This window comes from Vipera berus, assembly GCF_964194415.1.
Source record: "Vipera berus genome assembly, chromosome: 15".
Taxonomy (NCBI): Eukaryota; Metazoa; Chordata; class Lepidosauria; order Squamata; family Viperidae; genus Vipera; species Vipera berus.
The window spans coordinates 11,107,162-11,388,021 of record NC_138218.1 but is presented as its reverse complement, the minus strand read 5'-3'; the positions used below and the strand labels follow the sequence as shown (position 1 = coordinate 11,388,021).

The following is a 280,860-nucleotide window of genomic DNA, read 5'->3' as shown; positions in this document are numbered from 1 at the left end:
TAGGGGCGATGTCATTCGAATAAGGCATTACGTCATCCTTGGCATGGTGCCAAGGTGAAAATATTGGAAATAAAAGGTGATGTCGCCCTCTTTAGGGGCGATGTCATTGAAATAAGGCATTACATCGTCTTTGGCACGGTGCCAAGGTGAAAACCTGGAAATAAAAGGTGATGTCGCCCTCTTTAAGGGCGATATCATTCAAATAAGGCATTACGTCGTCCTTGGCACTGTGCCAAGGGGAAAACATGGAAATAAAAGGTGATGTCGCCCTCTTTAGGGGCGATGTCATTTGAATAAGGCATTACGTCATCCTTGGCACGGTGCCAAGGTGAAAATATTGTAAATAAAAGGTGATGTCGCCCTCTTTAGGGGCGATGTCATTGGAATAAGGCATTACGTCGTCCTTGGCACGGTGCCAAGGTGAAAACCTGGAAATAAAAGGTGATGTCGCCCTTTTTATGGGCAATGTCATTGGAATAAGGCATTACGTCGTGCTTGGCACGGTGCCAAGGGGAAAACCTGGAAATAAAAGGTGATGTCGCCCTCTTTATGGGCGATGTCATTGAAATAAGGCATTACATCATCTTTGGCACGGTGCCAAGGGGAAAACCAGGAAACAAAAGGTGATGTCGCTCTCTTTAGGGGCGATGTCATTCGAATAAGGCATTACGTCGTCCTTGGCATGGTGCCAAGGTGAAAATATTGGAAATAAAAGGTGATGTCGCCCTCTTTAGGGGCGATGTCATTGGAATAAGGCATTACGTCTTCCTTGGCACGGTGCCAAGGGGAAAACCAGGAAATAAAAGGTGATGTCGCTCTCTTTAGTTGCGATGTCATTCGAATAAGGCATTACGTCGTCCTTGGCACGGTGCCAAGGTGAAAATATTGGAAATAAAAGGTGATGTCGCCCACTTTAGGGGCGATGTCATTGAAATAAGGCATTATGTCATCTTTGGCATGGTGCCAAGGTGAAAATATTGGAAATAAAAGGTGATGTCGCCCTCTTTAGGGGCGATGTCATTGAAATAAGGCATTACGTCGTCTTTGGCACGGTGCCAAGGGGAAAACCTGGAAATAAAAGGTGATGTCGCCCTCTTTATGGGCGATGTCATTGGAATAAGGCATTACGTCGTGCTTGGCACGGTGCCAAGGGGAAAACCTGGAAATAAAAGGTGATGTCGCCCTCTTTAGGGGCGATGTCATTGGAATAAGGCATTACGTCATCCTTGGCACGGTGCCAAGGTGAAAATATTGGAAATAAAAGGTGATGTCGCCCTCTTTAGGGGCGATGTCATTCGAATAAGGCATTATGTCGTCCTTGGCATGGTGCCAAGGTGAAAATATTGGAAATAAAAGGTGACGTCGCCCTCTTTAGGGGCAATGTCATTGAAATAAGGCATTACGTCCTCTTTGGCACGGTGCCAAGGGGAAAACCTGGAAATAAAAGGTGATGTCGCCCTCTTTATGGGCGATGTCATTGGACTAAGGCATTACGTCGTGCTTGGCACGGTGCCAAGGGGAAAACCTGGAAATAAAAGGTGATGTCGCCCTCTTTATGGGCGATGTCATTGGAATAAGGCATTACGTCGTACTTGGCACGGTGCCAAGGGGAAAACCTGGAAATAAAAGATGATGTCGCCCTCTTTAGGGGCGATGTCATTCGAATAAGGCATTACGTCGTCCTTGGCATGGTGCCAAGGTGAAAATATTGGAAATAAAAGGTGATGTCGCCCTCTTTAGGGGCGATGTCATTGAAATAAGGCATTACATCGTCTTTGGCACGGTGCCAAGGTGAAAACCTGGAAATAAAAGGTGATGTCGCCCTCTTTAAGGGCGATATCATTCAAATAAGGCATTACGTCGTCCTTGGCACTGTGCCAAGGGGAAAACATGGAAATAAAAGGTGATGTCGCCCTCTTTAGGGGCGATGTCATTTGAATAAGGCATTACGTCATCCTTGGCACGGTGCCAAGGTGAAAATATTGTAAATAAAAGGTGATGTCGCCCTCTTTAGGGGCGATGTCATTGGAATAAGGCATTACGTCGTCCTTGGCACGGTGCCAAGGTGAAAACCTGGAAATAAAAGGTGATGTCGCCCTTTTTATGGGCGATGTCATTGGAATAAGGCATTACGTCGTGCTTGGCACGGTGCCAAGGGGAAAACCTGGAAATAAAAGGTGATGTCGCCCTCTTTATGGGCGATGTCATTGAAATAAGGCATTACATCATCTTTGGCACGGTGCCAAGGGGAAAACCAGGAAACAAAAGGTGATGTCGCTCTCTTTAGGGGCGATGTCATTCGAATAAGGCATTACGTCGTCCTTGGCATGGTGCCAAGGTGAAAATATTGGAAATAAAAGGTGATGTCGCCCTCTTTAGGGGCGATGTCATTGGAATAAGGCATTACGTCTTCCTTGGCACGGTGCCAAGGTGAAAATATTGGAAATAAAAGATGATGTCGCCCTCTTTAGGGGCGATATCATTCAAATAAGGCATTACGTCGTCCTTGGCACTGTGCCAAGGGGAAAACATGGAAATAAAAGGTGATGTCGCCCTCTTTAGGGGCGATGTCATTGGAATAAGGCATTACGTCATCCTTGGCACGGTGCCAAGGTGAAAATATTGGAAATAAAAGGTGATGTCGCCCTCTTTAGGGGCGATGTCATTCAAATAAGGCATTACGTCATCCTTGGCACGGTGCCAAGGTGAAAATATTGGAAATAAAAGGTGATGTCGCCCTCTTTAGGGGCGATGTCATTCAAATAAGGCATTACGTCGTCCTTGGCACGGTGCCAAGGTGAAAACCTGGAAATAAAAGGTGATGTCGCCCTCTTTAGGGGCGATGTCATTGGAATAAGGCATTACGTCATCCTTGGCACGGTGCCAAGGTGAAAATATTGGAAATAAAAGATGATGTCGCCCTCCTTAGGGGCGATGTCATTCAAATAAGGCATTACGTCGTCCTTGGCATTGTGCCAAGGGGAAAACATGGAAATAAAAGGTGATGTCGCCCTCTTTATGGGTGATGTCATTGGAATAAGGCATTACGTCGTACTTGGCACGGTGCCAAGGGGAAAACCTGGAAATAAAAGGTGATGTCGCCCTCTTTAGGGGCGATGTCATTCGAATAAGGCATTACGTCGTCCTTGGCATGGTGCCAAGGTGAAAATATTGGAAATAAAAGGTGATGTCGCCCTCTTTAGGGGCGATGTCATTCGAATAAGGCATTACGTCGTCTTTGGCACGGTGCCAAGGTGAAAACCTGGAAATAAAAGGTGATGTCGCCCTTTTTAGGGGCGATGTCATTGGAATAAGGCATTACGTCGTCCTTGGCACGGTGCCAAGGTGAAAACCTGGAAATAAAAGGTGATGTCGCCCTCTTTAGGGGCGATGTCATTTGAATATTGCATTACGTCATCCTTGGCACGGTGCCAAGGTGAAAATATTGGAAATAAAAGGTGATGTCGCCCTCTTTAGGGGCGATGTCATTGAAATAAGGCATTACGTCATCCTTGGCATGGTGCCAAGGGGAAAACCAGGAAACAAAAGGTGATGTCGCTCTCTTTAGGGGCGATGTCATTCGAATAAGGCATTACGTCGTCCTTGGCATGGTGCCAAGGTGAAAATATTGGAAATAAAAGGTGATGTCGCCCTCTTTAGGGGCGATGTCATTGGAATAAGGCATTACGTCGTCTTTGGCATGATGCCAAGGGGAAAACCAGGAAATAAAAGGTGATGTCGCCCTCTTTAGGGGCGATGTCATTCGAATATTGCATTATGTCATCTTTGGCATGGTGCCAAGGTGAAAATATTGGAAATAAAAGGTGATGTCGCCCTCTTTAGGGGCGATGTCATTGAAATAAGGCATTACGTCATCCTTGGCATGGTGCCAAGGGGAAAACCAGGAAACAAAAGGTGATGTCGCTCTCTTTAGGGGCGATGTCATTCGAATAAGGCATTACGTCGTCCTTGGCATGGTGCCAAGGTGAAAATATTGGAAATAAAAGGTGATGTCGCCCTCTTTAGGGGCGATGTCATTGGAATAAGGCATTACGTCGTCCTTGGCACGGTGCCAAGGTCAAAATATTGGAAATAAAAGATGATGTCGCCCTCTTTAGGGGCGATATCATTCAAATAAGGCATTACGTCGTCCTTGGCACTGTGCCAAGGGGAAAACATGGAAATAAAAGGTGATGTCGCCCTCTTTAGGGGCGATGTCATTGGAATAAGGCATTACGTCATCCTTGGCACGGTGCCAAGGTGAAAATATTGGAAATAAAAGGTGATGTCGCCCTCTTTATGGGTGATGTCATTGGAATAAGGCATTACGTCGTACTTGGCAAGGTGCCAAGGGGAAAACCTGGAAATAAAAGGTGATGTCGCCCTCTTTAGGGGCGATGTCATTCGAATAAGGCATTACGTCGTCCTTGGCATGGTGCCAAGGTGAAAATATTGGAAATAAAAGGTGATGTCGCCCTCTTTAGGGGCGATGTCATTGGAATAAGGCATTACGTCATCCTTGGCACGGTGCCAAGGGGAAAACCTGGAAATAAAAGGTGATGTCGCCCTCTTTAGGGGCGATGTCATTCGAATAAGGCATTACGTCGTCCTTGGCACGGTGCCAAGGGGAAAACCTGGAAATAAAAGGTGATGTCGCCCTCTTTAGGGGCGATGTCATTCGAATATTGCATTACGTCGTCCTTGGCACGGTGCCAAGGTGAAAATATTGGAAATAAAAGGTGATGTCGCCCTCTTTAGGGGCGATGTCATTGAAATAAGGCATTACGTCGTCTTTGGCACGATGCCAAGGGGAAAACCAGGAAATAAAAGGTGATGTCGCCCTCTTTAGGGGCAATGTCATTCGAATATTGCATTATGTCATCTTTGGCATGGTGCCAAGGTGAAAATATTGGAAATAAAAGGTGATGTCGCCCTCTTTAGGGGCGATGTCATTGAAATAAGGCATTATGTCGTGTTTGGCACGGTGCCAAGGTGAAAACCTGGAAATAAAAGGTGATGTCGCCTTCTTTAGGGGCGATGTCATTGAAATAAGGCATTACGTCGTCTTTGGCACGGTGCCAAGGGGAAAACCTGGAAATAAAAGGTGATGTCGCCCTCTTTAGGGGCGATGTCATTGAAATAAGGCATTACGTCGTCTTTGGCACGGTGCCAAGGGGAAAACCTGGAAATAAAAGGTGATGTCGCCCTCTTTAGGGGCGATGTCATTCGAATAAGGCATTACGTTGTCCTTGGCACGGTGCCAAGGTGAAAATATTGGAAATAAAAGGCGATGTCGCCCTCTTGGCACCGTGCCAAGGACGACGTAATGCCTTATTCCAATGACATCACCCCTAAAGAGGGCGACATCACTTTTATTTGCAGGTTTTCCCCTTGGCACCGTGCCAAGGATGACGTAATGCCTCATTCCAATGACATCGCCCCTAAAGAGGTCGACGTCACCTTTTATTTCCAATATTTTCCCCTTGGCACCGTGCCAAGGACGACGTAATGCCTTATTCTAATGACATCGCTCCTAAAGAGGGCGACATCGCCTTTTATTTCCAATATTTTCACCTTGGCACCGTGCCAAGGACGACGTAATGCCTTATTCTAATGACATCGCCCCTAAAAATGGCGACATCACCTTTTATTTCCAGGTTTTCCACTTGGCACCGTGCCAAGGATGACGTAATGCGTCATTCCAATGACATCGCCCCTAAAGAGGTCGACGTCACCTTTTATTTCCAGGTTTTCCCCTTGGCACTGTGCCAAGCACAACGTAATGCCTCATTGCAATGACATCGCCCCTAAAGAGGGCGACATCACCTTTTATTTCCAGGTTTTCCCCTTGGCACCGTGCCAAGGACGACGTAATGCCTCATTCCAATGACATCGCCCCTAAAGAGGGCGACATCACCTTTTATTTCCAGGGTTTTCCACTTGGCACCATGCCAAGGACGACGTAATGCCTAATTCCAATGACATCGCCCATAAAGAGGGTAACATCACCTTTTATTTCCAGGGTTTTCCACTTGGCACCATGCCAAGGATGACGTAATGCTTTATTCCAATGACATCGCCCCTAAAGAGGGCAACATCACCTTTTATTTCCAATATTTTCCCCTTGGCACCCGTCCAAGGATGACGTAATGCCTTATTCCAATGACATCGCCCATAAAGAGGGCGACATCACCTTTTATTTCCAGGTTTTCCCCTTGGCACCGTGCCAAGGATGACGTAATGCCTCATTCCAATGACATCGCCCCTAAAGAGGGCGACATCACCTTTTATTTCCAGGGTTTTCCACTTGGCACCATGCCAAGGATGACGTAATGCCTAATTCCAATGACATCGCCCCTAAAGAGGGCGACATCTCCTTTTATTTCCAGGGTTTTCCACTTGGCACCGTGCCAAGGATGACGTAATGCTTTATTCCAATGACATCGCCCCTAAAGAGGGCAACATCACCTTTTATTTCCAATATTTTCCCCTTGGCACCCATCCAAGGATGACGTAATGCCTTATTCCAATGACATCGCCCATAAAGAGGGCGACGTCACCTTTTATTTCCAGGTTTTCCCCTTGGCACCGTGCCAAGGACGACGTAATGCCTCATTCCAATGACATCGCCCCTAAAGAGGGCGACATCACCTTTTATTTCCAGGGTTTTCCACTTGGCACCATGCCAAGGATGACGTAATGCCTTATTCCAATGACATCGCCCATAAAGAGGGCGACATCACCTTTTATTTCCAGGTTTTCCCTTTGGCACCGTGCCAAGGATGACGTAATGTCTCATTCCAATGACATCGCCCCTAAAGAGGGCGACATCACCTTTTATTTCCAGGTTTTCCCCTTGGCACCGATCCAAGGATGACGTAATGTCTCATTCCAATGACATCGCCCCTTTATGCCAGGGGAAAGCCTGGGCTTTCTGCCTTTTGCCTGGCACTCTGCCAAGTATGACGTAATGCTAACTTCCAATGACATCGCCCCTAAAGAGGGCGACATCACCTTTTATTTCCAGGTTTTCCCCTTGGCACCGTGCCAAGGATGACGTAATGCCTTATTCTAATGACATTGCCCCTAAAAATGGCGACATCACCCTTTGGGGGCGATGTCATTGCAAGTTAGCATTACGTCATACTTGCCAGAGTGCCAGGCAAAAGGCAGAAAGCCCAGGCTTTCCCCCTGGCATAAAGGGGCGATGTCGTCCCCTTTGGGGGCGATGTCATTGGAAGTTTGCATTACCCCCAAAGGGGATGACATCACCTCTTTATGCCAGGGGAAAGTCTGGCCTTTGTGCCTTTTGCCTGGCATTGTTTCAAGGAAGGAAGGAAGGAAAGAAAGAAAGATTAAGAAAAAAGATGAAAGAAAGAAAGAAAGAAAGAAAGAAAGAAAGAAAGAAAGAAAGAAAGAAAGAAAGAAAGAAAGAAAAAAAGGGAGAAAGAAAGAAAGAAAGAAAGAAAGAAAGAAAGAAAGAAAGAAAGAAAGAAAGAAAGAAAGAAAGGGAGACAGAAGGAAAGAAAGAAAAAAGGAAGAGATGGAAGGAAGGAAAGAAAGAAATAGAAAGAAAGAAAAAGAAAACAGGGAAGGAAGGAGGGAAAGAATGTAAGAGAAAAGAAAGGGAAGATAGAAAGAGAAGGAAGTTAAGAAAAAAAATAGAAAGATGATAGGAAGGAAAGGAAGAAAGAAAGAAAAAATAAAGATGATAGGAAGGAAAGAAAGAAAGAAAGAAAATGTAAAAAGGAAGAAAGAAAGAGAAAAAAGTTAAGAAGGGAAGAAGGAAAGAAAGAGAGAAAGAAAGAAAGAAAGAAAGAAAGAAAGAAAGAAAGAAAGAAAGAAAGAAAGAAAGAAGGAGACAGAAGGAAAGAAAGAAAAAAGGAAGAGATGGAAGGAAGGAAAGAAAGAAATAGAAAGAAAGAAAAAGAAAACAGGGAAGGAAGGAGGGAAAGAAAGTAACAGAAAAGAAAGGGAAGATAGAAAGAGAAGGAAGGAAAGAAAAAAAATAGAAAGATGATAGGAAGGAAAGAAAGAAAGAAAGAAAAAAGAAAGATGATAGGAAGGAAAGAAAGAAAGAAAGAAAATGTAAAAAGGAAGAATGAAAGAGAGAAAAAAGTTAAGGAGGGAAGGAGGAAAGAAAGAGAGAAAGAGAAAGAAAGAAAGAAAGAAAGAAAGAAAGAAAGAAAGAAAGGGAGACAGAAGGAAAGAAAGAAAAAAGGAAGAGATGGAAGGAATGAAAGAAAGAAATAGAAAGAAAGAAAAAGAAAACAGGGAAGGAAGGAGGGAAAGAAAGTAAGAGAAAAGAAAGGGAAGAAAGAAAGAGAGAAGGAAGGAAGGAAAAAAAATAGAAAGATGATAGGAAGGAAAGAAAGAAAGAAAAAAGAAAGATGATAGGAACGAAAGAAAGAAAGAAAGAAAAAAGAAAGATGATAGGAAGGAAAGAAAGAAAGAAAATGTAAAAAGGAAGAAAGAAAGAGAGAAAAAAGTTAAGAAGGGAAGAAGGAAAGAAAGAGAGAAAGAAAGAAAGAAAGAAAGAAAGAAAGAAAGAAAGAAAGAAAGAAAGAAGGAGACAGAAGGAAAGAAAGAAAAAAGGAAGAGATGGAAGGAAGGAAGGAAAGAAATAGAAAGAAAGAAAAAGAAAACAGGGAAGGAAGGAGGGAAAGTAAGAGAAAAGAAAGGGAAGATAGAAAGAGAAGGAAGGAAAGAAAAAAAATAGAAAGATGATAGGAAGGAAAGAAAGAAAGAAAGAAAAAAGAAAGATGATAGGAATGAAAGAAAGAAAGAAAGAAAAAAGAAAGATGATACGAAGGAAAGAAAAGAAAAAAGAAAGATGATAGGAAGGAAAGAAAGAAAGAAAGAAAATGTAAAAAGGAAGAAAGAAAGAGAGAAAAAAGTTAAGAAGGGAAGAAGGAAAGAAAGAAAGAAAGAAAGAAAGAAAGAAAGAAAGAAAGAAAGAAAGAAAGAAAGAAAGAAAGAAAAGGGACTAAGAGGAAAAAACAAACAATGGTTGAGGGTGAAAGGAAAAGAAAAAAGAAGATGAAGGGAGGGAAGAAAGGAATGAATGAGAGGAAGGAGGAATAAAGGAAAGAGAAGGAAGGAAGCAGAAAGGAGGAAGGAAGGAAAAGGAAAAGAAGAAAGCAAGGCATTGAGGGAAGAAGGAAGAGGAGGAGGGAGGGAGAAACTCACGCTGGGATTTCAGGACAAACCAGGGCTTGTTCAGGTTCTCTTTGAGGAAGAAAAGAGGCTTTTCAAGTGGCCCAAAGTGAACAAAATAGCCGGTTCTATCTTGGTAAAGCCTGACTTTTTTGCCCTCTTTTGGGTAGGAGAACACTAGGGCCTGACCTCTGACCCACTTTGGGGTTAGAAAAGAGTTCGGTGGGCGTAAGGCTGCATTCTGATGACTTTGCCCCAAAATAACCAACAGAATTTTCATACCTTGGGAAAGGCTGACTTTTTTGCCCTCTTTGGGGCAAGGTTTGTTTCCTTATGTGGCCGCTATTCCGGCCTTGACCACAGGAGGGCACTTTTGCTAAGGGACGGGGAAACTGTGCAGTCCTGTTGTGACATCCGGTATTGCAGCCACAAAAAGAAATAAAGCTTTTAATAGCATTTGAACATTATTCTTCTGTATCTTTTGAAGCTACCATAGGCCTTTTTAACACGGTTTAAGGCTTTTGAAGCAGGTTTCCTACATTTGTGCCTATTCTGCAGACCCTGGGGCTCCCGTTGCCCTTCTAGAGTTATTAATAAGTGTTTTAATAACAAAGATAAACAATAATAACCTTAAAACCATTAAAATGGTTTATTTTCTTTTGTGGCTGCAATACCTGCTCCGGCCACAGGACGGCACAGTTTCCCGTCTTTTAGCAATAGTATTGAGGCCATCGCAAAGGCTAACGCTATGGCGCAAGGAAAGTGTGCCCTCCAGTGGTCAAAGTATAAATCGCAACCACACAAGGAAATACACCTTTTCAATGGGATTTTAAGGTTATTATTCTGTACCTTTATTATTAGAAGCCTTGCTATTAGTATTAATAGGGCAATGGGAGGCCCGTGGGCTGCAGAACAGGCAGAGAAGAAGCCTTAAATTGAGTTAAAAAGCCCTATGATGATGGCTTGAATAGATGCGGAATAATAATCTGAAAATGCCATTAAAAGGTTTTATTTCTTTTCGTGGCTGCAATACACGCTCTGACCACGGGATGGCAGAGTTTTCTGTCCCTTATTGAGGCCATCAAAAAGGCCTACGATGACTGCAGTGCTAACGCTAAGGGACGGGAATAGCGAACACACACACAAACGCCTTTTTAGAGCCTTTTAGCCTTGTTATTCATTATCTGCTTTAATAGCTTTGTTATCAAAATTAACATTGGTCCAAGAGGCGCTGGGGCTGCAGAAGAGCCACCGAAGGAAACTTACTGAAATGGCTTAAAGCGAGCCAAAGAAGCTTATTCCCAGCTGTCTAGCATATAGTAAAGGACAGAAAGCAGAAGTTTCCCCCCTTGATGAAAAGAAAAGACCACAACAGATCAAAATACTCTTTTACAAATACTGTTCTATTGTTTACAAAAAAAACACCCGGGGAGTATAACATGATCACAACACCTAGCCCATAACACTTCCCGGTATGGCCGACTTCCGGTCAGACATGCGCAGTAGTCCTCCACTGCCCTACCCACCGACCTCCCCGGCGTGGCCAACTTCCTGTCCGTCTCCGTGGCCGTCCTTCCACTTCTGTTCAGAACGACCTTCCCGGCATGGCCGACTTCCGGTCAGACATGCGCAGTAGTCCTCCACTGCCCTCCCCACCGACCTCCCCGGCGTGGCCAACTTCCTGTCCGTCTCCGTGGCCGTCCTTCCACTTCTGTTCAGAACGACCTTTCCGGCATGGCCGACTTCCGGTCAGACATGCGCAGTAGTCTTCCACTGCCCTCCCCACCGACCTCCCCGGCGTGGCCAACTTCCTGTCCGTTTCCGTGGCCGTCCTTCCACTTCTATTCAGAACGACCTTCTCGGCATGGCCGACTTCCGGTCAGACATGCGCAGTAGTCTTCCACTGCCCTCCCCAGCGTGGCTAACTTCCTGTCCGTCTCCGTGGGCGTCCTTCCACTTCTATTCAGAACGACCTTCTCGGCATGGCCGACTTCCGGTCAGACATGCGCAGTAGTCTTCCACTGCCCTCCCCACCGACCTCCCCGGCGTGGCTAACTTCCTGTCCGTTTCCGTGGCCGTCCTTCCACTTCTGTTCAGAACGACCTTCCCGGCATGGCCGACTTGCGGTCGAACATGCGCAGTAGAACTCCACTGCCCTCCCCACCGACCTCCCCGACGTGGCTAACTTCCTGTCCGTCTCCGTGACCGTCCTTCCACTTCTGTTCAGAACGACTTTCCCGGCATGGCCGACTTCCTGTGCCTAAGGGGGCGGCTGGATGCCGGTGGTTGCGACGGTACGAGAGACCGGGAGGCCGAGTCTCTTTGTACCCTCTCCATCTCAGGTTGAAAAACAAGACGCCAAGAGATAAAGTTCATGTATTTGCAACATAAAATTCAGGGATTCCTTTTCAGGCTTAGTTGCGGCGTCTGCATTTCTAAAATGGCACTCGGGCGCTGTTTTACAGCCGGAGGGGGCAAGACGAGTTCAGGGGACAGAAGGGTCGGGATTTTGAGCTTATTCTTCTGCATCTTTATTGTTAGATGCCTTGATGTTAATCATGATAGAGCAACGGGAGGCCCAAGGGCTGCAGAACAGGCACTGAAAAAGGAAACCTGCTTCAAAAGCCTTACACAATTCTCACTGTTAAACAAAGCGCCCCATTTTATGACCCCTTTTTTTGGCAAAACTGTTAAGCGAATCACTTGCAGTTGTTAATGAGTCATGTTGTCCTTAAACGAACCCGGCTTCTCCCACTGAACTTTGTTTGTGAAAAAAGTCTCAATTTTTTATTTTTATTTTGGGGGTGGGGGGGAGATCACATAGCCACCTACAGGCTCACGGCTTACAGAAAAATGGCGATCACGTGACTATAAATATTAAGAACGGCTTCTAATAATAATGGTTCAGAATAATAACCTTAAAATCCCATTGAAAAGGTTTATTTCCTTGACTGGGTGCGGTTCCTTACTGTGACCACGGGAGGGCACTCTTTTCTGTCCCGTAGCGTTAACGTTGAGGAATCCTAGGCCTTTTTGATGCCCTCGGCCAAAGATGGCGGCTGCTGCGCGCCGAGCCGGGCGGAAGTGCCGCCGCGGGGCCTGCCGGGAGTGGTAGTCGCGGGCGCGGGAGAGGCAGCCATGCTGCGGCCGGCGGCGCTGCTGGCGTTGCTGCTGCTGGGCGCGCTGCGGTCGGCGGCGCTGGAGCCGGTCAGCGTCAGCCTGGCCATCGGGGCGGCCTCCATGCTGACCGGCTACCTCTCCTCGCCCCGCTTCTACTGTGCCTTCGTGGAGTGCTGCCCTCCCGACGACCCCCGAGCCGACCCCGCAGGTATTTGGGAGGCGGGGCAGCCCCCCCCGGAGTCTTTGGGGGAATACATCTCCCATAGTCCCCAACCTGCCTCTGCACCTGCTGTCGCGGGAGAGGACGCCGTCTCCTGGCAACCGAGTTCCCATCTTCCCCAGCCGGTCTCTGCCCCTGTCTAAAGTCTTAGGCAGGGGTCTTCAAACTTGGCCCTTTTATGACTTGTGGACTTCAACTCCCAGAATTCTGGGAATTGAAGTCCACAAGTCATAAAAGGGCCAAGTTTGAAGACCCCTGGTCTTAGGTGTCTAGGACTCCGTCCCAAGGCCCCTGCTCCCCTCCCTCCCTCCCTCCCTCCCTCCCTCCCCATTTTCCCCATCCCTTCCTCATCACTCCACAGCCCTGCGGCAGGTAGTCCTCCCCTCGCGACCACAATGGGACCAGAATGTAGGTCGCTGAGTGAGACGTTTCTGAAGTGAATTTTGCCCACAGCCCTGCAGCAGGCCCTGGACGAGAGGCTCTTCGGCCAGCACCTGGCCCAAGGGGTCATCCTGAAGGCGCTGACCGGCTTCGTCAACAACCCCAGCCCGAAGAAGCCGCTGGTCCTCTCGCTGCACGGCTGGGCCGGGACGGGGAAAAACTTTGTCAGCCAAATCATCGCCGAGAACCTCTACCCAGCCGGGCTCAAGAGCAAATTTGTGCACCTCTTTCTTTCTACGCTGCATTTCCCGCACGAGCACCTGGTCCCTCTCTACAAGGTGAGAGCAAAACCTGAGTCGCTTCAGCTCGGGTGCAAGGGGCTGTTTTTGCAGCATCTTTGACAGAATTACAGCCGCTTCTGGGCTGCTGTTGGACCCGTTTTACTGACAGGCCAAGTGAGGCTAAGAGAATAAGTCTGAGAATCGTGACTAAGGTAGGACTGCCCCCAACCCAATAATCGGGGAAGGAAAGGAGCTGTCCCCTCCCGGAAATGCTGTTTATTTGTCCTCTGGTGCCCTTTGCAGGAAGGAGCCAGAAAAAGAAACCAGCTTAGCTGGTTCCACAAGGCACTGAAATCACCTTTTGTAAAAAAAAAATAATAATCTCCTGACGACTAGAAAAGATGAAGCAGTTGGAAAGAAGAAGCTGAGAAGAATGGAAAGCAAAACTTTAAAAGTTTTGGGTATTTAAGGGGAAGGATTTCTAGGGAGTCCCTGAGCGAACACCACAAATGAGGCCAAAGTTTCTGTTGCTAAGCAAGACAGTCACTAAGTGAGTTTTGCCCCATGTTACGACCTTCCTTGCCACCATCTTAAGTGAATCACTGCAGTGGATTAAGGTAGTAACACAGTTGCTAAGTGGATCTGCCTTCCCTCATTGACTTTGCTCGTCAGGTTCACACGACCCCGGGACGCTGCAATCGTCATAAGTATGTGACGGTTGCCAAGTGTCTGAATTTCGATCATGCGACCAGGGGCATGCTGCAACGGTCCTAAGTGTGAAAAGTGGAGATAAGTCTCCTTTTTCAGCGCCATTGTAACTTTGAACGGTCAGTAAATGAACTGTTGTAAGTTCTAGGACTGCCTGTATTGAATTCCACCCAAGCAACCTGAGGGCCTTCCTGCCCAATCTTTACACAGCTTGTAACCTTTGCCCCCCTGGGTTCCAGGACCAGCTGCAGAAATGGATCCGAGGTAACGTCAGCAGCTGCGCAAGGTCCCTCTTCATCTTTGACGAAATGGACAAGCTGCACCCGGGGCTGATTGACGCCATCAAACCCTTCCTGGATTACTACGAGCAGATTGACGGCGTGTCGTATCGGAGAGCCATCTTTGTTTTCCTCAGGTGCTGGCAGATCCGGGGTCTGAATAAGTTAATCTGAGTTTATTATGACCGGAATGAAATGCTCTCTGCTGCTTTCTTTCCTTATACAGTTGCTATAAGACTACGGCTAATCCTCAACTCACAGCCACAGCTGAGCCCAACATTTACGGGGTTGCGAGAAGCCTTAGGCAAGATTCTCTGCCCTTTTGATAGACAGCCGTCACCCTCCCTAGAGTGCAGGCAGGAATTCACCAGGGGTGGGAACACCTCACTGGTGGCGTTATTTCTCCCCAGGGGATTTAGAGAGGAGTTTTTCCTTCTTCACCTGCAAGAATTCATGCTGCAGACGTTTGAAAAATAGACACTGAAATTCAGGGTCAAGGCTGCAGGCGGTCCAATAGAACGGGCAGCTTTGGCGCTGAGGCCCTAGGTTGCCAACCTGTGTCTTAAGTGACCCATGGGTCCTATTGGATGTGGGAAAGGGCCGGGTTTGTAATGCTGGTTCTTTTCAACCTCTGCTTCCCAACAGCAACGCGGGAGGCGACTTGATCACGAAAGTCGCGCTAGATTTTTGGAGGAGCGGCCAGGAGAGGGAGGAGATCGGGCTGAAAGATTTGGAAGTGGTCTTGTCCCTGGGGGTTTTCAACAACAGGAACAGTGAGTAGCGACCTAGGATCTGCGTTGGATTTTCCCCTCCCAAATCCCGTACAAAAAAAAAAGTTTTGTCAATACCATGATTTTTCTGGATGTCTTTGACAGCTTAGCATCGGCCTATTATCAGTTCCCACGCTGTCTGAAAGACTTTGTCTTGAAATTGGAGGAAGATGGGAAGATAGACAGACAGATGAGGAGGATGATAAGGGAAGGGGAGATTCAGACAATATGCTTTGGGAAGTGAGGGAGGAAGGAGGGGAGGAAGAAAGGAAGGAAGCAAGCAAGAAGGGAGGAAGGGAGAGAAAGGAAAGAAGAAGAAGGAGGGAGGGAGGCCAGTAGAGAAAATTTTATCCATCACCCATGCATGAGAGAGAAGACTAAAGACAGAAGTTTTCAACAAGGGCCTGTTTGGAGAGAATATACCGTAGGGATCTCTCAAATCTATTTAGGGCGAACACTGCAGGAAGAAGAGGGAGCTGCCACCGATAAGGCCCCACTCTGAATACCTACCTTGGCAGGCATAGCAGGCGATCTTTAGCGTTCATCACCAAACCCGGATGTGGGCACCCTTTCCCAGGGTCCTTCCAGAGCTCCCCGCTTTTCTCACGCCTCGTCTCTTCCACAGGTGGCCTGTGGCACAGCAGCCTGATCGACCGGAACCTCATTGATTACTTTGTTCCGTTCCTTCCCCTGGAGTACAAGCACGTCAAAATGTGCATCCGGGCAGAGATGAAGTCCCGCGGCAACCCAATGGACGAAGAGATTGTCAACCAGGTGGCCGGCGAGATGACCTTTTTCCCCAAGGACGAGAAGATTTACTCGGACAAAGGCTGTAAAACTGTGCAGACCAAGCTGGATTTCTATTAGGGATCACGGGGACCTGTTTCTCTTTTTTAAGAGTCCCAAAACCAGGGGAGAAAATCTATGCAACGATTTCTCTGTTTGTGCACTTTTAAAAAAGAAAAGAAAAAAAGGCAGTCTCTGGATACGCACTTTTTAAAAACTTTGATTATTCCTAACAGTCTGAATGAACCAAACGAGTTCTGAGCTGACCCCCCCCCTAAAATCACTAAATGTTGTTACACAAGATCTGTCTTCTCATCTCACCCCATCTGCACCCCCAAAAATTACTTTTTGAGAATTTCAGGTTAGAGAAAGGTCAAAACCAGAGTGTGCCTTCTTAGGTCAGTATTGATGAGTGTCGTGTTGTAGAGGTTGTGTCAGTTCAGGGTATCTTGTAGGCCAATTTGATAATTCATATGTCTCTGGAGACTATGCTCAAGAACCCATTCAATTTAGGGGAAAAACTTTCTCCTTTATCTGACATGATTTTCTCTGGATCAAGCTCCTGGTCCTCATGAGGTTTATGGACGGAAACATAGCTCATAAGCCTCTTGATGGAGCGGTGAAAAAAAATATAAGCCTTTTCTTTATCTGGCAGTCATCTTTTTCTCAAGACCAAGTTTCCAGTCCTCATGAGGTTTATACAGAGGATGGTTTTCCTGTGGATAGACTGCCAAGAATCCAGATTTTTATTTTATTTTATTTTTACTTACAGTTGCATCTTCACTGGTCACTGATGCGACTTTCTGTGGTTTGCGAACCTGTTACCTAAAATCCAACATCTGCAAACTGGGTGTGCAATTTACTTAGCCATTTCGCTTTTTTTAACCGAATGAGCTTTAAAGAAATGTATTTTTTTAATGAGTGTTTTATATGCAGAACACTAGAGTTATAATATGATTGAATGCAACTAGGGGAAAAAAGTGAGAATTATAATAAATGAGTGATGAAGATGATTTGGGATGAATCTTGGTTTTTTTTCCAGTTGCTTGTCTATTACAGTCCTCAACTTACAATCGTTCGTTTAGTGACCAATCTTACAAATTCAGGGTTCAGGGGTAATGTCCCTTTGACCGGCTCCTCCGGTTCAAGTCTGTGTCCCAGCTCAAAACAGGGAGTTGTGTTGTTTCGTGGAGCCTGTGCCGATAGTAAGTGGGAGGCCTTGTGGCAGGACTTTGGTTCTCTTCACCCCAAGCCCAGCTGGTAAAAGCAGGAAAGTCTGCCTTCTTACAGACACCTTTCGCCAGAACCCCTGAGATTCCTACAACTCTGTGCTTTTTTCCTAGGGGCACTCGGTGAACGCCTTTGATAAAGGAATATACAAAATAAGCAAACACCCATAAAACTGAGTTTGGTCAGAGTGTTTCGCAAAGTCTGCCCTCCTGTGGCCAGTGTGTGCCATAACGTTTGGCAAAGAAGCCCTGGAGTGGCTTATTTTTATTCTTTCGTGTCTTTCCTTTGATGGAAGCTCAAAGCAGCCACAGAAGAGGCTGTCAGGAGTATAAAAGATAATTCCAGGAGCTAAAATTTCATTTCTAATAGGGCACCGAGGAGGGCAAAACAGGCAATGCTGCCCTCCTGTGGCCAGATAGGTCCGTGGCATTTCCCCCCTCAGGTACAGCAGAAAAGGTCACTAGATTATTATAGATGATTAATAGGTGAGCTAGATAAGAGAGAAATTAAAATAATTTTATGAAAAGCACAATTTTGGTAGCACAGGACATTTCTGAATACACCCAAACCCCAAATCCTTACAAAAGATGATCCTCGGTGACTTCAGCAAAGAGGAGAAGCGCACGGTGCCCAACAGGTCCAAGCTCTGATTTGCGGGATCACAAATATAATCAAGTACTTTCAAATACTGTATTGTTTCTTTGACACAAGCATCGCATCTTCCAAGCATTACACAGCTGAAACAGTTTGTACAATTCAAAAAATAATACAGTCTTAAAGATAAAATACATAGAAGCATAATCCAATACTTTAAGGATAAAAAGTCACATAAAAATTACAAAAGCAATGATAAAATGCCACGGTGTGTTAAACAGTTCACTAATTTAAAATGACATTTTTAACAAAAGGTGAGGTGTAAAAGAAACCATAGTTGTCATCAAAAAAAAATTCTGAGAAGAAACACAACTTCAGTGTTCAAATACATGAATATCACAACAGGTATCTCTTGGTGAAGAGAGGGTGATAAGAAAGAATACATAAAAACAGGCAAAAGATAAAATGTCTACCATAAGCATCACAACTACTTAACGGTTAAATCAGGAGTCAAACTCAATTTTATTACAAAAATACATGTCAAACAGAATGTTACCAAGCTTGAATCCCATTTACAGAAATTTCAGGAACAAAGAGAGAAATGTTTGTGACCAAAGAAATGAAAATTATTGAGCTGACCGCCACATCGTGTCTGTCACGATTAACATGTATCAGTCAAAACATAACTTACACTGGATCCCCTTCCAGTTTGAGACTCAGCTGGGGATCCTCAGGCACCGGAGGCGGCTTGTAGTTGAGCGCTGTTGACTCCTCCTGTGTGGTGACGGCTTAAGGACCGAAGGAGCCTGGGGGACGACTGGCTGCCTCTGCATTCAGAGCGAGTTTCACAGAGTGGTAACTCTGGAGTGCCTTGGCGTCACCTCTGTGAGTCAAGATGGCCTCAGGAGCAGTGCCGCCTTTCGCCCGAGAAATGCGCTCCATCAACTCACCCGTGCTCACAGGGATTCCCCTCCGGTGTGAGGCTCAGCTGGGGATCCTCAGGGACCGGGAGAGGCTTCCAGCCGGGGGCTGCTCCCCCAGGGACCGAAAGGCTCCCCTGGCCACGCCTCCTTCGCCCCCTGCCACTCACCTCAGCCCATTTCCTCCTCCGCTGCCCTCCCCCAGCCAGTCACCAGGGCCCATGCGCCCATGGCCCTCTGCCCGTTGCCCTTCGGCCCGCCCAATGCGCCCAGACACCCCTTGTCCGGGGTCTTTGGCTGTACGGGACAAATAGCCCCAGCCCATCGGGGGCAGGCCGAAGCCATGGTGCTGCGGGGGCAGCGAGCGATGGGCAATCCCAGGGGCGGGGGGGGGGCAGCTGTGATGCAAGAGTTTTTTAAGTGCTGTGGCTGCTCTGTCCCCAGAATTGGGAGGGGGGGGACGGGCAGCAGAGTAGCAGCCCCCGGGCCCACTGGGGGGAGGGGCAGTCTGACAAGGGTGCGTTGGGGGAACAAGGGGGGGGCTTCACGAAGACAGCTTGGGTCACAACTCAAAGAAAGAGGGGAGGAGGAGAAAGGCCGGAGCAGCTTCTGCTGTTGCCAGGGGTGACTGGGATGGGGGGAGACAGGCAAAGAGCAAGGCCAGCGAGGCTTCACCCGGCTCTACCCTCCCAAGACGGTCGCAGTCCCATTAGCCCCCCAGCCTTGCCATTTGCCCCACGTTACCCTCCCAAGACGGTCGCAGTCCCATTAGCCCCCCAGCCTTGCCATTTGCCCCACGTTACCCTCCCAAGACGGTCGCAGTCCCATTAGCCCCCCAGCCTTGCCATTTGCCCCACGCTACCCTCCCAAGACGGTCGCAGTCCCATTAGCCCCCCAGCCTTGCCATTTGCCCACAGTACCCTCCCAAGACGGTCGCAGTCCCATTAGCCCCCCAGCCTTGCCATTTGCCCCACAGTACCCTCCCAAGACGGTCGCAGTCCCATTAGCCCCCCAGCCCTGCCATTTGCCCCACGTTACCCTCCCAAGACGGTCGCAGTCCCATTAGCCCCCCAGCCTTGCCATTTGCCCACAGTACCCTCCCAAGACGGTCGCAGTCCCATTAGCCCCCCAGCCCTGCCATTTGCCCACAGTACCCTCCCAAGACGGTCGCAGTCCCATTAGCCCCCCAGCCCTGCCATTTGCCCCACGTTACCCTCCCAAGACGGTCGCAGTCCCATTAGCCCCCCAGCCTTGCCATTTGCCCCACAGTACCCTCCCAAGACGGTCGCAGTCCCATTAGCCCCCCAGCCCTGCCATTTGCCCCACGTTACCCTCCCAAGACGGTCGCAGTCCCATTAGCCCCCCAGCCCTGCCATTTGCCCCACAGTACCCTCCCAAGACGGTCGCAGTCCCATTAGCCGCCCAGCCTTGCCATTTGCCCCACGCTGCCCTCCCAAGACGGTCGCAGTCCCATTAGCCCCCCAGCCTTGCCATTTGCCCACAGTACCCTCCCAAGACGGTCGCAGTCCCATTAGCCCCCCAGCCTTGCCATTTGCCCCACAGTACCCTCCCAAGACGGTCGCAGTCCCATTAGCCCCCCAGCCTTGCCATTTGCCCCACGCTACCCACCCAAGACGATCGCAGTCCCATTAGCCCCCCAGCCTTGCCATTTGCCCCACGCTGCCCTCCCAAGACGGTCGCAGTCCCATTAGCCCCCCAGCCTTGCCATTTGCCCCACGCTGCCCTCCCAAGACGGTCGCAGTCCCATTAGCCCCCCAGCCTTGCCATTTGCCCCACGCTACCCTCCCAAGACGGTCGCAGTCCCATTAGCCCCCCAGCCTTGCCATTTGCCCCACGCTACCCTCCCAAGACGGTCGCAGTCCCATTAGCCCCCCAGCCCTGCCATTTGCCCCACGTTACCCTCCCAAGACGGTCGCAGTCCCATTAGCCCCCCAGCCTTGCCATTTGCCCACAGTACCCTCCCAAGACGGTCGCAGTCCCATTAGCCCCCCAGCCCTGCCATTTGCCCACAGTACCCTCCCAAGACGGTCGCAGTCCCATTAGCCCCCCAGCCCTGCCATTTGCCCCACGTTACCCTCCCAAGACGGTCGCAGTCCCATTAGCCCCCCAGCCTTGCCATTTGCCCCACAGTACCCTCCCAAGACGGTCGCAGTCCCATTAGCCCCCCAGCCCTGCCATTTGCCCCACGTTACCCTCCCAAGACGGTCGCAGTCCCATTAGCCCCCCAGCCCTGCCATTTGCCCCACAGTACCCTCCCAAGACGGTCGCAGTCCCATTAGCCGCCCAGCCTTGCCATTTGCCCCACGCTGCCCTCCCAAGACGGTCGCAGTCCCATTAGCCCCCCAGCCTTGCCATTTGCCCACAGTACCCTCCCAAGACGGTCGCAGTCCCATTAGCCCCCCAGCCTTGCCATTTGCCCCACAGTACCCTCCCAAGACGGTCGCAGTCCCATTAGCCCCCCAGCCTTGCCATTTGCCCCACGCTACCCACCCAAGACGATCGCAGTCCCATTAGCCCCCCAGCCTTGCCATTTGCCCCACGCTGCCCTCCCAAGACGGTCGCAGTCCCATTAGCCCCCCAGCCTTGCCATTTGCCCCACGCTGCCCTCCCAAGACGGTCGCAGTCCCATTAGCCCCCCAGCCTTGCCATTTGCCCCACGCTACCCTCCCAAGACGGTCGCAGTCCCATTAGCCCCCCAGCCTTGCCATTTGCCCCACGCTACCCTCCCAAGACGGTCGCAGTCCCATTAGCCCCCCAGCCTTGCCATTTGCCCCACGTTACCCTCCCAAGACGGTCGCAGTCCCATTAGCCCCCCAGCCTTGCCATTTGCCCCACGCTACCCTCCCAAGACGGTCGCAGTCCCATTAGCCCCCCAGCCTTGCCATTTGCCCACAGTACCCTCCCAAGACGGTCGCAGTCCCATTAGCCCCCCAGCCTTGCCATTTGCCCCACGCTACCCTCCCAAGACGGTCGCAGTCCCATTAGCCCCCCAGCCTTGCCATTTGCCCACAGTACCCTCCCAAGACGGTCGCAGTCCCATTAGCCCCCCAGCCCTGCCATTTGCCCCACGTTACCCTCCCAAGACGGTCACAGTCCCATTAGCCCCCCAGCCTTGCCATTTGCCCACAGTACCCTCCCAAGACGGTCGCAGTCCCATTAGCCCCCCAGCCTTGCCATTTGCCCCACGCTACCCTCCCAAGACGGTCGCAGTCCCATTAGCCCCCCAGCCTTGCCATTTGCCCCACGCTACCCTCCCAAGACGGTCGCAGTCCCATTAGCCCCCCAGCCTTGCCATTTGCCCCACGCTGCCCTCCCAAGACGGTCGCAGTCCCATTAGCCCCCCAGCCTTGCCATTTGCCCCACGCTACCCTCCCAAGACGGTCGCAGTCCCATTAGCCCCCCAGCCTTGCCATTTGCCCCACGCTACCCTCCCAAGACGGTCGCAGTCCCATTAGCCCCCCAGCCTTGCCATTTGCCCCACGCTACCCTCCCAAGACGGTCGCAGTCCCATTAGCCCCCCAGCCTTGCCATTTGCCCCACGCTGCCCTCCCAAGACAGTCGCAGTCCCATTAGCCCCCCAGCCTTGCCATTTGCCCACAGTACCCTCCCAAGACGGTCGCAGTCCCATTAGCCCCCCAGCCTTGCCATTTGCCCCACAGTACCCTCCCAAGACGGTCGCAGTCCCATTAGCCCCCCAGCCTTGCCATTTGCCCCACGCTACCCACCCAAGACGGTCGCAGTCCCATTAGCCCCCCAGCCTTGCCATTTGCCCCACGCTACCCACCCAAGACGGTCGCAGTCCCATTAGCCCCCCAGCCTTGCCATTTGCCCCATGCTACCCTCCCAAGACGGTCGCAGTCCCATTAGCCCCCCAGCCTTGCCATTTGCCCCACGCTACCCACCCAAGACGGTCGCAGTCCCATTAGCCTCCCAGCCCTGCCATTTGTCCCACGCTACCCACCCAAGACGGTCGCAGTCCCATTAGCCCCCCAGCCTTGCCATTTGCCCACAGTACCCTCCCAAGACGGTCGCAGTCCCATTAGCCCCCCAGCCATGCCATTTGCCCACAGTACCCTCCCAAGACGGTCGCAGTCCCATTAGCCCCCCAGCCTTGCCATTTGCCCACGTTACCCACCCAAGACGGTCGCAGTCCCATTAGCCCCCCAGCCTTGCCATTTGCCCACGTTACCCACCCAAGACGGTCGCAGTCCCATTAGCCCCCCAGCCTTGCCATTTGGCCCACGCTACCCTCTCAAGACGGTCGCAGTCCCATTAGCCCCCCAGCCTTGCCATTTGCCCGCGTTACCCTCCCAAGACGGTCGCAGTCCCATTAGACCCCCAGCCTTGCCATTTGCCCGCGTTACCCACCCAAGACGGTCGCAGTCCCATTAGCCCCCCAGCCTTGCCATTTGCCCCACGTTACCCTCCCGACGGTCGCAGTCCCATTAGCCCCCCAGCCTTGCCATTTGCCCCACGCTACCCTCCCAAGACGGTCGCAGTCCCATTAGCCCCCCAGCCTTGCCATTTGCCCCACGCTACCCTCCCAAGACGGTCGCAGTCCCATTAGCCCCCCAGCCTTGCCATTTGCCCCACGCTACCCTCCCAAGACGGTCGCAGTCCCATTAGCCCCCCAGCCTTGCCATTTGCCCGCGTTACCCACCCAAGACGGTCGCAGTCCCATTAGCCCCCCAGCATTGCCATTTGCCCAACGTTACCCTCCCAAGACGGTCGCAGTCCCATTAGACCCCCAGCCTTGCCATTTGCCCGCGTTACCCACCCAAGACGGTCGCAGTCCCATTAGCCCCCCCCCAGCCTTGCCATTTACCCCACGCTACCCTCCCAAGACACTCGCAGTCCCATTAGCCCCCCAGCCTTGCCATTTGCCCCACAGTACCCTCCCAAGACGGTCGCAGTCCCATTAGCCCCCCAGCCTTGCCATTTGCCCCACGCTACCCTCCCAAGACGGTCGCAGTCCCATTAGCCCCCCAGCCTTGCCATTTGCCCCACGCTACCCTCCCAAGACGGTCGCAGTTCTAGCAGCCCACCAGCCCTCTCTTTGCCTGTGTGCACCCTTAACCCACCTACCTGGCAATAGCAGAAGCTGCTCCGGCCTTTCTCCTCCTCCCCTCTTTCGTTTGAGTTGTGACTGAAGCTGTCTTCGTGAAGCCCCCCCCCTTGTTCCCCCAACGCACCCTTGTCAGACTGCCCTTCCCCCCCAGTGGCCCCGGCAGCTGCTACTCCTGCTGCCAATCCCCCTCCTCCCAATTCTGGTGAAAGAGCTGCAAGGCCCAAAACGTGTAGAGCAGCCACACTTCTTTAAAAAATCTTGCATCACAGCTGTCCCCCCACCCCCCCGGGATTGTCCCGTACGGCCAAAGACCCAGGATAGAGGTTTTCTGGGTGAATTGGCTGGACCGAAGGGCGACGGGCAGAGGGCCAAGGGCCCATTGATCGTGGAGAATGGCTGGGGGAGGGCAGTGGAGGAGGAAAGCTGGCTGTAAATGGGCTGAGGTGAGTGGCAGGGGGTCCACGCCTAAACGTGGGGGTCGACCATGTGCACAGATGGAATCAGGAATAGTGCATCTCTTTTGTCTCTCTGGTTTCACTGACGGCACTGATAAGGATCATCATTGGCCATGTGTAAAGTAGTGAGGGAAGCCATCCAAAAGGATTCCCTTCCAGTTTGAGACTCAGTTGGGGAGCCTCAGGGACTGGGAGAGGCTTCCGGCCGAGGGCTCTTGACCCCTCCAGTGTGATTCACCCTCGCTGCTCACTCAGTGATTGAAAGGGTCACCCGGGGCGACCCGGAGAGACTTCTAGTGTGAGTCTCACAGAGTAACCGCTCAGGGACTGGATGTGTCTGGCAGAACTGGCGTTAAATCTATTATCTACAGTTAGGTACTGATTGACTTGATGAAGTAGCATTCTTGGTGGAGACCATACTCATTCTTCCGTTCCATTCCTTCTTCCTCCATTTTCAACAGCAACACTGCAGGCTGACAATGTGTCTTCTGTCTTCCAAGATGGTGTAGTAGAAGCCTATGAGTTAAAAAAATATCAGCATTACTTCAGCTGCCACTGGAGTCTTACTCCTAATAATGCAAAATACACAGTGCTTACTATTACCCCAATACAGGTATTCCCTTTCCTTATCCTAAAGCTTTGAAGAATACAAGACTCAACTAAACTTACCTCACAGCGAAGGAGGCGCCATCACAGCCAAAGGCTAATAGGGCTTGAGCTGGAGACATTTTCTTGCTTTTTCTTTCTTCTTTCTTCCTCTGCTGTACCCAGCATGCATTGTCTCTTTCGAGGAACAGTTGGCAGAAGAGCGCACTTGTTCCTCTGCTCAGTCTGCAAAGCTAGGGAGCTATAAAATCTTTTATATATCAACGGCCACATCTAGCATTAGGAATCAGCCATTGACATTTTCTTTTGGGTTCTAAGAACAATTGCCATGGCTAGAATTACGCCAGGCAGAGAACTATATAAGAATTATTGCCATGGCTAAAATTACGCCAGGCAGAGAACTATAAAATCTATTATTAACCACCGGCCACACTGGTCATTTAAAAGGGCCGTTGAGTTTTTCTTTCTGGTTCTAAGAACCATCGCCTGGGCTAGAATTATGCCAGGCAGAAAAGTATAATATCTATAATTGATCAACAGCCACGCCTAGCATTAAAAAGGGCTGTTGGGGAGGTTTCCTTTCTGGTTGTAAGAACCATTGCCATAGCTAAATTTACAGCTGGCAGGAATGGCATTAAATCTATTATCTACAGTTAGGTACTGATTGACTTGGTGAAGTAGCATTCTTGGTGGAGACCATACTCATTCTTCCGTTCCATTCCTTCTTCCTCCATTTTCACCATCAACACTGCAGGCTGACAATGTGTCTTCTGTCTTCTAAGATGGTGTAGTAGAAGCCTATGAGTTAAAAAAAAATCAGTTACTTCAGCTGCCACTGGAGTCTTACTCCTAATAATGCAAAATACACTGTGCTTACTATTACCCCAATACAGGTATTCCCTTTCCTTATCCTAAAGCTTTGAAGAATACAAGACTCAACTAAACTTACCTCACAGCGAAGGAGGTGCCATCACAGCCAAAGGCTAATAGGGCTTGAGCTGGATACATTTTCTTGCTTTTTCTTTCTTCTTTCTTCCTCTGCTGTGCGCAGCATGCGTTGTCTCTTTCGAGGAACAGTTGGCAGAAGAGCGCACTTGTTCCTCTGCTCAGTCTGCAAAGCTAGGGAGCTATAAAATCTTTTATATATCAACGGCCACATCTAGCATTAGGAATCAGCCGTTGAGGTTTTCTTTCTGGTTCTAAGAACCATCGTCCGGGCTAGAATTAGGCCAGGCCGAAAAGTATAATATCTATAATCGATCAACAGCCACACCTAGCATTAAAAAAAGGCCATTGCGGTTTTCTTTCTGGTTCTAAGAACCACCGCCATGGCTAGAATTAGGCCAGGCAGAAAACTATAAAAATCTATTATTAACCATCGGCCACACTGGTCATTTAAAAGGGCCGTTGAGGTTTTCTTTCTGGTTCTAAGAACCATCACGGTGGCTAGAATTATGCCAGGCAGAAAATTATAAAATCTATAATCAATCAACAGCCACGCCTAGCATTAAAAAGGGCTGTTGGGGAGGTTTCCTTTCTGGTTGTAAGAACCATTGCCATAGCTAAATTTACAGCTGGCAGGAATGGCATTAAATCTATTATCTACAGTTAGGTACTGATTGACTTGGTGAAGTAGCATTCTTGGTGGAGACCATACTCATTCTTCCGTTCCATTCCTTCTTCCTCCATTTTCACCATCAACACTGCAGGCTGACAATGTGTCTTCTGTCTTCTAAGATAGTGTACTAGAAGCCTATGAGTTAAAAAAACCAACAACAGTTTTACTTCAGATGCCACTGGAGTTTTACTCCCAAGAATGCACAAGGTACAGTGGTGCCTATTACCTCAGATGCAGGCATTACCTTTCCTTAACTAGGCACAATGCAGAGGTTCCCAACTGTTTGGGCACCAGGGATCGGTGCCATGGAGAAAGGGTTTCCGTGGACCAGAGGGGGTGTGGTTTTTAATACCTGCATCCTGAGGATGGAGCTTTGCTTGTTTGGGTGGCCCGCTTGCTGGCATGCTGCGGTCCGGTGCCGGTCCTCAGACCGAGGGTTGGGGACCCCCTGGTATTGGAAGACCATCCACCTCCCTCCATATCCTAAGACTTCGAAGAATACAAGACTGAACTAAACGTACCTCACAGCGCAGGAGGCGCCATCACAGCCAAAGGCTAATAGGGCTTGAGCTGGAGACATTTTCTTGCTCTCGTTTCTTCTTTCTTCTTCTTTCGCTTCTGTTTCTCCCTCTGCTGTGCCCAGCATGCGTTGTCTCTTTCGAGGAACAGTTGGCAGAAGAGCGTACTTGTTCCTCTGCTCAGTCTGCAAAGCTAGGGAGCTATAAAATCTTTTATATATCAACGGCCACATCTAGCATTAGGAATCAGCCGTTGAGGTTTTCTTTCTGGTTCTAAGAACCATCGCCCGGGCTAGAATTAGGCCAGGCAGAAAACTATAAAAATCTATTATTAACCATCGGCCACACTGGTCATTTAAAAGGGCCGTTGAGGTTTTCTTTCTGGTTCTAAGAACCATCACGGTGGCTAGAATTATGCCAGGCAGAAAAGTATAAAATCTATAATCAATCAACAGCCACGCCTAGCATTAAAAAGGGCTGTTGGGGAGGTTTCCTTTCTGGTTGTAAGAACCATTGCCATAGCTAAATTTACAGCTGGCAGGAATGGCATTAAATCTATTATCTACAGTTAGGTACTGATTGACTTGGTGAAGTAGCATTCTTGGTGGAGACCATACTCATTCTTCCGTTCCATTCCTTCTTCCTCCATTTTCACCATCAACACTGCAGGCTGACAATGTGTCTTCTGTCTTCTAAGATGGTGTACTAGAAGCCTATGAGTTAAAAAAACCAACAACAGTTTTACTTCAGATGCCACTGGAGTTTTACTCCCAAGAATGCACAAGGTACAGTGGTGCCTATTACCTCAGATGCAGGCGTTACCTTTCCTTAACTAGGCACAATGCAGAGGTTCCCAACTGTTTGGGCACCAGGGATCGGTGCCATGGAGAAAGGGTTTCCGTGGACCAGAGGGGGTGTGGTTTTTAATACCTGCATCCTGAGGATGGAGCTTTGCTTGTTTGGGTGGCCCGCTTGCTGGCATGCTGCGGTCCGGTGCCGGTCCTCAGACCGAGGGTTGGGGACCCCCTGGTATTGGAAGACCATCCACCTCCCTCCATATCCTAAGACTTCGAAGAATACAAGACTGAACTAAACGTACCTCACAGCGCAGGAGGCGCCATCACAGCCAAAGGCTAATAGGGCTTGAGCTGGAGACATTTTCTTGCTCTCGTTTCTTCTTTCTTCTTCTTTCGCTTCTGTTTCTCCCTCTGCTGTGCCCAGCATGCGTTGTCTCTTTCGAGGAACAGTTGGCAGAAGAGCGTACTTGTTCCTCTGCTCAGTCTGCAAAGCTAGGGAGCTATAAAATCTTTTATATATCAACGGCCACATCTAGCATTAGGAATCAGCCGTTGAGGTTTTCTTTCTGGTTCTAAGAACCATCGCCCGGGCTAGAATTAGGCCAGGCTGAAAAGTATAATATCTATAATCGATCAACAGCCACACCTAGCATTAAAAAAAGGCCATTGCGGTTTTCTTTGTGGTTCTAAGAACCATCGCCCGGGCTAGAATTATGCCAGGCAGAAAAGTATAAAATCTATAATTGATCAACAGCCACGCCTAGCATTAAAAAGGGCTGTTGGGGAGGTTTCCTTTCTGGTTGTAAGAACCATTGCCATAGCTAAATTTACAGCTGGCAGGAATGGCATTAAATCTATTATCTACAGTTAGGTACTGATTGACTTGGTGAAGTAGCATTCTTGGTGGAGACCATACTCATTCTTCCGTTCCATTCCTTCTTCCTCCATTTTCACCATCAACACTGCAGGCTGACAATGTGTCTTCTGTCTTCTAAGATGGTGTACTAGAAGCCTATGAGTTAAAAAAACCAACAACAGTTTTACTTCAGATGCCACTGGAGTCTTACTCCTAATAATGCAAAATACACAGTGCTTACTATTACCCCAATACAGGTATTCCCTTTCCTTATCCTAAAGCTTTGAAGAATACAAGACTCAACTAAACTTACCTCACAGCGAAGGAGGCACCCTCACAGCCAAAGGCTAATAGGGCTTGAGCTGGATACATTTTCTTGCTTTTTCTTTCTTCTTTCTTCCTCTGCTGTGCGCAGCATGCGTTGTCTCTTTCGAGGAACAGTTGGCAGAAGAGCGCACTTGTTCCTCTGCTCAGTCTGCAAAGCTAGGGAGCTATAAAATCTTTTATATATCAACGGCCACATCTAGCATTAGGAATCAGCCGTTGAGGTTTTCTTTCTGGTTCTAAGAACCATCGCCCGGGCTAGAATTAGGCCAGGCCGAAAAGTATAATATCTATAATCGATCAACAGCCACACCTAGCATTAAAAAAAGGCCATTGCGGTTTTCTTTCTGGTTCTAAGAACCACCGCCATGGCTAGAATTAGGCCAGGCAGAAAACTATAAAAATCTATTATTAACCATCGGCCACACTGGTCATTTAAAAGGGCCGTTGAGGTTTTCTTTCTGGTTCTAAGAACCATCACGGTGGCTAGAATTATGCCAGGCAGAAAAGTATAAAATCTATAATCAATCAACAGCCACGCCTAGCATTAAAAAGGGCTGTTGGGGAGGTTTCCTTTCTGGTTGTAAGAACCATTGCCATAGCTAAATTTACAGCTGGCAGGAATAGCATTAAATCTATTATCTACAGTTAGGTACTGATTGACTTGGTGAAGTAGCATTCTTGGTGGAGACCATACTCATTCTTCCGTTCCATTCCTTCTTCCTCCATTTTCACCATCAACACTGCAGGCTGACAATGTGTCTTCTGTCTTCTAAGATGGTGTACTAGAAGCCTATGAGTTAAAAAAACCAACAACAGTTTTACTTCAGATGCCACTGGAGTTTTACTCCCAAGAATGCACAAGGTACAGTGGTGCCTATTACCTCAGATGCAGGCGTTACCTTTCCTTAACTAGGCACAATGCAGAGGTTCCCAACTGTTTGGGCACCAGGGATCGGTGCCATGGAGAAAGGGTTTCCGTGGACCAGAGGGGGTGTGGTTTTTAATACCTGCATCCTGAGGATGGAGCTTTGCTTGTTTGGGTGGCCCGCTTGCTGGCATGCTGCGGTCCGGTGCCGGTCCTCAGACCGAGGGTTGGGGACCCCCTGGTATTGGAAGACCATCCACCTCCCTCCATATCCTAAGACTTCGAAGAATACAAGACTGAACTAAACGTACCTCACAGCGCAGGAGGCGCCATCACAGCCAAAGGCTAATAGGGCTTGAGCTGGAGACATTTTCTTGCTCTCGTTTCTTCTTTCTTCTTCTTTCGCTTCTGTTTCTCCCTCTGCTGTGCCCAGCATGCGTTGTCTCTTTCGAGGAACAGTTGGCAGAAGAGCGTACTTGTTCCTCTGCTCAGTCTGCAAAGCTAGGGAGCTATAAAATCTTTTATATATCAACGGCCACATCTAGCATTAGGAATCAGCCGTTGAGGTTTTCTTTCTGGTTCTAAGAACCATCGCCCGGGCTAGAATTAGGCCAGGCTGAAAAGTATAATATCTATAATCGATCAACAGCCACACCTAGCATTAAAAAAAGGCCATTGCGGTTTTCTTTGTGGTTCTAAGAACCATCGCCCGGGCTAGAATTATGCCAGGCAGAAAAGTATAAAATCTATAATCGATCAACAGCCACGCCTAGCATTAAAAAGGGCTGTTGGGGAGGTTTCCTTTCTGGTTGTAAGAACCATTGCCATAGCTAAATTTACAGCTGGCAGGAATGGCATTAAATCTATTATCTACAGTTAGGTACTGATTGACTTGGTGAAGTAGCATTCTTGGTGGAGACCATACTCATTCTTCCGTTCCATTCCTTCTTCCTCCATTTTCACCATCAACACTGCAGGCTGACAATGTGTCTTCTGTCTTCTAAGATGGTGTACTAGAAGCCTATGAGTTAAAAAAACCAACAACAGTTTTACTTCAGATGCCACTGGAGTCTTACTCCTAATAATGCAAAATACACAGTGCTTACTATTACCCCAATACAGGTATTCCCTTTCCTTATCCTAAAGCTTTGAAGAATACAAGACTCAACTAAACTTACCTCACAGCGAAGGAGGCACCCTCACAGCCAAAGGCTAATAGGGCTTGAGCTGGATACATTTTCTTGCTTTTTCTTTCTTCTTTCTTCCTCTGCTGTGCGCAGCATGCGTTGTCTCTTTCGAGGAACAGTTGGCAGAAGAGCGCACTTGTTCCTCTGCTCAGTCTGCAAAGCTAGGGAGCTATAAAATCTTTTATATATCAACGGCCACATCTAGCATTAGGAATCAGCCGTTGAGGTTTTCTTTCTGGTTCTAAGAACCATCGCCCGGGCTAGAATTAGGCCAGGCCGAAAAGTATAATATCTATAATCGATCAACAGCCACACCTAGCATTAAAAAAAGGCCATTGCGGTTTTCTTTCTGGTTCTAAGAACCACCGCCATGGCTAGAATTAGGCCAGGCAGAAAACTATAAAAATCTATTATTAACCATCGGCCACACTGGTCATTTAAAAGGGCCGTTGAGTTTTTCTTTCTGGTTCTAAGAACCATCACGGTGGCTAGAATTATGCCAGGCAGAAAAGTATAAAATCTATAATCAATCAACAGCCACGCCTAGCATTAAAAAGGGCTGTTGGGGAGGTTTCCTTTCTGGTTGTAAGAACCATTGCCATAGCTAAATTTACAGCTGGCAGGAATGGCATTAAATCTATTATCTACAGTTAGGTACTGATTGACTTGGTGAAGTAGCATTCTTGGTGGAGACCATACTCATTCTTCCGTTCCATTCCTTCTTCCTCCATTTTCACCATCAACACTGCAGGCTGACAATGTGTCTTCTGTCTTCTAAGATGGTGTACTAGAAGCCTATGAGTTAAAAAAACCAACAACAGTTTTACTTCAGATGCCACTGGAGTTTTACTCCCAAGAATGCACAAGGTACAGTGGTGCCTATTACCTCAGATGCAGGCGTTACCTTTCCTTAACTAGGCACAATGCAGAGGTTCCCAACTGTTTGGGCACCAGGGATCGGTGCCATGGAGAAAGGGTTTCCGTGGACCAGAGGGGGTGTGGTTTTTAATACCTGCATCCTGAGGATGGAGCTTTGCTTGTTTGGGTGGCCCGCTTGCTGGCATGCTGCGGTCCGGTGCCGGTCCTCAGACCGAGGGTTGGGGACCCCCTGGTATTGGAAGACCATCCACCTCCCTCCATATCCTAAGACTTCGAAGAATACAAGACTGAACTAAACGTACCTCACAGCGCAGGAGGCGCCATCACAGCCAAAGGCTAATAGGGCTTGAGCTGGAGACATTTTCTTGCTCTCGTTTCTTCTTTCTTCTTCTTTCGCTTCTGTTTCTCCCTCTGCTGTGCCCAGCATGCGTTGTCTCTTTCGAGGAACAGTTGGCAGAAGAGCGTACTTGTTCCTCTGCTCAGTCTGCAAAGCTAGGGAGCTATAAAATCTTTTATATATCAACGGCCACATCTAGCATTAGGAATCAGCCGTTGAAGTTTTCTTTTGGGTTCTAAGAACCATTGCCATTGCTAGAATTACGCCAGGCAGAGAACTATATAAGAATTATTGCCATGGCTAAAATTATGCCAGGCAGAGAACTATAAAATCTATTATTAACCACCGGCCACACTGGTCATTTAAAAGGGCCGTTGAGGTTTCCTTTGTGGTTCTAAGAACCATCGCCCGGGCTAGAATTATGCCAGGCAGAAAAGTATAAAATCTATAATTGATCAACAGCCACGCCTAGCATTAAAAAGGGCTGTTGGGGAGGTTTCCTTTCTGGTTGTAAGAACCATTGCCATAGCTAAATTTACAGCTGGCAGGAATGGCATTAAATCTATTATCTACAGTTAGGTACTGATTGACTTGGTGAAGTAGCATTCTTGGTGGAGACCATATTCATTCTTCCGTTCCATTCCTTCTTCCTCCATTTTCACCATCAACACTGCAGGCTGACAATGTGTCTTCTGTCTTCTAAGATGGTGTACTAGAAGCCTATGAGTTAAAAAAACCAACAACAGTTTTACTTCAGATGCCACTGGAGTTTTACTCCCAAGAATGCACAAGGTACAGTGGTGCCTATTACCTCAGATGCAGGCGTTACCTTTCCTTATCTAGGCACAATGCAGAGGTTCCCAACTGTTTGGGCACCAGGGATCGGTGCCATGGAGAAAGGGTTTCCGTGGACCAGAGGGGGTGTGGTTTTTAATACCTGCATCCTGAGGATGGAGCTTTGCTTGTTTGGGTGGCCCGCTTGCTGGCATGCTGCGGTCCGGTGCCGGTCCTCAGACCGAGGGTTGGGGACCCCCTGGTATTGGAAGACCATCCACCTCCCTCCATATCCTAAGACTTTGAAGAATACAAGACTGAACTAAACGTACCTCACAGCACAGGAGGCGCCATCACAGCCAAAGGCTAATAGGGCTTGAGCTGGAGACATTTTCTTGCTCTCGTTTCTTCTTTCTTCTTCTTTCGCTTCTGTTTCTCTCTCTGCTGTGCCCAGCATGCGTTGTCTCTTTCGAGGAACAGTTGGCAGAAGAGCGTACTTGTTCCTCTGCTCAGTCTGCAAAGCTAGGGAGCTATAAAATCTTTTATATATCAACGGCCACATCTAGCATTAGGAATCAGCCATTGACGTTTTCTTTTGGGTTCTAAGAACCATTGCTATGGCTAGAATTACGCCAGGCAGAGAACTATATAAGAATTATTGCCATGGCTAAAATTATGCCAGGCATAAAAGTCTAAAATCTATTATTAATCACCGGCCACACTGGTCATTTAAAAGGGCCGTTGAGGTTTTCTTCCTGGTTCTAAGAACCATCGCCAGGGCTAAAATTATGCCAGGCAGAAAAGTATAAAATAATAGATTTTATGAAAGTATAAAATCTATTATTAATCACTGGCCACACTGGTCATTTAAATGGGCCGTTGAGGTTTTCTTCCTGGTTCTAAGAACCATCGCCAGGGCTAAAATTATGCCAGGCAGAAAAGTATAAAATAATAGATTTTATGAAAGTATAAAATCTATTATTAATCACTGGCCACACTGGTCATTTAAATGGGCCGTTGAGGTTTTCTTCCTGGTTCTAAGAACCATCGCCAGGGCTAAAATTATGCCAGGCATGAAACTATAAATTGTATTATTAACCTCTGCTGAGGTTTTGTTCCTGGTTCTAAGAAGCATCGCCATGGCTAAAGTTATGCCAGGCAGAAAAGTATAAAATAATAGATTTTATAAATTATAAAATCTATTATTAATCACCGGCCACACTGGTCATTTAAAAGGGCCGTTGAGGTTTTCTTCCTGGTTCTAAGAACCATCGCCAGGGCTAAAATTATGCCAGGCAGAAAAGTATAAAATAATAGATTTTATAAAAGTATAAAATCTATTATTAATCACCGGCCACACTGGTCATTTAAAAGGGCCGTTGAGGTTTTCTTCCTGGTTCTAAGAACCATCGCCAGGGCTTAAATTATGCCAGGCAGAAAAGTATAAAATAATAGATTTTATAAAAGTATAAAATCTATTATTAATCACCGGCCACACTGGTCATTTAAAAGGGCCGTTGAGGTTTTCTTCCTGGTTCTAAGAACCATCGCCAGGGCTAAAATTATGCCAGGCAGAAAAGTATAAAATAATAGATTTTATAAATTATAAAATCTATTATTAATCACCGGCCACACTGGTCATTTAAATGGGCCGTTGAGGTTTTCTTCCTGGTTCTAAGAACCATCGCCATGGCTAAAGTTATGCCAGGCAGAAAAGTATAAAATCTATTATTAATTGTTGGCCATAAGTAACATTAAAAAGGTCCATTGAGGTTTTCTTTATTTATTTATTTTATTTTAATCCCATTTATATCCCGCCCTTCTCCAAAGACTAAGGGCGGCTTACAATCTAAGCACAAATCAATGTGCTTAGCAATAGCCTTCATTCTATGTATATGCCTGCTTATTAGGGCTTTCGCCCCCACCCCCAAGCGGCACTTTACAAAGTCAGCTTATTGCCCCCAACAATCTGGGTCCTCATTTTACCTACCTCGGAAGGATGGAAGGCTGAGTCAACCTTGAGCCTGGTGGGATGCCAACCTGCAATAATTGCAGGCAGCTGGTGTTCTTTGGGGTTCTAAGGACCATTGCCAAGGCTAAAATTATGCTAGGCAAAAAAGTTATGAAATCTAATTTCACAACAAATTCAAAGACCTAACCATAGTTCCAGTTGGGAAACTGACTATCCTAGACCAAGCGATGTCCAAAAACACTAAGAAATTTCTAGAAGCCTGGCACTCTGACAAATTAGCCATCAATAGACAGAAGCAATGTGTACCCACTTTGCCAAAAAGACAATCAAAATGCCAAAAAGGAAACACAAAGACCCAAACACCTCCTCACCAGCAATCAACACTGAGATATGCATAGATTAACACTTTGATTAACACGACCAACTGTCAAGAAATAAGCAATATCCTAATCAAGGACATGCCAAAGAAGCTAACAACAAATAGCGCAACAAAGAACCTCCAAGACCATTTTTTTTAACTGCTAAAGCAAGCCTTAGGGCAGTGATGGTGAACCTTTTAGAGACCGAGTGCCCAAAAACTGCCCGCCCCCACCTGCCTGTGGAGCCACCCACCCCGTCCACGGCCCACCGCAGATCACATATGCGGCCCAGCAGCGCCATGGCAGCCACGCCCTCTGCCCGCGTAGCATCAACTGCGTGTGATGGGTACGAGGGCGAAGTCTTGTCCCCGCTGCTCGGCTGCCATGTCCTTGGCCGTGCTGCTCCACACGGGCTGCGCTCAGGGGCAACTCTCCTCCATGGGGGGCTGCTGGGGAGGAGGGGGCCATGGGTGGAGGCGGGTCTGAGGCAATGGCGTGCGTGCCCACAGAGAGGGCTCTGAGTGCCGCCTCTGGCACCCGTGCCATAGGTTCGCCACCACTGCCTTAAGGTAAACTTCAAGAAGGCCCAAAGATTTTTGCAGTAGTTAACATGTTGCAAACAGTACTTGCCAGGTGTCCGCACTTTCATGATATACCGGAGAGTGAATTAAACCACGTGTCTTACTGTTGATGTCTTCTTCTTCGTCTACAGGTCAGTTCGGATTCGTGCCTTTGAAATTAAAAAAAAATCAATGTTACTTCAGTTGGAATTGGGGTTTTACTCCTAAGAATGCACAATACACAGTGGTTACTATTACCCCAGAGTCACAGGTGTTACTCTTGCTTACCTAGGCATAATGGACCATCAATCAGTGGAAGATGCTAGCTGAGGAATTCTGGGAATTGAAGCCCACAAGTCATAAAGGGCCAGGTTTGAAGACCCCTGCCCTAAAGCTTTGAAGAATACAAGACTCCGCTAAACGTACCTTTCAGTGTAGCGGGCGCCGTCACAGCCGAAGAGGGCTTGAGCTGGAGACATCTTCTTGCTCTTTCGTTTCTTCTTTGTCGTCTGTTTCTTCCTCAGTCGTGCCCAGCAACGTTGTCTCTTTCGAAGAATGAGAGTCCCCTTCCTCTGCTCAGTCTGCAAAGCTAGAAAACTAAAACATCTTTTATAGACCTATGGCTGCACCTAACCTTAAAACACTGATATTTTGGTTCTATGAACCATTGCCAGGGCTAAACTTCCAGACCGACAATCAAGTAAACAATACCCTAATCAAGGAGCTGCCAAAGAAGCTAACAACAACTAGCGCAAGAAAGAACCTCCAAGACCATTTTCACCAACACTGAAAGGAGCCACTATAACATAAACTGGGAGCAAACCGCACTCCCTTCCCTAGTTTGCTAATGAAACGTCGACAAGAAAACCACCAAGCTGAGACTAGCAAGGACACCTCATTTCAACCGTGAACCACCAATATTCTCCTTTATTGGTATTCCTAGTATTAAATTGCATCAACAGGTTTACTTTCGGTTCTAAGAAGTCTGGCTGGTACCGGCATTATTTCCAAGGGTGTGAAGGTGGGAGGGAGGTGATCCCAAATGATTCCCTCCCAGCTTGAGTCTCACTGAGGGAGTCCTCAGGTACTGGAGGAGGCTGGTATCTGTCTGGTTCTAAAATCCACAGCCAATAACTAAAATTGACTTGGGTCAGAAATTTTTTTGCTACTTTTTAGGCATGTTTGTCATACTTATGACTGTTTTTTTTAAAACTTTGCTAAAGCAAGACTTAAGGTAAACTTCAGCAAGGCCCAAAGATTTTTGTATTAGTTAACATGTTGCAAACAGTACCTGCCAGGCTTCCTCACTTTCAGGATATACCGGAGAGTAAATGAAACCATCTGTCTTACTGTTGACGTCTTCTTCTTCGTCTACATGGATTCATGCCTTTGAAATAAAAAAAGTCAACATCACCAAAATGACCAGTGGATGTTCAGAGGTTAGAAAAGGAATCAGTCAAAGGGGCTTTTGTGTGTTTTATTTATTTATTTATTTAATTTATTTATTTATTTATTAATTATTGGGATTTATATGCCGCCCTATCTCCCGAAGGACTCAGGGCGGCTAACAACAATAACATACAATAATACAGAAGTTAAAATAACATTAAATTAATGGCCCCTGTAGAATAAATTAAAATTTAAATTAAAAATTAAAATTATCCTACTTGTGAAAGAAAGCACGATACAATTAATTGTAAAATTGTTCCCTTGAGCCACTAGTCGTCTTCTACATGTTTTGCTTCTTTTAAGGCAGAGGTCTTCAAACTTGGCCCTTTTATGACTTGTGGACTGGCACGCTGGCTGAGGAATTCTGGGAGTTGAAGTCCATAAGTCATAAAAGGGGCATATTTTGCTTCTTTTAGGGACCTGAACCTTGAATAAAATTACCCCAGGTTCCAAAAAAAATCACTTTATTCCTGAGAGCAAAGTCAGCTCCTGAGATAATTTTACCTTAACTTTTAAAACTATTTTTAATTCTGACTTGCCTGTGGTGGTTTGGTCATTTTTAAAAGGATTGGCTGAGAGTAACTCAGGTTCCACCAAATTTTTTCTCTAAACTTGAAGTCTTGGCTAAAATTACCCCAGGAATTCACTTTATTCCTAAGAGGAAAGTCAGTTCCTGATGCAATTTTACCTTTAAAGTTAATTTTAACTCCTATTCACCTGTGGTGGGTTTTTTTTGGGGGGGGGGTTAAAAGGCTGAGATTACCTCAGGTTCCACCAAAATTTTATTCTAAGAACTTGAAGTCTTGTCTAAAATTACCCCAGGAATTCACTTTATTCCTAAGAGGAAAGTCAGTTCCTGACTTTAAAGCTAATTTTAACTCCTATTCACCTGTGGTGGTTTGGCCCGTTTTTAAAAGGGCACGGTTCCAGCAAAATGTTAAGAACTTGCGCCTTGACTAGAATTACTTCAGGGCCCCGCGGTTTGCGTCATTCCCCGAGCGAAAGAGTATCTTTGGTGACCTGTGGTATTGGAGTCCTCCGAAGAAAACCCCGTTTTATCAGCTACCCCTGGCGTTTTACTCCGGGCTTCAAATTACCACAGGTCCTATCCTGACTCCCCGAGAACAAGAAGTTATTACTTGGCTAAAGAGCTCACCCTCCCCCCCCCCCCCCGCATCCCTAAAAGGTACAAAAAGTCTCAGCTACAAGTACCTCAAAAGCTCAAAAGGCCCTGCCCGGCCTCGAGCTCGAGGACTTGGGCCGCGGAAGCACCGGAGAGAGACATTTTTGCCCTCCGGCGCCCCGCAGCATCGTCTCTTTTGAGGAAAAAGAGACGCGGTCGCGGCGTCTGCTGCCTTCGAAGCACGCTCGCTTTTTTTTTTTTTTTTTTTTTTGCACTCGGCCAGAATTGCACGCCGGCTTTTTAAATGTGCCCGCCTTCCGGAGAGGGGAGAGGCCGCTCAGCCAATCCGAGGGAGGCGTTTTCGGAGCAGCCAATCACGGAGCGAGATGGGCGTGCAATAATGGAGCCCGCGAGGCGGTCCGAGGGCGCCGGGCGGGAAGGGCGCGCGCTCGGCTGCTTCCCCGGCTGGCGGGGCGGTTGCCATGGAGACGGCCGCGGCGTCATCACGGCCAGGTGTGCCTCGGCCGCGCAGGTGAAGGCGATTAGAGTGTGCAATGCCTTTTCCCCAAGGCTTCGCCCCGCCCGGGGACCCTTTGGACTACAAATCCCATCCGCCAGGCAGCCGGCGGAAGGCTTTGGATTACAAGTCCCATCAGCCACCTCTGGGGCGCTGATGGGGATCGTCCCTTCTTCCAACAGAGAACTTTTTCTGGTTGAGCGTGAAAATGCTTAAAATGCTGTTAAAAAATCTGAAAATTTAATAAATGCAAAATAAAATAAAAATTATATGCAGAGTTTAGGTCCGGAGATGCTTTGGACTACAGGTCCCATTAGCCACCTTTGGGTGTGTGTTCTGATGGGGATTGCCTCTCTTGCAACAAGATTGCCCTTCTGGTTGGTGGGTCCTTCCCCCCCTCCCAAATTCAAACCCTTTTTTCTGTTTTGTTTGCATCTTCTCTACCATGTTACAATCTTGCCAGGCAGCCCTTGGTTTTATTTTGAATTTATTTTTTCCCAGTCTCTTTTTCTTTATGAAAAAAAATCCAGGACTGGCTTGTTTTGCTTTGCTTTCTAGGGATTCTGCTAAAATGTATAAGTTTCTGATACATGGTGTCTTGCCCAGTGAAAGAAATTGACTTAAATTTGAAACTGTTTATTCCTTTTCCTATTATTGGAACTCTTTCCTCAGTTAATTGTTTTCAAAAGAGATCTGATACATTTCTATCAACATCATAAGGATTTTAATAACTTTTAATGAGACCCCTCTCAACATTTTCCAACAAGTTACGCCCTCCAGACAGGGTAGGACAATGATCTGCAGAATTAACCAACCGGCTTTGTTTTCCTTTATTCAGAAAAATATTCCAGCACCGTTCAACAAACCACTGTAAGAGACAAGTACCTTCTTGTTAAGGAAAGCTGCTTCACTAAGCCATTTTATTTGGCTGGGTAGAGGAAAAGAATATTTGGCTAGTGATCGCAGAGACCACAATATCAAAATATTCTCAAAAATTCTAGGTCTTGGCATGAAGGCAATGCTTTCTGAATTGGTTCTGATAGGTTCTTGCTTCAAGGAATTGCAGATGATTCTCAAAATACTTGGAATAGGACTGTTGTCACACCAGGAAGGAGTTAAGATGACCAGCTGTATTTTATTCCAAAATTACAAAAAAAAAAATCTCCTTGAAATACAGTCAAATATTTCGTTGCTTGACAATTTTGGCAGCCATAGATCACTTTTCTGGATTATTTTTTTCTTTTCTTTTTAGCACCAACACTGGTCTGGATACACAATAAAGGCTGTTTAAAAGCAGCCCGAAGGATACCCAAAGAATCATTTATAATGAAGCATATACTAGCTCAGGATCGCTGGAAAGATTCAAGCTGCTAATTTGTAGAAAATTATTTTTTAAAAAATGCACACATGAAAAAACATTCCTTCATTTCTTAGGAGTCACAAATGTTTCAAAAAAAAAATTTCCATTATCAACTGTTATCTAATTAGAACAGTTTGCACTTCCAGACAGACGTGGTCCCTAAAAAGCTCATGGCGTAGACCAAAATGCAGTCATGATTAAAACAATTTTGCAACAGATGGACCTCGAAACTGTTTTCTTAACAAACAGGCCACAATTTTAGAGATCCCAGCTTTTCCCCAATCACAATTAGTCATCCTATTTACATAGGTTAAAATCTCAGGGGGGGGGGAAGAGAAAGTGATTTGGTTTCTCCTTTGAGTCCTCTGAATAGGCTCGTTTTTTTTCCCTTCTCTGAAGTTGCAAGCAGAAAACAATTTTAGACGTCGTAATAGAAATCTAATTTTGTGTAAACTGTCTTGCACCCTTTGTCGGAATAGATCCGCTCCTCTTTGGGGAAGTAGGTCATCTCATTGGCCACCCGCGAGACCACAACTTCATTGATGGGGTGGCCCCGCAATTCCAATTCAGCCCTGATGCACATTTTCACATGGCTGATTTCGAGAGGCAGGAAAGGAATAAAGTAATCGATGACATTTCGGTCGATCAGGCTGCTGTGCCAAAATCCACCTGCAAAAGAAAACCGCACTGTCTTCAGTTTGTAATGAAATTAGAACAAAAGCAATTACAGGTACCCCAGTATTTGCCACCAGAGGTTGTGGGTGCTCCATCATTGGAGGCTTTCAAGAAGAGATTGGACAGCCATTTGTCCAGAATGGTATAGGGTCTCCTGCTTGCGCAGGGGGTTGGACTAGAAGACTTCCAAGGTCCCTTCCGTTGTTATTCCTTGATTTACAACCATTCATTTAATGACCAGTCAACATTACAATGGCGATAAAAGGGATTTATAACCAGAACTTGCACTTATGCCCGGTGTGATGTCCTACGGTCACATGATCAAAATTAGGGTGGTTGGCAACCAGCATATATTTACGACAGTTGCCCCATCCTAGGGTTGTGTGATTGCCATTTGTGACCTTCCCAGCCGGCTTCCAACAAGCAAAGTCAGTGGGGAAAGCTGGATTCACTTAACAACTAAGTGGTTCATTTAACTGTCGTAATTTGATTAACAACCGCAGCAAAAAAAGGTTGTAAAATTGGAGGTGACTCACTTTACAACCACCTGAATAAACAACAGACGTTCTGGTCCCAAAGGGAGTCGTAAGTTGAGAACTGTTTGTAAAAATTGTAGAATCCTGGCAGTTGCATGAATTAGTCCCTGCAGGTTTGCAGGCAAGGTTTTTGGGAAGGCGTTTATCACTGCCTTCTTTCTAGGGCTGAGAGAGAGGGGCTGGCCTAAGGTCACTCATCTAGCTTCTAGGCTAAGTCAGGACTAGAATTCATGGCCTCCCAGATTCTAGTGCAATAAAAGCATGAGAGGCACTTTGGTGTAGCGGTTAAGGCACCAGGCTTAGAAAGCAGGAGACAGTGAGTTCTAGTCCAGCCTTAGGCATGAAAGTCAGCCAGTGACTCAAGGCAATCTACCTCACAGGGTTGTTTTTGTGAGAAAAAGAGGAGAAGGAAGCTGTCTTGGACATGTTCCCGGCCTTGAGTTATTTGTAAAAATGATGAAGGCGGAATGCAAAAAATAAATGTGATACTCACTATTTTTGTTATTAAACACAGAATTTGACAATGTCTGTTGCAAAACATGGAGAGGCAGCTCTTCCCTCTTCTTTCCATTCTTCCAATGGTCGATTGCCACTTCGGTTATTTTTTCAGCTCCGGCATTGCTGGAGAAAAAAGACATTTTTCACACACTGGTAGCTGAAAGCAGCTTCCATGCTCCTGCAAAGCAGGGCTGAAGAGTGCCAGCCATCACCACTAAGCAGTTTTGTCTTGAGGGAATAGAAATCCATAGGTGACAGGTTTTTTTTGGATATACCTTTCAAAGGGCAATAAGAACGTGGCAGTGTTGTGTTTGAATCCATAAAGTACAGCTAATCCTCAACTTACAACCACAATTGAGAATTTCTGTTGCTGAGACATTTAAGTGTTTACTTCATTTTGTGACCTTTCTTGCCACAGTTGTTAAGTGAATCACTGTGGTTTTTTTAATTACAAAGTTGTTAAGTGAACCTGGCTTCCCCATTGATGTGGCTTGTCAGGTTGCAAAAGGGGATCACATGGCCCTGGGACACTGCGACCGTCATAAATATGAGTCAGTTGCCAAGCATCTGAATTTTGATCATGTGACCATGGGGATGCTGCAACGGTCGTGTGAAAAAGGGTCATAAGTCACTTTTTTTAGTGCTGTTGTAACTTTGAACAGTCATTAAACGAACGTTAAATTGAGGAGCACCTGTACAGCTAGTCCTTGACTTACGGCCGATCTCTTAAGTATAACCTAAATGTACTCTCTCTCCAGAAAATTTGTTTTAAAATATACTTTTTTTGGGGGGGTGGCCCAACACTGGAACGATGCCTAACCTGAGGAAGATGAAAATTGCTTTTCGATACGATATGCCATCTATTTCTTCATAATACTCCAGGAAAGGCTTAATGGAGTCTATGAGTCCAGCGTGCATTTTGTCCATCTCGTCAAATATGAAGATTGACCTTGCACAGGAACTCACGTTGCCACGAATCCACGTTTGCAATTGGTCCTGAAAAATTAAAAGCAAAGAAGCCAATCAAAAATTGGAAAAGGAAGCTAAAAGACCTGAACACACTTCCCAGCAATCAACACCCAGATAAGCAGAGATTAACGCCAAGATTAACGGCAGACCAACAATCAAGAATTAAACAATACCCTAATCAAGGGGCTACCAACTCAAATAAGATAACAGTAAACAGCCTAATCAAGGAACCACTGAGAACACTCTCAACAACACTGACAAGCCTGTATATAAAATGAGAGCAGTGCTATCTTACTAATACTGATGATGTTACCTAGTTTGGTAATGAAATGTCTGCAAGCAAACAGCCAAGCTCAGAGAGCTCAAAGGATCGCACAGAAACTCCAGCTTTTGTGCTTAGTAAAAATTCTGTTAAAAATGACCACAGTGCCTATTTTTCTGCCTAGAATTCCCCGCCATATAGAAGGCTGGTTGATTTATTTTTAATTCCGCTTTTATTTCTTTTATAAATGACTCAAGATGGTAAACCTACCTAATATTCGTTTCATGCCTAAGGCGGAACAAGAACTCACCGTCTCCTGTTGATTGGCCCAAAGTCACCCAATTTTGCTTTTGTGCCTAAGGGGAGACTAGAATTCACCATCTCCTGCTTTCTAGACTGGTGCCTTCACCACCAAACCGAAGTGAATCTGGCTTCCCCATTGATTTTACTTGCCAGAAGGTTGCAAAAGGGATCACATGACCCCAGAGCACAGCGACCGTCATAAATATGAGCCAGTTGCCAAGCGGCCGCCTTTTGATCACATGACCTTGTGGATGTTAGCAAAGGTTATGTGAAAAACGATCCTACGTCCCTTTTGTCAGGGCCTTTGCAACTTCAAATGGTCACTAAATGAACTGTTTTAAGTTGAGGACGTGTGCTAAGGAAAACATTGGCAGTTCCCAAGCCTAATCCGGGCCTGCTTACCTTGTACTGACTGATGTTCTGCTGATGTGGGAAGTGCAAAGTAGAAACGAACTGGTGCACGTATTTGCTCTTGAGGCCTTCATCGTAAAGGCTTTCCGCCACAATCTTACTGACGAAATTCTTGCCAGTCCCCGTCCATCCGTGCAAAGAGAGGGCCAGGGGTTTCTTGGGATTTGGGTTTGTCAAAAACCCGGTCACGGCTTTCACTATCACCTCTGAGACAAGATGTTGTCCGAAGACTTTTTTCTCCAAATTGTCCTTAAGATCTGCAGCGGGGGATGTTGGGAGAAGCGAGAAATTAAAAGTATTATTACCTGGTCATCGAGAATGTTTGAACTCGGAATCAGAAGGGCTTCCGTAGGAAATAGAGGATGACTTTATCTACTTCCTGAGTGGAGATCAACAAAAACCATTAAAAAAATGAGACGGTTGGCACACTGACTCACATCTACGACGGACACAGGGTCCCGGGATCGTGTGACCCCTTCTGAGAAGCAAAGTCAATGGGGAAGACATTTAACAACTTAACAACCGCAGCGATCCACTTAACAACTGCGGTAAGAAAGGTCTTAAAGTGGGACAAAAACTCATTTAACTGTCTCGCTTAGCAACGGAAACGTTGGGCTCCATTGTGATAGTAACTCGAGGACGACCCGGTCCATAGCCTCCGCTGCCACGCCCACCTCCCTGACGTCAGAGCACGCCCTCCCTCTCCACGTCACCCTGCCGCCCCGCCCCTTTGCAAGAACGGTGACGTCACCCACCTTTCCCGACCTGCGCCACCGGCCTTTCCACGCAGCATTCGGCAAAGTAGCAATAGAGTCTCGGCAGGGAGATGAGGCCGGTCAGGGCCGAGGCGGTGCCGGCCACGGCGATGCCCACGGTGAACGGGTCCATCGCCTTCGCCGCTGGGCCCACCTGCCACAGCATCAGGGCCAGGCCCCATACCGCCCCGGGCGCTCGGAGATGCTTCATCGCCAGCAGCCGCCCTTGGGCCGCCGCCTAATTCACCTCAGCGCCGCGCTTCCGTTTCCGACCAAGCGGTTTTCCGGCCCCGTGGGCGCCATCTTTGCGCCGGGCAGGTGGCACGGGCGGGAAGGCCATTGGCTGCCGGAGAGAGGGGGGCGTGACCTCGCTTCCCCGCCATCCTCGGTTTGCCGCTAGTCGGATTTCCGCCTTCTGGATCTTCGCGCGATCTGTAGACCCGGGTCAGCGGGCAACATCACGTCTTGACAACTTGACAACACCGCCAGTGTTGGATGTACGTCCATCTGGGCGCCCAAGTGCTGACACGCGTTTCAGTCTCGTGTGAATTGCAAGCAATTGTTGTAGGATCTTTTTTATTGCCTGGAGCGGGGGGGGGGCATATTTTTCCCTGCTAGGACATGTCTTTGCAAAAAGGATGAGTTGCTTTGCTCTTGCTCCAAGTCCCCAAATATGCAGTTGTTATTCTGATTTAAATAGCTGCCCATCTTCTATATACTCTACAAGACTCTGGGTGGCTTGCAAACAATTAAATGTAAAAAGAACAATAGATCAGTTCAAAAGCAAGGAAAAGAAGTCGTATGAAAGCATATAAAAAAGCCATCATTTGGCTGGTTATATGACGTCAATTCAGTGTTGACTCTTAGTTGGAAGACCTGAAGGACCAAGTTTTGGGTGTTCCATTACTGGAGGTTTTTAAGAAGATTGGACAGCCATTTGTCTGGAATGAGGTAAGGTCTGCTGCTCGAGCTGGAGGTTAGACTAGAAGACCTCCAAGGTCCCTCCCAACCCTGTGATTCTATGTTCTATCTGGAGAGGACCAAGTAACTTATCTGAGATCTTGGCGGGATGACAAGAATATCCATCCTGTGCCACTGCATGCAGAAAACACAGACAAATCCTTCAGGCTATCCTCCACTTAAAAGAGAAACTTTTACTGCTGCACATGCAATACATTTCAACGCAGAGGGGTTTCGTGGAGAAAAACTGAAGCAAAATGAACATAGAAATACAGCCCAGTCTCTGAGAACCAAACAAGCTCGCTTCAGTATCTCCGGTTCATCTTCTTAAACTTTTCATAGTGATAATCGTCGGTGGCTTTCTCGTTTGGTGGGCGCTTGCGGTTTGGCGGAGATTCTATAAAATTTAGAAAGAGACACACCTCAAACTAAGGAACCAAGACTCTCAAACTAAGAGTTGTTGAATATGAGGCGGGCGGCAAGTAAATGTAATAGACACATAAACAGGGATTTGAAAGAGATGAAACCTGTGCAATCTTCCGAGCTCCGTCTCACCATTCACTCCTAGCGGTTGGCAAAGCGAGCCCTTTTCTATTTATTTATGATGGCAAAGCCGTGAACCTGACGTTTCATATCATTATCTATACAGTATCAAAACCTGTTTGTAATCTTTGATTGGCCGAAATGGCCAAAAGTTTTTTAATCAACATACCTCAGATGGGCTAACTTAAAAGAATTTGTCCAAAATCCAGGATACGTTGCTCCCATCGAATTGAAATTTCAAAAATCTTCAAAGGTCAGTCATGATTATGTGACTTATTTCCGATGCTCCCTGCTAGCTCCCCACAATGGCTAAAACAATTTAGCCACCAGCTTGTGAGAATGAGACCAAAGTAGCTCGATAACACCGCAGTGTACACGACTTACTTTCCATTTCTGTTTTTTCTGTGTCTCCCACCCTCAGGGGTCGAGCCTTCGGTTCCTCTTTATTTCTTCTTACTGGAGCATTCAGCTCTTCGTGATAAACTGCAAAGAGAGGTAACGAACGATCATGCTAGTTTAGAATCAACTATATTAGGTTTTCAGGTTTCAAACTACAGATGGTCCTTGACTTGCGAACCACAATTAACCCCCAAATTACTGTTACTAAGCGAGACATTTGTTAAGTGAATCACTGCAGTTCACCGTTTAAGTATGAAAATCACTTTGTCTAGTGCCATTGTAACTTTCAACAGTCACTAAATGAATTGTAAGCCGAGGACTACCTGTATGGTTTTTTCACACCAGAAAGTAAATTTGGTTCCTAGCTTAAAACGTGTCATGAGCTTGGTATGTTTTCCTTGTTTTATCCTTGTGTGATATGCAAGTTCACCACTGTGGCGTATAAACCATTTATATTATCATCATCATCATCATTATTATTTTATGGTTTTTCCATCAGGCTTGTGTTTAGCCATCAGGTTTCATTCAGCAAACTCAATTAATTCTAACCTCAACCTTGTTCAACACCAACCAATCTTGCTAGTCTCCATTTGATTATGTCAATCAATTTTTATCCAGAACAGTGACCTTAAATCCTCTAGTACTCACATCGGTTGTGTTGGACGTAATTCACCGCCATATTGGTAGGGACGAAGGAAGTTTCGCTGTCTTTTTTCTTATTCTGCTGTTCAGCCAGCAATCTTGCCTTTGCATCTTCGGTTGAGATGATGTTTTTTATCTTGGCCCTAAGGTAATGAAATGTAATGAAAACAACCAAGCTCAGAGAGTACCAAAGTCCCCTCATTTCTTGGTGGAGCCTTGGTGGAGCAGTGGGCTAATGCCTCCTTAAGTAACACCAGCTGCCTGCAATTATTGCAGGTTCGCATCCCACCAGGCTCAAGGTTGACTCAGCCTTCCATCCTTCTGAGGTAGGTAAAATGAGGACCCAGATTGTTGGGGGCAATAAGCTGACTTTGTAATAATGCCGCTTGGGGGGTGTGTGTGTGAAAGCCCTAATAAGCAGGCATATACATAGAATGAAGGCTATTGCTAAGCACATTTAATTTGTGCTTAGATTGTAAGCCGCCCTGAGTCTTCGGAGAAGGGCGGGATATAAATGAGATTAAAATAAATAAATAAATAAATAAATTTCAACCCAGAGCTACAAATATTCTCCTTTATTGGGTTTGAAATTGTCAGCTTACTCAATTCCAAGGTCCACCTCAGGAATCCCGCTCAGCATCTGATTGGACAGCATCTCTTCTGTCTTCTTCGCCGAAGAGACCCGGATGCTCTCAGGGAGCTCATACAGACAGTCCTCCGCGTTCTTCTGCTTTATTTTCTTCTCCTCGCTTTCCATAATCCCCTTCCTCTTCTTGAGCTCCGTTTCGATGTATTTCATCCTGAATGAGAGACCCCAACTCAGAAACATAGAAAACTGAGGGCAGAAAAGGACCCAGTGGTTCATCAGGTCTGGTTTATTTATCAAATTCTGTCATCTAGCAAGCAAGCAAGCAAATAATAATGGCAAGCCAGTTACATGTCTGCATCTTCATCCCTCCTGTTGGTCTCGGCTGAAAACGAGGTGCCAAGGTTGAGGTCTTCCTCTTCGCTGATCCTATAAAAGGACAACAAAGATGACTAAGCAGCCCGAAGACAGAAGATCCAGAGAAGATCCGGAATTCTCAGTCAACCCTCAATTCAAAATATCTAAGAGGCTCTGTTTTAAGAAGGCACAGGTGACTCCCTGACTTTCAATCCCACAACTGGGGCCAGAAGGGACCCACCTCTCCTTTCCCCGCTCTTTCAACTTCTTCATGTCCACCATTCCACCCGACTTGATCTTAAAGGGATCATCCTGGTCATGTGGAGAGAATAAACAGAGAGAAGGTGCTCAGGGCCTCTTTTGCAGATGTTGAAGAAGAAAATAGTGAAATCCAAGGGCCATGAGTGCGGATTTGCCCAACCGGGCTTCCTCAGTCATCAAGATCACCTATTGCTCGAAATCAAGAATTGTTAAACCACTATTAACAATACACCGAAGTGGCTGGCGTTTGCACATCACTTAACACCTTTGGGGAGAGGGAGGAGTCTCTACAGGCCTCTCATCTCTGATCTTACCGCCAAAGTTGTCTCCTCTTGTAGCTTTTCTCCGACAAGCAAGGCTGCAGCACTTGGGTGGAAAAAGAGACAAGAATGAAGAATTAGGATGATTTAAGAGAACCTTCCATTTTTATTTCAAAACTGCTAACGATACAATTGTTTGGGTAATAGTACTTAGGAGAGTTCAATATTCTTTTCCTTTGATATTTCCTTCCTTGTCCTTCCTTGAACTCATCACATATTCCAACAAGCCCTGATCTATAAACCACAGTTGGTTGGCTCTGTGCAACATGCTGGTGAGCTTGTAGTGGGAATCTAACAACTCTTAGCCAAACGGCAGATGTGAGAACACTAATGTTCACAATGGTGATGTTTTCCAGAATCTCAGTTTCTCAGGATATAAACAGTTTGCGACAAAAATCCTGGATCTCAGTCTGTGCTTGCTACAAAGATTACCTTGACATTACGACTCCATGGAAAAAAAATTAGTATTACCTTACTCCATTTGGTCTCCTTCTTAAACTCTGTACTTCCTTCGCTTCTTCTAGTTTTAAACTGGAACAGAGCCATAGAACAGAACTAACAATTAATAACAATCTGGAGCACCACTTGAACACTTGACTGATAAATTTTATAAAAAATGAACAACAGAAACAAAAGGCCTCTTTTCCAACCTCGCCCCCCCCACCCCAATATTTTAAGCCCCTCACTGGCACCCACCGAACCTCCTCGGCCACCAGCTCATCCTCCTCTTCCTCCTCGGAGTCGGCCTTCCTCCGGCGGAAAGCCTTCCCGGCCGGCATGACTGGAGATCTCCCACCTCCTCAAATCAGTTTCGCTAAAAGGGGCTGCTGTGGAGCGCTTCCTGTTTTGCAAGCTGGGGGGGACGCGCGTCGCGTGACGTCAACACCGCGCGACGAAGCCGCCCGTCGCGACTCTACTTGCCCTTAGAAGGTCAGGGCAGAGGATACCGTTAGCTAGGTGTAGGAAAATGATTTTCATTTTTTTTTCCAATCTATATTTTTAATTTATTTTTCTCGACTGTGGGAAGCAGCCCCCAATTTGCTCCGGGATAATCTGGATTTTCATTCTAGAGAGGCTTTGGAGCCTGCGGGTCCCTAGAGAGCAGCTTGCTGAGATCGAGCGTTTCCCAACCTTAGGAACTTGAAGATGCGTGGACTTCAACTCCCAGAATTCCCCAGCCAGCTATGCTGTCCACACATCTTCAAGTTCCTAAGGTTGGGAAACGCTGGCTTCTCCCCAATCTATAGAGGCACGAGAGCCGGTAGCCCCCCCCCGCCCCCCCCGCCTCCAAGAGAGCGTCTCCTCCACTGTTGAGAGAAGAGCCAGAATGTTCGGGGCACTCAGAGGTCATCTTGCCACTCCCTAGGCAAGAAATAGCCTGTGGGGCACCCAAAGGGCGCCTTGCCTACTGCCTATAGTGGAATAGGAATCTTGGGGGTCCCCCAGAGGTCATCTTGCCCCAAACCTAGAGAGGAGACGGAGTCTTTGCTTTCCCCGGCGCGCATCCTGGAAGCGACTGGAGTCCGTGGGGGCACCCCGAGGGCATCTTGCCTACTGTCTCTAGGAGATTTGGGGTCTTTGGGTCCCCAGAGGCCACCTTGCTCACCGCTTAGCGAAGAAACAGAGTCCGCGGGGGCACCCCGAGGGCATCTCGCCCGCCCCCTCCCCCTCTGGACCGCCTTCTCTGCCCAGGCCCCGCCCCGCCCCGCCCCCTCCTCCTCCGCGGCCCCGCCCCCGGCACCATCGCCGTCTCCCGCTTCCCCCGAGCGGCGCGTCGCCCTCCGAGGCGGCCCCGGCCGGTAAGCAGCGCCCTTCCCCACCCGGACTCCCACCCCGTCCGATTCCCTCCCCCGCGGCCTCGCTTCGCCCCCCCCCCGGCCTCTTCCTCCGGCTCAGCGGGCGAGAAGGCAGGTTTTGCGGCCTAGCCCGCTCGGAAGCCCCGGCCTCGCCTAGCGCGCCCAGCCGAGGAAGGCGCGTGGGAGGCGGCCGGGCGAGTCTGAGCTTCCGGGCGAGGGGGAAGGGGCTCTGACAGCGCTGAGGAAACCCGGTAGGGGGGATCTCCTTAAGAGCTACAAGGGTCTCGAGGCAGGACCCCTCCCCTAATCGACCTTGGCATGTTTAGAGGTTCTGATTGTTTTCATGTTTTTTTATTGCTTTAGAATGTTTTTGTTACACGTGTTTTGGAATTGTGAGCCGCCCAGAATCGTTTCTTGGGAGGGGCAGCTATAGAGATCAAATAAATAAATAATAAGTGATGGGTAAAGGGGAGGGGGGGGCTTCCCCATATCTCCCCCCCCCATCAGAGCAGAATATTGCCCTCCCTTCCCCTATCTGCATTCCCACGACCTCTTGGTCCAGCTCCCATTCTACCTGGGTTAGGTTGGGTTACTAACTTAACGACCACTGTGGCAAGAAAGGCCGTAAAAAGAGGCAAAACTCAACAACTGGCTGTCTTGCTTACCAACAGAACTTTTGGGCTTAATTGTTGTAAGTCGAGGACTACCTGAAGTTTGTGTTCTGTTTAGGGAGGCCTCCCGAAGAGCAGTGTTTTCATGAGGGAAAGGAGCTTGGAAAGAGGGGGAAACGGGTCTTCCCTTTACAGGACGGGTGAAAAAACGGGAAAGATGAAGCTGGCAGAAAAAAAACCTGGCTGTGAACAGCTCCAGCTTTTGTGGGGAAAATGATGAGTAAGTCTCCATCGGAGCTGAAAAAAAATAATTGGTTGCTAAGCCTCCAAACAGCCACGTGAAGGCTTTGTTTTTATCTGTGCTAGGAGCAACCAGTTGATGCTTTGGGGGACTTTCGGGGAGCGATTTCCAGAAAACCCTTCTGGTTTATTTAATACAGCCCGGAAGGTGCCAGCACTGCAAACTTGAAAAGGGTGCCAAATTGAACGAGCAGGGCCAAAGTGGTTTTCTAAAACCAATCGCTGTGAGTTGGGCAGCTGTATAAATCTGGTAGATGAACAAAACACATCAAACTGGGGGAGGGGATACACAGTATTCTAAATGTGGATGCAAGACCATACCTGGAATACTGAGTCCAATTTTGGTCACAATATTATAAAAAAGGTGCTGAGACTCTGGAAAGAGTGCAGAGAAGAGCAGCTAAGATGATTAGGGGGCTGGAGGCTGAAACATATGAAGGACGGTTGCAGGAATTGGGTACGGCTAGTTTAACGAGAAGGACGAGGGGGGGACATGATAGTCACAGGACAAGAAGCAATGGATAGAAAACTCATCAAGGAGAAAAGCAGCCTAGAATTAAAGAGAAACCTCCTGGCAATGAGAACAATCAGTGGAACAACTTGCCTTCAGAAGTTGTGGGTGTTCCAAAACTGGAGGTTTTTAAGAAGAGATTGGACAACCATTTGTGTTGGTATAAGGACTCCTGCCTTGCCCAACAGGTTGGATTAGAAGATCTTCAAGGTCCCTCCCAGTCCTGTGATTTTTATGATTTGTATACCACCCAGGGAGGTGAGCAGTTTCAAAATTTGATAGGTAGGTAGACAGATGGAGGATTAGATTAGATCAGATTTATTTGCTGGGTTGCTTACATGGGATGTGAACTGGATTCTTTTTCTCTTCTATAATATTGATTTCTTTTTTAAGCTGCTCAGAAAGCACTGTGTTTGTGCCAAAGGACTGTTGTGCAAGGGGGAAACAAACTGCAGTCCGTTTAAGGCTTCTAGCGGCTCCTGTTTGAGCCAGGCAAAGCAGAATAGGGAACGTTCTGTGAGCTGCATCTTAATTAGTATTTTATCAGGCTGTCAATGGGCCTCAATTGATTTAGAGAAGGATTCAAGAGCGGGTGGAGCAGTATTATATTCTTATTGCATTTAGACAAGAGCTTAGTAGCTGGAAAACCTAGCCCGTGGCTGGAAAGCTGTGGGAATTCTTTCTAGCTCAGTGGATATGAAAGAACGTGTTCCTTCTGTTGTTTTGCTCCCCACACAGTCCTCACACTGAGTGAGTAAGAAAGAAAGATGGGAAATCAGCTGCATTTAAAATCTGCAAGAGAGGAGGTGGTATCACAAGCAAGGTTGCAATTAATTTTTCATCCTGCGTTGTCACTTGATACAACTGGGTGACAGAAGGACTGCTGCAAATTTCTGCCCTTTAGAATCCTTAATGCAGTGTTTTTTCCTCAACCTTAGCCACTTTAAAATACCTGAATTGCAATTCCCAGAAATCCCCAGCCAGCCAGCTTTAAGATGCACGGACTTCAATTCCATGTGGGCTGGGAACTAAGAAGTTTTAACACATCTTCGAGTGACCAATATTGAGAAGTACTAATTTAGAAAGAAAAGTGAAATTCTTCCTTTCCTACCAGACCTTCTGTGGGTTGTTTTTTAAAAAAAATCCTATTTTTAATTGTTTCTTTTTTTTTACACCTTCAGTGCCTTGGGGAGGCAGAGTATTGATACAGGAATTATACTGGAATTGTAAATACTGTTCTGTTTATTTGTTGGCTACATTTTTAGACTGCTGTCTTTTCCAAGGGCTCATGAATTATACAAAAACACTTAACATTTGGAAGATAAAATATTTCAGTTGCCTTCTTGAAATCCAGTCATCTGCAGCCTAATGCAAAGAGGCAAATTTGAAACCCTTCTCTTTCTGTTTTAGGCACGGACGGTGGCCTGAACTGGCCTGGGAAAAGAAGCCTGTTGTTTGTCCGAGCCCAGGCACAAGATGGGGGACCCAAGAGACCTCTGTCCTCACCTGGACTGCATAGGTGAGGTCACCAAGGACGACATGCTTTTCAAATCCAAGGTAAGTGGCTCTGCCTGCAGCAACGTTTATCCTTGCTGGTGTATGCAGGTGGTTGTTGGGGGAGAAAATAGGGGGTGCCTGGGAAATCACCAGGAATTATGTCAACATTTTTCATTTTTTCTTTTCTCCTCCATGTGAATCTAGGGAACATGCCAGTCTTGCGGTGCGGGAGGACCAAATCTATGGGCCTGCCTTCAGGTAAGACACACCCCACCCACCCACCCCCGCAAACCTTTGCAAAGGGGGGAGTTGTGCTCCTCTGCTTTGTCAAATCTGTTGAGTTACTGGACCGGGAAGAGTCCTTTGAGGCCCTAAAGGCCGGGTTTTCTGCCTGCCTTGCAAATGCAACGACTTTAAATTAAATTTGCTTCAGCTTAAATAGGTCCGTCTGCTTCCCTTAGGTTGGTTGCCATTACGTCGGTTGTGGGGAGTCCTTTGCGGATCACAGCACTTTGCACGCCCAGGTGAGCGGTTCCTTACCAGCTTCATTTGACTAAGTTGAGTAAATTGATTCCCTGATGTTGAGACTCTGGAGAGAGTGCAGAGAAGAGCAACAAAGATGCATAGGGGACTGGAGGCTAAAGCATATGAAGAACAGTTGCAGGAATTGGGTATGTCTAATTTAATGGAGAGAAGGACTAGGGGAGATACGATAGCAGTCTTCCAATATCTGAGAGGCTGTCCCAAAGAAGAGGGAGAGGGGGTCAACCTGTTCTCCAAAGCACCTGAAGGCAGGGCAAGAAGCAACGGATGGAAACTTAAGAGTGATCCAACCTAGAATTAAGGAGAAATTTCCTGACAGTGAGAACAATTAAATCAGCAAGGAACTCCTTGCCTCCAGAAGTTGTGGAATCCTCCAGCACTGGAAGTTTTCAAGAAGAGATTGGACAACCATTTGTCCAAGGGTTGTCCAAGGGTTTCCTGCTTGAGTAGGGGGTTGGACTAGAAGACCTCCAAGGTCCCTTCCAATTCCGCTAATCTGTAGTCTGTAAATCGCTGGAGTCTGTGAATCACAAACCCTAATGACTATTTTGGTCTTTTTTTCCTTCCCCCCCCAGGCCAAAAAGCACAATTTGACGGTGAACCTGACCACGTTTCGGGTGTGGTGCTATGCGTGCGAGAAGGAGGTGTTCTTGGACCAAAATCTGGCTTCCCATCCTGCCAACCTGCCTTCCCTGTTTATGGAACAGAACAGGTAGCGGGTAGTTTTGTGGATTGTGCTGCCTTCGTTGCCCCTTTTTTTCTTGGTGGAAGAACGCGAAAGAGTTACGAGCTTTTGGGGCTCCTGAGGTTTACATCGGTGCTTAAAGACGGTCATGCTGAGCACCGCTGCCTCCAGTTTTGGTCCTCCTAACAACACCCCTTCAGGTAGGCAGAGCTGAGAGGGTCCCCCCTCCCCCCCAGCCACCCACCGAACGTCCATACTGAGAGCCCAGTTAGTCCTTGACTTACAACTGTAGTTGAACCCAACTTTTCTGTTGCTAAGCGAGAGTTTGTTAAGTAGGTTTTGCCCCACTTTACAACTTTTCTTGCCGTAGTGAATTCCTGCTCCAGGATGCTCTCCCGCCTGTCCATCCGCTCAAAGCTGTCCCGATCGCCGTCGCTGACGAAGGAGAATCGGAATCGGAAGACGACGACCTAAAACCAAGAGGTGACCCGGCTGGCGTTCCTTCTCCCTGGGCGGTGGCAAAGGGCTTAGCGGGGCTGTCGGGAGCTTCACACATTGTCTCCCCGCCCCGTTAGGCCTTACGGGAATGAAAAATCTGGGGAATTCGTGTTACATGAACGCTGCTCTCCAGGCTCTCTCCAACTGGTAGGTGGTGGAACTGGGGTCATTTTCTGAAAGGCCTCGTTGAGGTCTGGGATGCTGGGCCAAAACCGAAGGTCTCTTATCGAGGGCGGGAAATCCAGGCAGATCAAATGAATAGACAGCTTTGTCGCACGCTTAAGCTCTCTGCAAGAATCTGAAGTACGGGCAACCCTTGACTTGCGACAGCTTGTTTAAAGACCGTTTGAAGTTACAGCGGCACTGAAAAAAGTGACATAACGATCGACTTATCGTCGCTGAGGCGTCTGCAGGGTCGTGTGATTTACATTCGGATGCTTGAGAATGGACTCGTATTTATGACGGTCGCAGAGTCCCGGGGGGTGGGGGTGGTCACGTGATCTCTTTTAATTTTGTTTTAACGTTTGTATTGACTGTTTTTTAAATGCCCTGAGTCCTTCGGGAAAGGGCGGTATATAAATCTAAATAAATAAATAAATAAAATAAATAAATCCCCTTTTGCGACCTTCTGCCAAGCAAAATCCATGGGGGAGGCCAGAATCACTTTAAGCACTATGTGACTAACTTAACCACTGCAAGGTCATAAAATGGGGGCAGAACTCGCTGAACAGCTGTCTTGCTTAGCCACAGAAGGGCTGGGCTCCATTGCGTTCGTAAGGCGAGGACTGCCTGTAAGTTTGCACGGGGAACGATCTCCTCATCTCCACGTTGGGTCTGTGAATCTGCTCTGAAATGGCCAGAAATGTTCTCACCAGCCTTCTCGCCTCCGTTTCAGCCCCCCACTCACACAGTTCTTCCTCGAATGCGGGGGGCTCGTGAGAACCGACAAGAAGCCGGCGCTCTGCAAAAGTTACCAGAAGCTGATCTCGGAAGTCTGGCACAAAAAGCGGTGAGTTGGCTAAGGAGAGCGCAGTTTGGGAGACGTAAAGCAAAATTTTAGCCTGGGTGAGTGGGTGGGTGGAAAATGAAAACCACCCCGTTGTTACGGCTTGCCCTTCCTCCTTCCTAGCCCGAGCTACGTTGTTCCCAGCAGCCTCTCCCACAGCATCAAGCTGATCAACCCCATGTTCCGGGGCTACGCACAACAGGTGAGGTGGGAATTTCCTGGCATCTCCTTCCTGCCGTTGTTGCAAAGCAGGAAACGCTCTCCGTTTCTCCGGGACCAAACACGCGATTCTTCCTCGGGGTGTCTTCCAACAATCTCCCTCTTTTACAGAGGGAGCCTAGACCTGAGTTCACACATTTGCTAAAGGGTGGCTCGCTTCAGCCACGGTTTGTTGGAGAAGGGCCATTGCAGTGAGTTTCTTGCCACAGTTTTTACGTGAATCCCTGCAGTTTAGTTAGTGACAAGGCAGTTAAGAGAGTCTGACTTTCCCCATTGACTTTGTGTGTCAGAAGGTCTCAAAGGGGCATCACGTCACACACACACACACACACACGACTTTGTGATCACCATAAATAGGAGCCAGTTGTCAGTTGTCCAAATTTTGATCAGGGGACCACGGGGATGCTGCAGCGGTTGTAAGTATGAAAAATAGTCATAAGTCCATTTCCAGCTGTAACTTGCTTTGCTGCTGAACTTGCATGGGATTTGAGCGGCGGGCGCTCCGTGGACCATCAAAACATTAAGGATTGGGGATTTTTCCCTGGCGAACTTTGCTCTTCTTTCCATCCCGTCTTAGGACACCCAGGAATTTCTCCGCTGCCTGATGGACCAACTTCACGAAGAGCTGAAGGAGCCGGTGATGGCCGAGCTGCGCGACTCGGACGTGAGCGACACGGATGAGAAGAGGGAGGGGGACCGCAGCCCCTCGGAGGACGAGTTCCTCTCCTGCGATTCGAGCAGCGACCGCGGAGAAGGGGACGGGCAGGGCAAAACGGGCTCGGCCGAAGCGGAGCTGCTGATCCAGGACGAGGCGGGCCGGAGCATCTCCGAGAAGGAACGGATGAAGGATCGGAAATTCTGCCACCAACGGCGGAGCAACTCGGAGCAAGTGGACGAAGATGCAGACATCGACACCTCGATGATGGCGGTGGAGGGCGGGGCTTCTCCGGAAGGGCTCCTGCCGCCCCCTCCTCGACCCGCCAGCCCTGCGAGGATCCCAGGTAGGGCCCAGAGGGAGTGTAGGGCTCCCCTGCTGCTTCGTGGACGTGGAAAATCAGTCTCTGGACCGGGTGAGCTTTGCGATCTCCCGAGACCGCCTTTCGTTTTTCCTTTTAGAAATTATTGGGGTGAATTAGGAGGGAAGAGAGAAGAAGCAGGAAAGGGCCGACTGTCTCTCCTGTTTCTAAGAAAGCTCTCGGGGGGGGGGGTGTAGGATTGCTGACTAGGGCCAAGAGGTTTGTTCTGATTGGCCAGAGCAGTTTGGCAGTCTTGCAGGGAGGAGGCTGTATATACCACCTCCGTTTTGGGAGAGCTGGACTGGAGGTTCCCTATGGATCTGCTGTTCTTCTCTCTCCCCATCCAGCCATCCCTTTCTCATTTACCTACCTTCCTTCCTTCCTTCCTTCCTTCCTTCCTTCCTTCCTTCCTTCCTTCCTTCCTTCCCTCCTTCCCTTTTCCCATGTTTCTTCCTCCCTCTCCCCCTCCCTCTCCTCATCCTCCCTCCCTCATTTATTATTTACCTTCTGTCTCCTTTTTTCCTTTCCCCTCCCCCCTCCTCCCTTTCCATCTTCTCCTGCCTTCTTTTTTATCTTCTCCCACTCCTCCTCTCTCCGTGTTTAAGCCACTCAGACTCTCCTTATAGAGGAGATGGGAGACATAAAAATTTAATAAAATCAAATCTCATCGTTCTCAGAACCAGATAATGACGCCTACTCTCGTTGCTCATCGCGGCCCTGCAGCCCTGTCCACCGTGATATGTACGCCAAACTCTCGAATCCTCCGCATTCCAGCCCTGTGAGGCTGGGACCCTCGTACGTGCTGAAGAAAGGTAGGAGGAGAAGGTTTTCTGCGTGATGTGCTTCTTTGAGTCCTCGACTCATTGCCCCCGGTTTTACAACCGTTGCTGCTGGGGTTGTTTAGCTTCCATATTGACTGGGAATCTGAAGGACCTGGGATAGGCCGATGTTCTTTGATGGGGTTACAGGCATCCAAGCGAAGCTGCCTTTTGCAATTGACTGACCTGGGTTTTGTCGGTGCCAGTGGTATTAGGAGCCCTGGTGGTGCAATGGGCAGAATGCAGGATTGGCAGGCTAACTCTGCGCATTGCCGGCAGTTCGATCCTGACCGGCTCAACTTTGACTCAGCCGTCCATCCTTCTGAGGTCGGTAAAATGAGGACCCAGATTGTTGGGGACCAGATGCTGACTCTGTAAAACGCTTAAGAGAGGCTTGTAAAGCACTGTGAAGCGGTATATAAGTCTGCTGCTGCTATTGGTGTGCAAGTAGTGCTCCAGATATTTTGCAAATGCACCCAGGTGCCTATTGCCGTTGGTCCTATCTTCCTTCTGTTTTTATTTGCCGCCTCCTTCAGCTCAGCTGTTGACGGCTGGAAAAAGGAAGAAAGAGTTGCGCTATCGTAGCGTCATCTCCGACATCTTCGACGGCTCCATTCTCAGCCTCGTCCAGTGCCTCACCTGTGACCGAGTGAGTTTTCTTGGAAAGAAGCCGGCCCTTTTCCACACCGTCTCCTTCAGCTGTGGCAGCCCGTCACACCAGAGTTTGGCCATTAGGAGAGGGATTTTTCCTAGTTTTTGGTATAGGAATGATGGGCCCAGGCAGGAACTTAACTTTCTTGCAAGATGCAATCTGGTAGGTCACTGTTTTGCCTTCTGAGCTTTTGGACTCGTACTGGAGCCCATCCTCAGGTAATTTCTCGTTACTGGAATGTGTGCTTTAGGCTATTCTGTGTGTCGTATATGTGGTGCCTTCCTATTGATTTATTGGTGTGTTGATGGCCAGTGATTGGCTATTGTCCCCTTGCACTGCCAAGTCCTCGTCTCCTAAGTAACTGATAGGCTGGTGGTAAACCAGCACTCCTATTGACTAAGAAGGGGTCCGTTTCCCAGACTTTCATCATTTTTCTGGCTGTTTTTGTACCTGCTCCACCAACAATCTTAGTAGCTGCGAAATCGAACGTATCTCCTTGTTCATTAACTTTCATTTTATTTCACTTACTTTCTTCTCTCCCCCTTTGGTGCCTTCCAGGTTTCCACCACCGTAGAGACCTTCCAGGATCTGTCGCTGCCGATTCCCGGGAAGGAAGACTTGGCTAAACTGCATTCAGCCATTTACCAAAATGTGCCAGTCAAGACAGGAGCGTGCGGTGACAACTATGCCGCCTCGCAGGGTTGGATCGCCTTCATCATGGACTACATTCGCAGGTCTGTGGCTCAGACATGGGCATCGTGCGGTTGCTGCAGTGTTTCTCAACCTTAGCCACCTTCAGAGGTGTGGACTTCAATTCCCAGAAGTCCCCTGTTGAAGTCCACGCGTCTGAAGGTTGCTGCAGGTTGAGCAACACTGTTCTACTGCAGTCCTCGACTTAAGAACAGTTCATTTAGTGACCATTTAGAGTTATAGTGGCACCGAAAAAGTGAGTTGCAATTGTTTTTCACACAACGGTTGCAGCCTCCCTGTGGTCATGTGATCAAAATTTGGACATAAAAGCGGGGCTCAGAATGATTCATCCCCCAGGAGTAGTTTTCCAGAAGTCCTAGGTACAAATTCCAAGCGGGGCGTCAGGTCCAGAAGGACTCACACACCTGTCTCCTTGTCTTCCCCAGGTTTGTGGTGTCCTGTATCCCCAGCTGGTTTTGGGGGCCCGTCGTTACCCTGGAAGACTGCCTGGCGGCCTTTTTCGCTGCAGACGAGTTGAAAGGTGTGTTTGCAAGGAGAAAGGCGGCGCCACCTCCAGGCCCGTGAAGGAAAGGCTACAGGTTCCCCCTCAACTTACAGCCATTTGTTTAGGGACTGTTCGAAGTTAGACTGAGAAAAATGACGTACATGACCAGTCCTCACACTTGTGACCATCACAGCCTCCCTGAGGTCGTGTGATCAGAATTCGGGTGCTTGGTACCAGCGTGTATTTACGATGGTTGCAGCGTCCCAGGGTCACGTGATCTCCATTTGCCACCTTCCCAGCCAGCTTCTGACAAGCCAAGTCAGTAGGGGAAGCCAGATTCGCCTAACGACCGCATAATTCACTCACCTGCAGTGATTCACTTAATGGCCGTGCCTTAAATGTAAAATCTCATGGGACTCCATCTCCTGGTGGTCTCCCATCGAAGCACAAACCAAGTCAGCCTTGCATAGTTTTTTGGGGGGGGGGGCAGAGAGAGAGAGAGCGCGCAAGAAATGGGTCACTGCCCACTTGAGGAGCAACCTGGCAATGCTTGTCTTCATCTTCTCTTCTAGGTGACAACATGTACAGCTGTGAAAGATGTAAAAAGTAAGTCCCTTTTCCCACCCTCCATTTGACCCACGTCCCGTAGCGGGGAGAAGTCCTCCCTTTCCACAAGCCCCAGATGTTTTCCCTGCTCACTCCCAAGACTCAGCATCTTGGTGGGAGAACAAAATTGGGAGCAGCCCAGAAGTGGGTCAAGGGAAGCTGGCTGGGGAGTTTTGGGAGAGACTCTGGACCAGTCTTTTTCTTCTTCTTCTTCCTCCTTCTCCTCCTCCTCCTCCAGGTTGCGGAACGGAATCAAGTACTGTAAAGTGCTTCAGCTGCCTGAGGTGAGCCCTTTCCCTTTGCCTGTTTTTCCCAACAATGAGGGAGGGAGGGAGATGAGAAAGAGAGAGGGAGGGAGGGAAGAAGGAAGGAAGGAAGGAAGGAAGCGACATTTGAGACGAAGGTGACTGTAAGTCCTTCCTTGCTCTCCTGCAGGGCCTAATGGTGACTTCTCCACAAGAGCAGCTGATGGGTTAGGGTCCCTGCAGACATATTTCAAAGGGTTTCTTCCCCCCCCCTCCCCACCCCTAGGTCCTCTGCATCCATCTGAAGCGTTTCCGGCACGAAGTCATGTACTCCTTCAAAATCAACAGCCACGTTTCCTTCCCCCTGGAAGGCCTGGATCTGCGGCCCTTCCTGGCCAAGGAGAGCGTCTCCAAAATCACCAATTACGACCTCCTCTCAGTGATCTGCCACCACGGCACAGCCGGCAGTAAGTCACCCGCCTTCGTGTCCCCGATTCCTCTGAACGGGTTCTGGAAACGGGCCGCTGGCTCCGGACCCCACTAAATGCTCGACCTCTCGGTCCCAGGTGGACATTACATTGCCTACTGCCAGAACATGATCAACGGCCAGTGGTACGAATTCGACGACCAGTACGTCACCGAAGTGCATGAAACGGTCGTGCAGAACGCCGAGGCTTACGTCTTGTTTTACAGGTGAGGATAACCTTGTGCAGGTAGTCCTTGACTTACGACCACAGTTGAGCCCACCGTCACACGGTCTCTGGGTGATTGGCCCAAAGTCGCCCAGGCAGCTTTCATGCCTAAGGCGGGACTAGAACTCACTGTCTCCTGGTGATTGGCCTAAAGTCGCCCAGGCAGCTTTCATGCCTAAGGCGGGACTAGAACTCGCCGTCTCCCACTTTCTAGCTTGGTACCTTTTCCACTAGGCCAAACCGCTCCCCTCGTCAAGTTCCCCTCTCCTTTCTTTTGAACCGCCGGTAGGAAGAGCAGCGAGGAGGCTCTCCGGGAGCGCCAGAAAGTCGTCTCTTTGGCCACCATGAAGGAGCCTGGCCTGCTGCAGTTTTACATCTCCCGGGAATGGCTGAACAAGTTCAACACCTTCACGGAGCCCGGTCCCATCAGCAACCACACCTTCCTCTGCTCCCACGGAGGTGAGGGATGCTGCGGGTCGCCTCCCTTGCGGAGTAATGTTTGGGGCTTTTCTTGGGAGTCAGAGGCCTCGGGGGCGTTCTTTAGCCTTTTTTTCCTCCCCCAAGTACAGGTAAGTCCTCGACTCCTCCCCCCACACACACAATTGAGCCCAAAATTTCTGCTGTTAAGTGAGCTTTGCCTCGTTTTGCAACCTTCTTGCGCAGTTGTTAAACAAACCATTGCAGTTGTCAAGTTAGTAACCCAGTTGTTAAGTGAATCTGGCTTTTCCATTGACTTTACTTGTCAGAGGGTTGCAAAAAGGGATCACGTGACCCACCCGGGACACTGCAGCCGTCGTAAATGCGATCTGGCTGCCCAGATTGTGATCACACAACCGTAGGGGAGACTGCAATAAGTGCGAAAGACTGATTAAAAGTCACTTTTTTCACTTCTGTAATAACTTCAAACAACCTCATTCTTCACTCTGTTTATCTTTCTCAATAGGAATTCCACCGAATAAATACCATTATATTGATGACCTGGTGGTAATTCTTCCCCAGAATGTTTGGGAATACCTGTATAACAGGTAAGGAGTTTTGTCTCCCAGCGGTTCAGCCACTGTTGGAGTTACTGTTCTTTCCTCTTGGTCTCCTCTCCATCCCAAGGAAAGCCATTTGCAGGAGAAACACAGGGCTGTCCCCCTTCCTTCTATTTTCTCTTGAGTTGTCTCGTATTAGGAACTGGCATCTGTGCTTCTGTGTTATTGGGCATGTTAGATATTTATGGTTGCCTCACACAAGCTAGAATAGAAATAGAAGCAAAGCAGAGCAGAAGAAATAGAATAGACTAAAAGAATGAATAGAAGGGAAGGGAAGAGCAAGGAAAACGCAGCTGGTCAGTCCAGAGTGCAGCAGCTCTGTGGGGGCTCAATTCCAGGGCGCAAGATGAAATGGGCACCTGGTTTCATTTTGTGCTCAGGTTTGGGGGCGGCCCAGCCGTCAATCACCTCTACGTCTGCTCGGTGTGCCAGGTAGAGATCGAAGCTCTGGCTAAGCGTAGAAAGATGGAGATCGACACCTTCATCAAGGTAACGTCTCCAGGGCGGGCCTGGTGGGGCAGGGAGCCTAATGGTGGGTTCAAGGGGAGGGGCCGTCTGGGTTGGCAGAAGGGCTCCCCAATTTAAGAGAGAATTGGGAAGCCGGAAAGAGGGCCCTGGACCTGGGTATGGCTAGTCCAGAGAAAAGGAAGGACGAGGGGAGACATGATAGCAGCATTCCAGTAAGAAGAAGGGATCAACTTATTTTCCAAAGCACCAGAAGGCAAGACGAGAAACACAGCGGATAGAAACTCACCAAGGAGAGAAGCAGCCTGGAACTAAGGAGAAACTGCCTGACAGTGAGAACAGTCAAGCCAGTGGAATGGCTTCCCTCCAGAGGTTGTGGGTGCTTTGTCACTGGAGTTTTTTAACTGGACTTGTCTGAAATGGTACAGGGGTCTCCCAAGATCCCTTCCAGCTCTTGGAGCCCCCCAGCCTGACCTCTGCCCCTTCGTCCCCCCAGCTGAACAAAGCCTTCCAGGCCGAGGAGTGTCCGAGCGTCATCTTTTGCATCAGCATGCAGTGGTTCCGCGAATGGGAGGCCTTCGTCAAAGGGAAGGACAACGGTCAGTCTGGGGAGAGGCTGGCAGGGCGGCTTCCCTGCCTGACCAGTTGCCTGATTGAGCTTGCAGGGCGAAAGCCGGGCACCTAAGGCGGGACTAGAACTCACCGTCTCCCTGTTTTTAGCCTGAAGCTTTAGCCACTATTGCTTAGTGCTCTGAGATTTGAAAATGCTCTCCAGACGTGGGACTTCAACTCCCAGAATCCCCCAAAAGCACCTTTGGTCAGCTTTGCAAGACCTGGGATTTGAAGTTTCCCTTAAATAACTTGCTGAACATCATAACCGGGAGAGTTATAACTCCAAAACCAAGCAAAGGAACCAGTAATCAGTTTTATTAAACCCTTCCAAAAATTTTTTTTTTAAAAAAAGCAAAGGAGCCAGTGTTTTATTAAAGGAACCAGTTTTATTAAACGCTTCAAAATAATTTTTTTAAAAAATCACCATAAGCCCCTTTTTAAAGAGGCACCTCAGTTTCCGTGCATAGCTTCAGCCTCTGCGGAGGGGCCGGGTGGGAGCATGGCAGCCCCCTCTGCCCAAAGTGGGGGGCTGCCCTCAACTGCGGCTCACAAGCCTCCGTTTTCTTCCCCGCAGAGCCCCCTGGTCCGATTGACAACACCAAAATTGCCGTGGCCAAAGGAAGCGGCCACATGCAAGTCAAGCAAGGTAAGGAAGAGGGAGATCAGCTCCGCCCTCACGCCAGGCTCCGTCGGGCCTTGATCCGTGTTGCAGGCTCTGAGTTCCGATGTTGCCCCAGTCTCTCCTGACGGGCTGCCCTGTCTTTTCCAGGAGCCGATTACGGGCAGATCTCGGAGGAGACCTGGATCTACTTGAGCACGCTCTACAGCGGAGGCCCTGAAATCGCCATCCGGCAAAACGTGGCCCAGGTGCAGGAAGTGGAAAGTCTCCACGGGGAGCAGAAGATCGAAGCGGAGACCAGAGCAGCGTAAAGCGGTGGGGACGTTCAGGTAAGGGGTCTGGAGCGCCCTCCAGGGGTGGTAGATGCCTCTTGCCTTGGGTTATTGGGACCACGGGGGTGCTGCAAGGGCCATAAAAGTCTCCTTTTTTTCAGCCCCTGTGGGTACGTGATTTGGCAACTGGCTCATATTTATGGCAGGGTGACGCGATCCCCATTTGCGACCTTCTGAGAAGGAAAGTCAAGGGGAAGCAGATTGACTTAAGAACCGTGTTACTCATTTTAACAACTGCAATGAGTCATTCAACAACTTGCGAGAAAGTCCGTAAAGCCGGGCAGAACTCACTTAACGAATGTTTCACTTAGCAGCAGAAACGGGCTCTTTGTGGTGGTCGTAAACCGAGGACTAACTGTATTAAGACGATTCCTGACTTCTCCGTCCTTCCTTTCCTTAGGTCGGCTCCCCCTTCAGACTCCTCCTGCCTTTTGGAACTCAACACACGTTCCCCCCCCCGTCCCCAGCCAGCCACTTCCCTCCCCCCCCGTCTTAATTTGATGCTCGGTCGCTCCTCCCGCGCCTCTGCCGGGGGCGGAGAGCGTCTCGCCTGCCTGGTTTTGTCCCAACATCCTGATCCAGGCAAGGAACAGCCTGGCTTTCTCATCCCATCATCTGCAGAAGCCGGGAAGGGTTCTTGCGGAGAAGTTGGGGCCGTCCTTGGAAGGAGCCGGCGTGGTAACCGTTCCCGTTTGTCACCTTTTTGTGACTCGAGCTGTTCTTGAAGAATGTACCAAGAAGGGGAGCACCATTGTCTTGGTTCTCCTTTTGGTTCCTCTCCTGAATTTGGGGCCACGCTCAGCAGAGATTTTGAAGTCGCCTGGAAAGAACCTCGTTTGAAAGGAACACGTGGGGCGACAAGGTTTCTCCCCCCCCCTTTTGTGGCATACAAAATATATTTCTTCTACCCTTCTCCCGTACTGATAAAAAAAGGGGTCTTCGGAGAGTACAGTCCATCCCCCAATTCCCTTCTATTTATCTATTTATTTGCAAGGAATGGATCGTCCTTGATTCTTCTCGTCTCTTGTCCCCCCCTTCACCCAAGTATTTCCAAGCACAAGCTGGCCACATTGGTCCCCCTAAAACCAAGCACGGGCCTCAAGCCGCATCCACTTTGGGGAGACTGGGACCTTGGATGCTTCATCCCGATGCCCAAGATTGGTTTTCTTTTTTCCTGCCGAAAACATCCGCCAATAAAACTCGCTCGTTTTCAAGAGAGCCTGTCCAGGTTGCTTTGCTTCGATCTGAGCTGGGTGGGCTGCTTCACCGTGGTAAGAAAGGTGGTTAAAATGAGGCAAAACTCACCTGCCTAGCAACATAAGTTTGGGGCCGAGTTGTGCTCGTAAGTCGAGGGCCGCCTGTACCTGACAATTTAAGATCTTGGCTGGTAGCTTTGAAACAGACCTCCAAATGCTTCCAAACTTGAGTTAAAATTGAGATTTGAGAACTAACTGCCCGCTGGACCCTGATATTTAGGAGGAAAAATTGGTCTCTTTCTGCAAATTGTCCAAAATGATGCTACTGTCACTTGTCTTTCATCTGTCTCTAAAAAATTTTTTTTCCAAAGCAGCTGTTCTGAGCTCTGCTTGGTGTCAGTTTTTCCTCTTGGGGTTAATAATTCATGGCTGGCTGGGCTGCTTTTTTTTCCTTCTTTTTTAAAACCAATCCTTCCCAGAGGCCTGACAAAATGACACACAGACACGCTCTGCTATTTTTGGTAGGAAGCCCAGCCAACTGCAACAAGAGAAGGTGAAAAGTGATCTTCTCTGCTTGGGGACCTTTTGCTGCAGCCAGAGTATCAAGCAGGTCCTCTGCTGGGAGAACTAGCAAAGGATCCACTTGCCATTGTGTTGATTGATTAACAACAGATTCCCTCTCTCTGTCCCGCCTTCTCCAGTCTGGAAATTCTTCCAAGCTCTTATGGCATGTCTCATACCGAACGAATTTGCAGACAGCTCTGCCTGCTCTGTAAACCAGAGGCACCGCTTTAAAAACTATTAAAAATAGAGGCTTAAGTGTCAAACCTAACATTTTGTTCTGTTTCTTTAGGTCGATTCCGCCCTTTCTGGGAGGGAGGGAGAAATGGAAGGAAGGGAGAAGGAGGGAAGAAAGAAGGAAGGAGAGGGAGAGAGGAAGGAAGGAAAGAAATTAAGAAAAAGAAATGCAGCCATGACAGACTGCTGTGATTCACTTAACAGCCGTGGCAAAATAAGGCGCGACTCACTTCATTTTAGCAATGGAAATTATATGTTCTTTTGCAAGCATACAGGTGCAAAATTGGTAATTGTCCCCCCCTCCCTCTCTACATTTCTAATAAATCCATCCCAATGTGCAGCAATCACAGCTCAAGTCTCCATTCGCTTTCAAATGGAAGCACTTTATTTGATTGAATTCTGTTGCCAGAAATAAAATGAGTCAAAACACTAGAACTCGGATTTCCTTTACACCTTTTTTCAGCTAGGAAAATCATACATACACAAGAGACATTTAAGTTGCCACCAAAAACCTACATGAAAAGAATCCAGTGCCTAAATACACAGAAGTAAACCATTAAAAAATTAAAAACAAAACAAAAAGTGCTTGACATTTTATGTTAAAATATAATTTGGCGGGGTTTTTTTTTCCTTTAAATCTTTTTGACACTTCAAGCATGAGAAGGAGGGATGGGAAGTACGCAGAACTTTTGAAAAATACTCAGCATTAAAACACAGTTTTTCAGTAAATATTTTTTTTCTCTCTTCGTCTATTTACAGATGGTAAGAAAGGGCGTTAGCAAGAGTAGAGGATGAGTTGAGAGGCCAGGATAATCTGTCTTTTTAGTCTGATCCTAACCAAGGAGGAAAAACTTCAGAAACTTTTGGTGTTACTTGTCTACTTCAAATTCATACCTCTTAAGGCCCTGCATTAAAATTTCATGCACGCTTTTTAAGCATAGATGAAACTTCAAATATATATACATATATATTCTAACATAGGGTCTCTATATGGGGTTCTGAGGGACAATAGTCTGAAATAGGAAGATTTTTTGAAAAAAAAATCTTAAATTTATTATGCCATTTGTGTGAAAGTTTCCGAGATGACATAAAAATCTCAAAACAAGTCTTCCAAATCAAAACATGTTGGGATTCAAAACTACAGCTTTTTTGGCACCATGATTTCCTAAGTATCCCCCCCCAGCCATCTTGGGGAGGTGTGTGGCTAAGTAAAACAGGCAACCAAAAAAATAATTGAATTAAAATTAAGGGCAGATAACAATTCTCTGTCCTTCCATTTTTTTTCTACTGTTGCATGAAAAATAAGCATTTCAAAGAAAATGAGTCTTAGGCATTTGCTCCTATTCCTTCCTCTATGTCTTAAACTCATCCACTTCTCTCTTTTTTCCCCAAATTAAACCCATGTCATGTCAGAAATATTTAAGTTGGACAGATATAATGATGGCACAGCTCATCTTATTTCCCTCCCCCCAGCCTTTGCACCTGAATAAAAAAGAGATTGAACCCATGCATCAATTGTAACCTTGGTTTGTGGAAAACAAACTACAGTTGGGTATATCTCTCTCTCCGCGTGGACATTCCTGGTCAGGAATAGTCTAGCGAGATCTTAGATTCGGTGGTGCATCATACATGATGCTTACAAGAAACATTTTTTATTTTTTTTAAAAAAGGGCAGTTGCTCCCCAAAAATCAAAAGAGAGCAGAGAGACCCTTTTCTAAGGACACCAGATTTGGGAAAGGAGAAGAAAATGGGATTTTTGAACTAAAGCAGGATGTTTATTTTGGGAAGTCCCTCATTTTAGTTTTGAACCAATAACAACCACTGTTTCAAGCTGCAGTTTCCTAAATGGACTAGCAAATGGGAAGCTCTCTTGCCAAATCATGCTGAAACTTTTTATTGTTTGCTTTGGGCTTCCTCAAACTCTTCCTGGAAACTTTCTGGAAGGATAGTCTGCTTTCTGCTTGAGGAAAGTTTGGGTGTCAGCCTGGCCCACCAGGGTAACAATTTTGGGGGGAAAAAGTCCCCCCCCTGAATTTTCCATGCCCACCCCAAACAGGCAGTTACACAAATATGCTGCAGTTGACAGCTCCCTTGCAGCAAAGGCCCCCCTTCCCAGCCAGCCTCTGATCCCCACAGTTAAACTATTCCCAAGAGTGGAGGCTCAATTTAGTTTCTTGGGCTTTTGGTCATCAGCCAATCCAGGCTGGCAAGTCCTAGAATTGTTTCTAGCTAGCTGAGGTTTGTAGCAGTCAAGTTTTACTTTTCTTTCACCAGGACATTTTAATGGTGAGGACGTGGAAGGAGTTATAATGGTGCAATGGTATCCACAAATGGATACTGATAGTCCACTCGTATTAAACTGCTGATCTGGAGGGTATTTCCAGTGTCTGCTTCAGCTTCCAACTCCTCACTTCCTTGCTTACAACCTTCTCCACCCAAAAAATGTCGGGAAAACTCAAGTTCTCTTGGCGATGTGTTACCTAGCTAGGGAATCCTTCAAAAATTCCTTGAAAATCAATTCCAGCAAGTCCTTTTCAACTTCTTTGGATGGAGAGATGAGATCTCATTCTCCTGTTCTTGGAGAGATTGCTCCGTCTTTCAAATCTTGGCTGCAGGCACAGCTCGTTGAAGCTGCAATCCGGAGCTACCCCAGGCCCCTTCTGGCTCCCCAAACTGCAGAGGCTCCTGAGAAGAGGTGAGTTCAAATCCAGCAGTCTCTCGAACTCGGCACAGCAGTAGCCTTCTTAGCGAATCCGTCACAAGGCTCCAGTTTTGGGAAGGATCGTAGATCTTTGGGGACGTTGACCACACCGCAACTTTGATTTGATGGCGCAGCCCCCAAAAGGGAACTAAAAACGAGGGTGGAACTTGAGAGCAGACAAGAGCCGAGAAGGGAAGGAATCACAGTGAAATTTAGCTGGGATGGATCACAGAATCCATGGGCTGGAAGGGACCTTAGAGATCTTCTATTCCAGCCCATTGCCCGAGGCAAGAGAGTCCACAAGCAGGATGAGGTTGGGAAAAGCTGAAGTAAATAAATAGGGGAGTGGACGTGCAAGAAAAGGGGAGCGGATTTAGAGAGGCGCCATGCAAAATAATTTAATAAATTAAAAGGGCAGGAGAAAGCAACCCGGGTGACGCAGAGAGGGCAGAACCGGGAACTAACAAGCCGAGAGGAGAAAGAAACCAAGACTGGCATGAATGATGTTGGCTAGCTAAAAGAATGTTGGTGAAATGAAAGTCACGCAGGTGGGCAGAGAGATCCCTCGGGAGCTGAGCAAGGTTTTGGGTTGGTGCCAGTTTTCCTGGCTTTTCCTCCCAAAATTCATCAGCCAAACATCTGGCCTGGCTTGAGAATTCTGGGATTTGAAGCCCACCTGCTCTTCAAGCCACCAAGGTTGACCGCAGGGGGGAAGAAAAATCCCTAATTCTTACTAAGAGGTCCGTAGGATGAAGGGGATCCATTATCCCTAGGCACTTCCTAGAATGGAAACCTGGATTCCTGCCTGCAGGAGAGCTGCAGACCACGTCATGGGTTTTTAGCGGAGGTGAGCCTTGGAACCGAAGTCCTGGTGAATACCAGGGCGATCAAAAGACAACTCTGATCTGACCATCTTAGCAGCCTAAAACCAGGACCTCTGAACCACTTTCTGCAAGTTCTCAGGTTCTGTGGAACTGCTTGAACCCAGGACCAAAACAGGGTGTTTCTGAACACGGGAACTCCTTGGTCTGAGCAAGGCACACTTTTGGCTCACCATGAATTGCCAAACTCTGCAGCTTCATTTATATATCACGCTAACATTGTACTTCACTATGCCTTAGTCTAAACCAGGGGTAGGCAACCTTGGCTCTTTGATGACTCGTGGACTTCAGCTCCCAGAATTCCTGAGCCATGCTGGCTCATGAATTCTGGGAGTTGAAGTCCACGAGTCATAAAAGAGCCAAGGTTGCCTACCCCTGGTCTAAACCCTGGTAGAAGCTTCTTCTCCTTCCGATGAACCTCCTCTGGATCTTGATGTGATGGACAGACGGAGCGAGACAGGAGAAATGGGGTCCCTCCACCACACCATGGTGTGGGTCACACCAAACACAACCACTCACCCAGCTGGAGGGGAGCATGCTTTGCATTCTTCTCCAATCTAGGGTCCTCAAGGAGGACCATACAGGCTAGCCTAACCAATGTGGCCAAGAGGTCCTATAGACTCCAAATAGGAAACATTTCTTCTGCTCTAAGCAGAATCCTTCCGATTCCTCCATTTTCTTCTCAAGCAATCACAACAGGGTGCAAAGCCACCCCCACCCCCTCAAGCTGAAGGTAGATCTGCTAGATTAAAACATAAATTATTTCAGCCTTAGGCCCTAGAATTAGCTGTGGACCAAATGTATGATTTCAGACTTCATTGCGAATTCCAATTTCTATCTAGTGGTGAGACCATCCATCTACTACCTCGGTTTCGAAGACACCGGCTAGGGAAATCCCTGTTTCTCATCTGCTGCGTAGGAGAAACGAAAACTGTTTGCAAAATCCTTTGAGGAACTGGGATGAGAAAATGGGCGAGTAAGGGCAACCATTTGTCGGTCAGCTCTGATTCCATCCCTTCTCTGGAGGAAGAAGAGAGGGGATCCCACAGTTTGGATCTGGAAAGCCATGGTGAGAATCGCTTGAACCCCCAGCCAGGATGGATTCCTTGGTGCAACAGCTGAAATGCAGGTGAACGTAAGAAGCAATGAAGGACAGTTTTGGAAGGGAGTTTTAATTCTCCTTCCATGAGGGCTTCATTCATTCATTCTCCCTCCCTTTCATCCCAAGCTCGCAAACGCCAGAATGGTTTCGAAAACGGGACACGTTTCAAAATAATCGTAAAATCCAATCATCTGTTTCTTCTCCTGTGCCCAAGCTCGTCCCGAAGCTCTTGTTACAGCAACTGACTTCTTATTTTTTTCTTTCTTTAGGAATCTAAAACAAACAACAAACCAACAAACCATAAGAGTAGTAGGGGAGGAAGAAATGTACACTAAAGGAGTTACACCAGATCCTTTAACGTGCGTCACGGCAGCACTGAAAAAAGTGACTTGTGACCGTTTTTCACACTTATGACTGTTGCAGCAATAGTCACCTGATCAAAATTCAGACGCTTGGCAACGGACTCGTATTTATGACGGTCGCAGTGTCCCGGGGGGGGGGTTGTCACGTGATCCCATTTTGCAACCTTCTGACAAGCAAAGTCAAGGGGGGAAGCCAGATTTACTTAAGAACTGTGTGACTAAGTTAAGCACTGCAGTGATTCACTTAACAACTGTGGCAAGGAAGATCTTAGAACAGGGCAGGACTCACCTAAAAACTGCCTCGCTTAGCATTGGAAACTTGGGGCTTAATTGTAGTCGTAAGCCGAGGACCTCCTGTGTAAGCTCTGTTACCTTTGGCATTCTTCTCCAAAAAGACATCAACATAGGAAGTGGGGACGTAGCCTTCCTCATCCTCGTTCCTCCGGATGCGGGTCCACCCGTCCCCTTTGTCTTCCTCTATGACGTACAGAGTTTCTCCCTCCGTCACAGAAATGGTTCCTTCGTTCTGTCCTGCAAATGAGAAGTTGAGGTGGATCAATCCAAAAAAACCCAAACAACCCCTAAATTCAGGTCACATTCTCTGCATCAGGCTAGTCCTGGGCGTTTTTGTAAAGGGCACGCCAGAATCTTTGAACCAGAAGCTGCTGGGGACCGTTTGGAGAATTCCCCCCTTACCTTCAAAGGTGTACAAAGCCTTGCAGGTGCCAATTGTGGGGAGGGGTTCCTCGTCGTCAAATTCATCGTCGAATTCGGTCGTCGGCGTTTTCATGTCACTCTCCTGGCTGGGTTCCTCTGTGTAACCGCCATCGGGACTGCTCAAGACAGGAAAAAGGAAAGAGAAGGCAGCCACTATAGCAAGCTGTCAGACAGGCTGGGAAGAAGAAGGAAGGAGACGCTGCCCCTCCCCCTGGGTCTCTGCTGTGATCTTCTGACCTGTTTGAAGAATAGGTCGACCCCTCTTCTCTGTGGCAGCCCCTCAAGTATTGGAAAAATGCTGTCAGGTCACCCCTCGTCCTTCTCTTCACTAGACTAGACACAACCCAGTCCAACCCAGTCCTTGCAACCTTTCATCGTGTGTTTTAGCCTCCAGACCCCCAATTGTCCTTGTTGCTCTTCTCTGCACTCTTTCCGGAGTCTCAACATCTTTTTTATATTGCAGCGAGCAAAACTGGACGCAGTATTGCAAGTGTGATCTCACCAGCGCAGCCTAAAGCAATGTGTCACTTCCTATGTTGATGCAGCCTGGGACTGCATTGGCTTTTTTGGCAGCTGCAGCCCACTGCAGCTTGCAACACGAGCCGTCTGCTGCCTTGCAGGGTGTGTGCTCCAGGCAACAAAATGCACATTGCACCTGAGCTCGTGGAACATGCCACTCACCGTAAAAAAAAAAGACAATAAAGGTTATCTTAATCTAACCTTACTCTCTTAAACCTTTTCAACATGACCCCACCCCTTTTAACCTGGCCACCCATGTAGGCTGAGATCAGTTTGCCTGGGATCCAGAGATCTTGGAGAAAATTAAACTGAGATTGCAGCCAGATTCCAAACGGCTGTCAAATATGGGAGCTCTCTAGGAACCCCTGGGCCAGCCCCTCTCCACTCAGCCTACCTCTCAGGGTTGTTGTTCTTGTGAGGGGTAGAACTGGAGGAGAGTAAGGTGCATCAGAAGTCAAGTATCAAAGCGAGGTGAGGCTGGCATCCAAGAGGGCAGGGCACCAAACCTTTGCCACCAGCACTGTGCAGGTACTGTACCTCTCTCGGTCCTGGACACAGTTGGTGACGGTCAAGGTGTTGCTCTGGGGCTCGTACGCTCCACTCTGGCGGCGCATCGCCTCTGTCCGGACAGGTAAACGACCTTCTACCTCCGCTAGCCAGCCCTGAAGCCGAGAAGGACGGGAAATGAAGGACTTGAATGGTCTGTGAAAACGGCCTTGGGAGACGGGAGGAAGAACGGCAGAGCAGATAAAGGTATCTCAGCCCAGAGATGGAAAAGGGGTGGGGGAAACGTCTCAGAAGAGTCCCTTCATAGTTTTCCAGAGAGTAACAGGGGAGGACAGATACTTTCAGTCCTGCAAGATTCTGTTAAGGTGACCGGACAATAAAGAGAGAGTTGGGGTTTTTCTCTGGATTATCTTGCAAAGCTGACGGATATATTTCAGCATCTTGGGAAAAACATTTGGATCTGACCAGCCTGGCGGGACAAGGAGGACACCGTAACTGATGCTCAGATTAGGGGTCCCCGACCCCCGGTTCGTGGACCAGTACCAGGCCATAGTATGCCAGCAACCGGTCTGCACAAACAAAGCCCCATCCGTGGGATGCAGGCAGCATAAAAACCACGTATTCTCCAGTCCGTGGAAAAAACCCTTCTCCGTGGAACCGGCCCCTGGTGCCCAAAAGGTTGGGGACCTCTGGCTTAGATAACTGCCTACCTCAAATTTTTGTATTTCCAGCCTCAGCTTCTCCAGGTTTTGTCCGAGTTCAGCTAACTTAATGTCCACGCTGGCTGCGTCCCCCATTTGGGGATTCTTGATGTAGACATCTTTCATTTTCGTTAAGGCCTCTCTGTGAAGGAAGAGGGAAGAGCCATCATCCGCCAGGCACTTAAAATCACTGTCAGCGCCTTTTCAGGACCTGGGAGTGGGCCGGTACTAATCCATTTAGAGTCACTATATCCCCATGACCAAAGACTGTTATTTTAATTCTAACCGTTATCATATGAACCATAGGCAGGCTTCGGGAGGCATTCCTGCTGGAAGATAAAACGTTCCCAGTTTGGGAACCGGCTTTTGCATTTATTCCGCAAAACCAGAGCCAGGAAAAGCATTCTGCATTCGTACTTTGGCTACAGAGTAACAGAGTTGGAAGGGACACCATCGAGGTCTTCTAGTCCAACCCCTTACTCAAGCAGGAGACCCCATCCCAGTCCAGATAAACGGCTGTCCAATCTCATCTTAAAAACCTCCAGTCTTGGACCACCCACAACTTCTGCAGGCAAGTTATTCCACTGATTAATTGTTCTCACTGTTAGGAAGTTTCTCCTTAATTCCAGGTTGGTTCTGTCCTTCAGTAATTTCCACCAATTGTTTCTTCTCCTGCCTTCTGCTGCTTTGGAAAATAAGTTGACCCCCCTCCTCTTTGTTGCAGCCCCTCAAGTATTGGAAGACTGCTATCATGTCACCCCTAGTCCTTCTCTTCCTTAGACTAGACAAACCCAATTCCTGTAGCCGTTCTGCAGACGTTTTAGCCTCCAGTCCCCCAATCATCTTTGCTGCTCTTCTCTGCACTCTTTCTGGAGTCTAAATGTTCTTATTTATATCATTTGATCTACCTTTGATCCAACTCTTTCTGAATGTCCTTGTTGATTTCATCCACCTTTTGCTGGAGTTTCTTTCTTCGTTGCTCCGGGGGAAGATTGCTGTAATCTTCTGGTCCTCCTCCCTGGGGTTGCAGGAAGGAGAAAAAGAGGAATGAAATCTCTCAATCGTGATGAACTTCCAAGGGATGCCTCCATCACACCTGAGATTTTATCTGCTCGCTTTGCAATATTCTGACCCAATTAGCTATCAAAAGGTGTTGCCTTCATTGACTTAAAGGCATTTTTAAGGCGGTGGATTGGCTATTGAACAGCCAATCGCGGGGAGTTCCCACGCTCTCTTCTGAGATCCAAGCATCTCTCTTTAGAAAAAACAAAAATCGGAATTAAAAAAATAGCTAATTCTGAATAGCTAATTTTACTAAAAGGCTTAAAGCTTTTGTAAACCACAATTCTCTTCGTTGGATGCGCAGAATGGATAGATTAATCTAAGGTTTAAATGAGGAGGGGGTCGGGTGAGAAAAGGGAAGGGAAAATAGGTTTGTTATGGATGAAGAGAGCTGCATCTGACAAAAGCTTAATTTAATTAAATTTATTCCACAAACATCATAACATTTGTCGGAAAAAGCACTACCAGACTTCTGATTTTTTTCCCCTCCCCCCCCCCCCCAACCTGAGCTACTGTGGCTCTCCTCTTATGGCACTTCGCTTAGGAATATCTATGAATGCCCGCTTCAAATGGTCACTAAACAGTCATAAATGGAGGACTACCGCTACAGTATGCAAATGATAGCGAAGGCGTGATCTTTACGGCTGCAGCTGTTGAAAAGAGATAGAAGTGGAATCACCATCAAATTTACAACCCATCAGGGCCAGATTAAGCAGGAAATTAGCTATTTTCTGGACCGGAATGCTTCACAGGAGGTTGATTAAAACATAGGCTGGGGATAAGACTGGCCTTTTGCAAACCTCAGAGGAAGGAGGTTTCAGATTTCCGGGCAAACAATTGGATTTATTTTGCTTTTCACCTACTTTCCTGCATGCTTCATTCCACCCTGAGAAGAAATCAGCCTGTCATTTAATACTCTTTTTTATCATCCGTCCGTTCAAAAGAAGAATGTTCTCCCTCGGGCAGATCTGCCATGTGGCTTTGAATTTTCTCATGCAGAATTGAAGCCCTTCTGGTTGTTTAATCCAGCTAACAAATGCAAGGGAGGCTTAATCTGAGGCCGAGCTGTTTGGTTCCAACTTGTCCAGATGCTGTCCTTTGACAAACCAGTCAATCAACTGTCTGAGTTTGAGTTGATCAGTCTGTTAACCACCTGAACTGCCTCTGATTATTCCACCCAGAATTCTTGATCCAAGCACCTCCAACCCAGAACAAATAATTACAGGGAATCCCCGACTTACAACAGCTTGTTTAGTGACCGTTTGAAGTTACAACGGCACTGGAAAAAAATGACTTAGGATTGTACTACTCGCTTAACTAACAACTGGGGCAAGAGAGATCATGAAATGGGGCAACGCTCACTTAACGAACTGTCTTGCTTAGCGATGGAAATTTGGGGGTCGGTTGCGGTCGTAAGTTGAGGACTACCTGTAGTGCCAAACTTAACCCACCAACGTATTCACCGTGAAGATATTTGAGCAAACCTTCTCTTTGAGCTGGAACGTAGGATGAACCTGCCGTGAAAATCCCTCATCACCAGCTTCAGTTTTTGGAATTAAATGGAGTTATTCTTTTAAAAGGTTTGCTTGAAATTTGCTGGGATGGGATTAAATAGCATTAGTTTGGGGAGTTTGCACGTGCAAGGCTGAAAAACATAGTTTGCTAGCAGACCAAGACAAATGGATAACCAAGATGGCAACAGCATCTGTTGGGTCCAGTTATTAAGACTGGGAAAGAGGTGATCAGTTTGAACTCAAAGAAGGACAGAGAAGGATCCGCCAAGACTTATACCAAGGATGATCGATTTATATATTCCTTTAGTTCTCCATTGGGTATGGTCCAAAAAAATCTCTTCATGAAATCCTCCAGTGATGCAGCACCCACAACATCCGGTGGCAAGCTGTTCCACTGATTAATTTTGGAATCCATAGATTTCTCTCTAATTCTAAGTTAGATCGCCCACCGATTGATTGTTCTCACTGTCAGGAAATTTCTCCTTAGTTCCAAATTGCTTCTCCTTGAATTAGTTTCCATCCGCTGCTTCTTGTCCTGCCCTCAGGGGCTTTGGTATCAAATATTGAGTTTTTTGCTGGACAGTTGGCTGCTTCAGATAGGAGGAAAACCTTTTAGCAGTGAAAGTGATACCACATATTTTATTTGGAAAAAAAATTCAGCAGATGGATGTTTTCAGCTCCTTGCCAATTTGGAATAATGACCGATTCCTTTGTAAGGATAGCAAACCTTTAACTAACACATTCTTGGAATTTGGAAAAAAAACAACAACAAAACCCTGTGCAATCCAAAAACTTGCTATCCTAACTCTCCTTTCATCTGGGAGCATATTTTTTTTTAACAAATCGTGATCTGAATTGGCCAGACTTTTCTCTGTGGTTCATTGAGTTCAACACTTCGTCTTCTTCCCTGTCCCCACCTGTGGATGGAGAAAAGTGTCTTTTTCACCCAAATTAAATTATTTTAAATCTGTTTCAAGGCTGTCTGTCAGTTCAGAACGACAAGCCTCCTGTCTATGTTTTTACAGCCTGCATCATGTGGCTTTCTGAAAGCCATCTAATTAAACTGACACATCACAAGTTAATTCTTAGTAGTTCATTAGCAGCATTAAAAAATGGAATCACCTCCATTAAATTCCAGACCTGCATATTCAAAGTTATCTGATAACGGCCAAAATAAAATAAAATAAATAAAAACACACACACACACACACACAAACACAGAAAAGAAAAGACAACAGGGAAAAAAAAGTTATTTTTCAATGTAGCTGTTTGGATAAGCTGCAAGTCACACATAAAATGGTGATTTTTTTAAAAAAATATTCATGCTGGGATGGTGCTTACCAGCTTCAGGGAAAGCTTCATGTTAAAACGGAGTAGGACGGAGAAGGGGGGAAAAAGGGAGAGAGAGAGAAAAGAACATATCAGAAAAAGGAGATAAAGCTTCAAACGGTTTCTAATAAAACGATGCAAATGGACACACGCACAGAGTCCGCTCAGCTTGTGCAAATGGACACTGCTCGTTACACAACTTTGCAAAGGTTCACAAGATCGTAAAGGGGCAAAAAAAAATAAAATACTGCCTTGGTCTCCCAACAGCCAGAAGATATAAATTCAGTGTTTTGGTTGGTTTGTTTTTTTTTGATCCTGCCTCTTCCGTGCTAACCAGCCTCTGCAAAAAAGGTGACTTGAGAGCTGGTGAGTCGTTCAAAGGCGACTACTTCTGGTTTAGACCCCTTAACTTAATGCCAACTTTTAAAATGTAGTTATTAGGATCGTGTTTGTTGCTTCCAAGTATGATTTTGCATTAATTCACAGCCAAAAGACCTCAAGAGAATGCATAGATATAAGCTAAAAGTTTAGCCTTAGATGAAGCCAATGGAATAAATGGATCGTTATTACATAAAACAATTACAACTCCAGCTTACTGATGTGTTCACCAAAGGCATGGGTTTTACAGCCATCGCCGGTGCAATTTTAGGTTTTTTAATCTGCCAGTAACTTTGTAATAGATTGACAAACAGGGCTTCCTGTCCTGGATTTTAAAATAGGTCAGATAATATCCTGCTGAAATATCTAAAAATAAATGCTGAGAGTAAACCAAATTCTAAAAATAAACAAACCTCTGCATGGAATGAGCTAGCGCATCTGTGTATTTTAATTTATCCAAGCGTATCAGAATGGTTAAAAAATAAAAATAAAAAATCTGAGACCAAGTTGGAATCTTATAAATCTACCCGAGTTGCTTTTGAATGTTATCTTGCTATGCTCTGGACTTAAAGAAGGTTTTAATCCCTTTTGCTTTGTGAACAAATCTGGCATATTTCCATCGAGCTAATTTCTCTATCTGTGGATCAGTCCCTCTCTCTCAGCCCAGCCCACCTCACAAGGTTGTTGTTGTTGCGGGAAAAGTAGGAGAAATTAGGAGCATTAGGTATGTTTGCTATCTTGAGATGTTTACCAAAATAATAATAATAATAATAATAATAATAATAATAATAATAATAATAATAATAATAATAATAATAATAAAGGGGGGGACATAAATAATAAATCACCTAAGCCATGGACCCAGTCCCCTGGCGTTTCCAACCCCGCCTGGCAAGCTGCAAAGTGGGCATTAATTTTTTTTTTTAATAAATGCAAGACTGAAGGGCGAGCGTCTCTCGGTCCCTGTCGCTCAGCCCTGGGCCGCAAAATCCAAGCATCTCCTTTGCTGTGCCGCCCCCCTCCCCCCCGATGGCTGTGAACATCTACAAAGACACGAGGCTACTACACATCTCCAACAGCTACATGCAGGCTATCAAAACTACAAGGGATGGTTGCCAGAGGGGAAAAAAACACATCCCTACGAGAAGCATGCGCTATGAGTCAAAGCTGGCCACTGTCTAGACAGGGAAAAAAACGACGCCAAAGCTACGAATTTGCCATCCAGCAAGGCCACTCTTTTACCGGTCACTCCATAGATGCTACGGGCTGGACCACACATATATACAGCATATCTACAGCTTACAAAATGAGGCAGGGGAGAGATACAGAGGAAGAAGGTGGAAATGAGACCAAAGGTGTTGTTTTGCAGGGTTTTTTTCTTTTCCCCCTGATTTTGGCTTGCTTTTTTTTTTTTTTTTTTGCATCTACGGTGGAGGCTTTTAAACTGTCAACATGACTTCCCAAAAGGTTCCAGAATGCATCAGTGGTGAAAAGAAGGAATTGAATCAAGAAAGTGGACCTCCAGATTCTTAGGTGCCTGAAAGTAAAAAATATTGTGCCATAAAAGGTAAAGGTAAAGGTTCCCCCCGCACATGCGTGCTAGTCGTTTCCGACTCTAGGGGCCGGTGCTCATCTCCGTTTCAAAGCCGAAGAGCCAGCGCTTGTCCAAGGACGTCTCTGTGGTCATGTGGCCGGCATGACTAGACGCCAAAGGCACACAGAACGCTGTTACCTTCCCACCGCAGTGGTCCCTATTTTTCTACTTGCATTTTTACGTGCTTTCGAACTGCTAGGTTGGCAGAAGCTGGGACGAGTAACAGGTGCTCACTCTGTTACGCGGCACACGGGATTCGACCTGCCAAACTGCCGACCTTCTGATCGACAAGCTCAGCGTCCTAACCCACTGAGCCACCGCGTCCATAATGAAGTCTAAAAAAGCTCCTATGGAATGATTGAAAAAAACAAAAGGGTTTGCTGTTATAGCAGTGGCTCATATGCACAAAGCATGTGAAACTGAAAGATTGAGGCTGTATTTTATTATTTTTATTTTACAGCGCTGAAAAGAAGTTGGAAGTTAATCCTTTTTTCTTAACAGAATAAGAGAGCTGAATGGGGCCTTGGAGGTCTTCTAGTCCTGCCCCCTGCTCAAGTAGGAAACCTTACACCATTTCAGACAAATGGTTGTCCAACCTCTTCTTAAAATCCTCCAGGGTTACTTCCCACCCTTCTTTTTCTCTTTCTCAAGTTCAGTTGAGCCATTTCCAACCACATCTCCCACTTCATTTATTTGGGGTTTTCCCCCCAGCCGATGGCTGTTTGCGATAGATCCAGAGAGGACAGGGGTGGGCCAGGCTCTGAACCTGAAACCAAGGGCAAAATCCTCCAGGGCACATGTTGTCAGGATGCAGCAGAGGGATCCTTTGGCGGGGAGCCGATGATGGAGGAGAAGCCGCAAGCAACGAAGAACACGCGGCAGCGCATGGAGAAGCCGGCGGATCTGGGTGTTACTGGCACGTGGCAAACCATGACTCTCGTTTACAGCGGGCAAGAGGGCGATTTCCAAACGTTTAAGCCAAGGTTATCGGGGCGCCTCAGTGCCGTGGATGAGCCTCGTAAGGCACAAAGGATTTTTTTTCCCCTGCGACGGATGGGGAGGCTTGGCGGCAAATCAAGCATAGGAGCTCCATCTTCCAACAGAATTTGGGGTTTTGCAATCTCCCGACCGATCCGGGGTTGCAGAGGGCCAAATTGGATCCTGGAGCTAAGCCCATGTCCTCGCCCCCTCCCCTTGCCCCGTTGCAAAGAAGTCAGTGGTTGCGCCAACGACGGCTTAGGCCGTCCACACACCATCCATGGCACTTACAATATACTCCCTAGCTTCCACGGCATAGGTGGCTCTGCCTAATCGCCTCTTCATGTGTTCTTTGTCAAAGTACAAAGACTGGGACTGTTGCTGAGTCAGCAAAAGAAAATACAGGTATTAAAAGGGAGGAGGAAGAGGAGGAGGAGGAGGAGGAGGAGGAGGAAGAACAAAAAAAATGAAGAGATCTACATTTACTCTTCCTACAGCAATATAAAGGTTACCTCTAGCTGGAGCGTGATTGAAACAAAATGAACCAAGATCCTCTGAACTGCAAGCCAGGAATCACCAAAGAGGGTGGCCAGGTTACGATCTAACACAGGTAGTCCTTGGCTTATGGTCCGTGAATCAGGACCAGAACGTCCAGCGCTAATCAGTGCCATCGTTAAATGAGACATGTCTGACTGCAGATGATGGGTTGACTTAATGACCATGGATTTCCCTTAACGGCTGTGTGAATTTGCTTATGACCATCGCAAAAAAAAAAAGTCGTAAAATCAGGTTGGACACGCGATGGCTCAGTTAAGGATCAGCCTGACTTATGACCATATGGTCGTAAGTTGAGGACTACCTGTACTGGTCCTCCCCAGGTCTCAGAAAAAAGCTGAGCAAGAGAAAGGGGACACAGAGACACCCCTTCCCCATGAAGCATTTCATACGAGAAGCATCTGCTTTGGGTGCAAATTCTGCGCAGAATTCTTCATAATCCAGGAGTGAGCAGGAGAGAGAAAACAGCCACACCAGGAAAAAACAGCAACACCTAGCTAAAAAATTAACTAGCTAAATACAAAACAGTCACCAACTCTGATCTACTATACTGGGTGGTTTAAACACAGCGAGGGCAAATGTATCACAGGCTTGATCAACAAACTATAATTTAAGAATGGCATTGCACTGATCTGCATTTTGTAAACTTCCCCAAATTAGCTTGGATGACTTTTGAAAATCCCACCTGGCTGGCTGTCACCCCAAAAGGACTGAAATGCTTAATTTAGTGAATTTTCATGATCGCTTCAGTGGCTAAAAGTTCTCTTTTATTGGGGGATGAAGGTGTTATTCCAAGCCAGAAAACTGAATAATTTATCCAGTCACAGGAAAATCCCAAGTGTGCCCCAGTTACTACTAATAATAATAATTTAACACCCCTCGCATTAAGAAAACTAGCCTGGCAGTTTATTCCCTGACAGGCTAACTTTTTAGAGGCAGGGCGTTGTTGTTGTTGTTGTTTTTTTGAGTTTTGGAGAAATCATTCTATGCTGAATTATAATCCATCCAATTTAAATGTGGCAGTTTTAAATATCCTGTTCTACGAAACACCAGCTAATGGTTTAATCCCAAATAAGTGAAATCCATCTTAAATTTTCCAGCTTGGGTAGGGTTTCAGAGGGTGTGAAGATCATAACACAAAAAACAGCCCTTGGTCAACACAGTTTATTTCACTTTTCTTTCTAAAAACACCAAGTACCTACCGAATTTGGACTGCAGAGAAAAATAATCACACGCTATTAATCTGCAAGCAAGCCAGGGCTGAAATAGTGCTAAAATAAAATCAACATCCTCAAAAGCTGAAAAAAGGAAGAAATTAATCTATTTTTTTTAGGCATTGTGGCAGGCAGATTGGAAAAGTGTTGTTGGACGATCACAATGTGATTGTGCACCCACAATGCACAACTTCAAGAAAGAATCAAAAGTAAAACATGGCCAATGATTGAAAACACATTTCTGGATGCAAAACAGACAATTATATGATAAGGGAAGGAGTCAATAACATCCATCGGAAGAGAAACCACAAAGGTTCAAGTGGAGAGTCACTAAAAATGACAATTGCATTCAGTTAAACGATCGCTGCAGGGGGAAAAAAAGCACCATTTTTGGTGCCATTGCAACTTTGAATGGTCACTAAATGAAGCTCGGATTTGATTGTTTTGATGGCCAAACAGAAAAAACAAGAGTTGGAAGAGACCTCGGAGGTCATCTAGTCCAACCCCCTGCTCAAGCAGGAGCCCCAATACCATTTCAGACAAAGGGCCGCCCAATCTCTTCTCAAAAGCCTCCAGTGATGGAGCACCCACAACTTCTGGAGGCAAGGAGTTCCACTGGTTAATTTATTTATTTTATTTTATTTTAATTCCATTTATATCCCGCCCTTCTCCGAAGACTCAGGGCGGCTTACAAGCTTAGCAGTAGCCTTCATTCTATGTATATGCCTGCTTGTTAGGGCTTTCACACACACACCCCAAGCGGCATTATTACAAAGTCAGCTTAATTGCCCCCAACAATCTGGGTCCTCATTTTACCTACCTGGGAAGGACGGAAGGCTGAGTCAACCTTGAGCCTGGTGGGATGCGAACCTGCACTAATTGCAGGCAGCTGGTGTTACTTAAGGAGGCATTAGCCCACTGCTCCACCAAGGCTCTTGTTCTAACTATCAGGAAATTTCTCCTAGGTTGCTTCTTGTTCTGCCTTCAGGTGCTTTGGGGAACAGGTGGACCCCCGTCTTCTCCCTGGCAGCCCCTCCAGAACTGGAACACTTGCGGTCATGTCACCCCTAGTTCTTCTTTTCACTAGACTAAACCTACCTAGTTCCCCCAAAACAAACCATGAGATTTAGATTCCTGACCCCAGATAGTCTTTGTTGCTCTTCTCTGCCCTCTTTCTAGGGTCTCGGCATCTTTTTTGCACCGGGGCGACCAGAACTGGACCCAGGATCCCAGTGCAGATCATTTCCTGATCGGTATGACGTTTTTGTGGTTTCACCGTGGCGGTTTTTGACTCCGTGTTGAATTCTAATCCTCGGCATTTCATTGCCAAGCTACAGGTCTGACACACCACTACGGCCCTCTACGGGGGAGGAAGGAAAGGAGGGAAGGAAGGCAAAGGTGGACGTACACCTCAGTTTCCCCAAACGTCACAACAGAACGTGCAATGGAAGAGGAGAGGAAAGCCGACAGACACACCCAGAGAACTTACCCCACGCTTTAGGCTCCTGAAGCAGTGGATTTTGGGTTTGGAGGTCATGAACTCGTTGAAGCGATGGGAGAGGGGTTCCTTTGGCTGCTTGGGGGACTGGGGGCCATTTGGAAGAGCAGAAGGCGAGGCAGAGGAAGGGGGCAGAGGAGGAGGCTGATAGGGGGGTGTTAAAAGGGACATAAGCTACGTATAAGAGATGGAGAAGTGATAGAATTAAAAAAGAAAACAAAACAACAACAACACAATGAAATCAAAAGGTTAAAAAAAACCAAACCTGGAACAAAAAAATAAAATAAAATAAAGCAACAGAGCACACAAAAAAATTACAAGCACCAAAAAAGGAAAACGAATCCAACACAGATAGAGAAAAAAATAATCAAACTTTGGAAGAATTCCTCCCCCAAAAAGCCACGAAGGTAGGCAAAGAAAAGCAAAACTTGTTGACGTCATGGGGTTTTTAAATCGGGGAAGCAAAGCAGAATGTGGCTGGGGAAAAAAGAGAGGAGGAGAACGAGAGGAGGGGGAGCTTCGACGTCTCGAATGGAAAAGAAACATTCTCCCAAAGGAAGGCATGATCAAAAAGCCATTTTTAGTAAGTGATTAAGATGCTTACCATGCGGCATGCAGGAGGAGACGCTAACGTGGAGCTAAAAAGAGACCGTTTCCCAACCTCCATTCCCAATTATGGTGTTAAATAAACTGGAGAGTACTGATCGAAGAGAATATTTGTAGGTCAGGATGGAACTGCGAGGTCCTGGGTGCTCTCTGAGTTTGGTTGTTTTCTTGCAGACATTTCGTGACCCAACTAGGTAACGGCGTCAGTGCTAGTGAGTGTGGTTTTCTCCCTGTTCATGTGCAGTAGATCAGAGCACTGTGAAGCGGTGTAGAAGCCTAAGGGCTATTGCTACTGCTAGCATCAGTGTTTGAATGTAGCACTGGGGAGAAACTAGCTCCTTCCTAGCACTGACGATGTTACCTAACTGGGTAGCGAAATGTCTGCAAGAAAACAACCAAACTCTGAACTACTGTACATGGACAGGGAGAGAATCACACCCCTAGCACTGATGATGTTAGGTGGTCAGGTAATGATAACTCCCGAGGATGTCCATCCCCAGATGAGTGAGTGACGACTCCTCAAATTCCCCGGTGAGCACGCCATTGCTGAAAATTCTGGGACTGGGAAGAGATGGACTTCAGACGGTGGACTTCAGTTCCCAGTTTTTCTAGCCAACATTTGGTCCGCAACGGGATTTCTGGGAGCGCCCTCCAGACCTACAAGCTTCAACAACCAGAATTCTGTCGCCTATTTCATTGTGGCTGAGAATTATGGGAGTTGAATACCTCCGTATCGTTTAAAGAAAACTACTGGTGGACATCAAAGAACGAGGTGCAACCACAGACATCAAGTAAAGCGAAGGTCAAGGGACAACTGTGGAGGACTACTTGTCCAATCTCATCCTACCCCCAAGCCAGGGGCTAATGGTGGAGAAGGCACAAAAGGACGGGAGAAACCTACATCTGCAGAAGTGGCGTCAACCCAACGCAAGACGAGGAGCCCAGGAACATGCCTTATTCATGCTTTGATCATGCTGGTGGTTGGTGAAAAGGAGAAGTTGGTGCACGCGAAGAGTGTTAGGCCTGCTCATCCCAAACATTTGCTTCTCTGCCCCAAAACGCTAGCCGGGAAGTACCCATAGATACCGTCCCAACACAAATGAGACAGGAAAGCTGGGCTAAACTTCAAAAGGGTTGGTCTTCTCCTCACTTTTCCCACCTCAATACCATTTCAGGACAAGGAAAAGTCACACGGTGGGTTGAAGGACCCACTGCTGTGGTCCATGAGTTCCTGGCCCCCGCTTTGTAAGCGCCCACCCTCCAAAAGCTGGTGTGGACAGCGGAGCAAATGTTTAGTGGGAAGATGGATCATGCAGGTTGAGCAAATAAATCATGTTTCCTAGTTGGACCGGGAAGGATGAAGTTCTAATGAAGATGCTTCCAGCCCAATTTAACAATGGAGAAATTGGCACCGGGAAGTCTTCTGCTTCCCTAAATGACTGAATTAGCTGGAAAGCGTTGAGCAATGGAGCCACAGAAGCAACTGAGGCAGGCATGGGGGGGAAAAAAAAAGAAGAAGGGACAGCAATTATTTAGAACTGAGCAGGAAAGTTTAAAAAAAAAAGAAAAGAAATCCAGGTAGTCCTCAACGTACAACAGTTCGTTTACTGACCATTCAAAGTTACAACGCCACTGGAAAAGGTGTTTCACATTTGCGACCGTTGAAACATCCCCCTGGTCACGTGATCAAAATTCGGAGGCTCGGCAACTGACATGTACTTGTGACGGCTGCAGTGTCCCGGGGGGGGGGGTCACGTGATCCCCTTTTGTGACAAGGAAAGTCCATGGGGGAAGCCAGATTCACTTAACGACTGCAGTGATTTGCTTAGCAACTGTGGCAAGAAAGGTCGTAAAATGGGGCAAAACTCACTTCAGAAATGCCTCGCTTAGCAACAGAAATTTTGGGCTCTGTTGTGGTCGTAAGTTGAGGACTACCTGTAACCACCATGGCGAAGATACAACTGAAACAGAGGCAAAACTATCTTTAAACCAATTCAAATCAATTCAGTATTAAAAGCTAAATGTAAATTATAATGAAAAGAACCATAATTTCAAAAGAAAATGCATCGAAAAATTAAATAAAACAACAACAAACTTTGCCAATTAAAAGAAAACTGTTACATCAAATTTCAAACAGGACCATCAGCTATTAGTTCTTAGAAACTAATTTCTATTTAAAATAAAAAAAAAAGAAGAAGAGAGAGAGAGAGAAAAAGAGAAAAAAAACACTTCACTGCTGGGATTTCAAAGAAAAAACTCACAAGTAGCAATACTACTGTACAAAAGTGTGAACAACGAGGCCAAAATGCACACGGGAAAAATAATGTTATATACCTTGTTTTTTTTTATGAACGGCCATAATTTGCCCTTGGACTTGCTTGAAAATCTGGACTCCGATTTGCCCTCTTTGGAGTTGGACAGGCTGGATTCGGAGACGGCTCGCTTGATCGGCTGGGTGAAGTCTTCAAAGTCAACGTCTCCCGGAGGTTCAAAGCCAGATTTGAAGGCGTCAATCACCAGCTGAGAGTCCTGGACGGGACACAGAAGGACAGAGAACTGTGTCACCGATTAGGGATCTGGACCTCAAGAACTTTGAGGAACCAGCAAGGATGCAAGCGATCAACCGAGAAGGTCTCCAGGTCAGGATTGTCCCAAAGGTGCTTTTTCAAAAGGCCGCTGGACTTGCTTGGTTTTTTTCCTTGAAGAGGAAAATTCAGACGCTTGGCAACTGGCATGTACTTGTGACAGTTGCAGCGTCCCGGAATCACGTAATCGCCTTTTGCGACCGTCTGACAAGCAAAGTCCCTGGGGAAGCCAGATTCACTTAACAACCGTGCTAACTAATTTAACAACTGCAGTAAAGAAAGGTCGTAAAATGTGGCAAAGCTCACTGAACAAAAGTCTCGCTTAGCAACGGTAATTTTGGGCTGAATTGTGGTTGTAAGCCGAGGACTAGCTGTGTAGTGCCCAGAAGGATTTGAAGCAGGGCTGACTGGCGTTAGTCCTCAATTTGCAACCACAGTTGGTACCCTACTGCGATGGTCGACTCAGGATGTTGTTTGCCTCCCAAAGTGAGGATGTTCCCAACTCTTCCAAATCTTTACAGGACAGGAAGAGAAAAAGGAAATGAAGAGCGGAAAAGCTCCGAAATGGAGGGACAAAGAAAGCAAAGGGAGCCACATCCTGAATGTCCCGCCTCCTCTTTTTCCAAACTTTTGAACCCTTTGCTTTATCTTCTCGAAGCCAGGCCGCATCCTCCACCCTGGCTTCTGACATCCTATCACGGCGGTGGGGCCAAACGTGGCCAGAGCCGGCTTTATCCGAGGGCGGAGAGGAAACAGGAAATCACAATCCGGAGCAAATTCACGGCGGTGAGTCACTTTTTCCAGGGCCTGTGTAACTGAACGGTCGCTAAACGAATTGCTGTAAGCCTACGTGAAGGGGGATAATGGATACACTGCCTTAAGCATAAAAAGCCGCAAGGAAGGAACCAAATCTGATTCGGTTTCAAACCGAACCTGGTTTGCACCCGACGAACAAGGTTAAATAACACCCCCTTTGAAACCCAGGTTTTGATTTTACGCCCAAAGGGAGCTGGCCACTTACATGCTTTGGGTCAACGGCGTCGACTGCCTTGGTGATCTCGTCCAGACACTTCCCGATGATGGGCATCACCTGGCGGTCTACCTCAGCAAACGTTTTCATGGATTCACCTATTCTGATTATCCGTCTCTCTTCCATATCTTGGATTTTCTGGGGAGGAGGAGGAGCCACGGGTTAAACCTCTTTCAAGGACCCCCCATCCTTGTAGCAACCTCCTAAGTTAAGTCTACTCTCCCACACCTTCCAAGAGCAATTTTACAAGAAGCTGCTCGCTCCAAATTCTTCTTAGGACAGGTTTGGGAATTTTCCATTCCACTTTTGGGCACAGAGAGAAACTGCTGGGATTACATTTTAGGATAGGAAGCTATGAAGATGGTCAAAAGAAGAATATAGAAGCTGGGGTAGGAGATGTCATATTATTACAGATATTCGTTTGCTTATGACGTTTGAAAGTTCCGGAGTGTGTCCTCCCATGCTTTCAAAACACAATTGCGGGTAGTCCTTAGCTTACGACCGCAACTGAGCGCAACATGTATGTTGCTAAGTGAGAAATTCGTTAATTGTGTTTTGCTCCGTTTTATGACTTTTCTGAACAGTAAAGTCAACGGGGGAAGCCAGATTTGCTTAACCGGGCTACTAATTTATCAGCTGTGGTGATTCAGTTAACCACTGTGGCCAGAAAGGTTGTAAAAACTCACTTAACAACAGAATTTTGGGGCTCCATTATGGCCGTAAGTCAAGGACTACCTGTATTTACGACAGTCGCAGCATCCTGGGGTCACGCGATCAGCATCTACGCCCTTCCCGGTCAGTTTCCAACAAGCAAAGTCAAGGGGGCAAGTTGAGTTCGCTAAAGGACTTTAACGACCATCACACCACCGATTCTTGGCATCAGAAATCAAAGCCAGAAGCTCAGTTGGTTGAACCTGGCACCGGCCTGCCCCGTCCGTGTCCTGCCTCTCCAGCTGCCGAGCAGTGAGTGACAACGCGTGACAAACAATGATGTCAACACAACGACAGTCCTGGAGTCTTCCAGACAAGAGGCCGCTGTGTCGCTCCCAAGTCTGGATTCCTGCCAGAGTTTAATCAGATGGAGCAAAAGCTAAGGGGAGATCAGGAGAGGTAGGGCTGCCTTCACAGAGGTAATCCTTGACTTACGACTGTTTGTTTAGTGACTGTTCCAAATTACAATACCACTGGGGAAAAAGGGACTGGGGCCCATTTTTCACACTTGCGACCGTTGCAGCCTCTCCGTGATCACAGCATCAAAATTTACGTGCAACTGGTTCTTATTTATGACAGTCGCAGTGTCCCGGGGGGTGGGGGTGGGTGGGTCACGTGATCCCCTTTTGCGACCTTCTGGCAAGCAAAGTCGACAGGGAAGCCCGGTTCTCTTAACGGCTGTGTGACTCCCTTAACAAACAAACCGTGGCAAGAAAAGTCGTCACCCCCGCGAACAACAGCTTAGCCACTGACATCTGTGGTTGTAAGTTGAGGACTAGATTGTTGGCTCCAGAAACAATTCAGAGCCCCCGTGAGAGGTTGCGACTTGCAAGGCCCAGGAGGACCCCCACCTGGAAAATATTGGGAATGTGCGTGTGGTAATGTTCCCGCTGCTCGTGGTTGAATTTCTGCAAGGTGGACAAATACTCTGCTTTGCTCTCTTCGGCCATCTGGTGACGCAGCTGCGCTTGCTGGCGTGCCTGGAGGAGGAGGAGGAACGGAAACGTGACCACCTCTCCACAAAACAGCCCCTTGGCAAATGACTTCTGAGAGGTTTGCACCCCTTTTCAAGACTCCCCCACCCATGACTTCTGTTGCAAAGCAGCCTGGGAAATGATGGAGGGATGGACAAAGACCCCCCAGAAGCAGAAACTGGCTGAGAAAAAGGGAAGAGGGTCAGTTTGCTGGAGAGGCTAAAATACTGGACGAGAAACCAGGAGGCTGGGAGTTCTGGCACCATCTTACACATGAAAGCCAGCTGGGTGACTTTGGGCCAATCACCAGGAGACAGTGAGTTCTAGTCCTGCTTTAGGCATCGAATCTGGTCGGTTGACTTTGAGCCAATGTGATGGTGAGTTCTAGTCCAGCTTTAGGTGCAAAAGCTGGCAGGGTGTCTTTGGGACAGTCTCTCTCTCTCTCTCTCTCTCTCTCTCTCTCTCTCTCTCTTCCTCCCTCCCTCCCTCCCTCTCTCTCTCTCTCTCTCTCTGCCCAACCCACCTCACAGGGTTGTTGTGGAGGGAAAAGAGGAGCAGAAAGGAGTATTAGGATGTTCACTACCTTCAATTACAGGCAGAATAAAAAACGAGTTGATGTCAGAGAAGCGCTGGGCAATCTCTCTAGAAGCAGGAATTGGTTAAATTATTTCCTGCTGGCAATTTACGCTGTCTTTGCATAAATATTTTCCATCAACAATCCCTTTGTAGCTCGGCTTCTCCGCCCACCTCTGCCTTTTAGCAAGATCTTCACCGTCTGTCTGGCGTTCGTTTCACAGCCCACTTGGTTCGGCTGCGGCCTCCTTCTCATCTGCTTCGCATCAAATCCCTTTTCATCCCCACCGCCCTGGAACTCGGCTCCCGCTCTCAGCCTGGATGTGGCCGCAAGACAGCCGGCTTTGGGGAAGGACCCGTGGAGCAACGCCAAGGGTGAAGAGGGTGCCCCTGCAAGCGTGCAGAGTGCATTTCTTCGCCATTCGGCAGAATCCCCCTTTTGTTAAAAAAGACAAAACGGAGGAGCAGTCTCCCAGGAAGGGGAGAACATGGTCTTCGGGCAGCCCATATTTGGTGAGATTTTGGAGAAAGCGACATTTTTCGCACTTATGACCGTTGTAGTATCCCCGTGGTCATGTGATTAAAATTCAGACACTTGGCAACTGATTCACATCTATGACCGTTGCCGTCTCCTGGGGTCATTTGACAAGCAAAGTCAATGGAAAAGCCAGATTCACTTAACAACCATGTTATTAACTTATCAACTTAAAAAAAAACAAGTCGTAAAATGGGGCAGAACTCGCTTAATAAATTTCTCACTTAGCAACAAAAAACTCAGGCTTAATTGTGATCATAAGTTGAGGACTACCTGCCCTGTGATTTTAACCCTTGGAGAGCTGCTGTAGATTTGATTTGGGGCCTCGCTCTGCATTTAGGCTTCCTCTGTTCACATCCCTTCTATAAAAGCCACTTGCTTTCATCTCCAGCTCTTCCTAAAAAATCATCAGGATGATATTCAAGATAATCATCTCTTTGGTTGGGCTTCAGAATGCAGCTGGGGAGGGGTTTTTGCAATTGTGTAGACAGGTGTGCGGGGCAGTGAACAGACCACCCAGGAGCAAAATAAGTTTCTCTGTATTTTCCATGGAACTTTATCCATCCTTCCCCACGCCCAGCAAGGCTGAATTTTTCTGGGCTTCAGAACAGTGATTCATCTTTTTATTTATTTAAACCCCGATGTGATTGCCTGATACGGCAACGGATATGTTTTGCTGCTGGTTTTAGATCAAGGGGTTCCCTTGCGGCTTGTTTGGCTGGTTGGGAGTATTTAAACAAATACACAACTTAAAAAGAGACCCTGTGTTAGGAACTGGGGTGGTTTCAGGAACAAGAGGAAAAATAACAAAGTGGTGTAGAGATTAACCGTTTCTGCAGAGTATAATTGAGAAATTCAGAGACAGAATGGGATACATGATGTATCTGAATGCGGTTTTTTTTTAAAAAAATCCCTGCATGTTGAAATCTAGCACAATAAACCTTGCAAGTGGAAATCTAGAACCATGAGAATGCAAGCAGCTTTTAGAACTTTTTCAGATTAGTTTGGCAAACAAGGTCACAAAACTTCCACAGCTCGACAAAGATGGGAAGAGGAGCAAGAAGAGCGGAAGGAAGGAAGGAAGGAAGGAAGGAAGGAAGGAAGGAAGGAAGAGGAGGAGCTAAAGAAAGAAGGGAAGGGGATGAAGAGAAGGAGAAGGAAAGAGGAGACAAATAAAGACAGGAAGGGGAAGAAGAAAAGGAGAAGATGGAAGAGAAGGTGAAGGAGGAGATAAATAAAGATGGGGAGGGGAGAACGGGATAAATAAATAGGAGAAGGGGAGGATGAGAAGGAGAAAGAAAAAGAAAAGGGAGATACACTCCCTTGCAGTGCTCAGAAAGGAAAAAATAATTTCCACACCGCTCAGCCACCGGGGAGCTCAACATAAGCAACGAAATGCAGCCTTTCCTTAAACAGCCTCAGCCAAATAGCATGCAGGGCTTTCAACCCAGGGATGGCACCCAGCCCAATCATCTCCCGGGGCTAATGAGGGAGAAAAGACACACACACACACAAGCAAAAACTCCGAGGAGGCTGCCGCCAGAAGCGCACAGCCTGCCCTACATCCCCGGGATGCCCCACCCACCCCTTCTGCCCCAGATGGGCTAAGCGTAAGCTCGCGAGGGAGGGAGGGAGGGAGGACCGTCCCTTCCCTGCTTGAGTTTCCCCAAAATGGTAAAAGAATCAAAGCCCGAGCTAAAAGCACGCCTGCTCACTTTTTCAGGCCTGTCACAATTTCTCACTCGGCCAACAGCCTCCGTTCTTCCTGCCAAGGTTGGGAAAAGGCAAACGTTCAGAGAGGGGAGCTTGGAATAATTGATTATAGGCTTATAAAACAAACAGTAATGAAATGCACAAAATCTCCGGATACTTCCAAATTTTGAGGTCATCCTCAACTTACAGCAGTTTGTCTAATGACCATTCAAAGGTACAACGGCACTGAAAAAAAAGTGACTTACGACCGTTTTTCATACTTACGACCGTTGCAACATCCCCAGGGTCACCTGATCAAAATTCGGACGCTTGCCAACTGACTCGTATTTATGGCGGTTCCCCTTTTGTGGCCTTCTGACAAGCAGATTCAACGGGGGTGCAAGGTTCACCTAACAACCGTGTTACTAACTTTTAACAACTGCAGTGATTCTCTTAACAACTGTGACAAGCAACCGCCTTGCTTAGCAACGGGAAGCAACCGTGAGGTGTGGTTGCTGAAAACAAGATTGGCCGATCAAACCCAGCCAAGCAAACCAATCCTATTCTGGCCAGCTCAGCGAAACACAACTTATTTTAGCTTTCTGCAACTTATTTTAGCTTTCTGCAACTTATTTTAGCTTTCCGCGCTCAACCTGAAACCAAGGCAGCTGCCTCCAGAGGCCGGGAAATCTCATGCCACAGGAAGGAGGCAGCCAAGCCAAGGGAAAACCAGAAGAAGTGGCTGGTAACAAAAGATAGAGATTGAAAACAACTCGGTTGCGTCATCGTGCGAAGACCTAGTTAGCGCTTAGCTACAGAGAGAGAGAGAGAAAGAGAAAGGAGAGAGAGAGGAATAGAAGAGAGAGAGAGAGACAGAAAGGAGAGAAGAATAAAAGAGAAAGAGAGAGAAAGGAGAGAGAGAGAGAAAGAAGGAAGAGAGAAATAGAATATATAGAGAGAGCAGAGAGAGAAAGAAAGAGAGAGAAGAGAGAGAGAAAAGCAGACAGACAGAGAAGGGAGAAAGAGAAAGTGAAGAGAGAGAGGAATAGAACAGAAAGAGACAGGAGAGAAAAATAAAGCAGATAAAGAGAAGAGAGAGAGAGAAAAAAGAGAGAAAGAGAAGAGAGAAAGAGAAGAGAGAGAAAGAGGAGAGAGAGAAATAGAAAGGAGAAAGAGAGAGAATCAGAAGTAACAACAGCAGCAGCCACCCCATCCATAAACAATGTGCTATTCTGCACCGCAATTATGTAAGCTTCGCATCACATGTCCCCAGCCATGCAAAGAAAGGGACTTAAGCCTTAACACGCTACACAAAAACAAACACACTCTTCTCTCGGGCCAGCGACATGACATCTGCACACCAGGCACGGATGGCGTGGCATCGAATGTCCAGGAAGGTGCCAAGACAAGGGACGGCCCCAGCAGGCTTCTGGCAAGCAAAGTCAATGGGGGGAGATCGATTCGCTTAATGACCGCGTCATTTGCTTAACAGCCGCACCGATTTGCTTAAGCAGAAAAAGTTTTAAAACTGGGCCTGGCTGACTTTACAACCGCTTTGCTGAGCAGCGGAAATCCTGGCGCTGATTGCAGTTGTTAAGGGCGAGCAGTAACGTCAGTTGCAAAAGGACTGCAGCCCAAAGAGGGCTCTGAAAAAATGACTTATGACCTTTTTTCACACTTACGACCGTTGCAGCATACCCCTTGGTCACGTGATCAGACACGTGGCCACTGACTCATATTTATGACGGCTGCAGGGTCTCGGGGTCACGTGATTTCCCCCTTTGTAAATGTCTGACAAGCAAAGTCAATGGGGAAGCCTTAACAACGGTGGTAAGAAAAGCCGTAAAACGGGGCAGTTAACAAATCTCTCTCTCTCTCTCTTTCTCTCTCTCTCTCTCACACACACTTTTACCTTTTCGACATCTGCTTTCGTGACGTTGATGTCAGCATCCATCTTCTCGAAGTATTGTTGCGCTCGGTCAGCTTCTTTGCAATCCCGTTCAAATCGTCGCTTGCTCTGACGAGGGAAGGCAGAAGAGAGTTAGGAAGTCATGTGTGAAACCGCACGAAAGGAACCTGACATTGCTAGATAGTTCTCAAGGTTGCATGCTTGGGCGTTTATTTTGATTATTTTTTTTTTAAAAAAAAGAGAGCTGCTGAGCTTTTGGGGTCCCGCACTGCGTCTATGATTAAGGGCCTGGAGAGTAAACCGTGTGAAGAACAGTTGCAAGAATTGGGTATGGCTGGTCTAGAGAAAAAAAGGACTAAGGGTGACATATTTCAATATTTGAGGGGCTGCCATAAAAAAGAGAGGATCAAGCTATTCTGCAAAGCACCAGAGGGCAGGAGAAGAAGCAAGGGATGGAAACTAACCAAGGAGAGAAGCAACCTGGAACTAAGGAGAAACTTCCTGACAGTGGGAACAATTAACCAGTGGAACAATCAATAAAATGGATAATAATTACAACCTTCGCCGGTCTGTGAAGTCAGACCGTAAACACCGTCATGGTTTCCTTTAGCAACCTTAGCTTTCTTTAATGGCGAAGTTGTGGGTCCAAGTTGCGATCGCTAAATGAGGATGGCCATTACTCCCGAAATCCTTGGTGCGTGGAGCAAAGCAGCGTACTTTTACAAACAGCACGGAAATGTGAAAGCTAACCCAGAACAGAGTCAGGCACGCTCACCGATTCCAGCTGCTTCCAACAGGTTTCAATGTGTTGCTGCGCTTTCCGCCCGTCGTGAAAATGCTGCAAGGAAGAATTCACAAAGTCTTATTTTTTTTTAAAAAAAGGCAGAGACAAACTTAATGCCGTTTTTATGATTGCAGGCAGTCCTTGACTTACAGCTAATCCGTTCAGTGACTAAGAACCAATTTTCACACTTATGACCTTTGCAGCATCCCTAGGGTCATGTGATCAAACTTTGGGTGCCTGGCGTGTGTTTAGGATGGTTAGTTACACTTCTTAGGAAGCTTCTGACAAGCAAAGTCAATGTTGCAAAAAATCTTGTAAAATTGGCCATGGTTACCTGACCTGCTTAACGACCATCACAACTTACGACCGTAATTCTGGGCTCGGTTCTAGTCGTAATTCGAGGACCACCTGTATTTCTCTACAGGTAGCCACGTATTTTAGCAATATTTTGTCTCCAGTTACAGTTTTTTCTATATTGTGCCAGGGTGAGGGAAAAAATGGGTTTTGTTTTTCCTTTAGTTGGCTTAATTTCCTGGATATGTCATATTCCAGACAATGGAAGGGAGGCGAAAGTCTACAAAAGAAAAACAGGTTTTATAGTTCCACATCTGGATTATCCCTCCAGGCAACAAAATATATTTCCATTTAACGGGATCTGTGAACCTCATTTTCCAGGTTGCAACACTGAGCTCTAAAAATGTAAGAATAAAGAAACAACTCTGATAAAAAAAAACTTTGGGGAATTGACAATGTCCTTTTATTAATCTCTCTCTTCCTCTCTCTTCACCTTGACCTCCTCGTCCTGGGGTGGCGATTGTTTCCTACAACGGTAAAGAAGTAATCTCGGATCCCTTCAGGATCTGTCTCTTGACTTGCCCTACCCTAAGCCTGTCCCGTTGAATCTGACCCCAGCATCCTTCATCCACAGCTACATCGCGTGAACGAAAGGCCTCTCCTGTCCGTTAATGTCTCCCTTCAGCCAACCGCATCGTTGGCCATTCTATTCCGAGATCAGCGCCCTTCACGCCACAGAGTGAGGCGCACCAGACAGGTCTTTGAAGCCATCCAGACGGGAGAACAATGGATCTTAATGGATCTTCTGGGCACCCAGCCAGAGAAGGAATTCCCCTTGCTGAAGGGTGAACTTGTCTTCTGAAGGGTGGGGAGAAAGACTCCGGGCCATCTGAGGAGACGGTCCTTCTCCAAACCATCAGCTGCTCCTCACACAGCATCAGGAGGTCCTGGCGATGTGACAACGACTTTGTTTGTTTGCTTGAACCGCAAAGATCCACCAGGCGAATGGGGTGTGCTACACAGAGGAGATGCTATCTCTTCAGAGGAGGCAGCAAATCAACCTAGAGATGCAACTGACACCATCCACGTTCACAACAGAAGTAAAGAATAATCCAACCACAGGCCATATTTTGAAAAGAGACCCCAGCAGTGACTTCTTCTGAGCTATTGATTTTCTGCACCGGCAGGACTCTTTACCTTACAGATAGTCCTCAACTTACTCTCTGTAGAAATGGGAGAAGGTGAGGGACAGAATGAGCCAACAATTGAGGATGCTAAAATCTCTCTTCACACACACAACCCCAACTTTTCTTTTCAATGGCTTTTGTTAGCGTCGAGACAGGCCACTTTATTTCTGCCTAGCTTTATCAGCGATGGCGCCTTAACCCCGGTCTACGTCAACACCCTGACCTCAGCTGCTGAAATGTCAGGGACCTCCAGTTAGCTTCTGGCTGAGGAAAAAAATGACCCAGCCCTGGGGCAGTTTGAGAACTGCCCACCCACCCACATGTCTGTGCACACTCAGATGGCTGCATTTCTGGAGGCCTAAAAAAAAATAAAAAAAATAAAAAAAAAGACATGAGATTTTTGTCCTGGCAAAGCAGAAAACCCCTTCAAAAAAACCAAGCTTGGGTTTTAATGATCTGTCTCTTCGGCTTTTTCTCCTGCCGCAAAAACAAGTAAATTCAGACTATATGCAAGACCTCAGCATTCCCTTTTCTAGCCAAAGTTAATTGCACGTTTGCAAGCCAGCCTTTGCACTTTGCCAGCCTTGAAAACATTTGTCTGTTTCTCTGCACCCTTCCGAGAAGATCACACCGACAATCTGAGTCCTGACGGGGAGCGGGGAGCCCTCGGCAGGCGACAACCGATGCATTATTCAAATTTTGTGTCAAGGAAACTACAGCAGAAACACCCCCGACTGGGAATTAAAAGTCCCAAGAGGAACCACCTGCTTTTCTTCGTTTGCTGGCTGAGGAAAAGTTTAGTCTTGTTAAGAAGTAAAACTACTGTACAGCTAAGAGGAAGAGACTTGCATGCTTGTATGACACATTACTAGTCCATAAAGTCCTTCCTTTCCTTTCCTTTCCTTTCCTTTCCTTTCCTTTCCTTTCCTTTCCTTTCCTTTCCTTTCCTTTCCTTTCCTTTCCTTTCCTTTCCTTTCCTTCCTTAATTCTCATCTTTCCTTTCCTTTCCTTTCCTTTCCTTCCTTAATTCTCATCTTTCCTTTCCTTTCCTTTCCTTTCCTTTCCTTTCCTTTCCTTTCCTTCTTTCCTTTCCTTTCCTTTCCTTTCCTTCCTTCCTTCTCACCTTCTTTCTGCCTCTTTCCTTCTATCCTTCCTTCTTTCTTCCCCCCTTCTTTCTGCCTCCTTCCTCCCTCCCTCCCTCTCTCCTCCCTCCCTCCTTCCTTTCCTTCCTTCCACTTCCTCCTTCCCTCCCACCTTCTTTCTTTCTTTCCTCCCTCCCTTCCCTTTTCCCCTTCCTGGTTCAACTTCTCTTTTCAGTGGGCCAAACATCCTTATAATATTGAAAAGTGATGGTTGAGTTGGCGGCATTTAAATTTAATAAAGATTCAAAGTTTCCATGAGCTGCGTAGGGTTTCTGCTCTATTCGGTTCATTCAATCCATTGCAAAGGAATCAGAGAGTTTATAAAACATGGTTACCGATTTCCTTTCTTGCTTGAGTTCCTGTACGTAACGGGCTAACTCGGTGGTGATCTGGCAAGACATGTTCTCCGAAATGACCTCGTGTTGACCGGCATAATCGTTCATTTCGTTCAGAGTTGCTAGGAAAGCTCGGCATGATGAATACCTAAAAGGGAAAAGGGGCAAGAAAAAAATTGAGACTCAAACATTTTTTTTCATATTACTTTTCGATGATGTTGGACTCGTTCCATCATTCCTAGATAGAATGGAAGGGACCTCAGAGGTCTTCTAGTCCAACCCCTTGCTGCCTTTTAAATGCAGGCAGGTGTTAAACTGAAATATTTTCCTTCATTACCAAACTCACTAATCAGAAAGTTTTATCCAGCTTTCCTTCAGCGCTGCCGCTGAAGAAACGGTCGTAACTCAAGGACTGCCTGGATTATGGAGAGAGTACTAGCCAATGTCTTCGTGGCATTTCAGCAAGTTACCATCGGGTAATTTCATCAATTTTCCAATTTATACTTTGGGATTGAAGGTGGAGCTTCGGCTGAAAACCTACGTGTATTCATCCTCTTCTTTGGAATTCCTTTTGGGCTGGTATTTCTTTGCGAGGTTCCTAAGATCAAACCAGAAAGAAAGAGAAGGTGAAAAAAAAAAGATTGCCAATAAATAGATTAGCAAGCTCCTTCTTTTTTTCCCTTTTTCTTTAAACGGAAGATAGGTTTGCTTAACGACCAAGGATTCGCTTAACAATCTTCGCAATTTACTTAACGAGCGCTACAAAAAATTCATTAACATGAATTTGGTCACGTGATGACCTCTCACCAGCAGTCACGGCTTACGGCCATCGTTCTGGGTTGAAGCACAGTCGTAACCTTGAATCCGTGGCTGCCAGTGACTGAAAACCAAGATTAATTTCTCCACCTAGCCTCTCGGAAACTCCTCCTTGTGCTTTTTCAAGGGAAGCTTCATTTTGTTCCCGAAATAAAGAGAAATGAATTTTTACCCGAGGGTGCAGCTTGCTAAATTTGGAACTTGGGTGAAGTGGTTTCTCCAAGGAGACAATCGTCATGTCTTAAAGATGAAACATTTTACAAGTAAAGACTTCAATCAGACATCCAAGGCTGAACGGTAGTTTTATTTCTGTATCGGCCATAAACTACGCTGCCAATGGAACAGGTCAGGTTGGGGGTAAAACACTCACTAAATCAATAAAACAATTACAAAGCTAATGAAGAAAGATTTCCTCTCTCTCTCTCTCTCTCTTTGAACTGTTGTAAGTGGAGGACTATCTGTACTTGGGAATATGCAGCCAATTAAACTAAGATCAAATATGTTTCTCTGTGATCCAGACTTGAAAGGGGGAAGTTCCCTCCATAGTTAAAGGCAGAGAATAAATTTGAAAAACGCACACTTAACCTGCTGCACAAATATACTGTCATCCGGCGTGGAAGTTGTAAATTGACAACTGGATGAAATGCACAAGCATCACACACTTCCCAATGGTATCTTGAACTCACCTAAGCTGCTTTGCATAGTTGATCTCAATCTCCGTTCTGTCTTTGACGAATTTGATATATTTTTCCAGAATGTCGATACCCCACTGGGTGTGCTTTTCGAGGGTGTCAAACTGATCCTGCAGAAGAAAAATGAGAAATATTTAATTAGCTGGTCAGATCAAGCTTGGAGGAAGGTTAATTGCACTGTTCACCCTTTCAAAGAAACATTTTTTTAAAAAATAGTCCTCTTCTTATAAAGTTATCAGATGCAGCAAACACAGGATTTGGAAGGAGAAACTTTCCTAACCAAGGAGAGAAGTAACCTAGAACAAAGGAGAAATTTCCTGAGAGCGAGAACAATTAACCAGTGGAACTCCTTGCCTCCAGAAGTTGTGCCTGCTCCATCCCTGGAGGTTTTCAAGAAGAGACTGGACAGCCATTTGTCTGGAATGGCACAGGGTCTCCTGCGTGAACCAGCGGGTTGAACTAGAAAATCTCCAGGATCCTTTCCAATCCAATAATTATATTTTTTACATCGGTTAAGCAGAAAGCTATGAATATTCAGTACTTAAATACTGGTTCTACTGGAAAAGGCACCAGGCTAGAAAACCAGGAGACTGGGAGTTTTAGTCCCGCCTTAATCATGAAAGCTGGCTTGATGGCTTTGGGGTTATCACCCGGAGACCGTGAGTTCTAGTTTTGCCTTAGGCACGAAAACTAGCTGGGTGATTTGGGACCAGTCACAGTGAGATGATAAGTTGTAGGCATGAAAACTGACTGGGTGACTTTGGGACAATGGATCAGGAGGCAGTGAATTGTAGCACTGCCTTAGGCACGAAAGTCAGCTGGGTAACTCTGAGCCCATCATCAGGAGATGGAGAGTTCTAGTCCCTCCTTAGCCTGAAAATCAGCTGGGTGACCCAAGGCCCCTATCACTATTGGAAGTACCTTTGCTTTCTTTTGCCACAGTCATCCTATTAGGATTCGTATTTATTATTGCAATAATTATTATTATACTTCCAGTTGTTGCTAAGAAAGATGCAAGAAGGGGATTTTATGGGTGATCTTCACTTGCTTGGCCTAAATTTTAGATTGGATTTGCTAAAAAAACAAAACAAAACAAAACCTTTCTACCTTGAAGAACGCAAGAGATTTTTTTTTAATTAAATTCATTTGGTAGGTGGAAGCTAATTGCACCGAACAAACGAAGTTAATTAAAGTTAACTTTAATTCCTAAATAAGGCAGCCTTGATTCTTCTTCTTCTTCTTCTTCTTCTTCTTCTTCTTCTTCTTCTTCTTCTTCTTCTTCTTCTTCTTCTTTTTCTTCTTCTTCTCCTCCTCCTCCTCCTCCTCCTCCTCCTCCTCCTCCTCCTCCTCCTCCTCCTCTTCTTCTTCTTCTTCTTCTTCTTCTTTTAAATGGAATCAGAAGCATTTTGAACTCAGTCTGGTTATTGTTTTTCATTCGGTGTATTCCAAATGCATTTTTGTAAAAAATTCTGTGCTTCTACTGAAGACAAAAACCAGTGTATATACTTACAACACAAAACTAACTTCAAGCAAAACAAATCCGTTTCAAAGAAAACAAGATGTAAAACCAGCAGTGTGACTGAAAGAAGAAATGAAGGGAACATCTCTGCTAGTTCCTCTCTGTTTACAAATAAACAAACCGGTGAACAAGCTTTATAATTTTAAAAAGAAACTTTTTTGCAAGGAGTCCAGTACAGCTACAACTTTAAAGTTAACTTGACTGTTTGTTCCTTTTGGTTACAAGCTTCAATTTAAGTAAGGAAGTGTTAGAAAAATAGAAAATGAAGGGGGGAAAAGAAGTAGAATTCCCCACAGGACAGTCCACTACAGAGGGTTTTTTTATTGTTTATTTTTAAAAAAGATTCGTTAAATTAAAGAAGAAAAAAGAATTGCATGCATGCATAGAGCAGACTAGAACTCACTGTCTCCTAGCGACTGGCCCAAAGTTATCCATCTGGCTTTTAGGCCTAAAGTGGGACTAGAGCTCACCGTCTCCTGGTCTCTACTGCTGCCTTCACCACTAGACCAAACTGCCTCTCTCCAGATTTCCTCAGAACCCTTCAAACTCTTCCTTGGATAAGTAGAGATGCACCAAGAAGGGTTCTTTCATCTTTCATCTTCCAACGGAAGACTTGAAGAAAAGAATTTGGAAGCCATGTTAACCTACCCAAGTCCTAAACGGACCCTTCAACTATCAGCTCTCAGGATCAAAAATCCAAAATTAGATTCGGCAAGAAAATTGGCTTTGACAAGTTTCTGATATTCTGCATTTTATCAAGTCACGGACTGGCGATGAGCGAATTGCCAATCAGCCGGACACAAAAACCCACCACATTAATCTTGCATTAGCTACCAAAACGTTCCTCCTTTTCGAATTTAGCAACTTCAAGTCTTAAAAGAAAAGTATAATTGTCTCTGTTAAAAGGTGGGCTCTTCTCTGTCAAGCCTGTAGCTCGGAGGAAGAAGCTCTTATTAGAAAGAAATATCCCGGGACGTTTTTTACACGGTTTTCCTCCTTCTCTTCTCTTTTTCTTATCCCTTCCTTCCCTCATCTTTCCATTTCTCTTCCTTTTATCTTTTTCGTTTTCCTTTCTTCCTTCTCTGGTGTCCCTATTCCTCCCTCCCTCCCTCCCTCCCTCCCTCCCTCCCGCCTTTCATGATGGGCTGTCCATCTTTGCAGGTTGTGGGGCAGAGACTGGGGAGATGCCTTTCGTGAACAGCTGAATTTGTTTCTCTGCACATTGCTGAAGGTTGGGATAGATGATCCTTGGGATCCCTATGTCTTTAAGGTTCTGTTAGCCCCAGACCAGTTCAAGCCCCAGTTGCAGAAGTCAAATTGCAAAATGGCCATTACTGGACAGCAGTTTTTGCCATTTCTTTTTCATACAGCTCGAATCTGAATCGAATGAAACAATTCTGTGAGGTTTCACCCCTCCCCCTCGTCCTTTCCACACACACACCCAACCACTCCACAAACTCCAAAACACCGTGCCACCGGATGCTTCTCCCACCCCCTAGCCATACTTGCCATTAATGCAACCCTGGTTTCTCGAACATGTCACAAACAGCTGCGCCCAGGCAACCGACAGAGCCTCAAACCCCGAAATATCAAAAAACAGCCCTGAACCAAAAGCCAGGATGCTGGCTTCGTGCCATGTGGGAGCTCGACAAACCAGGACATTCCTCCACTGAATGATGATTGGAAGAGGGTAAAATAAGCGATGCCCCCAAAGATTTGGATTTAAATCACAATCCACCCAGCAGCTGTTCTGTGTCTGGTTAGCTCCTTCCAGCAAATTGCAAGGAAGCCAGTCAAATACCAAAGCGGCAGTTTTCGGCTGCTGCTATAGCAACAGAGTCGGCATTCCTAGAAAAGGGGGGGGTCTTCTCCACCAATGGAGCATCGCTGGCCTGGCTGCTCCATTTCTAACCGTGGTTTGATTCGAGGAAGCCCCAGCCCGCTCCGCCAATCAGACCCTCCTCCTGCCCTGCTTTGTGGAAAGAGCCATGCCAGTCTGCCCTCTCCTCCGGGCCGCAGGGGGTGGCAACGTTTAGGCAAGAGAGCAGAAGGGGCCGAAAGGATGCTGCATCCTTGTGGGCAACTTTGGGGCACTCCGCAAGTTGCAAGTCCACTGGCACTGGGGCCGCTGCTCAGGGCTCTGGAGGAACAAAGGTGCCCATGTTGGAGGCAGATCGCACGGACAGATACTCCTCGACTTACGACAACAACCGGGCCCCAATTTCCACAGCTGTTGATTAGTTTTGTCCTGTTATAGGATCTTTCTTCCCACCGTTGTTAAGCAAATCACTGCAGTTGTTAAGTTAGAAACGTGGTTGCTAAGTGAACCTGGCTTCCCCACCGATTTTGCAAAAGGGGATCACGTGACCCCGGGATGCTGAAACCGTCATAAATACACACCAGATGCCAAGAATCCTAGTTTTGATCCTGTGACCTTGGGAATGCCGCGACGGTTGCATGAAAAACACACATGAGTCACTTTTTCCAGTGCCGTCGTAACTTTGGATGGTCACTAAATGAACTGTTGTTTAGTTGAGGACTGCCTGTATGTTGAGTGACTGATTGTTCCCGCTGCTTCTGAGCAGGGGGAATAAAATCCGCTTCCTTGTTTTCTCCTGGAACTCAGCCTCACGCAGACACACAAAAGAGCTGATCTGAAATTAACTCCTGCCGCAAGAAACTGAAGCAAAAGTCCACCGAGCAATAACACAAGTGAGTTGCGGTACTCGATTCCTCTAAATGCAGAGGAAACAGTTCCCTATCCCCTTCCCCCCCCCCCCCCGTAGTGAACGTATAGATACATCCAGGGCACAAAATAATTAAGATCGTCTCTATCGATGGGAAGAGTTTCACAGTCCGCAGGCTGAGGTTTGACAGAGGAATATTCTATTTTTAAACTGAGTGGCTCAAACAGACCCTTAAATGGGCTACAGCATCACATCACTTAGTTAACACTCTCACACTTTTTTTTTTGGTGAATCTGCAATTGAAGAGGAGGTGGCTGTGCGCACGTTTTGGTTTCCTGCATGGAAGGAAGAAGCTGGAAATAAGGTGGACCTTATGACCGCCCAAAGAAAGCGAAGACGGATTGCTGCCTTAAGGGGTTCACAAGCACACAATTAGGGAGAGAGAGCTCGGAAAGGCAATCCACACCAGGAGGGGCCCTGGTGACTCTGAATAACACCCGATCATCCGTCTGGAAGATCACAAAAAATGTAGCGGAATCTATCTGGCGTCCCGAAAAGGGAGAATACAGATAGTCCTCGACTTGAGGACCGCGCCCAAAATTTCCGTTGCAATGCAAAGTAGTTGTTAAGTAAGTCACGCCCCATTTTACAACCGTTTTTGATATCAGTGTCTCACATCAAAAGATGACGAAGATCAGAGACAGAATCTACCCAAGACTCGCTTCACTGAAGATCAAGAGAGAGAGGAAAGTTTCTTCTCTAGAGACTGGGGGGGGGGTGTCAAATGGAGAAAGTGATAACGATTGCCCCCCACCCCAAAGCAAGTTTTCACAAGCAGTCCTGAGGTTTTAAAATCGGGGATGATCTCACCGCAGTTGGCACAGCTCAGCCTAAGAAATGTGCTGCTCTTTCCAAGCAGAACGGGTGAAATTGGCAATGCCAAGAAAAGGGGAAATGGACGCCAATGCCATCCCCAGCACCAGATTCGGAGAGGTTCATAAGAAGCTTTCAAGACCATCTTCTTGGGGGATTTTAAATCCTCGGTTCCCATAAATATGAGTTGCCTGTCCATTTCTGGCCTAATTGCATCGATGTTTTTAATTGAATGCTTTAAATCAGCCTATCAGCCAATCTGGCTGAAAAATCAAGCGTGCCTCTCTTGACATCCTCTTTGCTTAAGTGACAGAAATTCGTAGGTCGAGGACTGCCTGTTTGGCACTTAAATCCTTCATATTGGATGAAATAACATGCATTTCTTGAGCCTCCAGAAGCAATTGTTGTAATGTCTCTCTTCTCAACCACACAATTTCCTCTCTTCACCCCGGAAGTGTTTTCTTGTGCATCCCAGTTTGCTAGAACACAACAACCGGCATTTTATGATTCAGCCACATTTTTTCCCCACTGGGTCATAGATTGGCCATTTACTCAAAACTTCATCCGGTGTTCTAGAAACATCGCACATCAGGAGTGGAAATAAGTACCATCATAAACCTTCTGCAGACTAAACAAAAAACAAAAAAACAAACACACCTGACATTGGAATTGGCTGAAATGGAAGGTGCATTATTCTAATTTTGTTTCCACCAGCCGAATAAATCCGGAACCTCATTACATGGTGCTTTGAATGAAAAGGGACAATATGAAGAAAGAGGGGGTTTGAAAATAAGTCGCATGTGGGGTCCTTGCTGCCCTCTGAGATTGCAGGTTTTCTTGCAGACGTTTCATGACCCAACTAGGTAACATCATCAGTGGTAGAGGAGAATGGAGTTTATTCTCTGTTTATATATTAACAACTCCAAGCTAACAATAAACAACAGCCAAATCAAGGAATACCATGAGTCTTGACAGAGCATGAACTGAGGTGATTTGCTTAACAGCATTGGCAAAAATGGTTGTTAAAAAAAATCAGGTGTGAGTCCCCTTGTTTAGCAGAAATTTGGGTCACAATTGTGGTGGTTAGTCAAAGAATATGAATACCTAATCCCAACATGATCTGATTAAAAGGAATACAGTACGGAAGAATAAGCAGTGATAATAGAAACGATCTCATTAAACCAAAAGGATTCGGTCAAATTACTCACATATTTAAAATACCTTCTGCTGTTTCCATCCAACAAAACCGCTAACTCTAAGCACACTTGTGCACTTTTCTTCTTTAAAGAAAATTAAACGTCTAGGCAATATTCGAGTTAACAAACTTCCCCTTTAGAAGTCCATGAATGCACAGAAGTGGGTGAAGGGGGAAAAAAAGGGAAAATATTTGCAAAGAATGCTGAGGCGCCCAAAGCAGAAAAAGGCCGTTGTTTAGGCAAGCAAATGAATAATTTACTGGAACTTCACATCCATTAAATTCATTTTGTTTGCAGTCCTCCCTCCTGGAAGAGTTAGGTCATTGTATGCTTACTCCATAGCTGTAAGGACACAAATCTTTGTCAAGGAAGAATATTTCTCAGGAAATGTCAATTAGTTCTTTTGGGCAGAGATCAGCCTAAATCCAGCTGGCAGTAACAGAGCATTTTCTGGCTGGCCAACAGCTCGCTCTGGAAAAGACCAAAAGGAGGCTGTCACTGTTATTCCTCTTCCCAAACTCAACTCCCTTTCAGCACTGATGATGTTACCTAGTTGGGTCGTGAAATGTCTGCAAGGAAACCACCAAGCTCAGAGAACACCAAGGACCCCACAGTTTAATCCTGACCGACAAATATTCTTTTCGATCAGTGTCACAGATCTGTCAAACAAAAGCACAGGCTAACTGCAGATTAAGGTCAAACCCATGAAGGCTGGCCCACAGATGGTGTCTTTCCAGCATGTTACAGGGGGAAAAAAAATCAATAAATCAAGTTTGAATCATGAGTCATGCTGAATACTCATCTGCATTCAATCCTATATTATCCAAGTCTCCGTGAATATAATACAGGGGTCCCCAACCCCCAGGCCAGAGACCAGGACGGGCTGCGGAAGCAAGTAAAAACCCCATCCACACACATATGCAATTCAGGCACCATGCAAAACCACACACACCCAGTCCGTGGAAAAACCGCCCTCCATGTAACCGGTCCCCGGTGCCCAAAGGTGGGGTAGGGGAGAGACCCCATACCATTTCTGCAAAGGGGCTGTCCAGTCTCTTCTTCAAAGCCTCCAGTGATGGAGCACCCACAACTTCTGGAGGCTGTTCCACGGGTTGTTGTTGCTTTTCCTGCAAAGTGTTTTTTTTCCCTCCCTGTTGATATTTTCTGTCTATCACTTAACTGTAAATTAAGAAGATAAAGTGTGTGTGTGTGTGTGTGTTGGGGGGGGAAGTAGGTCTGCCACGCACAGGAAATACTGACGATGTGCTGCACAGAAAAAGAGACCACAAGGCAGAAGAAGGAGAATCTCATCTCAGACGGCTTCAAGGGTTTGCGGAAAGAGCCGCGGGTGGGAAGGACCCAGTTTTTAAATGATGCAGTTCCTCGTTTCCTTATTGTCTGCCTGCAGTCCTGAATTCCTCTTTATTTGCGCGAACCTTGGATCTTTCAAAGGGAAGCAGGCAGTCCCCCACTTACGACCAGCTGAAAGGTCGTGCCTGACCTGACTGCCACTGGGATTCTACAATGGGGCGGAGCTTGCAGACAAGCTCCTCCCCAAAGTCCCTCCCCAACCACGCCCCCTTGTCCCTCACAGAAGGGAACCCCCACTTTCAGAGTCAGGGGGCACTGAAGTTGGCTGATCCTGACCTTTCCCCCCAAATTAGGCACAATTTACGATCACAACAGAGCCCCAAATTTCTGTCGCTAAAGTGAGACAGTTGTTAAGTGAGTTTTGCCCCATTTTTTTGCCAACTTTAAACCCACAACTTTAAAAGCACTAACTCCCGCGAGCGTCCTACTAAAATATGCATCCATCCAGTTGGAATCGATTTGAAAACAAAAACAAAAAAAGCTGTGTTTTGGTTTAATTTTCACAAAGCCTCTCATATTTTCTTCCAGAGAGGATTTAGCACAGAAGCCTTCTTTGTTGCTCACATTCTTAAAGCAGAATCTCGAGCATAAATAGTGATCCAGAGTGCAAAGACAAGTATTTTCATTGCCGGGAGAAAATTTTATCAGGATATCTGCCCGAGACCATATGGGCTACTGTATTTTTAAAATTCTGCAACAGCATCTATTCTGACAAAACAGGAAGCACTTTGCAAACAGCATAAATTATTCAAATAAAATAAACTTTGCTTTTTTTAACGCTTTATTTTAAAAATTGCCACGTTTAATAAGTGGCATAAACAGATTTCCTCCTGCAGATCAACGTGACCAAGACATATGAAGTGTTCATTCTCAGCTCATCCAATGTCATCCGCGCATTTTTCAGATTTTTTTTCAAAGTCATGAGATCTAGAAACTTGGACTGCCTTCAGTGGAGGAGAGAAAGGGAACTTACTTTTTCCATGCTATGTTCCAGGAAGAGAAGGAAGGAAGGAAGGAAGGAAGGAAGGAAGGAAGGAAGGAAGGAGAGAGAGGAAGAGGAAAAAGAATAAGGAGAAAGAGGAAGAGAAGATAAAGGAGAAAAAGAAAAAGAAGAAAAGAAAAGAAAAAAGGAGGAAGAGGAGGAGACAGACAATGTGCAGGAAAGGAGGAGAAGGAAAAGATAAAAAAAGGATGTGGAGAAGGAAGAGAAAGAAGGAAGAGGAGAAAGAATTCTGCAATCCAAACCTCATTCCTGAACTCCTGTGCTCGTCATGGCAGTTCTGCAACATTTGCAAGGCTGTGGAACATGGGGATGCGGGAATGAGGGGTCCCTGCACCTGGTGCATGTTACCTAAAGGACACTGTATTGTTTATACATCCCGTCTCGTTCCTTTGTGTAGAATACTGAAAGTGGAGGAAGCACATTTTTGCCTCTGGGCTGCCTTCCTGTCCATTCTCTCTTCCTTTTGTTTCTCAATTTCTTCCTCTTCGCCTGGTTTATTTGCAGCCTCACTTCACTTACACACACACACACACAAACACAGACACACACAAGCCTACGCAGCTCCACATTTCACCCTCCTGCCCCCAGGACACCCAGGACCCTAAACACAAACCAACAACCTTCTCCTCCTCCTTATAAGAAAAGAGGTAAATCAATTCCCCTTGAGTGCAAAAAACAAAAAAAGAATAACAGAGCAACAAAGTTGGAAGGGGACCTTGGAGGTCTTCTAGTCCAACCCCCTGCTCAAGCAGGAGACCCTACACCATTCCAGGCAAATTTCTGTCAAATCTCTTCTTGGAAACCTCCAGGAGCGGAGAATCCACAACTTCTCTTGTTCTGCATAAAACAAGGACCAATAGTTGCATAAAAAGTGAAGGAGGTGCTAATGGAAAAATTGAAATGAGGGCCGAAAATCCATATACTACCTTTGCTTTCTACGATGCTAAATACAATTTAAGTGCTCTTGCCTTCTGCAGACGCTAAGCATTGTCACCTCTCAATTTCCTTCTTATTTTCCTTTATTTTTCCTTCTGTTCAATCGGGTCTGAATCTCAGAGACTGCCTGGACAAGCTCCTGCCTTTTTCTTGGCAAGATTTTGCAGAAGTGGTTTGCCATTGTCTCCTTCCTAGGGCAGAGAGAATGTGGCTGGCCTCAAGGTCCCCTGGCACAGCTTACATCCTGCCAGGATAGCTTTGACACAATCAGACAACAAGATTTGCCTATATCCCAGGTCCTTGGGAGGGACTTGATAGATGGACAAAATGGCAAAATCCAGACTGTTCAACTAACCGTGATAAAAAATATATTAGTCTTGTATATACTTCTGGTTGAGAAACACTGGGATAAATAAACTGGACAGAAACACAGCTTTGAACCCTGGAATGCACAGAAGACACAAAACTGCTCGACAAATTTCGGAGAAAGAAAAGGGATTTTTCAGAGGAAGTGGAGTCAGGAGGGTGGGTTAAAACACGTGTTGTGGCTTCTGCAAAATGCGGCACTCATGACAGTCGTAAGATATTGCCGTGCTATACATTTGACTCAAGAGTAAACATGACTTCATTGGATAACTTCTAGCTGGATCAGGATGCAACTCCAGGTATTCTGGCGCTAGTTTAGGATTCTGGGAATTAAAATCCTGCAAACACCAGGAATTTTGTCCCGTTGTTGTTGTGGCAAGAATATTTCATTATGCAGGCAGTCAATCAACCAGAACAGAGCTGGAAGGGACCTTGGAGGTCATCTAATCCAACCCCCTGGTCAAGCAGGAGACCTTATACTATTCCAGGCAAATTGGTTGTCCAATCTCTTCCTAAAAACCTCCAGGGATGGAGCACCCACAACTTCTGGAGGCCAGCTGTTCCACTGGTTAATTGTCTTCACCATTAGGAAGTTTCTCCTTAATTCCAGGTTGCTTCTCTCCTTGGTCAGTTTCCAACCGTTGTTTCTCCTCCTGCCCTCTGGTGCTTTGATGAATAAATTGACCCCCCCTCTTCTTTGTGGTGGCCCCATGTGAACATTTTGGGGCTCAATTTTGGAAATTTGGGAATCAATTGCGATAGCAAATCAAAGTCTACCTGTATATACAATTGCCTCAGCTAGCGAGATGGGCACCTTATAAATTTAAAAATACAATGAAGATGATAATACTGCTAAGCTGAATTAAAAAATAGCTCAAAATCTCCAAATGGGCTATGAGAAAACAAGGGTTGGCTTTGCTCTTGTATGAATTTGTCTAATTTAAAGGACGGTTGTTAAATGCAAGGGGATTTAATTTGAAAAGAATAGGGTTATTGATTACAAACCCACCCAAACACACTCATGGCTTTTGTGATTGATGGGTGAGGGGAAATATAATCACTGGCTAATAACTGTTTAGGGCCCAAAGCTTTGCCTGTTCAAATCCATATTTATGGATTTCGTGCTCATCACAAGACAATTGGATGTGAAGTTCGGTGTTTTTATCAGATACCAGTTTATGTTTCCAAGCAATCAATCAGTAGGGAAATAATCAATGGATTATCCGGATGGGCCAATTAATGGATTGAGCTATTAAGCAGCCAGACATTTGAATTGATGGGGAAAAGCTGAGCTGAAGGGGTAGATGGCAGATACAGTACAGGCAACCCTCAACACTTCATTTACTGACCGTTCAAAGTTACAAAGGCACTGGAAAAAGGGGACTTATGACCGTTTTTCACACTTATAACCGTTGCAGCATCCCCAAATTATAAATTGGGGACGACTCATTTAACAAGCCAACAGCAGTTGTAAGTAGAGGACTATCTCGATACTGCATTGGATGTCTCCGTCGGAATGATATTTGGCATCCAGTGCGACCGAACCATCTTCAGATGACCCACAAACCCAGCACGGGTCTCAAACTGGTCAGAACAGGGGATGGGACACCTTATGAAGCCCTAGAGCTGTAGGCTAGAGTAGGAAAAGAGAAAATACCCACGGAAAATAAACTAGCAAAACTTAATCTGACTCAAAGGCAAGCTTAGGCCAAGCAGGGCTAGGTCATTAAAGCAGGAGAAAGTTTACTTATGAACCCAGCCAACGGTGGCTTAAGAGTTAAAGCGCCGTTAAGCCAAGGGAGATTTTAACAAAAACAGAATAACAAGAGCTGGAAGCCAAGAGAGACTTTGATAGAAGCAGGTAACAGAGCTGAAAGGGACCTTGGAGGTCTTCCAGTCCAACCCCCCTTGCCCAAGCAGGAGACCCTATTTGTGAGAAAATCTGTACTGGCAGTTTGGAGCGAAGAGTCAACCTTTGCTTTTTGAGGGGCAAAGCAGAAGATAGCATAATAGAGTTGGAAGGGACCTTGGAGGTCTTCTAGTCCAACCCCCTGTTCAAGCAGGAGACCCTTTCCCATTCCAGGCAAACGGCTGTCCGGTCTCTTCTTAAAAGCCTCCAGTGATGGGAGTTTTGAGTTTTAAGCACTTCACGGCACCGAAGACGGATTCACCCCGTCTCTCTTCCAGTTGTACCAAATTAAAGATTCAGCTCAACGCCACCCGCCAGCGCTTCCAAACTAGCCAGAGGAAAGGCTGCCTTCCATAACCACAAATACACACACAGCAGCCACAAGTTGCTGAGCTCTGTCATTAGGACAAGAGCCTGGATGGTTTATTTCCAAGGGAGAGAGAGAGAGAGAGAGAGAGAGAGAGAGAGAGAGAGAGAGAGAGAGAGAGAGAAGAACTTTTGACTTCCCCGCTGGGAGTCAAGGTGGGTGGTGAAAGGACGTTAGTGATCCAAAGGCTGGTCTGAGTTACTCCAGGGCCCGCTCCTTCTGCCCTGAGGGAGACAGAAGGTGCATTGGTGGATCATGTCCCTGGACACTGCAACCGTCATAAATATGAAGCGGTGGCTGAGCTTTTGAACTTCAGTCACATAACCGCGGGGACGCAACCAAGGCTAAAACTGAAAAAGAGTCATAAGTCCCCTTTTTCGGTGCTGTTGTAACTTTGAACGGTCACGAAGCAAACTGCCGTAAGTCAAGGACTTATCTCTACTGTCCGTCTTAGTTTGAGTAGCTAGCTTAGAGTTCACCCTCTCACAGACCGTCCACTCCATGCCTCAGTTGCCTGAGCAACCAACAGACGTAGCATCATCCAGCCTTTCGCTTCTCTCATTGAGCAAATGCCACAGGATCTCCTTCAAAGAGACCATCATCTTCCTAATTAGCTGTTTACTCAAAAGCCGAGCTTGTCGGCCTCCTGCAAGGCAACTCTCTGAACCAGCCCTGGTCCGACGTGTTTGCGCAACAATCCGGCAATTCTCCGATTCTTTCAGTGTCTGAAACAGCCTGACGTTCTGCAAGACCGGCCTCTTGATTATTTGGGGTTGCAGGCTACCCCCACGCCTCTAAGCTGGAAATGCACCACCCGCGTTGTAGACTGTGCCTGTCTTCAACTGAAAGTTGGTTGGCTCTGGTCAAGGAATTCTGGACTTCTCCAAAGCTCAGGACAGGAACCTGGAGTCTCTTTTCACGTTTGGACGGCAGCCAGAGCGAGGGTTCGGTTTCAAAATCCTTTGCTGCTTTTCACAATGCCAAAGGAAATCCTTGGGCTCACTTTTCCCAAACAATAGCAAGAGTAGCAATTTCTCCCTTGCTCCACAGTGTCTGACAAGGAAAAGTAATACGGCAGCGTCACAGTCTTAAAAGTCACGTCTCTCCAAAGGACTTATAAAAGTCAACAAGGGGGTGGGGGGAAAGCATCTGATGATGGCAATGAAACGTCTGCAAGAAAACAACCCAGCTCAGAGTTACTGTATATAAACAGGGAGGGAGTCACATTCATTAGCCCTGAGGATGTTACCTAGCTGGGTCAAGAAACGTCTGCAAGGAAGCAGCCAAGCTCAGACTCCACAAGTCCTCCTCCACAAACTCCACTCCCTCCCAGTACTGATGAGGGTACCTAGCTGGGTAATGAAACGTCTGCCAGAAAACTAGCAAATTCAGAGCTGCTGCATATACACAGGGGAAAAGGCACACCTGCTAGCATTGATGGTGTTCCCTAGCTGGGTCATGAAATGGCAGAAAGGAAACCACCAAGATCAGAGCTGCTGCTGCATATAAATGGGGAGCAAACCCCACACTCATTAGCCCCGACGATGTTGCCTGGTTGGATCACCTGTTGCACTAAACCAGAGTTTGCTTCATGCAGTTGTTACCCAAACCTCACATCAGTTTGCTTTGTGCAGTGAGCCAAGCAATGACAGCGTGCTCAACTTTCAGGCTGAATTTTCATATACTCTTTTAGCCAAAAACAATTTTGGTTTTGGACCTTGTTTATAAGCCACTAATTATGGCCTATTGGTTTGAGCACAGTAGGCCACTCCATTCTTCCAACCATCCAAAATAAACACGGCTTGATGAGATTAATATATCCAACCAAAACTGGTTTTATTTAATTTCCTATTTGAGGCAAAAATGGGGTTTTCTTCCCAAATCCACTGTAAAGCTTTAAATGTGCATAAAACCACAACAGAATAACAGAGTTGGGAGGGACCTTGGAGGTCTTCTAGTCCAACTGCCTTTCCTTCCCAAGCTCCTTTCAATCTTCCGACAGTTAAGAAAATTACGTGAATGAAATAGGCAAGCATCACCCCCCCCCACCCCGTTTTCCCTTTCCTTACTGGATTGCAACTAAAAAGTTGTCTGTTTTTCTCTTTCCCCAGTAAAAATGTGAGTCAAACAGAAACAGGAAGCTAGAAGACACTCCACTTCATCGTGAATGTCATTCTTCCTTAAAATTCTTTTGCTTTTCTGCCCAATTTGCCAGGAAGAAAAAGCTCATTAGGCCAGCTAAAAACTGGCAGCCTTCACACGATATCCTTACTATCTCGGTTAATTTTAACCGTTTGTAGTTTTTCTAGCTACTCAGCCAATTCGATTAGGTTACTATCTTGTGCAAGCCTGAAAACGTTTACTGCAGAAATAGATAAAACACGCTGAGTGAGCACCACTCCTATGTTCACAAAACACACCCATGTTTAAAAGTTGCGGTTCGCTCAAGATCTCTGGGTTTACATAGGCAGGCGGGTTGAATTCCCACAAGAGGCCAAGGTGAGGCTGGCAGTTTGGGGGCTCGGTGGTGGATGAAGAGGAGAGGACCCCCAACTTAATTCTGAAGGTCAGGGGATTGTCATAAAAGAACAGCCAAAGAGCCTCGAACTCATTTACACGGTGGGCAAAACAGTCAGGGATTCCAGAAACATCTTGTAGAAGCAGAAAAAGGTGGATGGCTATACAGGATAGATGGATAGACAGGCAAGCTGATCCACATCACGCAAAAAAGAAAAAAACGAAGGCCAGAAATAAATAAGTACACCATTTTTTTTCTTTCCCATTAAATAAAAACGATTTAAACCTTTCTCTTCCCCCCAGATAGCATTCAGCACCTCCAGTCAAAGCTATCTCCAGGCTGAGGCCATCCCTGCCGGTTTGAAAATCTTAAGAGGTTGCATTCACACCATTTTAGCTAAACCTGGTTAGCTCTTCCCCCCCCCCCCTTTTGATGAGGCAGCGGTAGTGGCTGGAATCAAAGGGGGGGAGGCATTAATTCAGGAATTAGTGAAGCCACTGCAAGGGGGGCGGGGGACAGAGGAGAAACGGTTGGAAAACATGGGGAATGGGAGGTGCCTGCCTCGAAGACCCCTGTCTGAAAATAAAGCGCAAAAATAAGAAATAGCTTCTCTCTCCAGATAAGCCCTTAGCTTAAATCACCAAGCAGAAATATCAAAGCACCCTGATTTTTTTTTTTATGTTAGCGAAGAAAGAGAGCAGATTTTTTTTCGGGGTGGGTGGGTGGGTGGGTGGGAATAATTACCCCACCCGCACCAGAAAGGTTCCCCAGCTCTCTGTCCTCTTTCTCGCGTCCGGCTCCTCTGACTCCGCTTCCACGCCCCACCACCCCAGCGCCTCTTCTTCTCTGCCCCACTAAAGGCTTAAAACATTTCCGTTCTCCTGTTGAGAAATGCGATTTTTTGCCTCGGCCGCCTCGACCCACCGAGGCTCGTTTCGTTCGCGATTGCATCAGTGGGGGGGGGAGGAAGACACCCAGGTTAATTACAAACCAGCCGATCAGGCACACGCGCTTCGCCGGACACCCCCTTTCCCTCCCCCAAAGCTGCGCTAAACCGGCCCCCCCCCTCCCCGCAAACGTCTGCATTTTAACCATCCAGGAGGAAAAGCAGCGGCTGCAAAAAGACCACGAGGCGCCCGGCCAGCCTTTGCAAACCGTTATTTTTTCCTCCTGGGAAATCCCGGGAGAAAACGCAGCGAAGGAAATATGAAACATCTCATTCCTCCTCCACCCCCCCGCCGCACCCCCGCGCTCCTCGTTTTCTTTGCCCGGGGAAGTTGGCGCATCGGCGGCGCCCGGCGAGCCGCGACCCCCTCCGGAGGGGAAGGGGAAGGCTCCCGCTCTCCCCCCCCCGCTGTCCGGAAAGCCCCCCAAGCCAGGCTAAAGCCTTGGCACTCCCCCCCCGCTTCCAGTGGCAGACTTACCCACAGTTCGGTGCCCCAATTCATGGTGCCAGCAGCTGCGGCTTCGCGAAGCGGCGCGTCCTGGAGAGCAGCTGGGGTCTGGGGTCTTCAGCCCCTTCTTCTTGCTCCCGCCTCCCCCAGTCGGAGGCGAGCCCCCTTCCCAGCCCTTTGCCCAACTGGCATAGGCTGGCCAATTGCAAGGGGGAGGCAGAGAGGAGAAGGGGCTTTGCCCCCGCCTGGTCTGTCCGTCGGTCGGTCTGCCTCCCACCTCCCCCGCAAGAACCCCAGACTCGCTATCTGCCCATCGCTTCCTCCGTCCGGAGTAAAAGAAAAAATGGCTCAAGCAGCAACTCCGGAGTCTTGGGCAAGGGAGGGGGAAGGTTGACAGCTCGGGGAGGGGGAAGGGGAGAGCGCGCATGCGCCGGGGGGGCAGAAGGAGCGGGTATGCAGGGAGGAGGAGGGAAAAAAGAGGAGGGCGAGCAGGGGGCTCCGGGGATTGCGCAAGCGCGAGAGGGGGGGTCGGTGGCACCCCCCCCCCCCGCTTAGATGGCTTGAGAGAGGCGGCAGCGCCTTTTGCATGCTTGAAGCGCGACCTCGCGGGCTCCGAGGACAGCCAGCAGCTCGGGGGAAGATATTTGCGGGGAGGGGGCTCGCGGAGGAGGCTTAGCCCAAAGCCCCCCTTAGCCTGGCTCGGGAGCGGAGCGGACATGATCCGGACTCGGTTTTGCGAAAGCGAAGACGGTGCGCCAGCTCGCTAAGGGCAAGCCCCATCGGAGCAGCGGGCGCAGCGCGCTTGGCCAGAAGCAGACCATGGTTAAGGTGCTGCAGCCGGGCTTGCCCTGTGGACGTGACGCCCCCCTCCCCAAACCTTTCTCGGGCCAGGTTAAGCCCGCTATGGCCAGCCGGCCTGGGCCGTCCAAACCCTCCAACTGCAATTGACCGGGAGAAGCTCAACGAACAAACCAAAGGTGGCTTAACACATCCCTGGACTCACACAGATCATGGTTAAGAAACGTGCTTCAGATAGGCAGGCAATGGGAGTGTAATCGCCCTCTTGCATCCCTGCCAAGCCTTCCTCTGGCGGGTGCTGTCCAAATCCTTAAAGTACAATTTAATCTAAGCTCAACAAATCAATCATATCGCCATCCCTCCATTCATACACAGCTAGTCCTTGACTGACAGCATTCGTTTACTGACCGCTCAAAGTTTCAGAGGTACTGAAAAAAGGGACTCGGGACCGTTTTTTACACTTACGACCGTTGCAGCATCCCCGTGGTCACGTGATCAAAATTCAGATGCTGGACAACCGGTTCACATTTATGACGGTCGCAACGTCCCGGGTGGGTCACGTGATCCCCTTTTGCAACCTTCTGACAAACTGAGTCAATGGGGAAGCCAGATTCACTTAACGACCGTTAACAACTGCCATGATTCACTTAGCAACTGTGGCCAGAAAAATCGTAAAATGGGGGAAATTTAACTTAACAATGGTCTCGCCAGCAGAAATTTTGGGCTCAACTGTGATCCTAAGTTGAGGGCTACCTGCAGATTTGTGTACCACCTGTCTTATCCCAAACAGGCTGGGAACCATGGAAGTTGTGCTCTGCACTCAGCAAGGGAAGATGGCTGTAGCATAAGGGATCTATCAAAAAATACGACAGGCGCCCAAAGATTCTTGCATGGATAACCCTGGATGGTAATTCTTTTCAAATACTGGAATGCTGCTATCATGGCCCCTCCAGTCCTTCTTTTCTCTAGACTTTAGAGCGGTTGCTAAATGAGTGGTTGTAAGTCAAGGACTTCCTAAAATTGGTACGAAGTTAGCTGGGAATCTAGCCTCTTGAAGCCACGTCAGTGTGTAGGCCAGTTCTGCACAACACCCGGCACAACTTGCAGAACTGAAGGGCCCTGGGAGATCATCTAAGCCAGCCACCTGCAGATGCACACAGTAGCCCAATGTTTGGCCAAATCACATCAGGGCAGCGAAGCAAAACAATGAGTGTGTTGTGCTTGAAAACAGCCATTGTTCTTTGTGAGAGACCTCCAGTCAACAAGAATGCAGTGAAAACGCCCAAACGTCTTGTGTGTGTGCCATACAGCAGGATAGGAATTAAAACAACTAAAATATCTCTTACTCTGAAAAAATAATAATAATTACGTCGGCCTTTTGGAGAGGCAGTTTGGTCTAGTGCTTATGGCACCAGGCTAGGTGGTGCGAAACTCTGAGTTCTAGTCCTACCTTAGCCATGATTGTGAGCCTTTGGGGATACAAGCCGTGGATCTTTATAGGCGACCAAGATGAATTATGACAACCAGCTTGGTGCATTATATAAACTAAATGAAAATTAACCAAGCATGATTTATCATAACATGAACTAGGTCAGTTTTTAAAAGGATGTCCCCAGTAGTTCTTAGTTTCCTACATTAGACAATTCATTTTTTCAATCAGTTTATAGAATAGTTTGAATAATTAAGCAAGAAGCTTAATTATTACAACAGGAAGTCAAAGTAATGATTCCTTAATTAAATGTCTGCTGAAATCTGACAAGGAAACACCACTAACTGTATTCACACGACATCTAGTGGCGAAAGGTAGAACAACAGTCTAATTCACCATGTGATTTTTTTTTAACTTGATAGCTAAGTATGTTTGTTTGCTTATATTTATGCCTGCAGTATGGTGTGGTTTCAACATGTTCAAAAAAAATTTCTGAACCTATCCACAAGATTAGCGACAGCAGTTGGATAAACAGATTTTAGCCATCAAACAGGCTGCAAAAAAGCCTCCCATTTGTAACATCGGCACCATCAAAGGAATATTACAAATACGGATTTGGTCTAATTAAAAGTTCTTTTTCCCCTATCAATTATCAACTTGGGACAATCTCATCCTGCTTAAAAATAAGATTATACGAGCTACCAAATTAGATAGATGGTAGTAAGAAAAAAGTATCACAAACCTTTTGTGAGTTTCGGGAGTCTTCAGGCTGGTCCAAACTACTTGAGCCAACCTTTCTCTCTTTACACCTTCACTGAATTGACACAGCATGGACTACAGAAGGGTAGAGATGAGGGCAGGAGTAGTGGGTCCACATCTGCTACCTTTGCAGGTTGTCTTTGTGTGTGTGCTGTATGTACATTATGTACGATGGCTTTGACTCTTGTTTTATGGTGGCAGAATTATTGTGAGGCTGGGTGAACAGAGAGATTAAGCCTTGGCTTTATCAATCGTATATTTGGCTAGTGGGTTAACACCTATCATGGTGCGTTTATGTTTTGATGTATAAGATTGTTGTGGTTGCGGGGAAGATAAATAAGAATATCAAGTATGTTTGCTGCCTTGATGAAATAGTTAGAAATAGTTATGTCTATCCGTCCATTCATCATCCATCCCTCCATCTCTATCTATACATCCACATCCACATCCACACACTGTATACACACAAGCTGAATATGTCCATGTGTACATGTACATATATAGGTAGATGTCTATACTTATATAAATAGGGTTTTGTGTGAGTAAATATACCGTGTATTTAGAATATAGAACAGTATATTTGATTGTTTGTCTCTCTCTCTCTCTCTCTCTCTCTCTCTCTCTGTGTGTCTATGCAGAGCTCTCTAACAGGGTGCAGGACCCCTGGGGGACGACAGAGGGCGCCCTCTGAAGCCCCGAGAGCCGCGTTCAGGTCAGGAAGCAAAAGAAGCGGCAGCTGCTCCTTGAGCCTCTCCTCCGATTGAAGCCGTCGCCCGTCTCTCCCCCACCTCTCTATGGTCTTCCCGTTTTCGCTTTCCCCGAGCGGAAGTCTCGAGACGCTCCTGCCGGAAGTCTATGCCTCCCAGGCCGGCGGTAGCGTCGCCCAGAGGGGACGGTGACCCTTAACCCCGGAAGAGGGCGGCCGGGGCGATGTTGATGCTGGAGTGAAGATGGCGCTGGGAGGGAGCGGCGGCGGCGGCGGTTCCGGGTTGCTCTCCCGGGCCCGGGCGGCGTCGGGCGGGCTCCTCCTGGCCCTACTGGCCGGCCTGCTCTCGGGGGGCCCCGCGCAGGCCCGGCTCCACCATCTCAGTCTCAAGGTAGGCGCCGGGACACGTGGAGGGCCTTTCCCCGTATCTGCATCCCCAGCTGAGTCCGTCAGCCTGGGACACCCCAGTCCCATCATCCTTGGCTGGGTGGTTTTAGGGCTGTTGTGCCCCAACCCCCATGGTCCCCAGCCTGGAATCTCTTCAGCTTGTTACACTCCATTCCCACCATCCCGGCCAAATCTCTTCAGGCTGGTACATCCTAGCCTCGCCGTCCTCATCTGGATTCCTTTAGGACTGTTGTACCGCAACCCCCATCATCCCCAGCCTGGGTCTGTCTTCCCCAACTGGAATCCCTTCAGGCTGGTACATCCCAATCCCATCCTACTTTGCTAGGTTCCTTTTGGAGATTTGTATCCCAACAGCCATCATCCCCAGCTGAGTTCCTTCAGGATGGTGCATTCCAATCCCATTATCCCCAGCCTGGAATCCTTTAGAGCTATTGGACCCCAGTTCCATCATCCTTGACTGGATTCCTTTAGGACTGTTATACCCCAGCCACCAGCAACCTGGCGCTGAAGTGAATATGGCTTCCCCATTGACTTTGATTGTCACAAAAGGGGGATCACGTGAGCCCAGGACGCTGCGACCATCACAAATTTGAACCAGGCTGAATGTTGATCCCGTGACCTGGGGGATGCTGCAACAGTTGAAAATGTGAAAATGGTCATAAGTCACTTTTTTCAGTGCCGTTGTAACTTTGAACAGTTACTAAACTATTGTAGGTTGAGGATTTACTTGTAGATAATCTTGGTTAAAGATATAAATCTTGGCGGAAGAAATAAAATCTTGGAATTAAAGCAAAAAAAAAATCCCACCTAACCGATTATACTACTGCCAAAAATAACCACATTTCTAGCAATCTTATTGACCAGCAAGAATTTTGCAGAAACCAGCAAGAGTTGAATCAGCCGACTTTAAATGTATTATTTAAAAGTCAGCTTTTGGCCCGTGTTCAGGAAGGCATCATTTCTTAAATTACTACTTAGTATGTCTTTTGAGTAAAATTTCTAGCAAGACTGTACAAGTTGAGCAAAACGCATAAGTGGAAATATTCAGGATGATCCTTCTGTTGGTTCGGGCTACGTTTATCTGTGTCTGTGACACTGCTGAATTGTAAGTTGTTTTTTTTATTTCTAGCTTTGAATTAAGTTGATCTGTTACCATTTTAGCAGATTGTTTCCTACTGAATTGCGTTTGAAATCTTTGAATTGTGTAAGCTGTAACTAGGCATCAGCTTCCTTTGTCCTTGGATTCAGGTTGCCTTTAGTTGGTGATCACATTTCTCAGAAAATATATGTCATTTTCTGAAAGAACAGTAAGCACCACAAATGTGTTAAGGTTGTTTATTTTAACGCACTAGTGACCATCTTTATAACACAACTTTCTTTTCAGCTACTGAGGCTTAACATTGCAATTGAAAATATAATTTATTCCCTTTTATTTTTGTTTAAAACATCAAATAAGGCTTCGTTGACATTGGCCAGAATTCTTAATCTTGTAATATATCACTTCAGCATTTGATATTGTTGATGGAAAAAAATATGTTGGTATGTCAGCATATTTTATTGTAATGAGTTGACAGTATTGTGAAATGTTCCTTCTCTGAAGTGAAACTTCTTTTTTTGCGGTAGACTATTTTTTTTAAAAAAAATTGCAGATATCTTTTACTTTAATTTTGTAATGGTTCTTGTTTTTGATAGGAATATAAAAGTTGGTTTTGTTCTTGACGTTGTGAGAATTGGTCTGCTAGAAAGATCTTACGAATGCCCTTTATTGTAAGGCTCCCTTAACAAAATCTTGCAAGTCTGAGAGTACAATTCTCCCACTTCATCTTTAAATTCTGAGACTGTTAGGGAGATTCCTTTCTGAGTATTTCTCTGACCATTTTGCAGCTCTGGGCTATGCCTTCCCTTATCTGATCATTCCCTAAGTATTCTCCCGTCCTAACACCTCTCCTAAGATCCTCCCACCTCTCCTAAGGTCGTTCCCATATTCTACTGCAAATGTACTCTTGCACCCAATTTACTCCGTGATGCTTCCTCAGCATCTTAGTTTCCGGTCTTTCTGAATAAACGTGAAGAGAATCTGATTGCACTTCTAAAGTTAGGAATATATATTCCGTGGTGAGTGTAGTCTGGATTCCCAGGAGGAGACAGAGGCTGCATTCCAGAAGACCAAGAGACAGAGAAGCTTAATGGTTTAGTTAGGAGGAAGAGAGTTCAGACAGCTCCTCCCTAGCAATTCTTAGAAGTATATTTATAGTGATGCAAGTACTTGCTTTAGTTTGGCAAGATTTTTGTCTGGAGGTAAGGAATAGATAAAGGAAACTGCTCAGAAGTAATTCTACGTGTCTTCCTGGGTCCTTGCAACCTGTCATATTGCAGTCATAAGCTAAAAAGATTCCTGCTGAATCAGGGCTGCTATTCAGCGCCTCTTCATATTGCAGTTAATTGTCAGATGCAAATAACCAGGAACATTTGTTGGATTCAAAACAACATTATTGTTGCAACCTATATACAACAATCTAGTCAACAAACTATCAGTGTGAAATTGACACTAGGTAAGGGTCAGAGGAATCCACAGTGGGCTGGACTTGGCTCTCTTATAGCTGTGCAGTGACTCCAAGCTGGTGACACATTTAAGTTCAGCCAGCTCCTCTCCTACAATGCAGGCAGTCCTAGAACTTACAATCATGTGACTGGAGGGCTTCAAATCTGGGTTGTAAGTAATCCTGGAAAGGTCCATTGTAAGTCTGAAGTCACTCATCGGAGGAGGAGGAGGCTTACTATCAGTGCTGGAAGCAACCCCCCCCCCTTCCTTCTAGCACTGATGATGTTACCTAGCTTGGTAATGAAATTCCTGCAAGAAAACAACCAAGCTCAGAGAGACCATCAAGTCCTCCTCCTCTCAGCAAACCCCCAATCGCTCCTAGCACTGATGGTGTTACCTAGTTGGGTAATGAAATGTCTGCATTAAGCTCAGAGACCATCACATTCCTCTTTTCCAGGATGACCTGCGGCAGAAAGTCCACCTCAACACCTTTGGCTTCTTCCAGGATGGATTCATGCGGGTCACCATCAACAACCTCTCCATCAAGTCAGTGGGGGAGAGCGACAAAAACATTCAGGTAAGTGCCTTTGCCGAACGTTCGTCACACAATTATGGAGGAGTTGACAAAAAGGACATTCAAATTTGAACTCCCTCGGCCCCTAAGATTGGCTGTTTTTCAGGAGACACATGGACAAATAGACGTGCTTCCTTGGTAAATTGGATTTTAAATTTGTCTATTGTTGTGTCCTTTGCAAGCAAATGATATAATTTTCTCACATTAATAATGAATTACTCTTCCAATTTTAATCCAGGGTCTTGATTTGCAACTCTAGACAGCTTGTGACAATTCAAATAAACCGCCAGGAATAAAGCCTACTAAAGTTAGCAATTTAGCATCTTTAGTGTCCTTTTTCGTACAGTCCAATGTCTTGCAAAATAAGGGACAAAAATAGAATAATTACAAAAAGTATCCCCAGTGGGTAATCAGACCTTTAATAACACCAAGGGGGCAGCATCACAATTTTCTCTGAACCTATTGGGAAAACAAGTCAGGTTTTCAAGGCTTTATGAAATAAAGAACAGAGTTGAGGGCTACACAGATTTGTGGAGGAAGCTGGGCACCCCACAGGCATCCAATTTTCGTTAAGGTGCAAAATGTCATGTTTTACAGCATGGTTGAACCCTCGCGAGGCATTTTTCAAAACCTGTAGCCTTGAATGTTAACACTTTGTTCTTTGTTAAAAATCTGCTTTTAGGTGGGCTTCAGTATAGATCGAACACAGAATGATGGATTTTCCACTAACCTGGTAAGTCACAACTTGACTGCTATGAAACCCTTTGAACAACTGTCTCACTTAATGGTCATAAGTCAAGGACTGCCTGTATCATGATTGTACCGAGACCAGCTGACTTCAAAAGCCATTTTGATGCTGTTCAATTGAAGGGCCCCTCATCCTATAATCACCCCTTGCTTCTTCTTTTTTTTGGACAGAACGAAGAAGTGGATTATTGCATTTTGAATCAAAAGCCAAACCGTGAAGTCTTGGTCATCATTCTTCTCCTGGATTTCTCAGAGAAACTGTAAGGAATCTTGGGGGAATTGGTGATGGCTGGGGAATTCTGGGAATTGCAGTCTGCACATCTTAAAGTTGCCAAGGTTGAGAAATACTTGATTTAGAAGCTTTGTTTGTAATGTTTGCTGAGCTTCAAAAGCAATGAAACCAAGTCAGCCTAAAGTCTTTTTTTTAAAAAAAAAATCAGACGATAGGGAAGATCCCAGTCGTTTTGGTGAGATGCCTAAAAGGAAAGAATTTAAAAGATCGCTCAAGTTAATTTGAGAATTAAAGCATGCCAGAGTCCTTTGTTCTCCAGAACAGATTGAATAAATCTGTTTACATGACAAGTGTAATTAAAAGAAACCCGATCAATAAGGCAATGTCTCATTTTGGAATAAATTGTGCATGTAGCCAAAAACTAAACTGGAGGAAATAATCGTGTGACATTCTGGACATTAGATGCTTTTTCGGCCTCTTGAACCTTTGATGATAGCCAACTCAGACTTTGTGCTTGTCACCTGCAGGGTCAAAGTCAAGTTTGAAAACAAAACCCCACAGTTGCCTGAAATCGTCTTCATCGAATCCCAAGCAACTGGTTCTCCAGGAATTACCGATAAATCTGGTAAAGTTTTTTGCCCCCTCCCCTCAGCAAGATAAGACATGGCACAACAGAGGGGAAGGGATGCGACATCACCTGTCTCCTGTTTGCATCGCTGTTGGGCTGTCTAAAACATCCATTTTTCCCCCTTGCTTGAATTGTGTCTGACTTTTCTTTTCTTTTCTTTTCTTTTCTTCGCCTTGTAGAACCAAAACAGTCACTTAAGGACAATACAACGGAAGTTCAGGTAAGTAGCACTTGGATTTTCAAAGGAAGATGCTCAACGAGCCGGCTGGGGAACTCTGGGAGTTGGAAGTCCACGCATCTTCGGTAGGGTCTGGAGGATTAGTTTGGCCCCCTCTTTTTTGTGGCAGCCCCTCAAATATTGGAAGTCTGCTATCATATCCTCCCTAGTTCTTCTCTTCGATATGTTAGAGGTGCCTAGTTCCCTCAATTGTTCATTGTATGGTTTAGCCTCCAGATCCCTTATCATCTTGGTGGCTCTTCTCTGCACTCTTTCCATCTGCATCTTTTTTGTATCGTGGTGACTTCCGATCTGATTTGGCATAGCCATAAAACATTGGGTTTGGTTTTTTTTAAATCTGCCAGGTGCCTGCTGAGCGAACGCACCCAATCCAAAGCGGGAATAATAGCTTTTCATTCCAGGTAAGTGGTTTTGTTCCTCACGATTCCTTTTGTAACCTGAGCAGGCCTTGGCTTGGCTCGAAAGGGCCAGTGTGTAACCTCCCCTTGTCCAACAGGGTGGAACTGCAACCATTTCTTCAAAGAAGAAAATGAAATAAATTTTAAATCTGGCCCGGCCTTTTTGCCTGAGGACGGAGCTGCCTTGTAGGCTGAAAAACAAAATAAAAAAATCTTTGCCAAAAGATCCCATGACTTGTCTTTTAAAAATCACATTCCTGCACTTTTTTATCCAGCTCTGCCCGTATTAGTTGATGGATTCTCATTGCTTTCTGCCTTTTATTATTCAAGTGGTCCTCGACTTACAACTGTAACGGACCCCTGAATCTCTGCTGTATCTCATGACGGTTGTAAGTCAAGAGGCCCACGTGAATGATCCATTTTGTGACCTTCACACAATTGTTAAGTGGATCACTGCAGTTGTTAAGTTAGTAACATGGATTGCCTGTATTTGCTTTGTGTTTTTATTCTATAGGAATTTTATTGGTCATGTTCATCTGCCTTTCTGGCAGTTGCTAAACACTAGATAATTTTTCGATTAAACAAAATATACAGCTCAAATGTTTTCAGTCGTATCTGCTAATCCTTATAAAAATCTCATCGTAAAATAATGGGTAGAGATCAACTACGCTCTCCAGGCACATCCAGAATTCTTCTAATTCTCATTCTGCTTCAGAAGCAGAATGGAGACAGCCTTGCAATGGATGAAATATTATAGAGGTAAATAAAACCCGTGGAATGCCATCCTGGATATTTGTTGTATTATTTCAATAGCTGCCCAGAGTCACTTGGTTGAGTTGGGCAGCTATAGAAAATGAATGAATGGTATATATTGCTGTGCACAACCACCCAAAGTTCTCTGGTAAAGTAATTTGTAGTGAAATCAGCAACCAACAAATTTAATAAGTATAAACATTTTAAATAAAACATCTTAATTTGGAATCTGTTTAAAATCTGGCCAAAGTCATCCCTTCTTCCTTCTGTGTGTTTTTCAGTTCAGCATCATTTCAAAGGAACAAGAAGGACTTTATAGTCTTTATTTTCACAAGTGCATACGGGGAAATGCAAGGACTGAACAGGTCCCCTTCAGCCTGGACGTAAGTTGGGATTTTCCCCCCCTCCCACTTTTTTTTTCCTTCCGGGGATCAGCAACCAAACTACCCATAGGCATTTCATTGGCCCCAGATGAAACTCCTTATCAAAAGTCAGTCTGTCTGTCTGTCGATCTATTGATCTATCTGTGACTCCTGTTCTGCTTGCAGATCTCGATCACGGAGCAAAATCCAAACAGCTACCTCTCTGCTGGAGAAATCCCACTTCCCAAGCTGTACATTTCCATGGCAGTTTTCTTCTTTGTCGCTGGGGTCGTGTGGATCCACACCCTTCGGAAACTCAGGTAGGCCTGTCAAAGCTTTACTCAGAGTCCATCAGTAAATTTCCGTTGCAAGACAAGACAGTTGTAAAGTGGGCTTTGCCCCGTTCCTTGTCATATTTGCGCAAAGGGGATCATGTGACACACACCCCCAGGACACTGCAACACCGTCATAAATATGAACCAGTTGCCAATTTTGATCACGTGACCATGGAGATGCTGCAGCGGTCAAAAGTGTAAAAATCGGTCATATTTCACTTTTTTAAAACACAGTTGTAACTCTGAACAGTCACTAAATGAACAGTTGTAAGTTGAGGACTACCTTTATCTCAGGCTCAGGGATGGAATACATCGATCTTGTTTTTCCTAAACTTGATAAACTTAACATTCCGAATAAATATTCTGTTCCGAATGAAAACAAGAAGAGAGGCTGTGACTTGAATGAACTAGCTACACTCTTCCTTCATCTTATGCATGGCTGCATAAATTACTAGATTGAAGGGTTTTACTACAATAAATAAACAAACACTTAAATACGTTTATTGACTTTCAGCTGTCAATTTTGTCTCACAGGGCCGATGTTTTCAAGATCCATTGGTTAATGGCTTCGCTTCCTTTCACCAAGTCCCTTTCTCTGGTCTTCCATGCAGTAAGTTGCCTCTTGAATAACTTCCAGGAATTGGCATAAAACATCTACAAATTACTTGGCTGCCTTTCCTTACTTCGCTTTATTTGCTTTATTTAGCAGCAACATGTTTTACGCTGAAACCTGGATTCTTCAGACTTTTATTCTGTAGACTTTGGGTGCAAGAAACCACGTTTTGCTCCCCCCAAGCAGTGGTTTAAATTTATTTAAACAGTCTGGACCATCAATATCATTTGTATAATTACTTAATATTTTTATATTCCTTGGTCAGTTGATAAAAACGACGCTTAACTGCATACATTTGGATTTAGTGGACATTTGGATTTAACGGACGGCCCCTTTTTACCAAACTGTCCACCAAATCAAAGCTTTATTTGTATTGGATTTATATTTACATGTTAATGTGTTTCTTCTTTTTTCAAGAATCTTACTAGAATTGAAGGCTACTTTAAGAAAGCCTAATAGGAATAGGAAAGTTCAGTGGCTTAATATCAACCTTTACACTAACATCTTACTCTTTTTCCCCCCCAGATCGATTACCACTATATCTCCACACAGGGTTACCCCATTGAGGGCTGGGCTGTTGTCTATTATATCACGCACTTGTAAGTCTCTAGTGTCTGGTTATAGATTTATACCAGTCTCGCAGGGGTCAATGGCAGCTGTGATATCTTAGAGGCAGGGCAAACCCTGTCTCTCCCATTCAACAAAACCTTGCAGTTTTAAAATGGTTTCCTCTTGACATGAGAGTCCAAGCGTGAAGATTGCCAAAATCTTACGAAGTTGTAATCAGTTGGAAAGGCAGCCTCCTGGACGTCTGTTGTGAAGATGTTAGATTTGTATCTGTCTTTTCGTCCCATTAGATTGGCATTTCTGATCTCTCTCCTCCTGGTTCTTTCACAACAAGCCTTGAAGGTAGGCTGGGCCAGGAGAGAAAGAGCTGGCTAAGCTAAAGTCATCCAGGAAGTTTCTGTAACAGATGTTGGACTTCTCCCTGGGTTTTTAGCCCGACCAGGGTTCTTTTATAAATGTTGAAACCAGGGGTTCCAAAGCTCAGGCTGCAAAGCATCGAGCCACTGTTCCTGCCCCAGAATAATACCTGAGGTTTTTTAAAAATATTATTTTGCATGTGAGCCGTATACTCTTATCTTTAGGAGAGGATTGTCGCTGGAGAGTTATCGGTTGTCTTAAAACCTTTTAAACTGTTTTTGCTTGAGGACCGCTTCAAACCGCCAGGTGTGTCAATCTGTCGCTGTTGTGTGTGTGTCTTTAACCAGGTTAAAAGGTGCTCTGCTGTTCATCACCATTGCTCTCATCGGCACCGGCTGGGCATTTATTAAGCACATCCTCTCCGATAAGGACAAGAAGATTTTCATGATCGTCATCCCGTTGCAGGTGAGATGGGCCGGGAAGTTCTCCGCTGGGATCGTCTTAAGCAGCACCCCCAATTTGTGTGTGACTTTGGCTTCTTTTGCAACTCACAGTTCACAAAAGGCAGTGCCCTCCTGAAGTAGTCTGCCAGGGAAGGCAGAAAGCCCAGGGGATCCTTGACTTACCCCCACAACTGGGCTCAAAATTTCCCCCGCTAAGCGAGACCGTTGAAGCGAGTGTTGCCCCATTTCACGACCTGTCTTGCAGCAATTTGTTAAGGAGGGAACACGGTTGTTAAGTGAACGTGGCTTCTGGCAGAGTCAATTGGGGATGCCAAATTCTCTTAATGACCACATTCGTTTGCTTAATGACCAGAGTGATTTGCTAACAGCCACTGCAAAAAAAAAAAAAGTCACAAAATCAGGCATGGCTCATTCAGTGACTGCGTCGCTTAGCGATGGATGCTCCAGTCCCAATTAGGGTTGTGAGCCGAGGACCACCTTTAATTTTCCAAATTTTCCAAATAGAATGAATCCATAATGTATGTATGTATGTTGGACAAAGTGTCTATAACCAGGGATGGCGACGGGATAAAATGACTGCAAGTCCCATCGATCAAATAGTCCTAAACTGCCAAATATGGTTTCTGGCCTTTTGGCTAAAACCAAGCAGAAGGCTGCGTGTGCAGACGGTCACATTCACCCTCTTTCCCTTTCTCAGGTCTTGGCAAACGTGGCTTATATCATCATTGAGTCTACAGAAGAAGGCACGACAGAATACGGGCTGTGGAAGGAGATATTTTTCCTGGTAGATCTTCTCTGCTGCGGAGCCATCCTGTTCCCCGTAGTGTGGTGCGTTTGCAGGAACTGAGGCCGTTGGTTGGTTGGGGAAGGGCAAAAACTTTCTGAACAAGATGTGTTTGTTTATATCCCGCCTTGATTATTTTTTATAAACAAGACGGTGAACGTCTCTTAACACCCCCCCCTCCTCCTATTTTCCCTACAACAACTCTGTGAGGAGGGTTGGGCTGAGAGAGGGACTGGCCCCAAATCACGCAATCCGCTTTCATGCCTAAAGTAAGACTAGAACTCACCGTCTCCTGGTGATTGGCCCAGAGTCACCCAGCTGGCTTTCATGCCCAAGGCGGGGCTAGAACTCACCATCTCCCGGTTCCTAGCCTGCTGCCTTAACCACTCAACCAGATTTATTAAGATTATTAAATGTTAACGATTTGGGTTATGGGTTCGAGTGGAAGGCAAGACAGAGTTCTAACTCCCTTCAGGCACCGCCGTACGGCTCTCTCCAGTGGAAGGAGCTGTGGTCATTAAACGAAGCCGTCTGGTGGGCGTCTCGCTTAACGATTGCAGTGACAGCCGAAATGCCAGGCTCAGTTGTGGCTTCCTGGAATGATGAGGAGCCTTTGGAGTGGGGCTTCCCTGTCAAGGCAACTAAACTGGTTCCATCCCTCCGCTCTGAAAATATCTCACCTTCTCATCCGCGCTATGCCTAGAGAAGGCCAGGCCTCCCTTCGTGGTATCGCGGGAGAGGAAAGGCGCAGATTAAACCCCAAAGAACGGCAGGCCGCCTAAGCAGATCTGCCACATTTTTCTAGGCAAGAGCTGGCTTGAAGCTCCCGCCTGGCAATCTGTCGTTAATCCCCCGATCCTTCTGTCTTCTAGGTTGATCCGACACTTGCAGGAAGCTTCTGCAACGGATGGCAAAGGTTAGTGGTCGATTTCCAGCTTGGGGGTGTTCAGGTATTCTTGAGGTCCCACCAGCTTTCTTCAGCCAGAGGTTCCAACCAACTTCCCTCCTGCCAGGATCAGTGAACACATTTTTTCGATTGCTAAAAAAAAAAAAATTGGACCACTGCCTTTCTGTGAGAGTTACTACTCTCCGCCTACTTTCTTGGCTCCGGGGAGCCAAGGCCTCTCGCAGGAACCCAAATATTTAAATTACTTTATTAGTTTAGGCTCCCAAGACACCCCCAAGAGTCAGCAGGATCACACACAAATAAAATAGATGACAGAGGAAGGTCAGTGACGACAGCATCAAATGTTTTTAAGCGAAGGGAGAGGCACACACCTTCCTAACTGTAGTCAGCAGAACGAGAGAAGGATGAATTGGATGAAGAGTTGAATTACAAGCCGGGCAATCAAAGAGGCTAAAATATCAGTGGTTTGATCCGATTTTAGCTGGGCTGAGTGCTTTCACAGACAGAGAGAGAGAGAGAGAACCCAGACCCCAGTCTCCAGGTCTGACGAGAAGAAGTGTACAGATAGTCCTTGACTTACAACTGTTCGTTTAGTGACCGAAGTTATAAAGGCGCTGAAAAAAGGGACTTAGGACCGTCTTTCAGAGAGGATCCCCACGGGGATGTGATCGAAATTAAGTGCGAACGATTGCAGGGTCCCAGGGTCACGCGATCCCCTTTTGTGACAATTGTGTCAATTCCCCTTCCTCCTCCCTCCCCCTTTAAACACCCCCTCCTGGGCTTTGTGCTTTCTCATAAATTGGGGGCGCTCGGGCCAAGGGGAGCCAGCCAGCCCATGGCAGGCTCCGTCTCGCTGTCTCCCTGGAATCGCGAGCCGTTAACGTTCCCGAAATAAATCACGGACGAAAACTGAATCTCTCGTTTTTGTGTGTCATAAACAGGCAGCGTGCTTGCCCCGCTCCCCGTAGCTTCAATTTGCAGAGCAGAGAGGAAAATTCCCTTTCTCTGGCTCAGTGCAATATTAATTGATCGGCTGTCGAGAAGGAGAAGGTGAAACTCTGCCCGATAATTGCAAAAAAAAAAGGCAACTTCCCCTCCGCTCTGAAAGCCTCGGGACTTCTCCCTCCCTCCCTACTGAATTTTGCCACAGGATGAAAATAATACCCATCCTTGGGAAGAAATTGAGAAAAATGGTAAATAGGCCAGAAAGCAAACAGGGACAAAAAGAGAAAGAGAAGATGGAAAAAGAAGCCACTTCTGATCTTCTTAGTCACGCTTATGAGTCGATTTATATTTTGCCCCTCTCTCCAAAGCGACACCCTAATTGTCTTCTTTCCGTGCTCTGCCCTGGCTAATCATCAGGCCCATAAATCAGAAGGTTTTCCCCCCCCCCTTCCTTCGGCAAAAAGTCCATAAGTGGTTTCCAGCCACGAATAAATGAGGTTATTATTCTTCCCCCTAAGCAGACAAGTCAATTTTGCCGTCTCTTCTCATTCGGTCGTCTTCGCCAACCTTTCCTCCACTGTGGATATTTTAGGGTTTTTCCATTTTTGTGCACATCAGGCTTTCTATTCTGTTTTTTTTTTTAAAAAAGATGTGATCAGAAAAAGTAGCTCCCTGGGACTCTGCTTATCTAGTCTGCCACTCACCCTGCTGTGTCTTTCAGCCTTGTCTGGAGGAATACAGGAGCCAGCTGCCACGTTTGGGCAATTATTTGAGGTTGGGCTCCCTCCCCCTCGCTTATTTTCAGCTGCCGAGAGGTAACTAGTCCTCCTTTAATGACCACAGTTCAGTTGTTAAAGTGGTCGCTAAGGGAGAATCACGACCGCACTTCCCACGTGACATCAGCTCTCCTTGGCTGCACAGGTCATCCATGTGCTTATTGGCTACCAAAAAACACCTTTTCGTCCCTGCCACAACGGTGAAGACTTGAGGTGCACGGCAGTTGCTAAGCGAGGACTACCTTTAGTGCAAATGGGGCACAAGTCATTGAACAGCTTCCTTGCTTAACCACAGAAACTTTGGGGTCGGTTGTGGCTGTAAGTCAAGGACTCACTTGTGCGGGTTTACGACCAGTCGACGTTTGGTCTTCAAACTGGGAAAAGTTAGCATAACCTTTTCTGAGGATTTGAGTGGAGGAGGCCCCAGCCTCAAGCAAAACCACTCCGGTTTTCCAGCCTTCCCTTGCCTCGAGGATAAAACGCTGGCTGCTTCTTGCCCTTGGTGGTTAAGAGATGGTGGCTGCCTCCTGTCACCCTGCCACGTCCTGGAGACTCTGCCAGCTTCGCCCTTGAAACTCTCCAGGTGTGGATTTCTGGGGAGAAAGAAAATTGGTAAACGTGAGACCGAGGTCTGTTCTCCCTGCTCTTCGAGACCTGGGAGAGAAACCAAGATTATTTATAGCTGCCCATCAGAGCCTTGAATTTCGAACCAAGGCAGCTGAGTCCCTCAGCACGGGGTGCAGATGTTTAAAGCTTTGCCGCCTGAGGGACCTTGGCCTCAGCTGGCTCCAGTGCCCGTTTTATAACAATACAGATAAATCCGTTTCTGTCTCTTAATCTCCTTTAATTGTGAATTCTTTTCAGCAGCTGCCATTAACTTAGCAAAATTGAAGCTCTTCAGACACTATTATGTCATGGTAAGGAGTTATGGGGGCGTGGGGGTGGTGGAGGGGGGTTTCCCCCTTTTTTTTCCACAAATGAAGGAATAACCCAGATTCCTCTTTAAATGGAAACCATCAGTTCCTCCCCAGGGGATGATTTAAACCAGGGGTGCCCAACCTTGGCAACTTTAAGACCCGTGGACTTCAACTCCCAGAAGTCCCCAGCCAGCATTCCAGCATTCCCCAGCTCCATGGGTGGCTGAGGAATTCTGGGAGTTGAAGTCCACGGGTCTTAAAGTTGCCAAGGTTGGGCACCCCTGATTTAAACATGGCCTCCTTGTTAAAAACTCAAGAGCTCCTAGTTTTCCAAAATTATCTGGTAACAGGAGAGAGTTGACCAGGACAACTTTCCAACTTGCCTGCCTTGGAGAATTCTCACGTCTCCGATCATGGAAAGAGGCCTGTTTTATTTTCCAAATATTCTTGGCTGTCTCTCAAGTGCCAGGGCCCCAGCTCAAGCCCACTTGACTGCCCTATGAGGGACCCAGACGTTTTGGGACAGGATCATTCTAGGTTGACCTGGATTCTCTGCTGGGAACCCAACTCTGTTCCGTCCCGTGTCACTGTCCTCAGGACACGATATCTCCTGTCCTGGAACTAACTAACTTCTTCCTCCCCTCCAGATCGTGTGTTATATTTACTTCACCCGAATCATCGCCATCCTCATCAAGATTGCGGTTCCATTCCAGTGGAAGTGGCTTTACAAGGTGGGTGCCCATTCCTCCATACCCCTTTTCCTCCAAAGAGACACTATTTATTTAGCACATAGCCTAGAGCAGCAGCCCCCAACCTTTTGGGCACCAGGGACCGGTCCCGGGGAGGGAGGTTTTTCCATGGACCGGAGGGTGGCAGGGGGGGAGGCTGGTTTTGCTCGCTGCCTGCATCCCACCGATGAGGCTTGGCTTGTTTGCACGGCCCGGTTTCTGGCAAGCTGCAGCACTGACGGGTGGCATCGAAACCCACTCGTTTTTGTATCGGTTCAGATACATTTTCCCCCCGGAATCTGTACATTTGATAGTCCAGTTAACTGAACACACTGAATTTCCACACAAGGAGCCGCTTAAAAGAAACAAAAAGCATTAAAACCAAGCATTGATTACATTCTGCAAATTGGCATCTTCTGCAAGCCGCGGCTTCTTTGAGCTCCGATGGTTTGTCGCAGCCTTCAAGGACGCTGGATCGTTTCCGGCAGTCTCTGAAATTGTAGAAGTGAAGAATTAAGGCACGTTTCATTGAATGCTTGCCTGGCTCCCAACGGACACGATCCGTCTTGATCGAGAACCGGGGGGGGGGGCGGGGAGGAAGGTCAAAGAAAAAGGGTGTCTCCCTTGATTGCTTAGGAAGCTGCTGCTTCTGCCTGTGAAATTTTTTGGAAAAACATCAATAGCTCCGAGGCTCATTGACAGACAGACTTCTGTCGATGGATGCCGGTTTAGGATTTCTGATCCGTTTTTTTCTCTCTCGATTTTTTATTTTGTTCAAAATGTTAAAATACGAAATCTGAAAGAAAAAAAAGAGAAAACAAAACTAGACAAAAACATTTAGAAAGTGCAAATAATAAAAAAAAATCACATATCAGTTGAAGACCGATGAATCTGTTGCCCCAAAGGTGCCTTTTTCAAGAGGCAACTAGACGTGCTTGCTTTTTCCTTGAAGATGTTTCGCTTCTCGCCCAAGAAGCCTCTTCAGTTCTGAACTGAAGAATGATGAACTGAAGAAGCTTCTTGGATGAGCAGCAAAACAACCTCAAAGAAAAAATGAAGTCCATTTACCTCTTGAAAAAGCACCTTTGGGACAACCGTGACCTGGAGGACGGAGAATCTCCATGGACATTTAGCTACAATAAATCTATTACAACAGTAATAAATTCCCCCCCCCTTGCAAAACAGGTTGAAAATTTATAAGATTCTTAACAGGTAATCCTCCAACTTACAGCAGTTCATTTAGTGACCGAAGTTAAAAAAAAGGGCAGTGAAAAAAGTGACTTACGGCCATTTTTCGCACAGCTTACCTGGCTGCAACAGTGGACTTTGCGTGTCAGAATGTGGCAAAAGGGGATCACGCAACCTTGGGACACAGCAACGGTCATAAGTATGAATCAGTTGCCAATTTTGATCACACGACTGGGGAATTCTGCAAAGGTTGCAGCTGGGAAAAACGGTCGCAAGTCTTTCTTTTTCCCCCCGGGACCGTTGTAACTTTGAAGAGTTGAGGACTGCCTGTCTTCCCAGCGGAATTTTCCCCCCACAACACTCTTCTCCAGATCTGCTCTCTTTCTGTTGTTGCAGTTGTTGGATGAAATGGCCACTTTGGTGTTCTTTGTCCTCACTGGCTATAAGTTCAGGCCGGCCTCCGACAATCCTTACCTGCAGCTCTCTCAGGAAGAGGACAGTGTTGACATGGAATCTGTGTGAGTTAAGAGCCCTTTGGGGTGGCCTTCCCATCCTTGGGGGCCTGGAGCAAGGCGCATGGGCCCCGGGGTGGGTGGGGTCTTCCCTGGGCAAGTGGGGTCAATCCATACCATGCCAGGAGGCAGGTAGTAACCTGATAGGCTAGGTTACCAGCAGAATTACAGAGTAAGAGAATTGGGAAGGACGTTGGGGGTCGTCTTGTCCCTGAATAAAGTCCGTGTTTTGTTTTTTTTCTCCTTCCCAGGGTGACCACTTCGGGTGTCATGGAGGGTATGAAGAAAGTCAAGAAGACCGCCAACGGCTCAGCGGAGCCCCACGGCGAGAGAGAGAGCGCTGCGTGACGCTCTCCTCTCCTCCTCCACGCTCTTCTCCCGTCTTCCTCCCCCTTCCCCTCGGACAAGGCGGCACTTTCCAGCGAACTGTAATTTATTGATCCTTCGCTTCCCTCCCTCGATGGCACAGAAGCAAAGAGACGACCTTCCCAGTGTAAAAAGAGAAAGAAAAAACAAAACACCACCCTCACAGACACACCCGCACACACACACACACACACACACACACACGAAGCCGTTGGTCTTGGGTGGTGGTGGGTGGAGAGAAGGATAAAATACAGCCAAGACAAGACAAGAGAATCCAAAACCTGGTTTTGTTCCTGTCTTAAGGACTCGGCTTTTCTTCTGGTGCCTAAGTGGAAGGGTTGAAGGACAGATAACGGTGGTGGCTTTCTTTATTTTTTTAAGAAAAGTCTTTTTACTTCCCTCTCCCCCCCTCTCTCCTTCTCCCTCTCTCTCTCTCTCTCCCTTTCCTTCTTCTTATCCCTTCCTCCCTCTCCCCCCCCACCCTTTTATTGTCCTCCTTTGGAACATGATCTCCGTTGGGCTTCTGCGTTGCTTTCCAAAATGTAAAAAAATGGGGGGAACTCCTCGGGAGGCGAATGGAAAGCTTTTGTGTGTCTCCTTTGGTGGCTGGCTTGGATGCTCTCTGCTGCGTTTAATCCTTTCCCCCTCGGCTCTTTGCTTCTTTCAGCTTTCATTGGAACGGAGGGCGAGGGAAGAATCGGAAGCTGGTTTTATTTTGAAAATTACTGCTTCCGTCGGCTTCCATAGCCTGGGTGAACACCTTCACTCAGTTGTCTGGAATGTATGCAACAGCGTGAAAGTTTAAATAGTAAATTATTACTAATTTTTTCTTCCATTTCTCTTTGTTGTAAAGTGGGGAAGGGTTTGTAATCCGTGGGAAGAAAATGGCATTATAAAACTCTTAAACAAGTCCTGCATAATTTACCAAATCTCGGAAATTCCTCTCTTTACGCTCCGTAAAGCTGTTGCATATTTTGGACTCTCAATTCCCAGCACGTATTCCTGGAAAAGGAAGAGCGGGAGGGGTAAGGCCACTGGCTTTAGTTGACAAAATAGGACTGTACTCTTTGTGTAGCACAGCTGGTCAAGACAACAACTGAAGAACCTGCAACACGTGTAGATGGGTTAACGGATGCGTGGGTGACCGACATCTTAGGAAAAGTGGATTTTTTTTATCCCCTGTTCTTAATTCCTCCTGCTCTTCCCTGACAACGCCGTATAATTCAATAAAGGCTGTGTTCACCCGTCGTGCTGAGCCACCAATCATGGTTTAAAAGCCATCATGGTTAAGCTCAAACCGATCAACTGCCTTCTCTTAGTTTTGCTGTGTGAACTGGGCTGTCACTGTGAGCCATAATGTGGCTCTCTTAGCTTTTTGACTTGATGTGTAGGGTGAGTTTAGCCACTGTGGGCTCGATGGCTTGGGATGGGCTCCAACAGGTAGGCGTTGGGAAGACCTCTGGCCGTGTCTTCTGTGAAAATTAAGCAGAGCTACTCAAGATTGCAAAATCTGAAGGCATGTTGTGTTATCTTTTTGGGGTAAAGGGCGCTTTAGTTCACACACACACACCTCGGTCGAGATTTTGGATAGCTGTCCTCCTGACCTAGAGCCTAGATAGTGCAGTGGGGCTGCAACCGTTTGGAGGTCACATCAGATTGGGGGAAGTTGCCGTAAGCTTAGAGAGCATCTTGGCTAGAGGAGATGAACTTTGGCTGGAAAGCAGAGTGGTATTGCAGCTCTCAGCAAGAAGGCAGAACTGAGTTTGTAATCATTGGATCTTTTCTGATTCCAGCAGCTGAGTGAATCTACTGCTGACTGTATTTATCCCAGAGATCTAGGATGCGTTGGGGAAGGATATTGTTTAAGCTTTATTGCTAACCCTTCTTGTTAAACTTTTATTTCACGTTAAGCTTTATTGCTTAACAGATTAAGCTCTATAGCCAATTTTTCTGCGGGTTAAGTTCTATTGCTCACCCTTCTTGTTAAACTCTGTGGCTAACTCTTCTTAAGCTCTAGAGCTAACTTTTCTTGTTAAATTCTATGGGTAACTTTACTTGTTCAGCTCTATAGCTAATTTTTCTCTGTGTTAAGCTCTATGACTAACTTCTGGTTAAGCTCTGAGGCTAATTTTTCTTGTTCAAGTTCCATAGCTAAGCATTCTCCTTGAGCTCTATAAGCATCCTCGTTAAATTCTGTGGCACCAACTCTTCTTATTAATCTGCTCTGCTGACCCTTCCCCTGGCTCTTGTTTCTCTCTTGGGCTGTGGCTGAAAGTGGCATCAAATGCTCAAACCATCCGAACAGTTGTGTGAGCGCAGGGATAAGTTTCAGGTTGCCGCCTTCTCTGTAAATCTGCAAGATACACCGCCTGGTCCAGTGGCTCACACGGTCCATCCCAAGAGATGTCTAGAACGTGTATAGCTGGTTAGCGAGGATGGGACATAATTATACCATGAACCGTCAGCTTCTAAAGGCGAAAGGAAATCACGCCTTGGTCCGGTTTTGAACTGGGCCTTGGCGGGCATCACCTCCACGGTGTGACTTTTCCTTCCTCCCAGCCCCAGATTTGGCTTCGTTTTGCGCTGGGTGCAGAAAGAAGTGGGTTTCATTAGTGAAAAGGGGTTTTTTTTTGGGAGGGGCCGGTGCAGGGGGGAATATCTTTGCAGGCCAGGCGGTCTCCACATGGTTGAGAGTATTGAGCTGCTGCTTAGCCTTTGAATAAATGTCCACCCGTCCTTCCAGCGGACCTCTGGGGACCCCCTAATGGCAGCTATTCTCCACCTGTTGCACCTTACAGCCCCTTCCCCCCCCTCCCCTGAAAAAGTTGCCCCGATACCCGTCTTCTCCCTCTCAGCCCTTCTGTCCCCCAATGTCGCCAGCCTTCCCAGGGAAAACGTGTCTGAAAAAGAGGTTTGGTGCATTGCAGCATTTTCACGATGCAACCTGGTTAGGAAAGGAGAACGCTGTTCACTCTGTCTCTTCTCCCCCCCCCTTGCTTTCCCCGAAGCAAGCAGGACAAAACTTCTTCTCCGTTGAGGATCCCCTTGAGCGTGCAATGCCTTAAAGTAAGCCAGCAACTTTCCTGTCCCTGCCAAGACCAGCACACTGGTGCCGGAGGTGGCGGCTGTTGGTTTCCCCCCCCCTTCCCCTGTTTGGGCATTCTTTCATTTTGGAAACTGGTAAAAATATCCTTCCGGGCTCAGGACGGGTGGGATGCGAGGGTGTCAGGACATGGGAAAGGCTGATCTTGGGTCTGGGAGAAGTCAAATTTTCCTCTCTGACTTTCCAGAAAAAGAGACTTTGTGAGCATTGTTACCTGAAGCCCGTCGGTTTCTCCTAATCCGTTCCTTGCTGGGACAAGGCGGGTTCCAGGGCTTTTCAAACCAAAGTTTTGATTTATTTAGAGACTGCTTGAGATAGGAACTGATAGAGCAACCTTTATCAACTTTGGCGGTTCTACAACGGATGGACTTCAGCTCCCAGGATTCCCCAGCTAGCATGCTCAAAGACGGATGGAATTCTGGGAGTTGAAGTCCGCTTGGAGTGACCCTCCTTAAGATGGAGATTTTTCCTCCCCATTTTTCAAGTTTCCTTCCCACGGCAGGTTTCATGTACAGCACCTCTCACGTTATTATTATTTTTTTATTCTCCCAGTGACTTTTTCATGCATTTTTCTAGTCCATTCCTGAAGATTTGCGTATCGCACCTTAAAAGGTAATCCAAGAAAACTTTTAAACAACAGAAGGACCAGTTCACTCCTAGGAGGAAAAAAACAAAACCGTCCTGGTTCAACTGGAATAAAAGTTTATTCATTCATTTCCTCTCTTCCCGTTTCACTCCAGGGAGGGAAGCGTAACACACGACACTCTCTTTTAAGACCTCAAAACCTCCCAATTTCTTTTAGAAAAGAAAAGAAAATACATTTGGGGCTTTTTTATTGGGGAAATTTCGTTTAGGATCTTGAGGGAGGGAGGGTTTGGTCCTTTTTTAATTTCCTTTTTTAAAATAACAGTATTTCTATGATAGGGGCTAATAGCAATCGAGGGCTTTAATTTCCTCTGTGTAATGTGGTTTCCCTGCTGTGGAACAGGTGTACAAATTAAAGAATTCATAACGAAGCACGTTTGGCCTCTGATTCCCTCCTTTGTTCGGAGGTGGGGAAGTGAGTGGGTTTTGTTTCTCTTCCTAGGCAGAAAGAACTATTTCTAGTATTTGGGGTTATTCGAAAGAATGGAAATATTACGTAATCTCATGTGGTTTGTTTACAATTGTATACAGGTAGTCCTCAATTTATGACCGCAGTCGAGCCCAGCATTTATATTGCTAAGTGAGGCATTTGTTAAGTGAACTTTGCCCCATGTTGCGGCCACATTTGTTAAGTGAATCCCTGCAGTTATTAAGCGAGTCACACGGCTGTTAAGCGAACCTGGCTTCTTCCCCCCTCGATTTTGCTTGTCATAAGGTCGCAAAGGGGGATCGCGTGACCCTGCATAACCGCCTTAAATGTGAACCAGTTGCAGAGCATTTGAATTTTGATCACGTGACCACGGGGATGCGGCAACGGTGGTCGTAAGTGTGAAAAACGTTCGTAAATCACACTGCTCAGTGACGTAACTTCCAAGGGCGGCGGGAGTTATTTAAGATCAAAGCGGCTTAAAAAGCCTTCGCTCCTTTGCAGCCTTCCCAAGCGGGCTCTTTCCTGCAATTTTTATTTCACGGATTTCATCTCCCTTTCTAAGTAACTCAAGGCGGGGGACCAGCCTAATACTTGAATCACCTCTGATGGGGAAGAACCAGCGGGGAAAATTTTGACCGGCTATTAATTACAAAAACCGAAACCCAAACTGGGAGGAACCCATCCCTGCTGCAGCAATCCAGAGGCCTTCCGCCTCGGAGTGGCTCGACCTGGGGAACGGTTGCCCGGAAGGTGCTTTTTCAAGAGGCAACCGGACTTCTTCGGTTTCTCTCATCCAAGAAGCTTCTTGGGTCCTGAGAAGCGAAATGTCTGCAGGGGAAAAAGAAAGAAAGTCCAGTTGCCTCTTGAAAAAGCACCTCTGGGGCTAATCCTGACCTGGGTGCCCGAGAATCTCCACGTTTGTTTATTTGTTTATTTAATTTTTATACCGTCCTTCTCCCGAAGGAGTCAGGGCAATAAGTATCAAAATATAAATGCAAAAGTTAAAAAGAGTTAAAAAGAATGAAATAATTATGCCCAATATAATACAATAATAAAAACTGTGTTAAAACTAAATCCAACACTGCGGCAACCAGGTTTCCTATTTGGCCGAAGAGTCTCGGCCTCGGGCTAAGCAGATTTGGCAGCAAGCTGATCCCGAGCGCCCCTTCCAAAGAGCTGGCGAGGGCGGGTCTCGTCCATCCCTCCCTCCCTCCTTCCTTCCTTCCCTCCCTTCTTCCCAGCGGCCGCCCCCAGTCCAGGCTCCGCTGCCCGAGAACCCGAAGCGATCCGGTCCCGCCGCCTCGGATTCTGCAAGTGGCGCCCGCGGGTGGTGAGTAGCCAAAGCGCGCTTGGTAAGGGAGCGTGGGGGGGGGGGATGTCTTGTCCTTGGGGAGTCTGCGCGGCCGGGCTCTTTAGTGCCCCCCCCTCCCGGTCTCCAGCTCCACGTGGCCTCCTTTGCCCCCCCCCCTTTGCCAAATGAGGCTGTCTGCCTCTGCTCCCCCTCCCTTCGTCATCCGAGCGGCGCGCCTTCGCCTCGCCTCGCCTCGCCAAGGAGGATGACGCGCAAAAGCGCATCAACGGGAAATGGGGAAGGTGGCTTGGGGGGGGGGGCGGAGGGGGGAAGGGCAGGCTTTTCAGCCTCCTCCCCCGCCCTGGAGGGGACTGAAGGAGCGCTGGGTGCTTGTTTCAACCGGGGCTGCTTGAATAAAGTAATCTCAGTTCTGGGGTGGGGGGCCTGGGGGCTGGGAAAAGCTAGTTTGCGAGAAAGGGGAGGGGGTGTCGCGTTTGGCTCCCAGCCTTGCCTTCGCATCCTCGGGTTCAGTTTCTCCCGCGCAAGCTTGGTAGGGATCGCCTTTGCGTCCGTTGGCCGTATGGACGCGTGTTCAGAGGTTGTGTGAAGTCCTCGCGTGAAATACTGGGCATGGTTCAATTGCAATTGGGTGGGCGGGCGGGCGGGTGGTTTCAAGCCCTCCTGATTTCATGAATCTATTTGCCTCTGAAGTTTAGTCAGTAATACAAAGACAATTTGGAAAGGTTTTCTTCTATTTTTTTTTTAAATATTTTCTCCAATTGGGGCATTAACCAACTAAGGCCTCCTTAGCGTTTTCAGAACGAACCAAAGTTGACAAAGGTGAATACAGGTAGTCCTTGATTTACAACAGTTCGTTTAGTGACCATTCCAAGTTAAACGGCATGAAAAAAATGTGACTTATGCCTAGTTTTCACAGGTATAATTTTATTTATAATTATATATTTTTTTGTATTTTTTATATGTTTGCCCTGTTCACCGCCCTGAGTCCTTCGGGAGAAGGGCGGTATACAAATAAAATTATTATTATTATTATTATTATTATTATTATTATTATTATTATTATTATTATTATTATTATTATTATTATTATTATTATTATTATTATTATTACCTTTGCAGCATCCCCATGGTCACGTGATTAAAATTCAGATTAAAATTCTATAAAATATATAGAAATAATTGGCAGGCCCTTGCCATCTTTGCCCCCCAGGGTAAAAATCAAAACACTGGCCTGATTTATAGATTCTTACCCCACTGGGACCAGCAGAGGAGGCATGCTGCAGGCTCCGTTGGCCAAGGAATTCCGGCTTGTGGGGTACAGAATAACAGAGTTGGGAGGGACCTTGGAGGTCTTCTAGTCCAACACCCTGCTAAGGCAGGAGACCCTATACCCTTTGAGATAAGTAGCTGTCCAGTCTCTTCTCAAAAACCTCCAAGGATGGAGCATCCACAACTTCTGGAGGCAAGTCGTTCCACTGATTAGTTGTTCTGACTGTCAGGAAGTTTCTCCTCAATTCCAGGTTGCTTCTCTCCTTGATGAGTTTCCATCCGTTGCTTCTTGTCCTGCCTTCGGCTGCTTTGGAGAATAGGCTGACCCCCTCCTCTTCTTTGGGGCAGCCCCTTAGATAGAGGGCAAAATTCTAAATTCTATTCCTAGAGATTCAGACGTAATGGCAGTAGTGATGGGTGATTATATTAATGATAATACTGTAAAACTCCTGTTTTGTGTTGTCAGACTGCAGCATCTCTCTGACCTTGACTAGTCTTGACAAAGACAAATCGAGCTGTCTACTTCTTGGACAAAAGACCAAGTGGAAATCGGTATGATTTTTTTTTCTTGTTAGCCTCTTAAGAGGATTAGAGATGAGAGGTAAAATTGTTGAGATGGGAAGAAAAGAAGGAAGGAAGGAAGGAAGGAAGGAAGGAAGGAAGGAAGGAATCAGGAAGGATGGATGGATGGAAAGAAAGGAAGGCGAGAGAAGGGAGGGTAGAGAGAAGGGAGGGAGAGAGGAAGGAAAGGAGGGAAGGAAGGAAAGAATGGGAAGGAAGGAAGGTGAGAGAGAAGGGAGGGTACAGAGAAGGAAGGGAGGGAAGAAGGGAGGGAAGAGAGAAGGAAGGAAGGAAGGAAGGAAGGAAGGAAGGAAGGATCTCTCCAGCCACCTGCTGCTTCTCTGCCTTCCTCTTCCCTCCTTCCATTCAGTCCCCAAGAAAAAGAGGAGAGACAGTCTAAGGAGGAACAGACTCTGCTATTTCCCAGGCCATCTTGCTCCTAAATAAGTACAGAAACTTCGCACTTCCTCCAGATAAATCTTGCTGACACTCTATTCCTTGGCATTTAAAAAGCCAACTCTTTCGAACAATCTGGTGCGGATTGGAGAGCCTTTGAAGAGGAGCCTTTCGTTTCTCTAGGCATCCCTTCCTTACATAATCTCTTGACCAAAATTTGGTCTCCTGTCTTTTCTGGAGTCTCTACGGCTCAACCCTGCTAATTTTGGAATGGAACCTGACATGCCAGGGCAGAGCGAGGATAATTTAATCCCTTTGGACAGGACTTGACCTTTGCGTCTTCTTGTTCGGAGGACAGAATTTCTTCATTACATCCATCATTCCTGGCCTGGCAAAATTTATCAAAATAGGCAGAGGGCTTTTTAGTACTCTGATCAGCTTATGTACAAGGGCTCTGTGGCCGAGCCAAAACCCTTGGGTGGTTTTAATAAGAGAAAATCAACGAGGCTGATGGGGGAGCTGTCCAAGGTCCTGATTTCAATAGGCCTTCGCATCCTGATTTGAGATTTTAGTACCGGCAGTCCTCGGCTTAGAACCATTCATTTAGTGACCGGTCACTAGGAATGGTTGTAAGTCAAGGACTACAGGTTGAGTATCCAATTTTGCTTTTGCTTTTCCGAGTCACATTTTTTTAACTGCTACAAAAGTTAGCATAGGATGGTGTAGGTTAAATCAAAACAACATTCATTCATCAAAATCATAGAATCCTAGGGCTGTAAGGGACCTTGGAGGTCTTCCAGTCCAACCCTCTGTCCTAAACCGACCTTCCTTCCTTCCTTCCTTCCTTCCTTCCTTCCTTCCTTCCTTCCTTCCTTCCTTCCTTCCTTCCTTCCTTCCTTCCTTTGATTTTTGAATATTAGCTGAAAGAGGACAGTCATAAGGATATTTCTGATATCTGTCCGGAGTCACTGTGAGTTGGGCGGCCATATCAATTTTCTTAACAAATAACTAAAGTAACGTTTTTGAAAAAGAAAATTGAAATGATAGGGCTGCTGGCTTCTTGCGTCGAGGCAACGTCCTCAGTGCTACGTGTGCTAGCACTGATGCTGCTGCCTAGGTGGGTCATGAAATGTCTGCAAGAAAAGAACCCAGCTCAGAGCTACTGTCTATAAACAGGGAGCGAGTCACACCCGCTAGCCCTGAGGATGGTACCTAGTTGGGTCATGAAACGTCTGCAAGGAAACAGCCAAGCTCAGAAAGCACCAAGGACCCCACAATCCTCCTCCTCCTCCGTAAACCCCACTGGCTTCTAGCACGGATGATGTTACTTAGTTGGGTCACGAAACATCTGCCGGGAAACAATCAAGCTTAGAGCTACTTTACAGAACGAGGGAGCATCCTGGAGATGTCACCTAGTTGGGTAATGCAACACCTGCAAGCCCAGGGAACGCCAAGGCTCTGAGCTGCAGAGATCCCTCCCTCAGTTAGGGCTTTCTTTTGCAAAAGGGTTGATCTTGAGGGCAAGGCTCTTGATGCCAGCACGTTGTGCTCTTTCCCCTTCCCTGCCTTCCCCACCACCCCCCTTGAGGGGCATCCGAGAAGACAAAAGACAGGCGGGCAGCCCAGCCATCCGCCCTCCTGGGCTTCCTTATTGGCGCAAGATCCCAGCCGCCTCGACTGACTTACAGCAACCCAAGGCAGCAGCCAGCCGGCGAGCGGAGCCGGGGAGGGCAGGGAAGGCAGAGGAGGGCGTGTGTAACCAGGGGCGACCGCAGCAACACTTGGCACGGCTCTGGGGAGGAGAGAGAAAGGGAAAGCAGAGCGGAGAGACGGGTTCCCCCCCCCCCGCTCGGTTCCTTTGCAAAAACAAGCAGGGGGGAAAGGAAGCAGAAAGAAAGCGAGCCATTCATTCTCAGCTTGCTGGGTTGGTGTCCTCCTCTCTCTTTGGACTCCTTCCTCCTCCTCCTCCTGTTCTTCCTTTGGGGGGGTTGCAGATAGCTTTCCGCCCCTCCCCCCTCCAGTCCCTTATGGAGCTGAGGGCTGCTTATCATCTGCAGATGCTCCTTTGAAGACCCCCCCAAGAAGGACTTCTCGGAGCCCCTGGATTGCACCACAAGGCTCCCCCCCCCCCCCGGCGGAACCCTCCCCCCCCCGTCCTCTTCTCGGCTGCTGCCAGCTGCCTTCTCTCCTGCGGCTTGTGGGGATCTCGCAGGCAGGCAGGCAGGCAGGAAGGCCGAGTGGGTCCCTCTCCCCCTGGACTTTGCCCCCCTCCCCGCCAGCTTCCTATATGAGTCTTCCACCAGCCCCGGAGAGCCGTCGGGCCCAACCGATGCCTTGCTGAGCCTGGAAGAGCCGTTCGCCACCATGGGCAAGTCGAACAGCAAACTGAAGCCTGACGTTGTGGAGGAGCTAACTAGGAAAACCTACTGTAAGTCTCTCTTTCTTTTGCCTTCTTTTCTCCCATTCCTCCTCCTTATTCCCATGCCCATCCTTCCTTTTCTTTTTTTCTCTTTCCCTCCCTCCCTTCCTCCCTTCCTTCCTTCCTTCCTTCCTTCCTTCCTTCCTTCCTTCCTTCCTTCCTTCCTTCCTATCTTCCTTCCTTCCTTCCCCATCTCCTCTCCTCTCCCCACCAAGCCTTTCCATTTTGCACTTTCCTAGACCTCCAGGAGACCTCTGGGCTCAAGAGACCCCCATTCGTTCCTCTCTTTTCTGGGGTGGGGGTGGGGATGAAGATGCTCTGAGTGTGTGTCTGTGTGTGTGTGTGCGCGCGCGCGTTGTGTTGTGCTGCACCTAGGAACAATTTGGCTCTAGCCAGCCCAGGGCCGAGCCGGCAAAGGAGCAGCCAGGGAGGGGTGCTGCTTTCGTTCCATGGTGCAATGTGCTGCATTGCTTTATGGGGGGGAGGGGGTGTTATTATTGTCAGGGCTGCAGGAAGAGAAGGAAGAAGGAGGCGGGGGCTTCTCTCTCTCTCTCTCTTTCCCAGTGATTCATGCAGCTTCTCGCCCCGAGAATCTGGCACCCCCTTTGGCTTCTCCTGGGGTGGGCGGGGGGGGGGGCTGGCCAGAGCTGGAAAGGAGCCCGGCAGGCAGGCACATGCCGGGGAAGGAAGAGGAGAAGGAGAAGGAGAAAGATGGGGAGAGGTGTAAGGAGAAGGAGGGGAGAAGGAACAGAGGAAGAGCAGGAGAAGGAAGAGGGGGAAAGAGGAGGAGGAGGAGAGGAGGAGAAAGGATAGGAAAGGAGGGATAGGAAAGGAGGAAGAGAGAATAGAGCAGGACCAGACGTGGGGTGGGGGTGAAGGCGGTGATGGCTGCATTTAATTCTTAGGCATTTTCAGCCCTGGGATCGCCTGGACTTCTTCCCATCTTCCCAGCTTTAAATGCTATTTGCAATTTGAAAACGGGGGTGGGGTGGGGAGCTGTCCAGAATCTGGCTAGGGGGAGTGGAAGAGGGAGAAACAGAAGGGGGGGAGGGGCATCCAAAACGCATCCCACGTATTTATTCCATCGATATCCCGCCCTTTATTATTTTCACAAACAACTCGATGCAAAATCCAGTCAAAGAATTCCGTTTTGTTTTTCTCACTTCTCTCTTGAATATTTTTTTCTTCCTCTTTATTGTCTTTTCCTTCCCCGAACACTGGGGGGGGGTTGCAGTCAGGGCCCTCCATTTGGTCAGCAAGTGTGGCTCCCCCCCCCCGAGCAGCTCCCTCCCACCCCCCACCCCCCATTGCATCTACAAAAGTACAAAATGGCTTGGCCAACTTGGATGGGTGTTGCAGCATTAAAGTCCACCTTGACTGGGAGACGTGAATTTTGGGTATTAGATGGCAGAGTTTCTGGCTGGTTTCACGGCTTTGCTCTCCTTCATGCAGGGATCACTTAACCAGGGTCTGTGATGAGAACTGAACTGTGTTTTCTTTGGGTCTGGTTTGGTGTTTGGCTCACTTGCTCGAGTGACCTGGAGCCATTTGGCTTTATAGGAACGTCAGTTGTTTTTTTTTAAAAAGTCACATGCCAACCTTTCTCTGCACAGTTCATTTTAAAGAAAGGAAGAAGTTTCTAGTTCTCACGGTGGTGACTATTTATTTCCACTGGCTTGATCATTTTGTGAGGCTTCAGAAACCAAGAGTATCGTTTTTTCACATCACCTCTCCCCGGGACAGCCGAACCCTTGGCTGTAAAAAACCAAACATTTATCATATTGTTCTCCTTTGTAGGACAGTTTATCCAAACATACTTAATTTCCCCAAATCAGGTGAGCAGAGGCCTGCTTTTCAGAGGGACAGCTTCAGACATCAGCATAATGGACTTCCTCTACCTAAGCGACGTCTCATTCAAAACCACTTCTTTGTATGTTTTAGCCCCCAACCCTCCAATCGTCCTTCTTGCTCTTCCCTTCACTCTTTCTAGAGTCTCAACATCTTTTTTACATTGTGGTGACCAAAACTGGATGCAGAATGGTCTTACTAAGGCCTTATAAAGCGGTACTAACAATTTGTGTGATCTTGATTCTATCCCTCTGTTGATGCATCCTAGGACTGTGTTGGTATTTTTGGCCGCTGCAGCACACTCCTGGCTCCTATTTGAGTGATTGTTGGGATCACTTAAGCTGGAGAAGTGAACTGAATCCCAATGTTGAAGGGGTTTGAGATGGGGAAGGGCTGGCCTCCTTCCTATTAGAATGGAAAGTTATCCAATTTTTATCTTTGTAGTAAGTCGAGGGCTACCTGTAATTTTGGGGAATCTGAAATATGCACGGTCTTGAAAATAATGCACAAGCGATTAGCTCTCAGTATTAGGCAAAATTGTGAGAAATAAGGAGCAAATGTTTTTAATAGGGGCTTTAAAAAAATAAGAATTTTTAATTTGGCAAGCTGAATTTGACATATTTGCGAAAGCGACAACCTGAAAGAGGCAGCCTGTGATGTCCTTCCAGAAATGAGAAATGGGAAGCCAAATGCGTTGCTAACGTGGACAATTTTAAAAACAGCTAAAAGAAAACCACATTTGAAGTCATCCATCCTGCTGGTGAGTTATTTAAAACGTTGCTTTGGCCCACTGGGCTGTGTTTACTACCTGGGCAGTTTAGCTGCTAACCAGCTGATATCAGATCTAGCCAATATTTCCTGGGCAGGAAATTGCTTTGTGGCTGAAAAGTTTTTATAAATGAGGATCGTAGGAACTGGAGCCTGACTTTTGATTTATCGAGCATTGTTTCTCAGTCAAAGGGCGAGGATCAGAAGCCTCCCTGGCGCTCTCTGAGCTTGGATTTTATTTTTATTTTTGGCAGACATTTCATTGCCCAACTAACTACCATCATCAGTGCTAGAAGGGAGAGAGAGCAAACCTCGAAATGGCTAATATAAATATTATTATATAAAAGTAAAAAGTAGAGATTTTATGTTACTACCTTATTCTACTGTGCCAAAAGGAGACGGAAGTCAATGTTTTTCTCCTTCCCTCCCCTCCCCTCCCCTCCCCTCCCCTCTCCTTTTCTTTTCTTTTCTTTTCTTTTCTTTTCTTTTCTTTTCTTTTCTTTTCTTTTCTTTTCTTTTCTTTTCTTTTCTTTTCTTTTCTTTTCTTTTCTTTTCTTTTCTTTCCCTTCCTTTTCCGTTCCTTTCCTTTCCTTATCACCTGAATTACACACAGGTTAGAGTAATAGAAAGATAATAATAGTTCTTCTTCTCCTCCTTCTCTTCCTTCTTCCCTCCACACTAAAAAAATACAACCTTTTGTTTAGTGATCCTTTGAAGTTACAACACCGTAGGAAAAAGTGACTTATGACCCTTTTTCCGCACTTACGACCCTTGCAGCATCCCCAGGGTCATGTGATCAAACGTCGGGTGCTTGGCAGCCGACTCCTCTTTATGACGGTCGCAATGTCCCAGGATCCCCTTTCGCGGCTTTCTGATGAGCGAAGTCAACGGAGGAAGGCAGATTCACTTAATAACTGTGTGGCCAACTTAACGACCGCAGTGATTCGATTAACAATTTCGGCAACGAAGGTCCTAAAGTGGGGCAAAACTCACTTAGCAGCTGTCCTGCAGGACTCTCCTCCGTATTTTGTAGATGTTGGGTTGCGGAATTGGTTTTTGGAAACTGACCCAAGAAATGCATCGGACAGCTTTCTCCCAACTTCCTGATTGACGCGGGAGTTTCGTAGTTTCTGCCAGGATGAGCCGGGAGGCGGTAACGTTTTCCGAAGGAAAGCTGGCACCCGGGTCTCCTTCGTTTGCACACACGGCCACCTTGGTGATGAATATTTATTGCAAATACGATTACTCCTGGTTTGGAGACAGCTCAGAGTGGGGCATAATAAAATCCGTCTTCAGGAAAAAGAAAAAAAAACAATGATAAGAACGGTCATAAAACCAAGGCCCATAAAAGAGAGCCATAAAACTCCATGTAGCACAACAGGAGCTCAGTTTTACAAGGCCCGGCCTCATTTTTTAGATCAAGGTGGCTCTGGAAATTTTGTAGTTTCGAACCTGCTGATTTCTCTCCTGTGTTTCAATGTCTTGGCTTCTTGGGAGTGGAACGTTTTTTGAAATTTGCTAGTCTTTGGTCCTGAATATATCTATGCCTCCTCCTCCTCCCCCTGGGATGCTGCAGCCATTTAACAGAGTTGGAAGGGACCTTGAAGGTCTTCTAGTCTAACCCCCTGCCCAAGGCAGGAGACCCTATGCCATCTCAGACAAGTGGCTGTCCAGTCTTCTTCAAAGCGTCCAGTGATGGAGCACCGACAACTTCTGGTGGCAAAGTCCACTGATTAACTGTTCTCACTGTTATGAAATTTCTCCTTAATTCCAGGTTGCTTCTGTCCTTGGTGAGTTTCCATCCGTTGCTTCTTGTCCTGCCTTTCAGGTGCTTTGCAGATCAAATGAACCCTCTCTTCTTTGCGGCAGCCTCTCAAATTTTGGAAGGCTGCTATTGTGTCACCTCCTGATCCTTCCCTTGGTTAGGCTAGTTATATCCAACTGTTCATCACAGGCTTTAGCCCACAGTCCCCTGATCATCTTTGTTGCTCTTCTCTGCCCTCTTTCCAGAGTCTCAACATCTTTTTTATAATATGGTGAGCAAAACTGGATGCCATGTGCCAAATGTGGTCTTGCCAAGGCTCTCTAAAGCCCTGCTAACACTTCACGTGATCTTGATGCTGCAATGGCCATAAATGCCAGGATCAATCCTAAGTAGCTTTTTCTTAGTGTTGTCGTAACTTCGAAATGAAGTTCACTCAGTGCATGGTTACAAAGCAAGGACTAGCTAAGGAAGATGACTAGCAAGGTCGGAGTTGACTTTCCTGTCCCTGCAGGTCCTCGGTTTGAAGCCCTGAGCGCGTCTCCTCCTCTCCTTTCCAGCCATGGCTTTATTCTGCCCCTCGCCTTACAGAAAAAACGAGCAAGGGAAAAACTCGGCTTTCTTCCTCCAGAAAAGCTGTTCAGTTTCGGTGTCTCAACCTGGCTACGTGCCACGGCAAACTTGTGTGGGCCGGCTGGCTGTTTTCCTTCGAATTGCCAAGGAAAAAAAAACCATAATAAAAGCTTGTAAATATGAATTGTTGGCAAAAAGGACCCAGCAGGCTTTTGTTGAGTTCCTCGAGGACGATCAGGGCAGAAATGGGAAGAAACATCTCCCAAAGACCATCTGCTGAGACTGGACTATGGGCTCTGATGCTAGGGGGTTGGACTAGAAGACCTCCAAGGTCCCTTCTGTATGTCTCTTATCTAACCCTTCCCTGGCAACGTCTCCTTGCGCCCTCACCCAGGGTCTTTCCCACAGACCGTGGCAGCAGAGGACCCTCCCGCTCCATCGGAGTGTGCAACTTCTATAGCACAGGCAGTCCCCAACTTACAACAGCTCGTTTAGTGACTATTCAAAGTTACAACGGCACGGGAAAAATGACCTATCATAGTTTTTCACCCTTAGGGCCGTTGCAGCATCCCCAGGGTCACACGATCAAAATTCAGGCCCTTGGGCAACCGTCCCATATTTACGACGGTCGCAGCATCCCCTTTTGCGACCTGCCAAGCCAAGTCAATGGGGGGGGCAAGCCAGATTCGTTTAACGACCATGTGACTCAACAGCTGCAACGGTTTGCTTAACAGCCGTGGCAGGCAAGGTGGTAAAATGGGGGCCAAACTCACTTAAGAACTGTCTCGCTTAGTAGTGGAAATTTGGGGTTCAGTTGTGGTCGTAAAGCGAGGACTACCTGGACTTTGGAGCAAACCAATCCTGGCAGCCTTGCTGAGATGTAAGTAACCGCGACCATTTAACCCCCTTTCCAAAATAAGCGTATTGGCTGATTTTTTCCATCTGGGGCTGGCGGTGGTCAAAGGCAACATTTGCCTCTTAAATTTCATCTAAACGACATCAAAAAGTACCCCCAGAACTGATTCAAAACCGGGAGGGTGAAACATTCCCCTCCACCCCCCCACCCCAGCCAGGGCATCAGTTTAGCCCTGGCTTCAGGAAAAAAAAGAGAGATTTTTTTTGTAACCGCTCCAAGTTTATTTCCTGACTGTGTTCTGCAAGATATTAGCGATAAATTATAGCTTTTATTCAATCTCCTTGCTATTTTTATAACTTCTGGGACAATGTTCCATTTGCCAAGGCAGCTGCATAATTCAGAATTCGGAGATTATGCCAAATGACGGTTATGGCTGTGAACTCGCGCAATCGGTAAACTCTGCTTTCCAATTTTCTAAGAAATCTTCCTTTACTGTACTAATAACAGTTCGCTCCCTATGGATTGACTTGGCATCACCTCTGGGTGTGTTCACACAACGAATCTGTACAGGGGTTCATTCACACGGCAAGCGATGCTGGGATAGTGTTTCTGGCTTGGCGTCTTATGGGAGTCTAGTGTGTTGGGTTAGCTAGCCCATCTTTCTGCAGCTGTGTGTGTTGCGCAAAATAATTGTCCCTTATGTACTGCTAGACTTTAAAGATTGCCTAACTCATTTTATCTGAGGAGCCTCACCACGTCCTCTTCTAGGCCTGTCCAACCTGGAGATGAGTTTCTTGAGCAGAAAATTAAGTTTGGGTGGAGAACAGCATTGATAGTGAGACTGTCTGACATATAAAAAGTCCAAGATTTAAACCATGGTGGGGTAGAGTTGGAAAAGAAGGTTTTTTTGGAACATCTGGAGAACTTTAATGGAAGCGGATGGATGCCAAAGTGTGACTTGTAGAAGGGACCTTTCCAGGCTGTTTTTCCACCAGAGATCAGAAAGTTGTCGATCCTTTAAATCAGTTGACTGAATTTGTTGGGTGGACAACCAATAACTCTGTAGATCTAAAACTTTCAGTATCTGTCAGTTTTGGTCCTCCTATTAAGGGGCTTCTAAGTTTTCTCCACCATTTTGGAAGTTCAGATCCCCCATCCCGATCAGAGATGGACTGTTTCACCACCTTTTGGACGTCTTCTGTTCATTCGGGTTGATTCTCTTCTGTCAATTCCGTTCTCTGAAAGCTACCATCAACCACCTCCATTAAATATATTTAATTGCCTCTGAAGACATCTTAATTGCAATTAGCAATTTGCCCGAGAGCCTTTTGCAAGACAAGTGGCAACTAGAAGTTGCAGATTTAGGAACCAAATCTTTACAGGATGGCAAGGGAGAGAAATTGTTTTTCTGAGAGAGAGCTATAAACTTAAAATCGAAGTTTCTTATCCCTGACTCATGCAAGTTTTCGCGAGCCAAAAACCTTGTCAGCTGAGCCAGTAACACAAACTTATTCTCTGTTTACTCAGCAAGTTATACATGTTTAGTACAGTTGAATACATATGTACCTTCTGTTAATTAGTTGGACATGCTAAAATTAATTCTCAGCAATAAGCTGATTATCAATGAAACTATTTGGGGGAATCTCTTGATGCACAAAATCTTAAGCTAAATCAATTGGCTGGTTTTCAGATACACACTCACTGGCAAAAAGGGAACCACATTGAAGCTAACCAGCCTTGACTTGCTGGAGTTTGTGTACATTCAGCATATTTCTGCATGCCGGGAGAAGCAGAAGAAAAATAGATTTGTTGAAATCTGTCTTGCGAATCCTCAAAAGATTTTTGTTCCCTTTTAATTTTTGACCTTAAGCCTCAAGGTGCTCGAGAACAGCTCATTAGGCAGGTTGGCAAAATTAATTATTTCAAATGAGATCGTCAGACTCTTCTGTAAATAGAATTAGGGAGATGAATGTGGGAGGGTTATAAGAATTCCAGCCGCTGAATTCTTGTCAAGTTAGACCATTTGATCCCTCCAAGGCATCGGACAGAGTGTTTCTTACTTCTTTTGAACAGTTTTTCCAGGATTCAGCAAGGTGGAAAGACTTTTTACTGACAGGAGATGAACTTGCATTTTGGCTGTTTGTGACACCATCTCCACTGCAGTCTTTCAGTTTTTCTTTCATTCCTTTTACTGTGGGAAGTGGTGGAGGAGATCGCTTATTACTGTGTTATGTCACATCTCTTTCTCCTCGGCTGCTGCTGCCAAAGAACCCCTGGGGTTCTTCTTCAGCTCTGACTGGATGGGGGGAATGGAAGGATTTACACTGAGGACACAGATAAACCTCCAAGTGGCTTCAGTGGCTCTCTGAAATGACCAGCCGTCTGCAAGGAGTATAAATCCTTCCATTCTGAAGGAGCTGAAGAAGCTTCTTGGGTAAGAAGCGAAACATCTTCAAACAAAAAACAACAAAGTCCAGTTGCTCTTGAAAAAGCATATTTGGGACATTTTTGTCCATCTATCAAGTCCTCCCTGAGGACCTGGTATAGGCAGACGTGGACGTTTGACGGTGTTCAAGGTATCATGGCAAAATGTAAGCTGGTCTTAATTGTCATCCTAAGTCAAGGACTACCCGTATGTAGTAGAATTTTTTTTGTTCCCTCTTAGGAAGCACCAAAACCTCACAGGAGTTAAAAATCTGCTGCTGGAATGGATGATTTGTTTCTCATTTCTCACCGTTGGCCTTTTTAATGTTTAACCGGAACAGTTGGAAATTTTAAGCGGTAAACCATTAGAGCAAAGCCGAGGGGAAATCTGAATATAATTGGAAAATGCATCTGGAAATGACAAGGCTGCAGTGTTCATTAGCCCTCTGAATTATAAATTTGCAGCTGGCCTCATTTGCTTGCAAATTTTGCTTTGATATTTTGAGAAAGGCACAAATGCAATTGCCTCAGAGGTGTTTGGGCCAGAGTGGATCAATGGCTAAATATTTAGTTCCCAGGCTGGTAATGTTTGACTGGAAAGCTTAAAATATTGCCCCTTGATTTAGGGCAGAGAGAGAGACAGACAGACAGACAGAGGGACAGACAGAGAGAATTGCTGTTTAGTGTGCCGCAGTTTTTTTGAAATTCAGAAAAAGCATGTACATTTGGCATCTTGCCAAAGTCCTGCATCGATAATTAGCTGTTCCTTTTTGAGCTTTGCAGCAAAATCTTGGCACACCAGCCATCGCCATGTGGTATTTGGGGGCTGCTGCCTCAGCTACGGAAAAGAGCCAGATTTTTTCCAAGCACCAAGTCCCATTTTGATAAACTTACTTAAGTTTCAAAATCCCGATCAACTCATTTCACTGAAGCGGAATAAGATTGAGACTGGGCTAAGCTGACAAGGTTTGCAGTTGAAGCTACAACATAATATATCTTTTCAACGCAGATAGTTGTCGACTTACCACAATTTGTTTAGTGACCATTTGGCACTGAATGGCACTGAAAAAAAAGTGAATCACAACCAGCCTGTTGCAACATCCCTACAGTCATGTGATCAAAATTTGGGTGCTTGACAACCTGTACATATTTACAATGGTTGCAGGGTGCCGGGTTCAAGTTTATCACCATTTGCGACCTTCTCAACCAGCTTCCAACATGAAAAGTCCACTTGCTTAACAACCACATGCGCCACGGAACAACTGAAGTGATTTGCTTAACTGTAGCCAAAAAAAAAAAAGATAATAAAATTGAATGCAACTCATTTAACAACCGTGTTGCTTAAGCAATGGAAATTCTGCTCCCAGTTCTCGTAAATCGAGGACTATCTGTAGCCCTTCCCAGTCCATACCTCTCTCCCCAAAATACTAAGTTTGCCCAGTTTTTCAGAGCCTGCCTTGCTGACCTTGGATTTAAAAAATCGGTTTGAGGGTTGAACACAGTTAGTTTGCGCTGCCGGGCAAAGCTGGCTTAGAACAAGACTGCAAGCAGTGAACGCTTTTAAAACGTTGTGAGCTCTCTAAAACAGAAGCAGAAGCCTGCAAAGTCTCTCTCTCTCTCTCTCTCTCTTTTTTAAAATGCTTCCATTTTCTTTCTTCTAGCAGCTTGGGATCGATTCCTTTAATTCAATTCGCGTTCTCGAAAGATCAGTTATCAAAGAGCCGTAGCCATTTGCGAAATCACCCCAGATCGATTCAGACGTCTGGAACACCCTGCGGTTGCTTTGGCGATCTGATTGACAGCAAGACCGGGGGTGGGGGGGGCAGTGCAGTGTGACACCTTTTGAAGGTAGTCCTTGAATTACGACCAGAGTCGAGCCCAAAACTTCCATTGCTAAGCGAGAAAGTTGTGAAGGAATTTCTGCCCCATTTTGCGACTAGGTTTATTAGTAATTGACGGCGCCAAGGATGGAAGATTCTTCTCTTCGCAGACGATCTTTGCTAATTGGGTGAAGAAGCGTTCCAGTGGAGAGCAGTTACGTCTCTCCCTAAATGTGTGAATAAGTTAAGAGTTGAGGGCTTTTGAAAACTGAACTGAAGTGCATGAATGTACGAAGTCCTCCATAAATACTTCTTCTTTTTCTCTTTTTCAGTCACGGAGAAGGAAGTCCAGCAATGGTGAGTGCCCCATGTTATTTCAGATTCCAAGGAGAATTATTGGACCAAAGAGTAAAGACTTTCTTTCCGTGCCGTTGTAATGTCGAACGGTCACTAAGCAGATTGCTATAAATCGAGGACTGGGTCTACTGAAAGTCTTACTTTCAACTGACTTTACTGAATTAGGGAAATGTTGGTTGTTCGGACATGGGGTGAGAGGGGGGCTCAAGACATTCTTGCCTTTCTGGACCCCGACTTGGAAAGCAGCCAGCTCGGTCACCTTGTAGAAACATTGGTCCATTCACGTCTCTGGTTGCAGGTATAAAGGCTTCATTAAGGACTGCCCGAGTGGACAGTTGGACGCAGCCGGATTTCAGAAAATCTACAAGCAATTTTTCCCGTTTGGTGACCCAACCAAGTTTGCAACGTTTGTTTTTAATGTTTTTGACGAAAACAAAGTGAGTTTTCCTTCCTTCCTTCCTTCCTTCCTTCCTTCCTTCCTTCCTTCCTTCCTTCCTTTCTTCCCTCCCTCCTTCCTTCCTTCCTTCCTTCCTTCCTTCCTTCCTTCCTTCCCTCCCTCCCTCCCTCCCTCCCTCCCTCCCTTCCTTCCTTCCTTCCTTCCTTCCTTCCTTCCTTCCTTCCTTCCTTCCTCCCTGTGATGGTCGTAACTGCAAGGACTGAGTTACTTGTTTCTGTGCCATCCCAACAGTCCCTAAGCGAACAGCCATAAATAGAGGACTATCTGCAGTGGCACTTTAAACAGCTTTCTCTAAATGTCAGCATTTCCCTTTTTTTCTCAGGATGGAAGAATCGAGTTTTCCGAATTTATCCAGGCTCTTTCAGTCACCTCCCGGGGAACTCTGGATGAGAAACTGCGGTGTAAGCCATCCAATCCCTTACGTTCTTCCATGACAATTTATTTCCTTGTATCCTGATTGGACAACCATTTGCCCGGCATGATATAGGATCTCCTGCCTGAGCGGGGGGGTGGGGGGGGTTGGACTAGAAGACCTCTAAGGTGCCTTCCGACTCTGTTATTCTCTATTAGGGCTACTTGGTTTAATTTATTTTGATTTTTGTATGTTATGTGTTGTATATAGTCTTTTAATCGCCCTGTACACCGCCCCGAGTCCTTCGGGAGAGGGGCGGTATATAAATCCAAATAATAAATAAATAAATAATATTCCGCATATCTCGGAAATGGTGGGAGATATTTTGGCTGAGCCTTAACAGGCCTTTCCGGAGGTCTTTCCTTGCAAACTGCAGCCAGTTGCTTTCTTTCTCCCCCCCCTCTCCCCCCCCCCCCCGCTGCTTTTCAGGGGCCTTTAAACTGTATGACCTGGATAATGATGGCTACATCACAAGAACCGAGATGCTGGACATTGTAGATGCTATTTACCAGATGGTGGTGAGTATATGACAAGGGTTTGTTACCTCTGGAATGAGACGCACTGGCGGGAAGTGGCCGGTTCTGTCCTGCCGTTCAGATGGCCAGGATTTCTGTGTGCAACGGTCATAACTTCTAACAGTCACTAAACGGTTGCAAGTCAAGGACTTGCCTGCAGTGGGGGCAGACTTCCATGGGGTCTTGAGAAGAAAGGCGGGCAACGGAGGCCCACCTTGCATCTTGGGGAAGAAAGTCCCCCAGACAATGAAGTTGAGTTTCTGTAACGTACTGAACCCCAAATTAGCTTCTTCAGCTACAGGCCAGGCCAACTGCACCCCGATCTAGTTTCCGTTGGTCAGTTGGCTCGAGTATCTCCCTCGAGTTTGTTGAGTCCACCAGAGTTCACGGAATCGCATCGAGGGGGTTGTGTGTGTCTCAGGGCTGCTTCATCCTCACTTTCTTTGGCCAGGGTAACACGGTGGAGCTGCCAGAAGAGGAGAACACCCCGGAGAAGAGGGTGGACAGGATCTTTGCCATGATGGACAAAGTGAGTCTTCTTCTCCTCCATCTTGCTTGGCTACCAGCAGGAGGTGGCCGTTTTGCTTCGTTCGGATCCACATTCTTAAGACAGCCTTAAGTTTCCAAGGTTGAAAAGTATTCAGGTGCTGAGCTAGAAGGCAGGAGGCTGTGAGTTCCAGTCCTCCCTTTGGCAGGAAACCTGGCTGGGTGATTTTGGGCCAGACGCTCATTCACCACCTGACCCACCTCACAGTTGGTGGTTGGAAACTAGGATGCAGGGATATATTAAGTATGTTTGCTGCCTTGAGTTGACCAAACATGTCTGTCTGTCTGTGTGTGTATGTATGTGTGGATAGATAGATAGATAGATAGATAGATAGATAGATAGATAGATAGACAGATAGACAGATAGACAGATAGACAGATAGACAGATAGACAGGATGGATAGATGATAGATAGATAATAGATAGATAGGATGGATGGATAGATAGATGATAGATAGATAGATAGATAGATAGATAGATAGATAGATAGGATGGATAGATGATATATAGATAATAGATAGATAGAATGGATGGATAGATGATAGATAGATAGATAATAGGATGGATGGATAGATGATAAATAATAGGGATAGATAGATAGATAGATAGATAGATAGATAGATAGATAGATAGATGATAGGATGGATGGATGGATAGATGATAGATAATAGATAAATAATAGGCATAGATAGTTGATAGACAGACAGACAGATAGACAGATGAAGAGAGAGAGAGAGAGAAATATAATAATAATAATATTAACACATACAGGAGATTTAATCCTGTGTATTGACTGTTTTTTTGAGTCCCCGTTCACTGCTCTCATGAACTGATCTATGAGCTACCTCATTAATTCAGCACCAAGAAGGGGGGGTATGGACTAGATGACCTCTTAGGACCTTCTCCGAGAGCCCCCTGCCTTCCCTTACATCTGATTCTCCTTTTCTTCCAGAATGCCGACGGGAAACTAACGTTGCAGGAGTTCCAGGAGGGCTCCAAAGCCGACCCTTCCATCGTCCAGGCCCTCTCCCTGTATGATGGGCTGGTATAGCCCACAAGCTGTGCTTTGGTGAGCATCTGCGTTTCCAGGGCAGGAGATGATGGAGACCTCCTTGCTTCAGCCTCTCAACGTCCCGTTTAAATAAGAAAAATGACCCCCCCCCTTCAAAAACTCCTCACGAGGCTTAGATGCACAATCGTTTTTACTGATTTGACTTGACTTGACTACCATCTCATTTATGTGACTTCCTTCCTTCCTTCCTTCCTTCCTTCCTTCCTTCCTTCCTTTCTTCCTTCCTTCCTTCCATCTATTTTTATGGCCGCTGTCTCAAACCAGGCGAGTAAAAGACTAAATAATTCATTCCTAAAAAGATACCAAAGGGAGGAATATGAATGATATCAATATACAAAATAGCAAGGTCCATCAAATCGAAGGAGCTTCCGGCTTTTAATCAGCCCTTCCTTTTCTGCCTTCTCTTTTCCAGGCATTTGGAGAAGACCTTCTTCCAGTGACATCAAGCTGCCCACCCCCACCACCCCCACAACAAGACCCTCGCCGGAGGTTACTCTTCTGTTACTCGCGAGCAAGGGGCCCGTTCCAAGTTCGACCTCAGCCTCCACAATCTCCTGCTTGGAATCGCCACCATTGGCCCATCGGCTGCTTTGATTATCATCCTTTTAAAAGAGAGACAGACGGAGAAGGGCGAGCGAGGGGTGGGAATCATTCATCGGATGGAGGCGGTTCGCGCACATTTCCCTCCCCCCCCTTTGTGTTTTGTTTGGAATGAACTTGAGATTTCCTATTTCTTCCCTGGGGGGCGGTGGCAGCGGGATTGAAGAGTCCGAGAGGCCGCTGTTAGATCGGATGGGAAAAGTAGGGAGGGGGAAGTACAGGGGGGAGGGTCAAGGGCTTAAGCAAAAAAAAAAAAAAAATAAGGATCAAAATCAGTTTGAAAACTCATTTTCTCCATATCATCTGGATTTTGCATGGCTCCGGGTGGGGGTGGGGGCAGGTCTGCATGTACAAAGACCCTTTTTACGTTTGGAGCGACACACGGACTGCCTCACCCCTCCTTTGGATATGATTTGCCTCTGTGTGTGTGTGTGTGTGTGTGTGTGTGAGACAAACTTGCGGTGTTTCTCTTTGCGACCGCCACCTATTTATTTGACTCTTTCCTACTGGGTTGTCACCGAAGGATCAAACACCAAAAAGGGGGGTGGCGGCAGGGGTCTTTTGTTTTTTCCTTCGCAGGAGAAATTTAAGCCAAAAAGAAAAAAAAAACATTTCTTTTTTTTTGCCCTGAATCTGTAATCACGCACACTGCAGCCTGGCTGAAGTTGGAGGGGGTAAATTCCGGAACCCCCCCCCTTTTTTTGTCTCTTTGTCTTTATTTTTTGTTGTCGTCATTTTGTCCATCACAATTGTTCTGTGATGCTTCACTTTTGGTGTGTGTGTGGGGGGGTTTAGGGTTGGGAGGTCATGCATCCTCACCTTGCTTGAAAGAGCTTTAATGCTCAGATCTCCGATCTCACAAACTTCCACGCCTGCATATTAAAAAAAAAGGAAAAAGGAGCCTTATTTCTTATTTCTTTTACTTTTTTTGAACAGCTGTGCAAAACAGAAATCTTTTTTGTTTGTTTTAAATGGACTACCTTACATTAGGGTCAATATGAAAAATAACGCAATGAAATTAAGACTTCACGGACAACCCTTTAACCTGGATCGTTCAAGTTTATGCTACAGCCACGGACACAGATGAGGAGGTTGATATGATCAATTTTGATTAGAAATTGATAGAACATGCAGGCTTGATCAGACTGCAACAGCAAAGTTAAACTCAAAACAGAAAAATATAACTAAATGTGGCTTGTTATTCCATTCTGCCGTGCTTCTTTCCATATTGAGAATATAATACCTCATTGAACCACTAGGAGGCAGTAGTTCCTATTATATTGTCCTGTTTTCAATACTGTACTGAGACTGAGTTTATAGCAATCCTTACAAAATACTGCCCTGGTGGCTCAAATTAGGTACTGTATGCATTCAAATTGCAACAAGGCAATATAATGGAATCTATAGGAAATATTGCCCCCTGGTGGTTCAATTGGGTACACCACTGACATGGAATATAGGGAAATGGAATGGAATTTAAAGGACAACTTGCCCCCTTATGGCTCAATCTATGTATTGCACGTACAAAGAAGAACAGGATAGTCTAATATTGTACAATTACAATGGGATTGTAATACCATGGTAAGCCATCAGGGAAACACACACCCCCCGCCGCTTTGCAATACATTTTCCTGCATTCCCCAGATGCTCTGCAGAGATGCTAAACCGTTTTAAGAAAGCATTTTTAATTAGATTTCTTACTTTCAGTTTCAGCAATTTACCTAGAAATCAATAGGAGTCGAAAACAGGCTGAATTGGGTTCTGGTAGAATAAGGGCTAATCATTTAGAGAAATATGAAACTATTGCAATGGTGTTGCAATAAAGTTTGTTTGATCTATTGATTTATTTTGTCTAAAAATGAAAAGTGAAAGTAAACAATACCTACAAAAGCTTTGATACATTTCTCCAAATGGCGAACAAGTATAGAATGCCCCCTTTGGAACATAGCAGATGGTGTTTCACATCAAGCACGTAGTGCCCCCTCGTGGCTCAGCTGGGTACTGCATTTCTCTGATTAAATAGGGCAAGTTTTAATAATGTAGGAAATGATGCCATTTATTGGCTGACATGTAATGGCAGGGCAAGGTAATGAATCTCTAGGACGGTGTTCCTCAATCTTGGCAATTTTAAGATCAGTGGACTTCAACTCCCAGAATTCCCCAGTTGGCATGTTTTAAGATGTGTGGACTTCAGTTCCCCTCAATTTCACAGCTAGGAATTCTGGGAGTTGAAGTCCATACATCTTAAAGCAGAATAGACCCTTTGGATGGAGGCTTTGCAAAACAGAGAAGACGGAAAGATGGAAGAATACAGAATAACAGTTGGAAGGGACCTTGGAGGTCTTCTAGTCCAACCCACTGCTCAAGCAGGAGACCCTATAACATTTCAGACAAATGGCTGTCCAGTCTCTTCTTTAAAACCTTCAGTGATGGAGGACCCAAAACGCCTGGAGGAAAGCCGTTAGTTGTTCTCACTCTCGGAAACCTTCTCCTTAATTCCAGGTTGCTTCTCTCTTTGATGAGTTCCCACCTGTTGCTTCTTGTTCTGCCTTTCGGTGCTTTGGAGAAGAGGTGGACCCCCCCTCTTCTTTGTGGCAGCCCCCCAAATATTGGAACACGGCTATCATGTCCCCCCTCGTCCTTCTCTTCATTAAACTAGACATGCCCAGTTCCTTCAGTCGTTCATCGTGCACTTAGCCTCCAAACCCAACCAGTAAAAAAAAACCCAGTCGCTTCTGCTTGTTGCTGGCTAAAATTCTTTCTCGAAGCATCAAGTTATTCCAGTTACTTTATAACCTAACGGTGCTGAATTCCAGCAGAAGAACCTGGAATATGGACAGGTCTGACAGGTCCGGAAAAAGGGAGAAATGTCCAGTCTGCTCAGACCCTTGGACCCCAGGCAGCTGACCCTCTGTTGCAATGAGACCTTATCTCTTCCCGACTGGTCACGAGGTATAGATCCGTCAAGAGACGGGCCAAATTCTTCTCCCCACCTGGCTGCTGTGTGGGATGGCGCAAGAGTTAAAATAATAACTAGGGCAGGGTTTGTTTCCCCCCCCCCTTTTGGCTGTGGTTCATCTGGCTTAATTTGGCCCCCAAACTGTTGGCGAGGTTTAAATAACTCAGTCTCCCCACTTGAAACTAGCCAGGATGGTGACCACAAGGCCAGAGGAACGGGTGGTTGCTGAGGTTGGACTGTGTCCATCCTAGCTCCTCCTCCTTAAACAACTGCAGGGGGGGGGGTATATATTCTGGGATGGCTCAAAGCACAGAGATTTGGTGAGGAGCCCCGGGCTTTAATCTGCAGCTGATTTGTTTTTTTGCAGGCGAAACACGGTAAGTGTCTGTGCAAAAAATGGGGGGGGGGATAAACCTTTTAACGAAGTTGCAAAAAACTTCTAAAGAAGTTTGGAAGAGTTTTAAGAAGGATTCAGGAGAAAGCATGAGCGTCTGATTTAAGGGGCCTGATGATTAGAAAGCAGAGAATATGACGAGAAGGAAGCCACACTATAAATAGAGAGGATAAAATATAAATGCATGCATAACGGATGCAATGAAGATCAGAAACTAACTATTATATATTTTTTTTAGATAAGTAGATTAGAAAAAGAAGAATATTATGATGTAACTTTAGAAAGAGAGATTCAAATATAAGCGTGAAGAATATCAGGAGCCACTTCTTGGTATATTTTTTTCTTCTTTTTCCATTTTTCTTCATCTTTTCCTGCCCTTTTTAATTTCTTTTTCTTTGTTCTTCCTCCTTTCACGATACGTTTTTCATCTTTGATTTTCAATTTGTATCTCTCCCCCCCCCCCTCTTTTCCTCCTCTCTTTATTTATTTCCTACAGGCCAACTTATCCCGTTTCCTCCCTTCCTTTTTCTAATTTTCCGCACCTGTTGAACAAAACTCTATTTATGGTTTTGAAAGAGAGAGAAACTGGCAGAACAAACGGAAAAGCCGAAAATTCTCTGTGCCCCAAGTTTTAAACAGGAGACCGTAGCCGGCAACTTGCCCGGAATAAATAAATAAATTGCTCTTTTGTACAAGGGAACTGAAAGTACAAGCTGGGGTTGTCTAAAGTAGCCAGTGGACAAATCTTTGTTTTGGCAGGTGCCAATGATGCCCCAAATCTGCCAACCCAGTTCTAGGCCAAGCTGGACACCCTCTATTGAAAAAGCCTCTGTGGGAAAAATAAGACAATCTTTTTTTTTTCCTGAATTGGGTCAGGCCGTAAAATAGAATCGATCCCTTCAGTCAATTCTATCAATCAGTTTAAGCGCCCGAAGGCAGGAGAAGAAGCAACGGGTGGGAACTAATCAAGGAGAGAAGCAACCTAGAGCTAAAGTGAAATTTCCCAGGAGTGAGAACAATTAACTGGTGGAACGGCTTGCCACAAGAAGTTGTGGATGCCCCATCACTGGAGGCTTTTAAGAAGAGACTGGACAGCCATTAATCTGTCTCCTGCTTGAGCAGGGGGTTGGACTAGAAGACCTCCAAGGTCCCTTCCCACTCTGTTATGCTGTTAAAATAGGGCAAAACTCGCTTAACAACCCTCTCGCCTAGCAATAGAAGTTTGGGGGTCAGTTGTGGTTGTAAGTAGAGGACTACCTGTATTTGCAGATAATTTGCATATGGGAGGATGGGGTGGAGACCATACAAAGTGCATAGGCTGATGAATTACAACTCCCATCAGCCACAGTGAGGATGAGGGGTTCCGGAAGTTGTATTAGAAGGAGGGAGCCCATTCCTGAGGTTGTGAATTAAGTAATTTTTTTTTGAGCCAGGACCATCATGCTCGTGTTGAATCTTGTGTTGGTGAGTTCCGTGGGTTCAAGACCTGCGCAGGTGCAAATATTTGGTCCTCCAGTCTTTCTGGTACGGCTCTTACAGCGGCTTCATGAGATGGGTGGTTGAATTGAGCGTCCAAAAGACCTGGATCAATTATTCTATGAATACAGGTTGTCCTTGATTTGTGTCCACAATCGTAATCAGAATTTCCACCGCTAAGCAAAATGGTGGTTAAGGAAGTCTGTGAACGTTTTTGACATAGTTAAGCAGACCGCTCTGTTGTTAAGTGAGCTGCAAATCCTGGAAAAAAGCCGTTGGATTCTGAAGATCTCCAGACTCTGCCTGTTTATCTGATGGAGAATTTTCTTGAATTGTCCTTCAGGCGGCATATATAAGTCCAATAAAGTATTATTATGGTTATTATAGACTCAATGTCTCAGTCCAAAGGCCTCGTGATCCTGGCATACAGTGGTGGTTTGGATACGTCCTGCATCCTGGTTTGGCTAAAAGAGCAAGGTTACGATGTCATCGCTTACATGGTAAGACAATTTTTCAAGGTCTCTAAATGAGGGTTTTTCAAACTTGGCAACTTTACGGGTGGACTTCAGCTCCCAGAATTCCCCCACCAGCATCCTTTAGGAGGCGGGAACTTCCACTTCCAAATTTCCCAGCATGCATCCTGGGCATTCTGGGAGTTGAAGTCCACCTATCTTAAAGTTGCCCAGTTTAAGAGGTACGGCAATGGATTGACTGTGAAGGTTGCAGGGAGCACAGGTAGAAGTTCAACAGGTCTAAGTCTTGTCTCGTGAGCGGTTCAGAGCGGAACCATCAGCCACAAACCGGGACCAAGAATCTCAACTTCAGCCTTATCTTTCAGGGGGCAAAACTGATTGGTTGGCACCTAACTAGATAGAAGCGTGGCTGGGAATGATGGGATTTGATAACCAATCCTGCTTCCGGGTCCTGAGGGGAGCAAAAGTAGTTTTAATTAAATATAAATTTCATTTTAAAAGACTTGGGACCGTTTAAATGGACACACACAAAAATCCAGGACCTGAGAATAAATATCTGTGATTAAAAAAAGTTGCAAGCCAGAAAGTGTCAAAGGAATTTCAAGAATGAAGAATCATAAAAAATAAAAAAAAACCTTATTTGTCAAGACAAGGTTCAGACTGTCTTACGATGCATCCAGCCCTGCTTAACGGAGAACTTTACCCCTTTGGAGTTACTTTTTTTTCTTATTTGTTTTTTGGACTTGTTTTGTACTGCCACACAAGGACAAATTCTGCTATTGTGTCCCCTGCAGGAACATTGTCTAAATGGCTGAGCTGGAGACCCCTTCCCTTCCCTTCCCTTCCCTTCCCTTCCCTTCCCTTCCCTCTTCTCCTTCCCCTAATTTCTTCCCTTAATTTTTGTGCCTCCAAGATGGGAAACGGCTCTGCCCTTCCAAAATTCAGCAGCCCCCCTTTCCTAGTTTGAGGACTTTCTGAAACTGTCCAGGACATGCTAAGATGCCCCAAAAGATGAGATTCCTTTGTACAATTAAAGCCTTGGTGCCATTGTTCCCTTAAAAGCACGCAGACAGAACCCAAAAGGGGATAAAACCAGTAAAGGGGGGTGGGGGTGGGTGGTCAGATTTCCTTCTAGGAGTTATTTTCTTTCTTTTCTTTTTCCTTTTTTGTCTTAAATATATTCCAGGCCAACATTGGGCAAGATGAAAACTTTGAAAAGGCGAGAATGAAAGCTCTCTCTTTGGGTGCCAAAAAGGTGAGCGTTTAGTTTTGCCTGCTACACCTAGCCTCGGGTTTGTTTAATCATGGTTTGCAAAAAGGAGAATGGTTTGTTAAAAGATACGTGGACAGCAACTCCCAAAATTCTCCAACCGCCATGCTTTTCATTCGGCAGTATTTTACCCTCTCTGTGTTAGAGGTGGCCAAACAGAATCCTTTTGGAACCTTGTGGAGGAAGCAAACAGTTTAAAAACAATTAGAAATTAGGTAATTACCAGGAAAAAAATCCTTCTTCCATCAGTGGAGGTTTTTATAAGAAGAGATTGGCCAGCCTATTTGACTGGAATAGCCTACGGCAGGGGTCGGCAACCTCGGCTCTTTTATGACTCGTGGACTTCAACTCCCAGAATTCCTGAGCCAGCATAGCTGGCTCAGGAATTCTGGGAGTTGAAGTCCACGAGTCATAAAAGAGCCGAGGTTGCCGACCCCTGGCCTAGGGTCTCCTTGCTTCAGCAGGAGTGGGTTGGACTAGAAGACCTCCAAGGTCCCTTCCAGCCCTATTCTTGCGTATTCTATATTCTGCGTTTCAGGTTTACATTGAAGACCTCAGCAGAGAATTTGTAGAAGAGTTTATCTGGCCAGCTGTCCAAGCTGGGGCTCTCTATGAAGACCGGTACCTCCTTGGCACGTCCTTGGCGCGGCCATGTATCGCCCGCAAGCAGATAGCCATCGCCTTGCGGGAGGGGGCCCAGTTCGTTTCTCATGGAGCGACAGGCAAAGTAGGTTTAGCCAGGCTGATGCTTTAACGATGGATTCCTGGGTGCCCTCTGAGCTTGCTGGCTTGCTTGCAGACATTTCATGACCCAAACTAGGTAACATCATCAGTGCTAGCTGGGTAAAGGACCCCACATTTCAACCCTGAGCCTAGAAAATGTTCTCCTTTATTGGTGATGCTTTAAAGTCTTCCCCTGTTCATCTTCTCAGTGGACTTGACTGAAACGACGTTCTTGACAAAACCCTTCTGGAATCTGGGCTGAGGGAAGAAGGTCTACCTACGTTTCTAGAACGCGGGAACCAAAATTTGCAGGAAACACACATCTGAGTTTCCAACTTGAGCAAAGTTAGCCAAGGTCCTGGCCAAGTCATCTTGTTGAATTTTGTCCTTCTGAGTAATGCTGAATAATTCAAGGAAAAAAGAATGTGCGTATCTGGACAGCGCTTGTTAAAAATCAGCTAAACCAGGTTGAGGTGGACAGGATTTTCGTAGGACAGCCGAGAAGCTTAAGCGCGCAGGCAAAAATGGGTTTAATGGCTTTGAATTTCACAGATTCCCATTTAGCTGCAAATATTTAAGCTCCCTTGATGCCTTTTCCCTTTGCTTGTTCCTCAGTTTGGAAACCAGGAAAGAGGAAACAAATTAAAAACAGTTTCCTACTTTTAAGAATCTTTGCTTTCATTTTGGCTGCCTACAAAAGCACAACTTCCAGGTCGACAACAGACGGAGCAGATTGCGATAGCTTTAAATTACCACAGTGAAATATTCACAGTAGAAGATTGGGTTATAAAACTGATGGCATTTTAGTATTACTTTTTTTAATCCCATTCTAAAATTCGAATTAAAAACAAACCTGGCTATTACAGTATATTCCTGCTGTTGGAGTAATAGCACTTTACAGTTACAGGCGTTTTTCCCCAGTGTTTTTAAAAATGTGTGTGGCACACATTGACCCACAAGGGGGCAGCAAAGACTTACTTTTACCAAGATTCCTTTGCTTAAAAAGTTTGCTTCTTTGGAAGAATGGAAATAGCCCAGAAGGGGCAGAGAAAGATTTCAGAATCAGGTTTTCTGAAAAGAAAAGAGGTGTGGTGCTGATTTTGCTCATGTATAGTTGCAGTGTGAGGTTTGGGAGTTTGCAAAAAGAATCTCAGATTTATTTATTTTTTTAAAAAAACCCCAATATTCTGAACTGATAGCAAAAAATTGGGAGTTCTAGTCCCGCTTTAGGCATGGACGTTGGCTGGGTGACTGTGGACCAATCACCAGGAGACGGTGAGTTCTAGTCCTGCCTTAGGCATGAAAACCAGCTGGGTGACTTTCGGCCAGTCTCTCCCTCTCAGCCCTGCCCACCTCACAGGATTGTTGTTGGGAAGAAAATGGGAGGAAGGTACGTGGGATAGGTTCGCCACTTTGAATTATTTGTAAAAATAATAAAGGCAGGATATAAATGAATAATACTGGGCAGCATAGAAGCTTAATTAAAGTTAAATCTTGAGAGTCTAGTCTTAAGCCAAAAATTGACTCTAGCTGAGGTCAACTCTAGCAGAGTTTAATTCCGCTCAACTCCAGTTCAATATTTCTCAATATTTCTCAGACGGCCAAAGGCCTATTTACGTACATTTAAGGCCACGCCGAGTGGAATTCCAACGTGCCTTTTGCCTCCTAAGAAATATTATCTCGGCTCTTTTCCCAGGGCTGAGCTTCAGAAAGACCCTTGGAAACATTTTCCATTCTCCTATCAACTAAGCTTGGCTTGTAGGCAAATGGGTTGGGGGGCAGCCACCCCCCCTCCCTGTAGTAATCTGAGCCCCCAAAGCTGGCTGGTCCCTGCTCTGCACGGCCAATTTCTTCAGCGCTCCGGGCACCATCTGTGTGAGGCTCCATGACTGAGAAACAGATGGGAGAAGGAAACCCTGTTAGATGTTGGCTCCAAGGTCTTCTGTCTCCGCCTCTGGAGGCTCCTGCAAGCCACGATAATCTCGGTTGCTCTTAGTGGTCATGACAATCTCCAGAAAGAGTGAAGGTGCTGTTCAAGGGCGACCACCAAAGGGAAAAGACGTGGGGACTCTAGAAAGAGTGCAGAGTGCAGAGAAGAGCAACAAAGATGAGGAGGGGAAGCTAAAACATAAAGAACGGTTGCTGGAATTGGGGGTGTCTAGTCTAATGAAGAGAAGGGCGAGGGGGGAACAGGATAGAAGTGTTCCAGTATCTGAGGGGCAGCCACAAAGAAGGGGGGGTGTCAACCTCTTCTGCAAAGCACCTGAAGGCAGGACAAGAAACAACGGATGGAAACTTATCAGTCTGGACTGGTAACCCCCACCTTCCCTCCCCCGTCTGAAAAACAAAAAGTGAATCTGGAGCTGTGGGTCTTTCAAAGGAACCCCCAAGACGAGCTCAAAGTTTCCTTGTCAAGTAGGATTCGAACCCGACTCTTAAACAACTTTTCTGAACTGCGTTACCTGGTTAAAATGTAGAGAATATAGGCAGCCCTGAACTATCTGCCGGTTGCCAAGTGCCCAAAGTTTGCTCACGTAACTCGTAACCACGAGGAAAAATTGCCAGCACTGTTGTAAATTCAAACGAAGGGGTCGTAAATCGGGGACTAACCGTATTGGCTGGATGGGAGACAACCAGGTGATTCCAGGGCAGGAAAAAAAATGAGGGAGAGGTTCCCAAACAAAAGCAATCCCAAACTGCTTCTGTTGGGCTAAATGATTTGCAATTGTGCTTAATCCTTTACCCTCCTCTTCCTTTAGGGCAACGATCAGATTCGGTTTGAGCTCACCTACTACGCTCTCTCTCCTCGGATCAAGGTAAGGCACAATTTGTGCCACACAACACCGAATGTTTCAGTCCCCTTCTGTCCCACTAAACCTCCCCATCTGACGGCAGCTTTGATGTGGCTGCCATCAGCCCCAGGAGTTCAGGTTACCCACCACGTTCTCTGCCCAAATTCAATAGGTAATTCTGCCTTTCTGGAAGGGGTGTTTGGGGTAAGCAGGCAGCACTTCAAAGCCAGCAGCCCTTTAAGTCTCCCTGTTAATCTCTCCAAACAAAGGTGATCTCAAAGCCTTTTGCAAGGTGGGGATTATTTTTCATCTTGCTCAGGGCAAAAATGGGGTGGAAACCAAACGATCTGCTGATACCTCCTGAGATAGTTTGGGCTGTTAGAAAGGGTCAATTAAAGCATCCCAGGGACTTAGCAAAAGTTAGAATGTCTTTTTTGATCGTGGGTTAGCTGGTGGTTGCTATTTTTTTTTTATTTTAAAAAACGGGTTCAAATTGAATTATTTTTGATCCCTCAGACTGAACTGGGTCAGTTTTAGCCTCAATTTAGAATTTTTGCAAGTGCTTTTATGAGTTTCGGTTAAACTCCAGTCACCGCAGCTTTGGAAAAGAATGTAGAACAAGGCGGAACATACAAAGAAATACAACATTAATACCGGCTAATTAAGCTACATACTACTAAAACTCTTGTGTCTCTTACCTTTAATCGGGTGAAATGGTAAACCTTAAGGCAAAACTTTCTGAACGAAGGAGCTTCAGATGGACTAACTTACAGAATGCATCCCCAAATCTGAGCTGACTCCTGTGGAATTGACCTCTGGGAAACTTCATAAAACATTTTATGACCTCAAAAGGATTGTAGAGCATTTTGTGACCTCATGCAAAATGTCAAAGAAGTTTTCCTGCGCCACTGTTTGACTGTGCTGGACGGTTCAACCTGGGCTACTTTTGAGATAGATCCATCTCTGAACTTCGTGGAACGCAGAACGTAGAGTAACGGAGTTGGGAGGGACCTCGGAGGTCTTCTAGTCCGACCCCCTGCTCGACCAGGAGACCCCGTGCCATTCCAGGCAAACGGCTGTCCAATTTTTAAGCATTTTTCCAGCGCATAAGAAGCTCTGCTGTTGTTGAAGGTTTTTGAGGAATCTGGTCAGGAACTATCTATGAAACTATGACCAGAGGCCATCGGCTGCCTAGTACTAGTATTCATAATAATACTAATAATATCTGGGTTTTTAATTAAGGAGCCTGGCTTTCCAGGGTCCAAGAATTTTTAATTTTCCCTTCCCTTTCTTCCACCCTCCCTCTTTTTTATCTCTTCCCTCCCTCCCTCCCTCCCTTTCTTGAGCTTAGCATCTTTCAATTTTCCTTCCTTCCTTCCTTCCTTCCTTCCTTCCTTCCTTCCTTCCTTCCTTCCTTCCTTCCTTCCTTCCTTCCTTCCTTCCTTCCTGTCTTCAAAATACAGTCTGATGCCTTCACCACTGCACCAAACTGCCTCTCGGTTAGTGCCATAACCAACTTTATTTCCATGGTATATGCAGATCATTGCGCCGTGGAGAATGCCCGAATTTTATACCCGCTTCCAAGGACGCAGCGACCTCATGCAATATGCTAAGGTACCAGAATTTTAATCTTTCCCCCCCCCCCCATGCTTCCTGGTCCCCCCCCCCCCGTTTCTCCCTAGCCCACAAGCTACCAGCCATCGGCATCATAACCATTTCCTGGAATCCTTCGTGGTATTTGAGGGTGGGGTTTCCAGGTAGTCCTTGTCTTACGAGTGGCCACTGAGTGACCATTCAAAGTTACAGCATATCCTTCCTTCCTTCCTTCCTTCCTTCCTTCCTTCCTTCCTTCCTTCCTTCCTTCCTTCCTTCCTTCCTTCCTTCCTTCCTTCCTTCCTTCCTCTCTCCCTCCCTGGATATTTTCTATTTTTCTCCTTCCTTCCTCCCTCCCTCCCTCCCTCCCTCCCTCCCTCCCTCCCTCTCCTCCTCCTCCTCCTCCTCCTCCTCCTCCTCCTCCTCCTCCTCCTCCAGAACAAGTCACAATAAAACATATTAGGAGTTTTGCATCACCCTCCCCAGGAGCCCTCTTCTTCTCCAGAAAGGCTTGACAACTGTGTTCAATCAATCAAAAAGAAAAGAAGTGTTTGTGTATAAACCAGAAAATTGCTTGAAGTCCCACGTATCTATCTAGCTATATTTTTGTCTTGCTATCTAAAGCAGAGTAAATGATTTCCAAGGTCCCAAAATTGAAAGCTGGGTGCAGGGAAAGAAAAAAAAAAGGTTCAGCCCTTTTGCTTTTTATTCATTTATTTTGTGTTTGCAAACATTTGCAAACATGCCCATCCATCCACCCTGAACTTGGAAAACACGTGCATCTTGGGGTTGCTGCTTTTCCCCCCTTTATTTTTCCTGCCATCTGTTATGTATTGCCTCGAGGGGAAATTTACAAGAGTCCCCCATATGTTGCCAAACAAATTGTCAAGTAGGCGAGTTGTTAAGGCAGGGGCGTACGCGTGTTTTTAATTAGGGCACTTATTATATGGAAAATGGAGCGTGGTCCGGCTCTCCTCCCCCCCCCCAACCTTTTATTCCTGGCTCTGCCTGTCTTTGCTGAAAAAGCTTTAAGGAAGGAGTAAAGCAATTAAGAGGACTTTTGCGGACACTACAATGCTTGTGTCTGTGTGTTTGTGTGAGAGGGAGGGAGGGAGGGAGTGTGAGAGAGAAATGGGGCGCTTAATGGAAAAACACGTTCGCCCTCCATTCATTTGCCCAATATTGTTCTCGGATTCTAAGCAGCACCTGAGATGTTGCAGAGATTTCCTCTCTTCCTTTCGACCTGGTTCCCCAACCCAGTTGCAATTTACAACAGTTGCAAGCAGAATGCTTCTCAAGGCTCAGAGCACCCCAGGTGTAAATTTTCCCACCCTGTTCTAAGACAGTGCAATTTTTACCCTTGCGTTGTATTGTATTGTGTTGTATTGTATTGTATTGTATTGTATTGTATTGTATTGTATTGTATTGTATTGTATTGTATTAATTATTTTCTTTTACTTATTTTATTTTGTCCAGTGGCCTAGGAAGCAGGAGAACCTCTCACATGTGGAACCAACTTTTGGGATTATCATTGAGTCTTTTCTCACAATAACAACTCCTCCTCCTCTTCCTCTTCCTCCTCCTCCTCTTCCTCCTCCTCTTCCTCCTCTTCCTCTGCTGGTTTGTTTCCTGCAATTAACTTGCCTTCATCGTTTCCTGCTGATCAGTCATAAACACTTTTTTTGCCAACTTTACGGAGACAATCCTCGTGACGGGAGCAGTTGCAATCCCTAATCATATAAGTCAGAATTTCTCAACCTGGGCAACTTGAAGATGGGCGGACTTCAGCTCCCAGGATTCCCTAGCCAGCATGCTGGGGATTCTGAGAGTTAAAACCCATGCCTCCTAAAGCATGCTGGCTGGGGAATTCTGGGAGTTGAAGTCCGCCCATCTTCAGGTTGCCCAGGTTGAGATACACCCACTGAGCAGAGTGCCTTCTCCTATTAGCCAGAAGAAACCCCGTCTTGTGGTTCCAACGGAGCTTGTCAAGTGTACGTGGAGTCTTTAGGCTGGGGCCAGGGAAGGGGAGGTGGTCCCAGTAGAGGGTGGGGCGGCCTCCCCACTCCGCCTGCTCGCATCGCTCAGTGTAGCCCATTCAGCAGAAACAAAGGAGAACTTTAATTGACTAATAAGCTCTTAAAAACTAATGGAGTAACTCAGGGGTTCCCCCCCCCCCACTCTCTTTTGGGCACCGTGGTTGGCTGCCTGGTGTGTGCCGGGCCTACTGTGACAACAGGGCAGGAAAAGAGCACCCCTGGGGTCTGCTTGCCTGCGCGGAGTTTCCCACGCATCATAAACTTGAAGACGAAAGCAATGCAACAGGCACACCTCTGTACAGCTAGTCCTCAAGTTACGGCAGTTCGTTTAGTGACCGTTCAAAGTTGCAAAGGCATTGGGGGGGAAAAAGTGACCTATGACCGTTTTTCACACTTAGGACCGTTGCAGCATCCTCAAGGTCATGTGATCAAAATTCAGATGCTTGGCAACTGATTCATTATTTATGACGGTTTTCTATGATTTTTATGATTCTACAATTCCTCTGTCCTTGTCTGGAGTAGCAGAAGGAAGCCTAGAGTTTATTTTCTAATCTCTCCTGGATTTGCTGAAGGGACCCTAATTATCGTGGTTAACTGAAAGACTTAGTTGCAATTTATTGATTAAATCATGCTAACTGGGGCTTCACGCAGCACGATGCAGTAGTTTTGCTCGCCATAGCTGGCCGTGCAAACTGCTTCTTTGTACGTTCATAAAACTCCAGAGCTTTTTTAATTGTACTAGCGATTTGGCTCCGATGTTTCTTGGCTGACGTGTAGTTCAACTGTCATTATAAAATGTTTTAATTGTTTCTATTTTAATTTAATTCTGAGAGTCACTTGAGATGGGCAGCCCCATACATTGAGCTTGTCGATCAGATGGTCGGCAGTTTGGCGGGTCGAATCCCGAGTGCCGCGTAGCAGAGTGAGCGCCTGTTACTCGTCCCAGCTTCTGCCAACCTAGCAGTTCGAAAGCACGTAAAAAATGCAAGTAGAAAAATAGGGACTACTACGGTAGGAAGGTAACAGCGTTCCGTGCGCCTTTGGCGTCTAGTCATGCCGGCCACATGACCATGGAGACGTCCTCGGACAAGCGCTGGCTCTTCGGCTTTGAAACGGAGATGAGCACCGGCCCCTAGAGTCGGAAACGACTAGCACACATGTGCGGGGGAACCTTTACCTTTTACCTTTATACATTGGATAAATAAATGAATAAGCTGTGAAACTGCAGTAGCTGAGGACGCATAGAACGAGCTTAACCAAAATGAAACAATCATTTGGCTTAACTGTGCAAAATTAACCTTGTTTCTCTCTCTCTCTCTCTCTCTCTCTCTCTCTCTCTCTCTCTCTCTCTGATGAGCTTGCTAGTTTGAGCCTTCTAACAACCCTCCCAGTCGGCCTAACCACAAAGCCATATTATTTCTGAAATGTCTTACATTCCAAATTGTCTGAACTGAAGCAATTAAAGCTGCTATCAGCTTCCCTATAAATAGACCCTATTGCATCATTACCTGGGACTTCCCGTTCTGCTGACTTTCCAGAACAATCTGGAGCAAATTTTGCAACCACAGTGAGACAAACCCATCAAGGAAGGAGATTTTTCGCAAGCAGGTCATCCTTGTGAAATGTCGAACCCAAGGCCAGACTGGAGAAGGACAGCTTGAACGAGGGAACCGGAAATGTAATCTGGACGAAATACTTGCAGCGCTGGCTTTTCTTTAGCGCCACGTCCCGCTGTTTCTTTGGCTTGACAAGCTTAGCATGGTGTTACTGCTACTTTCCTGCTAATTTCTGTGCCCGGTGCTTAGTTTTCACAGACCATTTCACTTGGAGAAACATCTCCAGCTAATTGACTGGTGGAGTGACCTTGTAAGAGATCTTGGGTTTATGACTGTCTCCGTATGGTGGGGCGGGGGGGGGGAGGAAGGATGGGAAGAGAAGAGAAGATGGGTGTAGAAAGTGGAGGATCACCAATGCATGTGTTGGAAGGAAGGAAGCAGGCAGAGATGGAACCAAAGCTACAGGTAGATCTCCTCCTCCTCCTCCTCCTCCTCCTCCTCCTCCTCCTCCTCCTCCTCACTTCTTTTTCTGCTTTCAGGTACTTTGACTAGGTCGACCCCCCTCTTCTTTGTGGCAGCCCCTCAGATGTTGGAAGACTGCTGTCATGTCACCCCTGGTCCTCCTTTTCATTCAATTTCATTAATCCCCTCCATGTTGTTTCAGGATCATGGAATTCCAGTTCCTGCCACACCGTCTAATCCTTGGAGTATGGACGAAAACCTTATGCATATCAGGTGAGGACCAGGGAGGACCTTGTTGGATTGAGACCCTACTTTTGACCTGTTCGTGGGAGATCCCCCTGAGACTTTTGCAGCTGAGGATGAGGATAGTCTGCCCCGTTCCCTCATCAAGTTTTCTGGTGATGCTAATGACTCACTTACATGTCGCTCTTTTTTCCTTCTTCTTTCTGCTGGGATCTCCATCCTCCGAAGCTATGAAGGTGGCATTTTGGAGAACCCCAAGGTAAGAGGACCGCAGATGGCTTGGGGAAACATCTGGGGATCTTCCTGAGCCCCGTGATATTCCCCCGCCCCAAGGTTGCCTTAACCATGGTTTAATAAATAAAGCCCATGGGGTCAGTTTCGCATCGTGCAAACCAGACGCTGGCTTTGGTGAGAGCTTAGCCCAATGCAAAACAGCAGCATTAGTGAAAATAAATCAAGACTTTAATTTGGGGCAAGGAAACATCACGTTCTTAACGGTCATCTTGCTAATCATCAAGATCGCACCAAGATCACAGAATACCAGTCTATCCGTAAGTTGTGCTCTCAACCTACGACCACAATGGAGTCCCAAATTCCTGCTGCTAAGTGAGGCATTTCTTAAGTGAGCTTTGCCCCATTTTACGACCTTCCTTGTCTCAGTTGTTAATTGAAGCACTGTAGTTGTTAAATTAGTGGCACGGTTGTTAAGTGAATCTGGCGTCCCCCCGTTGGCTTTGCTTGTCGGAAGGTCCCCCAAAGGGATCACGTGACCCCGCTGTTCCGTTGCGCGCCCAGTGGGCGAGGGAGGGTGCTGTTTTTGTGACATCTTAACGGGAAGGAGGGCTGTGTTGCCTGCCGGCTGGTCTCTCTTCTTCCACTTCATGCGCTGACCGAGTCTCTGTGCCAGCAGAGCTACTGAAATGATCCATCAGCACTAATTAGACAATCAGACGGTCAGGAGAAGCCAATCCGAGAAAACTTATCTCAGTGAGTTCTTGGCAAGGAGCTTGATGGAGAGAGATCGATGGGCCCAAAGTCACTCAAGGAAATTCTGAGACCATGTTGGGGGGGGGGGGTTCTTTGGGTTGTGGTCCATAAATCCCCCTTCCCTCCCTCCCTCCCTCCCTCCCTCCCTCCCTCAATTGATTCCTTCCTTCCTTCCTTCCTTCCTTCCTTCCTTCCTTCCTTCCTTCCTTCCTTCCTCCCTCCCTCCCTCCCTCCCTCCCTCCCTCCCTTCCTTCCTTCCTTCCTTCCTTCCTTCCTTCCTTCCTTCCTTCCTTCCTCACAATTTGTCTCCTGGCCATGGGCGCCCCGGGGCCTCTGATTTCTCCCCAAATGGGAAAACGGGTCTTTGGCTGCCCTCGGTCGTCCCCCCCAATCTCTGCCCCTCCCCCTCCCTCGGCGTGCCCTCCCCTGCTAGTTGAGGGATTTGAAAACAGATGGTTGAGCTATTTTCTGCCTCTGTGAGGCCTGATTGAGGAGCAATGAGGCAGCTAATGTCGAGAAAGACAGAAATTTACTTGCTTTAACTTCATCTGGGCGCCCTGAAAAGACTTCATTCAGTTGCAGCCACAACAATATCAACTTGGATGAATAAACCATTTGCGGCATTGATAGCTGTGCATCATAGTTTAATTCATGGACCATTTACTTCCAATTTCCCCCCCCCTCGGCCCCTATTCTTTCAGCTTCCCTCCAATTCCCCCCCCATTCCTCTCCCCTTCTTCCATCACCCCTTTAAAGGTGGCTTTGCAATCCCAGCCTCCCGGGATAAAGGGAAGGCATTGATACCCTATTGGGAAATCATTAATGGGGGGAAAGAAGAAAGGAGAGCCACAGAGTTAGCAACAGAGATTATTTTTATGTTTTGAAAGTTATTTTAGTGGGTTGCTGGCTGGGGAACTTGCAGATATACCTGGTTTTGCTTTTAAGTATTTTTTAACTTCCTGTTGCCTCAACTTTCTTTCTCCGATCAGTTCTGGTCCTCCAAAGATGCACCCAAATTACAGGCAATCCTCGACTTACGACCACGAGGGTGCTCAAAATTTCTGATGCTAAGCAAGGCAGTTGTTAAGTGAGCTTCGCCCCATTTCGCCATCCTCCTTGCCACAGTTGTTAAGGGAATCCCTGCGGCTAAGTTAGTGACACGGTCCTTAAGCGAATCTGTCTTCGCCACTGACAGAAGGTCGCAAAAGCGGATCACCTGAGCCCGGGACGTTGCGCCCGTCATAAATACAAGCATCTGAATCTTTGATCTATGGGAATGTGGCCACGGTTGTGAGTGTGAAAAATGGTCATAACTCAGCGACTTTTTTTCCAGTCCCGTTGTAACCTGGGTCACTCAAGGAACTGTTGCAAGCGAAGGATGCCTAAATTTGAAACAGGTTGTTCCCCACAGGAGCCAAGAAAAAAAAATAAAAAGCAGGGGATGCAAAATTGAAATCCGTGGTCCGTATAATTGGACGCGCCCCCCCTTCCCTCTGTGGATTTTGAGGGCACCTGTCCGTGGTTAAACATCAGAAGCAGCCCTAAGACACAGCCCTGCTTTCTTCTGACGTTAAAGATACAGTTAAGGAGAAAGAAAAATGGAACAAGAAAGGAAGGGGGGCGAAAAATCTAATCTCTTCTAGTTTATATGAGGTCGCGCAACCTCCCATCTCTAATTTTCTGTGTGGGCGCATCTTATCTCCGTGTGTGAATGTTCACGTTTTGTATAGATTCACTCGGCCGTAGCAAATGCATTTGAGGTTGGATTCCTATGGAAATGAGCGGCCCGCACGTTTCGCAACAAGCCTGATTCATAAATTGGACCAAGTTGTGGTTTGTTTTGGTCCACCGTTTACCGAATAAACCGGGTTGGCGCGTGTTAAGCCACCAGTCATGGTTTACAAGCCACTGATCCAATTGCACTAGGGCTTAGGATGCTGGGTGGATGGAGCTACAATACAGTTGGACGTGTTACTGTTTGTATTTCATAGAACATAGAATAACAGACTTGGAAGGGACCTTGGAGGTCTTCTAGTCCATCTCCTTGCTCAAGGCCTCATATCATCCCAGACAAAGGATTGTCCAATCTTTTCTTGAAGACCTCCAGTGATGGGGCGCCCACAACTCCAGGACGCCAGCTGTCCCATGGATTAATTGTTCTCACTGTCAGGAAATTCCTTTTTATTGCCAGATTGGATCACCCTCTGACGAGTTTCCACCCATCGTCATAATTGCAAACGATGCAAAGATTGAGGACAGTGTCCAGTGACAGTCAGGTTGAGCTGCAACCAAGGATCTACCCAGCAATCTTGGTTAGAAATCACATGTTATGAAAATTATGCACGGTGCCATTGCACCAATTTAATGAAAAGAAGGACTACGGGTGACATGATAGCAGTCTTCCAGTATTCGAGGGGCTGCCCCAAAGAAGAGGCAGTCAAGCTATTCTCCAAAGCCCCTGAAGGCAGGACAAGAAACAAGGGATGGAAACTCATCAAGGAGAGAAGCAACCTAGAATTAAGGAGGAATTTCCTGACAGTTAGAACAATTAATCGGTGGAACAGCCTGCCTCCAGAAGTTGGGAATGCTCCAACACTAGAAGTTTTTAAGAAGAGACTGGACAGCCATTTGTCTGGGGTGGTATAGGGTTTCCTGCTTGAGCAGGGGTTGGACTAGAAGACCTCCAAGGTCCCTTCCAGCATTGTAATTCTGTTATTCAGTGATGGATTGTGAGAGTAAGAGCCTTGGTGGAGCAGTGGGCTAATGCCTCCTTAAGTAACACCAGCTGCCTGCAATTAGTGCAGGTTCGAGTCCCACCAGGCTCAAGGTTGACTCAGCCTTCCATCCTTCCGAGGTAGGTAAAATGAGGACCCAGCTTGTTGGGGGCAATTAAGCTGACTTTGTAATAATGCCGCTTGGGGTGTGTGTGTGAAAGCCCTAACAAGCAGGCATATACATAGAATGAAGGCTACTGCTAAGCTTGTAAGCCGCCTTGAGTCTTCGGAGAAGGGCGGGATATAAATGGAATTAAAATAAAAATAAATAAAATAAAACAAGTTGCATCAATCACGTTGTGATGTACAATGCAAGAAGTTAGAAGCAAACCGTCCCCTCAGCTAAGCTCAAATGTCCAAGACCCGTCTTGTCTGTTGGTTTGGAACAGGAGGGACCCTTCTTCTGGGTTTGGTTAACGGCGGCCGAGACGTTGCACCTTCTCATCCCGGTTGAGCGAAATCGATCCGCACAGTTTAAATAATTAAGTTGCTGTCCCACCGCTGGCTTCTCCTCGCGTTCTCCCATCTGTTCTTGGGGTCTGTTGGGTGAGATAAATGCTTGAGTTGGACATCAGCCAGCCAGCTTTCTAAGGGGGGGGGTCTTCTCTGGTGATGCCAGGGGGATGATTGTGGGAGGGGGAAGCCCATTCGATGGCCGGTTATGTCTGCATTGATATGCTCCTCTAGGAAGGCCCATCTTCTAGAGGCCAGTCAAGGGTTGCTCCTTCCTTCCTTCCTTCCTTCCTTCCTTCCTTCCTTCCTTCCTTCCTTCCTTCCTTCCTTCCTTCCTTCCTTCCTTCCTTCCTTCCTTCCTTCCTTCCTTCCTATCCTAAAAGCAGCTCGGAAAGAAGACTCCCCCCCCACCTTACCAATAGGTGGCATAGGTTGATTATTAGACGGTGCCATTCATTTTTCAGTCTTTTTCCCTCACCGCTTCCCATCATCTCCCCCTCCCCACTTTGAAAGAAATGGGTCTCTTAACTCCAGACACCACCACCCCCCATCACATGCCTCCAAACGTGGAAATTTCTGCAAAGTGCTCGAGGCATACCGTAATTATGGGAACAGAGAGGGTCCCCCCCCCTCCCCTGATCTGGCACCCCTGCGCTACAAAATCTGGGAAAAGAAGTGGAAAAGAGTAAGAGAGAAGCAAATATATTTATACATAAAGGTTGATGTGTTTTCAAAATGAGTTTTTGCTTTCTTCTTCTATTTTCCCCCCCTCGGGTGTATTAACCTCGGAGACACTGCCGGGAAAACACAGTTTCTAGGATCACCTGCTGAGGTCAAGAATAGTCATTAGTTTTTCGGTCAATGCAGAATGAACCCCCATTTCTCCCACCTCTCTCTCTCTCTCTTCGCTGTTCTTTGCCTCCTTGCAAAAAAAGGGGGAAAAAATCACATTTCCCCCCCCCTTCCTGGTCTGACTTTTCCTTCCAGAGCTATCTGTCTCCAGCTGTGGGGGCGTCAAACAAGAAGATGAGATCAAGTTGAGGGGAAAATAAATGGACTGATTTTCACTAGGCCTTTGTTCGCCGGCTGCTTCCTTCTCCTTTTGCAAAGGAGGCAAAACTCTCGCGTTTTTCTTCTTCTTCTTTTAAATCTCAGCTTGGCTCAAACTTAAAGGCTGTTTTAGGGAAAAGGGGGAAAGCCGAAAAGGTGGGGATCGGAAGAATAGAATAGAATAGGAATAGGAATAGGAATAGGAATAGGAATAGGAATAGGAATAGGAATAGAATAGGAGCTGGAAGGGACCTTGGAGGTCTTCTAGTCCAGCCCTCTGCTCGAGCTGCTATGTTGCACAGTCAGGTGACTGCAATTGACAACTGTCTATGCAGCTTTTTGCCCTTTGAGGCTGTTTTCCTACCAAAAACACCCATGGGAATGAATGGATTTATTTTGCGACTTCACCACCACCACCACAAAAAGGTTCACAACATTGGGCTGCTCATGCGGTGGCCTTGTCTTAGAAACATTGTGACTTACAGCAGAAATTCCGGGCTCCATTAGCGCCTGCAGGTCTTCATTTTGGGGGAAATTGGCACCCCATTATCTAATTTTTCTTTGATTTTCTTCTTTTTCAACAGAATCACCCTCCTCCCGCCATCTACAAAAAGACCGGAGACCCTGCCACAGCTCCAGATTTTCCGGACATTTTAGAGATTGAATTCCAGAAAGGTGAGAAGATCAGATTCTGCCCATAATACAGGTAATCCTTGACTCGCATAGTGACCGTTCAAAGCTTCAACGGCACTGAAAAAAGTATAACTTATGACCGCTTTTCACACTTACGACCGTTGCAGCATCCCCAGGGTCACGTGATCAAAGTTCAGAGGCTTGGCAACTGGCATGTACTTATGACGGTTGCTGTGTCCTGGGGTCATGTGATCCCCTTCTGCCAATGGGGAAGCCAGCTTCGCTTAACCACCAGGTTACTAACTTAACCATTGCAGTGGTTCACTTAGCAAGAAAGGTCGTAAAATAGGACAAACCTCACTTAACAACCATCTCACAGAAACGTTGGGCTCAACTGTGGTCATGAGCTGAGGACTAGCTGTAGTATAAAACAAATTTAATAAACAATAAACCTCAAATAAATGGATAGCAAGTCACAAGCTTTGATGTCTATTTCTCCACCCAACATCTCCACTCAGTCTCGCTTCCGCTGGCTTCAGAAGCCACCTGTCCATCCTCAAGAATTAGCCCCATCTAGTAGCTTCCAACGTGACTTAACAGGCACACCCAATAAAGTCAGAAATAAATTAATTGGTGGTGAAAAGCAGAGTCTTCATTTCCTCCAGGCGAAGATAACTGAATAGTTGACGGTGGGTATTTAGAGAATCAAAGAGACACAACTTGATTGGCAGGGGATCTGATCCATTACGAAGCGAGCAGGGGCATTAGAAGTGCTAAATTTGGTAATTATGCTACTTTCCTTCCTTTCTGGTGTGTGTGTGTGTGTGTGTGTTGTTTAGCATGCAACCCAAACCAAGATTTGGGGATCTTTTATGATGCAACCTCAGGGTTTATTCAGTCTCCACAAACCCACTTCTCTCTCTCTCTCTCTTTAGCCTGGGCTTCCATCCTCACTCCCCCTCTTAGTTAATTTATTTGAAGTCCTAATCTAATTATTAACTCTTCTCAAAGGGATAAGCAGCTTTGGGACACAATGCCCGGTTCTCCACTGGGCCGGGCCGGCATCAAATGGCCCCAGGAAAAGGGGCGATTCCGCACAAGTCGAGCAGATGAGCGAAACCGGGGTCGGCCCCCATTAACCCAAATGAGATTTAGGACTCATTACAGCCGGGGGACAACTTCTATTTAATTGTCATTTACAACCAAATTGATAAACTCTCACGCCTGGTAGCCCACCTTTTCATCCCCCTCCCTCCCTTCTTTGCAAAGTTAAATAATAACGATTTAAAAAAAAATCCCCCTGGAAAGTGGTTTTAGAAAGAAGGGGGACTTTCCAGACGCAGCGGGATTTGTCAGGAGGACTAGAAAAGCAGCTATTGAGGGCTGATTAGCCCCAACTAAAGCCCTCTATGGAAATAAGGAGGGCAGATGGAAGACAGATTAGCTGCGATGGGTCTCCTTCCTTCGGCCTTTGTGGCGTTTTCCCCCCAGCTGCCCACCAAGGCATTTATCCCTGCCTTGTTTCCGTATACATTTATTGCTCATTTCATACTGCTTGAGAAGAGGGGGGGGGGGCGGCACGGAGGCCGTGTCTTTCTTTTTGGCGGCCACTGTCCTCCTTCCCTGTCGGGGTACCCCTCTCCCCCCCCTTGTCACCGAAAGAGAAAGGTGTGATAATTAATTCATGGAGCGATCCCTCATCCCAAAATTACAATGGGACCCGGGAGACGGCCCTATTCAGCCTTGGCAGGCGGATAACTCGAAACATAGATAGGATTTGTCCGCCAAACCATTACAGGGGCTGTGGGTGGCAGGTCCAAGGGGCCCCCCCATTCCTCCTCCTCCCCCCTTTTCAGACGGTCCAGGGCCCCCTCGACTGGTGGAACAGAAGGTGCTCCTTCTCCAAACAATGATCAAGCATGAAATTTAATTAGCCGGAGTCTTTGCCACTGTTTCCATCTCTCTCCCACCCCCTTAAAAAAAAAAGACAGTGATAGGGCGTGTGAGAAGGATCGGTGGTAGATGGAACTGCTGGTGAGGATATTGATGCATTTCCCCCACCCCAATTCTCTTTTCTCTGGAGATTTATCCAGTTTCATAATGTACGAGGGTCTCTCTCTCTCTCTCTCTTTTCTTTCTTTCTTTCTCTCTCTTTCTCTCTCTCTCTCTCTCTCTCTCTCTCTCTCTCCATTGTCTCTCCTATGTACCCCCAAATCTATTTAAATGTTTTTGGAGCAAAGCCGCTTAGCCACAGTTTTGTGAGAAGTTATTTGGCGTTCATATCTGTCACGTCTATTTAACAGCTTCGTAGGGAGGTTTTAAAAAGGCGCTCTTGACGTTAATGAGGCGATTCTGGGCCTGTGTTGTCTGCCTTACTGACACCTCCCGAAAGCAAGTGAAATTTGCCCCTTGGTGTGCCAGATCCAGGCCTCCTCCCACTGTTGGCCATTCCCATGTAGGGTTTGCAAGTCAAGGGGTTCCCTGTAGTTTAGGGTTAAGCTGTGGGGTCCTTGGTGCTCTCTGAGCTTGGCTGTTTTCTTGCAGATGTCTCATTACCCAACTGGGTAACAGCATCAGTGCTAGAAGGGAGTGGAGTTTGTGGAGAGGAGGAGGAGGAGAGGGGGAGGAGAATGGCTGTGGTGCCCTTAGGGCTTTCTGAGCTTGGCTGTTTTCTTGCAGACGTCTCATGGCCCAACTTGGTAACATCATCAGTGCTAGGAGAGAGTGCAGTTTGCCCTCTGTTTATACAGTATAGGGAGCAAACCCCCATATACAGTAACTATATGGGCTCTCTGTGACAGGGCAAGCTACTGTATATATAAACAGGGAGCAAACTCCATACTTACAGCACTGATGATGTTGCCTAGTTGGGTCACAAAACGTCTGCAAGAAAACAGCTGAGTTCGGAGCCACTGTATATAAACAGGGAGCAAGTCACACTCACAAGCCCTGAAGACGTTACTTAGTTGGGTCACGAAATGTCTGCAAGAAAACAGCTGAGTTCGGAGCCACTGTATATAAACAGGGAGCAAGTCACACTCACAAGCCCTGAAGACGTTACTTAGTTGGGTCACGAAATGTCTGCAAGAAAACAGCTGAGTTCGGAGCCACTGTATATAAACAGGGAGCAAGTCACACTCACAAGCCCTGAAGACGTTACTTAGTTGGGTCACGAAATGTCTGCAAGCAAACAGCACCAAGGATCCCACAATAATCTAGCTTTTTTCCTCTTCTGTCAGGTGTCCCTGTGAAAGTCACAAATATGAAGGATGGGGCCATTTATCAAACGTCCCTGGAACTCTTCATTTACCTGAATGAAATTGCGTAAGTATTTTCCCCAAATCCGAGCAATATTTAGCTAGACTGATTGACAGTGCAAGAATTGGTTCCTAAGACCGTTTCATATTCGGGAACCTGTTATGTAAACAGCCCGCTGCAACCTTCTTGGTAATCAGCAGAGAGGCCCATCCCTTTGCCAGATCACCAGAAAGCTTTTAGATTCAAGATGGAAAAGTCTTTGTTGCCTTCGAGACGTGAAGGGAATATAGTGGCTCCAGAGCACAGTTGCTTGAATTCACGCAGCCCTGTCCCTTTCATTTTGATAAATCTCCTTCAAGAAAAGTGCTGGGAGAAGAATGGCTTTTGATTTTCGAGGTTTGGCTCACGGATGTTGCTCCCTTGTTATGCAGGTTCAAAAAATATAACCAACATCTCCTCTCTACTTTTTCCCTCCAGTGGCAAGCATGGCGTCGGGCGCATTGATATTGTGGAGAACCGGTTTATTGGAATGAAGTCAAGAGGTAAGAGAGAATGACTTTCCTTTCTGGGCATTTCCAGCGGCTCTAATGTTGTATTTACGTAATGCACAATCTATAGATCGGGGTGTCTCCAAACTTGGCAACTTTATGATTTGAGGGCTTCAATTCCCAGAATTCTGGGAGGCTGGCTGGGGAATTCTGGGAGTTGAAGTCTGCAAGTCTTAAAGTTGCCAAGTTTGGAGACCCCCTGATCTATAGCATAATCAGTCCCTTGTTCTGGATTTGTATGACACATTAACTATAGATTAACCATGTAGGGTTCATGTGGGTTCATACAACAATCTCAGTGCTAGTTGGCGTGGGGTTTGCTCCCTGTTTATAGACAGTAGATCTGAGCTTGTTTTCTTGCAGACGTTTCATGACCTAACTAGGTAACCTCATCAGGGCTAGTGAACGTGGAGTTTGCTCCCTGTTTATGTACCATAACTCTGAGCTGCTATATGTAAAACCTCTTCAGAACTGGAAAAAAGGACCTTTGGGATATTCTTGCAAGGGTTCCCAAGCAAGAGGTCGTTGCCCCAGCTAGGACCGTGGATCCTATTAGTGTCTCAGTGCAGCTTAAGTGGGCCAATTACCAATTAGAACATTTTGAGTAGCCATCATTGTCTGGAACGGAATGTATGTAGCTCCCCCCCCATTCCTGATCCACTTCTTTCTCTCCCCCCCCTCACTTCAATCTTTCCTAGCAGCAATTACAGCCCGAATGAAATATAGTGAGATTTGCCTCCTGACACCGCTGTCTTTTTATTGTAAACACCGAGAAAAGCAGTTGACACGCTGAGCGGCAGAGTGACACTTTTGAAGGGATCTCTTGTCTTTTGCATAGTAACACAGGAAGAACATCTATCATTTGCTTCTTCCCTCAGGCTGTGATTTGCACTTTGACTGTCAGGGGAGAAGGGAAGAGAGTTTTAAAAAAAAAATCCAAAATATTACTTTGGCTTCCAAACTGCCATCTTTTGAGCTTTTGGCTTCCTGTCACCCATTGAGCAAAATTATTTCAGAGAGAGAGAGAGAGGAAGATGGAGAAAGAGGTGTCTGGTATTTCATTCATTTCCCCTGAGTAAAATGGCAGGTAGGGAGTGAGGAGGGACTTGGAGATGTATAAAGGAGAGGGGAAAAACGAAGGAATGCTTAGACATCGATCCAACGCTAAAACACCAGCTTTTTATCAGTCTAAATTAACTTTAACATCACCAGAGCAAGAGGTTTTTTTTCCTGACAGTCTGCTCTTTTTTTTAAGTTCACCTCTGAGGTTTCTCATTGGAAAGTTGCAAAGGATAGATAGTCCTCCCTTAGTGAACATTTGAAGTTACGACCGACCACCCCTAATCCGGATTCAAAGCTCTGATGGCTGCACTCTCCCCAGCAGCCCTGTGATCACATTTTGGGTGCTTATTTATTACTACGTATTCAGCATACGATGAGAACGTGATCCGACAAAGTAAACATATACACACAATCCATGTAGTTACACACACTTACTACTTTATTAGAAGGTTGCAGTAATCAAATCTAGCAAGTCTGAATGTGCTCCCTCCCCCCATGTCCTTTGCTTCTGGGGGGATATGTATTGCTTCTGTAAATGGGGGTCTCCACTGAGCCCCCTTGTGAGCAAAAAACAAAAAAAACCCCAAAACCGCCTTCCCCAAAGCCCATCATTGCTAGCCCCTGGTATTGGTCGCACCAGGGAATTCAAGCTTTCCTTGTGTGGTGTGCCTGCGTGTGTTTTGTTTCCCCCCCCCGCCCCCCCAAACTTCTGATGGACTGAATCCAGTCTTCAGTGCTAGGAAATCAGGGTGACATTTTCCTTCTTGTTCGGCTGTTTTCCATTCTTGCTGCCTATCAAATCTTCCTTCTCCCCCAAACCTTTTCTTGTTTGTTGGAAGAGTTGGGGGGGGGGGAAGGGAGAGAGACAGATGAGAGGGGATTTCTTTCTTTTCCTCCGAGACCCCCATGATTTTGCCCTGCGTGGTTGTTTAATTATAGGTTTTCAGGCCCAGATTGGTGGGCAGCCGTCGGTTGGAAATCGCCTTCTTAAACCCTGTCATTTTGCCTAGTCGGAGTGTTTCTTCCCAAAGAGGAATCTAGAAATTTTCTCCACAAGGTGCGGAGTGGACTGTCTCGGCCCCAGCGGGATTGTAATGACAGTTGCGTTTTATGGCAAGCTGAGACTGAATAGAGCCAGGAACTGCATTTCCTTCTGTCAACCAGATCATTATTTTGTGTCATTTTGTGACAGTTTAGGCCTCGTTCTCTTTTTTTTCCCCATCTCTCTCTCTCTCTCTTTCTCCTCTGGCTCTCTCCCCCTCCTCGGTGGATGAAACGGCTAGGTGTCTACGAGACTCCGGCGGGAACCATCCTCCACTGTGCTCATTTGGACCTTGAGGCCTTCACCACGGACCGCGAAGTGTGCAACATCAAGCGAGGACTGGCCACCAAGTTTGCCGAGCTGGTGTACAACGGTACGTAACCACGTGTGAACGTGGCTGCTCCGGCCCATCTTTTCTCCCATGCGGCAAACTCTTCAGATCGGGTGTTGGTCTACCACCGTTCCTGACGAGCTGTCAGCCTCGTGAGGTCCAGGTTGTTCCCCCACGTGCCACGGTTCGTTTAGCGGTTACAAGGGCACTGAAAAAAGTGACTGAGGACCATTTTTTCACACTTACGACCATTGCAGCATGATCAAAATTTGGATGCTTGGCACCTGGCTCCTATTTATGACGGTCACAGTGTCCTGAGGTCATGTGATCCCCTTTTGATCTCAGTTAACTAATTCAAGTTAATTTCTATCTTTGCGGGAACTCTCCAGGGTGCTGAAACTCGTTTTTTCTCCAACACTTTGCACTCTGCAGAACTGATTTGTTAGGCAGATTTTTCCACCTTAAAGTTATCTCCGTGCCTGCTTTAATTCCTTACAGGTTTGGGACTTTTAACTAACACACAAGCTCTCTCTCACACACACAAGCGCACACTCTACATAAGCATGTATAACCGTTGCACAAAAGTTTATCTACTTCAAAAACAAGCCTAAATAACATTATCTTTGGAAAACTTATAGAGTGAAAAAAACCCTCTTTTAATAGTTTCAGTATTAGCTAGTATTAAAAGTAATATTTTAATAGCTAAGAATGATAGAGGCTGGGGAGGAAGAAAAAGACAAAAGCGAAAACTTCTAGAAAAGGAAGAAAAATGGGGAAAAAATTGAGGGATCCTTGGCGCTCTTTAAACCTGGTTGTTTTCTTGCAAACATTTCATTATCATTAGCACCTCCTCTCTGCAAACTCCACTCACTTCTAGCACTGATGACTAGTTTGGGACATGAAACATCTGCAAGAAAACAACCAAGCTTAGAAAGTGCCAAGGATCCCTCAGGTCAACCCTGAGCTACAAACATTCTCCTTGATAGGAAAAAAAGGGAGAAAGAAACGAAGCACAACTGAACAACTAAGCAAAACTAAAAAATAATAACAACAATAATAATGCACACCTTGATTTGTGTTTTCCAACACACTGCCGAGTGCGGTGCTCTGGAAATACGTTGGTGGGGAGAACTCGCTAATCAGATTGTCTAGCTGTGAGTGGGTTTAAGCACCCACTCCACCAATTTGGAGCCAGTGCGTAGCTGTTAAATTATCCACTCTTACACTTCTTCCTGATGGGAATTTGCTATGTAGAATTAGCCCACACTGGGGCACTGTGCAATTTATCTTGGGCTGAAAGACCAGAGTGGTTTTGTTAGAGGCAATACATGAAAATGGTAGAAGAAATCCTGACTTGTGTTTTTGAATACAAGTGCCAAGGAGGTTGTTACCCCTGGCATTTTCAAGCAGGTGTGGTCAGCAGGGCGAGCCATTCCTGGCTGGCAGCCAGTTGGGAAACAGCAAATAAAGAGAACGAACGGAAGCTGGGGCTGCGTTGGGAGAAACAGCAGTGAGAAACATCTTATTGGACAGAGATAAGGAAAGGAGGCCCGCTTTAAATAGGATTTGGGGTTCTCAAACAATTTGGGGATGCCAAATTGTCTTTCCTGGTCTTTCCTGTTTCCTTTTTAAAAAAAAAAAAAGCATATTATAAATGCTGACCCTGAGCCAGAGTCAGGCACAAGGAATGGGAACCCTCCATTAGGTTGCAGTATAGAAGATTTTTTTTCAAGCCTGTACAGGCAGTCCTCAACTTATGATCACAACTGAGCCCAAAATTTTTGTTGTTAAGGGAGAGACTGGACAGCCATTTGTCCAAAGTGGTGTAAGGTCTGCTGCTTGAGCGGGGGTGGGGGGTTGGACTAGAAGACCTCCAAGGTCCCTTTCAACCCGATCATTCTGTGTTCTACACAGACTCGTGTCCCTTGGCTCAAGAATCTACCCGAAAGCTATTCCCTAAATGAAAGGACAACCTGGTGGTCCGGCACGTGTGTGTGTGTGTGTGTGTGTGTCCTGCATTGCACTTGATTTTTTTATTATCTTTTCCGGCTCTCCTCCTTCCCCTGGCTACCCAGCCCTGGCTTCATTTAAGCCAGGCAAATTCCGAATCGCACCCCCCCCCCTGCCTTTTTAGCCATTCCTCTTTCCAAAATCAGCTCTGGCAGGCGAGCTGCAGCGTCTTGTCAGAAGGAAAACCATGCAAAAAGATGCAAAACAAAACGACCCCTGCCCCCCCAAAAAAGCCAAAATAACAATACTGCCAATGAAAGAGCGCTCTACTCAGCGGAGGGAGCCTGCTGGAGGCGAAGTTTTTGTACCCCTGTCTTCCTTAAACACCTAATTACTGTAACCTGTCTCTGGATTTAAGGCAATTAGCGGCTGTCATTTCTCCCGTATCCCTGCACGCTCCCCTCCAGCCTGTGGTGGGAAGGCAGGATTGCAGGACTGGTTTTGTTCGAGCTCCTGCTCTGCGCCAGGTTTAAGCCAGGTGCTTCCAAGGCCACGGAGCTCCCAGCCGTTTCCCTGTTCCGAGGAGGGGCGCTGGGTGGCCTTTGCAAAGCAGGGAGGGTCCTTATGGCGGGGGGGGGGACGGAGGCAGAGAGAAGGAGAGCACCAGATTAACTAGCTTTTTCAAAAGGTATAGTTTGTCAGGATTCCCCCCCCCCATAGAATGAAAGATAAATTGAAAGAGGGAGGGAAAAAAGGATGAGAGGAAAGGAGAGAGAGAGAAAATAGGGAGGGAGAAAGCAAGGAAAAAGGGAAGGGAGGAAAGAAAGAGAGAGAAAAGGGAGGGAGGGAAGGAAGGGAAGAAAGAAGGAAAGAGAAAAAGGAAGGAGGGAGAGACGGAGGAAAGAAGGAAAGAAAAAGAGGGGAGGGAGGGAAAGAGGGAGGGAGGGAAGCAAGGAAAGAAAGAAAGAAAGGAAAGGAGGAAGCAAGGAAAGAGAGAATGGAGGGAAGGAAGAAAAGAGAAGGAAAGAGAAGAGGGAGGGAAGGAGGAAAGAAAGAAAGAAAAAGAGAGGGGAGGGAGGGAAAGAATGAATGAAGGAAGAAAGGAAAGAAGGAAGGAGAAAAAACAAAATGTATAAATGATGACTGACTTTTTTTTCTACAGAATAATGACAATCTCGTTGTCCCCCTCCTCCTTAGAATCTCTTCGTCCACTCATTTCATCCACCTTTTTCTCCATCTTCACTTGCACCCGTCACAATTTCAGGTCTCTCTTCTTTCAGCAGAAAATCCGCACAAAGCTTCCAATCAATCTTTCAGAAAAGTTTGTGTGTGTGTGTGTGTGTGTGTGTGTCTTTTTCCTTCACACCAAGCATGTCAGTTTTGCCATTTCTGCAAATTTGACATTTTCACAATCCACCCCTCCACTGTGGGCATTTCATTATTCTTCCATCATGGTGCATATAATAATCTTGCTGCAGACACCATCTACAAAATCAGTCTAGCATGAGTTGGATCCCGTTGACTAGAGAGAACATTGCGAAGAGGGCAAATAGGAATGAAAGCAAAGACCGCTAAGCTTCAGTAGATCTCAACTGGTCCTTAACAAATGGGTCATTTGACAATTCCAAAACACCCATTTGCGAACATCTCCATAAATATTGGACGTAGCCAAGGCAGGGTCCCTTTTCTGAATTAAAATAGAAAACCAGGTTCTGCTCTGTGCCAAAAGTTTGTTAGGGAATGCAAAGATAGACATTTCCACCCCAAAATAAACTTGTTGAGACCAGCACAAACAGCAGGATATACGGAATCACAGATTCAAAAGTTGAAGAGTCGTGATTAAGATGGGGAAGACTTTGATAGAACCCCATCAAAATGGCCTTCAACTTTCCATTGTTGTGATGGCGACTTCCATCTTCCGAAGACCTAATTACGAGAAATGCTGTTCTGTTCCATCCCATTCAAGCTAATCATATAGTCCAAATCAAGAGTGTCCAATTTTGGCAACTTTAAGACTTGTGGACTTCAACTCCCAGAATTCTCCAGCCAGCACTTGTGGTCTCCTGCTTTACAGCCTGCTGCCTCAACCACTAGACCAAACTGGCTGTCTAATGCATGACGGCCTATGTTGGCTTCCTTGTATGAAACATGATGCCTGCAAAACTTGGTGTATCCACTTAGTTTGGTGTGTCTGTCCCAAAAAACCAGCGTGGAAGCTGAAGCTCCTTGGTGACGGCTTCCACCTGAGACTTTCGAGATCCTTAACGGGTCCTTGGCTCCCAAAATTTGAAGATCCCTTCCCTAGAGGAAGTGATTAAGTCGCTGGCTTATCCATCCTCCAGATCTCCCAAGAACAAGGATGAAACCTGAGGATCACTGTCGGGTATCTGGCCTCTATTGTCTTCCCATAGCAGGAGCAACAAAGCCTGGCCTATAGTTCAACGGAAATTGAGACGCACGGTTCCTTGAATTGGCGAGGGGGAGAAGATTACTTGAGAATTGAAAGGAAGCAAGAGAGGAAGGGAGAGATCTCCACCATACGGCTACAGATGTCCCAGTGTGATAGAGACTCGGACCTGCCTTGCAGAAACTAAAAAGAGGAGGAGCAGTCCGAAGCAGAAAGGCGCCACTGTTTCTGCTGTAGCTTCTTAATTACTGGGGAAAGAATCTGGTGTTTGTGTGTGTGTGTGTGTGTGTGTGTGTGTGTGTGTGTGTGTGTCCCCTGCCTGCTCCTGGCGATGAACTCTCCTTTGAAGGTTCTTCCTTTGAAAAGGGGGATTTCTTTCCCTGCTCCTCTTCCTCCTCCTCCTCCTGGGGATCAGAAATGGCCATCCTGTTCCACCTTGGCATTGTGTTATCTTTTGAAAATCCAGGTGAGGCAGGATCTTTTTTTGCTCTTTAGCCATCTGCCCTCGACATCGGCTCCCCGGTCTTCTCCATATGGCCTTTGGTAATGTTACATGTATAATAATCATCCCGGCTTTGTGTGCCTCGAACTGAGGTCCTCTGAACAGAGATGCGGGTGCCTCTCTTTGCAAAGGACCTACAGCAAGCGAATTGGGTAAGAATGACAACCTCCCCCCCCTCGAAAAAAAACTTAAGCTACTGCTCAGAGCAATCTCTTTCTTTCTGGTAGGCTTCTGGTTCAGCCCTGAAGGCGAATTCATCCGTCGTTGCATTAGCCATTCCCAAGACCTGGTGGATGGAAAAGTCCAGCTCTCTGTCTTGAAGGGTAACGTCTACGTTTTGGGAAGGGAATCGCCCCAATCCCTGTACAATGAAGAGCTTGTAAGGTGAGTCCCTCAAGTATAATTCCCAGACTGATAAAGCTTCTGCAGAACCATCCCTCCACAAGCCATCTCCATGGAAGACGAAGCAGGCTGAATTGGAGGGTGGTGCTAAACGTGTCATCAGTTTGGAATCACTGCACAGCCACAAGAGCCCCAGGTCCAGCCCTCCTTGAGTTCCATTGACCCTCATCTAGTCCCAGTTTAGCTTTGACCTTTAGTTGATCAGAGTCTTATCCATAGCTAGCAATAATAAACCCTTCGGTGCTTTGAACTCAACGGACGCTCCCAGTTATTGACATATCCAAGCTTCTCCATTAGCAAAAAAAGAGACCCATCTCCTTACTGGCTCATAGGAGACTGTTAGAAAAGAAGCCAGAAAGAATAAACAGAATAAGAGAATTGGAAGGGATCTTGGAGGTCTTCTAGTCCAATCCCCTGCTCTGGCAGGAAACTATTTCAGACAAATGGTTATCCAATCTCTTCTTAAAAATCTCCAGTGATGGACACCCACAACTTCTGAAGGGACTCAGGAACAGAATAGAATAGAATAGAATAGAATAGAATAGAATAGAATAGAATAGAATAGAATGGAATGGAATGGAATGGAATGGAATGGAGCTGGAAGGGACCTTGGAGGTCTTCTAGTCCAGCCCCCTGCTCAAGCTGGATAACCTATACCATCTCAGACAAGTGACTGTCTAGTCTCTTCTTAAAAATCTCCAGGGATGGAGCGCCCAGGAAGTTTCTCCTTAAAAACTTCTCCACTCCAGCCCAACTAATAAATTACTCTTTTCCCACCGCTTTCACAGGAAACAACTTAAGAATATCACATCTGTGGCAAAAATGCTCCCAAGATTTAAAAGCTCTAAAATTTCCACCTTGACATTATATATTCTTAACTTTGGCTTTTCCTTCTGTTTTCTGTTGTCAACCTTACTGATTTTTGAGAAGCATGGGAAAAAAAATCCACACAATTAAGCAAAGGTCTTGTTTAAAAGTGAAAAGTAATTTTCACTATTAAGCTTTCAGCCTTTTATACACACACACACACACACACACACACACACACACACACACACACAGAGAGACACGTGTGTGTATGTGTGTGTGGATAGATAGATAGATAGATAGATATAGATATAGATATAGATATAGATATAGATATAGATATATATCTCACACATACACTGCTGTCTGCCTCTCTTTCTTATTTCTGTCTCTTCGTTCCCCCTTTCAACCCTTCGAAATGCTTTATAAACCCTAAACATACCCAAATCAGTTTAGATCAGTCAGACTAAATGTCAAATTATGCCTCTCTCCTCTGGATCTGACTTTCCTCCCCCTTAAAATCAGCAGTTTCTAATAATTCATCCCAACCTTTCATTATCGTTTGCATTCTCACGCAGCGAAATTAAGTGAACAACGTTAAAAAGAGAAAGAGGGAGAGAGAGAGAGGGGGAGAGAGAGAGAGAGCGGGGTGGGGAGAAGGAAGAAAGAGCGCAAAGGAAAAAGGAGAGGGGAAAACCCCCCCAACAACCCAGGGATATTTATTCTCACTGTGCTGTTAGCCTTTTTCCTTTTCTTCTTGATTTCTACCTCGTTGGGTTGAAAAGCATTTGAGTGACGGCATCACGGGAACTGAAGCGGCTGCCGCAAGAGATGTAATGCCGAAAAATGCCTTTGCACAGTGGGTAGAAAGTAACATAATTACAGAGCAGGTCAGTACCACTTCAATGAGCAAAAATAAAAGCTCAGAGGTTTTTCTATCGCCCTTTGGGGGAGGTAAAGTCATTGTAAACTGTCTCTCTTTTTTTTTTTAAAAAAAAATTCCCCTCCCCTTTCAAAAAATAAAATAAAATATGAGGGTTGAAGTTTACAGAAAAGGAAGAAGGCTCTCTTTTATTTCGAATTTTACTTTCCTCCGCTTCGCTTCCAAAGAGAGGAAGAGGAGGGGGAGGCGTGATGAGAAGTGAATCCGGTTTGTGGTCCGATTTGGGGTTGAAGAAGCACACGGGGTTTTTGTTGCACGCTTGATTCCACTCCCCCTGGAGTGTTTTCTTGCAACTTCTTGTGAGAAAATGTCCCCCCCCCCGCATCCTTCTTTTCATTAAACTAGACAATTCCTGCAACGGTCCTTCCTATGGTCTAGTCTCCAGTCCCCTGATCCTCTTTGTTGCTCTTCTCTGCACTCTTTCTAGAGTCTCCACATCTTTTTAAAATCGTGACAACCAAAACTGGATGCAGGATTCCTGGCCTTACCGAGGCATTAGAAAGCGATACATTTGTGACATTTCTGAGAAGTAGCAAGAAGAAGAAAAAATCCATGTGCCACTAGGAACATTGCAAACCCTCTTTGCTATCCCAAAAGGGTAAACCAGAAACATTTTGCCTCCACTTGTTGCGTAAGGAGAAATTTCTGACAGTTTGGAACAACTTCAAAAGTTGTGAGTGCTCCATCACTCTTTTAGGAAGAGATTGGCCAGCCGTTTGACCAGGATGGGATGGGGTCTCCTGCTTCAGCAGGGGGTTAGACTAGAAGACCTCTGAGACCCCTTCCAACTCTTATCTTATTCTGTTAAAAGGGCCCGTTCTTACCGACAACCAATCGGCTAGAACGTGGACATCTGCTAGGGCATCAAGCTAAGGGTCAGGTGGAGAGACAATTTCTCTTTCGCCAAGTCAACCAAGTTGGCGCTCTTGTCCTTTGAAAAACAGGGCAGGGAAAAGTTAACCGCGGGGTGGGGGGCAGGGGTGTTGAGAAACAGAGCGAGAAATAGGAGGAGGAAGAAAAGAAAGAGGGTGCGCAAGACCTTGAGTGCATTGAACATTATGCGCCGGCCTGTTTTTATTGCCCCCTAATTAATGGGCCGGCCGTTTTACCCAACAAAAGGGTCTTTCTGAGGCTAACCTTTTCAAGTCAAAGGTTGTGGAAAGACATGGCTTTTAAATTAGGTGATTGTGCGCCAGGAGTGAATTCCACACGGGTGAAGGTTGAGAGCCTTTGATGGGGGACAAACAGAGGGGGCTTTGTCGAGGGACCAGGACTTCTGGCCTCACAGGGAGGTGTTGACGAAACTCCACCTTGGAGGCAATTAAGAGCTGACCATCTCCACTCCTAATTTCTGAATGTTTACGTCTTCCACGCCTAACACAGGCAGTCCTCGACTTACAACAGTTCATTCAGTGGCCGTTTGAATTTACAACAGCCCTGGGAAAAATGACTTATGACTGTCTTTCACGCTTAGACTGTTGCAGCATCTCCAAGGTCCGGTGGTTAAAATTCAGGCGCTTGGTGACCAACTCATATCTGTGACGGTCGCCGTGTCCTGGGGTCGGGCGATCCCTTCTGGCGACCTTCTGACCAGCAAAGTCAGTGGGGCAGGCAGGTCCACTTAACAATCATGTAGTCAACTTAGCAACCGCAGTGGTTCGCTGAACCGCTGTGGCAAGAAAGGTGGCGAAACGGGGGGGGGGCAAAACCCGCGACCTCTCGCTTAGCCACATAAATTCCGGGGAGCAATTGTGGTGCAATTAGCTAACGTTTCCTTCTGGCGTCTTGCGATTGCTCGATTGTCCCTGCTTATTTTTGGGCCGCCACATCTGCAGGCTCCTTCCTGCATGGGGGTTTGTGTTGTGTGCAATTTCACACATTGGAAACGCAGGACTACCGGCCCTCTAGGATGAATGCAGGCCTACTTCTTCTGCCCTAACCTTGGCTTAAGATACTACGCAGGGGTCTCTTGAGTGAAATCCCAGTCTTTTTCCAAACCTGATATTGCCCTTCTGACTCACCCTTTCTCTTCTTGTCATTCAGCATGGATGTTCAAGGCAGTTATGAGCCCTCGGATGCTACTGGATTCATCAACATCAATTCCCTTAGGTTTGTATTCCCTAAAAACACTGGGCCCCCTCTGCTCATTAACCAGCGGAACGGCTTGCCTCCAAAAGTTGTGGATGCTCCATCACTGCAGGTTTTAAAGAAGAGATTGGACTGCCGTTTGTCTCCTGCCTGGGCAGGGGGGTTGGACTAGAAGACCTCCAAGGTCCCTCCCAACTCTGCTATTCCGCATTCTGTATTTCTGTTAGGTTGCATTATAGGAACTAGGTATGTCTAGATGGATGGATAGAGATGAGAAAAGAGAGAGATTAGAGAGAGAGAGAAATTAGAGAGATGGATGGATGGATAGAATAGGATGGGATGGGAGGGGATAGGACAGAGAGTAAGATAGACAGATGGATTAATAGCTAGCTACAGGATGGATGGATGGAGAGACAGACAGACAGACAGAGATGGGATTGATATAGAATGGACAGACAGACAGAAAAGGCTGACAGATAATTGTGTGTTTAGCAGGCAGGAGTCAAAGAAAAAACAACACACAGGAACAAAACCCCTCTTATTTATTGTTGTTTCACGTTGCTTAATTGCCTCAAATCTGTGTGTGTTACATGTAACTTCATAATTATTTTTTCTCCCTTTCTTCTCTCTCTCTCTCTCTCTCTCTCTCTCTCTCTCTCTCTCTCTCTCTCTCTCTCTCTCTCCCTCCCTTCGGTTGGCACACAGGCTGAAAGAATATCATCGGCTCTGCGACAAGGTCAGCCCGGCTCAAAATTAATGGCAATCCACAGCCCAAAAGCTCATTCTCTCCCCTTCTGCTAATTTGTTCCTGGCTCTCATCATCCGGGTGATAATTGGTGACGGTTATCCACCTTCCCGAGGCGTGTTTTGTTACGCTTCTCAATAGCCGAAGCGGCAAGCTGCCAGAAAGCAAGGGAGTCTTCCCATGTACCAAGTCGTTATTAAAATATTTCCATCGTTATTTCAACAATTCTAACAAGCGGCACCCTTTGTAATCATCTTTCTCTACTTTGTTGGGTTTTTTTTCCCCATCTTCTCACACATCATACATTGCTCAAGCTATTTTTAAAATTCCTGGGCCATCTGAAGGACACCTTGTATTTTGCTCAGAATTGGCAATTTTTTGTTTGTATGTGCAAGGAAAAAAAACACATAATACTGCCGCGGTTGGATTTCACCCAAAACGAGCCCTCGTTCTACCTGTAAGAGCTTAGCAAGAAAAGAAAAAAAGCATTTTCCTTTTAATCACCAACCATTAGGTGATTATGTCTTTGGCTTAATTGCTATGAAGTCTGGTGGACTTTCTCTGTCTGCGTTTCCTTTTTTCCAAATCCTTTTATCCGATTTTTATCGTTGCTGATATTTTGACCTATCTTGGGAATTCAATGCTGAGAATCTGGTTCAAGGTAAAGAGAGTTAAAAAAAAGGATTGAGAGGAGAAAATACTGCTTGAAGGAATGTTAAAATGTTTGGTCTCTGAAGCCATTTTTTTTGAAACTGGTCCAGGAGAAAAGCAGAGAGGAAAAACAATTATTATTATTATTTGTTTTGCCTGCATGGCTTGGTAGGATGGATAACCTTGGATGGGAAGGCCAACTGAAATCCTGTTTAAGCGAGATTCAACTTTTTATTTATTAAATTTGTTTGCCACCATCCTCTGATCTTTTTTTTTCCTTCCAGTTACGTTAATCTGGTTTAGTTTCTTCTGCATTTTCTATTTGAGCAGAATGCATTGAGGATTTGGCCAGCTGATCAAACCACTGTCTTTTTGCAGCTTAATCCAGCCGCTGCCATCACATAAGCATGTGGGCCGACCTCCAAAGTGCCTGAAAGCAGGGGGTTGGACTAAAAGACCTCCAAGGACCCTTCCAATTCTGTTATTCTGTATATAGTCTTCCAATATTTGAGGGGCTGTCTCAGAGAAGAAGAGGACAATGGGTAACTTATCTGAGGTGGGGGGTGGTGGGGGCGGTTGAGGAAGTTTGACGCAGTTTGCTAATTTTAGTTGATTAACTTAGGATCAGCTTGACTGTCAATTATCTAGCGGAGACACTGATTCTCGGGCCATTGTGGATTCTGTTAATATTTTAAAGGAAGATGGATACAGTACAAAGAATAATATACATTCGGATATAAAGCTTCTCGCACAGCCGTCTGGATTTCCCCTGACGCTCCACCGCAGGGTCGCCTAAAGCCGACGGTGCCAGGCAACTGTTTGGGGACCGTCCCGTTGGCTTCGGCCTTGGGCTGATCTGCACTCTTCTCAGGCTGCAGAGCAAAAGGGGGCTTTGCCGGGGTCATTTTCAATCGATAACTCATCTCCCGGCTTTGCTAGCGGAAGTGATAGCCTATTGGAAGAAGTTAATGGCTTTGTCCTTGGGGAGGAGGCTAATCTTCCCCAGCTGCAGAAGATCTCCGCAGGTGGCTTCCAACGTCTCCGACAGGGCCAGCCAGCACGTGGGACCGAAGCCCTTTGCATTCCCAAAGCTGGGAAAACTCTCCAAGTTTCTTACCTCGGGGTTGTGGCGTGTTAAAAGCTGGCGTGACATTTTTCCTGGGGTTTTTTCGTTCTTCGGAAAGGCACTCGTTCAGAGTTTCTCACTGCCGGGTCCTAAATGACCCCCAAATGGAGTCAGGGTTTCATTAATCACCCCCGACTTGCTTTACAGCTGCTATAAACCCCCCGGGGTTGGGATAGATGACCTCTAGGTTCATCCCCCAAAGCGGCCCTTTGGATAATTGAGCCTGAAGCACCACGCAAAAAAGATCCATTCCAGTTTGGGGGGCGGGGGGAGAGGGAAAAAAAAACCCTGCCCCAGAAGGAAAAGCGGAGCCTCACAAAGCCAGTTTGTGAATTTAGCCATTTTGGAGGCCATTTCGCCCGAAGCTTCTAGGAACGGCGGCAAAATTCTCCTTTGTAAATCCCTTAACAAGATGGCTTTGTGGGGGGACCTGGCTGACATCTCCTTCTGTCAGAGCCGTCCCTGGGACTGCTGAAAGCAGCTATTCTTTTCTTCCCCCCGTCCTGGGAACCACCTGAGGGAGAGGCAGGACGAGGAACCCAAGCCAGCCAGGGCACAGAGGCCATCGCCCGGGGCCGTCCCGGGGGACCGTCCCTCCCCGCCAAGAAAGCAGGCCGAGAGAGGCGCACAGAAGGCAGCCTAGTGGCATCTGGTCACTCAATCGCGGTGGTCAGTTGGGGGCCTGGCCGGGCTCTTTCCAGCCGGCCCCCTCCCCACTCCTAAGGGAAGACGGGCTTAAATATCCAGGAGGCCCCTGATCCGACAGGTAAGTTGGATTGGATTCGGGTAACTGTAGCCCTCGCTGCCCTAATGGCCTCATTTTCCCCCCTTCGGCCCTTTTGGGGAAAGGCTACCAAGGGAAGGTCACGGGGTGACCTCTGCGGTTATGGGAGAGCTTGACTCGGAGCCATGTCATCAGCCTGTGGGGCTCCGGGGGCTTCTCTGAGCCTCGTGAGTCGATGTGGGTGCAGAGGGACGGACGGTCCTGGCGTCTTTACTCCGCGTGACGATGTGGTCAAACCATCGCAGGGCGTTAAGGATCAGTTGCACTTGACATCCAAACGGTTGAGAAGGGGAAGCCGAGCGGTTCGGAACGAGCCTCACGTACAGGTTGTCCTCAACGTACGACCACAATCGATCCCCAAAATTTACATTGCTCAGCCAGACACGTTGTTAAGTGAGTTTTGCCCCATTTTACGACCGTTGTGATACGGTTGTTAAGGGAATCTTGGCTTCCCCATTGACTTTGCTTGTCAGAGGGTATGTTCGCTAAAAATATACTTTGTAAGTCAAGGACCCCCACACTTCTCTGGCTCGTCCTCTTTTGAAACAAGTTCCGATAAATAGCTCTTTCATACCCGTAAAAGTCCTTTTCACCGCTGTTATCCTCCACCCATATTTTGTTTTAATCAAAACACACATTTCAGCTCAAGGCCGTTGCGGTAAGTCCGTAGCTCTTGATGAGCCTCGTGCAAGAGTTAAAAACAAGGGGGACCCATCCTTCCCGGCGCTCAGAACCCCTTCCGTCAAGGTCCCGTGGGGGGAGCGAATGGTGCTCAGCGCCGGCCTCATCCTTCCTCAGGTTGCGTCTTGGAAGGCAAAACAAAATCAGAAAAGGCGAAATGGAGAAACAGGGTAGCCAGACGCCTGGATGGAACCAACAAGTGGTGGTTTTGTGTTGAATTGTTGGTGATGTGTTTTAAGTGGGCTTTCCAATGGAAAATGTTAGGCACTTGAGAGACAAGCGGACAAAGGCAGGGAAATGCATTAGTTTTTTATTGGTCTGTTTTGCACATATTTGACATTACTCGATTAAGCAAGTCTCTGTTCAGCTTATTAAACGGGAGAAGAATGGGAAGCAAAGAAGGGGAGGGAGAGAAAGCGAAGAGGGAAAATTGTTCAAACAGGCAAGCGGTCGCATAATGGACCGGAGACATTGAAGCACACTGTGCCAGCCAGATGGGACCCAAACGTTGCAGAGAATTAGCAAAAACCGGCATTGTTTGGCAGAGAGAGTAGGTGATTCTTCTCTTTAATAGCTCTCTCTATTCGCTATAATAATATCTCATTCACAGGCTGAGCATATCAAGGACAGAAGTCACCAGCAAAGAGCACGGAGAGAGAGCCGCACAAAACACAAACACACACAGAGAGAAACACACGCAGGTTAGTGGCAGGAGGCGCTTGCACAACTCAGAAAGGGTTTCGGAGAAAAAGGAAATAGCTACAAATGAGCAGTGGGTCTTCCTGACCAGTCAAGTTGAGGAGGACACAACCCGTTGGTTTCCCACACTTTCGCAAGTTCAAGTAGTCCTTGACTTATGACAATTCATTTAGTGACAATTTGAAGTTAAACGGTGCTGAAAAAAGTGACTTAGGCCATTTTTTACCCTTACGACGGTTGCAGCATCCCCATGGTCAGGTCATCAACGTTCAGACCCTTGGCAGCTGACTCCCATTTATGATGGTTGCGGTGTCCCGGGGTCATGTGATCCCCTTTTGTGACCTTCTGACAAAATCAGTGTGGAAGCCAGATTCACTTAACAACCACGTTACTAACTTAACAACTGCAGTGATTCACTTAACTCACTCAATTGTGGTTGTAAGTCGAGGACAGCATGTACTTTGTCTTCCTGGGTTGGATTTTGAAGGTGAAGCAGACAACCTAAGGTCATCCTTTGTCAATAACTATTTATCTGCAGGGACAAACAGCACGATCATGAATAGAAATGACTTTCGACTTCCCGCAGGCTTCCCCATTGACTTTGCTTGCAGGACTCTGCGGGTGAGCTCCAGTTACTACCGTATAAAGCCCTATCTCTCAATGGTTCATCTAATCGCAGTTCAAATAATAGTTCCAATATCTGGGAACGATACTCCCTGAAGATGGAAACGTGGACGAAGAGTTTAACACACGATGCACTAAGGCAAACCAGGGACTGGACCAGCTAGTTTCCCTCTGATCAGCACAAAGACACATCTCTTACAAAACCTACTCATCCCCACCCTATGTGTCATGGCTTGCAACCACGCACCTCGCTTGCAGCCAGACAACAGAAACAGGGAGGAAGTCGGCAAGGAAGGCTTGGGAAGGAATTGAGGGATTCAAGTGAGCCAGTGCAGTCCAGGACAATCCCAACATCCCAAGGTCAAACTCTGGGAAAACTCCCAGGTGCTCAGAATGTTCCCAAAACAAAATGAATGAAATTGATTGGTGGACAAGGAACTCTGAGGAGCTCCAGGCGAAAAAAGGGGGGAATATATCTGTGCTGGTTTTGATTAATCAGAACCAGAAAGGGACCTCATCTTGAAAGTCACCAGTTCAGGCCCACAGCTTTTTTTTTTCCCCACCCTGGAAGCCAGGTTTTAACAAGGATCAGCTTAAACTCTCCCTCTCTGCTCAGAAGTGGAGAGGCAGCTGAGTCAGGCAATGGGCAGTGGGGTAAAAGATGCCGAAGACCATTTGATCCAGGACAAGCTGTTTTCGCCTTGCGGGCAAAGTTTTAACTTTTTTTCTTCTTCGGGGGGGCGGGGGGAGAAGACCTTGGAATCGATGAAGGCCATGCCATGACACGTTGACCCCTGCTCAGCAACATGTTGCTAATAACATGGTCTTTTAGGTGTGGCCATAAATCCTGTGCCCCGGATCCAGAGAGCGTGCGGAGAAAAAGAGGATGGAGAGGAGGATATTTCGATAACGGTGGAAGATGGTGGCAGATGGCGGTAGGGAGAAAGGGGGTGAGCCAAGACTATGCAAAAAAAAAAACCCCATCAAAATCACCATGGCCTCGCAGAGCGTAACCCCCTCAGGCCACACACAGAGGGGAAGGGGACTGAGTGCCATCAATCAATCAGTCAGTCAGTCAATCAGAATAAAGCTGGAAGGGACCTTGGAGGTCCTCTAGTCCAACCCCCTGCTCAAGCAGGAGACCCTAAACCATTTCAGACAAGTGACTGTCCAGTCTGTTCTTGAAAAACTACAGTGATGGAGCACCCACAACTTCTGGGGGCAAGCAGTTCCACTGGTTGATGGTCCTCCCTGTTGGGAAGTTTCTCCTTAATTCCAGGTGGCTTCTCTCTTTGATCAGTTTCCAACCGTCGTTTCTCGTCCTGCCTTCAGGTGCTTTGGAAAGCAGCAGGTTTTCTCACCAGAGGCCAAGATGTTCTTCTTGGAGGGCTTGGCTTGGCGAGATCTGGAGAAGATGCCTTCTACTCAATGCCAAGCGTGGGAAAATCCAAGCTGGTTTGGGTTTCAGCCAAGGCCCAGAAAGAGAAACGTTGACTTGAAGAATCTGGGGTTAGTTCCGACTTTCAGCCGGGAAATATGGCTAAGGAATGCCCAGGGGATCCAGTGGTGAGAGGGATAAGCTGTGGACAGCAGTTCCATGTTAAGACTCATGTTTAATTCAGGGATAGGGGGAATTTTTATGTATTTTATTTTCAGGATTGTGAGTCTTCCTTGACCTCTGGTAACCGTATGGCTCCTTCCTTCCTTCCTTCCTTCCTTCCTTCCTTCCTTCCTTCCTTCCTTCCTTCCTTCCTTCCTTCCTTCCTTCCTTCCTTCCTTCCTCTCCCTAACACTGATTCTCAGAGAGATTGCTTGTCCCTTCTTGTTTCCAAGGAAGAAAATGTAACGACGCCATTCAGCCCCAGGCAGAATCAAAGGATTTTATGTTGGGGGCTGGACAGGCCCATCTGTCAGACCCTCTAACTCTGGTGCTCTTCTGGTTTGATTGTCAATGAAATGGCCACTACTTTAGAAGTCCATTAGAACTCCATTAGGAGGAGAAATCAGCAACGGTCAAGAAAAGCCGTTTTCTTTCTTTCTTTTCCCGCATCAAGTGGGCAACATGTGAATTTCAAGGATCTAGCTAGCTTTAGTCTAAACATAGACCTCAGATGTTAGCTTCTGAGCCTCCATTCCCTTGCTTACTCCTTCTGCCCCTTAGAGCACCCTCAATAAAAACTATCATTTCATTGCCCATAAATGAAACTTTTCCGAAGCACTCACGTTGCTTCCTTTAAAGACTACTAAATAGAAGCACTGGGTTGTAGCAATGACATTATTGTAGAATATTTTTATTGGAGAGGCTACCAGCCAGTCTTCTGTTTGTGGACCTGGCTCTCTAAGCATTATCTTTCCCAGATTAATCAGATTTATTGGACTGACTGAAGTCCGGTTTGCAATGAGCATATGTCGTGGTGGTTGCAGCATCTGAAAGATCTTAGAGCGGTTTCATCCCCAACAGAAGCTCCCAAATGGAAAAGAATTGATCTTCCCAAAATCAGAACGGCTTACATCCTGTAGATAAGATGTTAATTGTAGCTCAGGATCAACGCTTCCTACCTGTTGACGGGACCCAACGCTGGTTAATCCCACATCAATGTGGAGAGCTGCATTTAGGGCAGAGAAAAAGACGTGGCTCTTAAAAGCTTTGATTGAACTGAGTCCAGATGGGGTTTTTTTTTTAATATGGACCCAACTGTGCTTTGTATATAATAGTTAAGCCACAAAGGTTGGCCCAGGGAAGGCTTAATTGCTCCAAACATAAATTGAACTCCTCTGTGCCAAAGGATTAGACCGACTGTAGTCTTTTCACTATTTTGCACTGTTAAATTAAATGTGCATCACACGATGCCCAAAATGGAAGGTAAAACACTTCAAGATACCTGAAGCATTTAAGTGGCCTGGCCAAGGTCCACTCGGGCACTTAGCAAAAACTAGTTCATTTAGTGACTGTTTGAAACTATAGCAGCACCGCAAAAAAAGGGACTTATGACCCTTGCAGCATTTCCCCCGCGGTCACGTGATCAAAATTAGGATGCTTGGCAACTGATTCACATTTACGACGGTTGCAGGGTCCCAGGCCACATGACCCCCTTTTTGCAAGCTTCTGAGAAGCAAAGTCAACGGGGGTGGGTGGCGGGTGGGGAAGCCAGGTTTGCCTAACCAACCGGGTTGCTAACTTTAACAACTGCACTTAACCACCCTGGCAAGAAAGGTGGTAAAATGAGGCAAAACTCTCTTAAATGTCTCGCTTAGCAAGGGAGAGTTTGAGCTCAACTGCGGTCGTAAGTCGAGGACTACCTGTACAGATCCTTTCTTCAGCAACTTTTTTTTTTTGCTTTTAATGCCGCCGTATTCTCTCGATCTGAAGTGGACTCAGCCTTTCTCAAGCAGTCCCCCCTCTGGGTGCATTGTTTCCTTTGCTTTCCCCCTGCTGCTAATCAAAACAAACACTTGGGTGGATGGCGAAGTTACAGCAGGCACTCCAAATAAATCACTAATTTCTCCCTGCATGATCTCAAGGACCAAGAGAGGCGTAACTAGCCCGGCCCGGTCTTGGTCCAAGCAAAGCCCCCCTGGCGAGGTAATTGGAAGAATGACAAACATAAAACACAGCAAAATGCCGAAAAATAGATACTTCCCGCCGCCCTTTGCAAAAGAGCGATTGCAGGGTTTGGAAATCAAGAAGGCAAGGTGGGGGGAGAAAGGGGATATTTTCTCATTGAGACAAGAGCGAAGAGCAAAACAAGCTGCTATTACAGTGGGTCGAAAAAGGCAGAGAAGGAAGGATGGATGAGGTGTGGAGAAGAGGTGGGGGGGGGGTTGTTGCAAGAAAGCTGGGGCGTAAAAGCACCAAACCAGTTACAGAAGGGAGACAGGATGTGCTTGGTGTTCCCCCGCCCAAACAGGCTGAATTTTCCTGGATGATTCTGAGATTTTTGTCCTTACAACTCTGGAGTCCTGGGGCCTCTGCATCCTTTCAAGTGATGAGGGTGCATTTGTACATTGGAAAACACGCCGGCGTTCGGAGGACCTATTAAAAGCTGCCCCGCCTTGGAAAAAATGAGATTTTCCACCCTCCAAAAAAAATCAGAAAGCAAACAAAATACGTACAGCGGAGAGGAGAGGGAGAGAGAGAGAGAGAGAAGCAAAAAAAAAAGAAAAAAAGAAACAGGAAAAAAGAAAAAAAAGAAGATAAAGCCCTGCATCGTAATTTTCTCTGTGGGACTCGGAGGTAATTGAGCCATTTAGATAAAAATAGGGCAGGCTGTCCCTTTAGGTAAGGCGAGCCTTAGCAACACAAGAAGGCTTGAATTATGCGTCTGGTATCACTTTAAACCCCCCCACGGCCCTGCCACCCACCCCCCAGCGTTAAGCTGAGCGGCACCTCTCTTTTGTACGCCAGTGTGCGCATTTCGTTCTCTCTTTTTTTTTCTTCTTTGTAAAATAGCTTGTCAAAGGCTGTCCGATGGGTGGAGAATTTCAGCTGTCACAACTAATTTTGGCTGTCCGCAATGCGAGTGTGCCCACGGGGGTACGTGTGCGTGCACGCCCGTTGACAAGAGCCCAGGAGCTCTTAGGAAGAAGCTTGTCAAATGCAGGGTTCATTTCTCTCTCTCTCTCTCTCTCTCTCTTTTAACTTTCAGAAGAAAGATTTACATCACAAATTTGTTTCTGGGAGTGTTTAAGGACTTTAATTTTCTCTCTCTCTCTCTTCCCCCCCCCCCCACAACAGCGGTTTGATGGGCTTTGATTTCCCGCTCGCCCGGCTCGGTCTCCTGCCTCTCCATCAATCGTTGTCACGTTGCCTGCTTGAGATCTGTCAGGCGCTCTGGCGTTGCTGCGTTTGTGAATGTCAGAATGCTTTCTCCTCCTCCCTGGATTTGGCTGGAAAGTTAGCACGCATAGCAGGGGCTTAGCAAGATTTTCTGAAGGCGGAGGTGGAAATCTTGAGCGAAAGGGAACTTGAATGGCGCGTTCCTTGGTGCTCTCTGAGCTGGGTTGTTTTCTGGCAGACATTTCATGACCCAACTAGGCAACGTCATCAGCGCCAGAAGGTAGTACGGAGCAGAAGCTAGCTCCATTCTCCATCCACTGATGATGTTACCTAGTTGGGTCCTGAAATGTCTGCAAGAAAACAACCCAGCTCAGAGAGCACCAGGGAGGCCACGGTCCTCCTCCCCTTCTCCTTCTCCATACAGTAAGGACTACCTGTAGTTTGAAGATTAATATAAAACATGTATTGTGGGGAACGGTAATACAGCATGTACAATAAATGTAATTTCTTGTAGCAGCATCTGTCTACCCAACAGATTTAAGAGCTTTTAATAAAGGCCATTATGTCTTTATTAAAGCACACCCACAGAGCACTGTAGGTTTGTAACAAGGGAAGGGCTGAAAATGACTTTATGGAAAAATAGACTCGGAGGAGCCCAAAATATTGGAAAAGAGTAGGATAAACCAAGGGAGTGACTCATTACTTTCGACTTACACTGACTCAAGAGTAATTTGGAATAACTCATCTTTGCACGCCTGCAACCAAAGGCAAACCGACCGACATGAAAGCAACTTGGGGGCTTCTCAAGAAATCTGACCCTATTATTTGAGTATTTGTGGGACGTGGTTACAGATAGTCCTCCACTTACAACCGCAGTTGAGCCCAAAACATCCGTTGCTAAGTGAGACAGTTCTTATGTGAGTTTTGCCCCACTTTTAAGACCTTTCTTGCAACGGTGATTAAGCCAATCCCTGCAGTTCTTTAGTAACCCAGTTGCTAAGCGAATCAGGCTTTCTTTTGCTGGCCAGGTCGCCAAAGGGCATCAGGAGACCCCGGGACACGGCGACCGTCATAAGTACACGCCAGTTGCCAAGGGTCTAAAATCAGGTAAACCAGGGGGATGCCAGGATGGTTGGAAATGTGAAAAAAGGTCTTGAAAGGCAATTTTTTCCCCACTGGGCACCGTGGTAGAACTTCAGAGGATGAGCGTCTACCACGAAGGCGTTTGCATGAAGAATCTTAGGATAGGATAGGATAGAGCCGGAAGGGGCCTTAGAGGTCTTCTAGTCCAGCCCCCTGCTCAAGCAGGAGATCCTACTGACCAAGGAAGCACTTTGGAGGGGCCGCATCCCCCATGGAAGACCTCCAGGACGGAGCCCCCCAAGAAGCTCCCCCCCCCCGGCTGCCCCCACCCTGCAAAGGCGGCGCGCGGCGCGTGGCTGAGCTGCAGCGCCAAGGGAGGGGGCGGCGACGCCTCCGCGCGCCCGCCACGCCCCCGCCACGCCCCCTGCGGCCTTCCCGCGGAGGAGCCCCGCTCACGTGACGCTCCGCTCGGCCCGTGACGTCACGCGTCCCTCCCTCCCGCCAGCGCCGCCACCCCGTCCTCCTTCCGCTTTCCGCCGGAAGCGAGGGAGGGACTTCCTTTTCCGGGTACGGGTCCCCAGGCGGAGGGAGAGCGAGGCAGCCGGAGCGCTTGAGCCCCCGGGCGCCAGACGGAGAGGCCGAGTGAGTGGCGGCGGCGGCGGCCGAGCGGAAGTCCGGGGGCGTCCGGAGGGCCCCGCGGGGCCAGGGAGAGCCGGCGGCAGGGCTCCGAGGGCCGCCGGGGCAGAGCGGGCAGCGGGAGGAGGAGGCCGCAGGCCCGGCCTTGGCTTGACAGGAGGTGGGCCGGGCCGCCCCAGGGCAGGCCGCGGGGGAGGGCCCTCGGGGGTGGCCGGGACGCCCGAGGCATGCCGGGAAAGGGGCCCCGCCGCCCCGGGACTGCCCCGCCTCGCTGACGGGGGGAAGCGGGGCGCTGGGGGCGCTCTGCCCCTTGACCCCTGGAGCCCCCTCGCAGCGGCCTGTCTTCGCCTGTGCTAGGCTGCCTTTCTAGTGGCTCCCTGGTAGACTGCTGCTGGATGTGGAGGCTCGGCTCTCTAGGAGCGGCGAGCAGCAGCAGCCCCTCCGCTCCACCCTCCCGGTCAATAGGGCAGCCCCTCGCCCCGGACTCTGCTTCCTTCCAGAAGGCCCAGCAACCCTGCCTCGGGTGCTGAGGGTTTTGACAGGTCCCTGGCGGAGCTTGGAAGCCTGGCTCCGAGTTCCTTTATTTTTGTTTTATTAAACTTGAATGTAACTATGATTATGACCTATCCCTTGCCGTTTATATGTACGTTGTGAGCTTCTGCACCAGAGAGAAGTTCTTTGTGTGTCCGATCACACAGTACTAGGAGGAGGAGGACTGTGGGGTCCTTGGTGCTCTCTGACTTTGCTTGTTTTCTTGCAGACGTTTCATTTCCCAGCTAGGTAACATCATCAGTGTTAGAAGGGAGTAGGGTGTGTGGAGTGGAGAAGGGGAGGAGGAGGAGGAAAACAATGATGGGGCCCTTGATGCGCTCTGAGCAAGTTTTCTTGCAGACGTTTCATGACCCAATTAGATAACTTCATCAGTGCTAGTGAGTGTGGCTTGCTCCCTGTTTATATGCAGCAGCTCTCGCAGGCGTTTCATTGTCAAACTAGGTAACATCATCAGTGTTAGATGGGAGTGCTGCCTTCTAGCACTGATGACGTTACCTAGTTTGGGCAATGAATCGTCTGCAGGAAAACACACTGAGAGGACACCAAGGAGCCCTCCTGTACACCTACAGATAGCCCTCGACTTACGACCACAACGGAGCCCAAAATTTCTGTTGCTAAGGGAACATTTGTTAACTGAGTTTTGCCCCATTTTGCGACCTTTCTTGCCACAGTTCTTAAGTGAATCTCTGTAGTCGTTAAGTTAGCAACACGGTTGTTAAGTGAATCCGGCTTCCCCTTCGACTTTGCTTGCCAGAAGGTCGCCAAAGGGGATCACGTGACCCCAGGAGAACACTGTGACCATCATAAATATGAATCAGTTGTCAAGTGTCTGAATTTTGATCAGGTGACCGCGGTGACCAAGTGTGAAAAACGGTCATGAGTCACTTTTTCAGTGCCGTTGTAACTTTGAACAGTCACTAAATGAACTGTTGTAAGTCGAGGACTGCCTGTACAGGTTTGGCCCTGTGTCTCCTTCCACTGGGAATGCAGGCTTTTTCTCTCTGCCCTGAAACCGTTCTCGGCAACTTCCACACTCACGTTCACTTGCAGTGGGACTCTTCTAGCTAGACTAAAAATCCCTTATTTCCTGTCCTGATAAGGGAAAGGCTGCAGGCCTCTTACAGCTTCGCTGGCTCTCTTCTGCAGCTGTGCAAAATCTGCACACAGCTGGAAACTGCACGTTGTTTGACAGATTGGCAACCGGGACCATGCAAGTTGTTTTGCCATCGCCTTGAACTAGATCCATCTTCTAGCCTACTTGCATAGCTTCTTATTTATTTCTTAAGTGTATATGCCGTCTGTCTCCCTGTCTCAAATGATTCCCATGAACGCTTTGCTTCATCTTTTGCCCCTGTGCAGAGGGAAGTTTGAATTCTTCAGCTCTTTCTCGTTTTTGTTTTTTTTACGCGTACGCAGGCCTATATCCGTCACACGACTGTGTTATTTTTTGAGGCGAACAGCTCTTTGCAAAGCCCAGAGAAGGAAAAGCAAACAGTAAGCTGAGGAAATGCAACTTAAAGGTTGCTCCTTAGCATCTCTCGAGGGAGCTCTTGAAAACAGAGATAACTTGGATGTGTGAACATCAGAATATATGTCATGCTTCTAAGGTAGACACCCGTCTTGCATTGTTACTGTGTGATTCCCCCCCCACACACACAAGTACATGAAGGATCAGATATCTCCCTTTGTCTTGTGCATTAGCTGCTTGATATCCACACGTTATCACCACTGAGCATTCCTTCAAGGTTGGTGACCTTTCTAGACTCTGTGCAGTTGTCTAATGCTGTGGGTCCCTATTATGCTGTACCCGGCTTACTTAACAAGACAGTCAGTGAACTGGAGAGTCAGTTTGGTGTAGTGGCTAAGGTGCTGGCCTAGAAACCAGGAGATGGCAAGTTCTAGTCCCACCTTAAGCATGAAAGCTAGCTGGGTGTCTTTGGGAGTTCTAGTTCTGCCTTGAGCATGAAAGCTGGTTGAGTAACTCGGGGCCAATCGTCAGGCAACAGTGAGTTCTAGTCCTTCCTTAGATATGACAGCCAGCTGGGTAACTGTGGGCCCATCACCCGGAGACAGTGAGTTCTAGTTCTTCCTTAGGCATGAAAGCCTAAGAACTTTTTGTAACTTTGAACGGTCACTACAGTTCGAACGGACTTACACCAGCGAACTGCTGTAAGTCGAGAACTATTATGTTTCTGTAATAGTTTTATCATTTCTCTTTTTCTCTGGGACCCGACAGTGCTGCCTGTTTGAATCGTGAAAAATAAACTGCACGTGTTGATCCTGATAAGGGTTGCCATTGCGTAGACAGTTCTGCCTCTGAGCTATTTAGCCTGCTGTCCAGTCCCAGGTGCCACATGCTAAGTAACCATGGTAGGAGAGGCACAGGGCTAATTCATCAAATCGAGTTGCATAACTGAACAGCCCGTGCAATCATTTGTGGGTAAGGAAGAATTTAACTGACCGCCTCATCCTAGCACATTCATTGTTATCCAGTGTACATTCACTTCAGGACCTTTTTTGGCTGTGCAGATAATTTAATGCAACAGGTACCTTTGATTGCACACACAATTGCATCCTGTGACGTCTTTTCCTGCCTCTTTCCGACGTATAGATCTGTATTTTCTCCTATCCCTTTTCCTTTGTAATATTACTTGAGGTTTATAGGTAGTCCTTGACGTACGACAATTCATTTAGTGACTGTTCAAAGTTACAATGGCATTGACTCATGACCGTTTTTCACACTTACGACCATTTAGATGCTTGGGGACTGATTCATATTTATGACTGTTGCGGGTCTCCTGGCGGGGGCTCACGTGATGCCCTTTTGCAACCTGCCAAAGTCGAATGGGAAGCCAGGTTCATTTCACAACCACGTTACTAGCTTAACAACTGCAGTGATTCCCTTAACAAATGTGGCAAGAAACGTCATAAAATGGGATAAGACTCGCTTAACAAATGTTTCACTTAACAGAAATTTTGCGCTCAGCTGTGGTCATAAGTTGAGGACTACCTGTATTTACTGACTGACTATTTATTAAGCTTACATGCTGCTCATCCCATCCAGAGGTGGCTCTCGGTGGTTTACAATCATTAAAAGCAACGTGGAAACATTAAAACAATAAGTATTAATGCTAAGAGATATTTAATGTGATGGAAAATATCCCTGAAAAATACTGTTTGGCCTACAATAGGCTGTAGGAGGAGATCTGTTTGATTTTACCTGTAGTCCTCGCCTTAGGATCACCGCTGAGCCCAAAGTTTTTGTTGGTAAACAATGTTGAAGTGGGTTTTGCCCCATTTTATGACAGTGACTGCATGGCCCTGGGATTCTGCAACCGTCGTAAATACATGCCAGTTGCCAAGCGTCCGAATTTTGATCATGTGACCACGGGGATTTTGCAACGGTCAGAATGACACGTTGGAAGGGGCCTTGGAGGTCATCTAGTCCAACCCCCTGCTCAAGCAGGAGACCCTGCGCCATTTCTGACAAGTCGCTGTCTGATTTTCTTTTGTAAGTGCAAGTTCGTAAGTGTGAAAAATGCTCATAGGTCACGTGCCGTTGTAACTTTGAATGGTCACTAGACAAATATTTCTAAGCCAAGGACTGGCTGTAGTGCATTTCCCCAAAATCTTGATAAGATTATTACCTCCAAAGCCACAAATCCGAGGCTGTGCAAGCAACAGGTTTAGAAAGCATTTTTGTGGTGCAAATTGGTGGAGGGCAGATGACGGCATTGTGGGTTTTTTTTATTCCCCTGTGTGGATTAGTGGCCCTGATTAAGGAACCAAAACCTGTATAAAGCTGCCAGAAAGACGAGTGCATGCTTGCTTCTAGTTGTCCCAAGTTAGGTTTTTATATTGCCATAAGCTGAGCATTACCCGTGCTGTAATCAAACCACCTAACTTCAGTTCCCCCCTTAACTTACGGTAGGTGCTGGAAACGAAAAACATTCAAAAACTTGTTTGTATACATCATCCCATCGAGTAACTTAAAGTCCAGTTGTGGCTTTTACAGCATTTCAGCTACTCTTTTGAGCCGTTATTTGTTGAGAAACTGCCACATCATCAACATCGGCTTTTGACTTGACCTGGCCAGGGGGTGTGCTGTAAGGGAAGCCAACCTTTGTTCAAATAACAAAAACAGATTAATTCAGTGCAACCTAAAGTCAAACAGAAAGCTACCAAATTAAACGGAGAACTTTCATTCTCTCTCCGTACTCTGTGTGACTAACTGACCTGCCGGCAAACCCGCTTAGCTGTTGTTGTTTTTTAAATTGTTACGGACGTTTGCACTGCGGATGTTTTAGAACATAGAACACTAGGGCTGGAAGGGACCTTGGAGGTCTTCTAGTCCAACCCCTTTGCTCAAGCTGGCGAACCTATCCCTTCTGAGACAAATGGCTGCTTAATCTCTTCTTGAAAACCTCCGGTGATGGAGCACCCACAACTTCCAGAGGAAAGTGATTAATTGTTCCCACTGTCAGGAAATTTCTGCTTAGTTCCGGGTTGCTTCTCTCCTTGATTAGCTTCCATCTGTTGCTTCTTGTCCTGCCTTCAGGTGCTTTGGAGAACAAGTTGATCCCCTTCAGATACTGGAGGATTGCTATTATATGTCCCCTGAGTGGTCTTTGTGTTAGCCTAGACATGCCTAGTTCCCTCAACCATTGGTTTAGCCTCCGGGTCTTTCACCATCACGGTTGCTTTTCTCTGCACATTCTTCCTCCTGCCTTCATTTCACCCCCTTCCCCGTATTTTAGCATTTGTAAAGGTGCCCATCCAGTCCTGTGACTCTCTCGATTCCCTGACATTTTTCCAGGTCAGCAAATGTTTTTCCATTAAGGGCTAGTGAGAATCTGTATAACAGGTTTGTACAAAGGCTGCTTCCGAAGGATTCCTAGCATGGATTCCCCCCCCCCCGCCTCTCTCCCTCTTTCACTACATGGCTGGTTTCCACTGAACCATTTACTTTTCTATCCTAAATGGAGTTTTACCCTCTACACATACGTAAATTCAGGATTTTCTCCCCTAACGTGCCTCACTTTAGTTTGTTTCTTTTTTAAAAAAAATCTCTGTTCTCCCTGTCTAAAGAAGTTGATCATTTTTCTCAGCCTGGGTTTCCATCCAGTGTCCACCGTCAAAGACTTAAGTCTCCTAGTGAGTGGCCAAAAGACACCCAATCGGCTTTCATGCCTAAGGCAGGACTAGAACTCACCGTCTCCTGGCGATTGGCCGAAAGCCACCCAGCTGGCTTTCATGGCTAAGGTGGGGACTACAACTCACAGTCTCCCACTTTCCAGCCTTAACCACTAGGCAAAACTCCTTCGTTGATACTGTCTCTCTTGCCTCTTTATCCTTGCCCTTTTTCGTAACGAAGCTGGCACCGCTGTAGCAAGCTGTCTTCTGCTTTCCCAGGATGGCGCCTTGTTCTATCCTTTCCATGCTTTCTTAAGGAACACCCTTTAATGCGCACCGTTGGGAGAGCTTTGCCGGAGTCGCCAGTTCTTGTTTTATACACATTTTCTCTCTTTCCTGCCTGTGCAGAAGTACCTTGAACGTTGCTCCTCATTTTTCCCCCCATTTTATCTAAGGGCATCGTGTTACATAAGCTGGATCAGAAAGGTTTTGCCAAGCAGCTGCAGCCTCAAGTTTGAGGAGGCCTAAGCCCTGAAAAACAATTTTCTTTTTTTTTTTTGGTTTCTCAGTATAAAAAAAAAATACAGGTAGTCCTTGACTTACAACCATTCATGTTGTGCCCAAAATTACAGCGGCATCGACTTGCGACCGTTTTTCACACTTGAAACCATTGCGGCCTCCCCAGGGCCCCGTGATCCAACTTCAGACCACACCTGGCAACTGGAGGTTTTCGAGAGGAGATCAGACAACCATTTGACCGGGATGCCGTAAGGTCTCCTGCCTTGGGCAGCGGGTTAGACTGGAAGACCTCTTGAGGTCCTTCCCAGCCCTTTGATTTGATGATACTCTTGAGTCACCTTGGTTAATTTGACTCTTGCTCAAGCTGGGACGTTGGGGTGAATGTTGTATCTTTTTGGACAGGACCGGGATCCCTCCCTGTGTATTTTAGCATTAACATATGGGCAGGGGTCGCCCGCAGAGGGGAGGGGGAGATGTGATAGCGCTGCCTCTTCTAGGTCCAAAAGTCGTTGGGGCAGAAGAAAAAGACTTTGATCCCCTTTAAATCTTCTGCAAAGGAAGGAGGGCTCCTTGCTCAGCAGGCTCTGTGGCCAGTTAACCCCCCCTTTTTTGCTGAGATAAGGCTGTCTCCCAGGAGCTAAACACTCCCCTCCCCCCCTCCCCCGCCCGCCCCAGTTATCCACATTCCTGAATAAACAGCTGCCAAAGCAGGAATAACTAACTCTCGTGTTCAAAGTGCTCCTTTCACAAGGGCAGTCAGCCTTCCTCTGCTTTTCTTCAGAAATATTGCAAGTCTCGGGGGGGGGGTTCAGAAGGTGAACCCCATCCTCCTTTCAGGGATCTGAGGATTGACAGGAACCACGGGTAGTCCTCGACAAGGGAGCCCAAAATTTCTGCCGTTAAGCGAGGCCTTTGTTAAGTGAGCTTTGCCAGAGTGGTTAAGTGAATGAATCACTTGCCGTTGTTGAGTTCGCAACACGGTTGTTTTTAAGTGTAGCCGGCTTCCCCACGGACTTTGCTTGCCAGGAGGCCGCAGAAAGGTGAACATGGGACCCTGAAACACTGCAACCGTCGTAAATACAAGGCGGTTGCCAAACAGGTTTTTCTCCAGGAGGATCTATCCCCAACCAGATCCTTCAGAACTTCTAACAGTGACCCCCTCATCGCCGTAATTGGGTCCCTCCACCTTTTCCAACACGATGGGCTTCCGAAAGAATGCTCCATCTTTGCATTGATCCATTGATTGACTGTGTGCCATTGAGTGGGTGTCCACTCTTAGCAATCCCATAATTTTTCTCCAGGAGGATTTCCCCCCCCCCCAAACTTGGTCCTTCAGCTCTTCCAATGATATCTTCCTTGCTGTTGCACTGGAGTCCCTTCACCTTGCTGGGATCGTCCTCTTCTTTCATTCCCTTTCAGCTTTCCCAGCATAATGGACTTCTCTAGGAATTGTACAGCTTGACGAGAGAGATCCTGTTGGATTCAGTGGGATTAAGCACAATTAGTTTTGTCTTAATGAATTGGGGATAGGGCCTGTCATAGTATAACTAAATGTAATGATGCAAGGTAATTATCTTGGCTGCTGTTTGCATTTATTTTTGGGGTGTTTTTACTGTTTCATTGTTTTTAATTCTTATAAACATCGTCTAATTTTTTAAATTTCAAGCCTCCCAGGGTCACTTGGTTGAGTTGGGCAGCTATAGAAGATTGATTGATTGATTGAATGAATGAATGAATGAATGAATCAATCAATCAATCAATCAGTGACAGTATCGTTAATTAAAACAATTGATTTACCTAATTGGCATATAAATTTAATAAATAAAACCTTTCATTTTGCTTCCTCCCAGGCTGGTTCATTACAGGAGCAGACAACTTTCTAAGCTCACCCCATCTAAACCTAGCTAATGATTTTTTTATTATTATTATTTCTCTGCCTATAGCAAATGGCTGCTAAAATTGGAGAAATTTCTCACGTGAATAATTCTGCACCCCTCGTGGACCCCTCGGTGTACGGTTACGGAGTCAAGCGGGCTTTGGAAGACGGGAGTAAGTCATTTCCCCCCCCCCAACTTTTTGAAATCCCTTTTACTATAAGGGAAGTTCGGTTTGGTTTGGCAATGGCTGGCAGTGGGGAGGAGAACCTATCCTATCCTATCCTATATCCATCCATCATCTGTCTGTCTGTCTCTCTCTCTCTATGTATCTATCTGCAACCTTGACAACTTTAAGACTTGTGGACTTCAGCTCCCAGAATTCCTCAGCCAGCGTAGTCTACAAGTCTTAAAGTTGTCAAGGTTGCAGACCCCTGCCCTAGGCTGGGTGGCTTACAGTTACATCTAAGCCAGTGTTTTTCAACCTTTTTTGGGCAAAGGCACATTTGTTTCATGAAAAAAATCACGAGGCACTCCACCATTAGAAAATGTTAAAAAATTTAACTCTGTGCCTATATTGACTATATATAAAGTAATTCTCTTGAATAGGAATCAAATAAACACAAAGAAAGTATTTTATAATTACTTTTCAATTTTTCCCACGGCACACCAGGCAACATCTAGTGTGCCGCGGAACAGTGGTTGAAAAACACTGATCTAAGCTAAGCCGTTAAAAAAAGTTAAAATCAAACATTAAAACCAAAGGCACATGGGGAGGGTGGGGGCAGAGTGGGGAGGAGCTGGGATCTGCTGTTACTCGATCAACCACCCCCACTGGGGTCCCAGGCCAAGGGGGAGAACCAGGTCTTTAGGCCCTTGCGAAAGGACAGGAGGGTCGGGGCCAACCTCACATGAGGGAGGAAGAATGTTCCAGAGGGCAGGGGCCACAGCAGAGAAGGCCCTCCTGGGCCCCGCCAGCCAGAATAATCGGGCTGATGGGACCCTCCTTGTGCCTCCTCTGACGACACGGGTGGGACGAGCCAATCCCGGTGGGGTGAGATGGTCCCTCCAGCAACCTGGACCCATGCCATGAATTGGGGTTTGTCCTCAACCAGCGTTCACGCTGGGCCCGGCAAGAACAGAATCATGCAGAACTGTTGGAAGTGGTTAGAAGATTCATTTTATCAGCAGCCGCAATGCTTGAGCAATTGTTTAGTCTTTCCCTTGATAAGGGGGCGAGGGTGCTGAAACTCCCCTCCAGAGAGTGCTCGTGTCCAAGGGCAATTTTGGAGCTCTTAAGTTCCAAGGGAGGCTGACTTTTTCCTCTTGCAAGGGAAAAATAAAGGTATTGTCGGTCCTCAACTTACAAACCATTTGTTTAGAGACCGTTGAAAGTTAACAGTGGTACCGCAAAAGTGATTGATGAGCCCGTTTTAGCAGCAACTTAGTAGCGTACAGCTTAAAAATCAAGTAAAGCAACAATACAATTAATAGGCATCTGAGATCACAAAAACAAATCCTAACTTGTAACAAAACGATCAGCCAGCAAATTCAGTAGCTGACTTATTTAAATACAAAGCAATTTTTGACATCGGTGCGTGCTGACATAGCCTGCTCTTCTACAAAGAGAGAAATTGTGTGTCATTTCCAGTAAGAAATATAAAATATCCTAGCAACTATTACCATATATAGAGCTGACTTCATGTACTTTATGTGGACATAAAGCTTAATAAGGCCTAATAGAAAAACATCTGGCAAGGGGAAAAGAGCTGATTTTCAGACATTTGTTTCGTTCTGTGATGAATCATCTTCCAGAGCCTTTGAGCTTTTAATGCATTAAATTAATTAATTAACTGATGCATTAACTCAACAACTCTTGACATACAATTGCGATAAAGATGGACCTAAAATCGAGCCTGTCAAATTGCTCTGGGTAATTTGGGGCTGATAGAGAGATTTGATAAGGATTTAAGGGAATACCAGAAATGCAGAGTAATATTTTAATGTCGCATTCTTTTCATCGTTTTAACTATTTTATTTACCCATTTTATAACCTGTAAACCACCCAGATTCACCTTATAGGGAGATGGGAAGAAAAGAAAAGAAAAGAAAAGAAAGAGGAGGGAAGGGGGGGGAGGGAGGAAGGAAGGAAGGAAGGAAGGAAGGAAGGAAGGAAGGAAGGGATGGATCGATCTGGGATACATCCTTAATTTGTCCTAAGTTGTCTAAAGCTTTCCTTTCCTGCTTCCGCTCATGTCACTCTAATCTTCATGCATATTCTGATTTTACTTTTCGAACAGGCAGAGAATAGTCACTTTAGCAGCCAGAAAGACCTGTAAAAGTTGCACCTATCCCATTTCAGAAAATAGGCAACTGATTGATAGAGCATGATGAAATAGAGGTGTCCTGGTGAGACATTGATTGTCACAAGTTCCCTGCACTTTTCGGAGGGGTGGAGTATGTGTGTGTGTGTGTGTGGGGGGGGAATGTCATTGGTAAGTAACTGTCCTAAACCTCTTGGCTTAAAATAGACTTAATCTATGCCTCTCACCGCTGAAAATGACTGAACTGACCTGGGAAATGGGCATGAAATGGAGCTTGAAATGCAGAATTCATTCTCGTTTTCTCCACTCCCCCTTTTCAATTATTTCCTGCAAAGGGTGCGCTACTTTCTTAAAACAAGCAGCTGAAAACCTGGAGTAATTGGGTTCCTTGGAGCAAAGAAAGGGGGGGGGGGACCCAGCCTTTTTTCTGCCTGTGATTTCCGTCTGCCAAGCTGCCTCCTAGCAAATCTGTGTTGATTTTTACCTTTCTGTTATCTCTGCTGAGAAGGCTTTCAGACTTCTTTTATGTGCGTACACACACACACACACACTGAAAAATGCAACACGTCTGAAGACTAATAAATTGGGGCAGGACTTCGAGAAACACCATTGTAACCACGGTTTGTTAATCTATTAAGCCACATTTGGCTCTTCTCAATTCTTACGTAACATGAGAGCCTGTTAAACCCTCCAAGGCACTACCGGAGAGATCATTTTGACTTGGGGAATTGATGAACTACAGGTAATCCTCAATTTACGAGCCCAAAATTTCTGTTGCTAAGGGAGACAGTTGTTAAGTGATTTTTGTGCCCCATCTTACAACTTTCGGGGCCACGGTTTTTAAGCGAAAACACCGCCGTTGTTAAGTTAGTAACATGGTGAATATGGCTCCTCCATTGAGTAGGAACATAATCAGAAATTCAACTTGATGATGCAAAGTTGAGTTTGACCTCGAGCTTCCTTAGAAGCTTCCGGACAAGCGGAGGACATCTTAGGTGGACGTCTTGAGTAGGAACCTGACCGTAAGCTCAACTTGAGGATGGAGCCTTCGTTGACCACCCTCTCTCTTTCACAGGTCTCCGTGTAAACTGGCTTCATGGATCGCAGATAAGAGATAATCCCAGAAGTATGTTTGTATGTCTCTCTCTTTCTCTCCAAATACTTTTATTTTTGATTTGACTTAAAACTCTCCAAATCTCTTTGGTTACGGCTCCTCCGTTTCTGTTTTTTAATGACTGCCGGTCCTCTTGATCTTTTTAATATCAGCTTTCCTTTGGGGCTGGGGAGGGGGGGGAATCCCAATGGGACAGGGAACAACACTTACAGGGATTTGAGGGGGGGGGTAGAGGGGAACAACACAGGGATTTGAGGGGGGGGTAGAAGGGGGGGTTCTTTCTCCCATGCTTCACAGCATGGAAGGGAGGTGGATCAATTTCCTACCCAGTGTTCAGCTGGACGCTTTCCTGCCCGGCTGGGGTGGATCAAAACATCTCCTCCTGTTTCCAGTCCCGCGTCAAGCATTCATTTCAGTCACTGAGCCCAAATTGCTGGGGGTGGGGGGGTGGGGGGGGTTTCCGCTCTGCTTTTCTCTTTTCCCCTCGCCCCGATGAAAACGGGCAGACGAAGTTAGTTTATCCATACTAATGCTTTGATTTTATTTCCCCCCCCCCTTTTTCTCTCTCTTCTCTGCCACAGTAGGTAACCAGTTAGGGGCCCTAGTACATCAAAGGTAAGCCGTGGGTTATGTTTTATTATTTATCGATCGCTGGTAATTGTTTATTGATCTGCCATCTGTACTGGAGTATTACAAAGTCAGAGGTTGGGAGCGCCACAAAACTGTGGGCAGTTTCCATCTCTTTTTTCCTTCTGCTTCAGAATATTGTGTGATGATTATTTTTTATGAAGGGGGGTCGTATTCGTGGTGTATTCACACAGAAGAGGCTTGCAGTTAATAAATATTTACCTGGTGCCAGTGAGTGAGGCTTGGGTGAGATTGAAGAAGGCGAAGACAATATTGGGTAGATAGACGAGATCAGGGCGAAGAGTAAAAGGATACAGAGAGTCCTCACTTAATAACCAGGTGCTTAGCAACCATTCAGGGTTATGACCGATACCCTCAAAGGGTTTTTTATGACCTGGTTCTGGAGTTTTGACACCAATACACATTGAAAACATTTGGGGTGCTTGGATATTGGCTCATTTTTATTGATATATGGCATTTTTGCCAGTTTCCAGCCTCTCCCCCCAAACAAAACCAAAAATAAACCCCATAGGAATGAATGGAGCCTGTTTGGTCTAGTGATTAAGGCACCAGGCCAGAAAGCAAGAGACCGTGAGTTCAATGAAAACTTGGTTGACTTTGGGCCAATCACTAGGAGACTGGGAGTTCTAGTCCTGCCTTAGCCATGAAAGGCAGCTAGGTGACTTTGGGCCAGTCACACACTCTTGGGCCAACCCACCTCACAGGGTTGGTGTGTATGTGTGTGTGGGAAATAGGAGGCAGAAGGTGTATTTGATATGTTTGCTGCCTTGAGATATTTGTAAGAATAATAAAGGTGTGACATAGACAGATTAAAAAGTAAGTAAGTAAATGGCCTTGTTTGCATCCATCTCAAAAAAAGGTGTAAAATCAGGTCAGTCGGGTGCCTCGACTTACGACTGTTGTGACTTGCAGTGGAAATTCCAGGCTTCATTACAATTGTAAGTTGAGAATCACCTGTATTCCAGATGCTTTCTTAGAGCCATGTCTAGAAAATTGAGAGCATCCAGTGCTGTGACACCTAAATTATTTTAGCAGGCATCTAAACAACTTCCGCTGGCCGCCCAAGTGGAGATTTTATAGGTAGAATAATATATCCTGCTGCAAGCGGAAGTCGTAAAACTGAACCACGGCTCGTAGTCTTTGGATAAAAGTTGCTCACGCACCCAGGTGGTCGCCTAAAATCACAGTAGAAAGTCACCCCCTGTTGTTTTAAATTGTATTTAGTTGGCTATTCATTTAATTCATTTCTGAGATGTACAGCCTGCCCCAACGTGGGCAACTTACTGGATACAATAAAAGCAAAGAATTGTGTCAGTGGGGGAAAAAATGGCCAGTAAAAAGAATCAATTAAAAGATTAAAATACTACTCAGGTGACACATTACCCACTGTGTGGGGAGAGAGCCAGGTTTTTAGGGGTTATTTAAACAGGAACAGTTAGCCATATTGAGTAGAAATGCTCCTTGAGAAGGTTAGGGTGCTCCATCACTGGAGGCTTTTAAGAAGACGTTGGACAACCATTTGTCTGGAATGGTATAGGGCCTTCTGCTTGAGCAAGGGGTTGGACTAGAAGACCTCCAAGGTCCCTTCTAACTCTCATTATTCTGTTAAGAGGAGATGGGCTAGGTTAGGGCCAGATAAGTCCACTAGTGGGTGTTAAATATTGGCACTAGATAAGAGTTAACGGAATTCAAGAGAGCTGGACTTGGGCCATTTGTAGCAACGTAAGGACTCTGGGCTGATTCCTCTCTTGACTCCACCTCCACCTCTTCTACTTCTATAGCTAATGCTATATAGGTAAAATTGAGTTAACTGGGCCAAATGTTAAACCCGCGTTGCGAATTACGATGGAAGTTTCAACTGAAAATAGCTTTGTTAAGTCTAGCGGGAGTTTTATCTGTTTTCATCGCTTCTGCTCCGTAGCCTGGGGAAGTCCTCCAGTTATGTCAAGGTGCCAGAAACCGTAACCAGCCTGATCCACTGGGGGACATCAGGTCCCCTCCCCAAGCCAAGAATCCTGACAGTGAAACCAAGCCTGTTTCTTCCATTTGCATCTGGGCGTAGTTTTACAGCTTCCCAGATGCTGAGCTGATCCCCTTCATTATTCCTGGCATCTAATGCTGATTCTTTTTCCAAACAGCGACAGGAACGTTGATGAATTTTCTTTCCTGTTCTCTTCAGGGCAGTAATAACTGAAGATTTCAAAGTGCCTGACAAAATGGTTGGATTCAGTAAGTATTTACTGGGGAGGGGGCATTCAAGCGCTCGTTCTTCCGCAGAAGATCAGTCTGTGTTTCCAGCAGAAATCTGCTTCGGGTGGAGCCATTAACACAGCTGAGCGTGAAGGGGATTATGGGACTGAAAACGTTGAAAATCTCTCGTGCATGAGACAGCCATGTTGAGACTCTAGAAAGAGTACGGAGAAGAGCAGCAGTGATTATCAGGGCTCTGGAGGCGAAACCGTACAAGGAATGGTTGAGGGAACTGGACATGTCTAACCTAATGAAGAGAAAGACTCGGGGTGACGTGTTAGCAGCCTTCCAATATTTGAGGGGGAAAGGGGGGTCAGCCCCTTCTTCAAAGCACCTGAAGGCAGAACAAGAAGCAATGGGTGGAAACGAAGGAAGGAAAGATCCCATCTAGAACGAAGGAGGAATTTCCTGACAGTGAGAACAATCATTCAGAGGAATGGCCTGTCACCAGAAGTGGTGGGTGCTCCATCATCACTGGAGGCTTTTAAGGAAAGATTAGACAGCTGTTTGTTCTGAAATGGTATAGGGCAGGGGTAGGCAACCTCGGCTCTTTTATGACTCATGGACTTCAACTCCCAGAATTCCTGACTCAGGAATTCTGGGAGTTGAAGTCCATGAGTCATAAAAGAGCCGAGGTTGCCTACCCCTGGTATAGGGCCTCCTGCTTGAGCAGGGGGTTGGACTAGAAGACCTTCAAGGTCCCTTTCAGCCCTCCATTCTATGCTTTATGTTCTACGAGTAGCCCTAGCCTGATGTTGGCTATATTTTTTTGCAGTTATCGGCAGGGGCGGAGAGCAAATCTCCCGGATTCAGGCAGAATCAGGGTGCAAAATTCAGATTGCATCAGGTAAGGAGCTTTGGCGGGTGGGTGGTAAACAGTCATTTAATTTTTGCTCCAGTCCATTCCCTTTATTTAGAGAGGAAAACCTCAGAAAAAGACCAGGTCTGCAAGCCAGCCCCTGATTCCAGGGCTGTGGCTGGGTTCAGACATTAAACTAGACCAGTAGCGTGATCACACGGGTGAGTTTGTAGCGTGTGGATCCATCCATTGGGGTTTATGAACCACGTTCTGTGGCTTAGCATGGCGTTCTCTCACCGGAGCACCTTCTGGCAGCTATTTATGAACATGCTGAGAATTTGGTTTGTTGGAAAAACCAGATTGAGACATAGTCTAATTCTAGCTAATAGTGGCTTGTCAGACTACCATAGCTTGTTTCTCTGTTGTCCATCAATAAACACACTGCTTGATTTCCCTATTTGCCTTAACGTCAGCAGCCTTGAAAAGACCGCCTGTGATTGTAACAGACATTTAGGTCTTGGGGTTAAGGCACAGGGGAATTGCAAGCAGAGGCTCTGAAGACTGAATTTGGCCACATAACCTGAATGTGCAGTTACAAAAGGAGGGGTCTTTTAGCCTAGGAGCTTGTTAAAGAGAGAGGCAACCTAGAACTCGGGAGAAGTTTCCTGAAAACAATGAAAATTAATCAGTGGGATAATTTGCCTCCTGGAATTGTGGGTGCTCCATCGTGGGAGGTTTTCAGAGTTAGACTGGATGGCTATTTGACCGGGTTAATACAGGGGGTCAGACTAGAAGACCTCCGAGGTCCCTTCCAGCCCTAGGATTCTATGGATTGCCGTCAGCCCCGTCTAGAGGCCCCGTCTGTCCTTTCTAAACGGAAGGCTGGCAGCAGGATGGACAAGGGCCGTTGACTCTGTCCTTGTTTTCTCTTGGCAGACAGCGGTGGGATGGCGGAACGGCCTTGCATGCTGACTGGATCCCCAGAGAGCATCGAGTAAGCGTCTAAAGCCAGTATCTGCGCTTTCTTTTCATCCCCTCAACTCTGTCCTCTCTCCCTGTCTTCTTTTTGGTTCTACCCTGATCTGTTTTTACTTTTCTCCGCGCTGCCTCGAAACAAGCCACGGGGGCGCTTGCCAGCCTCCCACGTTTTTCTCTTCGTGCAGTTCCCTTTTCCTTCACGCACCTTAGATGTTCCTTCGGGTTCCGAATCATCATCAGCATCATCATCATCATCATCATCATCATAAAAAGATGTAACCCTGAGCTCGCTTCGTGCCGAGGGTGGTTTGATGCTAAGAACTGAAAAGGCTTTAATCCCTCCAGCAACCAGATTTGCAAAAGTAGGCCAACAGGATAATCGACCAGTTTTTATTGCGGGGAATATTTATGCCACGTAGAACGCCAGGAGTATAAACCTGTTCCGTCCTTCATCCCAAAATCAAACTTCACCAGCTCTGGTTTAGTGTTCTGGAGGAGATCTCCAGGGTGGGAAGGGGGGCTTTTGAGAGAGAGTTCCGTTCTAACCCCCCCCACCCCTTTTTTTAATTGCCCCAAATCCCTGCCTTCCATCTCCCCATTAGGCTTCGATCCTTTGCACGAGGTCTCGATAGGATAAGGCTTTTATGAAGACAGCCTGGTTTCAGGTCTTCCACTGGCGCCTCGGAGGAATGAGACCAGAAAGAGCAGCTCAGAAAAGAGAGGGGGGGGCTCTTCTGTTGAAGAAAAATCCCTCTTTCGGAGCAGGGACTACGTAATACCTAGAGTACAGATAGTCCTTGACTTACAGCAGCTCATTTAGTGACCGAAGTTACAACCGCACTGAAAAAAGTGATGTTTTTCACACTTCTGACTGCTCCAGCCTCCCTGTGATCACCTGATCAAAATTCAGCCGTATTTATGACGGCCGCAGTGTGTCCCGGGGTCGCGTGATCCCCTTTTGCGACCTTCTGACAAGCAAAGTCAACGGGGGAAGCCAGATCTGCTTGACAACGGTGTCGCTAGTTTTACAGCTGCAGTGATTCACTTAACCACCGTGGCAAGAGAGGTGGTAACCTGGGGCAAAGTTCACTTAGCAAAGGCCTCGCTTAGCGACAGTAAATTTTGGGTCGTAAGCCGAGGACTGCCTGTATAATGGGACCAAGGCGAGGTCGCCCAAGAGAACGTGAAGTCCTTTCTCTCCACCCCTCTTGTGGAAAATCACAACGCCCCCAGGCTGCTACAAAGGAGTGGGGGGCCTTTAGGAAGCCCAGAAACCGCCAGAGACGATGGACCACTTGATTGTCCATTAGAGATTAAACGGGTGGTCTTCCACTCTTGAGTGTCCTCAATCCCCTCCCTCCCTCCCTTGAAACGGGGTCTGGAGAAGGCCGTCTCAACAGCAGGCCAGAGAAGCGCAGAGGTGATCTGGCCATTTCTCCTTCATCCCAGCCATTTTGCGTTTGACCGATGCATGCCAGTCAATTTCTCCTGACTGCTCTCTTGGGGAGGGGGCGAACCACGACCGACTGCAGAATGGCGGCTGCCCTCTTCCTGCTCCACCCTCACCCCCTTCCCCTTGGCAGCCCAGCAAGGGAGGGGGGAATTTCTGCTCTCTCACCCCCTGTAGAAACTTTAGGGACAGTATTTCCTCCCTCCCCCTTCTCAGGAGCTGAGCTTGCCTCTCCCAAGGACCTCTTCCCGCTGGAACCGCGAGCCTCAGGCTTACAGGAGCCCACTTAACAATATGGACCTGCTCTCTCAGTCCCCCAGCCTTTGGGTAGGTGGGTTTTTTCCAAATCCATCTGGGGGAATCTTTTTTTTTAAAGTTTTTTAAAGGATTTCATTGGGGTGATTTAACAAATGTTAAAGGAAATAAACCCTGGACATTTTGAAAAGTAGGCTTTCTTTCTTTTTCTTTCTTTCTTTCTTTCTTTCTTTCTTTCTTTCTTTCTTTCTTTCTTTCTTTCTTTCTTTCTTTCTTTCTTTCAATTGACATTGTTCTGGTTCCGTTTTTGAAGTTCGGCCTTAGGGTGGGGAATCTGTACACCAAGGCGCAATAAATGTAACTGCTTGGTGCCATCTTAAGAGGGTTACATTTGGTTTGAGGTTCTGGCCTGGCTGGTTTGGAGTGGGTTGTCTCCAACTCTTGAGTTCATCTTCTGGTAAATGGATTGTTTTTCAAAGCTGCATGATCTGAAGACTGGGGCGGGTGCATGCGTGCATTTGAACTGGGCCCTGCCTCTTACCTGTTTAAAACTTTCTCCGTATCTTAAGTGAGTGGGTTTAATTTGCTTTGGCCATTATTCACCCAAATCGGGAGGAAAAAAGATCACTCTGATAGAAGAGAATATTTGCAGGTCAGGGTTGAACTGTGGGGTCCGTGGTGTTCCCTGAGCTTGGCGGTTTTCCTGCAGATGTTTCATTATCCAACTAGGCGACATCATCAAGAGCTTCTTGCAGCTACTGTATAAACCCTTACATCGTCTGTTGGTGATGTTCCAATAGAAAAGAATATCTGTAGCTCCAGCGGTGAACTGTAGGGTCCTTGGTGTTCTCTGAGCTTGGTGGGTGGGTGGATGATGGAGGAGGAGGAGGAGGAGGGATGACGACTGTGGGGTCCTTGGTGCTCTCTAAGCTTGCTGATTTTCTTGCAGACATTTCATGACCCAACTAAGTGACATCATCACTGCTAGTTGCTTCTTCACTGATGAAGTTACCTAGTCGGGTTCATGAAACATCTACAGGAAAACAACCAAGCTCAGAGAGCACCGAGGACCTCACAAAAGTTGGCCCGTTGAGGGCTGTGTCATCGGTAGCTTGCTGGCGGACCGCTGATGTCACCAGGACTTCCAGCGACTGCAGCAGTTGCGTCGCTATAGTAGAGGAGGCCGTGAAGACCTTCAGAATCGGTGGCCTCTTTTGTCCTGAGCCGCCACAGACAGATAGTAGCCACCAGGGCTGGTTGTCTGAGTTTGATTGTGACCTTCACGGAGAGCCCTACAGAGGTTCAGAAAGAGTCTAAGGAGACGAGGTATCGGCTGCGTACGAAGCTGGAGTCTATCCAGATGGCCAGCCAACCTAGATGTACATCTCCCTGTCTAGGGCAAAGGCGCCTGGCTGAGGAATTCTGGGAGTTGAAGTCCACAGGTCCTAAAGGGGCCCTAGTTCCCCGCCCCTGGTCGAGAGGGCGAACTCGACATAGAGAAAGCCCCTCTCTCTTTTGGGTGGGTGGGTCGGATGGAGTGGAGAAAAGGCCCTTTCCAAGCAGGGGTAACCAAAACTTTTAACAGTCGGTTTAGCGTGTGGTCACCCCAACCCCAGCATTGAAGCGGTGTTACAGGTAGTCCTCGACTTACGGCCACAGATGAGCCCAGCGTTTCTCTTGTTAAGCGAGACATTTGAGGAGTGAGTTTTGCCTCGTTTTACGACCTTTCTCACCACAGTTGTTAGGTGAATTGCTGCAGCAGTTAAGTTAGCAGCCCGGTTGTTAAGTGAATCCGGCTTTCCCGTCGACGTTGCTTGTCCGAAGGTCGCAAAAGGGGATCATCTGACCCCCCTCGGGACACGGCAATGGTCATAAGTACGACCCCGTTGCCTAGCATCTGAATTTTGATCTGCCTGATCCTGGGGATGCTGTAGAGGTCATAACGATGAAAAAATGGTCCTGTTTTTCAGTGCCGTTGTAACTTCGAACGGTCACTAAACGGACTGTCGTAAGTCGAGGACTGCCTCTACTTTCTTCATTTCTCTTTCCTTTCCCCCCCCCTCCCCACCAAAAGAAACACCCCACGTTCCCTTTTAGACCCAGACAAGATGGGAAGTGGGTGCGATTTGCTAGCCGATTGCCTTGAGATTTTCTCTCTCTTTTTCCCCCTCCTTCCCTCTGTCTCTCTTTGTATTTTCTCTCTCCCTCCCTCCCCCCCTCCCACTTCCGAAGACAAGCGAAACGGCTCCTGGGCCACATCGTAGATCGGTGTCGGAATGGACCCGGCTTTCACAACGAGATGGACGGCAACAGCACAATACAAGAAATCCTCATTCCAGCCTCCAAAGTGGGCCTGGTGATTGGCAAAGGCGGAGAAACGATAAAACAATTGCAGGTGCGTAGACTCCTCCCTCACCTCCGCTCTCCGTCCCCCGCCTTCCCACCCACCCACCCGCCCATCGTCCCCTGCCAGGTGTGAAGGATTGCAGGGACAGCTCTTCCTTGAGTTATAACCTCAGTCGAGCCCAGAAATTCCGTCACTAGGCGAGACGGTTGTTAAGCGGATGTTGCCCCATTTTACAGCCTTGCCGCTAAGCGAATCAGTGCCGTCGTTAAGCTAGTCACGTGGTTGTTAAGTGAATCTGGCTTCCTCGCCAATTTGCTTGTCGGAAGGTCCCAAAAAGAGGACCAGGTGACACTGCGACTGTCATAACTACGAGTCAGTTGCCAAGTGTCTGAATTTTGACCACGTGACCACGGGGGACGCTACCGCGGTTGTTTGGAAAACGGCCGTCGGTCGCTTTTTTCAGCACGCGTGATCGGACTGTGTATTTTTTTAAAAAAATGAACGAACATATAAAGGATTGTTTCTTTCTTGTTTGGGGAGGGTGCAGTGAAGCACCAGCAGAGTCTGGTCGGTCATTTTCTGAATTTTTTCACCCCCTGAGCCCAGAAGATTTGCTCTGACTGACCCAGCCCCATCCGCCTCCGTTCCACTATTAAAAGGACCGAATCTTTCAGTTTTGTCCCTTGCAGCCCTCCTTTCCTTGTCTTATTTTCATAGCTTTCAAGCAGGGTTGTGTGTGTGTGTGTGTGTGTGTGTGGTTTAGCATTTCATTTATTCTTGTAGTTTTTTTTTCTCTTCCTCCCTTTCCCGTTATCTGTGCGATGCATATGTAGGAACGAACAGGTGTGAAAATGATTATGATCCAAGATGGCCCCTTACCGACTGGAGCAGATAAACCTCTTCGCATTACGGGAGATGCTTTTAAAGTACAGGTGTGTATCGGAGAGGTTTGGCAGTCGTGCTGATCATCGTCATCATAATAAAAAAAGAGTTGGGGAAGGATTTGGAAGAATAGCCCAGAGAGAGAGAAGGGGTGGTGGTGGGGGGTGTCTCTGCGTTTGTGTGTTTGCTTGAGATTATTTTTCTGGTGTGGTTTTTCTCTCCCTTTTCTTTCTGTTGCCTTTTACATTAATAATCTTCCACCTTCTGTCCTGTTTTTTTGCTGAGAGTTTGAGCAGCTGAAGAGCCTTATTCTGCTTTCCAGGCTCTCAGCCCTTCTCCTGGCAGACCCAGATACAGGTTCCCCCCTCCATTATTTAACATGGATCCCTTTTCTTCCTTCGGAATCCTCTAGCAAGCCAGAGAGATGGTACTGGAGATTATCCGAGAAAAAGATCAGGCTGACTTCCGGGGCGTACGCAACGATTTTGCATCCAGAATGGGAGGAAGCATAGAGGTATGCAATTGTGTGAACTTGTTGTGTCTTTCCGCTTCCTAAACCCAGTTCTAAAATCTCCACCTCTTGTGGGCGTAAGCCAGTGTTTAACTCCCTTTCCTGGTCTGAATGCAAACGGCAGTGAGGGACGAAAGTTTTACATCCAGCGTTGGCCTGAGACGGAACTCCAGCCTTGAGACTTGACCACGGTCCAGTTTGAGGGTGGTTCGTGTCCAAAGCCCCCTCCTCACCATAACTCCCTTCCTTTCCGCAGGTCTCCGTGCCCAGATTCGCCGTGGGGATCGTAATAGGAAGAAACGGCGAAATGATCAAGAAGATTCAGAACGACGCGGGGGTTAGGATTCAGTTTAAACCAGGTTTGTTTCTTTCAGTGGTTTGACCCAGGTTTCTGGTGAAGCATCTAGACTAGGGGTCTCCAGTAACCGCATAAGCAAACGAAGCTTCGTCTGTACTTGCGTGGGATCTAAGTGGCGCATGAAACCACATTCCCCCCCCCAATCAATGAAAAAATGGTTTTCCGTGGAACTGGTCCCTGGTGCCCCAAAATTTGGGAACTGCTGCTTTAGACCAGGAGTGAGGGAACCTTGGCCATTTTATGTCTTGCGGACTTCAACTCCCAGGATTCCATGCTGGCTCAGGAATTCTGGGAGTTGAAGTCCACAAGTCATGAAGGGGCCAAGGTTCCCTCACTCCTGGTCCAGACTCTTTGTTCATAATATGGTTTAATCACAGTTCAGTGTTTTAGGCTTGCATTTTTATTTTTTATTTTTAGCCTAGCGGTCATCCTCGACTTACAACCTTAATTGAGTCCGCAATTTCAGTCGTAAGTCATGACGGCCATAAAGGGAGTCGTCACGTAACGGTACCCAAATCTTACCACTTTTTTTGTGGCGGTTGTTGAGCACAGCCGTTTTTTTCTCTCTCTCTCTCTGCTTTTCAGTGGATCAGCCTGGATTTCTTGTTCCCAGTCGCGTAACCATGGCAGCCTGCTTAAAATAAATTTAGAAAGCTGGCAATTTAACCGAAGCGGGGTTTTATTAACGTTGCGCAGGCTTACTTCAAAGGCAAAACACTGCGAGCCAGACAGCTTTGAAATAAGGGACGTTTTGCACACCCTTAATTTATATGTTTTTACAAGAACGTGTTCAAGGGACTGCAGGTGGATGCAGCTAAAAGTCATATCCATCCGATGTTCAGGCAGTCCTCCAATTAGAATTAGTTCACAGTTACAGCCACACTGGGAAAAAAACAACACACGACCATGGCAGCAATCCCGTGGTCACGTGATCAAAATTCAGATGCTTGGCAACTGACTCATGTTTATGACGGTCACAGCGTCCCGGGGTGTGTGTGTGTGTGTGTGTGTGTGTGATGTGACGTGATCCCCTTTTGCGACCTCCTGCCAAGCAAAGTCAGTGGGTAAGCCGGATTTACTTAGCAACCGTGTCGCTAACTGAAGAACTGCAGGGATTCACTTTAACAACCGAGGCAAGAAAGGTTGTAAAATGGGGCAGAACTCCCTTTAGTTAGCAGTGGTTTAGCAGTGGAAGTGTCGGGGCTCAACTGTGGTCGTCAGTTGAGAACTCGCTGTGGTGGCTGGGAGTCGGAGTCCGCGCCAGCGTTCTGCCTCTTTCCCTTTTGTGGCTGTTTCACTGGGCTTTCCCCTTGCTTTGTTCCGCAGATGACGGGATTAGTCAGGAAAGAGTTGCACAGGTCATGGGGCTGCCTGACCGCTGCCAGCACGCGGGTCACATCATCACCGAACTCATCCTCACCGCACAGGTAAGTCAGGCGAGCACCAGCAAGCTTATGGAGACTAGAACAACAGAGCTGGAAGGGAGCGTTGAGGTCTTCTAGTCCAGCCCCCTAGAAGACCATTTGACTGTCCAGCAGACAAAGACCCAGCAGTTGCCTTCAAGGGCTTCTGGATGGGGCTGAACTGCTCTACCGATGGGGGAGAGAGAGAGAAAGAGACGGGCGCAATGTTGAACGACGGCATGGCTGGCCCAAAGAATAGTTGATAACTCTGCTTGGAGAGGGCAGGCTGGTTACCGAATGGCAGAGAGCCCTTGACTTATGACCACGATTGGGACCAGAATTTCTCTTGCTAAGGCCTGGTGGTGCAGTGGCTAGAGCGCAGGGTTGCGGGCGTTGTGGTAGCGAGGAGATGAAATGGTTCCAGCCCGCAGGCGTTTCCCACGTGGTCAGAGATGCTGCCTTCTTCGCTTCCAGGAGCGTGACGGTTTCGGGAGCCTCGCGGTCACCCGGGGCAGAGGGCGTGGACGGGGAGACTGGAGCGTGGGTACGCCCGGCGGCATGCAGGAAATCACTTACACGGTGCCAGCTGACAAATGTGGCCTGGTGATCGGCAAAGGTGAGTGGCGGGAGAATGTCAGCAACTTGGCAAATCTGCACGAAGGAAAATCAGTCCTTGTGGCTTCAACCATCCTCACAAAGAGCTGTGTGGCCCAGGGGTTGGAATGCAGCACGGCAGGCAAAGTCTGCCCACTGCCAGCAGTTCGATCCTGACCGGCTCAAGGTTGACTCAGCTTTCCGTCCTTCTGAGGTCGGTAAAATGAGGACCCAGATTGCTGGGGGCAACAGGCTGACTCTGTAAACCGCTTAGAGAGGGCTGTAAAGCATTGTGAAGCGGTATGTAAGTCTAAGTGCTATTACTGTCCTCATCACCCTAGCATTTTTCCCGCGGTGCAGGGTCCACTTTTCACATCAGCCGGTGCCCTCTTGAGCGATTCAACGCAGCATCCAGGTCCAGCTGCCCGTTTTTCACCTCTCCCTGTATTGTATCTGGCCACCTTTGCTGCAGCCTTCCACGCAAGCGCTTGCCCTCTGTGTGAAAGTGGAAGGTGACGCGAGCAACATTGCAGGGTGCTGCTTGCAGGACATGGCCGTGGGAATGGGACAACTCGCCACAGGTCGATTAAAGTCCCTTTTTTCAGTGCCGTTGTAACTTTGAGTGGTCACTAAGCGAACTGTTGTAAGTCAAGGACCACCTTTATTTCCAACAACCCTTGCCCAGTTTCTCTACCCTCCCGGGCAACAGCTCAAGAGGATTTTCCATAACTTTCCCGAGCTTCTTTCTTGTCAGCGTCGTTAAATGAATCCCAGTTCTCGAAAGCAGGGAGCTAGTCCCTTGGAAAACAAGTGAGCAAAGTAGCTTGGAGTCGTCCTCCACGGACACTTGCGTGGGGCAGGGTGGTGGGGGGAGGGGGAGAGGCTTCCGAACGGCCATTCGTCCGGTCAAGGGCTCCCTCGGCCCCGTCGGACCGTCTCGCAGCCTCCTCCAACCCCCGGAGTTGTATTTCCATGATAAACCCGCCATCTTCTTCGCAGCCCCCTCCTTGTCACCGTTGGCTTTTAGCCTGGTTTGATTAATTGCTTTACGGTTCTGTGTCCAGCTGTGGGCCCCCCTCTGTTTCCCGGTCAGGTTGAAGAAAAGCAGCCCCCCCCCCCCAAACCATCCTGAATAGCTGTCTGCAGACAAGCACCATGTGTTAAGCGGGTGACTGCCTTTGTGAACAGGGGGCGAGCGCTTTCTGGAACCGAATTCCGATCTTGGCTTGTTCTCTTTCTTCGGCCCTCCAATCTTAGGCTAAGGGATTGAGAAGAGTCCGCTTGGAGAGGCTGTAATTGATATTTCCCCCGTCCTGACGTCCAGGGACGTGAGCCGACTACCGCATTGAATCTGTCCCAAAATTCCTCCGTTAGCTCCAACTCAAATCTGCTCTCCCGTGGCCAAAGCCTGTGAAAAGCATTCATTCGTCCCACAATTAAAATAAGGCCTAGTGTGCGACATAGAATTCAAAACGTAAAATACCAGATCGAAATAAGGAGCAAGTTAAATGGGTCTTGCCCAGAAATTAGCAACGTTAATTGAATTCTGTGGCTACGCCATGAAGTCCTCAAGTGTGCGCTGATCAGGACACAAAGGGAGGCTATGAGGGTAGTCCTCGTCTTACAACAGTCCATTTAATGTCCGTTCAAAATTACAGCGGCACTGAAAAAAAAAGTGACTTATCACCATCCGATCACACTTGCCCAATAAAGAATTATATTTCGTACTTAGGACCATTTTAACATCTAACGTCTCATGGTCAAAATCTAAATGCTTGGCAACTGACTCGTATTTATGACGGTTGCAGCGTCCTGGGTCACGTGATCACTTTTTGCAACTTTCTGACAAGCAAAGTCTACGGGGAAGGCAGACTCACTTAAGAACTAAATGACTGCAGTGATTCAGTTAACAACTGTGGCAAGTAAAGTCGTAAAGTGGGGCAAAATTCACCTAACAGGAAGAGAAATTTTGGGCTCAAAGAGGACTAGAACTCACCGTCTCCTAGTGATTGGCCCAAGCTCACCCATCCGGCTTTCATACCTAAGGCAGGACTAGAGCTGGTGGTGCCTTCACCACCCTTCCCAGGACTCTGAAAATCAAACCCTGATTGCTGGCTTTGAAACCGGCAAAGGGGGTAGACCCTGCCGGTTTCTGCAACCACCAGCGGTGCGGGAAGCCTTCGAAACAGGAGCAACCTGTTGCAAAGGGGTTTGTTTGCCTGCCCAGAGCAAGTGTTCTCAGCTGCTGAACTAATTGGTCCTTCTCCCCTTTGCCTTTGGTTCCCGGCCGGTCACCCCTGGGCAGAAAGAGGGTCATGCGTGTCACATCTGCCCGCCTCCTTTGGAGCAAGGCGACCCTCCCGCCTCATGTGAAGTTTCCAGCCAAAGAATCGAGCCATTGTTAGCCGGTGGAGGAATCCTTTGTTAAGCAAATTTCATTAAGAGAGCGAGACCAAATCCCGCCTCGGGGTATCTTCCTTCGAGGTCTTGTTCCCTTTGGGAGCTAAATTTTCATTAGTCGTGCTCCACCCTTCTATGTTGGGTGCTTTTTCTCCCAGAGTCGGCAGGCCGAGGCTTTCCACCAGCCCTTCGGGGAATCAGGGACAAAACTCTTACAAGGCAGCCTGGTGGCGTTTGTTGACCGGCAAATCAAACGCTGGGCTGGAGTTATTGGGACATGGCCATTTTTCAGGAGGTCTTATGGTTTAAGTGTGACCTTGTTTCGTTGCGTCGTGCTTCCAGGCGAGATGGGTGGCCTGTAAGTTGGATAAATAAAATCCAAGTAAATTGCACTTGTTGGGATACGGTCCTTAAACTCTGTCCTTGCAGGGGGAATGGTTTATATTTGAGTGCTGCGTGGCCAAGAGTTTAGCCCTGTGAATTAAATCCATTTTAGGGGCCTTTGAACAAGATGCTAAACTCTGGAAAAGAATATTTGTAGCTCAGGGTTGAAGTGTGGAGTCTTTGGTGCTCTCTGGGCTTGGTTGTTTTCTTGATGAAAACTAGGCAACATCATCAGTACTAGGAGTGGAGTGGAGGAAGGAGGAGGAGGAGGAGGAGGAGGACTGCGGGGTCCTTGGTGCTCTCTGTTGTTATCCTCACCGATATTTCAATACCCAACTATGTAATCTCCAACTGCTAGGAGGGAGTGGGGTTTGTGGAGCGGAGGAGGAAGAGAAGGGGAGGAGGAGGAGGAGGCTAGCTGTCTCTTTGCACTCTGCGAAAGAAGGGCCCCTGCCTCCGGTGACTCTACAGTGCACCCCAAGTAGCCCAGGATTATGTCTACCAGAAGAGGTTGCTGAATGCCCTCACCCTGGGTAGATTGTGCATCTTGGAAATATGCACGTCTGCAGTGGCTAAGTTCTGGGCTGTGTCGTGAATTTGGGGGAAGGCCTTGGGCCAGACAACCTTCCAGGCGCAGCTTCTCAACCCAGCATCTCCCTCACCTTTCTCCTGCTGCAGGAGGTGAGAACATCAAGAGCATAAACCAGCAATCCGGGGCGCATGTGGAACTCCAGCGAAATCCTCCTCCCAACACGGATCCGAACGTTCGGATATTCACCATCCGGGGGGTGCCCCAGCAGATCGAGCTGGCCAGACACTTGATCGATGAGAAAGTGGGAGTAAGTCCTGTTTCCTTTCATCATCTGGCCCAAAGTCACCCATCCGGCTTTCGTGCCTAAGGTGGGACTAGAACTCACCGTCTCCTGGTGATTGGCCCAAAGTCGCTCGGCCGGCTTTCGTGCCTAAGGTGGGACTAGAACTCACCGTCTCCTGGTGACTGGCCCAAAGTCACCCAGCTGGCTTTCGTGCCTAAAGTGGGACTAGAATTCACCGTCTCCTGGTGACTGGCCCAGAGTCACCCAGCCGGCTTTCGTGCTGCAGGCGATACTAGAACTCAGTCACCTGCTTTCTCACCTAGCACCTTCACCACTAAACAATGGTACTACTGGAAACTAAAGAAGACCAAGAAATACCCAGTTGGTGTCCATTTGAAGGCTGGTGCTCCCACCTTCGTGTCTTTCCAGTGGTGGAAAAGGACTCTGAATTTTCAGCAGTCCTGACTGCAAGAGACCCTGGGCCCCCAGCTGACCGTCTCTCCCTTTCTCCCTGAGTATCACCCAGTCGCCCGCAGCCCCTGAATGTTTTCAGGGTCACCTTGTCATTCAACCATGGAGCTTTCGGTCTAAGTGGGCCCCTAATGATGTCTTTTCCAGGGCACCAGCCTAGGTGGACCCGGAGGATTTAGCCAGGCTCCTTTCAGCCAGCCACCTGCGACAACTCATCAAAAGTAAGATTTTTCTCTCTCTCTCTCATTTGTTTCTCCCAGCGTGACTGGTCCTTGCAACCCAAGTACAGGTCTGTAATGCTGCATCGTTCTGGATGCTTTAGGGATGCAGGCAAAGGCAATTCTCTGCTTTGAAACCTGGACTTTTGCTTCTCCAGGTCAGAATCAGCAGAGGGCTTTTTGAGGGGGGGGGCATGGGGGACAGAGGTCACAGCATCCGAGAGACAAAAAAGACAGGCCTTGTCATCGGAGAATTCAGCTTCTGCATTGTTAGGTAGTGGTTGATCCACAGAGAGGAAGATTCGAGTCAGAGTTGCACTTACAATCACCCACAGTCCTGGGTGCTCTCTGAGCTGGGTGGTTTCCTTGCAGACGTTTCATTACCCAACTAGGTAACACCATCAGGGTTAGAAGGGAGTGGAGGTTTGCTCTCATTTTACATACTCCCAGTGTTGGTACGAGTGGAAGGAATCTGCTTCAGTAACGGTGGGTTGTTATCCACAGCGGTCCCCAGGCGTTCATGACCCAAGGCTGGGGCAGCACCTACCAAACATGGCAGCAACCAGGGCAGCAGGTTCCAAGTAAGTATCTCCCCAGGCTAGATTTTTGTGGGGGGGTGGGGGGGTACTTGGGGCAGTCTGGAGACCCTCGAGTCAGAATCTCTCACTGTAGGCAATTTTCCGTTGCAGCGTTTTGCTTGCAAGGGGATGTATTGACAGCTTTGTCCCCAAGCAAGGTTCTGTTAAGGCTACCTCAAGGGTAGGCAACCTTGGCTCTTTTATGACTCGTGGACTTCGACTCCCAGAATTCCTGAGCCAGCATGGCTCAGCTTGGAAACCTCTCCCTTTCCCCTCAGCATGGCTGGCTCAGGAATTCTGGGAGTTGAAGTCCACGAGTCCTAAAAGAGCCAAGGTTGCCTACCCCTGAGGTAGCCTAACCCTAACCCTTGAGCAGCCCCTCAAATATTGGAAGACTGCTATCATGTCTCCCCTAGCCCTTCTTTTCATCAAACTAGGTATGTCCAATTCCTGCAACCCTTCTTCATATGTTTTAGCCTCCGTCCCCTGATCATCTCTGTTGCTCTTCTCTGCACTCTGACATACGTTCCCAGATAAAGCAGGGAACAGTCAGCCCTGGCAAAGCCACGTTCTGCCTGTGTGTGACATATCCTCTCCCTCCGGTCGTTGGGCGTGGGATCCCAGATCTTCTTCTGAAAAGTCGATCCATAAATATCTCGATGGGGTTCAGAGCCAGGAGGCGGGTCCTGTCCTCTGCCTGGCCCCTCTATGACCTCTTCTTCTTCGTTCCTCTAGGTCAGCAAAGCCAGCAGCAGAACAGCCAACCGGATTACAGCAAGGCATGGGAAGACTATTACAAGAAGCAGAGTGAGTAGATGGGCAATCTGGGAGACCCTCGACCGACAGGCGGGGGGATCAGCCTGAAGAACCTCCAAACACGCTTCCTTTATGTGTGCAAAAAACGTGGACTTAAGTTGTGGCAGCCAGACTAAAATACAGGTAGACCTTAATTTGGTTGGTTAGTGACTGTTCAGAGTTAACAGGGCACTGGAAAGGGGGACTTGTGAGCGTTGCAGCATCCTCAGAGTTCTGCCTAAGGAACAGCCAGAGAAGAGAAAGCATCGCCCAGAACTGCACAGCAGGCAGGGCAAAACCTTCAGAAGGGATCCTCCCTGGCTTCTCAGGCTATAAAGGAGGCAGCGGGAGTTTTGTACCTTCACACTGGCAAGAGTCTGTGAGGGGCGGGACGGCCCAGTGCTGCATAACGGGCCGAGAAAGAAACTCAGATAGGAACGGCTCAGGCCGTAAAAGAGACGGTGGACGATTTGTACCTTCAGACCTGCAAGGTTTTGTTAAGGTAGCTGTACGGTAAAGTAGAATTAGTTCATCTGCTCGTATTTCCTGTCTCCCTGGTAAGATTGGCAGTGCCCACCCTTAAATTGGCCGAGCTTAGCATCCAGAGCGTTGCTGGCGGAAGAATGCTGAGCCCGAAGCAGGAATCCCCTTGGGGAGGGGGCGGGCGGGGGCGCTAGCTGCTTCCTGGCTTCCTCATTGGCGACCCCTTTACCTCTCCTCTCTTTCTTCCTCCCTCCCTCTCTTCCAGGTCACGCTGCCACAGCTGTTTCCCAAGCCAGCAGCCAGCCAGATTACACAATGGCGTGGGCAGAGTATTACCGACAGCAGGCGGCCTACTACGGGCAGACGTTAGGGCAAGCTCACAGCCAGGTGGGTATTTCTCTCGCACGGAGTTCCCGTCTTTAAGCCCACCGGGCAGCTGATCGATTCCCTGGGCGCCCAGCGAATGAAAAGCGCGGCCTAGGAAAGCCGTTAATCACTGGCCATTCACAGACAAGACAAAACACAAAAAGAGGCTTAATTTAATGGAAGTTGCCTTGTAGTAAGGTGGGTGGCTAATAAATTCACACGTATTTTTTTTACAAAGAAATTGCAAATAAAGTCAAGATTCTTGCAGGCAGAATTAGCCGGTTTATAGGACACAGGATGGCCTCAAGGCTGTCGGGCTTTGACCTCATGCCAGCCAACCGCAGAAACCACGAAATAAAGTCAAGAATCCTCTAACAAAGAGTCCTCGACTTACGCCCAGAATTTCTGTTGCCAAGTGAGGTTTGCTCCATTTTATTACCTTTCTTGCCACAGTTGTTAAGTGGATCACTGCAGTGAAGTTAGCAACACGGTTGTTAAATGAATCTGGCTTTTTCCCCTTTTGACTTTGCTCATCAGAAGTTCGCCAAAGGGGATCGCGTGACCCCGGGACACCGCGCCCGTCATAAATACGAGCTAGTTGCCAAGCGGCCGGAGTTTGATCAGGTGACCCGCGGGCAGCTGCAACGGCCGTTACGTGTGAAAAACAGTCTTAAAAAGTGACTTACGATGAGTTTCCCACTGACGACTGTTGCAGCATCCCTGTGGTCACGTGATCAAAATTCGGGTGCCCGATTACACGTAAGAATCGTGTTCCTAAATTAACATCTGTGGCAAGAAAGGTCGTAAAACACAGAGGTTTGTGTTTTTTTTTTTTAAAAAGAAAATGCAAATACAATTGACCCAACTTTTGCCCAAAGCTTGGATGCAAGGGGACTTCTTCAGGTGTAGGTGAGAAGTTTGCTTGGGCGGGGAGAATGGGTCTGGTTGTCTTCCCTCCCTGCAGGATCAAAATAGGATTGAGCGTTTTTAATTCTGTTTCCCCTCACTTTTTTTTTTGTTCTTTTATTTTTTTTCAGGAGCAGTAGAACAACTGTTTGATTCTTCTTCCTTTTTTCCTTTTCCTTGGAATCATTGTGGAAAAAAACCTTTTTTGTAACAGAGGTTTCTAGATTTGCAACCGTTTGAAGACCTTTCTTTCTTTCTTTCTTTCTTTCTTTCTTTCTTTCTTTCTTTCTTTCTTTCTTTCTTTCTTTCTTTCTTTCTTTTTTCTTTTTTCTTTCTTTCGTGAGACACTAGTGGTTAGGATAATCTATACTGAACTTTTTCTAAGAATCAGGAACAATTAGTAATGTGTACTAAACTTTACGGACATGCTACGTCATTTTCTTCCTTTTCCTTAATTTCTGCTTTATTGTTTTGCTTTTGCTTTTCGGGGAGGATTCATTTCCAAAATTGTAAGGAAAAAAAAATGACAGGGGAAAAAAAACACCACGAAGCGAAACTCCGGGAACACGATTTGGAGGGAAGCCAACGAACAGCTGGCATCACAACTTTCCCCAAAGCTGTGACGTTTCAACAAATGGGTTTTTGTGTGCGCGTGTGTTTTGTTTTGTTTTGTTTTTTTCTTTTTCCCCCCATCTCTTCTCCTTGTGCTTTGATTTTAAAATCTTTTTCTGTTGAAACAGAAAAATAAAAAACACGCTTGGAAGTCTTAGGTGGTATGTAACGAATTCTAAAAGAAAAGAAAATGAATTTTTTTAAAAAAAAACAGTATTTAAATATTCTTAAATATGTAAATTCATTAAATATTTTACTTCTAATTTTTTCTTGTACCTTGGCTGTCTTTTTTTGATTTTATTGCATTTTTTAAAAAAAGAAGAAACTGAATTATGCTATGTATTGTAATTAATTATGTGAATTCTTTATTGAGACAGTTGCTGTTTGCTGTCAAGTTCGTTTATCGCGGGGGGGGCATTTTATAGGGGCTGTATAATTTCTAGAGATCTAAAGGGTTAATATAAATGCAATGTGTTCATTTTTTAGTGATACTATTTTCCTTTCTATGTTTCCCTGGTTGGTTGCATTTGTAAATCTAAGACCTCCAAGCATCTTTTAAAAAAACAAACAAAAAAAGAGCAAAATACTTTTTGTCTATTTCAGAAATAAATACTGTTATTTTTAATATTAAGATGAAACTGCTATTAGTATCTTTAACAAGCACTGTGGAACATTAAATCCTATAAAATAGTAGTAACTATTTTTTAATTCCAGGGTGTGTGTTTGCTTTTGGCTTTTTATTTTTTTTTCCTTTGTTTTTAAGTATTTTCTTACCTTAATATTTGTCAAATTTTACCTAGAGGAAATAAAAATGAAATCTAGTATTAACCATAGGTATGTTCTGAATAATTTTTTGATTTAATAAAAGGGATAATATGGTTTCCAGTGTTCATTGTAGTGTTTTCTTGTACAGATAACAGTGTATTTTTAAAGAGAAAAAAAAACGGAAGTAAAGCTATTTTTTTCTTGACATTTTTAATTGATCTATGGGACATTCCGTTTTGAATTGTATCAAAGTTGCTGTCTTAGGATCTTCCTTGCCTTCCCTCCCATTTCTTTATAATGCTTGAAATGTCTAACTATACAGAAAAAAAATTGGATAATGTTCAGCATGATGTTTTAAAACGAAAATGTTCTTTTTATTTGACTGACAGTTGCATTTTACACTCTCTCTATAATAAAAAAAATTCCACACGATTACATTTCGGGCTGCTGTGTCGGTGTCCTCTTACACAAAAATCACATTTGAAATGGATCTCGATTCATCCTCTTTGTTTTCTGTCTGCTTATATATATATATATATATATATATATATATATATATATATATATATATATATATATATATATATATATATATATATATATATATATATATATATATATATATATATATATATATATATATATATATATATATATATATATATATATATATATATATATATATATATATATATATATATATATAGGGCTGTCTCTTTGAACCCCGTAGCTCCCGATAGCCGAGTCTCCTTCTCATCCTTCTCTTTTTTTAACCTCACCCCACCCAAATTAAGGTGCTGCAATGTTTGAGTTGAAATTTAAAGCACAAAACATCTTTTTTTTTAAATAGGAAGCTACTTGCAGCACATGGACTAAGCCTTCACCACCAGGCAGTGAAAGTCAGTGAAAGAACTCCGAGAAAGGGAGAAATTGCGCTAGTTCAGATGCCTGTTCCATACTTGTATTTATTTTCTTGATTTTTATCCCGTATTTATTACTTTATAAGTAACTCAAGGCAGTGAACATACCGTATACTCCTCCCTTTTCCTATTTTCCCCACAACAACAACCCTGTGAAGAGGACTGAGGGAGAGGGATTGGCCCACAGTCATCCAGCTGCCTTTCATGCCGAAGGCCAGACTAGAACTCACCATCTCCTGGTGACTTTCCCAAAGTCACCCAGCTGGAGTTCATGTCTACGGCAGTACTAGAATTCACCATCTCCTGGTGATTGACCCAAAGTCATCCAGCCAGCTTTCATGCCTAAGGCAGAACTAGAACTTACCCATCTCCTAGTGATTAGCCTAAAGTCACCCAGCTGGCTTCCACATCTGTGGCTCAACTGGAACTCCCACCCTTCTGTTTTCTAGGCCAGCACCTTAACCATGACACCAAACTGGCTCTCTTTTGGGTCCCTCTTTGGAAACTGCTGTCATACAACACAATCCCTTTTCTCAGAGGTAGCTAAGAGCCTCTTGTGAACCCCTCAGAGTCATGTGTGGCTACCTCCATTGAACAAATGCATAAAGATGACATTCCTTACACTTGGATTGTCCCCCGGTCAGAATTCAGAAGCCACCAATCAAAGTTCCAAAATTTTGTTGGTGTCACCAGTAAGATACTTTTATCATCCAGCATCCTAAGGGAAAAAAAATGGCTTCAGAGACGGGGCTCCACGTTGCTCAGTCTGGCCAGTGGAGGTGGACTAGATTTTGTGCAAATGTCGTCTCCTTTGTTTGATGGGATTGCACCATCTTCTCTGCAGGATGTAGCCTTCCCGATTTTTCCCCCCTTTTGCTCAATCCTAGGAAGTTCTTTTGGGGACCGGTGTCCTTCTCATGATGAAAAGGGAGAGTCAGCTTTGGAGAGAGGATTGGAAAACCTTTTTAGTTCCCTCCAGGACCTCAGAGAGGGATCCATCCAGTTTCGCTGCCTACAGTTTGATGGTGTCCAGTTCAAAACGCCCCTTTCCATTCAATCTTCAGAGCTCGCACACCTGCCTAAAACATGGTTACCTTCAGAAATCTTTCCATCGCCCATAGCCCGTCTTTGCTTCCATTAATATTTTCCCCCTCCAAGCTTAGATTCTCCAAACCAAAGTCTGCCACGCTCTCCTTCCCTCGCTTCTCTCTCTTTCCTCATTCTTAGCCCTGCCCAATTTCACCAGCTTTACCAGCCAGGCCTCATCCTGGACCTTCCTTTTTATTTTGCAAACCTGCGAGATGGGCCGTCCTTCAATTTACCTCCTCTGGCATCTGCTCTACAATTTCTATTCTTTTCTCTCTCGACCCCATCTGCAAAAGTGGCAACGCTTAGGGCGGGGAGGGGGCTGCTGTTGAAAGCCGGAAGGAGAGAAAGGGAAACCCAGAGAGGGGACAGAGGGAAGATGGCATCTTTTAAAAAGACACCTCCAGAGACTCGAGAGGCAGGAACGGAAAGGGGAAAAAAGAATGGAAGGGTAAAATGCCATTTGGGCGGAGAAAGGGAGGGAGAATTGCGGTGAAGCTCCAGATGAATATCTGATGGAGATGAGAGGCCTTCTCCTAATTCATTTCCCAAGCTGTGTGCCAAAAGAACATTTGGCCTGTTGCTTAATGAACTCCAAGGTGTCTCTTAATTGAAGCCGATGCATTGGTGCCCTTCCACCCTGAAGCGTAAGTGCTCGGAAAAAGCCAAGGAGATGCATTTTCTTAAATGTTATCTATAAGTACCGATGAGTGGGTCCCTGGTGGAATATCCTTGATATGAATTATGGAACCCGGCTCTTATGCAACCTTCATTTTCATGGCCCCCCTCCCTTTTTTTTCAAATATCTGCTGGGTGGGGCCACCCAGCCCCGAGTCCTTCAAGACCAATCCAGCCATTAGGAATGAGAAACTGCTCTTTTTTTTTGTCAGCAGTCTAGTGTCGGGGAAGAACACTTAAGGGTTTGAAATGATACCAAATCTAGTAATGGGTTTTCATCTGCTCTTCGTCTCCCCCACCAACAGCCACCCATGACCACGTCGGGCCATTTGCTGCATTAGAGACATAGAGTTGTTTTTTGAACGTGGCATCACAAAAAGAGCCAATGGTTACTTTGGGGAAATCGTGTCTGCCTCCATTAACGTTGGCTCCATGTCTTCACGGCGATTATGGACGACCTGAGCTGTGTTTTTTTCTGAATACTTTATGTAGCCAAGTCTGATTAGACACGCAAGGAATTTGTGCAGAAACTCTGGGTTTACATGCAAAGGGACAGAGTCATCTTCTTCATCATGACCATCGTCACCATCATCATCCTAACCCAGGAGAGGAGCAGCCTAGAACTAAGGAGAAGTTTCCTAACGGTGAGAGCAGTTAGCCAACGGGATAACTTGCCTTCAGAAGTCGTGGGTGCTCTGTCACTGGAGGCTTTCAAAAAAAGAGACTGGACAACCATTTGTCTGAAATGATGCAGGATCTCCTGCTCAAGAGGGGATTAGACTGGAAGACCTCCAAGGACCTTCCAGTTCTATTGTGCTATGTCCTAAATACCAGAAGAGAAAGAACTGGAGAAGATAACAAATTGGAAAAACCTACAAATAGAAATGACTAGGGCAGAAGGAAGCGATGGTAGCCCCAAGGTATTGCAACCCCAAAACAACTGGAGCATCCCTGGAACTCCTTCGGCATTGACAAATTCACCCTCGGTCAATTGCAAAGAAGCGGCTTTATTAGCCACGGCTTCCATCCTGCGGCGATATTTGTAACCCCGTCAAAGAGCTACATCTGCCTCTCCCAGGTCCTTAGCAAAGACTCAACAGGTGGGCAAACATGCCAGATCCAGTCTAAATACCTGCTGACTGGGAGATGGGTTAGTTCACCAACATCTGGAAAGGGATCCAGCGATTATTACCACACAGCAGTTCTCAATGGTGAGCTTCTTTGTAGGAGAAAAGAAATGCGTTCTTCCTTCTCCAGAAAAAGGGTTAAAATCGCTATATTTACATGGCAGAAGAGGATTTGATCTGCCCCCCACATTGCAAGAAAGCATGGCTTGTTAATCTAGGGTTAATCAGCTAAGCCACAATGCAATGGCTTTGCCCAGCAGACTTGATAAACTGTCCTCAACCTGATTAAAGCACTAACAGAATTCAAAACGGTTCCTTTCTATTGAACCCTCGAAGATCAACCGAAAAGGAGATATTGTAGAGACCTTCAGATTTCTGTCCTATTATCTCCCAGGACTTGAAAGGGAGACTTAAAATTAGAACCATCATTAAAAAGGCACAAGAAAGAATGTTCTTCCTGTGCCAGCTTGGAAAACCCAGGTTGGCCAAAGGAGCTGCTTGATACAATTCTACAGAGGAATTACCGAGTCTGTTGTGCACACTTCTGTCTGGTTTGGCACAGCAACCAACCAGGACAGGTGCAAACTTCAATGGATAGTTAGGATTGCAGGAAAAAAAAAACAACTGCAACCAGCCTGCCTTTCATTGAGGATCTGTCCACTGCATCAGCCAGAAAGAGGGCCGAGGAAGTATCTAAGACCCCCTCACATCCTGGATATAAACTGTTTCAACTGCTTCCCTCAGGATGCCCAAACGACTAGGCACAAAGATAATTGTTGTCCCCATGCCGTCCCTCTGCTGAACACTTATTTCCCACAGCGCAGCCCTGTCTTAATCCTAAGACGTTGACCCATGTAGTAGTCTGTATTATCCTTCTCCTCTTTCCTGCTGTCTTCTCCTGTTGGTATCCTATGATTTATCACTTGTTGTTTGTATCTTACGATTAATGATTGTAACTGTGATTTATGATCTATGACCTACCCCTTTGTTGTTGTATATGTGTACACTGAGAGCTTATGCACCGGAGACACACTCCTGGTGTGTCCAATCACACTTGGCGAATGAAGAATTCTATTCTATTCTATTCTATTCTATTCTATTCTATTCTATTCTATTCTATTCTATTCTATTCTATTCTATTCTATTCTATTCTATTCTATTCTATTCATTTTTTTCTCTCTGCTGAAGCATAATCTGAGTAGACTTCAACTCCTCAGTAATGCCCAAATAATGGCTGAGGAATTCTGGGAGGTGAATGCCATCCATTGGGTAAATATCCTACAATTCCCAGAGTGCTTAGCAAAGACCAAATGGTAGCTGGAGGATTCTGGGAGTTACCAGCTACTAGTCTAGAAGAGGTTCAGCTAAAGAAAGTTTGGCCAATATATTAGTTTTAACTAGCACGTTTCTTGCCACATTGGTTAGGTTTCACTTCATCTCTTTTAGGGTTCAGACTCAACCTTGACACCTTGAAGATGAGAGGACGTCAACTCCCAGAATTCCCCAGCCTACACTAATTCAGACAATTCCACCCTTCTCTGCAACCATCTTCGCGTGTGGCTGGTTTGCCCTGTTTAAAAAGGTAGGCCCTTTTTATTTCCTTCACAACCTTTTTTCCACGAGAGCTTAAAATATTATTTTTTCCCCTCTAGCAATTTTCATCTTTCAATCGTCTGTTTGAAAGTAACAGGGTCTCCGTTCAGTCTTTAAATATCTGGCATCTCAGGCATCAAAGCCAGTATCTCTGAGCTGGAATGTGAACTTTGGAGGCTTAAATTAAAAAATAATTGCCTGTTAGGATTACAGGGAGTCCTCGACTTACGGCCACAATGGAGCCCAACATTTCCGTTGCTTAGTGAGTTTTGCCCCATTTTACAACCTGTCTTGCCACAGCTGTTAAGTGAGTCACTGCACTTGTTAAGTTAGGAACATGGTTGTTAAGGGAATCTGCTTTTCCCCTTGACTTTGCTCATCAGAAGGCTGCAAAAGGGGATCACATGACCACAGGACACCGCGACTGTCATAAGGATGAGTCACTTGCCAAGCATCCGAATTTTGATCACGTGACCACGGGATGCTGCAACGTGTGAATAACGGTCCTAAGTCAATTTTCTCAGTGCCGTTGTAACTTCAAACGGTCACTCAACACACTATTGAAAGCTGAGGACTGTCTGTATTTCTAGTTGGAAGTGCAGCGAAAATTATTAAAGAATTGTACAAGTTACTTTTCAGATGATTGATGGCAATTTGTTCACCTTTTTAGTCAAGCTGAACATACCTGTTGTAACAAGTGGTCAGTTCTACTTACAGCATTTCAAGTTATCGATGCAACAAGTTCATTGGGTCACTTAAAGAAAAATGGGGAAAAATTCTTAAACCCATTTCCCCTCTCAACAAACACAAGAGATAGTCAGTATCAGAAAAGTCTGATATTTTTGTTTGTTTGAAGTTCACTATAAAAATTGCTGCACGATGCTTCAAAGACGTGCAATTTTTTTTCCTTGCAACTTTATCTGACGCCCACAGGTTTCGCAAACGCTTCCTCCCATGCAGAGTTTTTTTTCCCCCTTAATCATTAAAGGCAGCTCAAAGACCCCTTTGTACAATCTCCATCAGGTGATCTCACTTCGGTGGCAATTAATGAATGCATTTACGCCTCTAAATGTCAAGAATAGATGCAGCTTTCTATAGAGGTGTCTTTAATACCCATTATTTTTATGATAATTGAAGTGCATTACACATTTTGGAAAACTGCCCATTGCAAAATGGGGTTTTGGTTCCGTATATTGGTTTGAAAATTCACTCTCAACTACCCAATCAGTATGTCCCCTGCTATCTTTCAACCCGAGGTTCTAGGACTAGGTGGTTTGACACAACGCTATAAAGGTTGATTTTATTTTGCTAGAATAAAAAGAAGAGTAGAAATATTTTGGGGGGCAAATCCTTACTAACCTTGCCTGCCTAGATTTCATTGCAAAGTCTCACGGCAGTAATTGCTTCCCCCAAGGCTATAAAAGATGAGTCTCTTGACTCTTAAAAACCCATTTCTCTTTCCTTTCCTCTTCCTTTTATTTACAGTAATTTCTGTTAGCAAAGCACCAGCTCCAGGGAATTTAGCTGCTGGTGGTCCAGACCTTATTTAACTCTTAAGGCTTTTTATTTGACAATACACTGATTTATTGGAATCTTATTTCCCTTCTCTGCATTTATAATTTATCGAGTGGGGAGCGGGGGATTGCAATTCAATTCGCAAATGCTTCCTTCTGTTCCAATCTGGTGGGTGAGTGCATTGAACACATCGATGCATTGCCAGAACAAGGGAACGGTCAATTTTGGGAGTAGGAAATGCCCATCCCAGTCCTGGGGAAATTTAAATGTAGTACGAATAGTCCTTGGATTAGGACCGCAATCGGGACTGGAATTTCTATTGCTAAGGAAGACGGTTGTTAAGGGAGATGCAGCCCAATTTACAACCACGGTGGTTAGACAAAGGTCATGTGACCATGGAGATGTTGTGCCGGATTTAAGTGCGAGGACTGTGCTAAGTCACTTTTTTCAGTGCCATTGTAACTTCAAATGGTCGCTAAACAAATGGCTGTAACTTGAGGACTACCTATAATGAAGAGATTGGGGGTAGCTGGTTTTAAAAACTAGGGTGAGTAAAAAGTTGTGGGTGCTTCATCGCTGGAGGTTTTCAAGGAAAGATTGGACAACCCTTTGTCTGGAATGGTCTTGGGTCTCCTGCTTGAGCAGAGGGTTGGACTAGAAGACCTCCAAGGTCCCTTCCAGCTCTATAATTCTAAGGCCCCACAACTCCAAGTGGCCAAGGTTGAGAAACACTCTGTTAGAGAGATGCTGAAAGCCTGGGGATGTTATGCTGGGTCTAAATTTCCAAGCACGCCCATTCTTAGAATTTTCTCCAAATTAATTATTGGGATTTTCCATAATGATGATAGCTGTCTGTTGTAAATATCCCAATGTTTATCCCAAAGAGGCTTTTTCAAAAGGCAACTGGATTTTGTTTTCCTTCAAGGCGTTTCGCTTCTCAGTTCTGATGAGAACGTCTTCGAGGAAAACAAAGGAAGTCCAGTTGACTTTTGCAAAAGCACCTTTGGGACAAGGATGGCCTGGATGACGGAGAATCTCCCTAGACGTTCCAATGTTTACATTTATTTATAGCTGTGGAGATTCTGCTGCTCTCTGAGCCTGGCTGTTTTTTCACAGACCTTTCATGACCCAACTAGGTAACACCCTCAGTCTTAGGGAGTGTGACTTGCTCCCTGTTAATATACAGTAGCTCTGAGCTTGTTTGCCTGCAGACATTTCATCACCGAACCAGGTAACATTATTAGTACTACTGTGTCTTTCTCCCTGCTTATCTTTCCCTGGCAGGGCAAGCTATTGTACATAAAGAGAGAGCAAAGCCTACATTGGCTCCTGGAGTGTGTGGTGTACTTTTGGGGCTAACCTCAGGGGACAAACAGACAAACAGAATGAGTGGCGTAGTAGTGCACAGGTAATCCGAGGCCAGAATTTGCCAATGATCCAATTCAGCACAAGGCAACTTTGTGTGCATGTCAAGACCCAGTTCCTCCTTTTATTGTAGTCTGAAGTGTCCTATAGCTCACGTCCCCTAGACAGCAGTTTAGGGCCCTCACAGTCTCCTTCAGGCTTGTTCCTTGATTCTCAGCCAACTCCACCGCCTTGGCCAGCTGCCAGTTTTGAGTTTGCAGACAATCGGCCTCCGGTGGGAACCAAACCAAACCGAGAGGCAGCGGCCGGCGGGCGACAATTTTTCCTAGCACAATTTTGCAAATATCATCGGCGGCCAAGAATGGAAGCTTAACCATCTCGCTCGGGCGGCACGGAGGACGCCCGCCGAGCCAGACAATGGCATACAATGGGCCCGAGTGCTTTCGAGAAGCCGATAATCGGACCGTTTGCAGGCGTCGATTGTGTTTACACGGGAATAGCCGTCCCACGGAGAAGCCGCGACTTGGGGAACAAAACAAGCGTTCTCCAGCTTTGCGGCAATTTAAGGCCGCCGGATGGCTGGCAACAGGCAGGGCCCCGTTTGCAAACCTCTCTCCTGCCAGCTTTTGAAGATAGTGCCGTTTCTGCACAAATGGCACGATCTGGATTTTTGCTGTCTGCTGCTCGGCTGTTCCAAATTCTCTGCAAGTAATTTTTTTTTTGAATTGTCAACCAAAGCAGTGGGAAGAACAATTGTCCTCTTATTCCCCTCTGGAAAAATATGCTCATTCTTTACCTTTATCCAATTTTTGAAGGAGGACGGTGTTGGTAAGGGATGGAAAACTTAGTCTTGGGATGCGGTGCTTGCCCAATTGCCTTTTAGAGCATTAGGATTTCCATATAGGTAGTCCTCGGCTTAGTGACCGTGTGAAGTTACACTGGCACTGAAAAAAGTGACAGGGCCATTTCTCACACTTACGACTGTCGCAGCATCGCCATCACTGCCTTCTATCCCAGAGCAGTTCTGGATTGGATCCACCTTGGATCCAGAAGGAACTTGCCTGATTGTCAGAACAATTAAACAATGCAATGAAAGTTGCTCCATCACTGGAGGTCTTTAAGAAGAGCTTGGACAACCATTTGTCTGAAATGGTATTGGGTCTCCTGCTTGAGCAGGGGGTTGGACTAGAAGACCTCCAGGGTCCCTTCCACCCTAGGATTCCATGTTCTATGATGATTTGCTTGGAATGGTATATAGGGTGTCCTGCTCAATTGGCAAGGAAAGGGAAGGGAAGGGAAGGGAAGGGAAGGAAGAAAAAGAAGGAAGGAAGGAAAGAGGGATGGATGGAAGGAGAAGGCTAAACGGAAGGAAGAAGAGGAGAAGGAAGGGGGAAGGAAGAGAAGAGGGAAGGAAGGAATGAAGGAATTCTTTAAAAGAAGAGAAATTTGATTAAAACATAAAAATCTAGCCAGGCGAGAGAGGTGCAAAAGAATTTGCCAAAATCTTCACCAAATGGTCCGGAGGATGCCTAACCCTCCCCTCTCTCTCTTCCCCCCCCCGGCCCCTTCCCCCCCCTCCTGATCAATACAGGGCCCGGTGCTCCTCCTTCCCAGCCTAACTAATATCTTTTTAATGACTTCCCAACCGGGGGGGCGGGCGTTGGAGTGCGGATCAAGCAGTGCCCTAAAGCGTGGATTTCATCCCAGCAGATGTTTAAAACCAACCTCCCTCCCCACCGCCCCCCCCCTCGGGGCAAGGCCAAAGGGGGGGGGGCGTGAGCCGCAGGGAGGCCGAAAGCGAGGCGAGAAATTGAAGCGAGAAAGTTTAAAAGAGTTAAGAGGCTTTTAATCGATAGTTAAAGCGCAATTTCTCTTGCGCTCTGATTTACAATCGGCCCCTTCTGATCTCCGCGCTGAGGAGGGGTCCCGGTCGAGGGGCTTAGGGGTCAGGGGTTAAAAACTCGCCTGAGTGGAGCTGGGGGCCGACACCCGCGTGAATCCACCCCCTTAAGACCTGTGTCTTGTTTTCCAATTCGCAGGCCTACCTTACAGGGAGGGTGTGAAGATGTAGAAAGCGGGCGCGGGTTCTGTCTGGCCAAATTTTGCGGGGGAGGGGGCCCGGGAGCGGTAGGGATCGGCGGCTGCGTAGCGCAAACCCGCGCCCATGTAAGGGCGCCTGCACGTGGGAATGTACTTTATAACACGGGCTGGCGAGCCTCGGCCGGATCTACGCGGTCTTATTTGCAAGTGAGTCGGGTTAGGGGTGTCCCTGTCTCGTTTCCTTACCTTTGGCTCCCACTCCCGGAACGACCCCCTGCACCCACCCGCAAGCGGGGAAAGTTGGTCCCCCCCACGCTTGCACACGTGCGCGCTCTCTTCACCCTCCTTTAAATACGCGCGGGCTGCGTGTTGGAAGGAAGGAAGGAAGGAAGGAAGGAAGGAAGGAAGGAAGGAAGGAAGGAGAGAGAGACCCAGCCAGCCTCCACTTTCCAAAACCTCCTACGGTTGCCCAACCAACCGGCTCTCCCACTTCCCCCGGCCTTGGCTGAGACCCCGGGGAAAAGCGGGGCGAGGGTCGTCTGCCCGTGAACATGGGATGCGTGTCTCCCGAGGCGCAGAGCTCGCCCAGAGAAATATTTTATTTTCATTTTAGGGCAGACCATTAAACGCTCATCAGGCGAACTTCATTTGATCGCCTCGGAGACCAAAGGGGGCAAAAAAAAGAAGAAAAAAAAGCGCTGCCCGGCCTCTTGTCTTGCCGGAGAAATAAATGTTCAGTCGCCAGAGACATAAATCAACCCCTAGTCACGCGGGGGGGGGGGCGCCGAGGGAGCCCTTTCCTCTCCCCTCCTGGGATCGCCCCCTCTCCCCAAATAAAGCAGCTGTGGCGTTAATCTCTTTTTTCCTTCACTTTTTCCCTCCCTCCCTCCCTCCCTCCCTGTGGCTCTCTGGGGCCTCCCCCCCCGCCCCTGTTCTCCCCTCGCCTCTCAGCCCCCCAACAGATCCGCCTGCTCTCCCTCCAGCCTCCCCGCGCCCTCCCCTTTCCATCACCCATCATCCCCGCGTTTCCAACCGGCCCACGGCCCAGGCATGTCAGCTCTCCGCGCACCGTACATGATTGATCTGTTCCACTGTTTCCCTCCTTGACATCGTTTCGGGGAGGGGTCTCCGCCGCTGAATAGGGGACCGGGCCGGCTCTAAAGCCGGGATAAAGATGTCCTGTCTCTAAAGGAGAGGGAGGCGGGCGAGGAGGGAGAGAGAAAAGGGACTTTGCCTATTGACTCGCTGGTTCCATGAACACCTCTGAACAATGCGGCGATATACTTGGGGTTTCTCTATTAACATCAATGAATATTAACAGCTTTCTGAAGGAACTATGGGAATATAGACAGGGGAAGAGTGGGGTAACAATGGGGCCTAAAGAGAACTGCTGGTCTATTAAAGGCTATGAATATTAAAGTGGGGTGGACTTCTTTTTCTCCCCCCCCCTATGGAAATTTAACTTCGGAGGGATAAGCCAGGCGAAGGAAACGGTCAGAAACCCCAGTTCTTTTTCCAACAGGGGGTGGGAGGAGACGCCAAAATTGGAGGGGATGAGGGTGGAAATGGTACCGATGGTTTTTATTTATTTATTTATTCATTCATTCATTTATTTATTTATTTATTTATTTATTTGAGGGGAGGGGGTTGCATTTCAAGTTTAAAGGTAAACCAACTTGGTTCGGGCGAGAAAGAAAAAGATCAGGTTTCAGGAGAAAGAGAGAGAGAGAGAGAGAGATTTGGTTTCAGGAGAGAAAAAAAGAGTTGGTTTTAGCCCAGCCTACCTCACAGGGCTGTTGTTGTGGGAGGAAATCTTACAGAAGCCTGTAATGTGTGAACGCGTTCCAGATCTGCTGCGAACTCTTTGCAGGGCTTCAGTTCGACCCCTGTACACCCCAGGGGTCTGTCTGTATGGCTCAGCCGTCATTTGTGGACCTCTCCAGCAAAAACCAGAATTAGTTTGCCAGAAACAAAAGCTGATTTACGCTGACGCCCTCTGTTGGCTGCAGTGGGTGCCTGCAAGGCCGCCTGGCACACTCCCTTTCTGAGTGGGTGAGCCGCCCCCCCCCGCCCCCAGGTATGGCATGAGCGTCAGTGAAATAGGTTTCTTTGGCAAAGATGGACCTGGGATTTTAAAACAGAGATAACAGACTTGAACTGTTGGGTGGAAGATTATAATAACCACGGAGAGACCCGACCTAGAGTTAAAGAGAAATTTCCTGACAGTGAGAACAATTAATCAGTGGAACGGCTTGCCACCAGAGGTTGTGGGTGCCCCATCAATTTTAAAGCAGAGATTGGACAGCCACAGGAGCCGAGGTGGCACTGCCGGCCACTTCTGCCGCCTGCTGAACGTTGCATCTCCCCAAGAAAACTCAGCAGAGGTTTAGATGCTGCAACTCGGAGCGTGCGGGATTTTTGGGGTGCAGACTGAGTGACCCAAGATGCCGACTCTCAGCTAGGAAGGCCTGATGTATTCCTTGTTCCAGAATGGGGGAGAGTTTTGAATTTTGGCTTAATCCTGGCGCTCCCTCCTTCGCCTCCCTTTTTCTTGGTGGTACAATTCTCCACCCTGCTTGGTTTAACTCTGGCCTCGTTCGTAGGTGGGCTTCCCCCAGGTCGGATGAGGCAGTGCTAGAAAAATCTCCGAAGGCTAAAGACAGGAATTCAGATTCCTGTTGTCAGAAGCCAACCTGTTTGGTTGTTTGATGGATCAGCAGATTGTGCGAATCCAGAATGGAATAGAATGCAGACTAACAGAGGGACTTTGGAGGTCATCTAGTCCAGCCCTCTTCTCAAGCAGGAGACCTTATACCATTCCGGACACATGGCTGTCCAATCTCCTCTTGAAACCCTCCAGTGATGGAGCACCCACAGCTTCTGGAGGCAGGTCGTTCCACTGATTAATAGTTCTCAGGTTTATTATCTCTGAAGAAAATCAAAGTTTCTTCTCTTACTGTATCCTAGAATTCTGGGGGTTTTCAGAAAAGATTGACAACTTCCCTGGCACCTTGGAAACAGGCTAGATGGCTTTGAGGGTCCCTTCCCTGTTCTAGCTCTACAGTCAGCTGGTTCTTGACCACCTTTGGTAGATTGGCCAGCCCCTGGGTCACCCCCCCCCCACCCACACACCCTTTTTGTCTTTTCTAGGCTGCAGGCTTGCTTTTCAAATCCTTCATCCTTCTATTTCTTTTCTTTCTTTGAAAGAGAGAAGAAAACCTTGTTTTAAAACGCTCAGTCCTTGAGATGGAGAGGGGGGGGGGTCGGAAGCGTCCCTCGGGTAGATTTGGGGTGGAAGAAATAACAGCATGCTGGTGCTTGCAAAAGGCTGGAGGGCTGGGGAAGGGGAGGCCCAGATTTCCCGGGCAACACTTCACCTACTGGTCAAATAGAACCTCCACGTCTCAAGGCAGTCTATCCCTGAATAACGAACACTGGGAACCAGAGGGCGGATTGCCTGCTATTTTTTTCTTCGATCTACTCTTACTTTGGCTGCGGAGGTCTTCGGGATCCCGAGGCACCTCCGGAATAAGTTTATTTGCGAGTAAATGGACTGCGCCCTATCCTTTAGTCCCGCCGCTTTTCTTTCCCTCCATCGCGGGAAGGTTTTCCTTGAAACGGACCCAGTCCTGGCTCGGGATAAATTTTCCCGAGTCTTTACGCACGCTCGACTCAGGAAAGCGCAAAGGCGAATTATTGGTTTTGGCTGGCAATGTAACACCCCAATTTTCTGGGAAATCAATAGCCACAGAAACGTCTTTTTTCCCCCACAGGCGGTTCTGGTCAGACTAAGAAAAATCCTAGCCAGCCGCCCCATCCACCCGAAAAACAAGAATTTATGAAATATAAATCGAATATCAGTTCGAAGCCAAGTAAACGTCTGGGGTATATTTATATTAACGTGTGAAGTCGATGAAACTTGGAAATCTTGATCGCCTGGGACGCTCTTAGTCGCCCCCCCCACAAAAGACCCCGATTTATAGGGAAAAAGAGGCCAAGGCAAGGCGCATTTAGCCTTTGCTGTCCTAGCTCGTGTGAAAGAATGCCAGGTCCCCCCGTGGCCCTAAGCGGGAACCCGGGTTGCTGGGCTCTCGGCTCACTTCTTGTAGCCTATTCTTAAGCGCGTCGGCTCAGGCTCCCCAAACCCACCCGTTTATTTTCACCAAAGCGAAACGAAGCGTTCGCGGGTTCCCCTGAAAACGTGTGAACCCCGCATAGTCGCAGGACCTCGAGAGGCAAAGGGGTCTTTTGCGGCTTTCACTGCGGAGCGGCTTCCCCTCTCCTCTCGCCCAAGGAACAGAGAAAATTTGTTTAAAAAGTATTTTTTTTTCTCTCTCTCTCTTCGGGAATCTTTTTCGGTCTCCTCTGTCAGCTTCCCTTAAATGAGGTCCATCCGCCGCAAAGGAGGTGGCGTTGTCAAATCCGGGGTCACGAAAGGGAGGAGGATCAGCCCGTTTACTGAAGGGGTGCATTCACAAGGGAACTGGGGTCGCGTCGATGAAGCAACCCGGCCTTAGGACGCCCCACTTGTGCGCGCGCCCCGTTTTATCCCTCATCGGTTGGCGACCTCCGGAAATTAACTTTCACTTTAGGGTCTTGCGTTTAATCCAATTCGCAGAGAACTTTAAATTTTGGACCTAGCATAGTTTTTTTTTCTTTTCTTTCAGCGCTGGGATTAGTTTTTTCCTGGTTTGTGTTTAGGCAAATTGTATATTAGCCCCATCTCTGGTTTAAACCTGGGGTGGCGATGGGGTTACCAAGCAGGTTTTCCTCCGGAACGAGCCGCGTTCAGTTTAGGGGTGGGGTGGGGTGGGGTCATTTCTGAGTCCGCCTATCAGCCTGTTGTCCAGTTTTTTGGGGAGGGGGGGACTTTTGAAAAACCCAACTCTTGTTTTATTCTTTCACTGTCTTAACGCACAGCGGGAAGCTTTTTGGCATTTTAAATCCACCTTTCCCGACGTCCGTTGTTTATTTTCTTTTCCTTTTCTCCCTCCTGAATAAACGTTCTCTGGATGCCAAACGGAAAGGGCAAAGCAGGTAAGACGCCCACCTCCTCAGAAAGATTTAAATCATGGCGGTGGGCGACAAGATGTTCTAAGCTTTGAAAGGGAGAAATATATATATTGAAGGATATATATATATATATTCTTTTGCCCGGAATTAAAGGACTTCCATTCCCCAAAGTCAAGAACCGTTCCTGCCATTGTGGCTGTCCCCGTGCGTGTCGAGAAAGAGAGAAAAAAACAACAACTCCGTATCCTTGTATGAAATCCGAACTTATTTTCCGTTTACTCTTCTGTGTCTAATCTTTGCTTCTCGTTATAGAAGAGGCACAAAGCGCCAAAGGTGATTTAATTTGATTTTCTTTCTTTTTTAATTCCAAGGGGGGTTCATTTCCCCCCCACCTCTTCCTCTCCTCAATTGCCCTTATAATTTCCAGCCCTGTAAATTTTGGGGGGAGGGGGGGGCGTTTTCCCTCAATCCAAGATTCCGAGTTGAAAGGCGCGTTCGCGAACTCGCAATCCTTCGGCAGAGGCTGCTTTGAAGAGGGGCGCGCTGGGTGGCTTCCACAGCGCTTCCAGGGGAAACGCGCCTCTCTTTTCTTTCCCGGGCGCGCCCCGCATCTTTTGCGCGCGCCCGCAGACCCGCCAGCGCGCGCCCCCGTCTTGTCCGGCGCTGGTTTCCTTGAGTTGCCACCCTCTTTTAGTGCACAAGGTGGAGGTGTGTGTGTGTGTGTGTGTGTGTGTGTGTGTGTGTCTGAGTTTGCTCTTTCGGGCGAGGTAGGGACCCCGCCCCTCCTCTCCCGAAGGAAGAGACGCGCCCCTCGAAAACGCGCGACCTGTTCCTCCCGGGCAAAGGGAGGGGCGCAGAGAGAGGGGGGGGACGCACCCGAATGAACATTGCAAAGATAAATCAAATCAGACGCCCGTCATCCGTCCGTTCCCCCCTCCCGCTCCGACTCGGAACAAAACTTTGGGAATCGGACCTGTTGGATTCTCCCAAGCCCGCTGCGCGCCCGGGTGTAAGGTGTTGAGGATCGGACAGGGGGAGAGCTTGGGTCGCGCGCGGGTTGCGTGTCGGCAGAAGCCAGCGACTTGAAATTGGGCGGCTGGGGCCAAGCCGGAGACTTTTGTCTCCTTCCCTCCAGGTTAAAATTTGGAACGGGTTTTTCCAAAGGCTGCTCAATTCCCGTCCTTCTTTCTCGTCAATTTCACGGCGGGCGTTTCGCCGGCGCGCCCTTGGCTAGCCCAACAGCTCCGCGGGAGCTGCCTCGTCGTGGCTAGTCTTCGCAGCCCCTAAAACTCAGGCGAGGGTGGGGGAACCCCAAGGGACAAATGGGGGACCCCGGTTCCTTTGAAGGCTAAAAGAAATCTCCGCGCTCCCCCCCCCCAAAAAAAAAGAGAGAGAGAGAATTAGGAAGAAGAACCCCAAGGCGCCTCGGCTGCCCCGCGGAGGTGAGCGGGTGCGCGTGGGGTCGGCTCCTCCGACTGAGGCTGCCTTCTTGCCGAGGTTCTCTTCCGCCTGGCGGGTCGGCCGCCCCCTCCCCTTTCTTTCCTCGGGTCTGCGAAGAACCTTGGCAGAGCAGGTGTCTTTGGGGGGGGAGCCCAGTCTCCCGCCTTTGGTGGGAGGGCTCAGGCCGGCGGAGCCTCGCCTCCTGCCGCCTCTCTCTCTCCCAGCCGAGCCCCCAGCCCTTTCTCCCAGAGGGAGGGGGCCGCCTCTTCTCTCTCTCTCTCTCTCTCTCTCTCTCTCGACGTCAGGGGTGGAGGGGGGGGGTTCATTAATAAGCAGCTAGGAAGGTCGCTCAAGCCCATATATACCAACCCCGCAGTGGCCTCCCCGACTCTGCCTTTCGGCCAGGAGCTGGCAATCGGCTGGGGGGCCGCGCCGAGCCCAAGGTGTGGGGCTGCCCCTCCGCCCGACCTCCCGCATGATGGGCTCGGTGATGCCGGCCGAGGCGCTGGTGCTGAAAGGGGCGCTCAAGCCGCCCAGCCTCTCCCTGGCCGAGGTGATCACGTCGGATATCCTGCACAGCTTCCTCTACGGCCGCTGGAGGAACGTCCTGGGCGAGCAGCTGCTGGAGGAGAAGAGCGCCGGGGCGGCGGCGGCCGGGGGCGGCGTTAGCGGCGGCCACGGGAACCCCAAAACGGCCTTCACGGCGGAGGTCCTGGCTCAGTCCTTCTCGGGGGGTGAGTTTTTCCTCTCTTTTCCAACCTCTGGTGGGTTCTTTTGGGGGCGGCCCCCCCCCAGGCGCTAGGGTAGAACGATCTGCACGTGTGAATGCTCTGCTTCTTCCCAGGAACGGGGTGGGGAGGAGGCTGACACGTGTACGGGAGAGCTGCAGGATTCTGAAAGCCCGTGGCTCTCTCCTTCTCTGGCTTTTGAGAGGAAACGCCACGGAGAGTGCTAGGACCTGGGTCGGACAGGTGTGCGCTTTGCGCAGGTTGGACCCTCCAAAGACCGACATGTGGTGAGAAAGACCCCGGCTTGGGGGTCTTTTGACCCAAGAAGCCAAGCCACGCAGTTTCTCATTTGTAGGAGCTTCTTCGACACCCAGCTACTCCAATTTTTACTACCGACCCAGGTCTGAAAGTGGATCCCCATCTGGAGTTGTGTGCATTTGTTGGTTTGTCTGCACGTGTGTGTCTTGTTCCTAGTACGGGTGCCGTGGATGGATCTAGATGTTCTGGAGGTCCAGGATTTGCCACAAGTCATGTCCTCTTTGTGTATGCAAAGTTTAAAAGAAGACACGAATTAAAGAATTAAAATTAAAATCTAAAATTAAAGTCACCACCACCTTCCTCAAACCACACCGGCCCCGTGTTGAGACTATGAAACCGAGTTCACACAACCTTGAAATAATCCCTTCCCCCGCAAAAAAAAACCCCATCCCAAACAGAGACTGCAATGCTCCACCAACTACATCATAGTTTAGTTTACATAAAAGCCTAATTCACACAACCGCTTGACCCCGGAACAATCCATTGGGACCCATTCTAGTGTGAATCCTGCCTTTTCTTTTCTTTTCTTTTCTTTTCTTTTCTTTTCTTTTCTTTTCTTTTCTTTTTTTCTTTTCTTTTCTTTTCTTTTCTTTTCTTTTCTTTTCTTTTCTTCTCTCTCCTCCCGATCAAATCCGGAGCAACTCCTTCTGATCTACCAAATCCTCCCAGAGAAAATATTTTTAAAAAGAATCGTAAATCTCCTGAACACCCCAAAAAAGCTTCATTCTTTAGCTTCTACTTAATGGCTGAAGTTTCAGCCTCTTCCTGATTATTTTAAACATAGAACCAAAACTTTTTCCTCTCTTTCCCCCCCCCCCTTCAAGATCTTTCTTTTCCGCCTCCGCGAGACTGATTAGCTCAGGTTCCCTGGCGCTTTTCTCCAAAGCTTTCAAAAAATCAGGATCCTCATAATAATCCTTCTTTTCCCCCCGCTCAGGTTTCCCCTTCTAGTCTATTTCTGGATTCACTTTAAAAAAAAAGCCCCAGGCATTTAAAGGTTTATTAGGCGTGTAATAGCAGTTGACTGATAAAAAAAAGATTTTAAATTCATTTAGTTAACTTGGGCCTGACCTTAAAGGAGTGGGGGGGGGGCTGTTCCCACTTAAACTGAGAACTTTAAAAGTTGTTGGGACCATTTTCTTTTCTTTAACCTGTCTCAGGTCCTTACTCTTCATTCATCAAACTCAGGACAAGCAATTCCCCTCCCCGCCTTTGGCATTTGGGATGCCCTGGTCTTTCTTTCCCCCCCCTCACCCCCAAACACCCCAAAAGATTACTGTTCCTTTCTTAATCTACCGTGAAAACTCCATTCTGTTTCCTTTCAAAAGATGTCAGCCCACTAATCTCTCCCATTTTGTCGCCAGAAATTCCTGCGCCTTTTAAAACACGTTTCTTGGGCCTTTCAGTTCTGCCCAGTGTTGGCCGACAGCATTCTCTAAAGGCTAATGAATTTAGAATTAGCCATTTTCCTTCTAAGGGCCCTGAATGAATGCGGATCACTTTAAACAGCGTGACAAATTGCTTTATGCAATGCCGTGGCACCATTTAACCCCACACTCTTCACTTCTTGAAGATTTTTTTTCCTCCCCTCCCTCTCTCTCAAGTTCGTTCTTGGGCCATCTTACCAGGTAGCCTTGTTGCAGATGGGTTATTTTTAAAACCCGGTCCTTGTTCCACTTTTCCCGGGACGAGAGCTGCAAAATGAAGCAGCATGGAGCCCAGGGGTCCTTGGGGAGCTGTGGAGATCAGTGAGAAAAAAAATAATCTAAGGATGCCACAGGTTACAATCTTGCAAGAGGGCGCACAAAGTTGCCGCATGGGAGTCAGGTCTGGTTCAAATACAGGGTGGGTGGGGATTTTCAGCAAGGGTGGGGGAAGATATCTCTTAGAAAGCCCACAGAGAGGTAAAAAGGGCCAGCAGTGGAGATGTGTGCAAAAAGAAAAAAGAAAAGTTGAACACTGATTTAAAATCCCCCCCTCTTTTTTTTTGAGTTGGATGGATGCCTTTGGAGAAAAGACCCTTTAGAGGCAATGAGGAGGTCTCAAATTTGACATCTGATGATTGACACTCCATGCATCTCAAAAATGAGGTCCCTTGTGCAAACTTCATCCATTTGATCGCTCTCTTTTTCAGATCTCAGCCACAGCAAATCCACCTGAGTGTGCCATTTTGGGCTGGGTGTGTGACCCTGGCCATAACTTCATGACAAGTGTGTCCTGTATTGTGCATTGTGCCCTTGTTTACCCCATGGGCATGCGACACACCTCAAATCATGTGCCATTTGCAAAAGAGGAAGCTGTGGGGCGGGTAATAATTTTAGCAACAAGTCTGCCATGATAGAAAAGATATTCAGCCTATCCTTGAGATTTATACTTTTTTACGCTGTATATAAGTGTATTTTTCAGGATGGTTTTAAAAAGAGAAGGGTCCTTTTAGATCCAAGCAAGTCTTGATGTACCCCAGTAATTTGCTTCCAAGAGAGGCATAAAATGGACTAGCACCTTGGGTCTGGTGTTCCAGATACCCCAAAATCAGAGGTGAACATTTTAGAAACAAATACTTTGGTCTTTGGGCGAATAAATAAATTAAATTAATGTTGATAGTGGCAGGGTGTGTTTGCAGTTTGCAATTGTGAGGAAGGCAGTGAGTGGATGTGTGTGTTTCTATGTGCGATCCTAGTTATAGAAGAGATAATGGCTGATGGATGGCTTGGAAATTAATTTTTTGATCGATTGAATTGAATTGATTGATTGATTATGTCACTCAGAAGCGCCCTGAACTGTGAGATGGGCGGCAAATAAATTTGGTAATAAAGTTGTAGGCGCCTTGGGTGCAATTCCAAAACATCTGGAGCACCTTTTGAACCCCATCGGCATTGACAAATTCACCATCGGTCAATTGCAAAAGGCGGCTTGATCAGCAACGGCTTTCATCCTGCGACAACATTTGTAACCCCATCAAACATCCACACCTGCCTATCCCAGGTGCTCGGCAAGCACTTGGTAGATGGACAAAAATGCCAGATCCAGTCTGAACATCTGGCTGACTGCGCCACCAGCCCTAATTAATAAAAATGTGCCACGCAATCGGTTTTCAATTCCAAGCATTTACCACACCTGATTACCTCAATTAGCTTTCTGCATCTGGCTTCTAAGAGGCTGGGGTGCTGAATTTCTCCCTATTATCTCCATGTTACCCCTGATTGTGCTCAGCTTCAGTTCTTGTTAAGAGTCTCTTTAACGTGTCTTGATCTTTCTCAGAGACAATCATGTTTGCAAACATTTGTCTGATTCCCATCTTAACCCTGTTAGCATTTAAAGGAAGGGAAGGTGGAACTAATCAAACACGGGTGTGTTAGCAACATAGAGGCTACCCAAGTTTGTTGCATGTCCATTTTTACGTGGTACATAATGCTATGGGATTCTCTCATCTATATTCTTACATCAACAAGGAGTGGATTATATCAAATCAAAAAGGACCTGAGCATGTAACATAGATCCTAGGAAATACAAACTGTGGATTGTGCGTATTTCCTTGACAATATCTGTGGCACTGCGAAACACGGTTGATCCGAGAACATCTGTGGATGCTTCGATCAGCTGACAGATAGCTAATTTTTTTCTCCTTTCTACTGGACAATCTCTAAATGAGCTTAGTGGACATTACAAGGGGCATGACCTTGAATTTTCCATAGGAAAATAGAACTGCAAAATGGGTTGGTGATTGATTGATTGATTGATTGACACAAGGTGTTCACATCTACAGCTTAACCAAACTGTATGAGAACACCTGATAGATGCTTTATTGGCAAATTCACGCTGACCTATCTCTCTTGACCAGTGAGAAAGACTGGACCTCTTTGTGTGGCTCATTAACACAACTTTCCTGGATGCATTTGGAAGAGCGGGTTTTTTTTTTGTTTTTTTAGGAATCCCTAAATCTAAAAACCAACCAAATTGCATTTCCCAGCTTGTGCCACATTGCCAAGCGGTTTATTCCTTCCCTAATATTTTTTCCCATATTTTTTTTTTGCAGCCAGTTTTGACGGAGGATTAATTTGTCTAAATCAAATATATTTTCTTATTGTCAAAGGACTTGCCTGCATCAGTTAAAATGCTGCCCTGAGCAATTTAGCCATTGGGTTTTCATCGGTGGGTGCCAACGAGGTTGTGGCTTGTTCTGCTTCAGCGTAGCCTCCTGGGGGGTGGGGCACACAATTTGGAGATGATGGCTTAGGTTGTAGGTCAGAGTGCAAACTAGGATTCCTTCATTGATGAAGCGGCCAAGCCGGTCCACCTTTGCAGGATGGGCAAATTTAGGTGATGGTGGCAAACCCTGGTTGAAGAAACCAGGGCAAAGTGTGGCGGTTAACCCAGATGAAGGGAGCACTTCTGTAGTGTTAATTGCACTTTTGTGAGCGTTGTGTTTCCTGTTGTGTTTTCTCATTTTTTGTAAAAAAACAGCTAGAAGACCTCCAAGGTCCCCTCTGTGATTCTGGTGTGGTTAATCTCTCCCTCCCTTGCTGATTCTCTCGTGTCCAGAAGTCCAGAAGCTCTCCAGCCTTGTCCTGCCCTCTGAGGTCATTATCGCCCAGAGCTCCATCCCTGCGGAGGGCTTGGGCATCTTCTCCAAAACCTGGATCAAGGCCGGCACCGAGATGGGACCTTTTACGGGCCGGATCATCTCTCCTGAGCACGTGGACCTCTGCAAGAACAACAGCCTCATGTGGGAGGTAAAGGCGGACTCACGGCTTGGGTGACACACCTTGATTGATCCGTAGTCCTCGACTTAACTTGTTTAGTGACCGTTCAGAGTTACAACAGCGCTGAAAAAAAGTGAATCGGGACCGCTTTTCACACTTTACAACCATTGCCGCATCTCTCTGCTCACGCGATCCACATTCAGAGGCTCGGCAACTGGCATGCACTTACGCCTGTTGCACGGTCCCCAAGTCACGTCATCCCCTTTTGCGACCAGCAAAGTCAGCGGGGAAGGCAGATTCACTTAACAGCCATGTTACTAACTTAACAACTGCAGGGATCCACTTCACAGCTGTGGCAAAAGAGGTTGTCAAATGGACACAACCCATTTAGCAACCATATTGATTAGCAAAAGAGAGTTTGGGCTCTGCTGTACTCACACTTGTCCTGCTCGGGAGACTGGCTCCAGTCTCACCACATTCTGATTCTGGTTAGTTTTTATTTGGTTAATTGGATGTTTGAGAGGTTGTCAGAATCCAGCCTGTTTGTTTGTTTGTAAAATTTATTGGCCACCCCTATTACCACAGGATAATTCTGGGTGGCTTACAGTCATTTTGGTTAATTTATGGTGGCTTGTGGTTCTGTGCCCCTGCAGAAAACAGGTAAAATCAGTAACCATGTTAAATATTAATAAATATTAATTGTAGGTCCTGAACCCTTAAGCTAGGAAAAGAGGCTGAATTCAGAGAGCGACGCAGCTAAAAAGAAACCAAGGTTAAAACCAGCCCAGCTTCGCCTGCTCTATGAATGAAGTCGCTGGTTTTTTGTTACCTATCTTGAGAATAAGGAGCTGAATGTGTGTTTTAAGCTGCCATTAGAGACATAATGGTGCCTTTCTAATATTTGCTTTATTCAAAACTCCATAAATGAAGGCAAATGACAGCTATTCAACCTGGGGATAAAGGAATCTGCCTATTAAGCTCAAGGTTTTTTTTTTCCCCTCCCGCCTCGCACTTCAGTTCATTCTCTATCTATTTGGTGGGAGATACAGGCCTATAAATACATGCATTTAAATTTGTACGTTTTTTTCCCCCCAGTTCTTGGGATGCATGCTTTCTGCAAAGCTTTTCCTAACAGGCGCCTACTTTTGCAAGCAGCTAGGCTTTGCGAGTTACTTTTTTTTTTAAAAAAAAAAGTAATTTCTTCCCGAATGCATCCTAATGTGCCGTTCCCCAGAACGGAGGCCTTTCCGTGTGCGGTTTGAATGGAAGAATAAGCCTATTTTCTGGATGTTTCCCATTTGATTGGCAAGGTGTGAAACTGAATACATTTCTTCCCGCTCGTGCTCTTGAATTCTGCGGAGGAAACCTTTTGCAAAGCCCACTTAGGAGATTCCACAACTGACAGCGGATCAGCATCGCTGCAGCTCCGTTTCCAACCCATTGGTGCTCCCAAGACCTTTTTCTTTTCCTTCGAACGTTTTCTGCTTTCTTTATTTCCCTTTGCGAGTTTTCTTCCCTTTTGCCTCTTCAAGAGTTTTCTTCCCTTTTGCCTCTCTTTGCAATGTTTTTCTTCTTTACTTCTCCTGGCAACCTCGCTTCTCTTTCTTTTTGCTCCCTGCAAGTTTTTCAATTTCTACAGGAGAGAGATTTCTAAACTAGAAAATACCCTGAGCCATTGCTGAGTGGCTCACGCAGGAAAGAAAATTAAAAAGGGTTAATGTCCAAGATGTTTGCCTATTCCTAACCAGGTTAATCAGGATGTGTTTGCACGGACTCTTAGAAGTTGAAGTCCACCTGCCAAGATAGAGATACAGCGGTTTAATGGCTTAGTCAATAAAGGATTAGATATTGAAGATTTCATTTTTTTAAAAAAAAAAACAGGACTAATCATTGGTTTTTTTTTAACCCCAGGTCTTCAATGAAGATGGGACGGTTCGATACTTCATTGATGCGAGCCAGGAAGATCATCGCAGTTGGATGACCTACATCAAATGCGCCCGGAACGAACAGGAGCAGAATTTGGAAGTGGTCCAGATTGGAAACAGCATTTTCTACAAAGCCATTGAGGTATGAAATGGGGCAGCCAAAACTACCTTGCAAAGCTGATCTCCGGCAGTGTTTTGTTTTATTTCATCTTATTTTCATACACTCATAGAGCCACAGAACCATAGATTCAGAGAACCAAAATATCACAGTGATAGAACCATACGTAGATTCATAGAATTGTAGTATCATAGTAAAATAGAATCACAGGACGTGGATTTGTAGAACTATAATATCATTGTGTCATCATCATCATCATCAGTAAGTTGGAAGGGACCTTGGAGGTCCTCTAGTCCAACCTATAACCCATCAATTTATAGAGCCATAGAATCATTGGGTTGGAAGGGATCTTGAAGGTGCTAGTCCAGAGGTAGGCAACCTCGGCTCTTTGATGACTCATGGACTTCAACTCCCAGAATTCCTGAGCCAGCAGCTGGCTCAGGAATTCTGGGAGTTGAAGTCCATGAGTCATCAAAGAGCCGAGGTTGCCTACCCCTGTGCTAGTCCAATCCAGAACTCTCAGACCATCCCAGACAATGCCTGCCCAATCTTTGCTTGAAACCATACATCTCCAGGAGATAGGCTGGACCACTGCTTCTTAGCGGCCACAGCCAGGAAGCTCTTCCTTATTTTGACGTTGTTTCTCCCTCAAGAGAGCCTCCACTCTGCTCGTTGGTCCTTGTCCTTCGAGCAGGAACTATGGAGAACCATCAAAGGAACATAGAATACGGGACCCTGGGGTCTTCTAGACCAATCCAGAACCCTTATATCAACTGCTTTCAGCCTCTGCTTGACCTCCTTCAACGATGGGGAGGCCGCAGTTCCAGGAGGGAGCTGGCCATGGCTTCATTGGCTTCCAAAGCCGGGAAATTCTTCCTTATTTCAACTTTGCATCTTCTGCTCCGCTTATTGGTTCTGATCTCAAGTAAGGCCGTAAGCCGAGGACTCCGTGTATTTACAGAAACCGGTTCCTTTGGTTTTCCCAAAGAAAAGAAATCTTTTCTTTTTTAAATTTCTTAGCCCTGTCGTCATTTTTACAGCAGCCTCTTGGGCTGCTGCACCAAAAGGAAAGGCATCCTCTGTCACAAAAGTTGTTTATTTTAGCTGAGTTCGGGCTGAAGAAGCGAGCCACATCTGAGTTTGCTCGCTAAGTGGCAGTCTGCCGTTTAAAAAAAAAAGGAACTAAGTTTAAAATGATTTCCGGGTGTCATAATTTCCCTTGGCTTGTTGTGAACCGAGCTGTTGAGAACTGCACTTTAAAGCCTCCGTTGATCGATTGAACAACCTTAATGGCTGTGCAGTTTGAAAATGCTAAAATTCCAGGCCACGCAAAAGAGCAACGCACCCGCTAACAGGTTGCGATGTTTGTGGTGCCTCCTTGCGCATTCTCAATCTCGGTGATTCCGTGCTGCGCATGAACTAAGTACTGTTATTACGAGGTGCCGCATTTCTTTTATGGCTTAGGTTGGGCTTCCTAATGGGAAAAATAACAGTTAAGAATCCCACGAGCCTCTTTGGAGAAGAAGAAAAAAAATCTCCAGTCTCTCTCTCTCTCTTTTTTTCTCTCTCTTCCTTTTCTAGAGGATTTCAAATGCTTGTTGATGGCAATCCGCGGCTTATTTCTTTGGCAACCCACAAAAAAGAGAGATAATGACAGCGATGTGACAGTCAAAGAGACCAAACATGAAAATAGGACAGGGGACAAAGAGGTGAAGCTGTCAGGACCTTAAGCCATCAGCAGAAATCCTCTTTTTTTAAAAAAAGAAAGAAATTGTTGCCATCTAACTCCTGACAATCACAGGACAGATATTTGCTTCTAATAGGTGCAAAATCACAGGAAGGATTTCACACCTATTAGAAGGTGCAGCGTCTGTCATTTCACACGCAAACCCTCACAAGCCCACACTGTGTCTTGCTGCCTGCGGCTCACGTGGACACCTGCATTAAAAATCAATTAAAAGGGGGGGGGGAAAAACCCAGCACCAAAAGTACTTCTCTACGGCGTGAAAAATTAAATCCCATTTGATGCTGTTTGGATGTTTTTAAACTCACAAAATAAATACTTTCCACCTTACAGCGAACCGGTTCCTTAGAGCTACCTTTAAACTGACTTAATTAATTGGCTTGGCCTTGCAGTCCTAATTTTTTTTAGCCGTAGGCGCCTCGGAAGAGCTGAGTGAGAATTGAGGCCGGGGGGGGGGCGGGGGCTGGTTTTCCAGGTGCCTCCTGGCTGCATTTGGCTAATTTTTAAAGCTATTATTATAATTAAAAGATTAAACGGGAGGGAAGAAGCCCCACGCTAGCTGTGACTTTATCCTGCTTCGTTTGGTCGGCTTCCTCAGAGCATCAAAACGGTGTTTGCAGGCGGTCCTCGACATACGGCCAGATCTGAGCCCAAAATTTATCTCGCAAAGCGAAACTTCACTTTTTAAGTGAATTTTGGCCCCATTTCATGCCACAGTTGTTAAGTGAATCACCTGTTCTGTCTTCTCTCCTTTCCCTCCAGATGATCCCCCCAGATCAAGAGCTGCTGGTCTGGTATGGAAACTCCCACAACACTTTCCTGGGCATTCCTGGAGTGCTGGGCCTTGAAGAGGAGCAAAAGAAGAGCAAACACGGTGAGGAGACGGCTGGCTTCCCTTTGGCGTCGGCAGGATCTTTCTGGGCCACGCCTGGAAGACTCGGGGTCGAGCCCTGGCTTGACAAGCCACCCGGACATCGCAGCTGCCCTGACATCAGCCCCCCAAGAGCCCTAAGGGTGTCCTTTGCACCCGCCACAGTTCATGCTTTAACGACAGAGGCAAATTGCAGTCACGGATAGGACAGATGCCCTAATTGTTGCAGGGCAGGGAGAATGCAGGTCCTCTCCCTTTGCCGACTCCTCCACCTCCACTTAAGGGACGCGGTGGCTCAGTGGGTTAGGACGCGGAGCTTGTCGATCAGAAGGTCGGCAGTTTGGCGGGTCGAATCCCGAGTGCCGCGTAGCAGAGTGAGCGCCTGTTACTCGTCCCAGCTTCCGCCAACCTAGCAGTACGAAAGCACGTAAAAATGCGAGTAGAAAAATAGGGACCGCTACGGTGGGAAGGGAACAGCGTTCCGTGCACCTTTGGCGTCTAGTCATGCCAGCCACATGACCACGGAGACGTCCTCGGACAAGCGCTGGCTCTTCGGCTTTGAAAGGGAGATGAGCACCGGCCCCTAGAGTCGGAAACGACTAGCACGCGTGTGCGGGGGAACCTTTACCCTAACCTTTTTACCACCTCCACTTAGGTGACATGGATGGATAGGCAGATGAATCGATAGGCAGAGATGAATGACTTGGATGGATAGAGAGATGAAACGGATAGATAAGAGGGATGGATGCATGGATATGAATGACATGGATGGAGAGAGAGAGGAAGGAGTGGATGGATAAACATCTCCAGGGGCCAAATCTAATCTCTCCATTCCTGAAGCTCTCTTGATCTCCTAGCCCAGGCCTCTCGTGGCATTGCTGTCGGGAAAAGCCCTCCGTGCAAAGATCCCTCTTACGCCCCTTGTTTGTCTTTCTTCCTTCCCCTCCCCCCACAACAGAGGACTTCCACGTGGCCGAAGCCGGGATCAGCACCATTGGCCGCATGCGGTGCGTCATCTGCCACCGGGGCTTCAACTCCCGCAGCAACCTGCGCTCCCACATGCGCATCCACACCCTGGATAAGCCCTTCATCTGCCGCTTCTGCAACCGGCGCTTCAGCCAGTCCTCCACCCTGCGCAACCACGTCCGGCTCCACACCGGAGAGCGGCCCTACAAGTGCCAGGTCTGCCAGAGCGCCTACTCGCAGCTGGCTGGCCTCCGGGCTCACCAGAAAAGCGCCCGGCACCGTCCGCCCAACGGAGCCCTGCAGCCCCACTCACCCGCCCTGCCAGTGCCGCATCCCACGGCTCTGGGCCACCACATCCCCACTATGGTGCTGTGAGGGCCGGGGGAGTCTCCCGGGGCACACGGAGGGCGGCTTCCTCCAGGGAAAGCCGACGCTGCACGGTGGGAGCAACGGTCTCTGTGGCCCCGTGGCCTGGTCCCTGGGGGCCTTGGGCTGCCCCTGTCGGACACCCAAGCCTGGGTTACTGTACAGCCGTCTGAGCTCTGCTCCAGCTGGGGAAGATGCGGTTCCCGGCAGCCGAGCTTTTGCTTCTCTTCTAGGGCAGCCAGACAAGGGTCCTTGTTCTTTTGGAGGAGAGTTTTTAATTCTGCAGGGAAGGATTTTGATCATTTTGGGGTGGGGGGAGGTCTAAGGAAGAAGGTTTTCTGCCCCCCCCCCCAGTTGGGGAGATGCAGCTGTTGGGGGGAAGCAAGTTGTGGTAGAAATGGGACATCAAAAGAGGCGGTGGGGGGTGGGTGGGTGAGAAGGAATGGCAAATTGTGCCCAGTGGTTTCTCCTCAGGCTTTCCAGAGTTAAGAAAGAAAGAAAGAAAGAAAGAAAGAAAGAAAGAAAGAAAGAAAGAAAGAAAGAAAGAAAGAAAGAAAGAAAGAAAGAAAGAAAGAAAGAAAGAAAGAAAGAAAGATGCTCAGAGTCATCTTGTAGGGAAGATGGGAGCATATAAATTGAAAGAAAGAAAGAAAGAAAGAAAAAGAAAAGAAAGAAAAAGAAAGAAAGAAAGAAAGAAAGAAAGAAAGAAAGAAAGAAAGAAAGAAAGAGAAAGAAAGAAAAGATCCCTAAGAAAGGATTGCAATCTAGTGTTTTTGCTTCTTGCCTGAGTCTAGAGATCATTTCCCAGAAAGGAACAATTAATTTGGGGCAAATTCTTTTATTTTAGGCTGCCTGCAGTTCTCCCTCCATTGCTAATTTCCCATTTCAGCCACAAGGTGGCGCTTTTCCCTTCTCCCATCTGCAACATGGAACCACAGGTAGTCCTCACACTTATGACCATTCATATAGTGACTATTCAAAGTTACAATAGCACTGAACAAAGTAACTTAGGAGCCATCCTCACACCTATGACATTGCTGTGTCCCCCCGGTCATGTAGTCACAATCCAGGCGCTTCACAAGTGGCTCACATTTACAACGGTTGCAGCATCCCGGGGTTATGTGGTGGTGATTTGCGACCTTCCCAACTGCCTTCTCACAAGAAAAATCGGTGCAGGAAGCCGCATTTGCTTAACGACGTGTAATTCGCTTAATGACCGCATCCCTTAGCAATGGAAATTCCTGTCCCAATTCCCATCATAAGTCGAGGACCAGCTGCAAATAACATCAGCCTCGTTGGCAGGGGTATTCCCATTTCCCCCAAAACACAAAGACCTGCTCTGAAGACTTCCTTCCGTTGTTGGGTCACCGTTCAAAAGGGATTTTTAAACAAATGAATAAAATCTGCTTGCTTTCTTCCAGTCCCCTCCAACTACTCACCAGGCTTAACCCTGCTTAGCTTCGCAGCCCAGGCAAGATGGTTGTACTGCATTAATCAGAGGGGAAATCAATTAATAAGCTTTGCAAATGGCCTCTTTTTTTTTCTTTAAATAGTTTTCACCCATGGCACAAATTTTTCTGCCTCTCTCCCCCCGCCTGATGTAAGTTTGTCTGGTGGATAGAAAATCATTGCCCACTCATGTTTAAAACTTGGAGGAGAAAAAAAAAGACTTGAAATAAAAACAAAGACTTTGTTTTAGGAAAGGATTTTATTCAGCTTTGTAATAGCTTTCTAGGTCTGCCCAGAGGGGGAAAAAATGTGCAATTTCTCTCTTTTGTCAAATCGAAGTTCTGCAGAAGCTTGATACTGCAACCTTTGGCATATAGAAGAAACAGTTTCTTTACCTGATTCCCGTCACCGGACCGAAATGGGAATCAGGAACGGACTTTTTGTAAAAAATGCATTTTTAAGAAATGCGAAAATGCCCGGCTGCTTCTGAAAATCTTCTTCAGATAAGGATGTCTTGAATCGTCATACCCGTAGTCAATGGACAGTAAACAACGGTCACTTTAACCCTGTAGATAAAATCATGTAAAACACCTATTTACAAAACAAAACAATCCCCCCCAACATTTTAATATCAATTATATAATTGTATGATGTACACAGCTGTAAATACATAAATATATATAAATATAAATATATCTTTGTATCTCTCATGCTCTTGTATTCTAAATAAAGAACAATAATAAAACACAAACAAAATATGACATTGCGGCATGAAAAGCTTTTTAGGACAGTTAATTTACAAGTGCTGTGTTCCAGGAATAAGGGAACTGGTGATTTCAAGTTCCCAGTCCTCGTTATTCCGTTTGCTAGCCTGGGCTGATTTTTCTTTGATTTTAAGGAAAGCACCCTAACCCCCATCTCCGGCAATGCAAAAAAACTCACGACACATTGTGGCACGGCACGTGACGTGGCGAGTTTGACACCCATGATGTAGAGAAATGTGTGAATCCTGTCACAATTGGCTTCTTTTGACAAAACCTTCCAAGCCTGTGATTCTGTCAATCTATAAATGTATGAAATTCAAAGTTTGCCCATGTAGAAAAGCATTTTTTTGTTCTTGGTGGACTCGTCCAAAGGAAGGGAAATGGAACTGGGTACAGCTAGTCCTCAAGTTACAACAGATTATTTAGTGACCGTTCAAAGATATTTATGACGGTTGCGGGGTCACGTGATCCCCTTTGGCGACCTTCTGACAGGCAACCTCAATGGGAAAGGCAAGCGTCTTACTAACTTAACGGCAGTGATTTACTTGATACCTGTGGCAAGAAAGGTCATAAAATGGAGCAAAACTCACTTAACATCTGTTTAACTTGCAAACTCTGGGCGGTTTGCAGTGTGCTTAAATAAATTAACAAATATAATCATACTAGTGTTTGTTGTTTTTTTTAATTTAAAAAGGTCGTTCTCGTTATATCCTCTAAATAGCCACACGAGGGCGACAGAGCACCGTTTTTGAAATGGGCGCAGAGCCGGACAGCCGCCGCCGCCTCAACCCGGCTGGGCTCTGCTAACCCCAAAGAGGAACAGTCTAGTGAACAGTGAATTAAAGCTTAGGTTTTCGGTTTCCAAGCATCCGTGCAAACGCAAGGGCATCTCTAGCGAATTGTCGCCTAGTCATTCGCAGGAACAGCGCTCTGCCCATGCTCAGGGGCACCTTCGAAGGAAGAGGGGAGCACTGGAAGGGGGAGTGCTCTAATGGATCTCGGTTGCAAAGTGAAGAGGGGGCGGGCGCCTGCAGCTTGGACAGCCATTCGTCTGACACGAGTTGGACTAGAAGACCTCTAAGGTGCCTTCCGCCTCTGTTGTTCTCTTTGCAACATCCTCTCTGCCGGGGGAGCGCAAAGCGCAGCCTTTGCGTTCGCGGGAAGTCCCGCAGAGGGTGCCGATGACTTAGATTGCGGGGATGAGGCGGTGGAGGGGGGTGTTCAGCGTGTCCCTGACCCCATCCAAGCTGCCCATGGCGAGAAGAGTGCCTTTTTTTTCTTTTTTTCTTTTGAAAAGAGGAACGCGCCGCGAAGGGCAGCCGGAAGTGTTCCTCCTGCGCTCAAAACCCCCTTCCTCTAGAACCAGGCGGCCGCAGAGAGACCGCGCGGGCTTTCTGCGCCTGCGCGATGACGGCGGCCGGCGGGGCCCCTCGGCCAAGATGGCGGCGGTGGAGATCCGGCTGCCGGCGGCGCGGAAGCTTTTAGCCTCCAACCCGCCTCGCAGCAGCGGGGACCGGGATTTGGTGGCCCCCGGGGACACCATCACCACGGACCCGGGATACATGCGGTGAGGGCGGGTGCACGAGGCTCTTTTCCCCGCGGCGGCGGCTTCAGTGGAGAGCAGGCGGCGCTTTGCACGTGCTCAGGAGCCCCCTTGGGTCTAGCTGTGGTCCGCGCGTGGCCCCTCCATCCCTTCCACGGACGGAAGCTACAAATGTTCTCCTTTGATAATCATAAGCCCCTTTTTACCAAATCCGTTGTGACTTTGGACGGTCACTAAATCAACTGTTGTAAGTCGAGGACTGCCTGTCAGGGGTAGGCAGCCTTGGCCCTTTTATGACTCGTAGACTCCCAGAATTCCTGAGGCAGCATGGGGGAATCTATGCCCCCCCTCGTGACTCGTGGACTTCAACTCCCAGAATTCCTGAGCTCACCTTGGAAGCCTCTCCCTTTCCTCTCATCCTGAGGAATTCTGGGAGTTGAAGTCCACGAGTCATGAAAGGGCCATAATTCCCCATGCTGGCTGAGGAATTCTGGGAGTTGAAGTCCACGAGTCATGCAAGGGCCATAATTCCCCATGCTGGCTGAGGAATTCTGGGAGTTGAAGTCCACGAGTCATAAAAGAGCCAAGGCTGCCTCCCCCTGGACTAGGTGTCTATTCCAAAACAATGCAGTTCCCCCCCCCAATTTCTCATTTTTCTCCATTTCCCCCCTCACCCCTTTTAATCTCCTTTTCCTTTTGCTTCGCCAGGGGCCACGGAACCTACCTGGGGGACGAGAAGCTGGTCGCTTCGGTGGCTGGAGTTGTCGAGAGAGTGAACAAACTGGTGTGTGTCAAAGCATTAAAAACCAGGTGAGAAAAGAGTTGGCCTTCCAGGTACATGATCCTGGGAATCGTAGTAAGCAAGGTGCGCTGTGGAGGGTTGAACTTCAGCTCCCAGAATTCCCCAGCCAGCCTGGCAATGTAGGACATATTGATGGCGAGGCTGGCTGAGGAGTTCTGGGAGTTGAAATCCAGGCGTCTTAAAGGTGACTGAATTGGGAAACCCGGAGAATTCATCATTCTCAATAAGGGGCTTTGATGCTTCTGCTTGATTATCGTGGATCTGAGCTTTTCTGTTGATTGAAAAGGAACCCATAACCTCACGGGATCTTTAAAGATTAGCCCGTTTATTACGGCATAAGGTTGCACGTTCTGCCTTTAGCTGGGGAATTACCGAATCCGAATAATATTTCTTTTTGATCTTCCTGGCAGGTACAACGGTGAAGTTGGAGACATTGTGGTTGGGAGAATTACAGAGGTAACGTTTTGATTTAAATGTACGCTCCTTCCTCCCTTCTCAGAAGTATGCAGAACAGGAAGAATTCTGTAATTTTTTTCCCCCCATGGAAGTTCTGAATGTGAGTGTGTGTGTGTGTGTTTAGAAAGCGCCATCTTGAAAATATTTGCTATTGCTTTGGCTTGTCCACTTGTGTGGAACAATTTGTTAGGAATGTAAAACATAGGATTAAAACTCCCAAAATGATGTCTGCCGAGGAACGGTGTGGTTTAGGACAACCATGTCCAGCGCCTGCCAAATATTTTCTATTTCAGGTCATTGGTGTGACGGCGTTTTGAAGAAGTTTGGATTTATTTATGTATATATAAAATTTGTTAGGTTCAGCAGAAACGATGGAAGGTGGAAACCAATTCTAGGCTAGAATCTGTGCTGTTGCTGTCTTCCATGAATCTTCCCGGCGGAGAGCTGGTGAGTGTTCAGATCTTTAGAAACGTTCTTTTCATTGAGAAACGGGTAGATTTATGTGGACGGTTATTTTTATTTTTTTTAACTGATTATTTGGGATTTATTTTTTTTTACTCTTGGATTACTTCTGACCTCAATTGCTCCCCCCCAATTTTTTTGTGTGAATGTGAAAGTCATGTCACTTTTTTCAATGCCATTGAATGGTCACTAAATGAATTGTAAGTTTGAGGAATACCCCCATTCTGTTGCTTTTTTTGCATGCACACTGAGAGCTGCTGCACCGGAGACAAATTCCTTGTGTGTCTAATCACACTTGGCCAAATAATTCAATTCCATTTGTTTTTATTCCCCAGAGACGCCGATCTGCAGAAGATGAACTAGCTATGAGAGATTTTCTCCAAGAAGGAGACCTTGTCAGCGTATCCTTTTTGGGAAGTTAAAATTTCTAAGAATCATTAGCGCTGTCTTGTTTGGACCCCATTGCTGATGGAGCACCCTTGCCCATACTCGGGGGATGATGGGACCTGTGTTCCATCCCTCCTGTAGATCGCCATGTTGACTGCTGAGCCTTTTTAGGGTTGACTGGCCTCCTAAAGGAATCAGTCAAGCAGGGTTTGTGTAGCTTGCTAAAACCCAAGATAACGGAGTGTGAATTCAGACATTCCTGACCCCTGGTCCTTTTGTGTTTATCGGGGGTGGAAATGCAGGGGAAATCCGCTGTGGTTTTGTTTTCTTAAATGCCCCCGGCAGGCCGAAGTCCAAGCGGTGTTTTCTGACGGGGCAGTCTCGTTGCACACGCGAAGTCTCAAATACGGAAAGGTGAGCTACTTTTAATTTTTCTTAACGCATTGAGAGCGCTCTTCTATCTGTAATGGGGAGTTGGGAGGGACCTTGGAGGTCTTCCAGTCTAACCCCCTGCTCAAGCAGGAAGCCCTATACCATTTCAGACAAATGATTGTCCAGTCTCTTAAAAACTTCCAGCGTTGGAGCATTCACAACTTCTGGAGGCAGGTTGTTCCACTGATTAATTGTTCTAATCAGTGGAATAACTTGCCTCCAGAAGTTGTGAAGTTTGAGGAAGAGGAGGCAGAGCTGCAGTCAAGACCACCCAAAAATAATTTCTATTTTTCAGCAATTCTCCGTACAATGTGGAATATTTATGAAGTGACAGGATGCTTTGGAAATGTATGCTGGGTTTTTTTTTCTTATATCAGAATAAAGTGTTTTTTATCGGAATTAGCTCGTACTTCGTATCTGGACATAAGAGAGGGGAGAAAGTTATTCAGTTCTCTGCAGGTTTTAGGCAGAGCATTGCCTCTTGCTGTGAGGTCCATGCTGTATTTTTCCAACCTGCTGACCGTCGCCTCGTTTCTCTTTCCAGCTTGGCCAGGGTGTCCTAGTCCAGGTCTCCCCGTCCCTGGTGAAGCGTCAGAAGACTCACTTCCACGACCTGCCGTGCGGGGCCTCCATCATTCTTGGCAACAACGGCTTCATCTGGATTTACCCCACCCCTGAGCAGAAAGAGGACGAGGCTGGGGGCTTCGTGGCTAACCTGGAGGCGAGTTGAAGGCTCGGCGAAACGGTGACAGAAGAGAATTCAAAACTTTGGGGGGCTCATGGGGATAGCCCCCCCTCCAAGCGCTTGGCCTTCTGCAGAGGGGTCAAAACTTCCCTGGAGGGGCCTTGCGTGGGAGGCCCATGCAACCATGGGGCTGGTTGGGCCTGTGAGGACCCCCCTCCCACCTGCATTAACCACTGCTAAGCTCTCCATCTTTGAAGTCTCTCTTGTAATTTTAGAATGTTGTTTTATGTTGTTGTTTTTTTAAAATGATTAATTGATTAAATGGTACACTGATTTTGATGAGTGATTAGGAAATGTGATAAATAGATAAAGAAAGCAAAAAGGAAAGGAGGGAGGGAGGAAAAGAAGGAGATGGGGAGGGGAGGAATGGATGGAGGAAGGGAGGAAAGGAAGGAGCAAGGGCTGGACTTTTTCAGCACCGTCGTAACTTTGAACGGTTGCGAAATGAATAGGTCAAGGACTACGCATAGGGACCAAGCCTGAAGCTGCTAAGGTTGCATGTCTTGTCTGTCCAGCCGGTGCCTCTGCCTGACCGTGAGGTCATCTCCCGCCTCCGAAACTCTATCGTGGCTCTGGTGTCCCAGAAGATGACCTTGTACGACACGAGCATCCTGTACTGCTACGAGGCTTCTCTTCCTCACCAGGTGGCGCCTCTGTTCTCCATTGGGCATCTCTGGTGGGCGTGGGCACCAGGTCTGCCCCGGGGTTTGGGTTGCAGGCCCAACCCTTGGCAGTGTTTGGGGCGGCCATCGGAAGCCAGGCTTTTCAGCCTTGGCAATTTGCAGACAGGAAGACGTTTATCTGAATTTCTCCTCCTTCCTTGCAGATCAAAGACCTTCTCAAACCAGAAGTGGTGGAGGAGATTGTGTTGGAGACACGTCAGAGGCTCCTGGAACTGGAAGGATGATGGCAGAGAAGGAGTGGTAAGGAGTGGCCAGGATTCCTTCCTTCCTTCCTTCCCTTCCTTCCTTCCTTTCCTTCCTTCCTTCCTTCCTTCCTTCCTTCCTTCCTTCCTTCCTTCCTTCCTTCCTTCCTTCCTTCCTTCCTTCCTTCCTATCTCCCACCTCTCCCTTCCATCTCTATCTTTCCTTCCTTGCCTCCCTCACCTTCCTTCCCTCTCTTCTATCTCACTTCCTCTCTCCTTTTCTTATCTCCCATTCCTTCCATCTCTGTCTTCCATCCATACATCCATCCTGATTTTTTGTTCTCTTGTTTTTGGTACAGAGCCTCTTAGAAACCCCAGAGCTGAGAGGAAGCAGCACCAGAAGGAATTTTGGTAGACCAGCGGTCCCCAACCTCCTTTCCGGCTTGGCGGCCTAGCGTGGGGGGGGAAGGGGGAGGAGAGGGAAGGGCCATGGCCCGGGCATTGGGGTCCCCTGTTGTAGACCACAAGGAGCTGCGGTCCTTTTGTCAGTCCATCTTCTCTATTTCTGTGAATAACATCCAAAGCTCATATAAGGAAAAGCTCGTGTGATTCTCATCCTTATTTTCCTCAGACAGCATCTCTGTACATTCTGCTTTTTTTTTATTCCTGCTTTCTGGAACTTTGCTCCAGTATTTGTCCGTAGCCTGGAAAGTGCTTGATTCTGAAGTTTAGTATCGGTTGAAAATCCATAATTGCACAAGGAAGAGATTTCTTTGGCACAAAACTCTTCATTAGCAGAAAAAAGAACCTGATATTTTTTTAAAAAAATACCCATCTCCAATCCCTGTGTAATTTACATCTCTCCTCTTTAAACTTAATTTTGTCTTTAATTTTTTTTTAAAATGTTACAAGCTGCCTGGAATCAGCTGTGAGTAAGTTGGGAGGCAATATAAATTTGTTGAATAAATAAATAACAATCTTTTTAAGTTTCTGTTTTACGTCCTTGGTTCGGGCCCTTGAGAGAGAATAGCCCCTCTATTCTGGGGGCAAAAAACTGGAATTGCGGTTGTGTTTGCAACTTTGCACGGGTCGAACCTCTGGGTTGCTGCAAAAAAGAAGCTGTGTGTAATTCGGAGTGAAACCAACTTCTGAATTGTGTCCCCTTTGCTCAGTTCTTTGGATGGTGGAAGGAGAATTCTCAATAATATTTTCTCACGTCGTCTTACGTTGTGGAAGTCATCGAATTTTGTAGTAGCTCTCAGGTTTCTCCAGGTTTGGGAGATGCTGAGATTCCTGTTGGTAGAGATGTGAGAAAAAAAAGATTCAACAAACTTTTTGAAGGCAAAAAACAACCCTCGACTGCCAAAGAGGAATCTGCTAATTTTTTTCTGTCGAATTATTCTCAGGAGCAAAATTGGGGGTGCAAATAGTCCACAACTGGAAGCGGAATTTCCGTTGCTAAGCAAGGTGCTTCTGGGCACTCGATTTTATGACCTTTTTTTTTTTTTGGTCATGGTTCTTGAGTGAATCCAGCCTCCTTCCCCCCCCCCCCCCCCCCGTCGATTTGGCTTGTCGGAAGAAGCTGGCTAGGAAGGTCGCGATCACGTAAAATGCATGTGAGGTTGCAAGCGCCCAAATTTTGATCACGCGACCATGGGGATGCTGTGACGGTCATAAGCACGAGGACCAGGGTCAGTCCCTTATATCTGCTTCTATTGAAGCAATGCATGGTTAAGTTAAATAGGTTTTAAGAATCCCATTTTGCCCTTTCTATTGTTTCAGAGCACCAAGTTAGAAATCTTTGAGATTCTGAGTTCTAATCCTGATTTGGACGCCAAGACCAATTGGCTGAGCTTGGGCCGGCCACACACACTCAGCCCTTCAGGAAGGAGGCAATGGCAAACCCCTTCTGAAATCTTGCCAAGAAAACTGCAGAGAATTCTTTATTTATTTCAAGGTTGTCATCAGAAGCCAACTTGCATCTGTTGCCTAAGGAAAAAAAATAAAATCTCTTTTTATTTCCTTCTGGATGAAAATTCCAGAAAGAAAAAAAAAGAAATTTGTCTTTCGGGTTTCAAGGTGCGATTCCCCACAATTGCATTCTTTCTTTTTTTAAAGGGTTTGGCAGGTTTCCTTACTGTTGCATCAGGACTTCAAAACAAAAGCTGACAAAGGATACTTGAGTTTCTTAGCGTTTCTTACATTTTTAAGCTTGTTTATTATACAATTTTAGCATTCACTCTTGCTACAGTGAAGCCAGGACTTTAAAAAAACAACTGAAGATAACATTAGTTTCTTATGTTGTTTTTTTTTTATTATTAT

The 280,860-nt window shown here is 46.8% G+C and overlaps 11 protein-coding genes and 2 long non-coding RNA genes across 22 annotated transcripts; 8 read left to right on the top strand and 5 right to left on the bottom strand.

Moving 5' to 3' along the window:
• The first annotated feature begins 12,138 nt into the window (after positions 1–12,138).
• LOC308674873 (torsin-1B-like) lies at positions 12,139–16,713 on the top strand. Its single transcript, XM_081339703.1, has 5 exons — positions 12,139–12,484; positions 12,950–13,215; positions 14,106–14,281; positions 14,790–14,917; positions 15,540–16,713. Exons 1-5 carry the CDS (start codon positions 12,193–12,195, stop codon positions 15,779–15,781), a joined length of 1,104 nt encoding a protein of 367 aa, XP_081195829.1. The 5' UTR covers positions 12,139–12,192; the 3' UTR covers positions 15,782–16,713.
• A 7,577-nt stretch (positions 16,714–24,290) lies between these two features.
• Positions 24,291–25,737, bottom strand: LOC308675044. The gene is made up of 3 exons (XR_014028045.1): positions 25,544–25,737; positions 24,658–25,392; positions 24,291–24,504 (listed from the first exon to the last, which is right to left on the bottom strand). It is a non-coding gene; the product is annotated as an uncharacterized lncRNA (long non-coding RNA).
• A 2,704-nt stretch (positions 25,738–28,441) lies between these two features.
• On the bottom strand, positions 28,442–30,090 carry LOC308674964. The gene is made up of 3 exons (XR_014028013.1): positions 29,887–30,090; positions 28,697–29,500; positions 28,442–28,539 (listed from the first exon to the last, which is right to left on the bottom strand). It is a non-coding gene; the product is annotated as an uncharacterized lncRNA (long non-coding RNA).
• A 9,441-nt stretch (positions 30,091–39,531) lies between these two features.
• Positions 39,532–44,996, bottom strand: TOR1A (torsin family 1 member A). Its single transcript, XM_081339708.1, has 5 exons — positions 44,502–44,996; positions 43,738–44,003; positions 42,622–42,797; positions 41,797–41,924; positions 39,532–40,761 (listed from the first exon to the last, which is right to left on the bottom strand). The coding sequence occupies exons 1-5, from the start codon at positions 44,710–44,712 to the stop codon at positions 40,511–40,513; spliced, it is 1,032 nt and encodes a 343-aa protein (XP_081195834.1). The 5' UTR covers positions 44,713–44,996; the 3' UTR covers positions 39,532–40,510.
• A 639-nt stretch (positions 44,997–45,635) lies between these two features.
• On the bottom strand, positions 45,636–49,510 carry LOC308674877 (splicing factor C9orf78). Its single transcript, XM_081339709.1, has 9 exons — positions 49,266–49,510; positions 49,041–49,100; positions 48,564–48,615; positions 48,230–48,300; positions 47,983–48,060; positions 47,648–47,845; positions 47,052–47,188; positions 46,389–46,487; positions 45,636–45,858 (listed from the first exon to the last, which is right to left on the bottom strand). Exons 1-9 carry the CDS (start codon positions 49,346–49,348, stop codon positions 45,767–45,769), a joined length of 870 nt encoding a protein of 289 aa, XP_081195835.1. The 5' UTR covers positions 49,349–49,510; the 3' UTR covers positions 45,636–45,766.
• A 787-nt stretch (positions 49,511–50,297) lies between these two features.
• Positions 50,298–65,740, top strand: USP20 (ubiquitin specific peptidase 20). 6 transcript variants are annotated; one of them, XM_081339691.1, is made up of 25 exons: positions 50,298–50,368; positions 53,198–53,344; positions 53,489–53,542; positions 53,746–53,808; positions 54,403–54,539; positions 54,883–54,995; positions 55,088–55,157; positions 55,906–56,019; positions 56,140–56,218; positions 56,813–57,236; positions 57,929–58,063; positions 58,606–58,718; positions 59,280–59,455; positions 59,858–59,952; positions 60,489–60,522; positions 60,761–60,806; positions 61,054–61,234; positions 61,334–61,460; positions 61,749–61,918; positions 62,403–62,484; positions 62,877–62,985; positions 63,458–63,560; positions 64,148–64,219; positions 64,343–64,521; positions 64,925–65,740. In XM_081339691.1, the coding sequence occupies exons 2-24, from the start codon at positions 53,264–53,266 to the stop codon at positions 64,501–64,503; spliced, it is 2,739 nt and encodes a 912-aa protein (XP_081195817.1). In that variant the 5' UTR covers positions 50,298–50,368; positions 53,198–53,263; the 3' UTR covers positions 64,504–64,521; positions 64,925–65,740. The 6 variants fall into 6 exon arrangements, 5 of the variants coding, with proteins under 5 accessions (XP_081195817.1, XP_081195814.1, XP_081195816.1 ...); XM_081339688.1 differs by having other exon boundaries at positions 56,813–57,305; XM_081339690.1 differs by lacking the exon at positions 64,925–65,740 and adding an exon at positions 64,626–64,911 and having other exon boundaries at positions 56,813–57,305.
• Positions 65,741–66,880: 1,140 nt separating this feature from the next.
• FNBP1 (formin binding protein 1) lies at positions 66,881–116,446 on the bottom strand. Its single transcript, XM_081339693.1, has 18 exons — positions 116,166–116,446; positions 99,991–100,106; positions 99,030–99,086; positions 98,489–98,636; positions 95,522–95,584; positions 94,750–94,854; positions 89,915–90,043; positions 88,344–88,490; positions 87,072–87,266; positions 84,123–84,275; positions 81,156–81,245; positions 77,927–77,941; positions 74,918–75,027; positions 74,019–74,151; positions 73,339–73,463; positions 72,262–72,401; positions 71,938–72,096; positions 66,881–71,476 (listed from the first exon to the last, which is right to left on the bottom strand). The coding sequence occupies exons 1-18, from the start codon at positions 116,187–116,189 to the stop codon at positions 71,469–71,471; spliced, it is 1,917 nt and encodes a 638-aa protein (XP_081195819.1). The 5' UTR covers positions 116,190–116,446; the 3' UTR covers positions 66,881–71,468.
• Positions 116,447–119,986: 3,540 nt separating this feature from the next.
• GPR107 (G protein-coupled receptor 107) lies at positions 119,987–140,290 on the top strand (the record flags this gene model as incomplete). 3 transcript variants are annotated; one of them, XM_081339437.1, is made up of 18 exons in its annotated part: positions 119,987–120,218; positions 123,235–123,354; positions 124,034–124,084; positions 124,270–124,358; positions 124,858–124,955; positions 125,138–125,178; positions 125,541–125,597; positions 126,629–126,730; positions 126,896–127,029; positions 127,579–127,654; positions 128,183–128,256; positions 128,929–129,046; positions 129,743–129,873; positions 130,702–130,745; positions 133,325–133,374; positions 134,022–134,105; positions 135,687–135,808; positions 136,054–140,290. In XM_081339437.1, exons 1-18 carry the CDS (start codon positions 120,072–120,074, stop codon positions 136,148–136,150), a joined length of 1,635 nt encoding a protein of 544 aa, XP_081195563.1. In that variant the 5' UTR covers positions 119,987–120,071. The 3 variants fall into 3 exon arrangements, with proteins under 3 accessions (XP_081195563.1, XP_081195562.1, XP_081195564.1); XM_081339436.1 differs by having other exon boundaries at positions 133,322–133,374; XM_081339438.1 differs by lacking the exon at positions 136,054–140,290 and having other exon boundaries at positions 135,687–135,812.
• Positions 140,291–141,551: 1,261 nt separating this feature from the next.
• NCS1 (neuronal calcium sensor 1) lies at positions 141,552–161,183 on the top strand. Of its 2 annotated transcripts, none has more exons than XM_081339439.1 (10): positions 141,552–141,698; positions 143,394–143,479; positions 146,188–146,312; positions 156,687–156,711; positions 157,010–157,148; positions 157,491–157,569; positions 158,010–158,098; positions 158,547–158,624; positions 159,594–159,710; positions 160,126–161,183. In XM_081339439.1, the coding sequence occupies exons 3-9, from the start codon at positions 146,249–146,251 to the stop codon at positions 159,690–159,692; spliced, it is 573 nt and encodes a 190-aa protein (XP_081195565.1). In that variant the 5' UTR covers positions 141,552–141,698; positions 143,394–143,479; positions 146,188–146,248; the 3' UTR covers positions 159,693–159,710; positions 160,126–161,183. The 2 variants fall into 2 exon arrangements, with proteins under 2 accessions (XP_081195565.1, XP_081195566.1); XM_081339440.1 differs by having other exon boundaries at positions 141,573–141,676.
• Positions 161,184–165,534: 4,351 nt separating this feature from the next.
• On the top strand, positions 165,535–198,514 carry ASS1 (argininosuccinate synthase 1; the record flags this gene model as incomplete). Its single annotated transcript, XM_081340102.1, has 14 exons — positions 165,535–165,642; positions 166,802–166,870; positions 167,424–167,612; positions 170,368–170,424; positions 171,940–172,014; positions 176,250–176,320; positions 176,519–176,549; positions 182,139–182,229; positions 185,427–185,511; positions 185,923–185,987; positions 188,339–188,470; positions 193,515–193,671; positions 197,483–197,548; positions 198,233–198,514. 14 exons carry the CDS (start codon positions 165,535–165,537, stop codon positions 198,282–198,284), a joined length of 1,248 nt encoding a protein of 415 aa, XP_081196228.1. The 3' UTR covers positions 198,285–198,514.
• Positions 198,515–209,244: 10,730 nt separating this feature from the next.
• FUBP3 (far upstream element binding protein 3) lies at positions 209,245–242,554 on the top strand. Of its 2 annotated transcripts, none has more exons than XM_081339687.1 (19): positions 209,245–209,339; positions 217,481–217,586; positions 220,811–220,861; positions 221,434–221,464; positions 223,677–223,726; positions 224,523–224,594; positions 225,483–225,540; positions 229,462–229,624; positions 230,410–230,508; positions 230,871–230,972; positions 231,226–231,328; positions 232,654–232,754; positions 233,205–233,346; positions 236,787–236,947; positions 237,542–237,615; positions 238,117–238,193; positions 238,926–238,997; positions 239,734–239,855; positions 240,872–242,554. In XM_081339687.1, exons 2-19 carry the CDS (start codon positions 217,484–217,486, stop codon positions 240,878–240,880), a joined length of 1,590 nt encoding a protein of 529 aa, XP_081195813.1. In that variant the 5' UTR covers positions 209,245–209,339; positions 217,481–217,483; the 3' UTR covers positions 240,881–242,554. The 2 variants fall into 2 exon arrangements, with proteins under 2 accessions (XP_081195813.1, XP_081195812.1); XM_081339686.1 differs by having other exon boundaries at positions 221,431–221,464.
• A 16,815-nt stretch (positions 242,555–259,369) lies between these two features.
• Positions 259,370–272,821, top strand: PRDM12 (PR/SET domain 12; the record flags this gene model as incomplete). Its single annotated transcript, XM_081339465.1, has 5 exons — positions 259,370–259,628; positions 264,483–264,673; positions 266,555–266,710; positions 269,193–269,304; positions 270,260–272,821. 5 exons carry the CDS (start codon positions 259,370–259,372, stop codon positions 270,640–270,642), a joined length of 1,101 nt encoding a protein of 366 aa, XP_081195591.1. The 3' UTR covers positions 270,643–272,821.
• A 1,425-nt stretch (positions 272,822–274,246) lies between these two features.
• Positions 274,247–279,519, top strand: EXOSC2 (exosome component 2). Its single transcript, XM_081339455.1, has 10 exons — positions 274,247–274,413; positions 275,098–275,199; positions 275,602–275,647; positions 276,005–276,094; positions 276,445–276,510; positions 276,842–276,910; positions 277,473–277,649; positions 278,189–278,317; positions 278,500–278,596; positions 278,898–279,519. Exons 1-9 carry the CDS (start codon positions 274,286–274,288, stop codon positions 278,578–278,580), a joined length of 888 nt encoding a protein of 295 aa, XP_081195581.1. The 5' UTR covers positions 274,247–274,285; the 3' UTR covers positions 278,581–278,596; positions 278,898–279,519.
• The last annotated feature ends 1,341 nt before the right edge of the window (positions 279,520–280,860 follow it).

Coding starts and splice junctions, on each gene's coding strand:
- LOC308674873 (XM_081339703.1), top strand. CDS start 12,193: ATGCCCTCGGCCAAAGATGGCGGCTGCTGCGCGCCGAGCCGGGCGGAA. Junction 12,485..12,949: donor CCCCCGAGCCGACCCCGCAG/GTATTTGGGAGG, acceptor TTTTGCCCACAG/CCCTGCAGCAGGCCCTGGAC. Junction 14,282..14,789: donor GCCATCTTTGTTTTCCTCAG/GTGCTGGCAGAT, acceptor GCTTCCCAACAG/CAACGCGGGAGGCGACTTGA.
- TOR1A (XM_081339708.1), bottom strand. CDS start 44,712: ATGAAGCATCTCCGAGCGCCCGGGGCGGTATGGGGCCTGGCCCTGATG. Junction 42,798..43,737: donor AGAACATCAGTCAGTACAAG/GTAAGCAGGCCC, acceptor TTAATTTTTCAG/GACCAATTGCAAACGTGGAT. Junction 41,925..42,621: donor GCAATTTTCATCTTCCTCAG/GTTAGGCATCGT, acceptor TTTTTTCTCCAG/CAATGCCGGAGCTGAAAAAA.
- LOC308674877 (XM_081339709.1), bottom strand. CDS start 49,348: ATGCCGGCCGGGAAGGCTTTCCGCCGGAGGAAGGCCGACTCCGAGGAG. Junction 48,301..48,563: donor AAGAGGAGACAACTTTGGCG/GTAAGATCAGAG, acceptor CCACATGACCAG/GATGATCCCTTTAAGATCAA. Junction 45,859..46,388: donor AGAAAAAACAGAAATGGAAA/GTAAGTCGTGTA, acceptor TAAATTTTATAG/AATCTCCGCCAAACCGCAAG.
- USP20 (XM_081339688.1), top strand. CDS start 53,264: ATGGGGGACCCAAGAGACCTCTGTCCTCACCTGGACTGCATAGGTGAG. Junction 61,919..62,402: donor CTTCCTCTGCTCCCACGGAG/GTGAGGGATGCT, acceptor CTTTCTCAATAG/GAATTCCACCGAATAAATAC. Junction 62,986..63,457: donor AGATCGACACCTTCATCAAG/GTAACGTCTCCA, acceptor TCGTCCCCCCAG/CTGAACAAAGCCTTCCAGGC.
- FNBP1 (XM_081339693.1), bottom strand. CDS start 116,189: ATGAATTGGGGCACCGAACTGTGG. Junction 81,246..84,122: donor TCAGGAGCCTAAAGCGTGGG/GTAAGTTCTCTG, acceptor TTGCTGACTCAG/CAACAGTCCCAGTCTTTGTA. Junction 73,464..74,018: donor TGGAAATACAAAAATTTGAG/GTAGGCAGTTAT, acceptor TCTCGGCTTCAG/GGCTGGCTAGCGGAGGTAGA.
- NCS1 (XM_081339439.1), top strand. CDS start 146,249: ATGGGCAAGTCGAACAGCAAACTGAAGCCTGACGTTGTGGAGGAGCTA. Junction 156,712..157,009: donor GAGAAGGAAGTCCAGCAATG/GTGAGTGCCCCA, acceptor CTCTGGTTGCAG/GTATAAAGGCTTCATTAAGG. Junction 158,099..158,546: donor ATGCTATTTACCAGATGGTG/GTGAGTATATGA, acceptor TTCTTTGGCCAG/GGTAACACGGTGGAGCTGCC.
- FUBP3 (XM_081339686.1), top strand. CDS start 217,484: ATGGCTGCTAAAATTGGAGAAATTTCTCACGTGAATAATTCTGCACCC. Junction 220,862..221,430: donor GATAAGAGATAATCCCAGAA/GTATGTTTGTAT, acceptor TCTCTGCCACAG/TAGGTAACCAGTTAGGGGCC. Junction 225,541..229,461: donor GGATCCCCAGAGAGCATCGA/GTAAGCGTCTAA, acceptor CCACTTCCGAAG/ACAAGCGAAACGGCTCCTGG.
- EXOSC2 (XM_081339455.1), top strand. CDS start 274,286: ATGGCGGCGGTGGAGATCCGGCTGCCGGCGGCGCGGAAGCTTTTAGCC. Junction 276,911..277,472: donor GAAGTCTCAAATACGGAAAG/GTGAGCTACTTT, acceptor TTCTCTTTCCAG/CTTGGCCAGGGTGTCCTAGT. Junction 278,318..278,499: donor AGGCTTCTCTTCCTCACCAG/GTGGCGCCTCTG, acceptor CCTTCCTTGCAG/ATCAAAGACCTTCTCAAACC.